The 288,358-nt window shown below is 40.4% G+C and overlaps 1 protein-coding gene, 1 non-coding gene and 1 pseudogene across 4 annotated transcripts; 2 read left to right on the top strand and 1 right to left on the bottom strand.

Moving 5' to 3' along the window:
* The first annotated feature begins 48,169 nt into the window (after nucleotides 1-48,169).
* Nucleotides 48,170-282,531, top strand: ANO6 (anoctamin 6). Of its 3 annotated transcripts, XM_019960746.2 has the most exons (21): nucleotides 48,201-48,512; nucleotides 101,819-101,878; nucleotides 143,883-143,962; nucleotides 188,955-189,083; nucleotides 205,184-205,249; nucleotides 206,015-206,302; nucleotides 206,525-206,638; nucleotides 209,810-209,925; nucleotides 216,906-217,040; nucleotides 228,796-228,901; nucleotides 233,509-233,569; nucleotides 241,745-241,887; nucleotides 245,546-245,623; nucleotides 251,795-252,020; nucleotides 253,055-253,224; nucleotides 253,436-253,533; nucleotides 259,925-260,055; nucleotides 267,230-267,435; nucleotides 271,703-271,902; nucleotides 273,831-273,936; nucleotides 279,422-282,531. In XM_019960746.2, exons 1-21 carry the CDS (start codon nucleotides 48,440-48,442, stop codon nucleotides 279,629-279,631), a joined length of 2,796 nt encoding a protein of 931 aa, XP_019816305.2. In that variant the 5' UTR covers nucleotides 48,201-48,439; the 3' UTR covers nucleotides 279,632-282,531. The 3 variants fall into 3 exon arrangements, 2 of the variants coding, with proteins under 2 accessions (XP_019816305.2, XP_019816306.2); XR_011566592.1 differs by lacking the exon at nucleotides 267,230-267,435 and having other exon boundaries at nucleotides 48,170-48,512; nucleotides 279,422-279,510; XM_019960747.2 differs by lacking the exon at nucleotides 101,819-101,878 and having other exon boundaries at nucleotides 48,208-48,512.
* Nucleotides 163,349-167,584, top strand: LOC139183110 (mitochondrial fission factor pseudogene; annotated as a pseudogene).
* On the bottom strand, nucleotides 200,508-200,581 carry TRNAH-AUG (transfer RNA histidin (anticodon AUG)). Its single transcript has one exon. It is a non-coding gene; the product is annotated as a tRNA-His (tRNA).
* Nucleotides 282,532-288,358: the final 5,827 nt, after the last annotated feature.

The following is a 288,358-nucleotide window of genomic DNA, read 5'->3' as shown; positions in this document are numbered from 1 at the left end:
TTTGGGGGGCTCCAAAATCACTGCAGATGGTGACTGCAGCCATGAAATTAAAAGACGTTTAGTCTTTGGGAGAAAAGTTAAGATCAACCTAGACAGCATATTAAGAAACAGAGACATTACTTTGCCAACAAAGATCCAGCTAGTCAAGGCTACAGTTTATCCAATAGTCATGTATGGATGACTATACATGGGGAGTTGGACTATAAAGAACACTGAGCTTCATAGTTCAAAGAATTGATGCTTTTGAACTATGGTGTTGGAGAAGACTCTTGAGAGTCCTTTGGACTGTAAGGAGATCCAATAAGTCAATCCTAAAGGAAATCAGTCCTGAATATTCATTGGAAGGACTGATGCTGAAACTGAAACTCCAATACTTTGGCCACCTGATGTGAAGAACTGCCTCATTTGAAAAGACCCTGATGCTGGGAAAGATTGAAGGCAGGAGGAGAAGCTGACGACAGAGGGTGAGATCGTTGGATGGGATCACCGACTCAGTGGACATGAGTTTCAGTAAACTGCGGGAGTTGGTGATGAACAGGAAGGCCTGGCGTTCTGCAGTCCATGGGGTCGCAAAGAGTCAGACACCACTGAGTGACCGAACCGAACTGGACTGATTAAACGGACCTTTGTTGGCCAAGTAATGTCTCTGCTTTTTAATGTGCTTTCTGGGTTGGTCATAGCTTTTCTTCCAACGAGGAAGCGTCTTTTAATTTCATGGCTGCAGTCACCATCTGCAGTGATTTTGGAGCCCGCCCAAAACGGTCTCTTACCGTTTCCATTGTTTCCCCATCTATTTGCCAAGAAGTGATGGGACCAGATGCCATGATCTTTGTTTTATGAATGTTGAGCTTTAAGCCAACCTTTTCACTCTCCTCTTTCACTGTCATCAAGAGGCTCTTTAATTCTTCTTCGCTTTCTGCCATAAGGGTGGTGTCATCTGCATATCTGAGCTTATTGATATTTCTCCCAGCAATCTTGATTCCAGCTTGTGCTTCATCCATTCCAGCATTTCTCATGATATATTCTGCATATAAGTTAAAGAAGCATGGGGACAATGTACAGCCTTGACGTACTCCTTTTCCTTATTTGGAACCAGTCTGTTGTTCCATGTCTAGTTCTAACTGTTGCTTCCTGACCTGCATACAGATTTCTCAAGAGGCAGTTCAGGTGGTCTGGTATTCCCATCTCTTGAAAAATTTTCCAGAGTTTGTTGTGGTCCACACAGTCAAAGTCTTTGGCATAGCCAATAAAGCCGAAGCAGATGTTTTTTAGGAATTCTTTTCCTTTTTCAATGATCAAACGGATATTGGCAATTTGATCTCTGGTTCCTCTGCCTTTTCTAAATCCAGCTTGAACATCTTGAAGTTCATGGTTCATGTACTGTTGAAGCCTGGCTTGGAGAATTTTGAGCATTACTTTGCTATTCTTAGTAGATACAATTGACTTTACTTCTTTTAAAGTTATTTTTAAATCATTTAATCCATGTAAAATATATTATCGTAAGCAATTTTTTTTCTCTCCTTTTAAGGGTTTAAGACTTAACAAACAGCAAGCTAAACTGCAGTTAAATGTGTAAATCATTTGTACAAATAATCAATATTAGGATTTATTACAGAATATAATAGCCAATGTAACACTTAATCTTGAGTAAATGAATAATTCGTGAAGGACTTCATGACTTTTCAGGAAATTTATAATCACATGGTTAGATTTAGACCCACAACTTGGGTAATTTCAGGATATAAAATAATAAAAATATTATAGAAATTGTGGGATCTAAAGAGCTTGATTGATGCTGTGAAATCATTGTTTTAATAATACTTTCTTTGGTTGTTGGATTATATCCAGTGCCTCAATGCCAATTTTTGCAATTTAAAAAATTCCCCTCACTTTCCTCTGTTTCTAGTATATTCTACCCATCATCTTATCCTTCTAGAATTGCACATACATACCATGAGGGGCAGGTCAACATATACTGCCACTAAAAACTAAAACAAAAATCAAGTCCCTTTTTCCTCTTTTTCAACACGGGTATCTGAATGGTGATATGCATGAATTGGCATAGGAACTCCCTCATGGAGAAATTAATGAGAACGAGCTAGAGTTTTCAGAGAGAAGGATGCCCACTGAACAACCAGAGGCAGCACCCTGGGTCACAGTGCCTCAGTGGGTCTCCAGGGACCAGGTTTGGTTCTCTGCTTCTTTGGTTCCCTGATTTGAGCTTCTGCTCTGTAGGTTCAGAAGCTCAATTTGGTCAATGTGTTTAGATAATCAGCCTCTTTGGGACTCACATTAACCAAATCATCCCTGATTGATGCATAAATCAAAATCCTAATTAATTAGATTGCTGTGAAAAAACACGCATTCTTTCCTGTTACCATAATATCCAAGCTGACCAGGGATGGTGTCACATTTGTGTGACCAAGGTGCCTATGTGCTCTTTTGCACGTAGCAGCCATTTAATAGGTATTAAATAAATTTTTGAAAACAAGGGGGAAAAAAAGGAAAGAGAGTAAGGGAGTAAGACTGAAGAAGAGATTATTTCAAATCATAAAAGCTTGGTATTCCGTCCCACCTCCTTAGAAAAACATTCTTTTTATATTCTAGTTAATACTAGTCATACCAGTATTTCAGATTCCATATTGTCTCTTGAGAAAAAGAAAACACATTGATTATTTTAGCCTCCTTGGTTTTCAGCGTTCATTTCCCTTTATAAGTTAGTCTTTCTTTAGAGAGATTACATAATAACTGGCATTAGAGACTCAACCCTAGTCACCTTGCTCAGATTCCCCAAGTGTCTCCAGTTACATATTAATAACAGTTTCTTTGTTCTTGGAGAAAATCACTTCCAAATTCAGAGTCTTCCTCTTTACTTGAATATATCATCCGCAGAGAGCATCTGAAAGAACAGCTAATGCTCCATGGAGAAGACAATATATTTCCACACATCTCCCTCTCCTGACCCCCCAAAAGAAAAAAGGCAATGGTAAGTGAATGTGGATGGCTGGTATCTTCAACAAGAAAAGAAAAAAAGGAAAGGAAAAAAAATCCATTTCCAATTTATAAATTTTTATATTTGAAGTAAAATGCTACTTGTTACTGCAGAATTATACATGTGTGTTGACAGTACAAATCTCATCCTGTTTGACTTTCGGGGCCTAGGGTTATGCAATATTTTTCCATGTGAAAAAATTTTTTAAGTCAAATAATTCTCTTGTTCTACTTCTTGGCCCAAACCAGGACTGTGCATGTCAGAAATAAAGAATTGCTTAGCTGACAGCTCAAGGCCTCTGTGGCTCCTGGCTGATCAATACCTAAATAGCTCTAAGCCCTGCTTAGAAAATGTATAGGAGGCATAGGACCAGACGGTGTTCCTGGGTGATGCCAAGGAATCCTGTAAATCCTATTCTGGGTCACAGCTTCAAACACAATATTGAGTTGGGAAGAAGCATGCAAAGAAGTCAAACTTCCTCTCAGCTTTCTTTTCCAGCAAATGTCTAGGGCAATTTTCCCTGTTAACGCTATCACTGTTATTTTTGTTATTAATGCTAAAAATAATAATGACAATGTTGAGAAGTATAATCATCGTGATGATACTAATAATGACTAACACTAATCAAAAGTCTCTTCTGGCCAAATCTTCCCTAATATTTTCTAGATATTGTTACATTTAACTTTCAGAACAACTCTGTGAAGTCTTTTTTTTAATATAAATTTATTTATTTTAATTGGAGGCTAATTACTTTATAATATTGTATTGGTTTTGCCATACATTGACATGAATCCACCATGGGTATACATGTGTTCCCCATCCTGAACCCCCTCCCACCTCCCTCCCCATCCCCTACCTCTGAGTCATCCCAGTGCACCAGCCCCGAGCATCCCTGTATCATGCATAAAACCTGGACTGGCGATTCATTTCACATATGATAATATACATGTTTCAATGCCATTCTCCCAAATCATCCCACACTTGCCCTCTCCCACAGAGTCCAAAAGACTTTTCTATACATCTGTGTCTCTTTTACTGTCTCACATACAGGGTTATCATTACCATCTTTCTAAATTCCAAATATATGTGTTAGTATACTGTACTGGTGTTTTTCTTTCTGGCTTACTTCACTCTGTATAATAGGCTCCAGTTTCATCCACCTCATTAGAACTGATTCAAATGTATTCTTTTTAATGGCTTTTAATTTTAATTGGGTCCCATTTGTTTATTTTTCTTTTATTTCCAATATTGTGGGAGGTGGATCATAGAGGATCCTGCTATGATTTATGTCAGAGAGTGTTTTGCCTATGTTTTCCTCTAGGAGTTTTATAGTATCTGGTCTTACGTTTAGATCTTTAATCCATTTTGAGTTTATTTTTGTGTATGGTGTTAGAAAGTGTTCTCAGATCAGTCGCTCAGTCGTGTCCTACTCTTTGAGACCCCATGAATCGCAGCACGCCAGGCCTCCCTGTCCATCACCAACTCCTGGAGTTCACTCAGACTCACGTCCATCGAGTCAGTGATGCCATCCAGCCATCTCATCCTCTGTTGTCCCCTTCTCCTCTTGCCCCCAATCCCTCCCAGCATCAGAGTCTTTTCCAATGAGTCAACTCTTCGCATGAGGTGGCCAAAGTACTGGAGTTTCAGCTTTAGCATCAGTCCTTCCAAAGAAATCCCAGGGCTGATCTCCTTCAGAATGGACTGGTTGGATCTCCTTGCAGTCCAAGGGACTCTCAAGAGTCTTCTCCAACACCACAGTTCAAAAGCATCAATTCTTTGGCGTTCAGCCTTCTTCACAGTCCAACTCTCACATCCATACATGACCACAGGAAAAACCATAGCCTTGACTAGACGAACCTTTGTTGGCAAAGTAATGTCTCTGCTTTTGAATATGCTATCTAGGTTGGTCATAACTTTCCTTTCAAGGAGTAAGCGTCTTTTAATTTCATGGCTGCAGTGACCATCTGCAGTGATTTTGGAGCCCCCCAAAATAAAGTCTGACACTGTTTCCACTGTTTCCCCATCTATTTCCCATGAAGTGATGGGACCAGATGCCATGATCTTCGTTTTCTGAATGTTGAGCTTTAAGCCAACTTTTTCACTCACTACTTTCACCTTCATCAAGAGGCTTTTTAGTTCCTCTTCACTTTCTGCCATAAGGATGGTGTCATCTGCATATCTGAGGTTATTGATATTTCTCCCGGCAATCTTAATGCCAGTTTGTGTTTCTTCCAGTCCAGCGTTTCTCATGATGTACTCTGCATATAAGTTAAATAAGCAGGGTGACAATATATAGCCTTGATATACCTTTTCCTATTTGGAACCAGTCTGTTGTTCCATGTCCAGTTCTAACTGTTGCTTCCTGACCTGCATACAAATTTCTCAAGAGGCAGATCAGGTGGTCTGGTATTCCCATCTCTTTCAGAATTTTCCACAGTTTATTGTGATCCACACAGTCAAAGGCTTTAGCATAGTCAATAAAGCAGAAATAGATGTTTTTCTGAAACTCTCTTGCTTTTTCCACGATCCAGCTGATGTTGGCAATATGATCTCTGGTTCCTCTGCCTTTTCTAAAACCAGCTTGAACATCAGGAAGTTCACGGTTCACATATTGCTGAAGCTTGGCTTGGAGAATTTTGAGCATTACTTTACTAGCGTGTGAGATGAATGCAATTGTGCGGTAGTTTGAGCATTCTTTGGCATTGCCTTTCTTTGGGATCAGAATGAAAACTGACCTTTTCCAGTCCTGTGGCCACTGCTGAGTTTTCCAAATTTGCTGGCATATTGAGTGCAGCACTTTCACAGCATCATCTTTCAGGATTTGGAATAGTTCAACTGGAATTCTATCATCTCCATTAGCTTTATTCATGGTGATGCTTTCTAAGGCCCACTTGACTTCATATTCCAGGATGTCTGGCTCTAGGTCAGTGATCACACCATCGTGATTATCTGGGTGGTGAAGATCTTTTTTGTACAGGTCTTCTGTGTATTCTTGCCATCTCTTCTTAATATCTTCTGCTTCTGTTAGGTCCATACCATTTCTGTCCTTTATCGAGCCCATCTTTGCATGAAATGTTCCCTTCATATCTCTAATTTTCTTGAAGAGATCTCTAGTCTTTCCCATTCTGTTGTTTTCCTCTATTTCTTTGCATTGATCGCTGAAGAAGGCTTTCTTATCTCTTCTTGATATTCTTTGGAACTCTGCATTCAGATGTTTATATCTTTCCTTTTCTCCTTTGGTTTTCGCTTCTCTTCTTTTCACAGCTAGTTTTAAGGCCTCCCCAGACAACCATTTTGCTTTTTTGCATTTCTTTTCCATGGGGATGATCTTGATCCCTGTCTCCTGTACAATGTCACAAACCTCATTCCATAGTTCATCAGGCACTCTATCTATCAGATCTAGGCCCTTAAATCTATTTCTCACTTCCACTGTATAATCATAAGGGATTTGATTTAGGTCATACCTGAATGGTCTAGTGGTTTTCCCTACTTTCTTCAATTGCAGTCTGAATTTGTCAATAAGGAGTTAATGGTCTGAGCCACAGTCAGCTCCTGGTGTTGCTTTTGCTGACTGTATAGAGCTTCTCCATCTTTGGCTGCAAAGAATATAATCAATCTGATTTCGGTGTTGACTATCTGGTGATGTCCATGTATAGAGTCTTCTCTTGTGTTGTTGGAAGAGGGTGTCTGTTATGACTGGTGCATTTTCTTGGCAAAACTCTATTAAATAGTCTTTGCCCTGCTTCATTCCGTATTCCAAGGCCAAATTTGCCTGTTACTCCAGGTGTTTCTTGACTTCCTGCTTTTGCATTCCAGTCCCCTATAATGAAAAGGACATCTTTTTTGGGTGTTCTAGTTTCATTCTTTTACAAGTGGTTGACCAGTTTTCCCAGCATCACTTGTTAAAGAGGTTGTCTTTTCTCCATTGTATATTCTTGCCTCCTTTGTCAAAGATAAGGTGTCCACAGGTGGATTTATCTCTGGGATTTCTATTTTGTTCCATTGATCTATATTTCTGTCTTTGTGCCAGTACCATACTGTCTTGATGACTGTGGCTTTGTAGTAGAGCCTGAAGTCAGGCAGGTTGATTCCTCCAGTTCCATTCTTCTTTCTCAAGATTGCTTTGGCTATTTGAGGTTTTTTGTATTTCCATACAAATTGTGAAATTATTTGTTCTAGCTCTGTGAAGAATACTGTTGGTAGCTTGATAGGGATTGCATTGAATCTATAGATTGCTTTGGGTAGTATACTCATTTTCACTATATTGAGTCTTCTGATCCATGAACACGATATATTTCTCCATCTATTAGTGTCCTCTTTGATTTCTTTCACCAGTGTTTTATAGTTTTCTATAGATAGGTCTTTTGTTTCTTTAGGTAAATATATTCCTAAGTATTTTATTCTTTTCGTTGCAATGGTGAATGGAATTGTTTCCTTAATTTTTCTTTCTATTTTCTCATTATTAGTGTATAGGAATGTAAGGGATTTCTGTGTGTTGATTTTATATCCTGCAACTATACTATATTCATTGATTAGCTCTCGTAATTTTATGGTGGAGTTTTTAGGGTTTTCTATGTAGATAGCATATTCAAAGCAGAGACATTACTTTGCCAACAAAGGTTCGTCTAGTCAAGGCTATGGTTTTTCCTGTGGTCATGTATGGATGTGAGAGTTGGACTGTGAAGAAGTCTGAGCACCGAAGAATTGATGCTTTTGAACTGTGGTGTTGGAGAAGACTCTTGAGAGTCCCCTGGACTGCAAGGAGATCCAACCAGTCCATTCTGAAGGAGATCAGCCTTGGGATTTCTTTGGAAGGAATGATGCTAAAGCTGAAACTCCAGTACTTTGACCACCTCATGTGAAGAGTTGACTCATTGGAAAAGTCTCTGATGCTGGGAGGGATTGGGGGCAAGAGGAGAAGGGGACGACAGAGGATGAGATGGCTGGATGGCATCGCTGACTCGATGGACGTGAGTCTGAGTGAACTCCGGGAGTTGGTGATGGACAGGAGGCCTGGCGTGCTGCGATTCATGGGGTCTCAAAGAGTCGGACACGACTGAGCGACTGATCTGATCTGATCTGATCTGATGTAGAAGATCATGTCATCTGCAGTGAGAGTTTTATTTCTTCTTTTCCAATTTGGATTCCTTTTATTTCTTTTTCTGCTCCAATTGTTGTGGCCAAAATTTCCAAAACTATGTTGAATAGTAGTGGTGAAAGTGGGCACCCTTGTCTTGTTCCTGACTTTAGGGGAAATGCTTTCAGTTTTTCACCATTGAGGATAATGTTTGCTGTGGGTTTGTCATAAGTAGCTTTTATTATGTTGAGGTATGTTCCTTCTATTCCTGCTTTCTGGAGGGTTATCATAAATGGATGTTGAATTTTGTCAAAGGCTTTCTCTGCATCAGTTGAGATAATCATATGGCTTTTATTTTTCCATTTTAATGTGGTGTATTATATTGATTGATTTGCAGATATTGAAGAATCCTTGCATCCCTGGGATAAAGCCCACTTGGTCATGATGTATGATCTTTTTAATGTGTTGTTGGATTCTGATTGCTAGAATTTTGTTAAGGATTTTTGCATCTATGTTCATCAGTGATATTGGCCTATAGTTTCCTTTTTTTGTGGCATCTTTGTCAGGTTTTGGTATTAGGGTGATGGTGGCTTCATAGAATGAGTTTGGAAATTTACCTTCCTCTGCAATTTTCTGGAAGAGTTTGAGTAGGATAGGTGTTTGCTCTTCTCTAAATTTTTGGTAGAATTCAGCTGTGAAGCCGTCTGGTCCTGGGCTTTTGTTTACTGGAAGATTTCTGATTACAGTTTCAATTTCTGTGCTTGTGATGGGTCTGTTAAGATTTTCTATTTCTTCCTGATTCAGTTTTGGAAAGTTGTACTTTTCTAAGAATTTGTCCATTTCTTCCAAGTTGTCCATCTTATTGGCATATAATTGCTGATAGTAGTCTCTTATGATCTTTTGTATTTCTGTGTTGTCTGCTGTGATCTCTCTATTTTCATTTCTAATTTTATTGATTTGATTTTTCTCCCTTTGTTTCTTGATGAGTCTGGCTAATGGATTGTCAATTTTATTTATCTTCTCAAAGAATCAGCTTTTGGTTTTGTTGATTTTTGCTATGGTCTCTTTTGTTTCTTTTGCATTTATTTCTGCCCTAATTGTTAAGATTTCTTTCCTTCCACTAACGCTGGGGTTCTTCATTTCTTCCTTTTCTAGTTGCTTTAGATGTAGAGTTAGGTTATTTATTTGACTTTTTTCTTGTTTCTTGAGGTATGCCTGTATTGCTATGAACTTTCCCTTTAGCACTGCTTTTACAGTGTCCCACAGGTTTTGGGTTGTTGCGTTTTGTTTCTATGCAAATTTTGATTTCTTTTTTGATTTCTTCTGTGATTTGTTGGTTATTCAGCAGCATGTTGTTCAGCCTCCATGTGTTGGAATTTTTTTAAGTTTTTCTCCTGTAATTGAGATCTAATTTTACTGCATTGTGGTCAGAAAAGATGCTAGGAATGATTTCAATTTTTTTGAATTTACCAAGGCTAGATTTATGGCCCAGGATGTGATCTATCCTGGAGAAGGTTCTGTGTGTGCTTGAGGAAAAGGTAACATTCATTGTTTTGGGGTGAAATGTCCTATAGATATCAATTAGGTCTAACTGGTCTATTGAATCATTTAAAGTTTGTGTTTCCTTGTTAATTTTCTGTTTAGTTGATCTGTCCATAGGTGTGAGTGGGGTATTAAAGTCTTCCACTATTGTGTTATTGTTAATTTCACCTTTCATACTTGTTAGCATTTACATATTGCAGTGCTCCTTTGTTGGGTACATATATATTTATAATTGTTATATCTTCTTCTTGATCTTTTTGATCATTATGTAGTGTCCCTCTTTGTCTCTTTTCACAGCCTTTGTTTAAAAGTCTATTTTATCTGATATGAGTATTGCTACTCCTGCTTTTTTTTGGTCTCTATTTGCATGGAATATCTTTTTCCAGCCCTTCACTTTCAGTCTGTATGTGTCCCTTGTTTCAAGGTGGGTCTCTTGTAGACAACATATATAGGGGTCTTGTTTTTGTATCCATTCAGCCAATCTTTGTCTTTGGTTGGGGCATTCAACCCATTTACATTTAAGGTAATTATTGATAAATATGCCATTTACTTTGCCATTTACTTTATTGTTTTGGGTTTGAGTTACACCCTTTCTGTGTTTCCTGTCTAGAGAGGATCCTTTAGCATTTGTTGGAAAGCTGGTTTGGTGGTGCTGAATTCTCTCAGCTTTTGCTTGTCTGTAAAGCTTTTGATTTCTCCTTCATATTTGAATGAGATCCTTGCTGGGTACAGTAATCTGGGCTGTAGGTTATTTTCTTTCATCACTTTAAGTATGTCCTGCCATTCCCTCCTGGCCTGAAGAGTTTCTACTGAAAGATCAGCTGTTATCCTTATGGGAATTCCCTGGTGTGTTATTTGTTGTTTTTCTCTTGCTGCTTTTAATATTTGTTCTTTGTGTTTGATCTTTGTTACTTTGATTAATATGTTCTTGGGGTGTTTTGCCTTGGGTTTATCCTGTTTGAGACTTTCTGGGTTTCTTGGACTTGGGTGACTATTTCCTTCCCCATTTTAGGGAAGTTTTCAATTATTATCTCCTCAAGTATTTTCTCATGGTCTTTCTTTTTGTCATCTTCTTCTGGGACTCCTATGATTTAAATGTTGGGGAATTTAACATTGTCCCAGAGGTCTCTGAGATTGTCCTCATTTCTTTTTTTTTTTTTTTTTGTCCTCATTTCTTTTAATTTGTTTTTATTTTTTCCTCTCTGTTTCATTTATTTCTACCATTATATCTTCTACCTCACTAATCCTATCTTCTGCCTCCGTTATTCTACTCTTGGTTCCCTCCAGAGTGTTTTTTATCTCATTTATTGCATTATTCATTATATATTGACTCTTTTTTATTTCTTCTAGGTCCTTGTTAAACATTTCTTGCATCTTCTCAATCCTTGTCCTCAGGCTATTTATCTGTAACTCCATTTTATTTTCAAGATTTTGGATCATTTTCACTATCATTATTTGGAATTCTTTATCAGGTATATTCCCTATCTCTTCCTCTTTTGTTTGGTTTGGTGGGCATTTATCCTGTTCCTTTACCTGCTGGATATTTCTCTGCCTTTTCATCTTGTTTATATTGCTGTGTTTGGGGTGGCCTTTCAGTATTCTGGCAGTTCGTGGAGTTCTCTTTATTGTGGAGATTCCTTGCTGTGGGTGGGGTTGGATGGGTAGCTTGTCAAGGTTTCCTGGTTAGGGAGGCTTGTGTCAGTGTTCTGGTGGGTGGAGCTGGATTTCTTCTCTCTGGAGTGCAATGAAGTGTCCAGTAATGAATTATGAGATGTCAGTGGGTTTGGAGTGACTTTGGGCAGCCTGTATATTGAAGCTCAGGGCTATGTTCCTGTGTTGCTGGAGAATTTGTGTGGTATGTCTTGCTCTGGAACTTGTTGGCCCTTGGGTGGTGTTTGGTTTCAGTGTAGGTATGGAGGTGTTTGATGAGCTCCTGTCAATTAATGTTCCCTGGAGTCAGGAGTTCTCTGGTGTTCTCAGGATTTGGACTTAAGCCTCCTGCCTCTGATTTTCAGTCTTCTTCTTACAGTAGCCTCAAGACTTCTCCATCTATAAGGTACCGATGATAAAACATCTAGGTTAAAGATGAAAAGTTTCTCCACAGTGAGGGGGACCCAGAGAGGTTCACAGAGTTACACGGAGAAGAGAAGAGAGAGGAGAGAGATAGAGGTGACCAGGAGGAGAAGAGGGAGAATCAAAGGAGGAGAGAGCAAGCTAGCCAGTAATCACTTCCTTATGTGCTCTCCAGAGTCTGGACCACTCAGAGATGTTCACGGAGTTATAGAGAGTAGAGAAGAGGGAGGAAGGAGACAGAGGTGGCCAGGAGGATAAAAGGGGGAATCAAAAGGAGAGAGACAGATCCAGCCAGTCATCAGTTCCCTAGGTGTTCTTCACAGTCCAGAACACACACAGAGATTCACAGAGTTGGGTAGAGAAGAGAAGGAGGAGGGAGAATATAGAGGTGACCTGGTAGAGAAAAAGAAGAGTCCAAAGGGGGAAAGAGCAGTCAAGCCAGTAATCTTGCTCCCAAGTAAAAATGGGTACTGAAGATTGGGTTCCTAAAGGTACAAAATTGATAACAAATACCAAAAAGCAAAGATTAAAAATCTAGAGTAGAGGTTGGATTCTCAAAAATACAATATTAAAGAAAAACACAAATTCACAAAAATTATAAAATATATATATATATATGAAGTTTGCTTTAAAAAATAGGGTCTTTTTCTTCTGCAAATAATAGGTTATAAAAATGAAAATTAAAGGAGTAATAGAGGACTTAAAAATAAAAATTTTTTTTAATTTAAAAAATGATAATAGTAAAAATGTATCTAGGACTTTCTCTGATGTTGTGGGCAGTGTGGGATCAGTTCATTTTCAGATAGTTCCTTGATCCTGCTTGTACTTCTCAAGATCTATAGGCCCCTTCCTATGTAGTCAGTGATAACTACAGGGTTTTAATCTATTGCACCTGTCACTTCCAAGGTGGTTCCCTCTGTTTTAGCTCCTTCTGTTTGCTGTTCTCTTCAGTGTTTAATTTCTGCCCTGACACAAGGAGTGGGGTGGTGGACACTTTTTTAGGCTCACTTGTTCAGTCGTGCTGTGGGGAGGGAGAAACACTGAAAACAAATAACACTGGCATGTGCTCCCAGTGTCTCAGCCACACTGGGTTTGCACCACCTCTCCAACCTCCCCCTCCCCTGCTCACAGCATGTATGCTTTCCCAGTCTACACTGCCCAGGCTCTAGGTTGCTCTGCTGGAAACTGAGGCGGGCCCTGGGTCGAGTGCATTTCCCAGTTCTAAGCCGTTCAGGTTCAGGTTCTCGGGTACTCCACAAAGGCACAGACTTGAATGGGCCTGTGTTTTGTGCCTTTTCCTGGTCTGAGTAGCTCAGGTGACCAGGTGCTTGGTGATTGCGGTTGCTACAACTTATCACCTCCCCCCATCCCTGCCGCTCAGTTTTCTGGGTGTACAACCAGCGCACCTTCTCAGGTGTGCCATGTGTCTCTTCTGGGGAGCTGATCTCTGGCTGCGACCCTTCCAGCAGATGTTGACCATCCAGAATCCCAAGAAGTCTTGGTTAGCAGCAAAGCCTGCTTGCAGTTTGGTAGGTGATGCCTCTCTGGGGCCGCGATTGCCCCCTTTTGGCTCTGACTGCCCTCGCCTGCCTTTCTCTGGCAGGGGATGGGCCCGTCTGCAGCTGGCTAGCTCTGCTCAGTCCTTTGTTCTGTGAGCCTGGCAGTGTCTTAGGTTAGGGCTTTGGCGGGATAGCTATCCCACAATCTAGGCTGCTATCTCAAGTTAGTTCCCTCAGATTGCCTTTGGGAAATTCAGGCCTGGTCCTTACCCTAAGCAATGCAGCCCAACGCCTCCCTGCCCAGCCCCCGCTTGCTAGTGGTGGATGCAGGCGGCTGCGCTGCTTCTCCACTGGGAGTTACCGTTGGGCACATAATCTGTGGGTTTTAATTATTTATTTATTTTTTCCTCCCAGTTATGTTGCCCTCTGAGGTTCAAAGATTTGCCAGTGAGAATGTTTCCTGGTATTCGGAAACGTCTCTCTTTTTTAAGACTCCCTTCCCCATTTGGATTCCATCCCTACCTCTTTTGTCTTTCTTTTTATTTTTTATATTTTTTCCCACCTCCTTTCAAAGACAATGGGCTGCTTTTCTGTGTGCCTGATGTCCTCTGCCAGCATTCAGAAGTTGTTTTGAGGAATTTACTTGGCGTTCAAATGTTCTTTTAATGAATTTGTGGGGGAGAAAGTGGTCTCCTCTGCCATCTTAGGACTGCCTCCCAAATTCTGTGAAGTCTTATCCTTCTCATTATACAGACTATAAAATTGAGACCTGATAGCTAAGCTGGTGAAGAATCCGTCTGCCATGCAGGAGACCTGGATTCAGTCCCTGGGTTGGGAAGATTCCCTGGAGGAGGACATGGTAACCCACTCTGGTATTCTTGCCTGGACAGTCCCCATGGACAGAGGAGCCTGGCAGGCTGCAGTTTATGGGGTCACAAAGAGTCAGACACGACTGAACGACTAAGCACAGCTATCAAAGAAGGGGACCTAGAAGAGGTGGAAGATAGATCACTTATTTGTGTTATCATAACAGCTTTGGGTACAGCTGAGAGACTTAGGAACTAATGTACAAAATTAAGCTTCAGGATTATCTACTTCTTTAGTCCTTCATTCATCTGGATCTAATGAGATGACTTAGCCATTAGCCAAATCCCACTTACAACTGTGATGTTAAGTATTGGGGTAAAACTTCATATATTTCTGCCATTTTGCCCTAAGAACATTCACATTTTGTTTCTTTTTTAAGAATGAAATTCTGTAAATATGATTTATGAATTATGATTAAATTGCTGTTAAATAATAGCTTTCCTAGTTTTGTAGTATTGATTCAATTTTTTCAAGGGATTAAGTGCCAAAGAATTGATGCTTTTAAACTGTGGTTTTGGAGAAGACTCTTGAGAGTTCCTTGGACTACAAGGAGATCCAAACAGTCCATTCTGAAGGAGATCAGTCCTGGGTGTTCTTTGGAAGGACTGATACTAAAGCTGAAACTCCAGTACTTTGGCCACCTCATGCGAAGAGTTGACTCATTGGAAAAGACTCTGATGCTGGGAGGGATTGGGGGCAGGAGGAGAAGGGGACAACAGAGGATGAGATGGCTGGATGGCATCACCGACTCGATGGATATGAGTATGAGTGAACTCTGGGAATTGGTGATAGACAGGGAGGCCTGGCGTGCTGCAATTCATGGGGTCGCAAAAAGTCGGACATGAATGAGTGACTGAACTGAACTGAAACCCAAGCTGATACATAATTGCTTTAAAATATCTATTTTTTCTATTATCTTGCTTTTCTTTGATTTTGTAGAAAATAGCAATATTAGTAACAGAAAGATATGCAAAAAATTGAGAGTCTATAATTATATCTAGAGTAGACAATCTACAGTTTCCTTTGATATTTAAATCTTGACTTTTAGGATTCTTTGAAGGAACCCTAAAAAAATTAAAGATAATATTACTCTCTAATATATAAATAGTATTCTTGCACATGAGTTGTGTTTCTTCTTTTTCAATCCCTGTAGAAATAAAATATAGTTTGTCACAGGACGAGCCAAGGGTTAACTTATATGCTATGAAATGTCCTGTACTTTATATATATGAAGAAGACCCAGAAATCAAATTTTAATAGGATTCCAGTTTTGGACAGCAATCAAAATTTTTCTCTATAGTAACAATTACACACACCACTGATCTGAAATCAAATATTTATGTCTTCCCCCATGTGCTACAGAACTAGCATTTTGCTAGTTACTGTTATTACCAGGGCAATTCAACAGAGGGCAAAAGAGACCAAAAATGTCATTTCACAGTGGAAACTCTAAGAGAAAGCAATAACAAAGCTGGAAAAGATTAAGCACAATTGGAAATGAGTCTAAACTGAAATAAAGTATAATATTTGAGTAGATTTTTTAAAGTTATAATTTTAACTTCTACTAAGGTACTGTTGTTTTGCCTATTATTGAAACACATAAAAGAATACAAAGAAGCCTGATGTTAACAGGAAACAAAAGCTCTTCATTTCCTAAAAGTACTTTCTTTTCCAGAAGTGTATTGTTTGGAGAAGAGTCTTCCATTATGCCTCAGGGAAAATGTAGCCATTTTCTTAAAAATGACATATAAAGTGTTCTTTCTTTTGGAAAAAGTTTGCTTCCTTTGGTGTCCTACATAGAAAGCAATAAAAGAGTAAATTCTTCTCATGCAGGACCCCATTAAGCAATACCAATGCCTTATACAGCTTAAAGAACAAGAGCTTTCTTCACATTGCTATTATCATCACCACCACCATGATCATCACATTACCAACTGCTATACTGTAATATCTTTGGAAGTGTAATTTTGCAGCCCGCTCCAGGTACTTTTCCAGTTTATAGCTGCCCATGAAGAGTTTATGGTTTAGGAACTTAGATTAAAGTATTATATTGCCATTCTTACAAGACTTTATTTCTTTTCTGTTTATATTTTTGGCGATTTTATTTGGTTCTAAGGAAGTTGTAAAATTCTATTATTTCTTCCAGTGCTGTGCTGTGTGCTAAGTCACTTCAGTTGTGTCTGACTCCTTGCAACTCCATGGACTGTAGCCCAGTAGGCTCCTCTGTCCATGGGATTCTCCAGGCAAGAATATTGGAGTGGGTTGCCATTTCCTTCTCCAGGGGATCTTCCCAACCCAGGGACTGAACCTGCATATTTTGTGTCTCCTGCATTGGCAGGCAGATTCTTTACCACTAGCACCATCTGGGTAGCCCTGGATCCCTATGACCTCTTCAGTCTCCACTGAGGCTTCTAAGCTGGGGATAGCTCCAGTGAGATTATGGTCCATGAGAAAAGTGCTTGAATAATCCAGATGTGTAGATAGAACCAGAGACAAGAGAAGATAACTAGTAATAAAAGACAATTCTGAATAATAGAATGGCATGTTTGGCCAGAGTTCAGGAAAGGCAGAGAACACTGGATCTGCTGGCATCTGGGCAGACTTCATGGAAAAGGGTCTTGCATAGGAATAAGGTTTCCAGATCACTAAGATTAGAGGAAAGTTCCTCCAGATAACATAAATGGCTAATGTGAAGACTTGGGAATAGAAGGAGTAAAGATGTTCCTGAAGTGGTAAATAGATCTGTCTGCCTATAATGCGGTATTCATGAAGACAAGAAGTAGGAGGTAACTCAGGTTGTCTCAAGTCTTGAATGGCAGGCTAAGAGATTTAAATTTTGTTCTCCATTGATGTTGGAGTTATTGGAGATGTTTAGAATAGGGAAGTGGCAGGATGACGGTGGTATTTTAAGATGTTTAATGCAGAAGCAAAGTACAGAATAAATGTGAGAGGAGTGGAAATTACCTCCCTGGAATGGGAAGACATATTAGTTATTCCTATAAAATGCAAGGCATCTTTCTTTCATTTACTGAGTGTTTATTATAAGATGCAAACAATTCCAGGTCCCAAGAAAACAGTAGTTAACAAAGGTGGAGCTAGATTGTATGGGGCTTGAAGTTCAAACAATATGAAGATCCTTCTTTAAGAAAAAGAGTACAAAATTACAAATACCAAATTAAATATAAAGAGAGAGTGGCCAAAATGGCCAAGCTGGAAGACCCTGAGCTCACCTCCTCTTACAGGCACAACAAAATTATAGGCATTATGGAGCAATTACTGATGAGAAAGACCAGAGAACTAGCAGAAAATATCTTCAACAACTAAAGATATAAAGGAGGAACCATAACAGGACAGATAGGAGGGCTAAGTCACATTATATCCAAGACCCATGCTCCTGGTTGGGTGAGCCACAAATGGGAGGATAATTACATTTGCAAAGATTCTTCCCAAAGAGTAAGGGGTCCAAGTCTCACTTTGACCTCCCAAGACTAAGGGTCTCACATTGGGAAGATAAGCCCTTAAAACATTTGGCTTAAATTCCAGCAGAAATTACTTTCAGGAGACCCAGAGTGCTGTGGAAAATAGAGGCTACACTCTTGAATAGCACAAACAAAATCTCATGCTTGGGGACCCAGGGTAGACACAATAATTTGAAGGGAACCTGAATCAGACCCACATGTTCATCTTGGGGAGGCTCCCAGAGAGACAGGAGGCAGCTGAAGCTCACCCTGGGGACATAGACATGAGTGGCAGCCAATTTGGGGAGCTCATTCCACCGCAAGGACACTGCTGCTGGTAATTGCCAGATTGGGTTGCTCCCTCTAACTTTACTAGCTCCAGGACCTAGCCTTACCTACCGGTTTGTTGACACCAATCCTGGGACACTTCAGGCCAAACTGCTAGCCAGGCAGGGGCACAGCCCCACCCACCAACAGGCTTGATGCCTTAAGACCACCTGAGACCACAGCTGCCCCAGGACCCAGCTATACCCACCAGACGGACCAGGACCTGGCCCTGATAACCTATTCTGGGAACTGCAGGACCCTGCAGCCAGAGATCATGGAACTAGATCCACCCACCAGTGCACAAGCACTAGCCCTCGAACCAGCCTCACCTGCCAGTGGGCAGGCATCAGCCCCAGGAACCCCTGAATCCTGGCCCTACCCCTGCCCACCAGCAGGCTTACACACCACCTCCAGATGTAAAAACACATATAGACTGAAAGTGAGGGGATGGAAAAAGGTATTCCATGTAAAGGGAAATTAAAAGAAAGCCAGGGCAGTAATACTTATATCAGACCAAATAGGCTTTAAAACAAAGAATGTAATAAGAGAGAAAAGGACATTACATAATGTCCAGAGGGTCAATACAAGAAGAAAATAAAACAATTGTAAGTATATATGCACCCAACATAGGAGCAACTAAATTCATAAAGCAAATATTAACAAACAAAAAGGAAGAAACTGAAAAATAACACAGTAATAGTAGGAGACTTTAACACCCAACTGACATCATGGACCAAACCAGTCAGAAAATCAATAACAAAACACTGACTTTAAGTGATACATTATATCAGATGTACTTAATAGGTATATGTAGAACATTCCAAACAAAAGCAGAATACACATTCTTTTCAAGTGCACATGGAACATTCTCCAGGACAGATCACATGCTAGGCCATAAAATAAATCTCAGTAAATTTAAGAAGATTGAAATTATAATAGGCATCTTTTCCAACCATAACACTAAAAGACTAAAAACCAACTACAAGAAAAAAACCACTTCAAAACATACAAACACATGGAGGCTAAACAATATGCTACTAGACAGTCAATGAATCACTAAAAAAAATCAAATGAAAAAATTTTAAAAATAACTGGAGGTAAGTAAAAATGAAAATATAATGATCCAAAATCTTTGGAACTCAGCAAAACTGGTTCTAAAAGGGAAGTTTATAATGATACAAGGCTACATCAGGAGAAAAGAAAAATCTCAAAAAACCTAAACTTACACCTAAAGGAACTAGAAAAAGAACAAATAAAACCCACAGTAAGTAGGAGAGAATTCATAAAGATCAGAACTGAAAAAAAAAAGGGGGGGGGCACTTAAAAATAGAAAAGATTGGTGAAATTAAGAGCTGTTATTTGAAAAGATGAGCAAAATTGATAACTCTTTAGCCAGAGTCACCAAGAAAAAAAGAGAGAAGGCCCAAATCAATAAAACCAGAAATAAAAAAGGGGCAGTTACTACCAACACCATGGAAATCGGAAAGATCATAAGAGATTACTACTACAATTATATGGCAATAAAATGGACAATGTTCAAGAAATGGGCAAATTTCTACAAATTACAAGCTCCAAGACTGAAGCAGAAAGAAATAGAAAACATGAATAAACCAATTTTACTACCAACACCACAGAAATAGAAAAGATCATAACAGATTACTACAACAATTATATGGCAATAAAATGGACAACGTTCAAGAAATGGGCAAATTTCTACAAATTACAAGCTCCAAGACTGAGCAGAAAGAAATAGAAAACATGAGTAAACCAATTACCAGTAAGGAGGTTGAATCAGTAACTCAAAAAAAAAAAAAAAACCAAAACTGTCAGCACATAGGCCAGTTATTGCACAAGCCATTCACTTTTTAAAAGACCCTTCTCACTTTGAAGAGTGTAGTACAGTAAGACAAAAATAGAAACAGGAGTTACTAGAAATATCTTGGTAAGGGCTGATGCTTGCTTGACTATGGTGGTAGCTGTGAATGTAAAAAGAAGTTCATGAACTTTGCTATGGGATGAGAAAGATACCTTCACCTAATGGTTAAAAGCATGTCTGGCATATGCTGAAATTAAAAGTAGAGTAAGGTATTGGGACTTTAGTCATCAGGGAGTTACTGAAGATTTATTGAGGGTGATTGATTGAATGAAGGTAGTGCTTTAAGAAGATTCGAGTAGGAATACAGTGCAGAATAGATTCAGGTGGAAGCTAAGTGCAGGAAAAGGAAAGAGATCTGACACAAGACATGTGTTAGCAAATTCATTCTTTCCATGGTCCAGGAACTTGATATTAAATCCTAAACCACAGTGTAAAGCTGCAGGTTGAAGCAATAGGAGAGGTGAGATCAGATGGGGGAATGGGCTGTTGGAGAGAAAGACAGAGAGAACTGAGGGTCAAGGGCAAAATATTTTAGAATTCAAGGTCTGAAAAAATGAGAGTTGCAAAAAGAAAAAGTGTGGTCAGTAGAATCAAAGCTGCATGTAGTGTAGTGAAGTGAAGTGTAGTGTAGTGAAGTCATTCAGTCATGTCTGACTCTATGATCCCATGGACTGTAGCCTACCAGGCTCCTCTGTCCATGGGATTTTCCAGGCAAGAATACTGGAGTGGGCTGCCATTTCCTTCTCCAGGGGATCTTCCCGACCTAGGGATCGAACCCAGGGCTCCCACATTGCGGGCAGATGCTTTAGCATCTAAGCCACCAAGAAAGCAAAGTGTAGTAGGATTGCACAAATGTTACATTTGCCAATTAGAAGCTCTTATCGAAAGCATTCTAGAATGATTGGATCAAAGATAGAGGTCCAAGATTTCAGGGACTAAAAAAAAGTAAAAGAAGGAAAAAGGATTTGTGGTGACTGTGATCCAGACAACTACCTTATGCTTAGTGATTACCCATCAAGTGCAGAGGGAAAGGGAAACAAAAAAGGATGTGTTTTACACTGAGAAGGCCAGCATTAAAGGTTGCTATTTGTTCACCCTATACATTCTATATAAGAATTGAATTTACTTATAAAGATAAAAAAATAAGTAAAAACAAACAATGGTTTCTCACTTATAGAAACAATAGTTTACAATGAACATGGCATCTTTTTTTCATTCTGAACTACAGACAGTTTTTCTTCCCTTTAAAAAGAAACCACTGTTTCTTTCTTTGCCAAGGATACGAAAACATGGTTTATTCCTTTTTTATCCTCAGAAGTAGTTTCAAGGATCTCTGTTTGTAAGTGTGATGGGAGCAAAGAAACCATTTTTTAAAGAAAGGCATTTCACTTATTGACATTTTACACATTATCCAGTTTTGACCAAACCTATACTTTGCTACACTGTATTATCTTTAAAGTATCTCCTCTGACAGATTTGGCAAAGAAATGGAAATTTTTTGAAGTTACCGCATTTTCCTTTCTTTCTTCTGTAACTTATTCAACAAGTAGTTCACATGAGTCACAAGGCCAGGCTGCTTAAAATTTAAGATATTTCCAAGAAAACTGAAGGGGTGGGAGAGGGAGATATTGGCATCTATAGGAAGACAAATTCATATTTTAGAAAAATGCTCCTATGTTTCTGAAAAGTTGACACCTAATTTTAATTGCTCATGCATAAACTATAATAGCAAAATATTATTATTATTCTCCTCTGCAGATAAATGGATGGTGAGGCAGACTTCTTTAGCTCTTGTGTTTAAGGGAGAGTGGCAAGGTACTGGATTCAAGTAAATCTAAGCTTGAATTCCTGTTTCATTACCTATTACCTATGCCAGAGTCTACTAACTACTCTAAATGTTCATTGTCAATTTATGTTTTAATTGAACATAAACACTCTATTTTTAAAGTTTTTTTAATTGATGGAAAAGTGCTTTATAACATTGTGTTGGTTTCTGCCACACAACAACGTGAATCAGTCATAATTCTAGATTTATTCTCCTGCCCCTGAGCCTCCTTCCCCTCCCATCACCCCACTCTAGGTCATCACAGAGCTTCAGGTTGGGCTGTCTGTCTTATAGAGCAACTTCCCACTAACTATCTTGTATAAAGTAGAACGCACTACGTTTTGCAGAGTCCAAGGCTACCCATCTATAGATTACATTTCTCAGCCTCCTTTGCAACTCGATGTGGCCATGCATCTAAATTCAGATTAGAAGGATATGAGCAGAAAAGATTGCTCCCATTTCTGGGTTATCACCTTCAGGACAAAGCCACTTGTGCAATATGTTGGGTTGGCCAAAGTTTCCTTCAGTTTTAAGGTAAAAATAAAGACACATTTTTCATTTTCCACTAGAACTTTATTGAACAAAGTATTCACCATTTTATTTCACCACCTTCTGCCATTTTTCAGGCAACTTCATAGTTTCATCTTCCCGGAACTTTTCATCTTTTTGAGCAAACAATTGTCCCAGGTGCCTTTTACAGTCTCCCAGGGAATTGAAAATTTTTTCCATTAAGAGAATTTTGTAAAGACAGAAATAAATGGAACCCCTAAAGTACCATGTCTGGTGAATATGGTGGATGAATCAGAACTTCCCAGCCAAGCTGTAACAGTTTTTGCCTGGTCATCAAAGAAACATGTGGTCTTCTGTTATCCTGATGGAAGATTATGTGTTTTATGTTGACTAATTCCAGATATTTTTTGTCAAATGCTGCTTTCAGTTGGTCTAATTGGAAGCAGTACTTATTGGAGTTAATCCTTTGGTTTTCTGGAAGGCTCACATAATAGAGGACTCTCTGCCACCCCCATCATGTACACAACATCACTTTTTTCGGATGAAGACCAACTTTTGGTGTGGTCATTCATTTTGCTTGCCCCATGATCCCTTCCATCCAACATTATTGTAGAGTATCCACTTTTCATTATCTGTCACAACTTGCTTTAGAAATGGTACATTTTTGTTATGTTTAGGTAGAGAGTCACATGCAGAAATACAGTCAAGAAGGTTTAATATAGTCAAGAAGGTTTTTCTCGCTTAACTTATGTGGAACCAAACATCAAAGTGATTAACATAACCAAGCTGGCGCAAAAGATTTTCAACACTTGATCTGGGTATTTTTAGTATGTTGGCTATTTCCCACATGGTATAATGTTGATTGCTCTCAGTTAATGTCTTAATTTGAGAGCTATCAACTTCCAACTGGTCTACCTGATGGTAGAGATTGGTCCAGTGAGAAATCTCCAGCATAGAACTTTGCAAACCACTTTTGACACATCTGATCAGTCACAGAACATTTCCATAAACTACACAAACCTTTTCTGCATTTCAGTTGCATTTTTACCTTTCTTGAAATAGTAAGACATAATATGCTTTAAATGTTTTTTTTTTCTTCCATCACCAATATTAAAATGGCTACACAAAATTCACCAATTTTGACAATGTTTTAAATGTATGCTGATATGGCAGCTGTCACAATACAATCTAACAATTGTTTTGATTGAAGTTAAAGAAAACTAAGTGCTCCTAGAGCCATTTTATGGAAAAAAAAAACAACAAATTCATTAGCCAACACATTATTTTCTTTCCTTTCCCATAACCTGGAACATTTGTATATTGGTGACTGAGCTTTGGCCATGCAGGAGATGGCAGTAGCAATAGAAAGGGAATCTGGGCCCCAGAATAACCCTATAGGGTATAGTTGCTCCAGCAACCTGGAATGCTCACACTGGGGCTGTTAAGAAATAAACAGAAGTAAGGGCTTCCCTGGTGGCTCAGATGATAAAGAATCTGCCTGCAATGCAGAAGATCTGGGTTTGATCCCTGGGTCAGGAAGATTCCCTGGAGAAGGGAATGACAAACCACTCCAGTATTCTTGCCTGGAAAAGTCCATGGACAAAGGAGCCTGGTGGGCTACAGTCCATGGTGTTGCAAAGAGTCGGACACGACTGAGCAAATTTGACTCACTCACTAATTAATTAAGCCACTATATTTTCTGGTTTCTTCATTACAGCAATTCAGACTGTCATTTCAACAATTCTTGTGTCAACAGGATAATGCCTACACCTCATATTTGTTGTGAAGCCTAAGTGAGAAATACACAGGAGGACTGGAGCCTGGCAAATGAAAGGAGCATGATAAATATTTGTTGCCTTCCCTTCAACAACTTAGGAACACATGTTTCTTGTACTTTTTCAGTGAATCTAAAGTACAGAGACTGAATGTCAGGGTTAATGATACAGCTGAATCATACAGCTGTATATTTTGCACAGTACAAAATACACTCCAGTCTAAGACACTCCAAGTGTTGTTTGAGTAAACTCAGGAAATCATTGAGTTAATCAGATGAAGTCCAGTCGGTCCAGCAACAAGGTTCCCTGTTAAATCTCCAGTGTCTAACACAATACTGGCCCCAGATAGGCCCTAGATAAATTCCAAGCTGTGAGTGCTCAGGAATCTCTAGTGATAGCCCTGCAGTTGTGAGGGTGGGTTGACGTTGTGAAAATGAAAGTGAAGTCGCTCAGTCATGTCCGACTCTTCTCGACCCCATGGACTGCAGCCCACCAGGCTCCTCTGTCCATTGGATTTTCCAGGCAAGAGTACCGGAGTGGGGTGCCATCACCTTTTCCGTATGTGTGAAAGTCCCTAGCAAATTAAAAAACTTTTAAAAAGCTCTCAGAAGTTTTCATCACACTGTAAGCTTCCCCCCTCTGCAACTTTTTTTTTGCATTTATGCACATTTTAAATTAATTTCTCCCAAGAGTCGGACACAACTGAGTGACTGAACTGAACTGAATACCCCAGTAGGTAGGTAAGATATATTCCAGAGACAATTAACATGGCATATTCAAAGACATCTAGAAGCTAAGTGTACAGCTGAGCTGGAATTCTCCTTACTGTGGTGCCTGCAATTCAGTGACTAATCTATGTATAACATGTGACCCTTAATATCTCCAAGGTAGCTGATTTGGATGTCATGCCCTCCACAATTTCCCAGAACTAAATGAGCCATTCTAGACTCAGAATGGTTCCCAGAATAGGCAACCATCTCCTAATTTGTCATCAGGAAAAAAATTATCTAGGGGGTCACCAGGTCAATTCATCCTTGATGTCCCATTATAGGCAGTCAAAATTCTAGTCTAAACTGTCTTCAAGATTTCATTTTTCACCACCAGCCCTCCAGCCTTCTCATCATATCCACACTATTGCTGTGTTTCTTTTCCAGCATGTCCTTGGCTTTCCGCTTCTGTTTCTTAATGGCTTAATGGCAAGAGTAGTATACCATTGAGCCTGATGTCATTCTTCCTTAAGTCCAGATATCTCAGACCTTGGTTGTTGAGGAGCAAGACCATATGCTTCTTGAGGGCCAGTACTGTGTCTTTTTTCCAGTGAATCCCAAGTGCATAGCACACAGTAAGACCCAATATTTGTTGAGTGTAGAGAACATTGATACATTATAAAATGAGTTGGCTATTTTGATCTTCATCACTTCTCTTCCCTCCCCCCAACCCAAGGAAGGAGGGAACTGACATGCAAAGTTAAGCAACTTTTCCAAGCTGGCTTGGTTTTTAAGTAGCAGAGTCAATATTTGCCCCAAACCTGGACTTTAGTGGCTCCACATTTTAAGATCTTTGCGCTTTCAATCTAGATAAATTTTTTTTTGAGAGCAGACTTTGAGACAAGAAATATGTTTGAGCACTAATAGAGAAAGAAAAACAACCTTAAGGAGAAAGCATTTCAAGTATTTGTGTATATTTTACAAACTTCTCTAGGTACTATATAACCCTATAGCAGTGGTCATTTTTCCTACTAGTTACTTTTAGAGGGTATAAACTGTTCTAAAGTACCCCTCCCATCTTATTCCAATGATCTTATAGTATAACTTGAACTTTTGGGATCCCTATGGGAAAAAAAGTTTATAGAATTTTCTCGAAAAAGATCTTTGCTAAATAGCCAGACTAGCAAATTTCCAGCCTTCAATCCTGGGTGGTATTTACTCTAGAGAGGAAAGAAAAAAGAGAGAAGCCACCAGCAGAGCTATCATGTTCTAACTGGAGTTCATTTGCAACACCCTTTACACTTTTATTATGAGTATCAGAGCAACAGAAGAGTCACCGATCCTCGACCAGATTAGTTGCTGCTCTTCAGCGAGGGGATAAGCGGAACTAGTTTCTCTGTGCTGATGGCTGCTGAGGTTTTGATTATAAAGAGCTAGTTATAACTGACTCAAGACTCAGAATTCAGAAAGGGGCAGAGTTTTTCTTCCCAACGTACTTTCCCTCCCAAAGTCTCTACTTTTATAAGCCATTGCTATTTTTAGAGGTATGTTGTTTTTTGCAACTGATATGAAAGATATTGGCTTAAGTACATTATAGTTGGATGCTTATGCAGTGATATTTGCATATTAAAAATCAGGTGAAAATGAAAAATTCCAGATGAAAATTTTTTCTCTCTTTAGATTCAGAAGCGCTTCCTCCATGCTGTCTCTGAATTACTAACTTGAAAAACATAAACTTAAAATTGACCATCCTTCTGTATTTCTTCTTAGGATCCACTCAACTCAAATAAACTAAATTAATGTTTATTTGTATTTAATATTGTATGTATGCCCAGGTTCATAAGGTTCTTCAAGTATTATCTGTAAATATTGTACTGGGTCTCAGATATTCATGATGATAAGGACTTAATACTTTTTTCTTCCTGTCTTCATTCTTTCATTTTTACCCCTTCCTTCTCTTACCACTCACTCCTTTTTTGTCTAACCTGAATAACAAAGGTGGACTCTGTTCAGGGTGAGTGTTTGGAAACCATCTCAGTACCCTTCCAGTTCTGCCCCTGGATGTGGGGATAGAAAAATATTCTTAGATTTTGCCATCATGAGTCTTAACTGGTGAACACTCTTTTGTGAGAAATTGTAGCTGCAAAGAACAGTGGTAGAATTTGCGTTCAATCCCACTTGCTTTTCTGGAGCAATGATTGTACCTGTACAGTTTTGCTCCCACTTAGAAATCAAGTCTACCCCCACAGCTACCCCAGTGGTGATGAAGTATACAGATAAGGAAGATCCTACCCTACACAACCTTCCCTCACCTGAACTTTGGGTCTTTTAAGATTTGTATTATATCTTGATAGAAAAAATGTTTTTCTCAAATTAGAACATATATGGAAAGATAATAAGGGAACAGAAATGTATTTGAGGAAGGGAGACCTTGGGGAGGAGGGACTTTAAATTGTTGACTTAGTGAAAAAGGGAAAAAAAAAATTTATGAAAGCAATGATCTTGCAACTTGTAGGCATTTGGTAGCAAACACTAAGCCTCCTTTCTGTTTTCTTACTGCTGTTATGGGAGACAGGAGTCGGGCAGGGGAAGAGTGGATAGGGCAGCTTGGGTATAGCCCAAGGACAGAAGAGTAAAGGGAAGCAGATTTAGATTAGAGAAATTCCTCGTGGAGAAGAAGCTATGTAACGTTTCCTTTTAACACTTCATTTCTAAAATGTAGTCAGTTTTCTACTTGGAGGAGATATGAAAGTACCAAACAGCTAGTAAAACCAAACCGTGCCAAATGCGGTACTGCTGCTGCTGCTGCTGCTAAGTCACTTCAGTCGTGTCAGACTGTGCGACCCATAGACGGCAGCCCACCAGGCTCCCCAGTCCCTGGGATTCTCCAGGCAAGAACACTGGAGTGGGTTGCCATTTCCTTCTCCAATGCATGAAACTGAAAAAGTGAAAGTGAAATTGCTCAGTCGTGTCTGACTCTTAGCGACCCCATGGACTGCAGCCTACCAGGCTCCTCCATCCATGGGATTTTTCAGGCAAGAGTGCTGGAGTGGGGTGCCATTGCCTTCTCCAATGAGGTACTAGTTGGGTATAAAATAAACTTCCTTAGTAATCCACACTTGCAATCTGCATGTAGGAAGAGAATGAATACTATCAAAATTCATTCCAAAAATAGTATAAAATTTGTAATACAGTTATGATTATTTAAGAACATTACACCTTTCATAAATTACTAAGCAAAAACTTTATTATTGATTACAAAATTCATTTTAATTATGTTGCTTTGTTGAGTTCTCTTTTCTCGAATCCAGGAGATAAGCAATACTTCCTTATTGCCTGCACACTTCTTCCACTGGTGTTGGCAGTTAGGTTGGGATCCCCCGCTTGCTCTCATGACCTTTTGGCACAGCGTCTAGTGACAGCTTTACTGGGGAGAGCTGCTGGAGGAGGGAGGGACATAGTACATCTGGGTGTCAAAGACGAGGCAGCCCCAGATGGCAGTGAACACAGTGTGGCATCCATGGCTTCACTGTAAGGTCAAACAGGAGACATCTTCTAATATGTTCAGGTTTTTTTTTTTTTTTTTTTCATTTTTTTCACCACGGGCTTCCCTGATGGTTCAGATAGTAAAGAATCTGCCTGCAATGCAGGAGAACAAGGTTCAATCCCTGGGTCACGAAGATCCCCTGGAGAAGGAAATGTCTACCCACTCCAGTATTCTTGCCTGAAAAATCCCATGGACAGAGGAGCCTGGCAGGTGACAGTCCGTGGGATCACAAAGAGTTGGACTCAACTGAGAGATTAACACTTCACTTCACATATGTATACACCATAGGTTTTGCCTCCATTACTGGAGCATATTAAATGGAGTACAGAAAGATCCCAGCACAGTGTTTTATATTCTCATACCAAATTGAAAAAAAGGATCCCATGCTCAAATACAATTAAGACATGTTTTGGTAAATAAAGGGAAGCAGAATTCATTTCAGTAGGGCTTCTGTGAGTTTTTAAGGGAGGCACAGAGTGGGGCATTTCCTTCACGTGTTTAACCACCAAAGTCTCTTTTCGTCTTTTTAGTTTTTTATTTTTTTTCTCTTTTAACCAGGACATGTCAAAGGACTGGAATACTAAACTGAAAGACTGTTTTAAAGTCTCTGTATGTCAATGATTCAACAGACCTTTCAGAATCAGTCAGACACAATGATGAAGAATAAGCAGCTATTATTCATCAGGCATTATCCTAGCTGTTGGGTGTATGCATGTGTGCTAACTCATTTCAGTTATGTCTGACTCTTTGTGACTCTATGGGCCATGGCCAGCCAGGCTCCTCTGTTCATGGGTTCTCCAGGCAAGAATACTGGAGTGGGTTGCCAAGCCCTCCTCCAGGGAATCTTCCTGACCCAAGGATTGAACCTGCGTCAATCCTTGGCAGGCAGGCTCTTTACCACTAGCACCATCCGAGAAGACCAGGGGGTTAAAATAGACAAAGTACTTGCCCTCAGAGAACTTACATTTACTGAACAGAGATAAGTAACAAACAAATAAACAAGGAAGCTTCACAAGAGCAGTGCAGAAGATAAAAGAGCCTTATGGGATCCATTTGAACTGAGAGCTGAATGAAAAAGAAGTCTTCCGTGTGAAGACTGGAAGGAGTACTTTGAGGAAGGAAGAACAGCAAATATAAAAACCTTGACATGGAAACCCATTTGACTCATGTTTGTAGAAGTGAAAGAAGAAAAAGTGGCTGGAGTGGTTCCAACAAGAGTAATGTGAAGGGAGACAAAGGCAGTGACCAGCAGGGCCAAGTAAGGGAATATATTTGTCCAGCTAAATGTGGCAATAAGACACTGGACCCTCTTGCTTGGGATTTGTTTATTTGTTATCATTTTTTCATTTTTTATCTTGAACTACTTTCAAAATTCAGAGAAGAGGCAAGAATATACAAATAACTCCCATATAACTTCCACCCATGTGCCACTCAAAACCATACCATAACTATTGAAATTAGGAAATTGATACAAACCTATAAGCTAAGAGACCCCATTTAATTTCTACAATATTCCTAATAATATACTTCATAGAAAATTGTCATCTTTAGGTAGAAGATTCGATCTAAAACCATGGGTTGAATTTAATTGTCATATCTCTCTAATCTACTTCAACCTGGAATAGTTCCTCTGTCTTCCCTTGTCTTCCAAGACCTAGACATTTTGAAAGCTTGCAGGCCAACTATTCAGCAGAATGCCCCTCAGTTTGGATTTCTCTGAGGTTTCTTCAAAATTAGATTCACATTATGCTTTTTTGGTAGGAAATTCACACAAGTTGTGCTTCTCAGCTAACATGTAAGAGAGTTCATGACATTAATTTGTCTCATTCCTATAATGTTGATTTTGATTAAGGAGGATCTATTCCTATTTCTTCACTATAAAATTAGTATTTTTAACCCAGGTAATAAGTTATCTTGTGAAAGAAAAACTTTCAGATTATGTAAATATCCCATTCCTCAATAATCTTTTACTGCCTGGTTTTATTGGATCCATTGATGATTTATGCCTGAATCATTATCACTGGGGTTGCCAAGTGGTGGTTTCCTAATTTCACCATTCATTCAACACTTATTAGTTGCATTCTGGGAGGCGAGCAAGATGGCAGAACGGAGGATATTGAATTCACCTCCCCCCATGAGCACATCAAAAATACACTGGAAGACAAATGGATCATCATCTTAGTTATGACAATTCCATGCTCTAAAGGAGTATCCCCACTAATGGAGTTGGTAATGGGGACTTGTATTAGGGAAGAGTTTGTATGTTTCTTAACATCAAAAATCATGTTCCTCTGTTAGGGGGATGGTTTCCAAAAGATTAATTTTATATATTGCCCAGGAATTGTAGGGCTTCCCTGGTGGCTCAGACACTAAAGAATTTGCCTGCCATGCAGGAGACCAAGGTTCATCTCCTGGATTGGGAAGATCCTCCTGGAGAAGAGAATGACAACCCACTCCAGTATTCTTGCCTGGAAAATGTCATAGTCGCAAACAGACACAACTGAGTGACTAACACATGCACAGAAATTGTATCTTACTAATAAACATTTTATAATTGATTAAAAATACATCTAAAATGGATAAACAATGTCTTACATATAGCACAGGGAACTCTGTTCAATGTTGTGTGGCAGCCTGGATGGGAGGAGAGTTTAAGGGAAAATGGATACATTTACATATATGACTGAGTCCCTTTGCTGTTCACCTGAAACTATCACAACATTGTTAATCGGCTATACTCCAATATAAAATAAAAAGTTTGACAACAACAAGAAATGCATCTACATGTGGAGCCGCTCTCACTGTAAACAAGCTGGAGACTGGCAGAAAGGTTTTCCTACAGCCAAGGCAGGAAAGTAAGATTCACATGGGATCAGGTATGAAGGGAGAAGTAGCAATCAGGTAGGTACCTGTGCTCCTAGCAGGGGATATAGAAGAGAAGGCAAATATCATGGGCTCAGAGATCCTCCCTGAAAAATGAGGGGTTCAAGCCACATAATGGGAAGCCCAGCCCTGGAAGAAAAGTCATCCTAGCTGACTTGAAAACCAGTGGGACATAGAGGAGGGCTGTCAGAAACTAAGCGTCCACTCCCGAAGAACGCACACACATAACTGCTCACTCTTGGGAGGATAACTGAGAAGAAGAAATGACCTGGAGCTCTGGCCGGTTTCCTGTGCCAACCCAGCATGTGCCCCAGCTGCACGAAGCACCTTCTCCAGCCCTTCTTTCTCTGATACAGCTCCATGCTAGGGAGAGGTCTGCCATGGCTACCTCTAAGGAAGGAAAGGGAAGGAAAGCAATGAATTTATTTAAAGACAAAAATAAGGGAAGAGAAGAGAGGATGAAAAAAACACTGAAGGATTTTCCTCCTTTTTAAAAAAATAAAATTTAAAACACAAAAAATAAGGATAAGAGTATACTGACCCCTCCCCGTCACCTTGCATCAATTCTCAGTCCCTGACCAATTTGTTTATCAATACCCCTTCTTTCTGGATTATTTTGCAACAGTCCCAGAAATCATATCATTTATCTATAAAGTTGTATGCACATAAAAACTTTTAACTACAATACTACTATCACACTTTAAAAATTCATTGTTGTTTTTGTTGTTGTTTAGTCACTAAGTCGAGTCTAACTATTTGTGACCCCACGGACTGCAGCATGCCAGGATTCCCTGTCCTTCACTATCTTCCAGAGTTTGCTCAAACTCATGTCCGTTGAATCACTGATGCTATCTAACTGTCTCATCCTCTGTTGTCCCCTTCTCCTTATGTCTTCAGTTTTTCCCAGCATCAGGGTCTTTTCCAATGAGTTAGCTCTTCGCATCACGTGGCCAAAGTATTGAATATCAGTATCAGTCTTTCCAATGAATATTCAGGACTGATTTCCTTTAGGATTGACTGGTTTGATCTTACTGTCCAAGGGACTCTCAAGAGTCTACTCCAGCACCACAGTTTGAAAACATCGATTCTTCAGGGCTCAGCCTCCTTTATGGTCCAACTCTCACATCTGTATGTAACTACCTCATAATTATGTCTTAATATGATTAAATATCTAGGGAGTGTTCCAGTTTCCTCAGTTGTGGAGGGTTTTAAGCAGGGACAGAATATATTCATCTAGAGATTTTCAAAGAATCTCTTTAGTCACTGAATGAAGAATGGGTTGTAGGGTAGCAAAAAGGGAAATTAAGAAGATCAGATAAAATTTTGCTGACTGCTTTAGTCATCTATGATGGTTACTTGGATCAGGGTGCATCATGGGAGATAACAAGATGCTTAATGCATTTTGGAAGTAGAATGAATTAGATCTTTGAACAGATAGGATATGAGATAGGATGTGAGAAAAATAGCAGAATGAAGAATCATTCCTTTGATTATACCATCAATTTCCACCCCTTCTTTCCCTCTGTTGAACTTACCTTCCAAAACCCCATCCTAGTTATATCAAACTGTCCACCTATTTGATACATGGACCTGAGTATCAGAATGTGCCTGGAAAAAAAAATATGAGCATGCTAACAGGTTTTACTTTAGATTCTTGACCTCATATGGGTCTCTAGTGTGATCCTATGCTGTTTCACTAGTACATTTACTTTCCAGCTCTCTTAGATAGTGTTCCAAACCTTCTCCTTGTTTAAACATCCTTCCACATTCTTATGCTTGCTACTGACCTGTGTTTTCTATTTTAGGGGTTTCCATGTTACTCCGTGGGTTAAGAATCCACCTGCAATGCAGGAGATGAGGGTTCGATCCCTGGGTCAGGAAGCTCCCCTGGAGGAGAGCATTGCAACCCACTTCAGTAGTCTTACCTGGAGAACCCCATGCAAAGGAGCCTGGTGGGCTATAGTCCATAGGATAGCAAAGAGTAGGACACGATTGAAGCAACTGAGCACACTAGCATGCAGCATGCACAAGTAAACAGAAATTATTTGATAGTTTTCAGATCTTGAGCACATTGTATTACATCAATCACAAAAAGACAAACACTATATAATCCTATGTACATGAGGTATGTAAAGTAATTCAATTCATAGAACTTTCTGTTCTGTGGTGCTTGCCAGGGCTAGGGGGAGGGGAAATGGGAGTTTTTCAATGAGCATAGTGTTTCAGTTTTACAAGAAGACATTCTAGAGATCTGTTGCACAACGTGAATATATGTAACCCTATGGAACCTACACTTAGAAATGCTTGCTGCTGCTGCTGCTAAGTCACTTTGGTCATGTCTGACTCTGTGCGACCCCATAGATGGCAGTCCACCAGGCTCCCCCATCCCTGGGATTCTCCAGGCAAGAACACTGGGGTGGGTTGCCATTTCCTTCTTCAATGCATGAAAGTGAAAAGTGAAAGTGAAGTTGCTCAGTCGTGTCTGACTCCTAGTGACCCCATGGACTGCAGCCTACCAGGCTCCTCCATCCATGGGATTTTCCAGGCAAGAGTACTGGAGTGGGGTGCCGTTGCCTTCTCCTAGAAATGCTTAGGATGGTAAATTTTACTTTACATGGTTTTTATCACAGTTAAAGGGAAAAAAATAAATCTTTCAGTCTGCAATGTAATCCACTCTCAGTCCAGTGCATGGTGTTCACCCCAGGTTTCTTGTCCCTGGCCACTGCCTCCCCTACCATCTGGTCTCAGGCACTTCCATATTCAAGCAGAGGTGCCAATGAAAACAAAACAGAGATATCTGTGCAGAGCTACTGCCACAAGAAAACCCTGCCAATACAGAAAGAAACGAAGGTGTCTAGCGGAAAGTCTCAGAACTTTCAGGCTGCAGCCCAGACTACAGAGGAAGTCGCCCTGTGAGCCTGTCAGAAAGAAGAAGTGTTGGGACCCCTGAAGAAGTCTGAGGAAGATACTAAGAACGGAATGCAGGTGAAGGAGGACTGGCCAGGACATCACAGCGAGTAACAAATCTCAGCATTACCAACCAGAATCTATGCCAAGGAACTCAAGAAGTGGAGGAAAGGGAACGTGTGTGCTGCTCAGGGTGGATGAGAACTGACTTCCCCCAATGCCTGGAGGATAGAGCCAAGACCCAAGTATCTGGCTTTTTTTAATTCAAGAATGTTGATGGGCTTCAAGTCCAGTTTTGGGGGGAAATTTAATGTTGAGCTGGACTCACCACTCCATTCGTGGGCAGGTATTCGTTGCCTGTACTATGCAAGCAGAATGACATTTAGCACTTGTAAAAAACATCCCAGTAGAGCACTTACTTTAAATTGGCTGCTAATTCTAGGACATCTTTTGTGATTTCTTCCACGATAATCTACAGGGCAAAAATGTGTAATTGCTGAAAATAACACATGAAAATCAACACATAAATAAATGTTTCTTTATAGATACCCATTAGTGCAGATTTTTTACCTGCTGAAACAGCTTTGTCTCAGAAGTACAATGCACCTTCCAAATGTTGGGTCAAGAGAAGGGAGAGTATAAACTGGGGTTGGCAAACTTTCTGTAAAGGTGAATATTTTCAGATTTGCAGGCCATTTGACTATGGCAACCCACTCCAGTGTTCTTGCCTGGAGAATCCCAGGGACGGGGGAGCCTGGTGAGCTGCCGTCTATGGGGTCCCACAGAGTCGGACACGACTGAAGAGACTTAGCAGCAGCAGCAGACTCATTAAATGATTCCAAGAAGGCTTAGATAATTCTGTGAGTTGACTACACTCATAAAACAGTTTTGATCCCTGGTCTGGGAAGATTCCACATGCCATGGGGCAGCTAAGCCCATGCACCACAGTGCTAAGTCCACGCGCTAAAGCCTGTAGGCTGCAACTACCGAAGCCCTCCAGCCCTAGAGCCCAGGCGCAGCAGGAGAAACCACCACAATGAGAAGCCAGCGCACCGCAACGAAAGAGTAGCCCTCATTTGCTCAACTAAGGAAGCCAGTGTGCAGCAACGAAGACCAGCACAGCCCCAAACAAACATTAAAAATGGGATTAAAATAAAAAGAACTTTGAAATTTTGTTATAGAAATCCCCCTCCTCACCAGCAATGACTTAGATTCTGTAGTATCAAACCGGCTGTGTGAACATTTAGGGATATTTGGTATTTTCCATTCTGTACAGCAGCTGACGACCAGCTATAGGCCAAGCTGAAGCCTCCACTCAGTTTCATAGGCAAAGAACATAAACAAAACAAACAGAACAAAAGCCAAGTAGGAAAGTTTCTTTTTTAAGAAAGTGTCCTGCCCACCTCTAATCTACCTGTCCTAATGCTGTGATTCCAATCTAAGCCAGTATTGTGGGTAATCCTTATCCTAATTGTTGCTGTGATCCTTCTGCCACTGCAGGAGAGTGAAGCAGCCCTGTGTTGGGGCTTTGGAGACTGCCAGAGGGGAGGCACTTAACTCACTTTGTTCCAACCTCTTCAAGTGAAGTCCGTTTGTCGAGCTTCCCTAGCAAAATAAAACCAAAAATACCTACCTCTGAAAATTTAGTAACCAAAAAGCTATCAGATTTTGCTGGTGGCTCAGTGGTTAAGAATTTACTTGCCAATGCAGGGGACATGGGTTTGACCCCTGGTCTGGGAAGATCCCACATGCCCCAGGGCAACTCAGCCTGTGCGCCACAACTACTGAGCCCCATGTGCCTGGAGCCCATGCTCTGCAATAAGAGAAGCCCCACAGTGGGAAGTCCATACACCCCAGAATAGTAAATAAATAAATAGATTTATTGTTGTTGCTTAGTCACTAAGTTGTGTTTGACTCTTTGTGACCCCATGGACTGTAGCCCGCCTGCCAGGCTCCTCCGTCCATGGGATTCCCAGGCAAAAATCCTGGAGTGGGTTGCCATTTTCTTTTCAGGGCATCTTCCTGACCCAGAGATCAAACCCTGATCTCCTGCATTGGCCGGCAAGTTCTTTACCACTGAGCTACAGGGAAGCTCAAATAAATAAATATTTAAAAAAATTATCTGGATTAATTCATTGCTTTTAAGCAGAGCTACAGGTAATCTGGCCTAAATTGCCCTTAAGAAAACAATTCTAATCTCAAATTTCTGCTTTGCCAATATTAGAACACTCTTCCCTCAGAACTCAGGTTATCACAGAATCAAAGAGATTAATACCCTTATCAAAGGCCACTTTCCCACTTCATTTACTCATTTTTCTGTACATAAGAAAGATGGATCTTGGGGAATGATAATAAATCGATATAGAATCTAGAAAATCAGTTACAATCTGAGTTCTCTCTTCCCTGGAGCAAATCAACCCAATCCTTGGTACTAGCTTGGAAGCTGACACATGTATTTGTCTTTTCTTCAATAAATAGAGAACACGTGAAGGAGTTTACCTTCACCAGGAGCTACAAGTTCCCAGGGCCCTTTGTTAAGATTATAAACTGACAGGTCATTTCCACGTGGAGTGGGTGGAGCCATCAATTTCGCACCCTAGCCTTGCTACTTGTGTATGTGCTGTTGGTCCTTGGGGCCAGTGCTCTTACCTCAAGAGGCCCTACAGTAAGGTGGTTAGAGGCAAAGACTCTGGAGTCACACTGTGTGGGTTCAAGCCTTGACCTAATGGAAAGATCTGGCATTTGTTATGTAGCTTGGTGTTCTAACTTGGTACCAATAATGGTAGAATAATCTGCAAGTGTATACCTCCTATTGTAATGCCACATGGAAACAACAGCGTCTCTTATGACAGATTCTCGCCAAAAATATTTTGCTTGAATCTAATAACCTCTCACTTAATGTCCTGCTGCTGCTAAGTCGTTTCAGTCGTGTCCGACTCTGTGCGACCCCATAGATGGAAGCCCACCAGGCTCCCCCGTCCCTGGGATTCTCCAGGCAAGAACACTGGAGTGGGTTGCCGTTTCCTTCTCCAATGCATGAAAGTGAAAAGTGAAAGGGAAGTCGCTCAGTCATGTCCGACTCTTAGCGACCCCATGGACTACAGCCTACCAGGCTGCTCCATCCATGGGATTTTCCAGGCAAGAGTACTAGAGTGGGGTGCCATTGCCTTCTCCACATTTAATGTCCAGTTTACAACAAATGCTAGACATTGAATAGCATTAGGGGAAAAAAATCATTCACATTCTCTTCTCCTGAAAATTTCAAGGAATATAATCAGTTGCATGTGTGAAACGTATAAGATGTATAAAAAGCCTTGACCATTGAAATCTCTGAGGTTTAAATATGGATTACGTATTTGTTGGTATGAGAGAAGTATCTTCTTTGTGAATATATTATTTATGTAGGGATGATACGTTATGAGGTCTCCAGGAATAACATGAGTCAGTGAAATATACACAGAAAGACAAACAGATAAAACATATAGAACAGAATATTTGCAATTGCTGACACTTGGTGATGAATGTAGAAATGTCTGTTACACTATTCTTTCAGCTTTTCTGTATGTCTGAAAGCTTTCCAAATAAACATTTGAGGGGAAAATGATAGCTTCTACAGCTCCTACCTAAACATTTACCAACACACCTGCATCTGCATTCATATGCTATGTCTTTCCTGTGGTTTTTGTGATGGAAGTTTTATTTTGCTTTGTACAGTCATTGTCTCCATGATTTAGCAGAGCTTATCACTTTCACTTACCTGAGGACATTATGTCAGCAATTTTTCCTTTTCTCTCCCACATGAAAAATTTTCCCTCTTTTGGCCCACATACCTTTCTATCTACTGATGCATTTTCCCACTACCTTTTCCAAAAAAACCCAATTCAATTTCAGAAATACTTACTGAATACCTACTATGTGCTGAGGGTCTAGTAATGAACAAAAGACAAAACCACCACTCTCATGGAACTCATCTTTTACTTGGTGAACACAGATAATAAACAAAATAAGTAAACAAATAATGTACAAGAGGAAGCTAGGAAATAAAGAGAAAAGATAGCAAAGTAAGAAGGAGGGAGTACGTGTGTAGATGTATCGAGGTGTGTTAACAACCTCTACGAAACATTGTACAGACAGAGCCTTATACCAAGGCACAGGATTTGGCAAGCAAAGCCTCAGGTAGAATTCAGGCTTCACTTTATTTCCCTTGACCAGGCACCTGTATAGAATAAACATCCTGCACAACCATGTGGAGTGACTCTGGAGATTTTGCAATTTAAATAGAGTGGCTTTGTAAATACCTTCGATTTTCCTAGTGTTAGAATAAAGAGCTGTTGTTGAGCAGAGAGCAATATGATCTGACTCTGGTGATGGTTCCAGCATCACTGTGACTACTGTGTTGAGAATAGACTGCAGGGAGACAAAGGTGGAAGCGGGGAAACGAGGTAGAAAAATAATTCAAGGAAGAGAGGATGATGTTAGAGGAGATGTTTGTGGTAAAGGTGGTGTTTAGTGGTTCAATTCTAGATGTATATTTTAATAGACTTAAAAGAATGTGATGGCATGGATATGGGGTATACCAGAAAGAGAGGAATTGAAAGTGATTCCAGGGTTTGGGGCCTGAACAAGCAGAGGATGAACTGATTATTTGAGATGGAGATTATATGTAGACCAGAGTTTGGAAGAAGATCAGAAGTTCCACACTGGGTACGAAGTTTTCGCTGCTTGTTAGAATCCAAGTGGAGGTGGATATAGAAGTCTAGAGTTCATGTGTCTCAGAAAGTTTGACATCTCCTCAGGAGGGCTGTCTGCAGTCATCATTATCACTTCCTCTTTCCTCCTTCCCCTGTGCACTTGTGGTATGTTAAGAAATGCACTTTGTCTTTGTCCCTAATTCCTAGCACAAACCTCAAATACTTGGAACTTTCCTTTTTTTTTTTTTCTTTATTTGGCTGCACTAGGTCTTAGCTGTGGCATGCGGGCTCTAGTTCCCCGACCAGGGATCGAACCTGGGCCCTCTGCTTGGGAATGTGGAACCTTAGACACTGGATGACCAGGGAAGTCCCTTTCGGAATTTTCTGAGTGATAGAGTGTCCTTTGTCTTTCCTGAGGATCCCCTTTTGAGCTTATGCTAATGAGGTGACTTAGGGTGATACTCCTGGGTAGCCTTAGGATGGGGCTAGTCACCCACGTGATTAGAGTTAGAACTTCCAGCCCCAACAACCAACCTCTGAGGAGGTGAAGGAAAGTGCTACAGATTAAGCTCTATAAAAGATCTTGAAAACAAGATTTGATGAGTTTCGGGGTTCTATGGGGACCAAAGCTCCTGCACTTGGGGTGCTTCTGGATCTTGCCTTGTGCACCTGTTCATCTGATTGTTTATCTGTTTCCTCTAGAAATTCTTTTGATAAACTGGTAAGTGTAAATAAATGTTTCTCTGGGTTCTGTGAGCAGTTCTAGGAAATTAATCAAATCCAAGTTGGGGGTGTGGGAACCTCCAGTCCGTCAGGTTGGCCAGAAGCTTAGGTGACAACCTGGACCTGTGATTGGCATCTGAAATGGAGGAGGGGATGCGATTTTGTGGGACTAAACACTTAACTTATGTGGCCTGATGCTCTCTCTAGGTAAATAGTGTCAGAATTGAGTAAATTGTAGGACACATAGTCAAGTGCCTGTTGAGAACTTCAGACTTACTTGTGGTTTGGACAAAGCATATTGGGGAACTAGTTTCAGACTTTTGTCCCCTACCACTTATTTTCAACTGAGGTCACTGTTGACCTCCCATTGTTAAATCCAATGACCAATTCTCTTCACACCCAAAGAAAACTATTCCAGCTACAGAAAAATTGGAAGTCTTTACAAAGTCATTTTATCAGGTTTATTTGACACAGGAGGTCATTTTATCCATTAAAAATTTTTTTTTCTAATTTTATTATCTCATTTTTAAAATGTTTTTTCTACTTAAAAATTTTTTTTCTCATTTTTATTTTATTAAAAAAATTTTTTTTTCTTCAAACCCTTGTGTCAAGGGCTGACTTTCAATAGATTGCAGCAAGGGAGCAGCTCTGCTATATATGAAACCCCTATCCAGAAGCAGGTCGTCTACGAAGGGTTTAGCATTGGGTTCCCCATGTCTCCTTTTTTTGAAAAAATTTTAAGTGAACCTCACCCTTTTCTGTTGTTCCTCATTCCTCACTGGACTCTCATTCCCTCTGTTTCCTTTGCTGGTTTTTCCTCATTTTCGCAATGCAAGTGTTGGAGTGGAGAGTCCTAGAGCTCAATCCCATGGACTTTTCTCTTTATATAGATTAATTTTCCAAGCAGTCTTTTCCAGACCTAAGTTTACATCTCCAGTGCAGATTTCTCCTCCAAGCTCCAGACCCATGATTACTGAACATCTACATGGATATCTAATATTGACTTCAGATTTATGGATCCAAACTCAAACTCCCTTATTCCTTACTGCCCTCTAGTCCTTCCACATCTCAAAACAACAACTCCATTCCCCTAGTTACTCACATCAAAACTTTGGAGTCATCCTTAACTCCCTTTTGTTCTAATATTCATATTCACTGTATCAGAAACTCTTTGAAGATCTACCTTAAAAAATATCTATAGTTCACATCTACCACTACCACTCTGGTTCAAGACTATCACCCCTTGTCAAAATTAAAGAACTTTGTCTCTTTGAAGTTCTGTCTTTAAAATGAAGTTCTGTCTTCTTTCTTTTATGCTTCCTCTTGCATAGTCTGATAAAGTCAGAAGGATCCTTTTAAATATAAGTCCAATTATGCCATCCATTTGTTCAAAACTTTCCAAAGTTTTCCCACATTATTCGTAGTAAATGCCCAAGTCTTCTGATGGCAAAAGTGATTTGCAGCACTCCCCCTTCCCCACCGGGCTTGACCTCCTACCTCTCTCCTCTTCCATCACTGACACTACATTCACCATGGCCTCTGTGTTTTTCTTGAAGACACTAAACATACTTGTCATCATGGCTTTTGCACTTGCATTTACCTCTCCTTAAAACTGTTCTTTCAGATACTTACATGTCTTATTCCCTCACTTTCTTCAGATCTCTGCTAAAAACGTCACCTTAGTAGAGAGGTTTTCCTTAACCATTCTGTAAATCCATCCCCTAACCATCATTCCCTATTACTCTTGCCCAGGAAAATAAAACACATGTACTTATTTGGGAATCCCAGTGGGTGCTTTTCTGTCACTCAGTTGTGTTTGACTCTTTGTGGCCCCATGGTCTGTAGCACACCAGACCTCCCTGTCCCTCACAATCTCCCAAAGTTTGCTCAAGTTCATGTCCATTGCATTGGTGATGCCATCCACCCATCTCTTCCTCTGACAGGTATTTCTTCTTCTGCCCTCAATCTTTCCCAGCATGAAGGACTTTTCCAATGAGTCAGGTGTTTGCATCAGGTGACCAAAATACTGGAGCTTCAGCTTCAGCATCAGGCCTTCCAATGAGTATTCAGGATTGATTTCCCTAAGATACTGGTTTGATCTCCTTACTGTCCAAGGGACTCTCAGGAGTCTTCTCCAGCACCACAGTTTGAAGGCATCAATTCTTGGCACTCTGTCTTCTTTACAGTCCAGGTCTCATAACTGTACGTGACCACTGGGAAGACCACAGCCTTGATTATATGGACCTTTGTCAGCAGAGTAATGTCTCTGCTTTTCAACACACTGTTCAGGTTTTTCTTAGCCTTCCTGCCAAGAAGCAACCGTCTTCTGATTTCATGGTGGCAGTCACCATCCAAAGTGACTTTAGAGCCCAAGAAGAGGAAATCTGTCACTCCTTCTACCTTTCCCCTCCTATTTTCCAAGAAGTAATGGAGCTGGATGCCATATCTTAGGTTTTTTTATATATATATATATAATATTTAGTTTTAAGCCAGCTCTTTCACTCTCCTCCTTTACCCTCACCAAGAGATTCTTTAGATCCTCTTCGCATTCTGCCATTAGAGTGATATAATCCTCATATCTGAGGCTGTTAATGTTTCTCCAGCCTATCTTTCTTTAAAATTAAGTAATTTAACTGGAGGATAATTAATTTAAAATATTGTGATGGTTTTTGCCATACATCACCATGAATCAGCCACAGGTATACATGTGTCCCCCAATCCTGAACCCCCCGCACACCTCCCTCCCCACCCCATCCTTCTGGGTTCTTCCAGAGCCCTGGCTTTGGGCGCCCTACTTCATGCATCTAACTTGCCTTGGTCATCTATTTCACATATGGTAACAAACATGTTTCAGTGTTATTCTCTCAAATCATCCCTCTCTCGCCTTCTCCCACTGACTCCAAAAGTCTGTTCTTTACATCTGTGTCTCTTTTGCTGACCTGCATGTAGGATCATTGTTATCATCTTTCTAAATTCCATATATATATGTTAATATACAGTATTTATCTTTCCCTTTCTGACTTACTTCACTCCGTATAATACGCTCCAGTTTAATCTACTTCATTAGAATTGACTCAGATGTGTTTCCTTTCCATAGCTGAGGAATATTCCATTGTGTATATGTACCTACCACAACTTCCTTATCCATTCATCTGCCAATGGACATCTAGGTTGCTTCCACGTCTAGCAACTGTAAATAGTTCCAGCCTATCTTAATTCCAGCTTGTAACTCATCCAGCCTGGCATTTCTCATGATGTGCTCAGTGTATAGGTTAAATAAACAGGGTGACAGCAAACAATCTTGTCATACTCCTTTCTCAGACCTGAACCTATCAGTTGTTCCATACAGGTTATAACTGTTGATTCCTGAAAGAGACAAATAAATAAGTACATTTGTCTTATTTGTCTTCATCCACTGGAATGGAAGGTCATGAGGGCAGTGATGTCATCTGTCTTTGTTTTTTGTTTTGTTTTTTTTTTTTTTTCTATTAAATCCCCAACATCCAGGAAAGTGGCCAGCAAATAGTTAGTTCTCAGGAACTAAGGATGGAGAATGGTGGTATGTATCAGAACAGTGACAATGGAGATGGGTGGCAACCAGCTTCCAAGATAGCTCCCGAAGATCCCCACCTCTGGTCTTCATCCTCTGTATAAGCTCCCTCAATGATTAGAGCTGACTGATCTGTATGACCAACAGCAGAAACGATAATGTATGAGTTACAAAAGATGTTGTAGCTTCCACCTCACTCTAAGTCACTACCTTTGAGGCTAAGCTTTTATGCCACCATTGCCATGACCTCTTTGTGGTTCTCCATGGAACTATACAAGCTGGAATCAAGATTGCCAGGATAAAAATCAATAACCTCAAATATGCAGATGACACCACCCTATGGCAGAAGGTGAAGAAGAACTAAAGAGCCTCTTGATGAAAGTGAAAGAGGAGAGTGAAAAAGCTGGCTTAAAACTCAACTTTCAAAAAACGAAGGTCATGGCGTCAATCCCATCACTTCATGGCAAATAGACACAAAAACAGTGGAAACAGTAACAGACTTTATTTTCTTGGGCTCTAAAATCACTGCGGATGGTGACTGCAGCCATGAAATTAAAAGACGCTTGCTCCTTGGAAGAAAAGCTATGACCAACCTAGGCAGCATATTAAAAAGCAGAGACATTACTTTGCCAACAAAGGTCCATTTAGTCAAAGCTATGGTTTTTCCAGTAGTCATGTATGGATGTGAGAGTTGGACTATAAAGAAAGCTGAGCACCAAAGAATTGATGCTTTTGAACTATGGTGTTGAAGAAGACTCTTGAGAGTCCCTTGGACTGCAAGGAGATCCAATCAGTCAATCCTAAAGGAAATCGGTCCTGAATAGTCATTGGAAGGAATGACGCTGAAGCTGAAACTTCATAACTTTGGCCACCTGATGTGAAGAACTGACTTACTGGAAAAGACCCTGATGCCGGGAAAGATTGAAGGCAGGAGGAGAAGGGGACGACAGAGGATGAGATGGTTGGATGGCATCACCAACTCGATGGACATGAGTTTGAGTAAGCTCTGGGAGTTGGTGATGGACAGGGAAGCATGATGTGCTACAGTCCATGGAGTTGCAAAGAGTTGGACATGACTGAGTGACTGAACTGAACTGACTTAGAACTTTTATATTTGGTTTCTCTTATGCCTAAAACTCTACTCCCTCATACAGTTTTATGTCTTGATTTCTTACTTCCTTCAAGTCTCTGCTAAAATGTCAGGCTGTGTGGTTATGCAACAATGTAACAATAGGCAACAAACACAAGATGTACTTGAGGTATTCTGAAAATAGGGCGGATGCCATGGGATTTAGCAACTGATTGAATAGGAGGGAAAAGAGAGAGAGGAAGGAGTCAAAGTGAGGCTCAAATCATTGGCTTGTGTAACTAGTAGTGCCATTCTTAGTTTAGGGAAACAGATATGGGGCAGAGGTTATAAATTTAGTTTTAAACCTGCTGAATCTGAAATGTCTTAACAAATATCCAAGTGAAGATGTTCAAGCAAGTAGGCAGATACACCATGTGCAACACAGAAAGCTGAGCTGGAAATAAATATCCTGAAATCAAGGCCAACTCTACAATTTCGAGGGCCCAGTGCAAAATGCAAATTCAGGGTCCCTTGTTCAAAGAGCCTTTGAGATCCATGAGCTGCTTGGTCCTCCTCCCAAAAATCTGTAGAACTGAATGCTCTGGATGGGGGTAGAGAAGTTGAGCCCCTTCCTATGGCCCCTAATCTCTAAACCACATTAGATGCACACCTCCAAGAGACTAAAATTTCAGGCTAGGATGCACTTGCGCATGTGTCAGAGGCTCATTCCTAACAAGTCACCCCTAGGTACACTGTGGCATTGACAGTCCAGGACAGCTGCTACCATGCCCTGCACACAAAAGAACCTCACCTTCCCTGCACCTGTGCCCAAGTCTCTTCCTGGTCCTGGATGAGGTGAGGGGGAGAGTGATTAGGAGTGAAATGCCAGAAAATGAGAGGAGTTGGCAGCTGAACCTATCCCAGGGAGGCAGAGAGGTGGCAGGAGGCATCCTCCACTCTGTCAATGGACTTCACTTACAAAACAAAAACCCAAAGATACTGTTAGTAAGATCTTTAAGCTAGCAACCACAGAGCATTAAGACCTCAAGACCTCAAGTATATTAAGCCCTTCTGAGTGCAGAGCCCTGTGTGAATGAACTGTTGGTATGCCCATGAAACTAGCCCTGCTAGGAAAAGATAATAAAGTTATAAGACTGAATGAGTTAAGTAGGGAAAAATGAGAAGAACAGAGGTCTGAGGATGGGAGACAGAAAAGTACCAACATTTAAGGCATGGGCAGAGAAAGATGGGCCATTCTGTGGCCAGACAAAGCTTGCAATTAATCAGAAGACCAATGAAGGGGAAGATACTTGGTTTATGATCCCTGACTTGGAAAAGCTTTGCCAGTCCCATCACCTGGCCACGGATTGTTATGCACATTTTATTTCATAAACTATTCATGATATAGATGATAATTTTTCAGAGTCAAAGGTGTGGTTCTTACCCAGGCCTGTTACCTTGATTATTTTTGAAGCATATATTACTCAGTTGAAAAAAATAATGCATGAAAGAAGCTGTAGGAAATAAAATGGATTAAATGAAATAACTGACTACTAATAATAAATTTACAGATAACCAAAGTAAATAATTCATTTCCCTTCTAGCAACAGTCACCTTTACATATAAGTCTAGCAATGTCTCTGCAACATTTATCAGGCAAGAAAAATGTAAACTTTAAATCTGCAGAGAATTTCAAATGACTCAGTGAAACCTAATGGAAAATCAATCACAAGAGTTTTCTAACTACTGATTAATACTGAACAAAATCCTAGGCCCAAAGAACTAGACTATTTGGTGAAAGAACTATTGCAGGGAGTTGATGAGGATTTTAAAGCTTTAGAATTGGTGGGGAAGGACTTTCCTGATAGTCCAGTGGCTAAGACTCCATGTTCCCAATGCAAGGGGCCCAGGTTTGATTCATGGTCCATTCTCCCAATGCTGGGGGCCCAGGTTCAATTCATGGTCAAGGAACTAGATATCACATACCATAACTGAGAGTTCACATGGAGCAGCTAAAGATACTGCATGCTGCAACTAAGACCTGATGCATCCAAAGAAATAAATAGATAAATATTTTTTTTAAAATTGGTGGGAAAAAAAGTGATTTTAAAAAATGGCTTAAAAATGTCTCTGAAGGGGTTTACAAAGTGACTTACGAACACAGATTCTGGAATAAGCTGCTTGTTGACTCCGAGCTCAACCACTTAATTCCTGTGTGATTTTGGACAAGCTACTCAATGGCTCTGTGCTTGAGTGAAGGAGTGGTGAATCCTAGGGTTATTATGAAGAGTAACCACTGAATGTAAAACATTTAGAGTGATTCCTAGGTGCCACAGGAGTAAAGAATCTGCCACCCAATACAGGAGATGCAAGAGACTTGGGTTTGATCCCTGGGTGAGGAAGATCCTCTGGAGTAGGAAATGGCAACCCACTCTAGTATTCTTGCCTAGAGAATTCCATGGACAGAGGAGGCCAGCGGGCTACAGTCCATCCGATCGCAGAGTCAGATACAACTGAGCAAGCAAGCAAGCATAACAACAGAACATTTAGAACTGTGCCTAGCACATAAAAACTACTATACGCATTTTTTAAATGAAAATTGTGAATGTTAATCACATTCACATGTAACCAAAATACTTCTGAAATTTCCATTTTAGTAGGAACCATATTATAAGCATTAGGGGCAAAGTTTACTAAAAGAAAATAATCTTTTCTCCTCATTTTTTTCCTTCAGCCTCCTATCTTTAAAATGCTGTGTTGGTTTCTCTTTATATTAAAAATAATTTTCCACCAAAAGTTTCCTTAAGAAGCAAATATGTTTCCTGGATATTTTCTTAAAAGTAATTTCTTCTTGTCTTATAATGCATATTCATAGCTGTTTTCCCACTCCCACTGACAGTTGATCTCAATGCTTTATTTCTTTCATAAGAATACATGAGAAATAAGTATATAGGAGAATAAAATGCACATTTGTCATCTGAATATTTATTCTCATCATCATAACAATTTTGAACTTAAGTGGAAAAAATACAAAAAGTTTCAATAAGTTTTAGGGAAACAATGAATATAACAAGGATTTCAAATGCACCTTCTAGCCCTTTGGAGTGGAGAAGGCAATGGCACCCCACTCCAGTACTCTTGCCTGGAAAATCCCATGGATGGAGGAGCCTGGTAGGCTGCAGTCCATGGGGTTGCTAAGAGTCGGACATGACTGAGCGACTTCAATTTCACTTTTCACTTTCATGCATTGGAGAAGGAAATGGCAACCCACTCCAATGTTCTTACCTGGAGAATCCCAGGGACGGGGGAGCCTGGTGGGCTGCCGTCTATGGGGTCACACAGAGTCGGACACTACTGAAGTGACTTAGCCGCAGCAGCAGCCCTTTGGAGAAGTCAAAATGGACCCACGGGAACACACCAGCTCCTCTGGAAAAAAGTTCTGCTGATGTACAACCCCAGGAACCCGCAGTTCAAATTACCCCATCTGTCTGAAAGCAGAAATCCCTTTGTATTTGTCTTACTGCTCCCTCTGGTCACCAGGAATGCATTCTTATACTCTCTGCCTCAACTTTATTTCAGGACTTTGTTTCCTCTGGTTACGATGGTTTTTCACATTTGCTCAAGAGTACAATTCACGCCTAACCATTGCTCCAGAGTAGAATTCACACCTAACCATAATGTAGGTCTTCGCTTCCTTTGCCCTTGTGACACGGAGGATGAAGCTTTCAAGATGATCTCTTGTCAATCATCCGACCACTCCCAGAATGCGCCCCTACGGGCGGGAGTAGGGGAAGCTTCTCCCTTCCCTAACCTAACCCCACTAGATGTGGAAATCCTGCTTCTTGTGAACGTGTCTTTGGATCTCGCTCTCTTGGTCTTGTTTTCTTCTGTTGTTTCTTATCTACGAGTTTGGCCTCTTCTCTGTAATTGCCACCTCCCCATTCCCCTACAGAATACATGTTTCCCCACTTGGAGTCAGAGTAATTGATACTTTAAGATCCACCATGGGCTCCACTTCCCCTTTAAACACCATCCAGACTCGCTCGCCTAAAGGGTCTTTCCTGGGAGCTGCAGCAGCGTCTCTCCCCTCTCGCGTAGCAGATATCAAAGAAAGCCAGCCCAGGACGTGCCCATATATGAACTTGAAACAGAGAGCTGCCTCGTTCGGAGTCCACGCTCTCGCCTCCCCCTTCGGCGAGTTGACTGGCCGGCACAGCGTGAATACCAGCTACTCCCTTCTCTCTTCCCCTGACTTCCTTCTGGGAGCTCTTAAACCCGCGGCAGTTCAATCACTCCGCAGCGAGCCACGGCGCTCACTGGGCATGCTCAGTGGCCCGGACGGCTCCGGCAGCCAGAGGTTGTCTTGGACGCACCACTCGGGTCCGGATTCACCGAGAGCGGAGTGAGCACAGCGGCCCCTGAGTCGGGAGTGAGACGCGCCCTGCCGTCCCTGCCAGGGCGCCCGCCGGGTCAGAGAGCCGAAGTTCCGGACTCCAAGGAGCCCCCAACTTCGCGCCAAGTTTCGAGCTGCGGGGGGAGACATGCCCATGATGACCAGGGACGTTCTGCTAGAAATGGAGCTGGAGGAGGACGACGAAGAAGATGGGGATATCGGTGAGCGAGGGGTTTCCACAGGGTAGGGGGGTTGCGGCGCGGGGCCGGGCGCCCGTCCCCGAAATCCTCAGCCCAGGCAGGAAGGACTCGGGGACTGCGCGTGGGCGCCGCACCCTTCTCGGCGAGGGAGGTTGTTGGGACCCGCAGCAGGTCGGGGGTTAGAGGGACCAGGAGAAGGAAGCCCGCGCCGCCCGCCAGCGGCCGCAATGCGGTCGCTTTCAGCCGCTGACCGACCGCCTCCCGGCTCAGCTCGCGGAGGGCGGGCGAGAGGGCGGCCCCGGGAAAGGCCTGGGAGGCGCGGGTCTCCGTGTCACTTTCGGGAAGGGCGAGGGACGAGGGCCCTGATCGGGCATCGTAGATACAGGGAAGCCCCCCCCGCGCGGGAAGTCTTGACTTTGGACACCAACTTTGGGTCATTTTCTCCGGCTCGAATTGGCGCGGGGGATTCCGGGGAGCCAGCGCGGGCTGCGAGCCCGAGGGTGGGGTTCAAGGAGCGCGCCCTGGTTAGCAGAGCAGGGGTGTGACCCGCCTGAAGCCACCTCTAGGTGAAAGCAGACGCGCGGCCCTAGTTCGGAGGGCTGGGGCTGGGTGGGGCGGCCCGGGACTGATTTGAGTCCGCTGGGCGTGGGCCGGGATCCTTTTTCCGCGGCGCGGGCGGGGGAAGTGATGCGGTGGAGGAAGCCCTGAGGCAGGGTGGACTGTTGGGCATTTCCTACCGGTCCAGGGGGCCCCGTAGCTCGGGGCGGGGGGGAAGCCCTGCGTGCCCTATTTCTGGTTAAAAATTCTGTAGAAGTGGTGCACGGAGCCGAGGGAGAGTTGTTTAAGAGTTAACCGAAAGGGGTGGGAGGAAGTGAGGAAGGGGAAAGCAGTTGGAGTGGAGACAAAGTCAGGTCCCTAAAGAGAACACTGTCATCTAATGATGACAGATAGAGCCCATCCGGAAGACTGGCAATTAAATTACAAGGCAGACTCCCACTCAGTTTCCTGGACGCCAAATCAGTTTCAATAACGTAACAGTTCCTGCATACGTACTAACACTCTTCTCTAATATATTCTAATATAGTCTTCTGTAATAACTTTAGTAGTAACTTAATTTTAGGAGTTCGGTGTGGTTTTTCGTTCACATTTTGGGTACTGCTCATGTATTTATTTTTCTGTTGTTTTCAACTCTATTGAGATATAATTGACATTTAACAATGCATAAGTTTAAGGTAAAACATGTTTGATACATTTATATATTGCAAAATGATCACCACCAGACAGCTAACACCTCCAGCATGTCGTTTAATTACCATGTCTTTTTTGTGGTGAGAACATTTAGGATCTAATCTCAAAGTATAAGATACAATGTTATTAACTCTTAAGCACTATGCTTAGATACCTGGAATTTACTCAATTTATAATTGGAAGTGTACCCTTGACTAACATCTCCCCACTCTCCCCCTCATTTTAGTGTTTCTGTGCGTTCACCTTCTTAAGATATTTCACATGTAAGTTACACAGTATTTCTTTTTCTGACTTATTTCACTTAACATAATGCCTTCAAGTTCCATCTGTGTTGTTGCAAATGACAGGATTCCTTCTTTCTCATGGCTCTAATATCCCATACTATATGCATGTATGTATACCTATACATGGAGAAGGCAATGGCACCCCACTCCAGTACTTTTGCCTGGAAAATCCCATGGATGGAGGAGCCTGGTGGGCTGCAGTCCATGAGGTTGCGAAGAGTCGGACACGACTGAGTGACTTGACTTTCACTTTTCACTTTCATGCATTGGAGAAGGAAATGGCAACCCACTCCAGTGTTCTTGCCTGGAGAATCCCAGGGACGGGGGAGCCTGGTGGGCTGCCGTCTATGGGGTCGCACAGAGTCAGACACGACTGAAGCGACTTAGCAGCAGCATACCTATACATATCACATCATCTCTGTTCATTCACCTGGAGACAGATAATTATTGTCTTTCCATATCTTAGCTATTGTAGGCACTGCTCATTTAAATCCAAAGCCAAATTGAATAGAAGGTATTATATACTCCATACTTTCATTTACTTGAGAATAATTTATAAGGTATTCATCCATATGGAGGGAGCAGATAGTAATGTGTTCATTTTTATGGGAGAGAAAACTGAAGCTCACAGGTTGATTTGCCTAACTTCTCACACAGCTTATTAAGATTCAAACCCAGGTTTTCTGACTTCCAAGACCTGTGCAGATTGATGCCCTTCCACCTTGTCGCTCCAGCTGTCCGGTTCTTATACTACTGTTTAGCAGGCTGTGGTAGTAAATCCTGTTTTCTGCAGTCCTGTGGAGGTCCTGTAATCAAATCCTGCAGGCCTTCAAAGTCAGATTCCCTGGGGATTCCCAGTCTCTTGGCTGGATCTGCAGGCTGGAGAGCCTGATGTGGGGCCTAGAACCTTCACAACAGTGTGAAATCTTCTTTGGTATTATTGTTCTCCAGCTTGTGGGTTGCCCACCTACAGATACAGGATTTGCTTTTATCGTGATTGTGCCTGTCCTACCATTTAGTTGTGTCTTCTGCTTTGTCCTTGGATGCGGGGTATCTTTTTTGGGGTGGGTTCCAGTGTCTTCCTGTCAATGCTTGTTCACCAGCTAGTTGTGAGTTGGTGCTCAGGCAGGAGAAGATGAGCACATATCCCTCTACTCCTCCAGCTTGACCCAATTTCCTCAGTATACTAGTACTGATTGTTTAGTCACCAAGTCGTGTCTGACTCTTGTGACCCCGTGAATTGTAGCCCACCAGGCTTCTCTGTCCATGGGATTCTCCAGGCAAGAATACTCGAGTAGGTTGGCGTTTCCTTTGCCAGGGGATATTCTGGAACCAGGGATTGAGCTTGGATCTCCTGCATTGGCAGGTGGATTCTTTACCATTGAGCCACCAGGGAAGCCCAAATTGTTATTACATACAAATATGAATGATAGGAGCAAACTTTAAAAAGTTATAATAAAATTAGCACAATCTGTTTCATAGGAAAACACTTTTGCCTGTTATAGTGAGGTGTCACTGTTTACATTGACAGTTGTAAATAAAGAAGGGTGAAAACCCAAATAAAAATTAAAGTAAGCAAGACTGAGCTTTGTTAACCATGCCATCAAGAGATTTCACTTTAGGGGGAAAAAACCTAACTTGGGCTATTCTGTATTTACCTGATGGTTGTATCAAGTCAAGCAGTGTAGGTGTATTTAAGAAAATAAACATCTCTATTCTTCTTTCATCCCACCCTTCAGAGTCTACTGATATTAATACTTTATTGTATATCGGGGTCAAGTCAACATATTTTGTGTCAGTCAACAAATACCAGGTTTCAACAATCTGGAGTTGTTATACAAATTTAATGTGGGTTGCAGTGGTTTTATATCAGGAGATGTTTACCATACCAGTGGAAAGTTTGTCATTGTAAAATAAGCTTTTTTAGAGCTTACCAGAAGTAGGCTAATGGTATATAACCTTTTATGAAATAATTATAATTGCCAACTATGGGAGAGAAGACTCTGGTGATATGAAGATTATAATTTTAACCTCTACCTCTAGTTTTGTAATGCAGGGCTCTGCTAAACCTATTGACTAACATACTTCTCCCATCACTTGTCACTACTGAGAGTTGTGTAATAATTTAAAACCCACTCAGTTACTGAAGGTTTCTATGAAACTTCTCTATAGCTATTAACTTTATAATTCAGAGCAGAAGAGTTATTTTGACGCAATTTCCTGGGTAAAACTCTGTCATCAATTAATTGGCAAGAGACAAAAAGAAAAACTATTTAAACTAGATACTTCTACTAGAAGTGTGCTTCTAGCAGACTGGGATTTGCACTGTCCCGCATTTTTTTAGACGTGTGGGTTTCTGCTTACTTTCAAAGCATTGTTGAGTGCTTTAAGTGTAAGGCTTGCTTCCTTGTTTAGCATGAAATATTCGCCAGAGGGCTGTGAAACAGCCTAATGGCACGGGAGCATTTTTGCAAAATGCCACTTATTTTCTAAATCATTTCTAACAACGAACCACAGATGTCACATCCGGGCAGTGATGGCAGGAGGTATTTGGGTCGTGGCCTTTACTGCACTGGTGCGGATGGAGATCACAGTTGAGGTGGGTTCTGTGTGCCTGGTGTGCTGGTCCTTAGCTGCCTTGCCTGCACTACCCCCACATCCTGCCACCTCATTAAGCAGTGAATTGAATTAACATCTCTTCCTGTTGGTGTAGAAAGTGATAGAAATATCTTTTATAGTCAGAATGTAGATATCTAGTATGCTGTTTTGTTTCTTGCATTTGCATTGTTCAGACTTAGCTGAGGGAAGAAACTTGTTCTCCAAAAAGGCTTATCAGGAACACTTCAGATAGTTCAGGCAAAAGGTTTTTGTTTAGATGGTTGGTTGTGTCAACTAGAAGAAAAAGCATGACCTGCAAGTTGAGAATTATGTTTTGTTCTGGAGCTTACTGAGGACCATAGCCTGGGATGACAGCCTCTCAGGTAGCTTTGAGGGACTGTTTTAAAGAGGCAAGGAAGGAGCCAGGATATATAGGAGTTTTTTTGCTTTAAAAGCATGAAGAACAAGAAACATGTAGTTGAACATCAAAAGATTCCTGCTAATCACAAAAACCAGACATCTCAAGTTAGAGGTTTTAGTGCTTTTCTGTGTATGGGAGAATGCAAGAATCTGGGCTTATTGAAATAATTCCTTTGATATTCATCTTAACTGTTATCTAGGACCTAGTATCCTGTTTTCCCTCCATCCTGAATTCCCTTCAGAGTTCATCATGGGGTGGCTGCAATGGTTGATGAGTTTATGGCAGTAACATCTTTATTTACTGAAAGGGCTGGTGACATTTTTTGACTGCTTTGGATTCCAGACTACCTATGGTAGAGTTTACTCTCTGAGCCCATGGTTAATAGTCCTTCACTGGAGTGGGGGATGGGTGGGAAGAGGCCTATTAGCTTTGAGAGGCGATGGTCCAGCTGTACCTCTCAAGTATCTTTGTTAGCTTTCCTTTTACTGTTGCATTTTTATATAGACATATCTTCTGCACTATCTCTGTCCCCTCACTACAAACTTTACCTTTAGTCACTTGCAAATCTGATTCTTGTACCGGTTTTGCTTTGTCACCATTAGTTGAGCAAACCTGTGCTAGTTGGAGGATTAAGTGCTGAGCTTGTTGTGGGGAGAGTAAGATGCATGTCCTGGCCGTAGAGAGTAGGTTCCACTGAACCAGCCATTTGCAGTAAGTGCTATTATTGAAGTCTGTCCACAACCATGGAGGACAGGAGACGGCTGCACAGAGGAGACTGCTGGGCCAGGTGTTGAAGAAGCAGGCAGGCAGAAAGTCTGGAGTTCCAAGTATTGCCTGTGGTGGAGGAGAGCAATGACGAGTCTGCAGAGCCAGGAAAGTGTGGCACCATGAAGAATCCTCCAAACATTTTAAGGGTTTTGGATTTTACCCTGTAGGTCAGTGGTCCCCAGCTGGTATCAGGGACTGGTTTCGCGGAAGGCAGGTTTTCCATGGATGGGGTGGGGGATGATAGTTAGGATGATTCTCATAAGAAGAATGAAGCCTGGATCCCTCACACGCGCAGTTCACCACAATAGGGTTCATGCTCCTTTGAGAATCTAATGTTGCTGCTGATCTGACAGGAGGCAGAACTCAGGCCAGTAATGCAAAGGAAGGTCTGTAGCCCTGGGGTTGGGGACCCCAGCTGTAGGTGATCTGGAGCTCATGAAAGATGATTAGGAAAGGAGTGATAGAATCAAATTTGCTTTTGGAAAGGTCTCCCTGGCAGTGCATTGGGAAATGGGTTGGAGAGGGAAGATGGTTGAGGTAAGCCTTTCTGGTAGTCAGGTTCAGAAATGGCCAGTGGTGGTCATGGGAATAGAGAGAAGTGAAACTGAGAGCTTGTGAGAGAGGCAGCACCTTTAAGGTCTTGGAGACTGAAGGCTTCCAGCAGGGGACTTGAGCTGAGAGATTAGGTGGAAAGTAATAGCAGCAGGAGGAGAACAGATGTACAGGAGGGGAGAATTTTGCATTGTTCTGCAAGCCTTACATTTTTCTCTTCTGCTGTAGCTCAGACCATTCCCCTTCCCAGCAACACCAGACTCTCCTTCTCTTTCTCAGCAGCTCCCTCTCCTTCCAAACCCATCACAATCCCAGAGAGCTGTTGTTGATCTCTCTAAGCCCAAAGTGGCCACCAGAGCATGCTCACACCCCTAATTCTTCTATTCCACATAATTAGCACTCACCTTGTATTTTTGTTATTCATTATCTTTGCATTAATTCCACCAACAAATAATGTAAATTTCTTGAGGGCTGAGACTAGGTCATGTAGAATATACCAAATGTTATAGACATTCCATTCCTATAATTTAAGAAAATTCTCTCTTCCTCACCCTCCTCTAAAATGTAATAAACTTTCTGTGGTGTTTTGTGTGTTTTCTGTTCTAAGTTAGTCCCCTGGTAGCTCTGTTGGTAAAGAATTCTCCTACAATGCAGGAGACCCTGGGTCAGGAAGATCCTCTGGAGAACAGATAGGCTACCCACTCCAATATTCTTGGGCTTCCCTGGTGGCTCAAGCTGGTAAAGAATCCTCCTGCAATGCAGGAGACCTGGGTTCAATCCCTGGGTTGGAAAGATCCCCTGGAGAAGGGAACAGCTACCCATTCCAGTACTCTGGCCTGGAGAATTCCATGGACTGTATGGTTTGTGGGGTCTCTAAGAGTCGGACACGACTGGGTTACTTTCAGTGCCTAGAGTGATGCTTGATATCTTCAGTGGAAACCAAGTAAATCATTGTTGAAAGGAAGAAGAAATTAATTGCTCTGAATAATTAAAATAAATAAATTTATGTAAGTTAAGTAAATTTAATTAAGTAAATAATAAGCATAATGGTTAGTGGTTTTTATGGCCCTTGTGCAGTTCTTTTCTTTGGCACTTGGAGATGCCCACAATCATCTATTATAAAAGTGCTGATTGTACATGTTCTTCCAGGCTCTCTGCTAGGTTCTGCCGTCCCTGACCTTCCAGTTCCTCACTATCTGGGAAGGAGGCAGATATGTGAATAGATAATTGCAGTCATCTGTGATTAATGCTAGACTGGGATCAAGATGTGTACCAGTGTCATGGTGGCACCAAGGACAAAATATGTAACCTTGCTTAGAACAATCCAGGATGGCTCTACAGAGGCAGTGCTGGCCCTCAAGGAATGGCCAGATAGGTGAGGGGATGGGGCTAACTAAAATAGTGGAGTGTTCTGAGCATTCCTAAATGTGGCCTGATTTCTCAGCAAATCATCCTCGATGCTGTCCTGGCCTTATTTGCTCTGACAAGCGGCTCTTACGTATATGGTGTGCATGTGTATGTGTGTATTCTCTACCAGGGTATGATGGCTAAAAAGCAAACTATTCTTAAAGTCCTTTTGTTTGAGCATAGTCAGTCTTACCCTGTTACGTAAACCTTTTGTTATCTTCAATTTCAAATCCACAGTCACAATGTATCTTCCATGTCCTAACTCTCAAGTCAAATAATTGCTTTCCAAAAGATTCCCCAGTCTTCTCTTACCTGTCTCATTGTTCTTTGGATCTGACACAAGCAGCTCTAAAAGAGGGAAAGGGTTCTACACACACACACCCTACCCCTTTTTTTTTCTCAAGAGGTTGCAACAATCACATATGTTGATGGCCATGTGTTTCTTTTTTTTTTTTTTCTTTCTTTTAGAAACCAAGAAATTTAGACTCCTGTAAAGATTACCCTCAGAGATGCTATTTAAATTCTGACATTCTTGGAGGAAGATTATAGTATGTTAAGAACTCCACAGTCTAGCTTTATTTATATTTTTTGGCCATGCTAAGCAGCATGTGAGATCTTAGTTCTCTGACCAGGGATCCAACTTGTTCCTTCTGCCGTAAAAGCATGGAGTCTTGACCGCTGGACCACCAGGGAAGTCCCAGTCTAATGTTTAGTTAAAGGATGGTCTTGCACTCTCAGTGTTACTTGTAGCAAGTTAAATTAAAATCACTGTATCTTATAGAAGTTTCCACTGTAGCTAATTCTTTAGGTTTTCTTCTTTTATCATACACATCACTTTGTGTTTTGCATTCCAGTTACTTTAGCACATTTTAGCAAACTTTATAGCCTTAGAAGGAGAAGTGCTATCTTATTTCCTTTGTACCCTACAACCTAAGTATCATAATGCTTTTCCCAGAGTCCAAATATTTGTTAAGAGATGGTATTTTAGATTGTAATGCGAAGCTTTTTTTGTTACAAGTTATAAGCTGGTTGATCTGCTTTTGATACAAATCATTCAGGGTTTAGATCTATGCAAAAATCACTAGTTTTAGAACAGAAGAATATATTTCCAGTCACCTTCAACCAAGGAAATATACTTCTTGACTGATTGGTAACTCGTATGTAAATGTAGAGATTGTGAGAATTTAATACAGGGTAGTCATTGTTTTATGTCATTATTGCTTTTCCTTTAGTTTTGTCTTGCCTTTTAAAATGCAACTAAAATTATTTAGCACCCGTCTTAAGAAGTAGCCAGTTTAAAGACTGCTTGATGAAAATGTCAACAATAGAATATTTTGGACATGTGCCAAAGAGCAATCCAAATACTGTTCAGCCCCAAATCAGATGGAATGTTTTGCACAGAAGACAAGTTGAAGGGTTAATAGGCAACTTTCTCTGCCATGGTACTTATTACTGCCCTGGCTACATGTCTGAATATTAATTGAAGGAACTTGCTACAGTAAGTTGTTCAGCAGCCAAAAATACAAATGGAAGAAAATGTATTCTTTTGTGAAGTCCAGATGTTACTTTTATATTTAATGCTTTCAATCTAGAACATTGAAACTCTACTGTTTCCTACATTATTTGAAAGTACAAATACTTGAAATTGGGGGAAAAAAGGATATTAGTCATTAAAATTCTCTTTTCTATAATTTTTATTTTAACTTTGGCAGAACTTGAGCCAGAGGTCAAAGTCATGTAAATAGATGTTCTTTCACAAAGTGCAATTATGCAAATTATAGGTTTGTTTATAAAGCTTGTTTTATATAAACTAACATTGTGTTATAATTTATTTTTTATGATTTCTTCAGACATTCTATCTAGATGTTTGAAAAATAATCTTTGACTTGGCACAGACAAGATGATGGTGAGATTTTTCTTGTGGCATCACATGGACATAAACTAAAACATGTTTTTATTTTTACTTTTTTCTGATTTGTGCAAAGTTTCTAATAGAAGTTATTCCCCACTAAGTTTAAAACAAAAATAATACAACCTCCCCACATATAAACCCTTAACATTATTTTAAATGTTTTGTTATAATTTATATTATGATTTTAAACAATTGCATTCATTTGTTGTATTGTTTTATTTCCTTCTGCTGTTACTTATTAAACAAGTCCTGAATGCTCAATCTATGTAAAACATAAGATACTTTTATTTTTCTAAAGCCAACAAGCAAAAAAAGAAAAACCAACAAATCAAACCCACCTTTGTTTCTAAGTAATACAGATAGTGAAGAAAGAGTGTAAGCTCACTGATCATAGATGCTCCTTAGGGAAAGTAGAAGATTTTAAAGACAGAGCCTCTTGGGTTCATTGGGGTGAGTTATTCCCTAAAGAGGACAGTTTAAAGCAAAAGGAAGAAAGAGCCTATGAAGCCTGTGCTAATACAGAGTCGTGAGGAGGGAAGACAGGCCTATAGTCAGAAGACATGAATTTGCGGTTGGCTTTGGCCCCCTAGAATCTATCAACCAGAGCAAGTTTCTTGACTTCACAGCCTGTGTTTTCGGCCTTGTGGGGTTGCTAAGAAGAGGCAAGGAGGCTGGTATACTGCTGGTGTGCTAAGTTGCTTCAGTTGTGTCCGACTATTTGCAACTCTATGGATTGCAGCCAGCCAGGCCCTCTGTCCATGGGATTCTCTAGGCAAGAATACTGGAGTGGGTTGCCATACCCTCCTCCCGGGGATCTCCCCCACGTCTCATGTCTCCTGCGTTGGCATGCGGGTTCTTTACCACTAGTGCCGCCTGGGAAGCCCCAACGGTGCTGGGTATAGGGCATTTTCACTCATATTACCTGAGTGGCAGTTACAATATCACCATCATAATGAATTCTTTTCCTTAACAGCAGTCATAGGAATGGCTGCTCTTAACCTCGGAGAGCCCCAAGTCCTTCCCCGCTGTCTGTGTCACATTATGCGTGCAGGAACTGCCCACTAAGTGTCAGGTTAAGGGAGATCATGACCGTGGCTGTGCTGCAGACACATGTACTTAAAGATAAAAGAGTTGAAGAATAGCATGTGGTTTCTGCAAAGAGATAATTACTATGTGTTTTCCTATATCCTTACTGATCTTCAGATGGGATGATACTGTTCTTCAGATTCCAGGAAACCTATTTCAGGGGGAATCTCTTTCAGGGAATCTTAGCAAAAGATTCCAACAGCTGACACTTTGTGGGCTCCCGATAAATGACTCATAAGTGTAAGATGGTATTTTCATCTGTAGCACCTGTGGCTTTTCCCATTCTCCCAATTGCCGTCAGCCCCCGTGTGTCACCATGTAATTGTATGCACAAGAAGAGAGGAAGAAGACTTTTAAGTAAGAGGTGAATAGCTTTTATTACAAATTGAGCTTTTAGAAGATCACAGGAGGACTGAGGAGGGAATGATTGATGATGAGATTATTGGTGCTCAGCGTTCTCCATGATTACTTTGTCTCTACTGAATGGTAGATACTGGAGCATTTCAGAGAGTTCAGCATTCCTTGGAGAAAGGGCAGTCACAAGGCAGTGAAGGAATGATTATTGACCTCATGTTAACAACTTCTGTGAGGGCTTCTGTGATGGTCCAGTGGTTAAGAATTTTCCTTGCAATGCAAGGAACACGGGTTCAGTCCCTGGCCTGGGAAGACTTCACATGCTGCGGAGCAACTTAGCCCGTGTGCCACAACTGCTGAACCCATGTGCTGCAAATACTGAAGCCTGAATGCATTTGAGCCTGTGTTTGGCAACAAGAGAAGGCACCACAGTGGGAAGGCCATGCACCACAATGAAGAGAAGTCCCTCTTCATGGCAACTAGAGAGGGCCTGAGTGCAACAAAGAAGGCCTAGCACAACTGAAAACCAAAAACCCTCTTTGACACTCTTCCCACCAGCCCTCTCCCAATTTCTGACCATTGTGTTTGCAGGCACTGTCAGTCTTGGCCCCACATTCTCTTAATATCTTCGGAGATTATCCCTGAGTCTCTGAGAGAGGACCTTCTCGGCCTTTGTTGGCCCGGCATACTTAAACCCACTCTCACAGGGTTGGGGGATGCCTTGGGAATCGACATCTACTTTGATCCAGAGGGGAGGAGAGACGAGGCCCCAGGATCCCTAACCACCAACAAAGCCCTGGATAAGTGTGGGTATTAGGGAGCAGGTAAAAGTGGTCTTTAATTGAGGCTTGGATTTGCAGATGAAAACTTCACTTTCATTAGAGGTACTTATGTTGAAGGTAAAAGAGGATGACTTTTCCCTGTGTTGAAAGGTTATTTCCACCATCTTTTACAGATAGCCTGACCTTGGCCAAGACTGTGGACCTGCTTCCTATTGGACTGCGAATGTCTGTAATGAAGGACAAAGGGGCCACTCTGCTGGTTTGTGGTCCTTTTAATTTATCCCACACCAGCTTCTCCTGCTGTCATTCTAATCTCCTCAGGGTCTGTTGTCTTGCCCCTGTATTTTCATCAGGCCCTTAGCCTGGGTCTGCAGAGATGGAGGCCACCACTACTTAACCTTAAGTTTTATGCAGATAGAAGTTCAAATTCTAACCTATAAATTCACTAGCTGGGTGACCTTGAGTGATTAATGTAACTTTCTCCTCCTCTGTAAAATATAGAACCTATTCAAAGGTGATTATGTAAAAAATGACATAATTTTAAAAAGCTTACTTTGCAGGATTGTGGTGTCTCATAGAATAAAGTCCTCCATAATTAGGAGATGATGTTAGTATTGTGGATAGCTGCTTTTTCCTGTATTTTAACACAGGTGTATCTCTTTTGCTTTTTATTAGAGATTTTACTACTCTTCCATTTATACAGCTTGTTGTTTTTGTCTTTTTCATCATTGTTGTTTTTGTCTTTTTCATTAAACTAAGGGCATCTTGAGAGCTATTATCTCAGTGAGCAGCATAATGCCTGGCTCAGAGTAGGTGATCAATACAATCTCGGTGAATGAGTTAGGCAATGAATGAAAGATATTGATTATTGAAGAGTGATATGGTATAATTGGAAAGGTGGGATGTTGGATACAGATCGACCCTTGGATAGGCTCATGTAACTTTGGAGTCTCGGTTTCCAGATCAGAAAAATGAGTAGAGATAATAATACGGAAGGGGTAATGCTATATACTTTATAAGATTTTTATAAAGTTTAAAACTGACATACAAAAGGATGAGGGACAGTTCCAGGCACATAATAGGCCAATAAGTAATAGTGGCATTCATTATCAAACAATTAAAAATGGAGAAATATAAAAAGTGTGTTAGTCTCTCAGTTGTGTCTGACCCTCTGTGACCCTCTGGACCATACACAGCTCTCCAGGTTCCTCTGTCCGTGAAATTCCCCAGGCAAGAAGACTGGAGTGGGTTGCCATTCGCTTCTTCAGGGGATCTTCCCAACCCAGGGATCAATCCTGGGTCTCCCACATTGCAGGCTGATTCTTTACTACTGAGCCACTGGAAGAAATATAAGTGACTAGCATAACCTAAGTTGGATTTTCCAGTAGATGCATTTCACAGTAGAATTATATCATGAATATATATAATTTTAGTAAGAAAGGTAGGAGAATAGAGGATAAAAATTCATAATGAAATTTAAGTGATACTTTGATAAGCTTTACACTAAAAAAATGTATAAGAAATAGGAGTGTCTCTTAATCCAACAAATTTAAGATTTTTGAAAGTATCTTTCATCAAGGCCTAAAAGGTAATTGTTGATATTGATCATGTGAACTTTTAATAAAATAAACATTTAATAAGATACGTAGTTTTAAATAAATATGTAATTTTACTTATCATGTGAATGATCAGTTATTTTTAATGGGAAAATTCTAAAATGTTTAATTTTCCCACAAGACTAAAATTTCTGTTAGTTGAGTTTTATTGAAAAATTTGAAGTCAAATTAAAAAACCTATTGAAAGAGATGGATGTGGCACAGCTCAAAATGACAAAACATGAACACGTAAAGAAATTGTTACCCTTATGGTTTGAATTGCTTTAAATTTAGTGATATAAAATAAGGAAATAGACCATATATAATTTGCAAAATAGGTATATGAAACAAGGTTCCTCATTTTATAAGCTTGACGTTTGGGAATGAGTCAGCCCATATTCGTTTGTTAGAAATGGAACACTGCCAGGTCCCCCTCCAGCAGCATCAGACCTAAGAAAACTTAGACATTCCATTCCTTTTGGGTAGGCGAGAGCAAAGGAAAAGGGGGAGGCTGCTTTGATCCCCAAATAGAGTTTACTGTTATTTGCGTTATATGTAAGTCTTCCCTAGAAGTGACTTTTCAATAAAAGCCAGAGTTACATCCTTCAGTTACTGCACTTAGAACTGTGTTTCTTGTCCCCTGGGTTTCAGCCTATGCTCCCTCCACAAGATGCCTGACTGGCTCATATTTCCTGCCTCCATTTAAATTTAGATAGTGTTTGGTGCTCTCTGGGTACATGCTTCTATAACAGGCATATTGCAGCTTCCAAGTCACAGAGGAGACGGGAACATTTCTAACAGGCCTTGCCATCCACTCTTAATGGTGAGCAACAGAGCACATGGCTTTTGAGCAATGGGGTAATCATGGTTTTCTTGAGGCTTACAGTTGCCTCAAAACTGTGGCTAGTGGCTTGTTTTGTACTTCAAAACGCTTATTTTGAAGAGTTCAATCACAGTCTTGACTAACTTATTTGGCACATACACAAAAATCCCTTTGAAAGCTGATCATAGTATTGCTAGCAGTGGCCTTCATAGATCAGATCAGGTTTGTTGCTTTTTTTAAAAAGTCATGTGCCGAGATTTCATTTAGCTCCGAGCTGACTTGATCTCATCTCACAATTTTTATTAATTTGGTAAATATTTTCTGAAGACCTCCTATAGTTCATGTGCTGTTTAAGGTCTAAGGGCACAGAACCAGGTAGAGAAGACCCCATCTCTGGTAGAGCTTATAGTCTAATAATCAAATGCTACCCCCCCACACATGCACATGGAAATCCATTTATTTACCTAATGTCTATTCAGCACACTCTCTGTGCCAGGCATTGTGCTGGGCACTAGGAATTCAATACACAAGACAGAAGAAACAGCCTCTGCCCTCAATGAATAGGCCCGCTGGCAGGGAAGACAAACATGCCAACCAGTCACCATCAAATTTATACTTAAAGATTGTGAAAAAAGAGGCAGAACCAGGACAGCACAGCCAAGAACAGAAGTGGGGCATATCCGAAGCCTGGTCAGAGGACTGGGCCCTCCCTGGGGGATGGCTGACAAGTGCAGCTGTTGTTCTCATAATTCTAAAAATAGCACGACCTTAGACTACAGTCTTTAAAAGGCACGTCTTTGAGAAGGTTCAAGATGTGCATTAGATTAATGTGTACAACAGCACACGTGGTTTCAGGCTTACAACTCCAGTTGTACTGGGGGGGAATCCTCCATATGGGAGCTTTGTTGGTATGGATTTCAGTAGCTGTAAATGCACCTTGCAAAAGTGAGCAAGTAGCATTGTTGCTGTGCCAGTGGGCCTGTGTCTGTGTACCCCTGGGTAGATTGGCTAAAATGTTAGCACTGGATTGAAAGTGAAAGTGTTAGTCACTGAGTCATCTCCCACTCTTTGTGACCCCCATGAACTGTAGCCCTCCAGGCTTCTCCATCCATGGGATTTTCCAAGGCAAGAATACTAGAGTAGGTTGCCATTTCCTTCTCTAGGGGATCTTCCCAATTCAGGGATCGAACCTGGGTCTCCCGCGTTGCATTGCAGGCAGACTCTTTACCATCTGAGCCACCAGAGAAGTCAAGTGGAAGTGAAAGTCGCTCAGTCGTGTCGCCTCTTTGTGACCACATGGACTACACAGTCCATGGAATTCTCCAGGCCAGAAAACTGGAGTGGGTAGCCTTTCCCTTCTCCAGGGGATCTTCCCAACCCAGGGATCAAACCCAGGTCTCCAACATTGCAGGCAGATTCTTTACCAGCTAAGCCACAAGGGAAGCCCAAGCACTGGATTGGACAGGAGCAAAACTTTTCTCTTTCTTTTTAGCTCAGTTTAGCATAGTGCTCTGATGGAAGTTGAAGGAGAAGGTGAGATATGGCCCAAGCAATTCTGTGTATTTTCCTTGAGCTTCCAGAGGAGGAGGATGGATGGGGAGGTGGAGCACGTACCTCTTGTTCCTGTGCCTCACCGTTTCCTCTCCTGACTTAGAGGGGCGGGGAGCTAGCAAGAATTCCTTTTCTAGATTCTCAGCCAGAAACTGGTTCTCTTGTCTTCCTGCCCCACCAGCTGAGGGGTGTGACTCATTCCTGTTTGGAAGTGACCAATGTTAGCTGGGAGTCAACCAAGCCCCTGAGGCATGAATCAGAATTTGTATGATGGTAGAAAAGCCCCACAGAGACTCTGAGGTACATATTCAAGAATTTCTCCCCCTGACAAATCCTATAACTAGTGTGGTGGTGGTGGCAGTTGAGTCACTAAGTTGTGTCCAACACTTGTGACCCCGTGAACTGCATGCAGCCTGCCAGGCTCCTCTGTCCATGGAATTTCCCAGGCAGGAATACTGGAGTGGGTTGCCATTTCCTTCTCCAAGGAATCTTCCCAAACCAGAGATTGAACCTGGATTTCCTGCACTGCAGGAGGTCTCCTGTAACATTTTCTAATAAATAAGGCCCTACTGTATAGCACAGAGAACTACATTCAATATCCTATGTTAAACCATGGAAAGGAATATAAAAAAATCACTTTGCTGTACAGCAGAAATTAATGCAACATTGTAAATCAACTACACATCAATAAAAAAATATTGAACCTAAAATAAATATAAAAAAGAAACATTCTCTAGAATTCCTTCCCTGTGAATAGCCAAAGCACCCTGATAGTAGAGTAGTATGTGGTGGTGGTTTAGTTGCTAAGTTGTGTCTGACTCTTGCTACCCCATGGGCTGTAGCCTGCCAGGAATGTCCTTAGAATTCTCCAGGCAAGAATACTGGAGTGGGTTGCCATTTCCTTCTCCAGGGTATCTTCCTGATCCAGGAATCGAACCTGGGTTTCCTGCATTGCAGGCAGATTCTTTACCAACTGAATTACTGGAGTAGTATGGAAGATGCAAATTAAAACTACTTTTGTGTTTTCAGTTGGTAGGGCAGAAAGAAACAGATGCAAATTGTTTCCACTTACTCTTAAAACATCCTGTTGTTTTTCTGTGTTAGAATCTTTCATACATGACTGAAATCTAGTAGGCAGTATGGTTGTATTGTTAAACTTATTGTTATATCCATTACAACTAGTTCCTTTCAGATGGAGACTGTTTTCTTATAAATGCCATTGAGATCTAGAGATCTAGAGATGCCATTAACCCTTTGCCATGCTTTTTATCTGAACGCTCCACTCCTGGTCATGTTTACTTAGTTCAGTAGTGTTTTTTTTTAACATGTAAAAGACATATTTCACATCCTGTAAGATGCAGTTAAATGTTCAGTTTGGTAAGTTTTGACAATTGTATAACCACCCACCCAAAATAAGACAGAGGACATTTTCATCACCCTTTCACTTCAAGCTGTCACCACCCCCTCTCACAATCCAGGCAAACACTTAAGGATATCTACTACATAAATTGGTTTCACCTGTTCTGAAACTCCATATAAATGAAATCATAGAGAAGTTAGTCTTTTGTGTAGCTGACTTCTTTCACTTAGCATAGTACTTTTCGAAGTTCGTTCATGTTGTGGATGAATGTCTAGTATATTTTAACTGTAAGAATATCTGGAAAAATATTTTGATTTAAGTCTTAACATATTACATCTCTGATAAAGAGCAAACTAACAATACTTAACCTTTTGGTTCTGTCTTTACTCTAAGGTCAAATATTTTTTGAACTTAGTTATTTTTGTACTTTTGTAATCTTTTTAGAAGCTCATACAATGCCTTGCCTGTAATAGGAAATTAGCGAATGTTTTCTTTAAGTTGGGAGAGAATGTGTGAGGAAAATGAACTCATATCTCATTTTATAGAAATTCAGATTTTAATCACCCTGCTGTGGTTTGAAAACAAACAGCGTGTTCATTCTGAGCATTAGCCCACTAACAATTTTTCAGTCCAGAGTGGACTGTTTGTGGGCACTTTTCTCCAGGGTAAGAAGTTCAAGTGTAATAATTCATTTTTCTAAAAGGTCAGTTGTTACTGACTTTTTTTTACTGGTAAAAATATCTAAACAGATATTATTAGCCTCATTTGGTAATTGAAGAGCTCTGAAAACAAGGACATTTATAGTGATCTATCCAAAATGAAGGAGTGATTCAATGTTGGTGCAAGATATTCAGTTCCAAAATATTTGTTCTAGCACATGTGTTCCAAGTTCCCAGAGAAGTTATTGACACTGACGTTGGTTCCTCTTAAGGGTGACTCATGATTTCTTGAGTCTGGTTTCCACTGTTAGTCATCCACACTGCTTGGATTAAAGCAGGCTGTTAGATTCCGCCGGATTCCAACCTTCACAGTATACCAATCCCCCTCTCCCCCCAGCCCGCCCCTGCTCCCACGCCCTTGATTCCCACCTCCTGGCCCAGCCACTCCGCAGTCTGGAACCAATTCTGACTCCAGGCAAGCAGGATTTTATAACTGAACTTTTAGTATCAGTGCAGTGTCAACTTGTGCTTGTGTTTCGTTTCAGTCTTTTATCCCTAGTTGCCTAAACTCTTCTCAGAAGCATGCCTAGAACGCCAGTCTCTCTAGCTGTTCAGGTCCTGTCTTAGTCTCATCAGCATCTCTTCATTTCTCCCATTCGTGGGAAGTGAAGGCCTTCCTCCTCCTGTGTGGTGCCCCCTGCCCCTTGCCAGGCCCCCATAGGCCTGCGTCTATCCTCAGATTTGATAACACGAGCTGTATCTCTGTCCCTTTCTTTAGCTGTTTTACCAGTGGTACCTTAAATCTTGGCAGTTTTCCATCAAAATGTATTTCTTTTCACTCCATTTCATTAGTCATGCATGCTGACTGTGAGTAAGAGTGGGATACAGTTTCCTGCAATAAGAGATAGGAGATGTAACTTCAGCCCAGCACCTAAGAAAGAAATCAAGTGTTTACTGGAATGTGGGCACACCACCTTCTGGGCCTGGTAGAAGTCTGTGCCTGGCAGTAAACAGTTCTATTCAAAAGCAATTCCCAGGGCTGAGGAGGGACCAGGTTAAGCATCGGGATAACTGAGCTGAGCTGGTACTCAGCTGAGAGTGTGATAGCTGGGGCTGGAAACCTTCTTTCCCTGTTCTTTGATATGAAAGGTGGATATTTTCTCAGTCTTGTGCATGTACACTTTTAAGAAAAGTCCCCGGTCAAAATTTCCAGTATTTGAAAATGTGCTGAAGATCTAAAAGGTAGAGAAGCACTCTGAGCTTTCCCCTTCCCTCCCTGGTGCTGATGGCATTTCTGAGCCAGCGCGCTTGTCTGCCTTCACGTTCCTTGGTCACCACAGCCTCTGGCAGGTGGCCTGCCTCCTGGTTCCTGCCCTGGGCTTGGTCCAGGCACTTGCTCTCAGGCCTGCTTCCTCCCAGGCCGCCTCCACAGCCTCATCCTGAATCTCCCTGGGCCAGGCTGTCTTTGGAAATGGCAGAGGCTATATATGATGGAAAGAGGGTTCTTAACCTGCGTTTGGTAGGGAAATTAGCTAAGGTAAACACACAGGCAAGACAGCCCTAACCTTGTTGGCACAGAACCTAGAAGACATCAGGTTCACATTTTAATTGTTTTAGAAGAGTGATAAATGCTGTGAATAGGCAGACTGTTTAAGGTTTATTATCAGACTTCTGATGACACTAGTGTGTGTCCTTGTCATTCATTTTATTAAGCTTTCACATGTGAAGCTGAAAAGAGATTGAGAAAAATTCCCTTCAGAATTTAAAATTTTATACAATATCTAAGGTTACAGTGTTTCACATGCCTTTGAAAAAAGCTGATGTGACTGCTGAGTTTTAATCTGCTACTGGAATAGAAATGTATGTATTAATATTTTGTAAACACATGTAGAAAATCCATAATCCGTGACTTTATTTGTCCACAAGTAGTAAGAGATTATTTGGATAATAAAATATGGTGACAAATTGCTTTGTAACTTTTTGAAGTCTAAATGAATTTATTGTACATAGGAGTCACCTTGTCCATCCGTGCATTCATTTTTTTTGTTTTTTACTTTGGCCAGAACATGTAGCATGTGGGATCTTAGTTCCCTGACCAGGGATCAAACCTGTGCCCCTTATAGTGGAAGTGTGGACTCTTAACCACTGGACCATCAGGAAAGTCCCACATTCTGAACTTTTAAAAGCACCACTTTCTTAATGTTATCTGCTCATGACAACCTGGAATAAAGCATTTTATTTTTCTATGACTCTCTCTCCTCAAATATAAAAGAGTGATTGAGTTTACCTGCATTCTGGTTTTATTAGAGTGATTATAGATGCACTTCTTGGTGTAATTCATTACTGCAGTTAAATAAGAGAGATTCAGACATAGTACACTTTCATTTAATCCCCTGGAAGAGTGTGTTGTAAAGAAATATTTAAGTAACTTAAATTGGAAGCTTATTTTCTTGTAGGAATAGTATAAAAAGGAAGATTGTACCAAGGGTTTTTTTTTTTTTTTGTCCTGTGTTTTATAGAAATAATCACAAATAGGCTCCAGTTTCATCCACTTCATTAGAACTGACTCAAATGTGTTCTTTTTCACAATTGAGTAGTATTCCATTGTGTATATGTACCACAGCTTCCTTACCCATTCATCTGCCAGTGGACATCTAGGTTGCTTCCATGTCCTGGCTATTGTAAACAGTGCTGTGATGAATATTGGGGTACACGTGTCTCTTTCAATTCTGGTTTCCTCTGTGTGTATGCCAAGCAGTGGGATTGCTGGGTCGTATGGCAGTTCTATTTCCAGTTTTTTAAGGAATCTCCACACTGTTCTTCATAGTGGCTGTACTAGTTTGCTTTCCTACCAACAATGTAAGAGGGTTCCCTTTTCTCCACACCCTCTCCAGCATTGTTTGTAGACTTTTTGATGGCAGCCATCTGACCAGCCTGAGATGGTGCCTCATTGTGGTTTCATCAGACTCTTAAGGGACTTGTTGATCCAAAAGGACTGAATTGCCAGTTGAGTGAGACGGGGAGGATTATGGTAGAGAAGTCATGCATTAAGGTTTGTCAACTGCACAGGCTGTAAGTTCACGAACAGTGCTGCCTTTCGGAATGTGCTGTCATCATCTGCTCCCACACTGGCAATCCTAAGGTCCACCTGGTTTCAAATGTGTTCATGACAGTGGATTCCCTTGTGTGGCTGTACTGGGGGAAGACTAGGGAAGGAATAGAGGATGTTCTTATATATGTGTTTTTTATGTTTCTTGACTTTTGACTTTCTGTTTTAATTAGAAATCTTTGGTCACAGGGAACAGAATGTCTAATCAAATGGCCTGAATAATCAAGGCAGTTTATTCGTACAAGAAGTGAAAAGCTCAGGGGTGGTTTTAGTTCCAGGAGCCAACCTTGCCCTCGGGTCTTATGGAAGGGACTCAGCTGCACCAGCTCTCCCACTGTAGCTGAGGCTAGTGGTGGTTTCCCACCTTTTACCGCATCATCCACAGAAAGAAAGCATTCAGGTAACTTCTTAGCCCTAGAAATCCCACCAGATAACACTGATAAGATTATATAACCACCTCTGTAATCACCATTGTGGACATGAGTCACAGGGTCTGTTGATGAGCCCCCAAGAGTGGAGGTATTTAAGCCACATAAAGAAAACTTTCTTTTGAACTTTTGTATCATTAAATTCTGAAACTAAAACTGTGGTGAAATAATCAGTTCACAGCACTGAAGTGTAATTTTTAATAGTCACAGTAACTTAATAGTTTTATGTTTGCTTTTTCTTAATATAAAAATTGAAGTCATAATACCTTTTCTATAGTTCTGTCTTAAAAACAAACAAAACAGTAAAACTGATTTTTCTTTGAGGGAGGAGGCTCATTGGAGCCCTCCTCTCTTTCCTTGTGTTGGTGGTGTTGACAGCTCTTTATAGAAAAGATATTTCCCTGGCTTAATCTGATTTTTTACTGTGTTACCACAAATGCTTTTCAAATACCTCTCCAGTGTAAAGCAGCAGAAAAGTCTTGTTGGGAAGGTTTTCTGATATTAGGATGACTGAATTAAAATCTTTACTCTGATGCTTACTGGTTGTGCAAACTTAAGTAAGTTGGTGATTCCCTGAACTATTTTCTCTCTTTGTAAAGATAAAATGAGAAAATGTACTTAAAGGACTTTGTACAGTGCCTCAGACTAGTAGCTGTTTATATTAGCCAAATTATGCAAATTTTATAATTTTAAGTAAAATTATTATAATGTATACAAGAAATTAATTATAGGCATTCATGCGTGGGTTCATGGCTAATTATTATGTCTATAGAATGAATATGTTCATTGTAATTTTGCATAGATTCTCTTGGGTAGGATTAGATTGACATTTTAGTAAAAAAAAAAAAACCAAGAAGATTGTTAAGATGACAGAGATAGCATATGGTACATTAATATTACTAATAAGCAGTACTTGGTTATTGAACTAAATTTGAAAATATCAAGAGGGAAATTAGCTAAAAGTGCTGAATTTCCAAGTCTGAGTGTAAGTACACAGTACGTCTATAATTGATTTTATTCCTCGGGGGACTTTATTCAGTTTGTACTAGGGCTCACTTTTTATAATATTGTAATAGGGATGAATAAAAATGAATATATTCATTTACCTTCTTCAGGAAATAGTTTTGATCAGAATTGTTGTATGAGCGACATTCCTTGGTGCCGATGAGTACAAGACTGAAACCTATTGGAAGTTTACTTTGTGGTTTTGGGGTTTCTTGCACTTTCCAGTGTAATCCTCTTTGAGTTTTTCAGGATTTTTTTAACCTGGGTCAGTATAGTGCCTGAAACATTTCTACACTTGGGAATTCAAACAAAATAAACATTGCTAACCCTGAGGGCAGAGTAATGGGGCTGAGGTTGTGGGCTTTAAAAAAGAAAGCTGACCAGTAGCCTGTAATCATGTAGAGAGGCCAGCTATGGAAAATGCATAAAGAGGGAATCCTAGCAGATTCAGGGAATTCGTTCCTATAATTAAGATAGTGGTATAGATTGTTAAACACTTAACGTGTTCCAAATATAGATTTTTCCCTAAGAATGTTTAAAAGTAGACCAAGCAGGGGTTGGGTTGGTCTGATTGTTACAGCCTTGCTGCCTGTGATGGTATACCAGATGATTCCATGTGGATTTGTTCCATCCTGCTTTCTAATGAAATCCATCAACTGGAATTTAATTGTCTGCTGTATGCCTATCAGTGTTAAACACTAAGTAGTTGTATAAAAAGAGGAACATATATTAAGCACCATGTATAATTACACATATTTTATAGGTATTAATACATTTACTGGTTATAATAATGCTACTGTTACCAAATCAAGTCTGGCTGCTAGCTGCTTGAAAATCAATACGGTAGAGGGAGAGGGAGGGAGAAAGAAATGATGATAGAAAGGAAAGTTGCTTTTAATCAAAATGCTGACCATCTGGGGAGATAGTGGACTCAATGTTCCCTTAAAACCACCCTCAGAGATTCTGCTAGTCCATGAAAGCTTTTTGAAGAAAGATATTTATCTATTTATTAATTTGACTCTGCCAGGTCTTAGTTGTGGCATGAGGAGTCTTTAGTTGCGGCGTGCAGGACCTAGTTCCCTGACCAGGGATCAAATCAGGCTTCCTGCATTGGGAGCACAGAGTCTTAGCCACTAGGCCACCAGGAAAGTCCCTCAGCTATAAAAGCTTTTAAAAGGAAAAAGGAAAGTAATCTCAGTTAATCGTTGAATAGGGGGTCAGAGTCATCTCCATTTCCCACTGTGTGCAGGCTTGTGATTTTTTCTTTAGATTCTATCTTATTCACACAGTTTGTTCTCGAGACTACTGAAGGGGGAACTGGGGAAGAGATCTGGTTATCTGTTAATTACTTATTTTTCATTTCTACTTCTTTGGTCTGTGGAAAGACCTAACAAGTTAGGCAAACTATTGTGTGATTGAAAGATTTGAAAGGTGTGCTTGGACCTGAGATGAGTAGAGCCTGCCAGTGTCTGGTTTAAGGTTTAGTGACAAGACAAAGAAGCCTCCTGCAGAGAGCTCTTTTCTGCAAAAAGCTCTTTCCTCCCTGAAGTTGCTTACAAACCCCCACTTGTCAGAATATCATTCCATTTCCATGGGATAATGGGCAGAGATCTGTCTTCAGTAACTTCTTCCTGCTGACACAGGATACCATTTTCTTTGAGTGTGAAGTATTGACATAGGGCTGTACCCTATACAGGCAGGACAAGCTATGATTATTTTGATGTGCACAAAAATGTAGATTATTATGGGCAATAGTGTTAATCCCATTCTTTTAAGGCCAGTCCTAGGAATTGTGCTAGCCACTGACAGTGCTCAAGATGGGGAAGCTTATGTTATGGCTGTGGTCTGGTCATCATGCAGTCAGCCCTTTTCCTGTGATGTCAGTTAAAGTACTTGTAAAACAACTCAGGTATGTGCATCAGATACTGTGATTCTATTGACCTAATCATTAGTTGCTTGAGCCTGGTCCTTTGTGACTCAGGGAGGCCTGGGAGACTTCAGATTCTCTACAAACAAGAGGCAGGAGACATGGATGGGCCTTTGTACTTGGGCGTGGAGGGCCCACAGAGTTCTGCTTCGTTCCACTGTTAGATAAGTGCTATTATTACAATACCCTTTTTATGGATGATAAAAGAGGGTCAGGAAAGGTAAGTAATTCACTAAAGTCACACAGCAAGTAAATGAAGAAAGCAGAATTGGAACTTAGGCTCAATCATTATGCTGATTCCTAGACAGTATAGTTATGGATACCAAAATGGAAATGAAATACGAACAGTATACATGTTTGATTAGCTAATGTACTGGGGGACTATGGATCTTATTTCATAAGGAATCTCATTGCCATTAATTTTGTTTCTTCTGCTTGAAAACCCTGCTAATTTTTCCCTAGGTAGAAGGATATAATGTCTGATCTGGATATAATAGTGAGTCCTTGGAGTTAATGAAGGAAAGAGTTTGATAAATACTGGTATAAAGTTACCTTTTTCCCCCCTTGGCAGGCATATGTAATGGTTATGACTTCACTTTGTGTAACTGTGGCACTTACAGTTAACACAGCACTTGAGTCTTACTTGATTCTTACAACAGTCATGTAGCATTGGCAGGACATCTGTTTGATGGATGATGAAACCCACCTGCATGTTACGCTGAACTTTTGTGACCACACTGTTGTGTTGCTCAGTTTACAAACCTTTTGCCAAATAGTGTGGCTGCATTTTTGTGTGTGTGTGTCTATAGGGAACATACATGAGATAGTAAAGTAAATGTGTTTCATGTAAGTAAACTTTTTTGGAAAAGAAAAAAAGAATTTGGAGTCAGTTGACCTGAAGGAATACGGAAGAAGACACTGGCAAAAGGCATTTTAGCAAACGGTTATACCAATAGCTGGTATTATGGGTCCCCCACTGAGTCAGTCTTAGAATGTGTCAACTGGAAAAAAAAAAAAAAAAGCACACCCTGAAAGTTGAGAATTATAATTTACTTGGTGGACAAAACTGAGGACATAAGCCCAGAAGGTAACCCCTCAGGTCACTCTGAGAGACTGCTCCAAAGAGGTAAGGCAGGAGCCACTGTTTATGGGAGTTTTTGCAGCAAAGACCAGGTAGTTGAGACATCAAAAGATTACTGTTGGAGAAAACCCATAAAACCAGCATTGTAAAGCAATTATGCTCCAATTAAAAAAAATATGTGTTAGTCATGGCCTGTAACGTTATCTTGAGGATTTTTTTTTTTTTTATCTTGAGGATTTTGATGATTCCAGCATTTACTGCTATAGTTAGTTAATCTCAGCATTTAAAGTTGTGCATTATTCCCTGTCTGATTTACTTCACTCAGTATGACAATCTATATAGCTTATTTGTGAAGTCTAAAAAAAGAGTACAGGTGAACTTATATAGAAAACAGAAATAGAGTTACAGATGTGGAAAACAAACTTATGGTTACCAGGGATTAAGGTGGGTAGGGAGGAATAAATGGAGAGATTGGGATTGACATATACATATTACCATGTATAAAATAGATACCTGAGAAAAACCTACTGTATAGCACAGAGGACTCTACTCAATATTCTGTAATGGCCTATATGGGAAAAGAATCTAAAAAGAGTAGACATATGTATACGTATGACTGATTCGTTTTGCTGTACACCTGAAACTGACTTGACATTGTAAATCAACTATCCTCTAATAAAAAGTAAAAAAAAAAAAAAAAAAAGAAAGCCAGATATCTCAAGTTGAGGAATTTAATATTTTTCCATGTATTAGTTCAGTTTAGTCACTTAGTCATGTCCGACTCCAACCCCATGGACTGCAGCACCCCAGGCCTCCCTGTCCATCACCAGCTCCCGGATTTTAGCCAAACTCATGTCCATTGAGTCAGTGATGCCATCCAACCATCTGATCCTCTGTCATCCCCTTCTCCTCCTGCCCTCAATCTTTCCCAGCATCAGGGTCTTTTCCAACGAGTCAGTTCTTCGCATCAGGTGGCCAAAGTATTGGAGTTTCAGCTTCAACATCAGTCCTTCCAGTGAACACCCAGGACTCATCTCCTTTAGGATGGACTGGTTGGATCTCCTTGCAATGCAAGGGACTCTCAAGAGACTTCTTCAAAACCACAGTTCAAAAGTATCAATTCTTTGGCACTCAGCTTTCTTTACAGTCCAACTCTCACATCCACACATAAACACTGGAAAAACCATAGTCTTGACTAGACAGACCTTTGTTGGCAAAGTAATGTCTCTGGTTTTTAATATGCTGTCTAGGTTGGTTATAACTATTCTTCCAAGCAGTAAGTGTCTTTTAATTTCATGGCTGCAGTCACCATCTGTAGTGATTTTGGATCACTGTTTCCCCACCCATTTGCCATGAAGTGATGGGACCGGATGTCATGATTTTAGTTTTCTGAATGTTGAGCTTTAAGCCAACTTTTTCACTCTCCTCTTTCACTTTCATCAAGAGGCTCTTTAGTTATTCTTCTCTTTCTACCATAAGAGTGGTGTCATCTGCATATCTGAGGTTATTGATATTTCTCCTGGCAGTTTTGATTCCAGCTTGTGCTTCTTCCAGCCCAGAGTTTCTCATGATGCACTCTGCATATAAGTTAAATAAGTAGGGTGACAATATACAGCCTTGACGTACTCCTTTTCCTATTTGGAACCAGCCTGTTGTTCCATGTCCAGTTCTAACTGTTGCTTCCTGACCTGCATATAGGTTTCTCAAGAGGCAGGTCAGGTGGTCTGGTATTCCCATCTCTTTCAGAATTTTCCACAGTTTATTGTGATCCACACAGTTAAAGGCTTTGGCATAGTCAATAGAGCAGAAGTAGATGTTTTTCAGGAACTCTCTTGCTTTTTTGATGATCCAGCAGATGTCAGCAATTTGATCTCTGGTTCCTCTGCCTTTTCTAAATCCAGCTTTAACACCTGGAAGATCACGGTTCACGTATTGCTGAAGCCTGGCTTGGAGAATTTTGAGCATTACGTTGCTAGCGTGTGAGATGAGTGCAATTGTGCAGTAGTTTGAGCATTCTTTGGCATTGCTTTTCTTTGGGATTGGAATGAAAACTGACCTTTTTCAGTCCTGTGGTCACTGCTGAGTTTTCCAAATTTGCTGACATATTGAGTGCAGCACTTTTACAACATCATCTTTTAGGATTTGAAATAGCTCCACTGGAATTCCATCACCTCCACTAGCTATGTATGGGAAGATGCAAGAGTCTGGGCTTACTGAAATCGTTCCTTTGATATGTACCTCAGCTATCTGTGGCCAGCATCCTGTGGTTTCTCATCTTGAATCTCCTTGGGGTACATCACTGACTGATGGCTTGATGATGGGTATCCAGTTTCTATCCTGAGGCTCCTCAGGGCTCACCATAGGACAGCTGTAATGTGATGGTTTGATGGCTGCAACACTCTTTGTTTACTGATATGGCAGGCAATATTTTTTCATTGACTGATGCTACTCCAAGGATATCCGGTCGGGGCTCATTGGGCCAGCCTTAAGCCAAAAGTAAGACCTGCCGTTTATAACACTTTTGAGAATGCATCTGTTGTGGAGATGGAAGGATTGTTAGTCTGGTGATGGAGCTCAGCCTCACTGAGCTTTAGGTTGTCTTAAAACTCTAATAATACTTACTGGTGGTACCACATAGGACTTTTTGTAGGAATGAATTGATAGAGTAGGTGTGAAACTGCTTCAAAAAATTCTAAATTTGAAGCTAATACAGAGCATTATCCCAACTGCTGTAACATCCTGGGCCAAGAGTAAGTAACTGTAACAGTCTGACATTTTGAATTTGATTTATTAAGCATTCTGCCAGTTTATAAAGGTTTGCAAAATCAGAAGGTTCCCCTCTCCCCCAGGACAAATGCATTGGCAAGGCAAGATATTCCCATTTTGAAGCATTTTAGGGATCTCTTTTTTGTTTGTTTGGGATAAGGCATGGAGGATATAGGTTTGTTAAGGAAAGAAGAGGCACTTGGTCAAATATTAAACTTGATTTTCAAAAATTTGGATGATATTTCATGGAATTGTAGAGTAAATTTCTTCTGGAGGAAAATGATACTGAGGATCCTCCAGATGATTCAGTTATTTTTGACTGTCTGACCTTTTGGTACTTACAGTGACCTTTAGATACTTACAGAGTGCCAGTTACCTACACGTCAGTATCTTGTCTACTTTTCCTTTTAAATGGCTGCCAGTGCCTGTTTCTTTATCTTTGTATTGTCTTCTTTTCCTTGCTAATTAACAGTTTAATGAACCAGAGCATCCAAAAGACTGAAGTACTTAATGAGAAATCTTCTGACTGAGCAGATTGTTGATCTGTACCTTCAGGTTCATATGGAGCCTGAAGAACTTGTGAAAATACCACACAAAAGGCCCCTTGTGAAGCTTAGTGTTTGTTGACTTTTAACATCTAGTTCAGCTAACTGAAAAGGTATAAGTAAAGCTCAAGAACTGGGTTACTAGTGCTAATCACAGGTCATTGATTATCTTAACAAGTTGGAGCAAAGCATTGACTATATAAATACTAGAAGAAAATGTCAGTGAAAATGATCTATCTATAATAGAAGTAGGAAAGATTTTTACTGGGGCCAAACTGAGGACTACAGCCTGGAAGACAGCTTCTCAGATAACTATGAGAGACTGCTCTGAAGATGAGTGGATTTCAGCCTTGCTTTGTATCTTGTCAGAACAGAACATCAAACAAGTCCAGGACACTGTCCTTTAAGGTTTCAACAAAAAACCAGATTACCATATACACAGTATATCAGTATGGCTTTGGCAACTGGGAAGGGAGTCTTATCGAAGGTGGACCAACATTGCATCCCAGGAAGGAAGGCATTTAGTCTTTATTTTTGACATGGACATTCTTTACTTCTGGTCATTGTGCCTTTTCTTTAATAATTAAAGCAGATGTACAATGTGTGTTTGATAGGCTACAAACAGGCTGTTCTGATTAGTATCAAATTCAAGTTAACTCATGAAGAAGCCAGAATGTCTTTCCTGTATCACAATATGTGAAAATTTCTTTTATCAAAAGTGCCACCAAGGTTTACCCTGAAGATATTTCACATGAAATGAGAATAGAGCTGAAATATTAGGCATACCTTTTGAAGCTAACACTACTATCCACATTACTGAAGTAAATTCTGGTTAGAATTTTTATTTCAGACTCTCCAAATAGTAATTCTTTCCAGTTTCACCCAAGGAAATTGTTTAAGATAAAGGCATGAGAAAGAAAATATGTCAGATTGTCCTTAATTTTTAATGGAAGACACAACTTCTAAGGACATGGCCCTAACACTACTCTTTGAGTTCCCACAATAACAGAATAAAAATGTGGAGATGGGATGTGATGAAACCAAGGTGGTTTCTTTGAAAGAACAGACCTGGGAGCCCCAAAACCTGTTTTTTAGTTTTAACCCAATTGCTAACAAGAAACCTTGGACACTTAACTAATCTGGATCTGTTTCCTCGAAAGCAAATAGCAAACAGAGTGTTTCACCTGGAGATCTTCAAAAGCACCTTCTAAATTCTGTGATTCTCTACAAGTTGCTACATAACAAACTCTCCTAAAGCTTAGTGACTTAGAACAATAGCCATGTGACTTTACACAGACATTCAGCCACGGCTCGGTGAGTAGTGCCCAGCTGGCAGATAGTCATGTCCTAGACGGCTTCACTCATGTTTGTCTAACCTTGGCAGGGAGTCTGGAAGGCTGATCTCAGCTGGAGCTGTCCATCAGCTTGGCAGCCTCAGGGTAGTGGGGCTTATGATAGGGGAACTCAGGGCTCAGAGCCCCATGTTCCCGTGGATGAGAAGGGACCTGTGTGACCTTTGAATTCACAAGCACTGTTTCCATCATACTCGATTTGGAGGAAGCAGTCACCATTCCACACAGATTCAAGGGGAGGGGACACAGCCTCCATCACCTAATGAGACAAGTTTCAGAGGATTAATGGCCGGCCATGTTTCAAAGTTGCTATAGTCCCATTCACTACGGATAGTAAAGTTTGTTCACCTGTTGTAAAACTTGCTGTTTTTTTTTTTTTTTTTTTGTGGTTAAAAAAAATTTTTATTGTCATCAACTAGAGTAAAACTTGCTTAGGTCATATACTACTAACAATCTCTTTATTCTGATGCTCTTTAATCCTTTTTGTAAAAACTTGCTGTTTTGAATTTAGCCTTCTCAAAATCTTGGCAGGATAGAAAAATCATCCTTATGCCCTAGGAGAGAATGCTGATGACCAAAATTAATACCCTGTTGCTCATTCATTTTTTTCTTGACCATTCTCTGGAAATGTTTTCTTGTTCTTTTAATTTTTATAAACTTTTATTTGTTCAGTTTACATCTTAAGGTCCCTCAACCACTGTTTAAACTTTACTATTATTATTATACAATATAAAGAGTACTAAGATCTTGAAAAGTGGAGCTTGAGAGCATATTTCCAAAGGCTTGACATGGGGTGAAATGAACAAGGTGTTTCCCAAACTTATTTTTTTCTTTTTTAAAAAAATTTATTTTATTGATGTGTATTTGATTTATAATGTTGTGTTAATTTCTACTGTACAGCAGTGATTCAGTTATACATATATACTTCTTTTCTGTATTTTTCAGTATCGCTTATTACAGTAAGATCTTATTTATCCATCCTGTATGTAATTTGTGTCTGCCAATCCCAAACTCTCAATCCATCTCTCCCCCCACCCCCTCTGCCTTGGCAAGTCTGTTCTCTGTGTCTGTGAGTCTGTTTCTCTTTCATCGACAAATTCATTTGTATCACAGTAAGATTCCATATGTAAGTGGTATCCTATGGTATTGTCTTTCTTTTCTGACTTACTTCTCTTAGTATAGTAATCTCTGTGTCCAACCATGTGGCTGAAAATGGCATTATTTCATTCTTTTTATGGCTGAGTACTAGTGCATTGTCTGTATGTGCCACATCTTTATCCATTCGTCTGTTGATGAACATGTAGGTCGTTTGCATGTCTTGGCTACTGTGAGTAGTGCTGCTGTGAACGTAGGGCTGCGTGTATCTTTCTGAATTATAGCTTTGTCTGAATATATGCCCAGGAATGGGATTGATGGGTCGTATGGTAACTCGTTTTATTTTTTTGAGGAACCTCCATGCTGTTGTTTTCCATAGTGGCTGCAGCAGTTTACATTCATGTCAACAGTATAGGAGGGTTTGCTCCTTTTTCTCTACTCTCCAGCGTTTGTTATTTCGAGTGTTTCATGCAGGTCATTCTCACCTGTGTGATGTGGTGCCTCATTGTAGTTTCGATTTGCATTTCTCTAATCGTTAAGGATACAGCCTTCTTATTTCTGTGTGGTTAATTGAAGCAGAGAACCTGGGGGGAGGTTCTGGCTTTATCTGGTTGAGCACACAAATAACCATGAAGAGATTATTTCAGCATTTGGAAAACTGAGGGTAATTTGTTGTTCAACAGCCAAACCGCGTGATCTGATGCATCGTGTTTCTGTAATATTGAACTTAAATGAAACACTTTGAACTCATCTCTCCTGGATACCTGTATTTATTCTGAACATAACAGGTGATGTTGTGAAGGGTTTAAAGAAATTAATAGCCAGATATTATAGGAAAGTGGTTAGAAATCTCTAAACACAAACCTATCTGTATCTCCAAAGATGCTTATTTTTTTGGAAGTGATTTTTAAAATTTTAATCTTATATTTTGGTTATTTCTTTAAGCTATTGTTTTTATTAGCTATAATGTATAAGAAATGACATCTCTCCTTTGCTTCCTGGACAGAGGCACATGCTGAAATTTGGCTGACAGTCAGTGTCCTCATTAAATACTCATTTTGCTGCTGTGAAGGGATTTTGTTACCCAGGCCCATAAAAACCTGAGAGCAGGGCCCTTGCACCAGCCACCACAGCAGGGCATTCATTCACCCACTGTGAGCCCAAAGAACTCTCCCATTTTTACTGAGACTCAAAGTGAACTAGGAGATGGTGGTGGTGATGGTGGTGGTTGGGAAATCATGTCCAACTCTTCCAACCCTCTGCACTGTAGGCTGCCAGCTCCTCTGTCCAAGGAAATAGTAGGGGAAACAACATTTACATTATTTTAAAAAAATATTATGTTGTCTTATTTCATTACACTTTATAGATAATGGTTTGTTCATTGACACACCTAAATATAAATAAAAATTTTGTCCCTGAGGGGACAAATTACAGTAAGGACCTGATCTTTATAATCTCTTTCTCTAAGTTAGCTTTGGGGATTTGTGGAAACTTCACATAATGGGATTCCTGGCTCATTCAGATGTGGATGTCTTTCTCATGAGACTTGCTCAGGGGAAAAAGTTACCATTGTATTGTTCTTGCTTTATTCTCTGCAGATACTGAAGATATCAACACTTTTATTATCCTTTTATTGATTAACCTTTTATTAACACTTATTGTCTTTTAGTAATTAGCTTTTTTGAAAAGCTCTCTGTGTCTGTTTTTAAAAGTGGCCACCCTTCCTTGTTCTGTCAAAAAAATTTCTTTGCTTTATTATAGTGAGATGTTCTATAGATGAGCATAACATAAATTAAGATCCTTTCAGCGAGTAGAGAACATTCTATAGTGTGGATTATTTAACATCACATTTGCTTAATGGCATAAAAATTACATTGTCACTGGAAGAAGATGAGAAAACACAGAGGAAGACTCAAAATGATAGCAGCTACAAATGTTTACCAACATTTTCTTTATATCAGGAGTTAAACATTTATGTTTAATAAAATATAAATAAAAAATATGTAAGAACCAGTATGGCACAGGCCCCAGCTAATCAGAGTGGATTGATCTTTCATGATCTATATTGTCTGGTTAAAATTGGTCTTGGGTTATATCTCTCTGGATATTTCCCCATGTATATGTAAACTTGCTGTATATTTTAAACAATTAGCTTTCTTCTGCCCCTTAAAAGCGTTTGAATGTTTTCATAGTCTGATTCTACCAACTTCAATTTGTGTGTAAGAAATACAGAATTGAAAAATAAATGTTTTCCTTGTTTATTTGTCTATGAATTTACTTTTGACTTACCTTGGGCTTCTCAAGTGGCACTAAAGAAGCCATCTGCCAATGCAGAAGACATAAGAGACACAGGTTTGATCCCTGGGTCAGAAAGATCCCCTGGAGGAGGGCATGGCAGCCCACTCCAGTATTCTTGCCTCAGAGAATCCCATGGATGGAGGATCCTGGAGGGCTACAGTCCATAGGGTTACAAAGAGTTGGACATGACTGAAGCGACTTAGCATGTGCATAGGTTGCCAAACATATAATAATGAAAAAGTTCCCTTTAGTAAATGTAAGAGGATATGTGCATCTTGTTAAAGGCAGAGAACATCTTAGGAAAAGATGTGTGAAAGTGAAAGTCACTCAGTCATGTCCAACTCTTTGCCACACCATGGACTGTAGCCTTCCAGGCTCGACTGTCCATGGAATTCTCCAGGCAAGAATACTGGAGTGGGTAGCCGTTCCCTTCTCCAGGGGATCTCCCCAAGCCATGGATCAAATCCAGGTCTCCTGCGTTGCAGGCAGATACTTTTACCATCTTGTAAAATGTCCTTACCCTGCTGTGTCCCGCTGGGCTTTCTTGGTTGAAGTCAGGAGTCCAGACCGTGCATCTCATGTCCGTCCAAGTTCCTGCCCTGATCCAGTTGCAGAGAAGAGAAGACAGAATTCAGAAAGCTTAAACACACAGTTATTCATTGTTTGAAAATAATTTTTGAGAAGTACATTGATGCCATTAGTAATGACAAAATGTGAAATGTGGGTCCATGGAAGAAGCCCAGGATTTAGAAAGTTAAAGTATTATTCTAAATCTGCACATGATTACAAGTTATAAGGTATACAGTATTATTAACAACCTGGATTTAGATGATTAGCCTCTCACAACATTAAAGTGTCAAAGTGTATAAATAAATTTTTCTTTAATGAGTGCCTTAAAAGTTATATGAACACATTAAGTTGCTTTGAATGAGTTGTTATTTTGGCTCTAAATGAGCAGTATCATAGTTTCCTTACCTATACAATAAGGAGTGTAGATAATACCTGACCCCCCATCCACCCCAGCTTGCTGATTGCATAATTGTACGTTAATAACTCCTATAATGAGGCTAGTGATATTGGTTTACACTTTAGATTTTCAAAAGCACTTCAGAACTCTGCATGTTATTATTCCAGAACACTCACCTGTCTTACGAATGAGGGGGTTGATGCATACTGGATGGTACAGAAAGGAGAGGTCAGTAGGGAAAGACTTATGAGTTATAGTTGAAGAGTTGGGGAAGGTTACTCCAAGATTCTGGAAATTCAGATTTGTAACACAGTTGGCCACACCTCTTGGAAGTAGGCCAAGAAGTAGGAGTGAAACATGGGGTGTTACTGGTGATTGCCTGCAGGTGGTGCGTGCTAGAACATGGCTTTGGCTGAGGGATGACTACTTTTCCTGTTTTACTTTCACATGGAGAACACACATGGCCAAAGAATTGAGGCCATAAAACTTGCAACTGGATGTTTTCAGTATATCTCCCTTGCTTTTATTGTGGTCTGTGGAGAAATATGTTCGTTGGTGGGTTATTTATTTACTTATAGCTTTGTTTTTGAGCCTGTTGCTGTGGTTTACTGAAAGCCTAGCAAGATTAGAAACCACCATGAGAAATAGGAGCATCATCAAGAGTCAGAATACCCAGTCCAGACCTGTATCTACCCCTCACTAGCCTTTGACTAATAAGTGTCTTACAGTTCACCGAAAGCATGTACAGATCCTAGACACTAATTATGCTGTGGTGGACATATGGTATTCTGTGAGAACTGCTTATTAGTTAGACCAGAGTACTCAGACCTGAGTTGATTTTTGTTTCATGGAAAGCCCACAAAATAGGTAATAGTTTTAATAATGATGATGATAACAATAATTGTAATAAACTATAATAATAAGCCAATCTTTATTGAGTATATACTGTGAGCCTCCTGATGAGGGTGAAAGAGGAGAGTGAAAAAGCTGGCTTAAAACTCAATATATGAAAAATGAAGAGCTTGGCATCTGGTCCCATCACTTCGTGGCAAATAGATGGGGAAACAATGGAAATAGTGACAGACTTTATTTTCTTGGGCTCCAACATCACTGTGGATAGTGACTGCAGCCATGAAATTAAAACATGGTTGCTCCTTGGAAGAAAAGCTATGACAAACTTAGACGGCATGATAAAAAGCAGAGACATCACTTTGCTGACAAAGGTCCATATAGTCAAAGGTATAGTTTTTCCAGTAGTCACATCCTGATGTGAGAATTAGACCGTAAAGTAGAATGCCGAAGAATTGATGTTTTCGAACTGTGGTTTTGGAGAAGACTTGAGAGTTCCTTGGACAGCAAGGAGATCCAACCAGTCATAAAATAAATCAACCCTGAATATTCTTTATATGGACTGGTGCTGAAGCTGAAGCTCCAATCCTTTGGCCACCTGATACAAAGAGCCGACTCATTTGAAGAGACCCTGATGCTGGGAAAAACTGAGGGAAAGAGGAGAAGAATTGAGGGAAAGAGGAGAAGAAAGAGGGAAAGAGGATAAGGTGGTTGGATGACATCACCGACTCAGTGGACATGAGTTTGCGCAAACTCTGGGAGACAGTGAAGGACAGGGAAGCTTGGCGTGCTGCAATCCATGGAGTCACAAAGAGAGTCAGACCCGACTGAGCAACTGAACAACGGCTGTGTGGCAGGAGCTCTTTTATGTCCTTCACGTTAATGTGTTTACTCCTCACACAGCTTTGGTTGGTTAGGTGTTCTTATAATTCCATTTTTATAGGTGAAGAAACTGAGACACAGAATGATGAGGTAACTTGGTCATAAGGTCATAATATCAGCGAGTGGTTGAGCTGGGAATTGAACCCAGGCCGCCTGGCTCCAGAGGCCATTTCTTTGACCATGGTGCAAGCTCTTTCCCAGAAGACCGGGCTACACAGGACTGGGCAGGTTCGTTGAAGGCATGAAAATGCTAAAATGACTTGTACTTAAAGAACCAACTCTCTTTATTGTCAGATTTTAAGTTTTTTTTTGAAAATAAGTGTAGTTTAGTATCAGTAATTTGTGTTGTTTTGTTTTCTTTTTTAGTTTGACTAATCAAGTGTTTATCACACTTTGGAGTGAACATAAAATGGTGACATTTAACTCTTTTCAGTAACTATGCTGCTGCTGCTGCTAAGTTGCTTCAGTCATGTCCAACTCTGTACGACCCCATAGACGGCAGCCCACCAGGCTCCCCCGTCCCTGGGATTCTCCAGGCAAGAACACTGGAGTGGGTTGCCATTTCCTGCTCCTTCCTTCCTTCAGTAGCTATACTTATGATTAAATGAATAGTGGATATTTTTCAAAATTATAAATACAAACAATGAAACCCAGTTATCAGTTGAAGATGAAGTAGAAATTCCATTATGACCAAGTTCTTCTATAAACAGATAAACTCAATATATTTGAATGCATAAAGTTTCCTAGTTCTGTGATCTTAGTGTATATTTTTATCTAAATATTATGCCATGAGATAATCATATTTAATAACCCTGGCAAGATTTAAGTTATCAAACTAGTAACTGCTTTACATACTAGAGTAAGCTCATTTTTTACTTAAACTTGCCATGATAGATGTTTCTTACATTGTAGACAGTGGAAATTAAGTTGCCTGTCCAGATCATCAAACTCAATAAAACTTTATTCCTGTTTACTAGAGTGTTCTTAATTTTTAGCACCTTTCCCCCCGCCTGTCCCCCCCGCCCCCCCGCCCGTCCTCCCCACCCCATCATTTAGTTGTTTATTCTTTCCTTCCTTGATTTTATTATTCTGGTATTTATTGAGTATTTAATATATTGGAAGCCCTTAATCTTGCTCACCTTTGAACACTTAGAGATGATTAGCCATCATTACCATATTTTGCCTCTTTTTGAAATTCTTTCCTTCATTAAAAGCAGAAATGTTGCTGGAGGTAAATGTGACAGATGTTATTCCTAAAGGAATCATCATGGAATCATAGGATTCTCAGTTTAGGAAGATCATCCTAAAGTTATTTATTTTAAAGTTAATTTTTATTGGAGTGTAGTTGATTTACGATGTTAGTTTGTTCAGCAAAGTGAATCAGTTATACATACACATATATCCACTCTTTTTTACATTCTATTTCTTATAGGTCATTAGAGTATTGAGTTCCCTGTGCTATATAGTAGGTTCTTATTAGTTATCTATTTTATATATGGGGGCACTTCCCTGGTGGCTTAGTGGTAAAGAACCTGCCTGCCAATGCAGGAGACACAGAATTTGACCCCTGGATTTGGACCTCTGAAGAAGGAAATGGCACCCACTCCAGTATTCTTACCTGGGAAACCCCATGGACAGAGGAGCCTGGTGGGCTCCAGTCCATGAGGTTGCAAAGAGTCAGACACAACTTAGTGACTAAATAATAACACAATAGCATTTTATATATGGTAGTGTCTATATATCAAGCCCAATCGCCCAATTTCTCTTTCCCCCATCCCCCTTGTGTGTTAGTCATGCAGGCATGCCTGACTCTTTGGTATCCCCCTTGGTAACCGTAAATTTATGTTTTACATCTGTGACTCTATTTCTGCTTTGTAAATAAGCTCACTTGTACAAGTCATTTTATTACATTTTGGTATCTACTAGTTGTGACCTCTAGTTCCACGTGGTTATCAAGAGAGGAAATTGTGACTCCTTCAGTTCCTGGATAGATAGTGCTTGCATCTCCTTCTAGCCCACATCTCGCCACTTATAATCTTGAAGTTATTGCCTCTCTTTTTATGATCACACTGCCATCAAGTTGAGTGTGCATATGTTGTGTACACATACCTACTATTGGCAAAAACGACAGAAGATGAAGAATTCACAGTATTTGGCCTTTCCTGGCTGTATCAAAAACTGACACAGTAATCCTTTCAAATTCTGTCCCTTTCCTGGCTTTCTGAGCCTTCCAGTCTTTACCTAAGGCAGTGAAGGTAATTTATTTTCATATCTGTCTTTTGGTCGTTGTGTTGGTACCTTGGAAGGGCTGGTGTTTTCCATTTATTTGATTGTTCCTACTGTTAATCACTACAAAATCTTATTATTATTGCCCATATATAAATCAGAAAAAACAAATTTGATTTCTAGCATTCTAATGTGGTAAAAAATTCATGAGTAGAGGAGACTTTTTATGCAAATGTAAGCAACTGACAGAGAATAAATATGGGCACAAACTCTTGCTGTTATAATTGTCTTTTGACCTCCGCCACCCTTTGTATAGGCCAAGTAATGACTGTTTGATATTTATTATAAAGCATATTAAATTCCTTGATTAACTGAACCTTTCATTCCTTTTTTTTTTGTTTCACATAGCTGTGAAAATAGATTGTTCTATTATCATTCTTGCCAGGAAACTTATAAAATGTATAATGTTATTCATAAATGTATTTTAAACTGGAGATGTATTAATGTATTATTGGGTGTACTGAGAAGAAAACATTTCTTCTCACATTTGAATGGCAGGCACATGATTATAAATCTACTTCCTACTGAATATTAATTGTCAACTCCATATGGCTGGTGGGTAAAGCTCGGAGAGGCAGCCAGGGGATGTAAATTCTTATCCTCATCATGGACTTTTTAATCTGATTTTGTTTAATCATTGAAGTTGACTGAACGACCTTCAAATTGAAAAAAAAAAAAATATTCTTCCTAAAAAGCTCAAGGGCAGGATGGTCTTAGTATTCTTTCTGCTCTGTGTCTGACTGTTTCTTCCTTCTTGATCTCCTTCTTCCTCTGCTTGACTTGAAACCCTAGTGTTACTTAAAGTATCAATCTGGGTGCACTTTTGTTCTTACTCTCTCTCTCTTTTTTTTTTCTTTCTTTTCTTCTCTCTGATTGCACAACTTGCTGGATCTCAGTTCCCCAACCAGGGATTTAATCTAGGTTATTGGCTTCTCTGGTAGCTCAGTTGGTAAAGAAACTTTCTGCAATGCAGGAGACCCGGGTTCGATCCCTGGGTCAGGAACATCCCCTGAAGAAGGAAATGGCAACCCACTCCAGTGTTCTTGCCTGGAGAATTCCATCTCCAGAGGAGCCTGGCAGGCTGCAGTCCATGGGGTCGCAAGAGCTGGACATGACTTAGGCTGAAAGCCAGTGATCCTAACCACTAGGCAACCATACGTATATATGATGAAAGAACAGTGTTAGTGGTTTGCTCAGTATGGTAGGGTTCTAAATGTTTATGACTTCCCCCATTTTCTACAACTATCATCTATTACTTTCAAGTGGGAAAGGAAAAAAATGTCTTTCAGTGACTTCCTACCTTTACAAAATAAATCTGGGCTCCCTTACACCTCCTTCAGTGCCTTCTATAACCTCAGCTTTCTTTACTGCTTCCTCCTCAACTCAACAGGTTCCTCCTGCCTGTCTTTTTAGTCACCGTGAATCCTGAATTACTTCATTTCTTGTACATGCTGTTTCCTGTCTGTGTGCTCTTCTGCCTGTAACGTCCACCTCTAACTTTTCTTATTTACTTCTGTCCCTACTCTGGGATTTAGCTTAAAGTCACTCATCCCATAATGTTGACCATTAGGATCTCAGTGATAAAATTATGTGAATTTGTGTCTGTTTCATTCAGTGGACTCTTTTTCTCCAGAATAAGGAACTTACTAGAAGCTGGAAATAAAAGATGATTAAGTTACAACCCATACGTACCCTCTGGTTGCCGATAATGTAGCTGGACATGGAAAAGAGTTCGACACTGAGAATGGTGACAAGTTGAGTCTGAGGTGGGTTCTCCAAGGTGCTTGGCACAAGATAGAAATTCAAAAACATTCAAACTGAACAGTATGCCCCTCCTCATAATCCATGTATGGGCTTCAGGAGTTTGTGAATCTCCAAAATGTGTGTATAATATTTTATGTTTATGTGCTTCTGAGAAATTTTCTGGAGACGGGATCCTAGAAATTCACCATTTTTCCAAAGAGTTGCTTGGCCTGTGAAAGGTTAAAAACCATTCTTGATGAGTATTCTACCACTAGAAATGGGTGAGGCCAGGGGTGGGGGATGAAAAATGATCAGAAGATAAACTGCACCTAGCTGCAGCTGATGGGGATGCATGTGGGCACCCACAGGGCAGTCACTCACCAGCTGGGACCACCGAGGGCCTGGTCACCATCGGCACTTCTGGTAGTGGCTCCACACCCGCTTTTCTAGTTCCTTTCAGCAAGCAGGCCATTCTTCCCTCTTTGTTTGCTCCATCCAAGTCATTACAGTGTTCTTTTCCTGATAGTCAAAGCAACTCTCCAGGGCAGGAAGCACGATGAGGTTGAAAGCCTCGGAAGGGAATGGAAGCACCATATGTTTTATTCTGAAAATAAAGAGGTGAATATGTGAGGAGAATGTGCATGTATATGCAGTAACCAAAGCAGTTCAGTGACAGTGGTGTTAAACAGACTGCATTAACAGACTGCAACATCATTAACCCCCCAGAGACACTGTAGGGTCAGCTCCTTCATTGCTCAGCAGCCAGTAAAGAGGTGTGTGAATTGCCTGACTCCGTCCGGGCAGGCCCAGTGTCCTCCTCTCCTGCTCCTTTCAGCTATAGTAACACCCTGGGCATACCTCTGTTGTAGAACATGTCGCACTGTGGTGAACTTGGTAATACTCTTTTCTTCCACAAGTCAAGACTAGCTTCTTTTTGAATGCCCAGGTTTTAGTGCTAGGCCCAGGACGTGTTTATTGAGAGAATGCACTTGAGCTTTCTAGCCTGAGGGTAGTAGGGTTCAGAGTTTAGCCTGCACAAAGGAAAACCTGAACAACTGAAGATCTCCATTATCTTTGCCTGGTTCCTTTCCTCCTTTGCCCTGTGAGGCACTGAAGAAAAAGAGATGATAAGAAAGAGAGCAGATCTTCTGCATAGATAAGACTGCTCTTGAAGGAAGAGATTTGATGCATTGTTGAATCTGATACGATCTCAGAAGCTATCAGCTTGCTGAACACTGTTGATAATGATGAAGCAAAGGAAGGGACAAAGGTTACAATGGAAGCAGACGTGGAGGGCACTCTTGGTCACACTTGGATCTGTCTCGGGAGTACCCACACGCCCCCATCAGTTACCCCAAGTCAAGTGACCTTCAGAAACATAATGATTAGTTGTATTTTCCAAGGGCAACACTGGTATGCATAGAACAGGTGACTGCCTTGTGTGAAAGAATTCAGAGGATTCCTTATAGTGTGGGGAGAATTCACAAAGGCCCCGAGGAGCCACAGCGTGTTTAAAGCAATCAAAGATTTTAAGATGGGAACATTGAAGAAGGAATTGAAGGGTGGCTTCATGATCTCAGGTGTATGAAGTACACAGAGTATAGTGATTAATATTTTCCTATTACTAAAGAAGGCTTCCCAGGTGGCACTAGTGGTAAGGACCCCACCCCGCCCGCTCCCCCGACCCTGCCTGCTCCCCACCCGCCCCCCCCCCCCCCCCGACTGCCAATACAAGAGATGTGGGTTTGATGCCTGGGTTGGGAAGATTCTCTGGAGTAGAAAATGGCAACCCATTCCAATATTCTTGCCTAGAAAATTCCATGGGCAGAGGAACCTGGAAGGCTATAGTCCATAGAGTTGCACAGAGTTGGACACAATTGAAGTGACTTAGCACACATTACTAAGGAACAGAGAATAGAAAATTGTTTTGAACTATATCATGAGGGCTTCTGAATTAATGGGATAAACTAAAAGATTGTTGAAACTATCTTCCTGTACTCCAGTCATGTTAACTCGATGAGTTATAGACAGTTGATTATTTCATTTATACTGTTGCTTTCCCAGATTAGACACTTGATCGAAAGAAGGAAATAGAAGAAAACCAGTGATACAGATTGAGCACCTACTGACCGCAGGCTCTGCTCTGGGTTTTCCTATGTCTTGGATTTGTTGATATCATCCCATTTAATACTCAAGGGGCAGGTATTGTTATTGCTATTTATTTGAGGCCAGGAACACTCAAGATGACAATCAAAGGTGGCAGTCCTAGGTCTTTGTTATATGTTAACTTCAGTCCTGAGTTAGTGCAACTCCAGAGGCCTTTCTTCTAATTTATCTGTAAATGTGATGAATCTCATGTTTACTGAGGCCTTCTGGATGCCTCATTCTCTATGAGGCCTTCCAGACTGGCCCATCCCAGGTCCAGAAAGATTTCACCTCTGAGAACAACCGTGCATTTGATCCAGTTTGGCACTTGAATGTCCAAAAACAATCATCTGTTGCTATTCTCAGCCAGGACAAAATATACTTAGGGAGAAGAAAATTTGTAATATGTGCTTTCTAGCATAGCAAGAAGAAAAAGACATTTCAGTATAATAAAGTTAAAAATTTTAATCCTGTTTGCATGCCTTTTGAGTTGTCTTCACAGTGTAGGCAAGCACAGATGGTATGCAGTATACAAGCACATCAAGGATCATAGCAAGGTGAATGGTTCCCATCCAGACGAAACCTGTTGATATCCAAACCTTCCTATCCCCAACAGCTGCCATACCACATATTTTTCTGATTGTGAGTGTTATACAGTCAGCCCTCTATATCCACAGGCTCTGCATCCACAAATTCAATCAACCATGGATCAAAACTATTCCAAAAAACATTTCCAGAAAGTTCCAGAAAGCAGAACTTGAATTTGCCACAAGCCAACAACTGTTTACTTAGTATCTACACTGCATTAGGAGAAGGCAATGGCAACCCACTCCATTACTCTTTGCCTGGAAAATCCCATGGACAGAGGAACCTGGTAGGCTGCAGTCCATGGGGTCGCTCAGAGTCGGACACGACTGAAGCGACTTAGCAGCAGTAGCAGCTTAGCAGCACACTGCATTAGGTATTATAAGTAGTCTTCAGTTCGGTTCAGTCGCTCAGTCGTGTCCGACTCTTTGTGACCCCATGAATTGCAGCACACCAGGCCTTCCTGTCCATCACCATCTCCCAGAGGTCACTCAAACTCACGTCCATCAAGTTGGTGATGCCATCCAGCCATCTCATCCTCTGTTGTCCCCTTCTCCTCCTGCCCCCAACCCCTTCCAGCATCAGAGTCTTAAGTACTGGAGTTTCAGCTTCAGCATCATTCCTTCCAAAGAACACCCAGGGCTGATCTCCTTTAGAATGGACTGTTTGGATCTCCTTGCAGTCCAAGGGACTCTCAAGAGTCTTCTCCAATACCACAGTTCAAAAGCATCAATTCTTCGGCACTCAGCTTTCTTCACAGTCCAACTCTCACATCCATACATGACCACTGGAAAAACCCTAGCCTTGACTAGATGGACCTTTGTTGGCAAAGCAAAGTAGTCTAGAGATGACTTAAAGCATATAGGAGGATATGTGGAGGTATATGCAAATACTTCACCATTTTATATGAGGGACTTGGGAATCCTGGATTTGGGTAACTTGAGGGGATTCTGGAACCAGTCACCCACAGAGACCAGGGGGCAACTGTAAGTGGACCATTGTAGATATTTTGGGGAAAAAAAACAGAAAATTGTAAATAAAACAAAAATCACCCATAATGAGCACCTTAATGTACTTCTCTCTGGTTTTTTTAAAACACAGAATTTTATATAGAGTTTAGACACACAGTATCCTGTCTTTTCACTTAACTTGCCTCATAAGCATTTCCTAATATTTATTTTTCACTGTGGCAAAGTATACAATACATAAAATTAATTTTTATCCAATTTCAGGCTTCCCAGGTAGCTCATAAAGAACCCACCTGCCAATGGAGGAGATGCAGGTTCGATCTCTGGGTCGGGAAGATCCCTTGGAGAAGGGAATGGCTACCCACTCCAGTATTCTTGCCTGGAAAATCTGATGAACAAAGGAGCCTGGTGGGCTACAGTCCATGGTGTCTCAAAGAGTCGGACAAGACTTAGCGACTAAGCACACATACCCAATTTCAGATGTATGATTCAGTGGCATTATATATATTCACTGCTCTTGTGTTTTAGGATCTTTTCATCATCAGCATTCCTTATATTAAAAAATGCTTCCCTAAACACATTTAATAGCTGCAAGATACTCCACAAGGCAGAATTGATGTAGAAACCTTTGCTAGCAAACATGTCACAAATAGTTACCATGCTCACTGTGAGGTAGACTTTATGGGTGAAGCTGTGAACAAAACAATTTTTGCCTCCTGGATCTTAAGTCTACTGAAGAGGTTGTCTACCAGCTAGCAGTTTGATTATTGTAGAGGGTAAGCATGGGGCTGTGGAGGAGAGTTTACAAGTTGAGGTTCAGTTCAGATCAGTCGCTCAGTCATGTCTGATTCTTTGTGACCCCGTGGACTACAGCACGCAAGGCCTCCCTGTCCATCACCAACTCCTGGAGTTTACTAAAACTCATGCCTATTGAGTTGGTGATGCTACCAACCTTCTCATCCTTTGTCATTCCCTTCTTGTCCTGCCTTCAGTCTTCCGCAGCATCAGGATCTTTTCAAATGAGTTAGCTCTTTGCATCAGGTGGCCGAAGTATTGGAGTTTCAGCTTCAATATCAGTCCCTCCAATGAATACTTAGGACTGATTTCTTTTAGGATGGACTGGTTTGATCTCCTTGCTGTCCAAGGGACTCTTAAGAGTCTTCTCCAACACCACAGTTCAAAAGCATCAATTCTTCAGTGCTCAGCTTTCTTTATAGTTCAACTCTCACATCCATACATAACTACTGGAAAAACCATAGCCTTGACTAGATGAACCTTTGTTGACAAAGTAATGTCTCTGCTTTTTAATATGTTGTCTAGGTTGGTCATAGCTTTCCTTCCAAGGAGCAAGTGTCTTTTAATTTCATGGCTGCAGTCACCATCTGCAGTGATTTTGGAGCCCCCAAAAATAAAGTCAGCCACTGTTTCCACTGTTTCTCCATCTATTTGCCATGAAGTGTTGGGACCAGATGCCACGATCTTTGTTTTATGAATGTTGAGCTTTAAGCCAACTTTTTCACTCTCCTCTTTCAGTGGTAAGTTGAGGTACCATTTACACAATCATCCCTTGATTATTGTATCTCTAAGGTGTGGCAGATTATTTTACTGTTATGAGTAAATACTGTGACATAAGTGTAGGTATAAATATTTGTTCACATTTCAGATTATCTTATGAAGATTTTGAAGAAGAGAACTACTGGACTACTGCTTGTGACAGGGTCATAAGCGTGTTCTGTTAGATCTCTGGTTGTTGTCAATCACTGTGCCATTCTCAAGGTAGAGAATGGTGACCTAACATTTTCATTGCCTATTGCACCTGGTGAACTCTACCAGCTTTTTAATGAACATATGTCTTATTGCACTCAGCAGGATTGTGTGAAGCATTGGGGTTGAGTGAAGAGCGTTATCTCACTGGGAGGAGCATGGGAGTGCAGAGGCAGAGGGATCATGGCCGAAGTGGACATTGCACAGGGAACATTTGGACTGTCTGGCTGTTTGTACTCATTTCAGAGGCTTTGGTTTGGATTAGGCTTCACGGCTGTGCTCTGTGTATATGCTGACAAGCTTGGCTCTCTTCTGTGAAACTCTAGACGAGTACACTTGAAACCCACTGTGCAATAAAAATAGCCTATTAAAAAAAAGCATCTGTTTATCATCTGGACAGAAAACTTCCGGTCTGTTATCCAAGCTACAAGAGACTTTTGGATATGGTGCAGTATTGCCCTGTTCAGACACACATGAAGAGTCAAGGGCTTAGAGAAGTTACACATTCTAAAGGAGATCAGTTGGGTGGACAAAGAAGAGAAATTCAACTCGTTCTCTTGATTTATCTGGTGGTCGCCCCATTACCTGACCATGTTGTCTAAGCCTTTGTTTTTCTCTTTACAAGAACGCTTTTTTCTTCCCACTCCTAAATTCCTGATTTTGTTCTCTGCTGTTTTCTTCCAAGATTTTACTCATTTTTAGTATTGAATATGTATGTTGTTATTTAGTTGCTAAATTGTGTCCAACTCTTTTCCAACCCAGACTCCTCTGTCCCTGAAATTCTGCAGACAAGAATACTTCTTTGGATTACCATGCCCTTCTTCAGGGGATCTTCCCAACCCAGGGATAGAACCTGGGTCTCCTGCATTGCAGGCCGATTCTTTACCATTGTCTAAGGCACCAGCGAACCATATTTATGTAAATGTGGGCATATTTTTTTATGTGTAATAACTCTTCCCTCTAAGGTCAACTTGACCAAAAAAAAAAAGTTCACATTGTGTTGTGTTGGACTCAATGCTACTATCTTCAGTAGAATTTCGTCTACCTATTGACTCATAATATAGAGCTGTGAAAGTGAAGGTCGCTCAGTCATGTCCGACTCTTTGCTACCCCATGGACTATAGAGCTGTGGTCCAGAAAATGATCTTAAAGAGCCAGAGCACCAAATTTGGTCTGAGGCTGTCAGCCCCACTATGAGGTGAAAATTATTATGCAGTTGGAAAATTCTGTAGTTTAGATTCTAAACAATTTCTGGTAATCAGTATCTCAAAATAATTTAGTTATCAGGTCCTTTAATTTATGAGAGAAAAGAACAATTCTTCATTTATCTGAAGTCTTTTATGTTGTCTCTTCCATCCTTAATTAAAAAGGCATTGGCATTTTCATTATGAAAATATTTATTTTGGATTTATAGCTAAGTCTGTTAATTTTTCATTCCAATCCCAAAGAAAGGCAATGCCAAAGAATGCTCTAACTGCCGTACAATTGCAGTCATCTCACATGCTAGTAAAGTAATGCTCAAAATTCTCCAAGCCAGGCTTCAACAATATGTGAACTGTGAACTTCCAGATGTTCAAGCTGGTTTTAGAAAAGGCAGAGGAACCAGAGATCAAATTGCCAATATCTGCTGGATCATGGAAAAAGCAAGAGAGTTCCAGAAAAACATCTATTTCTGCTTTATTGACTATGCCAAAGCCTTTGACTGTGTGGATCACAAAAAACTGTGGAAAATTCTTCAAGAGATGGGAATACCAGACCACCTGACCTGCCTCTTGAGAAACCTATATGCAGGTCAGGAAGCAACAGTTAGAAGTGGACATGGAACAACAGACTGGTTCCAAATAGGAAAAGGAGTACGTCAAGGCTTTATATTGTCACCCTGCTTATTTAACTTATATGCAGAGTACATCATGAGAAATGCTGGAATGGATGAAGCACAAGCTGGAATCAAGATTGCCGGGAGAAATAGCTATAATCTCAGATATGCAGATAACACCACCCTTATTGCAGAAAGTGAAGAAGAACTAAAGAGTCTCTTGATGAAAGTGAAAGAGGGGAGTGAAAAAGTTGGCTTAAAGCTCAACATTCAGAAAACTAAGATCATGGCATCTGGTCCCATCACTTCATGGCAAATAGGTGGGGAAACAGTGGAAACAGTGGCTGACTTTATTTTGGGGGCCTCCAAAATCACTGCAGATGGTGATTGCAGCCATGAGATTAAAAGATGCTTGCTCCTTGGAAGAAAAGCTATGACAAAACTAGACAGCATATTCAAAAGCAGAGACATTACTTTGCTGACAAAGGTCCGTCTAGTCAAAGCTATGGTTTTTCCAGTGGTCATGTATGGATGTGAGAGTTGTACTATAAAGAAAGCTGAGTGCAGAAGAATTGAAGCTTTTGAACTGTGGTGTTAGAGAAGACTCTTGAGAGTCCTTTGGACTGCAAGGAGATCCAACCAGTCCATCATAAAGGAAATCAGTCCTGGGTGTTCATTGGTAGGACTGATGTTGAAGCTGAAACTCCAATACTTCGGCCACCTGATGCGAAGAGCTGACTCATTTGAAAAGATCCTGATGTTGGGAAAGATCGAGGGCAGGAGGAGAAGGGGATGACAGAGGATGAGATGGCTGGATGGCATTACCAACTCAATGGATATGAGTTTGGGCGGACTCCAGGAGTTGGTGATGGACAGAGAGGCCTGATGTGCTGCAGTCCATGTGGTCGTGAAGAATTGGACACAACTTAGCGACTGAACTGAACTGAACTGTTAATTTAGTGTTTGAAAACTGATTAGCCTTAACCTGTATAATTACTTTTATACAAAACCAACTTAAAAATTGATTTTGGAGTATCTTGACTTTTAAAGATCATTTCAGACATCTGATTTTCCTGTGTTAGGTCTCCTGTATTTGATATATTAAGTTCTTGAGAAATGAGGAATGAATACTGTACACTGCACTTCCAAAATAGCCATATCCATCCTCTGTTTAAGGGACTTGAGAATCCAAGGAGACATACCCTGCTTCTGCACATGGCGCTTTTCTCTCACTCATTTCTTTGTCTAGCTTCTAGCATGGAATACTCATGATGATAACAGCAATTGCATTTTCTTAAGTGCTTACTGTCAGGCCATGAGTTGTGCCCACTTTAGTGTTCACAGGCATAGGTATGGAGATAGGGTAGTGTGATGCCCATTTTATAGATTAGGAAGCTGAGACGGTTCCCAGGAGGTCACCTGATTATCTCCTTTGAGTAACCCATTGGTTGATTCCTGTCATTTCCCTACCACCTCTGGTCCAGTCTGTACGTCAGTGCTGGACCCATCTGTGTTCTTTAATATTCTCTTTTAGAAACACCTTTAAAGCCTCCCCAGACTTTAATCAGTCTACAGGTTGGCCCCAACTTCTTTTCCTTTATGTCCCACAACCTCCTTACAGGACCTGCCTCACAGACCCTGGGGTGAGATACTGTGTCTTTTCCCCACTGCCCCCACGCAGGCAAACCCCTGTGTGCCAAGCACTCTGTTAGGATCTTAGGTACACAGTTCTTGGTTCAAAATTTTATACTCAGTGCCCAGGCAGACCTGGACACGTTACCTCTCCTTAGCCTCTACATGTCTAATCCCAAATTGGTTTCCAACTCTTGCCCTTGGTGAAACTTTCCCTAACCAGTCAAAGCAACAGTGAGTCTGCCTTCCTCTGAATGAGACCTCCACTGATTGTACCAGATATCTGCCTTCAAGTTTTGATCTTCTTTTCATGTGCCTGAATCTCAGCCTACTTCTGGGTTATGGAATCTATAAGTAAAGTCTGTTTCAGCTTATCTTTGATTACTAAACTCTAGTTTTTAAAGGAAGGATTGATTAATCTATAAAAATATATTAAATTTCATAAATTTTAGTCTTGGAATATCATACTTTTAATAAAATATATTGCATTGTGACCTGAGACCACATGTATTAAAGTATAAAAAATTAGATGGGCGCCTAAATATGTCATATGGCTGTTTCTCTGGACTTTTTTTTTTAGAAACCCAGATACCACATCTTTTATTTTTTTAATTGATTAATAGTATTATGGTTACACCTTCTTCTTCATTAGTTATCGGCGCAAGAAGAAAGCCTGTTGAATATAAGCTAAGCCTTTAAAAGACACTAGTAAAATATCTTGAACTTTGAGGTAGTCCTTTGAGTTATGCGAGTTGTTAAAAATATCGTAAAAGATAAATGACATAGATGGTCTGAGTCCTGACTGAGGTGGGAAACCTGTTAGTCCTGGCTGAAGTCACTAAACGGGGTCACCCTGATTTGGTCAGAAGCACAGTGAGCCTCAGTTTCTTCACATGTCAGATGAGGCCATCTACATCATTGCAGACATGGTGGGGTTTTGACCACTGAAGACTTGTGGGTACCTCGCTCCATTTTACGTTAGTCTAAATTGCATCCATCTATTTGTGTATATACAAGTATTCCTGGGAGATATTGTGGGCTCAGTTCCAGACCATGTGAAGCAAAGAATGCAACAAAGCAAACATCACAATAAAGTGAATACTGTGATAAAGCAAGTCACACATTTCTTGATTTCCCACTGCATATAAAATTTTACACTATTCTGTAGTCTATTAAGTATATAATAGCATTGTTTCCTATAAACAATGTGTATAACTTCATTTAAAACTATTTTGTTGCTAAAAAATACTAACCATTACCTAAAAGTCAGAAAGTCATCTGATTTTCACTATCAGAAAGTTAGCATCTTTTTGCTGATGGAAGGTCTTGCCTTGATGTTGATGATTGCCTTTTGATCAGGGTGGTGGTTTCTTGTGGCAGTTTCTTAAAATAACCCAGCAATGGAGTTTGCCGCATCCCTTGACTCTTCCTTTCACTTGAATACTTAAGAGGCCCTTGTAGGGTTATTAATTAGCCTAGTTTCAATATTGTGGTTAAGTATCTCAGGGAATAAGGAGACCCAGGGCAAAGTAGCAGGATGGGGAACAGCTGGTCAATGGAGCAGTCAGAACATACACAGTATGTATCATTTGTGGTCTTATGTGGGTGCAGTTCATGGCGCCCCAAAACAATTACAATAATAATGTCAGAGATCACTGATCCCAGATTGCTGTAACAAATATGACAACAGTGAAAAAGTTTGAAATGTTGTGAGAATTAGCAAAATGTGACACAGAAACATGAAGTACCAAATGCTGTTTTGGAAAAATGGTACCAACAGACTTGCTCAATACAGGATTCCCCCAGACCCTCAATTAAAAAAAAAAAAAAAAAAAGCAGTATCTGCAAAGTGCAGTAAATGAAATGCGATAAAATAAGGTCTACTTGTACTGTGTTAGTGTACTAGGACTTCCCTACAAAATACCAGACTGGGAGGGTTGAATGCTAGCATTTATTTTCTCACAGTTCTGTAGCCTGTGAAGCCCAAGGTCAGGGTGTCAGCAGATTTGGTTTCTTCTGGGGCCTCTCTCCTTGACCTGCAGACCTCATCTTCTCACTGTGTCCTCACACGGTCCTTCCTGTGTGTGTGAACATTCCCAAGGTCTTTCCGCACCCATATTTCCTCTTTTTTTAAGGACACCGATCAGATTGGAGTAGGGCCCACCCTAGCAATGTCGTTTTAACTTCATCATCTCTTTAGAGGCCTGTTTCCAAATAGAGTCACATTCTGAGGTATCAGGAATTAGGGCTTCTACAGATGAATTTTGAGGAGACACAGTTCAGCCCATGATATCTATTTAAAATAGCATTCATTTAAAATTACTTATAGACTAGTACAAAGAGAAAACCAAAAATAGCCTTCCTAGTTAATGCCTGTTATTTAAAAGCATTGGGGTGGTAGGTACAGGAAAAGATAACTCAGACTGTATTGAGGTTGTAAAAGGAAGAATGACACCCTCCTAGCCCCCTCCTCCTACTCTAAGGCAGCTTCTTTAAAAACATTTACACCAATACATGTTTACTATATGGAGTCCAGGAGCATTTTTTTCTCGGCCCTAATGTATCATCCAGAGTACATATTATGTCACATGCTCTGAATTCGCCTTCTTTTAAGTGGCTATCCAATATTCCGTTGTGTGCATACCAGATTTTAATTTAACTAGTCATTTATTAATAGGCACTCAGGTTGTTTCCAACCTCCCCAGCCACCACGCCCCACCCCCCCGCTTTATAAACAATGGGGTTCTTTTAAATACGCATTGTGGAAAGAATAGTAACAGTTCACTTAATAAAAATAACTGGCACCCGATTTTGGTGACAACAGCCAATGTTTATCACCTTCCTGTTTCTTGGTTTTTACTGGGATTGTTGTTGTGAAAGGTGCTTGTCTTTCTCACCCTCCAGTCCCTGACCTTATGCTAATACCTCTTCTTCCTGCATAATGTGAAGGGAGGACCTTCTCTGGGTGGCCTTGGATCATCTCTGTACAGTGGTCCTTCCTCCTCAGGGGGAAAGGCTCTCCCAGCTCAACAGTCATAGGCTATTTCTAGTTAAGCAAAACCATTTTTCTTGCAAGAATTGCTGTTTCTGTGTCCGCAGTGACACATGAATCCTTTCTGGCTGCTCCGACCCTTTGGACAGGGGCCAGCTTTCTAATGGAATGCGAACAGTCTTGCTGCTAATCAAGATTTACAGCTGAGACCAGGATGACCAGCCGCTCATTGGATTTGCAGACCCTCCAAGCTAACAGCAGCAGCTCCAAGATTAAGTGCAGAGCAGGGGCCCCAGCCCTGTTCTCTAGGCCCTCTCTCTGTCCCCAGACCCAGCCTCCTGGCCACAGGTATCATCTGGTGTTATTTTATAAGCTGTGCCACCATGCAGATGTTCTTTTCTGAAGAATTACTTTCATTTCTGACTCATTTCAGGAAATGAGGCAGTCTATCAGAAGTGCTCTTCATTTCCAGACCTCCAGAGAGTTCATTTTCTCCTGGGATTTCTAACCACATGTGGGCAGTGCTTTATTTACCCAGATGTGGGAAATAACAGTAATGAACAGCCTTCATCTGAAGTAGCCCTTACATCCCTGAAGAATCCCACGTGAGGGCCCAGAGGTAGCTTATGCTCTTATTAATGTAAATATTTCTGAGACTTTGGTTTCATGACGCTTGTAGACATGCTGTGTGTATGAGCTTGGTGCAGGCAAAATATAATTTAGCAACAGATTTAAAAGGTAGTCTGGAGCGTTTCTAATTACTGTTTGTTTAGTTCAGCATTGCCTAATAAGTGGATTTAAGTAACCTTGGGGGTAGGGAATGTAATGTTCATATTACAGTCAACCATGCAAATCAGATTCAGAGTATTGCAGAGAACACACCATGGACTCATTTTAAAGACGCAGTTCATGGAATTTTGAATTTAGAACTGAGAGCATTTTGGGATGGACGTTGTCTACCTGTCATGCATCAACGTGAATTATACACATATCCAAAATCAACCTTACTGTGGGGTACAACCCTGTATAAAATCTATTGGTAGCTTTTGACACTCAGTTCTTTTTTTTAATTTAACACAAAAAGTCTTATGGGAGAAATGGGCTTTTCTTTCCTTCCCTTTTCCATCTTTCACTGGCCATATCGGAAACTGAAGTTGCGAGAAGGCCTAGAACAGTGGTTCTCAACCTGAGCTACACCGGGGAATCAGCCTGGGAACCTTCAAAAATACTGATGCCAGGCTCCCACCCCAGAGAGTCTTGCTTAATTTCTGGGAACGCAGGCTACACTGGGAGGATGTGACGGTGCACTAAGGGTTGAGAACCGCAGGCTTGAGGGCTCATCTCACCCAGTGGTTCTCAGCCTGGACTGCAGGTAAGGATCACCTGGAAAGCTGTTGCAAAATCAAAACCACATTTTGTGGGGGATCCAGGATCCAGGATTTTTAGAAAGCTCCCAGACGATTTCTGACGCACTGCAAGGGTTAAGGTCAACTGACACAATCTAACCATTCCATATCATAGATGAGGGAAAGGAAACTGGAAAGGTCAGATGGCTTGCTCAAGGTCGGATCCTGGTTGTTGTGCAGGCACGTCTGGAATTCAGGTCTGATGCCTTTGACTGGTTTGTCTGCTGCCTAGCCTGGCCCAGGTATATTTGTTTGTTTTATTTATTGATGCCTCCTCATCCTTTAGGTAATGTTCCTGCCTCCAAGAGGCCTTTAATGGCTCCTCCCACTCTCCCATCCAGCCTGGGTAAGATGTCCGTCCTTTATATTTAACAGCACCCTCCTTACCATTCCCCTTGGACTGTCAGCTCTAGAAGGACAAGATCCATGTCTTTCTTGTCCTTTTGGTAATTTGCTGGCATAGGACGAAGAAGTGCATGCTCCGTAGTGTCTTCACACGCTAGCAAGTTGACAAAAGGACAAAGACAGCAGCCTTGTCCTTCTAGAGCTGACAGTCTGAGGATAATATTTGGTGAATTGAAGTTCCCTAACTCTTTATTTGCCAGTTAGCCCTCATGAGTTGTTAAAAATAATCTACTCCTTTTGAAAGTAGCTTCTGAGAGCAAATGTTATTGTTTCCTCTCCAACTGCCCACTCTGCTGTGGGTCAGGATCTCAAACACAAAGACTGCCCACCCTTGCCTTGCAAGAGAGAGACTTGGGAGGGGGAGAGTTTATCAAGGAGATTTTGATGAAAAAGTAATGAAAGCAAGATTTCTGTGACTTTACCTGTTGCTCAGGGTAAAGCGTGTTTATAACATCTAGGGACTTCCAAATAACATACTTACAAGTGTACGTGGTGGTTGGTGGTGGTGGTGTAGTTGCTAAGTCGTGTCCGACTCTTGCAACCCCATGGACTGGGAACCTACCAGGCTCCTCTGTCCGTGGGATTCTCCAGGCAAGAATATTGGAGTGGGTTGCCATTTCCTTCTCCAGGGGATCTTCCCAACCCAGGAATCGAACCTGGGTCTCCTGTATTACAGGCAGATTCTTTACTGACTGAGCTACAAGGGAAGCCCTACACACAAGTGTGTGTAGCATCAGTGAAAGGGAGCACCTAGCGTTACCTTAAGACAAATTGAAAATAATACTCTTTTATAAAAAAAATTTTTTTTTTAATTTTCTTTATCATGTTGTGTATGTAACTGATTAACCACATCTACTAGCATAGCTGAATTAAATCCTTTGGCTTCTCTGGGTTAGTATTTTAAAGTCTGTTCAACTGATTAAAAGACTACTGGGGAGATCAAGATGGCAGAATAGGATACAAAACTCACTTTTCACATAAGCATATCAAAAATTACATCTACAAATAGAATAATTCTCACAAAAAACCAGCCAGACACTCGGGGAAGATCTCTTTAAATGACCAGAGCTGCTCAAGAAAGATCCCCATGGAACTGAGTAGGACTGAAAATAATGAGACCAGCTCCCCTGGCAGGGATCTATAAAGGAGAGAGTGTGTGCACAGGCAGGTTGCTTTGTGAAACTCCTCTGTCTGCTGGGACACCTGCCAGGACTGATAGGCAGCTGGGGGGGCGGGGACTCTGCTCTTGAGGAACATGCACATGCTGGCCTGCTAGCAGTCAGGACAGAGTGAGTCCAGCACTGACACTGAGGACTGCCACCTCGCTGCATTTCCAAGCCTGAAATGCATGCTAGGTGGGGCAGCTAGTATGTGCTAAAGTCCTAAAACTCCAGCGAAGGGACCCTGGGAGAAGACTTGGTCTAGCTTCATGGTGACAGCCTGGAGGACTTGAAGTGTGGTCCATTGTTAGTGCGAGCAGGGCAGGGTATGGGTCCACCAGTGGAGCTCCATTGTTATTGATAGCTACCTCATAGCGGGGCTCGGCTCTGGTGGTTTATGCTTTTGTAAGCATGTACAGGGTGGGGGTAGGGCTGACATCTGAGCTTATTAGCCATCCAAGAGTGGGGGCAGGTTTGAACAGCAGTGGACTTTGTTCATGCGCGTGTGACATGGCTGATGGCATCACAGAATCCCATGTCCTCGGTGGACAGTCCCGGGCAGGAGTGTGTCGCAGTTTCCTCCTCAGTAGGAGTGTTTCACCCACTTCACACCAAAGCTTGGAGCTAGATCTGGGGTGGACAGATCTAGGAAGAGACCTGACACAGAGGCAACGTAGGTCCCAGGCCACGGTTCAGTCACCTTAGTTTTTGGAGCCACAGTGCTCTGGCCCCTCCACCAGCTTAGCACTAGGTCTGGGATGAATATACCAGAGAACGGAATGTGACCTTGGGCTAATTTGGGCAAAATTGTGGATACCTGCGTGGGAAGCACGTAGGTCCACTGTGACGACATTCGTCTCACTTGCTTCAGCGCTCACCTCCTTAGGGGCAAATTATATATTTAAGGGCAGTGGAGCTTTATTGAACCTGACCCTCAGGATTTCTGCTCCAACAGCTGTGGAGCAGACCTCACAACTGAGAGGGCTGTGACAGCCACGAAGCAAAGAGGAGGCACTGCCCAATATCCAGTGCAGGAACTGGACACTAGAATGTCAGTCACACCCCCTATCAAGGGGATAATGCCCAGCATGCTCTGAGGAAAGATGTGGCAGGCATTTATACCAGAAATAGCCCCAGCACCAAAAATATTGGACACCCTATGCAGGAATGGATGTACTCAGTCCCTCAGTCATGTCTGATTCTTTGCAACCCCATGGACTGTAGCCTGCCAGGCTCCTCTGTCCATGGTATTTTCCTGGCAAGAATACTGGAGCTGGTTGCCATTTTCTCCTCCAGGGGATCTTCCTGACCCAGGGATCAAACCCATGTCTCCAGCATCTCCTGCATAGAAATAGAGGCAAGAATCTATAGGAAAGGGAAAAATCATAATAGGAAAGGCAAATATATAAAATGACTGAAGATCATTTAGCTGAGCCAGTACATAGATTAAAAAGAAAAATCAGAATTTTTTTTTTGTGAAAGTAGTTATAACTACAATTAATAGAAAAGATAAACAAGAAGAAATCAAATAGGACCTCAAAATCACAAAATGTGGAGGGAAGGGAGTAAAAAAAAATCTTTTAGAATGTGTTTGAACTTATATGACTAATAGTCTAAAGCCAGTCATTATAGTTACAGATCACCATACTTAAAAACCAAGGTAACCACAAATCAAAATTATATAGTAGATTCACAAAAATAAATAACAAAGGAACTCAAGAATAATTCAGGAGGAAACCATCAAATCACAAAAGCACAAACAGAAGAAATGAACAAGAAGAATTACAAAGTCAACTAGAAAATAAGGTTTAAAATGGCAATTAATATATATTTATCAAGAATTACTTCAAATGTCTTTGGACGGAATGCTCTGAACAAAAGACATAGAGTTACATATTGGATTAAAAAAAAAAAAAAAAACAAGAACCTACAATATACTACCTATGAAGGACTCATTTTAAGCTGAAAGACACGCATAGATTGAAAGTTGGGGGATGGAAAAAGATATTTCATGCAAATAGAATCTGCAGGAAAATAGGGTTAGCAATACTCATATCAGACAAAGTAGGCTTCAAAACAAAGTCCATAAAGAAAGACAAAAATGGGATGGGGGGACACATGTATACCTGTGACTAAGTCATTTCAATGTATGGCAAAACCCAGCACAATATTGTAATTAGCCTCTAATTAAAATAAATAATTTAAAAATACCAAAAAAAGACCCTACATAACAATAAAGATTAATACAAGAAGAGAATTTTACACTCATTAACATATGTACACCCAGTTTAGAAACACCTGGGCTTCCCTGGTAGCTCAGGTGGTACAGAATCTGCCTGCATTGCAGGAGACCCCGGTTCAATTCCTGGGTTGGGACGTTCCCCTGGAGAAGGGATAGATTACCCACTCCAGTACTCTTGGGCTTCCCTGGTGGCTCAGATGGTAAAGAATCTGCCTGTAGTGCAGGAGACGTAGATTCGATCCCTGAGTTGGGAAGATCTCCTGGAGGAGTGATGGCAATCCGCTCCAGTATTCTTGCCTGGAGAATCCCCATGGACAGAGGAGCCTCATGGACTATAGTCCATGGGGTCACAAAGATTTGGATACAACTGAGTGACTTAAGCAGAGCACATAAAAGCACCTAAATTTGTAAAACAAATACTAACAGACATAGAAGGAGAAATTGACAGAAATACAGTTAGAGTTGGAGACTTTAATACTGCTCTGACATCAATGGACAGATCAACCAGACAAAATTAATAAGTCAACAGAGATATCAAATGACACAATTTAACTTACTTAATATACAGGACAGTACATCCAAAAAATACCGAATACACATTCTTTTCAAGTGCGCCTGAAACAGTCTCTAGGATTGACCACAAATTAGGACACAAAACAAGCCTCAACAAATTTAAGGGGATAGAAATTATTTCAAACATCATTTCTGAGCACAACGGAATGGAACTAGAAATCAACCACAGAAAGAAAAACAGGAAAACAAAATGCATCGAGACTAAACAACATTTTTCAGCAAAACCAGTGGATCAATGGTGAAATTAAAGAAAAAATAAGAAAATTCTTCAAGTTCAGTGACAATGAAAACACAACCTTACAAAAGTCTATAGGATGTAGCAGAAGCAGTTTAAGAGTTAGAACTGGACATGGAACAACAGATTGGTTCCAAATTGGGAAAGGAATATGTCAAGACTGTATATTGTCACCTTGCTTATTTAACTTATACGCAGAGTACATCATGCAAAATGCCAGGCTGGATGAAGCACAAGCTGGAATCAAGATTGCCAGAAGGAATATCAATAACCTCAGATATGCAGATGACACCACCCTTATGGCAGAAAGCAGAGAGGAATTAAAGAGTCTCTTGATGAAAGTGAAAGAGGAGAGTGAAAAAGCTGGCTTGATACTCAGCTTTCAAAAAATGAAGATTATGGCATCCAGTCCCCTCACTTCATGAGAAATAGATGAGGAAACAATGGAAACAATGACACTTTATTTTCTTGGACTCCAAAATCACTGCAGAGGGTGACTGCAGCCATGAATTAAAAGATGCTTGCTCCTTGGAAGAAAAGCTATGACCAACCTAGACAGTATATTAAAAATCAGAGACATTACTTTACTGACAAGGTCTGTATAGTCAAAGTTATGGTTTTTCCAGTAGTCATGTATGGATGTGAGAGTTGGACCATAAAGAAGTCTGAGTGCCAAAGAATTGATGCTTTGGGGCTATGGTGTTGGAGAAGGCTCTTGAGAGTCCCTTGGACTACACAGAGGTGAAACCAGTCAATCTGAAAGGAAATCAATCTTGAGTATTCATCGAAAGGACTGATGCTAAAACTGAAGCTCCAATGCTTTGGCCACCTGATGTGAAGAACTGACTCACTGGAAAAGACAGGTAATACCACCAAAATACAAAAAATCTGAAGAAAATGCTGTTAACAGTTTGTCAACCTAGAAGAAGTGGATGAGTTTCTAGAAATATATACCCTGTCAAAACTGAATCAAGAAAAAAGATACTTTGAACACACAAATCACTAAAAATGAAATAGAATCTATAATAATAATAAAGCTCCCTACAAACAAAAGTCAAGACCAGAACGCTTCACTGGGGAATTCTACCAAACATATAAAGAAGAACTTAAACTAGTCCTTCTTAAACTATTCCAGAAGATTAAAGAGAAGGGAATACTCCCAAATTCATCTGTGAAGCCACCATCACCCTTATACCAAAACCATACAAAGATTCCATGAAAAAAGAAAATGATGACAGGTAAATACCTTTGAATATAGATGAGAAAATTCTCAACAAAATATTACCAAACCAAATCCAAAAAAAAAACGATCATACACCATAATCAAGTTGGATTCATTCCAGGGTAGCAAGGATGGTTCAGCATGCACAAATCAATGTGATATACCACATTAACAAAAGAAAAGACAAAAATCATATGATCATCTCAATAGAGGCCAAACATTTTTTTATAAAATTCAACATCCGGTCATGATAAAAATCTCTCACCAAAGTGGGTATAGAGGGGACATTTCTCAACATGATAAAAGCAATTTATTACAAACCCACAACCCACATACTTAAGGTGAAAGCTGAAAGCTTTTTTACCAAATTCATGAATAAGACAAAGACACCCACTCTCACCATTTCTATTCAACATAGTATTGGAAGTCCTAGCTACAGCAGTCAGACAAACAAAAGAAATGAAAGTATCCAAATTGAAACGGAGAGGTAAAATTGTCATTATTTACAGATAACATGGTATTTTATAGAGAAGCCTAAATATGCCACATGGGAACTATTAGAGCTGATAAATTAAGCAAGGTAGCAGGATCCAAAATTAATATATAGAAACCTGTAGCATTTCTTTGCCCGACAATGAAATATCAGAAAGCAAAAGTAAAGATCTCATTTATAATCACACCAAACACATACATATACACACAGAGAAAAATCTAGGTGTAAACTTAACAAAGAAGTCGAAAGACCTCTTTGCTGAAAACTACAAAAGATTGATAAAGGACACTGAAGGTGATTCAAAGAAATGAGGGGAATACCATGCTCTTGGATTGGAAGAGGATGTAGCGTTGTTAAAATGCTCCTAATACCTATAGCACTCTACAGATTTAATATGACCTCTGTCAAAATTCCCAGGACATTTTTCACAGAACTAGAACAAATAATTCTAAAACTTATATTGATCCACAAAAAAACCAGAGCTGCCAAAGCAGTACTGAAGAAAAACAAAACTGGAGGTATAACCCTTCCAGACGTTAGACAGTGCTACAAAGGTATAATAATCAAAACAGAATGGTGTTGGCACAGAAATGGACATAAAAATCAATGGAACTATATTCAATATAATAAACCATAATGAAAATAATCTGAAAAAATATATATATGTACCTGAAAAATAAAAAATGAAAATAACAATGAAAAACCATCACTCTTCTGTCATCTCAGTTTGCTTAAGGTCATGTTTATCCTATTACCTTGTTATTTGAAAATTGGTTCCAGATTTTCATTATTTATGTTTACTATTATAGCCATTACAGAAATTTGTCTTAGAATATAGTCCGTATCTTTTTACCTTATAGGTGGCCTGGAGGCTCCACATAGGGTAGCAGAAAGTTGCTGTTTTTCTCATTTGGAGAATTTAGAGTTTAAAGTTTTTGGAGTCAAGTCTACCAACATGGCACCCCACTCCAGTACTCTTTCCTGGAGAATCCCAGGGACGGGGAACCCTGGTGGGCTGCCGTCTATGGGGTCACACAGAGTCGGACATGACTGATGTGACTTAGCCACTTAGCTACCAACTGGGCTACATTGTTGGGTAGATGTTAAGATGGATGTAGAGAGGTTGCAGTCAGTAGCCAGTAATGACCCATGTGTATGAAACCATTCTGAAGTCTTACTAAGATTTCATAGGTTCAGAGTTTTCATATTCCACGTAAGTGGCATGTGGCAGAGTATAAGTGAAGCCACTGTTCATTGGGAAATCTTCCTCAAACTAATGTCCTTAAAAATTTCTGGAGAAAGCTAAGTTACTTAGCTGGAGGTAAATACACAACATTTTATATTATAATTTCATTATATTGTGGAATAAAAGTCAACATTTGTATAACTTTTTAAGGTAAGAAATTTTAAAGAACCACTTTTAAAGTGGTTCTTTAAAAGAACCATTTTAAATTTCTTTAAAATTTTAAAGAAATTTTAAAGCACCACTTTTCCAGGCTCTTCTTTGCTGCTATTTGGATGAAAAATTAAACCAATATAGGTTTTTGCTAAGTAACCAACTTCTGTCTCACCAATTTTGAAGGCTCAGGAGTACATCCAAGGGGAAGGAGGGAAAGGAAGAGTCTACTAAATATGTAAGACACCATGTTTTCATCCATATTGTGCCATCAAATATGACTGCCCAGCAAATTAGGAATTATTCACATTGATTTTTGCATGTGAAGAGGTCTGTACTCACCTCTCCACTAGGGAGCAGAGCCAGAATCTGAATCCTGTCTGTCTGATTCCAGAGTCCTTGTATTTTTCCCTTAACATGGCCTTTCATGAGAATGACGATGTCTCCAAAAGAGCCTGTTTATTAACTCTGAGCATTTTCTGTGCTGGTGGAAGAAGGCTGGCCTTAGTTTCCCCTAGAGTTGTTATTAAACACCAGTAAGTTAACATTTACAGACTTACGTGACACAGTTAAAAGCACGTCCTCACAATATCTTAAAAAGTTCTGGTTTTAAAATGACATGTCGTTATTGTAGTGACCCTCAAGAGTTCCACTGTATTCATTGTCATGATTTTAAAGGGAGGAAAGGAATGGTCAGCAGTGGCTATTTTTAGCCACAAGACATACAGTGTCAGATATAATTTTGTGATCTCACTCAGACATCATGCCTTTGATTTGAGGGAGGCAGCAAAGCAAAATGATTGATAGTTTATGCTTTGCCCTGCAGTTCCTGAGCTGGAGAACCCTGGCCGTACTATATGCTGTGTGATGGTGGGCAAGAGACCTGACCTCTATGCCTTAGTTTCCTTGTCAGTAAGACAAGAACAGTAACAGCTTGATTGCTGTGTATCTGCTTACAACTTTGATAAAAGTGTCCCTATTCCAGGAATGTTATCTCAGAGCATCGTTCATTCATCATGAGTCACAGAGGCCCCTGTGCTTTCTTCTGGAGCTTGTGCTTATCTCAGCAGGCCTGGGCTTGGCCGACCACTCCCTCCTTCTTGAAATTCTTTCTTTCCTTGGTTTCCGTGATGCTTCTCCATCTTGATACTGCTTACAACTCCCTCATTTCTTCTGTCTCTTCTGCTGGATCTGTCTTTCCCCATTCCTGGTCCTCAAACTTTGCAGCCCCAAGGGCTTTGTTCTCTGTCCTATTCCCCATCTTAACTTATTCCTCCGTGATCTTCACTTCCAGGGCCTCAAAAACCTTAAACTGACATGTTGACTTCACAGACTTATCTTCAGTTCCTATCTCTCCCTTGCTTTGCAGCTGCCTGTTTAATCTCTTTACTTGTTTGTCAAACAGCCATCTCAATTTTGACACGTGCAAAACCCAGTTCTTGATTTCTTTTCTAACCCTGCATGCCTGTTGTTTCTCATCTCAGTTGCCCCGCTGAGAAACTGAAGTCTTTGATCCCTGCCTTTCTCTCCAATCTCATATGTGAGCCATTAGCATCCATTCCAAATGCAAGTGCTCCTAACCTCCCACCCACACTCCTAAATCCAAGTGCAGACTACCACCAAATCTTGTGGGAATTCTGCAACCACTGCCTAAGTGAGCCTCAGCTGTGTACCTTTCGCTCCAAGTTCAGACACAGTCACAGCGATCCTTCTGTGTTAGACTTTTATAAGATCTTCAGTGGATTCCCTCCAAATAGTGTACAGTTCAAACTCTCAGCTTTGTCTCCTACTTTATCTCTTCCAGCACTGCCTGTCTCTTGAAGTGCCCTGGACACACCAGACTCTCTCTGTTCCCTGACAAGCTGCACCCCCTAGCCCTACCCCAGAACACTGTCGTCATCCCCTCTCACCTCCCAAACCCCTCCTGTCTAGAATTCCTTCTCCTGCACTTCATTCAGTTCTCTCTCAAAGCCACCCACTCCGAGCTGGCCCTCTGACTCATTTGAAATATCAGTTACTCTGTGTCCTCTTCACATGCTTTACTTGTTTTCAAAACATTTCTCCCCATCTGAAATATGCAAATGGTATTTGTTTATTGCCTCTGTCCTCTGGCATATTGGAAAGATCCCTAAGGATGATGTTCTGGTGCTTAATACACATTTTCTGAACAACTGAAGGAATAGGGAATTAATGCTCTGGTGTGTGTGCTCAGTCATGACAGTCGTGTCTGACTCCTTGTGACCCTATGGACTGTAGCCTCCCGGTTCCTCTGTCCATGGGATTCTCCAGGCAAGAATACTGGAGTGGGTTGCCATTTCCTACTGCAGAAAATCTTCCTGACCCAGGGATCAAACTTGGGTATCTGGCATCTCCAGCATTGTCAGGTGGATTCTTTTCTGCTGAGCCCCCTGGGAAGCCCCCTAGTTCTTTGGTAGCCCTGTATTAAAAATTAAAGAGCCAGATATCTTGTTAGACCCTAATATCCCTGTCTGTCTCTCCCCCCATTTTCTCTGTACCCTTTTAGAATTTCTAAAACGTCTAGATGTACTATAGCTCTTTATTACTCATGTTACCTTACCCTTGATGGTCTAATACCTTTTCTCATCACTCTTGTGTGGTTTCTCAGGGTCATTCAAGTTCTATGTGTCTCTGCCTCCAATAAGTACATTCCCATCCTGTCTTTCTAGATCCCTGATTAGCTTTTAGCACAGTTTTCCATTCTGTTCTTCAAATTCCCTTCTACCTACTAGCCATTTGTTGATCCTTTGCTGGCATCTCCTTTTGGGGACCTCTGAATGTGGAGAATTCTTCAAGTTGTGGCTTAGACCTGCTTCTCACTCTGCACGCTTATTGGTTCCCAGGGCTCTGCTGCTGCTGGTAAATCACATCAGTCGTGTCCGACTCTGTGCGACCCCGTAGACGGCAGCCTACCAGGGTCCGCCGTCCCTGGGATTCTCCAGGCAAGAACACTGGAGTGGGTTTCCATTTCCTTCTCCAATGCATGAAAGTGAAAAGTGAAAGTGAAGCCACTCAGTCATGTCCGACTCAGCGACCCGGACTGAAGCCTACCAGGCTCCTCCATCCATGGGATTTTCCAGTCAAGAGTACTGGAGTGGGTTGCTCCGTCCCAGGGCTTTACACACCTTCAATTAGCTGATGACTCCCCATTGTACGTATGTGTCCAATACTGACCTCTTCTGACCTCCAGGCCCCACATCTGACTGCTTCCTGGACACTTCGGATGCCTTGTGCTCAAGGAGAACTCTTGATTCACTTCCAGATCCTATCTCCCTGAACCTGCCTTTCCACATCCCATCTTAATACCATCATCCTCCCCATTTGCAAAGTGTCAGAAATGGGGTATTATCCTGGGTTTCTACTTAATTGTCCTCCTTGGCTCCAGTACCTTTGTTGTTGTTCAGTTGCTGTGTCCGACTGTTTGCAACTGCATTGACTGTAGCATGCCAGGCTTCCCTGTCCTTCACTATCTCCTGGAGTTTGAGTCAGTGATGCTATCTAACCATCTCATCCTCTGCCATCCCTTCTCCTCTTGCTCACAGTCTTTGCCAGCATCAGGGTCTTTTCCAGTGAGATGGCTCTTGGCATCAGGTGGCCAAAGTACTGGAGCTTCAGCTTCAGCATCAGTCCTTCCAGTAAATTTTCAGGGTTGATTTCCTTTAGGAATGATTGGTTTACTCTCCTTGCTGTCCAAGGAACTCTTTGAGTCTTCTTCAGCACCACAGTATGAAAGCATCAATTTTTCAGTGCTCAGCCTTCTTTATGGTCCAACTCACACATCTGTACATGACTACTGGAAAAACCATCGCTTTAACTATATGAACCTTTGTCAGCCAAGTGATGTCTGTGCTTTTTAATATGCTCTCTGGGTTTGTCATAGCTTTTCTTCCAAGGAACAGGCGTCTTTTAATTTTGTGACTGTAGTCATTGTCTGCAGTGATTTTGGAGCCCAAGAAAATAAATCTGTCACTGCTTTCACTTTTTCCCATCTATTTGCCATGAAGTGATGGGACCAAAGGTCTTCCCTTGGTGGCTCAGTGGTAAAGAACCTGTCTGCCAATACAGGAGACATAAGAGATGTGAGTTCGATCCCTGGGTCAGGAAGATACCCTGGATGGTAACCCAATCCAGTATTCTTGCTTGGAGAATCCCATGGACAGAGGACAGAATCCCATCCACAATCCAATCCCATGGACTGGTGGGCTACAGTCCGTGGAGTCCCAAAGAGTCAGACACAACTGAAGTGACTTAGCAAGCAACACGAATGATGGGACTGGATGCCATGATCTTAATTTTTTGACTGTTGAGGTTCGAGCCAGCTTTTTCACTCTCTCTTTTTTTTTAACCTACATCAGAGGCTTCTTGGTTTCTCTTCCCTTTCTGCCATTAGCATGTTATCATCTGTATATCTGCAGTTGTTATTTCTCCTGGCAGTCTTGAGTCCACCTTGTGAATCATCCAGCCCAGCATTTTGTATTATGTACTCTGCATAGAAGTTAAATAAGCAGGCTGACAGTACACAACCTTGATGTACTCCTTTCCCAATTTGGAATCGGTCTATTGTTCCATGTCCGATTCTAATGGTTGCTTCTTGACCTGCATACAAGTTTCTCAGGAGGCAGGTCAGGTGGTCTGGTATTCCCATCTTTAAGAATTTTCCAGTATGTTTTAATCTATACAGCCAAAGGGTTTAACATAGTCAATGAAGCAGAAGTAGGTGTTTTTCTGGAATTCCCTTGTCTTTTCTATGATCTGGCATTTGATCATAAATGGATGTTGGCATTTGATCTATAGTTCCTCTGCCTTTTCTAAATCCAGCTTGTACTTCTGAAAATTCTCGGTTCATATACTGGTGACGCCTAGCTTGACGGATTTTGAGCATTATCTTGCTAGCATGTGAAATGAGTTCAGTTGTATGATAGTTTGAGCAAAGACTTGTCCTCCGTTTCATTGTCACAATATGGTGAGGAAACGGAGGCTCAGAGAAGTTACATGTGTGCCCAAGGTCACACAGCTTTGTGTCTGCTCTGCCACAGTGTGACCCCTCACTGGCATTACCTCATGAGTCTTTGCACCAACACTGGATTTGCCTAATGAAAAGCTTCTTGCCCTCCACAAGCTGCTATTTGAAAGGGAGCCACACAGGTAGTGAGGTGAGGTCTCCGGCTGCCCTATGGGAGCTGTTTGGGGGACAAGCCCTTCTCAGGACCAGTGCTTACTGCTGATCTGTGGAGCAAGTGACACCTTTAGGAAACAGGTGGCGGTTGGTGCCAGCGGCAGCCTGACTCACCGTTGACAGTGTCTAGCAACTGGTCTGTTGTGTCTCGTCTTGCCACGGCGTGTGCATGCATGCTTCGTGGCTTCAGTCATGTTAAACTCTGCGACTTCATGGACTGTAGCCTACCAAGAGCCTCTGTCCATGGGATTCTCCAGGCAGGAGTCCCGGAGTGGGTTGCTATTCCCTTCTCCAGGAGACCGTTCCCAACTCAGAGATCGGCAGAGCACTCAGAAACACTGAGATGCCATTCTCTGCTCACCCGGCAGTGCGTGTGTCCCTTCCCCCCACCTCCTCTTCAGCCTCACTTCATTCCTCAGCCTCTGACTCCTTCAGTCTTCAGCTACACTGACTGCTTTTAGTCATATCCTTCAACACAGCAAGGTTTCCGATTCAGAACCCTTGGCTTGCTTCCCCGCCTGCCTTCCCCTCCCCCTGCCACCCCAATCCTGAATGCTCTTTCTTTCTGAGTGTTCTTCCTTTAGTCCTGCATAACCAACTCTGTCTCATCCCTTAGGTCTCAAATATCACTCCTCAGGGAACCTCCTCTGATCTGACCGCACTACTCAAAAATTCTTATTTTCTCTATTATTCTCTACCATGACCACTGTATTTCCTTATCCCTAAGCAGAATCAGTTACTTATAAAGGATTTATGTTTAGTTGTTATTATGGAATATAACTTCCCTGAAAAGAGACTTCTGCTTTATTAGCTGTTGCATCTTCTGCCTCTCTCACAACACTGATGCACAGTAGGTGCTGGAACATGGATTCTTGTGTGATATGTGTCTGTCATGAGATGTTTAACATGAGCTCTCGCCGCTCACCCCCACCACATTTTTCTAATGGAAAAGAATTAAGCTTTTATTTTTGTCAAAGTTTTGTATAGTTTATAGCATTTTACATAATTAGAAAATTAATATTCAAGATTTGTTATGAAAAATAGCAGCATCTCCTCTTTCATTTTCTATTCCCCAGAGGCACATGTTTTCAACTTTATCTCATTATTTTAGTAATTACTTCTATATCTTTAATTAACATATTTGTGTTGTTACTTATCTATTTGTTTTATTTTGAGGAGTTATCAATTGCTGAAAAAGTGAGTATTTAGCTTCCTTCATCTGCCCTTGCCCCCTCCCCTCCTCACACACTTTCCAGCCCCCACCCTCTTAGCTGTGTTATATTGTAATTTGTATTGTATTGTAATTTTGGTGAGATCAGTAGGCAGTGTTTGTTATAGCTCGTGATACTTTCTACAGAAGAGCCCTGTAATGTCGTTTGATTACTTTTCCTCTCAAGACGGCCCAGCGGATACTGACTTTTTTAATCTCTTAATTTTTTATGGACTTATGCATATTCAGCCTCAGACTCTACCCCAGTTGTAAATCTTCTCCCTAAATTAGCCAACATAGAGGATCTACCAGGTTCATCTTTGGGGGAAACTCCTCCCAGAGCCTCTGATCTGTCTCAGTTGCTTTCTCAGTCATAAAACAGCTGAGGCTTCCCTTTTGCTGCCCTTCTGAGGTCTCCTTTTGCCTCTACTGTTTTGGAGCTGTCAGTCTCTGGAACTTATAACTTATTCTTTGTCTATGACTTCATTTTGGTGGAGCACATTCTCCAGTTTCTTATGAAAAAGTGGATGTGAGAGGTAACTTTTTGGGACTTGTAGATCCGACATTGCCTTTGTTCTCCACTGGCATTTAATTGATGGCTTGACTAAGTTTATATTTCTAAGGCAGAAATCACCTGTTCTCAGAATTTTGAAGTTTCTGCCATCCATAGTTACATTTGAGAAATTCCTGTCATTCTGACTTAAAATCCTTCATATGAAAGCTCTTTCTCTGGGAATTACTATGATGTACCTTGGGTGCGCTTACAGATGGCTCAGTGTTAAAGAATCCACCTGCCAATGCAGAAGACGCCAGTTCAGTCCCTGGGTCAGAAAGATCCCCTGGAGAGGGAAATAGCAAGCCACTCCAGTATTCTTGCCTGGGAAATTCCATAGACAGATGAGCCTAGCAGGCTACAGTCCATGGGGTTGCAGAGAGTTGGACACGACGAAGCACCCACTCAGGCACGTACTTTGGTGTAGGTCTGTCTGCATTTTATATGCTGGAAACCCAGTTGGCCTTTTTACTATGGAAACCCCATTCTCCCACATCCTACTTCTGTCCTTTCTGTAAAGGAAAAACAATGTCCTTTAATTCTGGGAGAAAATGTCCTTTGATTTTGAAAATCACAAGTACTTCTTTTCTTTGACTATGAACACTGTTATTTGGATATTAGCTGTCCTGATTTGGCCCCTAAACTCTCTATCTTTCCTGTTTTTCATCTCTGTCATCCTGTTCAACTTTCTTGGACATTCCTGAATTCTCTTTCAGGCCATCTATTGAATTTTTAATCTGCCTTCATTTTAAATGTCTGTGAGCTCTTTTTCATTCTCTGTTTCTCTTTCTTTAATAACATCTTGTCCTTATTTCATGAATATACTTTTCTCAGATCTCTGAAGATGCTTGAGTCTTTAATTTTATTTTTAGATTTCATCTTTTTGTGACTTTCTCTTTCCTCTAAATTGCTTTGGTGTTTCTCTACTATGTGCTTACCTTAATATCTGGGAAGTCTTTCTGTTTCCTCCTGTTTTAGATTAGCTTTGAAAGTGAATGGGGTTTGGCAGTTTGGGGCTTCATTCTATGGCGACCAAGCTACACTGTTTGTTTTATTTTGGAAATCTTGCTGTTAGTATAGTTATGTCCTTTTTTTTTTAAATGAGCCTAATCAGATTCCCTGGAGAAGGAAATGGCAACCCACTCCAGTGTTCTTGCCTGGAGAATCCCAGGGATGGGGAAGCCTGGTGGGCTGCCATCTATGGGGTCACACAGAATTGGACACGACTGAAGCGACTTAGCAGCAGCAGCAGCAGCAATCAGATTCCCAGTGAAAATATGACTAGTCAGAAAGCCAAGTTGAAGGCTGGTGGCCTCTCTGTTGAGCAGTAATTTTTCATGTAATCTCTTCAGTATGGAATCCCTTTCCCAACTATGCCTAGACTCCTCTAGTCCAAAGATCCTTTATTGGCTGTTTTCAGGAGATACATTTCTAGTCTTCTCCCAGGTGGCACCTGGGGGGTTGAACAATTACTTGTCTTCAGGGATTAAGGGAGAGTACTGAGGGTCTTAAACTTCTTAAGCAGACTTTCAGCCGTTGCCCTGCCCCACCTCTACCACCAGTTCCAGAGGAACCTGGTGCCACCAGCCTCGGAGTCTTAGGGATTTATCATTTAAATGGGGCTGTTTCTAAGTGGTCCCAGTTTGGGACTGAGCTTTCTCTAGTCTATTCAGCCAGTTGCCGTTTGTCTGTTTGCTCTCCATCTTTCAAAATTGTGTTACTCTCTCTAGTTCTGTTTTCTGTCTTTATCTCTTTTATGTTCTTGTATTTGAAGAGGGAACAGAACTAAATGCATATGTTTAGTACTTCTTTAAATAATTGTTAATGAGGCATTTGATCATGCTTGTGAAACAGATTTCTACATATGCTCTGAATCTCCAGTTTCACCAAATTCACTTCTTTCCTTACTTGCAGTCAGAGTTGGGGGCTGGTGTGTGGTGGAATGTTCTCTGGGCTGGGATTTAGGAGACTTGGGGTCTATCCCCAGATTTGCTGCAAACCATTTAATCTTGGGTCTGCCGCAATTGCTCAAGTGATAAAATAATCCTCCTGCAATGCAGGAGACTCAGGAGAGGTGAGTTTGATCCTTGGGTAGGGAAGATCCCCTGGAGGAGGAAATGGCAACCCACTCCAGTATTCTTACCTGGGAAATCCCATGGACAGAGAAGCTTAGTGGGTCCATGGATTGGCAGAGACAGACACGACTGAGCATGCATGCATGCATGCATTTAATCATGAGCATTCTCTGTCATCATTATTTCCTCATCTAGAAGACCAGGGAATTGAAATAGATAATTGTCAGGTCTCTTTGTACCCATAAGTTTGTTTTATCTCTAAATGGATACTTACGTGTAACTGAGCACTAGATTTAGTAACAAAATTGCAGCAGCCAGCTGAAAAAATCCAGAATGTAAGCTTCTCCTTGTATTTGTCAGTTTCTGTAACTCTGACATCTTTGAAGTCTCAAGTAAAATTGCAGCCCATATTTCATGAACAAGAAACTGTTAAAAGGTTAAAAATTCTGATTTTTTTTTTCCCTCTGTGCTATTTTCAGGCGATAGCAGTTCAACTCCAAAGCATACTTGGATTCAAGTTCTCATAAGTAGATAAAGTATTAGTTTTGAGCCAGGAGGACAAGAAAGATAATAAAGAAAGAAGTCTATTTTTCCCCTTTTATCTTGTGGCAAGGATGACTGTCTTGATTGTAACCCACAAGGAAATGTGCCCTTCCCATCCCAGCCATGTGTGAGTAGATAATAGCCCATCTATATTTCCTCTCTGCTCCATGTTGCTGTTTCTCAGTCAGATGGAAAGACAGAGTGGACATTTCACGTCAGTATGGTTTTGACTGACGGGTGTGATCGCTAACCCAGTGTGCTCAGCAGTGGTCAGTACAGTGACTAGGGAGAAAATGTGGTCCATGAAGCCAGTGACTTGTGTCTCAAGAGACCAAACTTCCTTAGAGCAAAGAGAGCCACCCCTCCTCCGCTTACTAAGAGAGGATCTTCATTGGTTGGGGTGTAGGAATTATTTCATCAAAGTCCTCCAGTTATTATGAAACACTTGTTTCTAGTACTGACTCCGGGGAACTGTTTCTCAGGAGCAAGAGGTCAAAAAGAAAAACGATCTTGAGCATTGAAGGAGTTCAGGGCAAAGCCAGCAGAAAAGAAACTGAAGCACACACACCTAATGGCTCTCATCAATCACAGATAAGGTTTCTACTCCTCACTGCTTTCTTCATGTCCTTAGTCACACCCTTTCCCCTCGTGCTTAGTAGAGCATCTCCGTAAACCAGAGAGGAAGTGGAAGCCTTCAGGAGATGCTCTCAACTGCTTTTTGTTCTTTTCCATATATAAATGTGTGTGTGTGTGTGTGTGTGTGTGTGTGTGTAATGTACATGTAAATTTTTGTTTACACTCATCTTTGCTTCTCTGATTGAGGTTCACCCCCTCTCTCCATCAGTGCTCCCTCCTACCTGTTTTTCTTTCACTCTTGCCTATCAACATGTGTGTGTATATGAATACATAATATATACCATGGGAATATATATTTCATCTTACAAAACAAAGCACAACAAATAAAAATATACCTTCCTCAACTCTACGGCCATTCTAAGTTCTGCTGTATCTTATTCATTTATTCTATGTTCAGTAGTCCAGTATTTATTAGGGTCAGTTGAATGCAGAGACCTTGACTAGGCACTGAGGGTCTGCATCAGATTAAATAGACATGACCCCTGCTCTCATTGTACTTACAGTCTCTTTTTAACCACACTTCTTTTAAAAATTATTGTTCTTATTTTCCCCCATTACAGAAATAACACATGCCTGTTGTCATAAATTTGAAAATCTCTTCTTAATGGGAAGCCACTAAAGGGTTTAAAGTAGAAGAGTACTTGGTCAGAACTGTATTTTCAAAGGTCTCTGGCTGCTCTAGGGAGAAAGGATTGGGAGGGGCAAAAGTTGCTGGCAGGTCAGGAGATTAGTGCTATAGTCCAGATAAGGGCTCCTGGAGGCTTAGCAGTGTAAGATGAGAGAGGAAGACAGCATCAAGAAACACAGAGCACCATACGCTGGTGATGTTGGCTGTGGGGATGAGGCGGAGAAGGGAGTCCGGGAGGACACGCAGGCGTCTGACTGGATGAGCTGAATAGATGGTGGTGCCATTTACTGAAACCAGAAGTAATGGAGAAAGAATAGCTCTGTGTGTGTTCACACGCATGTGTAAACATAAGTTCTGTATGAACACTGCATCTGAGATGCCTGGGAGATTTCTCAGTCAAGTCATCCCATAGGCAGTTGGATGTATAAACCTGGTGTTCAAAAAAAACATCAGAAATAGAGTGATGCACTTGGAAACTTTGGCCTAGAGGTGTTAACAGATGCTACTGGCACATTACAGAGGAATGGGCCTCAGATAGAGCCCTGGATATTTTTAGAAGTGAACGTTCAGTTAGGGCAGAGGCACCAACAGAAGAGACCAGAAGAGATGTAAGAATCTCCAAGGGAAGGAAAGCAAGGGATGAGAATCTTCATAAGAGATCACGGTCACATGGTCAGTTATGTTAATGGCTGTTCAGATGTCACTAAGGTAAGGGGGAAAAAAAGCACATTAAGTTTATCTGTGTGCGCCTCATGCATGACTTTAGCTAGAGCCAGGTGCCAGGTAGTAGAGGCTGATCCCCACCGGAGGCCCACCAACTCACCCAGTGCCCTGGTGGGAGTAAGTAAGGATTTTGGACTGTTATAATGCAGTAGCGGAGAAGGCAGTGGCACCCCACTCCAGTACTCTTGCCTGGAAAATCCCATGGACCGAGGAGCCTCGTAGGTTGCAGTCCATGGGGTCGCTAAGAGTCAGACACGACTGAGCGACTTCACTTTCACTTTTCACTTTCATGCATTGGAGAAGGAAGTGGCAACCCACTCCAGTGTTCTTTGCCCGGAGAATCCCAGGGAGGGGGAGCCTGGTGGGCTGCCGTCTATGGGGTCGCACAGAGTCGGACACGACTGAAGCGACTTAGTAGTAATAGTAGTATAATGCAGTAGATGCAGTGGGAAAGGTCGATAAACTTGTGTTTCCTTTTTATGGTAGTGTCTTGTCTTTATTGTTTTATTCTGCTTACTAAAACAGTACGTACTCACGATAAAATCTTTAAATTAAAAAAATAGGACTGAGACTCACCTCCATAATCACATTCTCTCATTTCTCTCACATAGTCACATTTATACCACTGTTTATAATTTGAGGCACATCCTTCAGAATTTTCGGTGCATGTGCTACCACATACATACACTTTTTAAAAATTGGGTTTATTGCTATATAGTCTGCTGAAGCTTGTATTCTTAGAATCTTATCCATATATTCTTTTTCTATTTTTATTTATTTTTTTAAACTTTTTATTTTATATTGGAGTATAGCTGATAAGCAATGTTGTGATAGTTTCAGGTGTACAATCTGTGTATTTTAGGCATGTGGCTCCATGCAGCAGATATATAGTATTCTGTTGTGCTGTAGTATTCTCTGGATATTTGAGTTTTATTTAGACATTTTTGCTCCCTCACATAATGTTCCTCAGAACATACTTGTACATATTACTTGTGTATTTTTTCATATGTGTACACAAATTTCCATTTAACAAATTCCTAAAGTGGGGGCAGAGGGCATGCACATTTGACATTTTGATCCTGCTACATTGCCAAGGAAAAAGGGTTTTTTTTTTTTTTGTTTGTTTGTTTTTTTAAGATGGAAGAATTTTGAGCATGAAAAATGTCCATAAGGGGCAAATACCAGTAGATTGAAATCACGGAAAAAAGTGCTGAATGGCTGAATGTTCACTCATGAGAAGCTGAGTGGGAATGGAAACCAAGCCATGAGAGAGGCTCTAGGCTGAGGAGGGTGGGCACAGTGAAGAGGGCTGGAGGGCAGGGTCTGCAGCCACTCTTATCCCTAGAGCTTTGCCCTGTGCTGGCATGTGGCAGACATACAGCAGATACTTGCTGTTTGAATGAACAAATGAATGTAGTTTGGTTAATGGGGCAACAGAACTCAGTGATGTTTTCATTTGAAAGCATCTAGTTTTCCACTGTCTCTCCCAAATAGAAGGTTAAGATTTCCTACTGAAATTGGTGAAAGAGGAGCTGCAGAGCTTAAAGGCCTTCTAGCTTAGTGACCCCAGATGCCCAGGTCAGTCAGGACTCCTGGTCTAGGTATCTCTTATCTTTCTTTCCAATCAGCCTGTTGATTCTAAGGCCTTAATATCACTGAACTTCATCTAAGTCTGTTTATTCCCACTACTACCATCATTATGTTATTTAGATTGATGAAAAAGTAATTGCAGTTTTGGACCATGAATTTGAAATCATTATAACTAGGCTGAAACACACCTTTATTAATCAAAATAGGAACCTTTACAACCAACACATTTTTGCCAACAAGAAATAAGTTTGTTTATTCCTGTAGCATAAAAATCTGCACTTCGGGATTCAATGAACTCTTGGAAAGCATTTTCTGCCTCCTGCTGGTTGTGGAAGCATTTTCCTTGAAAAAAAAATTGTCAAGATGCTTGAAGAAGTGGTAGTTGGTTGGCAAGAGGTCAGGTGAATATGGCGGATAAGGTAAAACTTTGTAGCCCAATTTGCTCAACTTCTGAAGTATCAATGTTCAGTCACATGTTGTCATAGAGAAGAATTAGGTCCTTTCTGTTGAACTATGCCGGCTGCAGGCATTGCAGTTTTCGGTGTATCTCATCGATTTACTGAGGATATTACTCAGATGTAATTGTTTCACTGCTGGGATTCAGAAAGCTATAGTGGATCAGATGGGCAGCAGAGCACCAAACAGTGACCATGACTTTTTTTTCGGTGTAATCTTGACTTTGGGAAGTGCTTTGGAGCTTCTTCTTGGTCCAGCCACTGAGCTGGTTGTCACCAGTCATCATATAAAATTCACTTTCCATCACATGTCACAATTCAATTGAGAAATGGTTTATTGTTGCGTAGAATAAGAGAAGACAACACTTAAAAACCTTGACTTTTTTGATTTGTGGTCAGCTCACGAGGCGCCCACTTACCAAGCTTTTTCACCTTTCCAGTTTAGTTCCAGTGTGGATTTTGTTGTCATAGCTGACTCTCAGATGGTCTCCTGTTTCCTCAGGGCTCATGTTAGAGGCAGCCTCCTCCAGCCCAGCCAAGCTGGCTCAGGAATCTCTTCTGTTCCCCAACCCTGTGCAGGCATCTGTTCTCTCTGGATGTCACTTGTGTGTTTATTTACCTAAAGTCCACATGCCAGTGTCTTAATGGCTGTTTTTACTAAGCTGTAGTGCTTAGTTCACATTACATGCTAAATAAATGATAGGTATTATTTTGTGTGAACTAAATATGCTTATATAAACTTGCTACAGGGACAGGAAGGACCAGGAAAAAAAAAAGGCGTGAGATAAGCTCACAGAGCACCAGTAACATAAGACATTTGATCCTGCAACAAGTCTTAGGATTCTTATTCACTGCTTGGGGAGAGGCAGTCATTTGTATTATGATTTCTGTTATTAGCACATTAAATACATATATTGAGAAATTTTAAATATTTTCTTCTCTAAGGTGATTTCCCTGGGTTCAGGTGATCTCTTTATTTTGGACGTCCCATTAAAGAACTATCTGGTGATATTTTCTAGAGTAGAAATGCCTGAGCCATCTTAGCTGCCTCTGGCCAGCTGGAGGATAATCACAAGGCTGAAGTCCCTAATGGGATTCTAAAAGAAACAGCTTTCCAGCTCATTAAAAGAGCTCCTAAATTGGGGTGGAATGTTCCTGCCTGGATCTGCCTGCCTCCCCTGTCACCATGCCCCACCCCCAGCTGCCAGGGAGAGGAGGAGGAGGTCTGTACCAGCTGGCAACTGAACTAGTATTTCAAGTTACACAATCAGAGCTTAATGAACGAAGAGACATGAGGAGTTGGTTATTCTTCTGTGGAGCAAAGAGCACGGGTTCAAACCTTCTAAAGCATTACATTCCTAGCTAAGAAGCACTGTGCTCAGAAGACGGTGAGAGTGAGGATTGGGAATCATCCACATCCCTAGGCCCATCTAGAGCAGTCCTCGTCGCTAGGGCTGCAGTCCTGCAGAAAGAGCTCAGCACCCTGGGACTTGGGCAGATACTTCTTGCTATGATTCCTCCCTTCACATCCAAAATCGGAGCTTCCTTCAAACAGCCACCTGTTAACAGTACAGTTTCCAGGTCCTCAGTTAGGACGGTCATGGCCCTCGCCACTCCTTCAACAGAAGGGCCCAGGTCTAGGTGTCCCACCTTTGAGCAGCCCTGGCTCTTAGAGGCTGAACGAGGAAGAGGATGAGGCTTGTGTTGCTGGGCTGTCCTTTATTTTCTTATCCCATTTTCCTGGAGCGGTGGCAGCACTAGAGGCTCTTTAGATGGGAATTCAGTCACCTTCATGGCGTGGACCTTCAGTTCTATTTTAGCCTAAGATAACGTCCTGAACTATTAAAAACTGATGCATTTGGAAGAAATTTTTGTTGTCTCAGCCTGCTATTCAACTGGTGGCTTGAAAAATGTGTCTATATATTCAAACTTTAAATAATGCACAGAAATATCTAAATATTAATATAGTAGGGAATGCATAAAAATTGGATTTACATTTCTTCATTTTCAGTATTAGACTGAATTTACAAACACCTTCCTAATTTTTTGATACAAAGATTTAATAAACTGCTGTCAGCATTCTTATTCTGTGACATATTCCAAAGGCTGTATTCCTTTTTTTTTAATTGAAAAGAGCTTCAGGAAGGTTCAAAGGTAACATTTTCCCCTCTCTCATTATATAATACTTGTAGCTAATATTTATCTAATGTTTACTCTGTGCAGGTGCCATGCTAAACATTTTACAGCTCATTTCTTTTGCCAAACAGCCTTAAGAGGAAGTATCAATACTATTAGCCCCATTTTTCAGTGTAGACTCTGAAGCATAGAAAGGTTGGTTAAGCTGCCGAAAGTCACCGAGTTAGGAAGTGATGGGTCTGGATTTGAATTTGGGTCTGTCTGACTCCAGCAGGCAGCCAGTCTTGGAGAGGTCAGACATCCGTTTGGCCAGTCATTCAGCAGAGAATTGCGGAGCGTCTGCTGTGGCCCAGACACTATCCTAGGTGCTTGGGATTCAGCTACAAACAGGACACAATCTCTGCCCTCGTGGAACTCACATAATCTGAAGAACTGAAGTGAAAGTCACTCAGTTGTGTCCGACTCTTTGCGACCCCATGGACTATACAGTCCATGGAATTCTCTAGGCCAGAATACTGAAGTGGGTAACCTTTCCCTTCTCCAGGGGATTTTCCAGACTCAGGGATTGAACCCAGGACTCCCACATTACAGGCAAATTCTTTACCAGCTGAGCCACAAGGGAAGCCCAAGAATACTGGAGTGAGTAACTTATCCCTTCTCCAGTGGATCTTCCTGACCCAGGAATCGAACTGGGGTCTCCTGAATTGCAGGCAGATTCTTTACCAACTGAGCTATGAGGGAAGCCCTCACTTACAATCTGTAATAAGTGATTATTAAGTACCACAGGAAAGGTGAGCAAGGGCTCTACTCTGGGGCTGTGTAATTTAGGATTTGAGGGACAGTGTCTCGGAGGCAGGGGTATTTTACAGAGACTTGAATAATGCAGGAAAGCAAGCTATCCAAGGCTGCTGCTGCTGCTAAGTCGCTTTAATCGTGTCCGGCTCTGTGCGATCCCATAGACGGCAGCCCACCGGGCTCCACTGTCCCTGGGATTCTCCAAGCAAGAATACTGGAGTGGGTTGCCATTTCCTTCTCCAATGCATGAAAGTGAAAAGTGAAAGTGAAGTCGCTCAGTCTCGTCCTACTCTTAGCGACCCCATGGACTGCAGCCTACAAGGCTCCTCAATCCATGGGATTTTCCAGGCAAGAGTACTGGAGTGGGGTGCCATTGCCTTCTCTGTATCCAAGGCTGCTGCTGCTGCTGCTAAGTCGCTTCAGTCGTGTCTGACTCTGTGCGACCCCATAGACCACAGCCCACCAGGCTCCCCCGTCCCTGGGATTCTCCAGGCAAGAACACTGGAGTGGGTTGCCATTTCCTTCTCCAATGCATGAAAGTGAAAAGTGAAAGGGAAGTCACTCAGTCGTGTCCAACTCTTAGCACCCCGTGGACTGTAGTCCACCAGGCTTCTCCGTCCATGGGATTTTCCAGGCAAGAGTACTGGAGTGGGGTGCCAGTGCCTTCTCCGTATCCAAGGCTAGTATAATACAGGTACAAGCACAGCCTGTGAGCTCCTGGGTTCAAATTAGGATTGTCCTGCTTATGAGCTGTGTAATCTTGGGGAAAATCCTTGGCTTCTCCATGCCTCCTCATCAGTATAAAAGAAACTATTATACAGTACTTATCTTTACCTTTTTAGGGCAGTTGTGAGGAGGAGATGGGTTCATATATAAAAGGGACTTAGCACAAAACAGGCGCTGGAGCATGGTAAGCACTTTCCAAGTGTTAGTCTCTATTGTCTAGGCCCAATGGGAATGGTGACATGTAGCTGATTTCTGGGTAGATTGTGAAAATTCAACTAATGTGATTTATTGAGGAGCCAAATGTGGGGGTAGGAGAGTTGGGGGTCAGGGATGATTCCAACAGTTTTGGTCTGATTAATTTGACGAAATTACTGAGATGGGGGAGACTTGGGGTATAGCAAGTCTTTTGTAGAGGGCTTTTCTGGTGGCTCGGATGGTTAAGAATCTGCCTGTTATGTTGGAGACCAAGGATCAAGCCCTGGGTTGAGAAGATCCCCTGGAGAAGTGAATGGCAACCTACTCCAATATTCTTGCCTGGGAAATTCCATGGACAGAGGAGCCTGGCAGGCTGAGTCCATGGGCCCCCAAAGAGTTGGACATGACTGAGCAACTAACCCTGTTTAGTGTTCTCTGTGGTTATTGATAATTCACTATTCACAAGTCTTTTATAGAGCGAAGGCAGAGTGCAGGGCAGAAATCAACAAGTTTGGTTTGAGCATGTTAAGGCTGAGCTGCTTCTTGACATGTTCACATTTATATTATGTTCACTGTGGAAATTTTGAAAAATATATACAAGTAAAAAACACCTGTGTAATATTGCTCTCTATAGCACCGGACCTTGCTTCTACCACCAGTCACATCCACAACTGGGTATTGTTTTTGCTTTGGCTGCGTCCCTTCATTCTTTCTGGAGTTATTTCTCCACTGATCTCCTATAGCATTATTGGGCACCTACCGACCTGGGGAGTTCCCCTTTCAGTATCCTATCATTTTGCCTTTTCATACTGTTCATGGGGTTCTCAAGGCAAGAATACTGAAGTGGTTTGCCATTCCCTTCTCCAGTGGACCACATTCTGTCAGTTCTCTCCACCATGACCCGCCCATCTTGGGTGGCCCCACACAATGTGGCTTAGTTTCATTGAGTTAGACAAGGCTGTGGTCCTAGTGTGATTAGATTGACTAGTTTTCTGTGATTATGGTTTCAGTGTGTCTGCCCTCTGATGCCCTCTCGCAACACCTACCATCTTACTTGGGTTTCTCTTACCTTGGACATGGGGTATCTCTTCACGGCTGCTCCAGCAAAGTGCAGCCACTGCTCATTATCTTGGACGAGGGGTATCTTCTCACGGCCGCCCCTCCTGACCTTGAACGTGGAGTAGCTCCTCTCTGCCCTCTTGTGCCCACTCAGCCGCCACTCCTTGGATGTGGGGTTGCTCCTCTCGGCCACTGCCCCTGACCTCGGGCATGGGGTAGCTCCTCTCGGCCGTTGCCCCTGACCTCGGGCATGGGGTAGCTCCTCTCGGCCACCGCCCGTGACCTCGGGCATGGGGTAGCTCCTCTTGGCCGCCACCCCTGACCTCGGGCATGGGGTTGCTCATCTCGGCCACCGCCCCTGACCTAGATAGCATATTAAAAAGCAGAGATATTACTTTGCTAACAAAGGTCCGTCTAGTCAAGGCTAGGGTTTTTCCCGTGGTCATATATGGATGTGAGAGTTGGACTGTGAAGAAAGCTGAGTGCCGAAGAATTGATGCTTTTGAACTGTGGTGTTGGAGAAGACTCTTGAGAGTCCCTTGGACTGCAAGGAGATCCAACCAGCCCATTCTGAAGGAGATCAGTCCTGGATGTTCTTTGGAAGGAATGATGCTAAAGCTGAAACTCCAGTACTTTGGCCACCTCTTGTGAAGAGCTGACTCATTGGAAAAGACTCTGATGCTGGGAGGGATTGGGGGCAGGAGGAGAAGGGGACGACAGAGGATGAGATGGCTGGATGGTATCACCAACTCGATGGACGTGAGTGTGAGTGAACTCCGGGAGTTGGTGATGGACAGGGAGGCCTGGCATGCTGCGATTCATGGGGTCGCAAAGAGTTGGACGCGACTGAGTGACTGAACTGAACTGAACTGAAAAAACTCCTGATCTTCTGCCACCCATTATCTTTTGCTTAAGTTTATTTTTACCTCCACACAAATTTTAAATATCATAGTGTATATAGGAGGTTTTTGGGGTTTTTTAATACCCTCTACAGTTAATTGGAAATGTTTCATGGCAAAAGGGAGAGTTAAAATACAAGCCAGGTGATAAGAGCACCATGAGAGCCCTCTATACCCACCACCACTGACACAGATTTTGAACTTGAGAGGGTTTTTTTTTTTTTTTTCTTCAATTTTTTTTGTCTACACTGGGTCTTGGTTGTAGCTCATGGCCTTCTTTAGTTGCAGTGCATGGGCTCAGTAGTTGGAGCTTGCAGGCTCTAGAGCTTGAGGTCTGTAGGTTTAGTTACCCTATGGCATGTGGTATCTTGATTCCCCAACCAAGGACTGAACCCACATCCCTGCATTGGAAGGCAAATTCTTAAGCAGTAGACCACCAGGGAGGTCCCTTTAGAGAAGTTTCTGCTAAGGAGGGTAGAGCATGACACAGATCTTATTTCTGCTCATCTAAGAACTCCCAGTCCCTACTGCCTTACAACCTTATCCACAATTGTTGGCAGACTTTAAACTACCCTTTTTTTTTTCTCTCTCATTGTAGTAAAATATATATAACGTAAAGTTTACCATTGTAACCATTTTGAAATGTATGGTTCAGTGGCATAAAACAAGTTCACGCTGTGTAACCATCCCCACCATCCATCTCCAGAGCTTGTTCATCTTGCAGAAGTGAAACTCTGCACCCATTAAACAATGGTTTCCCGTTCCTCCCTCCCACCAGCCTCTGGTATCCACCATTTACATTCTTTCCCTCTGTATTTGACTATTCAGGGACCTCATGTAGGTGGAATCATAGAGTATTTGGCCTTTTATGATTGGCTAATTTCACTTATAATATCCTTAGGATTCATCCATGTTGTTATATGTGTCAGAACTTGCTTTTAAGGCTAAACAAAGTTGCATTGTATGTTTTGTTTATCCATTTATCCGTGGGTGAACACTTATATTGCTTCTACCTGTTGGCTGCTGTGAATAACACTGCCATGAACATTAGTGTACAAGTGTTTGGGTTCCTGCTTTCAATTATTTTGGGTATGTACTAAAATCTCATTTTATAATCTTTTTCACATTAAATACATTGTTAAAATTTTCCATGTCATGAGTATTTTCCTCCAAAATTAAATAATTGCATTATGTATCATAGAGCTGTGTCCTAGTTGATTTAAGAAAGCAAGTATTGTTTCATAGAAATAGAATTATAAATTCTATTTCTAGAATTTATAAGGGTATGACTAGTATTGAAACTGTCGCTGCATTTGTCAAATTGCTACCAAGCAACTTACACAATCCAGCGGTGGCAATATCTGTCCTTGCATCTTTGCTAATGTTAGGTATTAATAACTATTTTCTGTAAATTTGATAATTAGAAACAACATATCAATTCTGATTTTCCTTTTATGCAAATTTAGGGTTCACTTTCTGGGTTAGAGTTTATTTGTAGCTGATTACTGGGGGAAATTTTGATTTGCTAAACACTGAGCTTGTGAGATTGAAGAAGGAAATGGCAACCCATTCCTGTATTCTTGCCTGGGAAATCCTATGGACAGAGGAGCCTGGCAGGCTACAGTCCATGGGGTCGCAGAGAGTTAACACAACTTCTGGCAACTAAACCACTACCACAGCCAGTTTGTGAGATGTTGAGAAGTGATGAAAGTCTAGGAATCTTTCCTTCATAGTCTTTCATTCTAAGGTAGTTGCAAGTTCTTTGCTCTATGTGTATCTGACAAGCTGCTGTAATAGAGCTTTTCTGTTATTTTGTTCTAAATATACTCTTACTAGTTAAACTTGCATAAATCTTTACTCACAATTCAAAAATCCAAAAAGTGCTAGAAAAAAATTTTTCTGGTAATTCATATTACAAAACCTGTCAGATCTGATGGAAAAAACCTGACCACGGCCAACATGAGACTCCTTATGTTTTTTACTCATCCCATTAGAGTGTTCACATTTTTGGCTGCAAAACATGATAATGGTTGAGTAAGAGATGCTGTCCCAGGCCCCACTGAGGTTGCATAGTAATATACAATATATACAGAGAAGAGTTATTTTCTTTCTGAATTCTGAAAAATTCTGAACTTTGGCATCAAAAGTTTTAGATAAGGGAATGTGGACCTATAGTGGGTTTTTTTTCCCTTGTATTTCTATGTTCTCATCTCTCCTAGGCTTTAAAAAACTGATTTTGAAATCAGGCCTACTGTGGTAGGTTAAGCATAGAGTTATGACTTACATGTGCTTTGCGTTTAAAGACAATAGAAATGTATGTGTGGTATCTTCTTTCATCCCCAGGACATGTATAATCACCATAATCTGGGAACTGACAGATCAATGACTAGAACCAAGTTTTAGCTGAACCATAGCCAACAGCAAACTCAGGGTGGTGTTCCATTGGGAACCCTGGGGGTCTTAAGAGACTTGAGGCAGTTGGACTGTGGAGTATAGTGATAGCTTTCCAAGCTGTTGTTGGAACATACTTTTATAATTGATACCACTTGTCCTTTACAGAGCATCAACCATCTTAGCCAGAGTTTTAAAAAATAATACCAAATTGGTAAAGTTAAATAAAAATTAGTTCAATTTTAAGACTGACTGTTGTTCATGTTATTAAATCTAAAATTTTTCAGATGTAAAAATACATCTGTTAACATGATAAAGGATGCAGAAATGAAAAAGCTGACTCATAGTCATGTGGAATTGCAAGGGGCCCCGAAGAGCCAAAACGATTTTGAAAAAGAAGAATAAAATTGGAGGACTCACACTTATTGATTTCAAAACTTACTAGAGAGCTACTGCAGTAATCAAAACAGTGAGATACATGCACATAGACCAACAGCACAGAATTGAGAGTTACGAAATTGCCCGGAAATGACCAATTGATTTTTGAAAGTGGTGCCAAGTTCGCTCAATGTGGAAAAAAGAGTCTTTTTTTAAACAAATGTTTTTGTGATAACTGGATTCCATATGCCAAAAGAATGCAGTTGGCCCTCAACTTCACATCACATATATAAGTTAACTCAATATGGATCAAAACCTTAAATATAAGAGCCAAAACAATAAAACTGTTAGGAGAAAATAGAGGTAAACCTTTATGACCTTGGATTTGGTAGTGGATTCTTAGATAAAAACCAAGAGTATGGACAACAACAGCAAAATAGATAAATTGGACTTTTCAAAATGAAAACTTCAGTGCAACAGAGGGTATTACCAAGGAAATGAACAAAATAATGGTGGGAAAAACATTTGGAAATAATATATCTGATGAGCCTTTAATATCCAGAATACATAAAAAACTCTTACAGCTTTACAAAAAGACAAACAATCCAAGTAAAAAATGAGCACAGGACTTGAGTAGATCTTTCTCCAAAAAAGATCTTCAAATGGTCAGTTGTGCATGAAAAGATGCTTAGCATCATTTGTCATTAGGGAAATGCAAGTCAAAATCACGACGACATTTCACATATGCTACAATGGCTGATTTTTAAAAAACAGAAAATTATAAGTATTGACAAGGATATGGGGAAGTTGACACCCTCCTGCATTGCTGATGGGAATGTAAAATGGTGCAGCCACTGCAGAAAACAATTTGGTAGTTCCTTGGAAAGATAAAAATAAAATTACTGCATAACTCAGCAATTCCACTACTAGGTATATACACAGAAGAATTGAAAACAGGAGGCCTAAACAAATAAGTGTACACTGTTGTTTCATTGCAGTATTATTCATGATAGCTGAAAGGTGCAAACAACTCAAGTGTTCATCAACAGATGAATGGATAAACAAAATGCAGTATATACCTACAATGGAATATTATTCAACCAAAAAAAGGAAAGAAGTTTTGATACACAATGCAACATAGATGAACCTTGACATGATTATGCTAAGTGAACAAAAGGACAAATATCACGATTCCATGTATATGAAACATCTAGAATAGGCAAATTCAGAGAGACAAAGTAGATTAGAGGTTACTGTGAACTAGAGGAAGGAGGAAATACGGAGTTGTTGCTTAATGGTTCCCGGAGTCTCTGGGGTGATTTTAAAAAAAGAAAAAGTTTTGGAAACAGTGGTTATGATTGCATAACATTGTGAACAGAATTCACGCCACCAAATTGTACACTTAAGAATGATTTATATGGCAATTTTTGTGATGTATATTATGTTACTACAATAAAACTTTTTTAGATGATGAAGAAACTAATAAACTCAATTAGAATCTGATAGGTTTGTTATATATATTGGGCTTTCCTAGAAAAGCATTAGCTCATCTGGTTGGGATGTGAGAATGAATAATGTGAGTTCAGAAAGAGGCATGTTTACCTTCCAGGAATATCTTTGGAGCTGACTTATTGGGAGAGGGTTGTGGGAATAGGGAAAGGCTATTGAGAGGAACTAAAACAACACCAAGCATCACTGGGAACGTAACAAGACGGAGAAATCGTATTTCCTGGAGCTCTTCTCAGGAGTAGTATTGTTATTTGTGGATGAAGGAAATCCTTAGAGTTGCCACTTGGGGTAAGGCTGGGAGGATGAGATGCCCAAGGGACTCACCGAATTGTCCGTTTCCTTCTTCCATAGTGTCTTCTGTGCTGCAGGTAGGAGATGTTTCTGGCTGACATTTTGCTGGATCAGTGGGCAGGGTGGAGGAGAGGCAGAGTCCCTTCTTTTTATGAATGTTGTCCAAACACTAGAAGACTGCTGTCTTGAAGGGACATTCTCCTGTTGGCCTGTTTTGTATGTGGATATATCTCAGTGTGGCTCACTGCAATATATTTCTGGAAATATAAAATATCTCTATTAGTACATAGATAATTAAGTTCATTTTGAGGAACTGAGTGCTAGTAACTTTTCTAGACTGACAAATGCTTATAATTCATTCCATCATTTGTTCACTGCCCGATGGAGCATTCTTAATATGCTAAGTGTTGTTCCAGGTTCTGAGGAAATAAAGTAGCTTAAGACAGTGGCTTGCTCTCTAAGAGCTCATAGACCAAGTGGAGAACAAAATCAAGTCATGATCATACAGTGTGATAATGAGATGGATAGCTTTTCTCTCTCTTTTTTTCACCCAGATTTTCTCTTCTTAGAGGTAGCCAATTTGTGAGAAAGTAGGCATGGCAACCTACTGCAGTGTTCTTGTTTGGGGAATCCCATGGACAGAGGAGCCTGGAGGGCTCCAGTCCATGGGGTAACAAAGAGTTGGACACAACTGAAGTGAGTTAGCATGCACACACATTACTGTGTGATTGAGATTCTGTTCAGTATAAGCTGCAAATTAATTTATTTAAAATAATCACTCAATTTTATATCTTTCTATACTTTAATGAGAAGACCAACTGAAAAATACTGTATTTTAATATTAATAGCTAGTAATACAGTAATTCAGTTTTTTATTCCATAGTGACACAACGGGTTTTATTAATACTAGACCTGCAAAGTTTAGTGATTTTGTTACCAAGGGAACATTTCATGCAAAGATAGGGACAATAAAGGACAGAAATGGTATGGACCTAACAGAAGCAGAAGGTATTAAGAAGAGGTGGCAAGAATACACAGAACTATACAAAAAAAATATTCATGACCCAGATAACCACAATGGTGTGATCACTCACCTAGAGCCAGATATCCTGGAATGTGAAGTCAAGTGGGCCTTAGGAAGCATCACTATGAACAAAGCCAGTGGAGGCGATGGAATTCCAGTTGAGCTATTTCAAATCCTAAAAGAAGATGCTGTGAAAGTATTGCACTCAGTATGCCAGCAAATTTGCAAAACTCAGCTATAGCCACAGGACTGGAAAAGGTCAGTTTTCATTCCAATCCCCAGAAAGGCAATGCCAAAAAATGCTCAAACTACCACACAATTGCACTCATCTCACACACTAGTAAAGTAGTGCTCAAAATTCTCCAAGCCAGACTTCAACAATTCATGAATCATGAAATTCAAGATCTTTAAGCTGGATCTAGAAAGGTCAGAGGAACCAGAGATCAAATTGCCAACATCCCTTGGATCATCAAAATAGCAAGAGGGTTCCAGAAAAAATATCTACTTCTGCTTTATTGACTATGCCAAAGCCTTTGACTCTGTGGATCACAACAAACTGTAGAAAATTCTGAAAGAGATGGGAATACCAGACCACCTGACCTGCCTCCTGAGAAATCTGTATGCAGGTCAAGAAACAACAGTTAGAACTGAATGTGGAACAACAGACTGTTTCCAAATCGGGGAAGGAGTACGTCAAGACTGTATATTGTCACTCTGCTTATTTAAGTTATATGCAGAGGACATTACGCGAAATGCTGGGATGGATGAAGCACAAGCTGGAATCAAGATTTCCGGGAGAAATATCAATAACCTCAGATATGCAGATGACACCACCTTTATGGCAGAAAGTGAAGAGGGACTAAAGAGCCTCTTGATAAAAGTGAAAGAGGAGAGTGAAAAAGTTGGCTTAAAACTCAACATTCAAAAAACAAAGATCATGGCATCCAATCCCATCACTTCATGGCAAATAGATGGGGAAACAGTGACAGACTTTATTTTCTTGGGCTTCAAAATCAGTGCAGATGGTGACTGCAGCCATGAGATTAAAAGACACTTGCTCCTTGGTAGAAAAGCTATGACCAACCTAGACAGTATATTAAGAAGCAGAGATAGTACTTTTCCAACAAAGGTCCTTCTACTCAAAGCTATGGTTTTTCCAGTAGTCATGTAATGATGTGAGAGTTGGACTATAAAGATAGCTGAGTGTCAAAGAATTGATGCTTTTGAACTGTGGTGTTGGAGAAGACTCTTGAGAGTCCCTTGGACTGCAAGGATAGCCAGCCAGTCCATCCTAAAGGAAATCAGTCCTGAATATTCTTTGGAAGGACTGATGCTGAATCTGAAACTCCAATACTTTGGCCACCTGATGTGAAGAACTGACTCATTTGCAAAAACCCTGATGCTGGGAAAGATTGAAGGTGGGAGGAAGAGGGAATGACAGAGGATGAGACGGTTGGATGGCATCACCGACTCGATGGACATGAGTTTGAGCAAGCTCTGGAATATGATGATGGGCAGTGAAGCCTGGCGTGCTGGAGTCCACGGGTCACAAAGACATGACTGAGTGACTGAACTGAACTGAGACCTGCAAAATGGTGTAAGACCATGAGGTTCAGACAACTAATTTAACCTTAACATAAATAGTGACATTAAAATAAAAATTTAAACAAAAGGTAAAATGGAGTTGAGAGGAAGTGCATTCTAGACCAAATGTACTTTAAGGTTGAATATAAAAAGGATAAAACTTGATGACTGACCAAATATCAAAAATGGGGAAAAGAAAAGTAAAAAACAGCCCAACTCTAGTTTGGGTGGTTGAATTGATGCTAATACATTAATCAAGAAGGCAGATACAACAGGGGGAACTCTGAAACAAGGCAGTTTTTACCATAATGTAGGGAGTGTATTTATTAATTTTCTAAATTACTTGATGGGTAGGTATTAATAGTACTAGGTCCCAGTCATGACTCCAAGAAAAAAGGAAAGGTCTTGCCCTAACAAATTTTACATATCCGTGAGTGTTTTTTTTTGTTTCCTTCTTCTCACTAGCTATTTTTTTTCACTTCCAGAATTATCTGAGAGGTCGGGGTGCACACTTTTATCTTTCTGAGGATGAGAAAAACAGAACTCTAAATTAATCCATGAAATTCAATTTGGAATTTGCATTCCAGGAATGATTAGAGGAGAATTCCACAGTTTTTTTCATTTAAATAGTATGGTCGTTGAGTTTATATGCTCGTAAAAGCTGTAGTAAGAGACTGATCCATCCAGATTCAGGAAAGTGAGGAAACATTTCCTGATTCACATTGAGGTCATTCAAAAATATTTGCTGAATTAGTGTTATCTTTTTCTATGTTTAAACTTCTTTTATTATATTAAAAAAGAGAATGATTGGTAGGGATAATCAGCCTAAAAAGTCAGAAGGGAAAATGGGTGCCTAACAAGGTAAAGGATGACAAAATTTATTAAAGAATGAAATTTTTAAAAAGTAGTTATGTAGTATTAATATTTAACAGTCTTCAAGTCACTTTTATATATGTATCAGTTAGTTTATTTTTCACTTTCTGATGTAGGTATTATAGAAAGTGAAAATGTTAGTCACTTAGTCATGTCCAACTATTTGCGACCCCATGGACTGTAGACTGCTAGGCTCCTCTGTCCATGGAATTCTCCAGGCAAGAATACTAGAGTAGGTAGCCATTCCGTTCTCCAGGGATTTTCACAACTCAGGGATAGAACCTGGGTCTCCTACATTGCACGCAGATTCTTAACTATCTGAGCCACCAGAGCCTGTAGGTATTATAATCTACATTTTAATGGTGAGGAAACTGAGACTTAAGGTTGATGGGTTGATGGATGTGCCTGAAGCCACAGGGTTATACTGCGTAGAGGTTTTATGAATCAAGCCCATTGCCCTGGGTAGTAGAGCACAGCCATCTTAGCCTGGAAAGAAATTCTCCTGTCTTTGTGTTTTATATTTCATTATTAACTTTCTTTTCATTGATAATGACTCTTTGGCCCCATTTTAGAATTGCAGTTAATATTTTGAGGCCTATAATCTGTAAATTTACAGCCTCTGGAAATAGGGAAAAGAGATTTTCACTTACCTGTTATCAAAATTCAGTAGATCCTGTAAAACTGAGGCCAGAGGAAGAGACACTGGAACCTGGAGACCAAGTATGATACCATAGGATGATAGACGTAGGGTGTAGGCTTAGCCTTAGGTGGTGTGGGGATGGAGACTGGGCAAGCCTGCATTATATCTGGATATTATGGAGTGACAGGAAATGGTGGTCCAAGTGTGTGGTTGCTTTAAAAATAGTGGCTGGTGGGTGTTGATATTCAGGTCAAATATTAGATATGTGCCAATATCCAGTTTTCATAGACTTGTAGTCCAGTGGGCAAAGAGAGTTTCAGGTATAGGACTACCTGGCAGATCACTAGACATCCTGCCCAATCTGAATATGTGAATGTATCTTCATATCCTAAGGTGATATGGGCCATTCTTTTAACATTTCTTCAACTGTACATTCACTAAATCATGGGATTCCTGAGGACAATTTCTATGCCATCTTCATCCCGATATTTGTACTCATATTGCTTAGCTCCATCCTTGGCACATGAATATCTTTAATTACTTGTCAGAATATTGTATTTGTTTATTTTGTGGAGCTTTTCTATTAATTCTTCTAATTGTGAATGCTATATCAATAAATTTCACTGCATTTTTTTAATTATTTGCTTTTCAAGAAACTTCTGACTTATACTCACAGTGCTAATTTAATTTCTTATCAACTAATATTTAGCATTAGAGAGCTTCTTGGAATTATTTAGAGCAGTTTAGGAGACATTAGTATATTAAAAAAGATGTACAATTTTGGAATTAGATTCCCATTATATCAGTTTTAGTGGTTGATTTCAGGCAACTAATAACCTGCAATTTTTCATCATCTGTGAAAACAAGGATAAAAAGAAGATGAAGTAAGATCAAACCTTTAGAAGTGCCAGACATTTTATAATACACCCAGGAAGATTCTGTTTACATTTCTTTATATCATGATATAAAGATATAATTATATATTATATATGATATAATGGTTATACATGATATAATCATATCATGACATGGTATGATTAGGTTCTGTGTACAGGAACTTAATTTATGTTTAGATCATGTTTTATTTTTTTACAACATGTTTTTGAATTGTCATTCGTGTTCCTTGCGCAACCTGTGGGATAACCAGGGGAAGTAATTTTATCACTAGTTTCAGATAAACTGAGAATAGGTCATTGCCCAGGATCATGCAGCTAAGTTGCAGATCAACCCAGTCAGTCTCCTTAATTCATGCCCTTTGCACCTGGCTGTGGTCTGTTTTTCTCTGCTGTCTCTCTGATGATTTCAGTCATGACCAGTCACCATAAAGAATATGTCATTTGAACCCAATGACCGGCTGTACTGATGCTGTGTGTATGCCTAATTCTGATTACTTTTATTGCAGGGTCAGTGCTTAGCAGGCACTCTGGGTCTTACCCATGAGGTTCTCGTGAGGTCATTTTGTGTTTTCTGATGGATGATAGATTATCTAAGTTATAAAATGTAGATTATGGATCTTTTTATTACACATTTTAAGTAAATCTTACTCATCTTTGCTGTAGAAGTTTTCTCTTCATTTTGCAATTGGACTGATTTCCATTTCTGATTGATGGACAAGTAATCAGGTGACCTGCAACTTTCTGCTGAGGTTTCTACTGTTTTCTTATTAACCCATTATTGTGAGTGGACTTCTACACATTTCTATTGGGCCCTTCATGGATGTCACAGCTAGTACCACCAATGACTTTATTCCTTTAATCTTAACTATAGTAACTGCATTGATAAAAATTTTAAAACTATTTTTTTTTAATTTTAAACTAATTGTTATGTGATTCATAAAGTTAGGAAAACTAAATAGTGGATTTCTTTTGACCAAATCCTCAATTATTTGAGTTTTACCAGTAATAAATCAGTTGATATCTGTGCATATTGTGTTTTCTTTGGTAGTCCTACAATACTCCATTAGTCTGTCTAACGTAGCACTTAACTAATTATCCTAAAAATAGCATTTATCATGCTTCAAATTTCTTTACTCAAAAAGAGGCAACTTTGGTTCTTCTTGATATCCCCAGGGCCTAAGAAGACAATGACTGTGCAAAATATGTGTAAACCGGGCAATGAATATTTGTTGAACCTGATTTCCAATTGAACTTTAATTTCACATCCATACAAAATGTTATTGACATGTCAAAGCAAAGACTTTTCATGGAATAACCAGTTTTCTCAGCAGCTCTGATGAACAGATAACAGAGAAGTCCCACATGCTTTTTATATTCCAAGTGCCAGAACTAAATGAGCTAATCATGATACCATTCAAGGAGGTACTTCTGTAGTACAAAGTGAGGCATTATGGCAATGCTAAAAATGCATTCCCAAATATTACATTTTAAAATGACTTATATCAAGAAGGAAACAAAATGAACATTTTTGCCTTTTTAGAATTTTTCCCTCTGATTTTGCACCTATTTTGATAAAAAGCCCTCAAAGTGTCACCTTGATTCTGACTATTTTATTTTTGCTGAGAAATGAACTTTTTCAACTATGTTAGATTACCAGAAATGAGAATGTCAAACAGTAACTGGAGCCCCTTAGTAGGGAAGTATAATTATCGTATTAGCATCATAAATCATTTGCTTCTCAGTACTGCATTAGGTCATGAGAGCAACAGCTGCAGCTTTGTTCTACCTAGATGTTTCAGTAACTGTTTCTGTTTTATTCACTTAAATTTACAGTTTCTCCTTTGCATTGACATTAACTAGTGAATCTATTAGTTTCCATTACCAGCAGAATAACTGAAACTATAAATAGTTCTATATATTCTCCCTCAAATACTGTCAAGCTGCATAGATGCCTTAAATTTGATAGAACATCTGGGTAATACATCTGCTTTCTTCTCTGTGTTTAGGCAAAATTTGTACTTTCTTAAGCTTATCCTTTCATTTAAAAGAAAAAATCACCGATAGCAGCTCTGTCCCATCTGCTGACCCCAGGTACATAACGGATAAACTGAGCATCTATTTATAAAAGAATACAGATAAGATGCAAAATCAAGTCATTCCATTAGATTGATGGTAATCATTTAAAAAAATACCTGTAGTATTATATTTCATTGACTTGCTAGTTCTGCCAGAAAAAAAAGATGAATCATAAATACCACAGATATAATTTATTCAATATCTATTTTACTTCAGTGAAAAGGTTAGATCTTTTCTTTTTGCTCTAAACCAAACTACAAAACACCAGTTGATAACCCATCCTCATAGCCAACTAGTCTAAACATATATTTTGACAGCTTTTAAAGGTGATCTGCAAGCATGTAATTATGTTGGACAACTCTTGGTCTGATGTTGAAATAACCAGTTTATTCCAGTTCCCTGAGTGTAACAGACTGTGGTACTTGCTGTCGTCCACCAGAGTTCTCAGGAGCAGGCACCTTACTTTTGGCTCAGATCTCAGCTCTGTAAGCCTTGCTTGGCTCCCCTCATCTGTTTCTTGTTTTTGCTTTGGTTCACTGTGATGAACTCAGTTTTTCAGAAGCATTAGAATCGTTTGTGTCCTTTTCTACTGGCGTTTTCTTGCAATCCGTAGGATTACAATTCATAGGATTATAGGGGGCAAGATTCTGAGTGAACCTAAGATCTAATCCAGATATTGGGGTAGTGAAGTGCCAAAGCTAAGTAGCTGAATTGTTGACTGATAGTTTGGTTTTGTTAAACAGTCACTTAGAGATCTCTTAGTGACCCTCACCTATACATACCCAGCTGTCCTTTGGGCCATTGAAGGGAATTTTTCTGGTTCTGTAGGAACCTAGCCTTTTTGTTCGCAAAATCCTCTAATGGATTTTTTAAAATTACTATGCAATTAAAAGTCACTACATTTCATAACATTAAAAGTAATTTAACATAACTTAATGCTTATTCCATGCTCAGTCTCCCTAGTTTTGATAAACAAAAACCTTTACAGCTAGTTTCTTGAAGTTAGGATCCAGATGAATACCACATGTAGCTAGTGGTTGTTGAGATATTGTGATTTGTAATAACTGTATATTGACTCTTCCTTGGTTCTTGGCACAGAGCTTTTTTTTTTTTTTTTTTTAATTTTTTGGTCATGCTGTGCAGCATGTGGGATCTTATTTCCCTAATCAGGGATTGAACCCTCATCCCCTGCATTAGAAGCACAGTGTCTTAACCACTGGACCACCAGGGAAGTCCCAAGGGCAACTTATTTATTTATTTAAATTTATTTATTTTTGACTGTACCTTGTGGCTTGTGGGATTTTAGTTCCCCGACCAGGGATGGAAACAGTGAGAGCCTGGAACCCAAACCACTAGACTCTGGGGAACTCCCATGGAGCTCCTTTTTAAAAAACACTCGGAATTTCCTAAGTGATGAGAGGGATAAAGATGCCTTTTATTATGTTAGTAAGGTCTTCTGATAGCCCCTAGGTAACCAAGGGGCTGGCTACCTGGGGAACCCACGAAGTGATTTGAGGATATAAATTTTCAGTTCCACCTCCCTGGCCCCTGGGTAGGGGAGAGGACAAATTGAATCAGTTGCCAGTGGCCACTGATCATCAATCAATCATGCCTCTGTAATGAGGCCTCCATTGGGCTTACCTTGTGGCTCAGAATCTGCCTGCAATGTGGGGGAAGGTTCGATCCCTGTTTTGGGAAGATCGCCTGGAAAAGGGAAAGGCTACCCACTCCAGTATTGTGGCCTGGAGAATTCCATGGACTGTATAGTCCGCGGGTTCACGGAGTCAAAAACAACTGAGTGACTTTCATGTATACACATATAAAAACCCCAAAGGACCAGATTTGGAGAGCTTCAGGTTGGGGAACACGTGGAGATGTGGGGAGAGCGGTGCACCTAGAAAGGTGTGGAAGCTCTGCCCCTGTTCCCACACCCCTTTCCCCTGTACCTCTTCATCTGGCTGTGCATCTCTAGCCTTTATAACATCCTTGGTAACACACTGGTAAGTGTGAGTAAATGTGTCTCTGAATTTTGTGAGCCACTCTTAACAAATTAATTGAACCTGAGGAGAGGGTGGTGGGAACCTCTGATTTATATAGCTGGTTAGTCAGAAGCACAGGTAGCAACCTGGACTTCCAATTGGCATCTGCAGTGGGGGCAGTCTTGAGGCTGTACATACGCTGTGCAGTTCAGATAGATCATGTCAGAATTGAATTAATTGTTTGTTGGCATGGGAAAAAACACACACTGGAGTTCTGTTCCTTAGGGCTCTCTATTTTTTTTTAATTTATTTATTTTTAATTGAAAGATAATTGCTTCACAATACTGTATTGGTTTTTGCCATACATCAGTGTGAATCAGCCATAGGTATACATACGTTCCTGTCTCACATCCCAGCTCATCCTACCCCTCTAGGTTGTCACAGAACACTGTTTGAAGCTCCTTAGGGTTCTTCAAATCTCTAATACTCTACATATTTCATGTCATTGATTTATTGAAGAGGCTGGATCTGTTGATACATGAGATTATTTAAATGCTTAATAGTATTTAAGATTATTTATGTTAGTTTATTCAAGAACATTTTCCTACATGGCCAAAATTGCAAATCACACTTATTGATATTAATATAATCCAATGCTTAATGAGTATTCAAATTTTCCTGATTTTGTTTGGAAGTCTTTCATATCTGGATCATTTAAAGCAGGATCCAGCCCAGAACCAAACACTTCAGATGATTGTTTTGTTCTCTTAATGTGGTTTAATCTGGAACAGTCCCTTTTATTCACATCGAGAACTTGTTTACAAGAGGAGACTAGTGTCTTGCAGAATGACCCACTCTCTGAATTTGGCTTCTTTATCTCTCTAACTGTGCTGTCCACTGTAGTAACCACTGGTCCCATGAAGTTATTGAGGTTTTGAAATGTGGCTAGTTCACACTGAGATGTTGTGAGTATAAGACTAATAACCACAAATGTAAAGTATTTAACTAATAATTTTTATATTGAATATACACGTTGAAATGATAATCTAGGTATATCAGGTTAAATAAATCTTATTGCTAAAAATAATTTTACCTATTTATTTTTCTTAATGTAGCTACTAGAACATTTTGTTTGGCTCCCAGTATATTTCTATTAGATAGTGCTTTTCAGCAGATTTTGAAATTGCTACCCTAAAATGATTTCACATCAGCTTCCTGAGACATAGTAGAGGAAAAAAGGACATCAGTAGGCTAAAGTTTTCCTGAACTAGAATTGTATAACATTTAGTTGCCGTGTCCTTACATGTAGAAGCTAAATGATTTTCCATGGTAGATCTAGCCCAGAGCATTTTAAGACCTAATATAAACATGGCATTGTCCAATAGATGAAACAGCTGCTGAAGATTTTGAGTGTCCTGGTACCTGAAAGCATTAAATAATGTCAATTTGTAAGTGTGCCAGAGGCACGGTTGTTAATCTGATGCTGCTGACTTAAAGTGAAAAAAAAAATGTATGTAAGTCAATGAAAGTTCATGCTCATTTATTTTTCCGTTTGTTTCTTTTCAGCCTTGGAAAACCTTGAACAGACAAATGTCTCTGGTTTTGGATCATTGAAAAGTCAGCAGGACTTGCGAACCCCAGAGTTTGTGAGTACTACTTACTCTATCTTAAATTTGTATCAGTTACCTAGAGAAAGAGGGTTTGTTTGTCTTAAACTGAGTTCTTGGTTTCAGGGGCTCTAGGTCTGGCACACGTCTGGCTGGTAGGAATGTGTGTGCAAAGCTCTGGTCCTCTGGGGAGCAGGTTCCTGAAGTAGTGTCTTAGCATCATGCACCGTAAGCCCGCTGTTCACGCTGCTTGTAATGACGAATGAGAACTCTGCAGTAAAATGGTATCATGTTTCTAAAACTCCCCCTTTATTCACTGACACCCTTACTACAGTTTCTGCTATCCATAACCCTGGAAACCAGTCTAGTGAGCACATCCAGGACGTTGACCAGTCCGATTCATGTTTCATTCTGGAGTTTTCAGTCACACAACCTGTATGGGTACGTCTTGTAGGGCTATTCTATTGGTTGTTTCTGCTAAGAGGGGGACTAAATGCTCTCACTAAATTAGACTCATTAAAAATCAGCCATGGTTCCTACCCTCAAGGAATTAAAAATCTTATTAGGTGCTACTGGGATTGTATTCATGCCTTGTTTAAAGAAAATGGAGCACATAGGATGCTTGGTACAGAACGTCCTTGACTGGATTTTATATTGCGCTCTTTGAAGAGGGGGATGGGAAGAAGCATTTCTCTGACTCATGTACCACGTTACTGCACCAGATGTGTGAGCAGAGCATGCCAGGAGGCACCTAGATTTACTTTTTGCCCCCTGCTGCGCATGGCTTGTCCACCACATTAGCAATGGAAAAAAATCTGTTTTTCAAATTTATTTTTGAAATACAATATATAATCACCTCTCCAGTAATTGGCAGAGCACAGCTATTATTGATAGGGACAAAAAAAAACAAAAAAAGCCCACCCCACCTCATGATGTGGTTTCTTTCTTCTCATTGATTCTTTAAGGATCGCCCCCGCCATTCGGCCAAGAGTAAGGAAACTAGGCAGGGCTCTGGACTGAAAAGGGGCCACATAGGAGACTCTATCCACGGTGCCGTTTTATTTCAAAGTGTGGGACTCCTGTGGTGTACTAGCAGATTGCCTACTGTGAAAATCACTTGGATATAATAGAAAGACATAGTATTCAATGACTTCCCTATTATATTCAGTGAGATTTTCAGCAAAGCAAATTGTGACTGCTCACCAATATTCCCACATCTTAAAGTAGCAGAGCCGTTTTTGGTTTTTCCGATTTCTGCTATTACGGCCCCAAAGGAGAATTGACACAGATTTTTTTTTTTTCATGTTTGAGTATGATACTCGCGCAGACTTATGGAGCTGGCCCTTTTCTGTTATTTTCTTAACTGCTTTTTACTGATAATCTTTAAGCAATGTGTGTGCAGCTCTAAAAAGAGCTGTGTGCAGTAAGATGTCAGTATGCCTGGTAAACACATACATTGTCCACACCAGTTCCCCGTGTGAAAATAAAACAGACTTCAGTATGTAACAATGATGTTTGAAATTGGCATGCCTCAGCAGTGCCTTTGCTACAGTCTACTGGGAATTACACTGCTAATCTTCTTCCACCTTCATTGCTAACCCACCACTTTTCCCTTATCAAAGTGTGAAGACTGGTGAGACTAGGCTAGAATGACCACGGGTGGAACTCGAAGATCATAGGCTATGCTTCCTTTTGGGGACCCTTGTCTTAACAATGAGTCTTACAATACCCACACCGAAAGGAGATTTTTAGGTTAAGTCTCCATATTTTTGTTTTCCACTGTCATGCCTTAAAGAATATCTAGAGTCATTTCTGTAGACCACATGATGGTGCTGAAATTGTTAATCAGAGTTTCCTTATTTGAGTGGCTGATATAAGATCTCCATGTCCTGGCTAGTATCATTCTCTGATTGTGTGTTCACATTGTGTTCAGGGAGGAATCTGTGATTTTCTTGCGTTTTATAGACTTTCACATGTACTTTTGTTTTATTGACTATGCCAAAGCCTTTGACTGTGTGGATCACAGCAAGCAGTAGATAATTCTTCAAGAGATGGGAATACCAGACCACTTGACCTGCCTCTTGAGAAATCTGTATGCAGGTCAGGAAGCAAGTTAGAATTGGACATGGAACAACAGACTGGTTCCAAATCGGGAAAGGAGTTTGTCAAGGCTGTGTATTATCACTCTGCTTATCTAACTTATATGCAGAGTACATCATGATAAATCGTGAACTGGATGAAGCACAAGCTGGAATCAAGATTGCTGGAAGAAATATAAATAACCTCAGATATGCAGATGACCACACTTATGGCAGAAATTGAAGAACTAAAGAGCCTCTTGATGAAAGTGAAAGAGGAGAGTGAAAAAGTTGGCTTAAAACTCAACATTCAGAAAACTAAGATCATGGCATCCAGTCCCATCACTTCATGGGAAATAGATGGGGAAACAGTGGAAACAGTGACAGACTTTATTTTCTTGAGCTTCAAAATCACTGCAGATGGTGACTGCAGCCATGAGATTAAAAGATGCTTGCTCCTTGGAAGAAAAGTTATGACCAACCTAGATAGCATATTAAAAAGCAGAGACATCACTTTGCCAACAAAGGTCTGTCTAGTCAAAGCTATGGTTTTTCCAGTATTCGTGTATGGATGTGAGAATTGGACCATAAAGATGTCTAAGTGCCAAAGAATTGATGCTTTTGAACTGTAGTGTTGGAGAAAACTGTTGAGAGTCCGTTGGACTCCAAGGAGATCCAACCAGTCTATCCTAAAGGAAATCAATCCTGAATATTCATTGAAAGGACTGATGCTGAAGCTGAAACTCCAATACTTTGGCCACCTGACGCAAAGAACTGACTTATTTGAAAAGACCCTGATGCTGGGAAAGATTGAAGGCGGGAGAAGGAGGGAGCGACAGAGGATGAGATGGTTGGATGGCATTACCGACTCGATAGACATGAGTTTGAGTAAGCTTCAGGAGTCGGTGATGGACAGGGAGGCCTGGCGTGCTGCAGTCCATGGAGTCACAGAGTCCAACACGACTGAGTGACTGAACTGAGCTGATAGACTTTCACATGTCTGATGCTCATTACCTGCTGCATCTTTTGTAGCATGTGTATAGCTGTTCATGTTTTCTCCTCAGTATCAGTCTAGCCCATGGTCTCCCAGTTCCACGGTAAACATCTATTCCCCAAACTGCGGTCTCCATGGTAAACAAACAGGAGATATAGAAGCCACCTTGAGAATAGGGTTCTCAGGGGAACCCGGTGTGATATTTAAGGGAAGCCTCTTTTGTAGACAGAAAGTTACAGCATCAGTAAGAATGGGTGGCTCTCGTTGGGTAGGGAGGCCGATTGGGAACATGCCAGGACAGAGTCGGGTAAGTTGACCCAAACCAAAATCTTAAATTAGGACAGTGACAGCAGTGCAAATTTGGGAGCAAAATGAGCCCAAAGACAAAGCAAAACTGAAAGCAGAAAAGGCAGAGTAGAATAAAAGGAACTGAGGAATCCGTATTCTGTTCTTCTCAGGGTGGCATTTTGGAAGGTCCAGCTGTAGTTTGCTGAGTTGAACTGAAATAAAGTAAGTCTTAGACCATGTTTACTCAGGCCTTATCCTCAAATAGTTCAGATTTTAGAAGGCTCCAGAGCCGTGTTTTTATACAGTGGAATGTATTTATATCGTTTGACCAAGGGGGAGCACAGAATTATTATCGCTATTACTTTGTTTCCTTCAGCTGTTGTCTTTCTTTCATTTGAAACAAGTCCTGAAAACAGTGCTCCTTGCGGCATGATAAGGACATTAAAAGGTTTCCTTCCCAGCCCAGGTGTCTGTAATGTGACTAGTCGAACAAAGTACCACTGTATTGTCTGTGTAAATCGTGGGTAGGAAATGCTCTCGTGAACCCCTCCTGTGCCTGCAGACAACGGCCACCTTGTAGGGCCGTGATCTCATGATCACGTGTTGTCTCGTGATCTCGTGCTGCTCGTCCCTACCTCCCACTCCACTCTGCAGGTTGAAGTGGGTGAGGTTAGCTGAACCATGCTGACATAAGGGGTAAGTGGAGATGTGGACACTGGTGCATGAGTTGTTGCCACCCCAAACTTGTGAGGAGCTGGGAACATGTTGAAACTGGACATCGAGCCGCTCTGAGGTGAGATGCATGTGTGGGTGATGGTCAAAGTGAAAGAGTCTTGGCTAAAGACTGACCTTTCAGAGAGTCCCTTGGTGACCTCACTGTGGTGGAAAACCACCTCAGTTGTGGTTTGGTTTTTTGTTCAAGCACAATAAAAATCTGCATTATGACTGCTTTGTTAACTTAATATTTTATCCCAAATATTTTCCCATTCTGTTCTTTCCCCAGTTTTCATGGCGGTATAATCGACGTGTAGCATAGTGTACATTTGAGCTGTACAGCTCCATGCTGGTTTTTTGTCTCTGACATTGCTATCTTTGCTGACATTTTCTGTTCACTGTGTCAGTAAACTATAATTCATCACATTAGGAATTTTCAAAGCAGTTAGTTCCAGAGGAATCTCATCGAGTAAATGGTGGCATGGTTGGATGCTCTGTGACCATGTGATTGGTGACTATCATTTTGGGACCCGGACCCTGAATGTAGATGGGGTGCAAGATGACAGGTATCAGAGTCTGAAGAAGGGGATCAACCAAAGTGAGGCTGGGGACTGAGTACCAGAGACCCAGATAAACGTGTAGAGTTCACACTGAGAAGTGGAGACTACAGCACTAGGCAGTCTGGTTAGAACCAGGGATGGGGAACCATTCACATGGTGACGGAGCAGATAAGGGTGGCCCTGCAGAATGGCAGCACAGACATGGGGCATCCCAGGCTCCCACTAGTGTCCCCATTCCCAGATATAGTTGAGAGCAAAGGCGATATGATGTTTCAGTGCAGGGATGCAGCAGGCATGACTGCCCAGCAGACCCCAGGTTGATTCCAAACCCCAAGGAGTAGGAAAAAACCTGGGGGTTGGGGGCTAATAGGCAGAAAGTTTGGGTAGTGGTCAAGGCTCTGTGTAGAAACCCTGCCTCTGTTGGCACTAACCCAGGAACTCACATGGGCCTGATTGCTTGAGTATACATGGGGTGAAGGATAGGGTATGGAGAGGAATTCTCATCTAGCAATCACGGATCTATCCAGCAGCAAGCTGGATAGAAACCAGGCTGCAGTCAATATGGAAGCACATGGAATGAAATAACAGGGCTAAAAAATTACATTTTAAGATTTAAGTCTTGAGAATAAGAGCCTCTTTTTTGAGTTTTTCAAGTTTTTCAAGTTTCAAATAGTTCAAGTTTTTCCAGAACTTGAGATTTCTGTCTGACTCTCTGGATGTTTTAGAGGCAGGACTTCCCTGACAGCTCAGCTGGTAAAGAATCTACCCACAATGTGGGAGACCTGGGTTGGGAAGATTCCCTGGAAAAGGGAAATGTCACCCACTACAGTATTTTGGCCTGGAGAATTCCAAGGGCTGTATAGAATTCCATGGGGTCACAAAAAGTCAGACACAACTGAAGGACTTTCACTTTCAGGCTTCTTATTATCCCTTATCTCATGTCAGTTGATGATGTTTCCTTTGTTTAGCTTCTATGAGATTTGGCATAAGTAATACGAAAAAGTCTAGACTGGCAAAAGAGTATAGGATTATAACAGGATAAATCAGGGAAGATGATGAGAAACCACAGAATTTAGAAAAGACAGACTCAGGAAGATGAGAATTAAAGTGGAGCAGGTATGTTCCCTTAGTTCAGCACTCATGATTATGCAGAGAGAAGGATGTGGGAAGAGTACTTACGCTATTTGGAATTTTGTTTAACTGCATTCTCTTTTTGAGAGAGGATACTACCACTAGGGCTTCCCTGGAGGCTCAGTGGTTAAAGAATACACCTGCAATGCAGGAGACACAGGTTCGATCCCTGGGTGGGGAAGATTCCCTGGGGAAGGAAGAGGCAACCTACTCCAGCATTCTTGCCTGGAGAATTCCATGGACAGAGGAGCCTGATGGGCTACAGTCCATGCAGTTGCAAAGATTCAACCATGGCTGAGCATGCCTGTACTACTTAATAGAAAATACAATTGATTTCCTGAAATTCAAATTTGATTGTCTTTAACTAGGTGAAGATAGATGTGACCCTGAAGAGTTAAGATATTAACTCATTAAACAAATATTTACTTGGTATCTACTGTTTTAAGGCCTATGGTGGACAAACAGAAAGCATTCTGCATGTGTGGAGCTTGCGTTTTGGTAGTGCAGATATAAAACACAAAATAAAATACACAGGATGATATTAAATCCTTCAGAGAAGGAAGGATTATTTGTGTGTGTTGTGCAGGGAGTTGGTTATGGTTTTCAGCAAGGTGTACAAGCATATCTCCCTGAGAAGGTGAGGAGTGGAAAGGCCTGAAGCAGGGGTGCTGGAGCAGACTCTTTGGAAATCTAGATGAAGAGCATCCCAGGCACACAGAAGAACATGCACAAAGGTCTTGATGTGGGAGTTGGTGAAATGTTTGAGGAAATGGAAGGAGGCCAGTGTGACTGGAGTAGAGTGAAGGGTGGTGAGAATAGTAGCTAGTGGGGACTTTACAGGTGATTGCAAACACTTTGATTTTACTCTGAGTTGGGAACTTATTTGAGGATGTTGTCTGGGAAAAAAAATGCACAACCTAACAGTTGAGAGTTATGTTTTATTCAGTGGACTTAATCTTAAGACTTCAAGCCCAGGAGACAGCAACTCAAGTAACTCTCAGATACTGCTCCGAAGAGTCAAGCGGGCAAGCAAAGATATACAGAAGTTTTTGCAACAAAAGACCAAGTGGTCAGTCTTAATGAGAAAATACCAGACATCTCAAATTAACGAATTTAGTGCTTTGCTATGTAAGAGAAGGTAAGAGTCTGGGCTCACTGGAACTACCCCTTTGATATGCACCTTAGCTCTCTGGGGCCAGTATCCTCTGTTTTCTCATCCTGCGTCTCCTCAGGTACACCATCGGGGGTCTCTGCAGCGGCTAGCTGTCCGATGGGCTTGGCAGTGAGCAGTTTGTCTCCATCCCGAGTTCCCTCAGGGCTCACTGTCCAGGAGGCTGCCATGTGATGGAACATCCTTTGTTTACTGATACGGGCAGACAACATTTGAGTTCTCAGGGGTAACCCTTGGGAGGGCTTCCCTGGTGAATCAGACAGGAGTGAGGAGGAAGAATTTGTGGAATGATGACCTTGACAGGGCAAGAAGGGGGTGGTGGGGTGGGTGTCCCCCCATAGCTGTAGAGACGGTTCATTCCTAGGGACAGGGGGGAGGCCAGCTTGTTGGGGCCCAGGTGGAGCAGTTCAGTAGATTTACTAGTAGGAGCTTGTTGAAGTTTTTACTTAATTGCTTCCCATTTACCAATGAAATGGGAAACAAAGCCTAGCTAAGGTTGAGGAAGAAAAGAGATGAAGAGGTCTGAAGAGAGAGAAGTTATGAGACAGTCATCTGAGAGTGAATGCACTGGGTAATGGAACATGATGGCCTGGCGGCCCTAAGAGCCCACTTGAGGTCAGCTGTTTTTCCTATTCAAGTCCAGCTTGCGGGGAGCAGGTGTGGAGTAGGTAGAATTTGATTTAACTTATTTGGGGGTCAGTTCAGCAAAAGAAGATAAGGATGAGAGAGTTGCAGGGTCTTTGTAACAGTAGAGACCACAGACATGAGGAAGAAGAGACAGTAGGATCAATAGATTTAGTCTGTAGTGGGGTTTGGTAATTTTTGGAATTTGTGGTATTGAAGAGAGTGAACTGGAAAGATAGGAGGCTGGAGTTGGAGAGTCAGATGTGTATAATTGAAGGTGAAGTTGCAGTAAGTGGTACAGAACAGGCTTGGGCTGTGAGCTCGGGAATGCAAGGCTGAGAAAGGGTGGAGCCACAGGGAAAGGGTGTGGGAAGGATTACATTTGTGGAGAGAGAAATCCCTAAGAATTATGTCTGGAGTAGTGTGTTGGAGAAGTTAACAGTGAGCCAGGGCTTAAGTCTCCAAGGAATAAGGGGCAGTGACTCGAGAATCAATAGATGGCTGCAAAAGGAGAGCGCTGGAGAGGCTAAAGAAAATCTGGAGCATGGCCAGAGGGAAGCTAAGAAACAGATGAAGTGGTGAGTAGTTTTACGAGTTTTGTAGGGGTCGTCATCTCAGGATTTGTCAACCTCAGCACCGCTGACATTTTGGTCTGGATTTCTCTTTGTTATGGGGGCTTTCCTGTGCATTATAGAATGTTTAGCAGCATCCTTGGCCTCTGCCCACAAGATGCAAAGGACCCTCTCCCCAGCCAGATAGCTCCAGACATTGCTCAATATCCCCTGGAGACAAAACTGTCCCCATTTGAGAGCCACTGAGTGAAATGACCAACCTAGACAGCATATTAAAAAGCAGAGACATTACTTTGTCAACAAAGGTCCGTCTAGTCAAGGCTATGGTTTTTCCAGTGGTCATGTATGGATGTGAGAGTTGGACTATAAAGAAAGCTGAGCACCGAAGAATTGATGCTTTTGAACTGTGGTGTTGGAGAAGACTCTTGAGAGTCCCTTGGACTGCAAGGAGATCCAACCAGTCCATTCTGAAGGAGATCAGTCCTGGGTGTTCATTGGTAGGACTGATGCTGAAGCTGAAACTCAAATACTTCGGCCACCTAATGCAAAGAGCTGACTCATTTGAAAAGATCCTGATGCTGGGAAAGATTGAGGACAGGAGGAGAAGGGGATGACAGAGGATGAGATGGTTGGATGGCATCACTGACTCGATGGACATGGGTTTGGGTGGACTCTGGGAGTTGGTGATAGACAGGGAGGCCTGGTGTGCTGCGGTTCATGGGGTCACAAAGAGTCAGACACAACTGAGCAACTGAACTGAGTGAAATGAATACTGAAAAGGCATTGAGGTCACTGGTGTCCTCGGATAGAGCTGCTTCTCGGGAGCGTGGAGATGCTCCTATAATCCATGTTAGGGCGGATCATGGAACGAGAAGGAGAAAAGGAGGTAGAAAATACTGAGCTCTCTTTCAAGGAAGGGGTTTGACTCTGAAGGGCTCAGAGAACTAGAGGAGAATATGAAGGCCAGGGATGGTTTTTTTCTGTCAAATAGAGAAACTTGAACAGGTTTTAATGGTGATAGGAAGGATCCACATGAGAGGAACTGTTGACTCTAGAGGAAAGTACAACTTAGAAAATGGCCGTGGATGGTTTGTAGATATAAAGGAATCAGCATTCCGTAGGAAGAGCATTGTCTCCTGAGACACAGGTGCAGTGGGCTGATGCTGTTGGTTTATGGCTTTGATGGAGAGAAGCTGAGGGAGTTCCCATCTGACTGCTTCAAGTTTCAGCTGCTGAGAGTGAAGAAAACGCTAAGTGTGAGGAGTCAGCATTTTGAAGTACTTGTGGAGAACTGGGGACCAAGCTGACCTGGAGAAACTGAGGAAAAAGTGGTAGGCTTTCTGAAGGCCCATGTGGGGCTGAGGACTCTCAATTTATGATGAGGCCAAGCTGCCCTGCTGCGGCTTCTCTCCAGCATCACTCAGACACCGAGAAAGCACATAGCTAGTTTTAGCCAGAGTCGGAACTTTGCTCAGTGACCTTGATGGAAAGGGTTCTGGTAAGAGTGTTACTGAAAGGATGACCTGGTTATGGAACTTTAAGAAAGAAGGAAGAAAAAGAGGATCAGCAGATTAATTAGGAAAAGTCATGGGACCTCTGTGGTCACTGTGAAATGAGAAGATGTTGTTGTCTTCAGAAAGAGGGGTTCTTGAGTAGGTGACTTTGGAACAGAAAATGTTTCAAGTGATGACAAGGTCCAGGGTGGGACCTTGGAGGTTAATACATGAAAGGGAGAAGCACATTGGAGATGAAGAGTCCAGTTACTGAAAGGCCAGTGTGCACTGGTCTTATCTGTGAATGCAGATGTGCTTCTGGTCTGATGGGAGACCTGGAACAGAGAGGGACGATGTGAGCTGGGGCCAGATTTGCACTGAACTAGAAGCAGCAGCTAAGAAGTAGGGGATGCTAGGCTCTAGGCAAGCCTGGGGGTGTATTCTACTTGCATGGACCTAAAAGGAACTATTTCTTCCCCCAAGAACACTGGAGAGTGATGATCTGGAAGTGGCACAGAGAACCAGGGAACTGTAAGTCTTTCTGCCCCTGAGGTGTGAACGCTCTGGGGGAAAAATCAGAGCCAGCCGAGTCTGCAGCTTTGTTTCCATGTTTTGATTCAAAATGGTTGGTCAAGTTTTGTTTCAAAGTGGGCTCAAGGATCAATTTTCATCTTTATTTCCTGCACTCTCCCCCCAAATCCAGACTTCATTTTTTTTTTTTTTCTAGTCTAAATGACCCTGAGGCAACTGAATTGGTTCTGGGTCTATTGAGAATAAGGTTTATTTTATGGTCAATCCAGGGTCTTCCTTGGAAATCCTGAGAAACCCAACTTAAGTCCCAAAGACTGCCTCGGACTCCAAGATCTTCAGGATTGAGAAGACTGGGAATAAAGCTTCCATTCAAGTATTTCTATTCTCTTGTGCCTTCTGCAAATAAAGAAACAGACCGGCTTTGCCTTGTAGCTTTATGGCACCAAGTTCACTAAACTAAAGGAGACAAAAAAAGCGCAACTAAAAAGCGTTTCTCCAAAGAAGACATGCAGATGGCCAAAAATCACATGAAAAGATGTTCAACAGCACTAATTCTTAGAGAAATGCAAATCAAAACTACAGTGAAGTATCACCCCACGCAGGTCAGAATGGGCATCATTGAAAAGTCTACAGACAATAAATGCTGAAGAGGGTGTGGAGAAAAAGGAACCTTCCTACACTGTTGTTGGGAATGTAACTTGATACCCCCTCCCCCCCATTATGGAGAACTGTATGGAGGGTTCCTTAAAAAAAACTAAAATAGAGCTACCATATGACCCTGCAATCCTACTGCTGGGCATATATCCAGGAAAAAACCGTAAGTTGAAAAGATACATGTACCCCAGTGTTTGTTGTAACACTGTTTACAATAGCCAGGACATGGGAGCAACTTGAATGTCCATTGACAGAGGAATGAATAAAGAAGATGTGGTACATATATACAATGGAATATCAGCCATAAAAAAGGAATGAAATAACGCCATTTGCAACAATATGGATGGACCTAGAGATTATCATTATAAGTGAAGTAAGTCAGAGAAAGATAAATATGATATCACTTATATGTGGAATCTAATAAAAAATAATACAAATGGACTTATTTACAAAACAGAAATAGACTCACATATATTGAAAGCAAATTTATGGTTACTAAAGGGGATATTGGGGTGGGATGGGGCAGAGAGTGACAAATTAGGAGATTGGGATTAACATATATTCACTAATATATATAAAATAGATAACTAATAAGGACTTACTGTGGGCTTCCCTGCTGGTGTTAGTGTTAAAGAATCTACTTTCCAGTGCAGGAAATGCAAGAGACATGGGTTCAATCCCTGGGTCAGGAAGATCCCCTGGAGGAGGGCATGGCAATCCACTCCAGTATTCTTCCCTGGAGAATCCCATGGACAGAGGAGCCTGGTGGGCTACAGTGCATAGCGTCACAGAGAGTCAGACACAAGTGAAGTGACTTAGCACACAGTACAAGAGCCTACTGTATAGCACAGTGAACTCTGCTCACAATTTTGTGATAACTTATATGCCATTGCCTTATCCATATGAAACTGAAAAGAAACTGAAAAAGAAGGTGTGTGTATATATGTGTGTGTGTGTATATATGTGTACATGCACGCTAAGTCACTTCAATCGTGTTCGACTCTTTGTGACCCCATGGACCGTAGCCCTCAGACTCTTCTGATCTTGGCATTCTCCAGGGAAGAATACTAGAGTGGGTTGCCATGGCCTCTTCCCAGGGATCTTCCTGACTCAGGGATTGAACCCGGGCCTCCTGTGTCTCCTGCATTGGTTCTTTACCACTAGCACCACCTGGGGAGCCTATGCACACACACACACACACACAACTAATTCACTTTGCCGTATATCTGAAACTAACACAACATTGTATGTCAATTCTATTCAAATAAAAAACCTTTTAAAAAGAAGGGGTATCACCCAAACAAAGGAATGTTAATTTGGCATAAGGATGGTCAAAAAGGGAAATGAGATCAAAGGTAAATAGACTAGTAAGATTTCCTAAATTGGTCCATTTGCTGTGGTAGAAATTCACAGGGCATTTCGGTGTTGAAAGCTTTTTGTGCATTCAAGAGGAAAAAAAGTGATGGTGTTTTTCCTGAATCTGGAGGAAGAGGATCTACTCATATGTTTTATGTGATTGATTCAGAAGCTACATCTGTGGATTTGCTAGGGTTGGGGCCTAGGAGCAAAAGGCAGTCTAAGACACAAAAATCTGAGAAATTTCTTTCTGAGTCACTTCTCTGGAATGCAGAGTGTATTTTCCCAGAGCAACAGTCATCAATGGTGAGTAGGCTTCTATACCCAGCCAGGCCAGACTTGCTAAACGCAGCTGAACACAGAGTGCTAAGAAGTGTTCATTCTGTGCATTAGCACTGATCCTCTGGAATACTCCAACTTTATTTTTTTCCATTATTACTAAAGAAGGGCAAATAAAACTAAGGTGCAGAGCGAGTGAGTGAGCTGAGGCCTGTGAACAAATGCTTAGCGTCATGAAAGAGAAGGAAAGACTTTGAGTTATGTTAAACCCTGAAGCAGTGAGGAGTCCCACACCTGAGGAGGAAAATTTAATGGTACAAGATGACAGAGAAAAAAAGAGCTCATCAGCTTCTATATTACTACTTTTGTCTTTTCTGCTAATGAAGGTTTTCTGCTTATCTTTTGATTGCAATGGCTCAAGTTCTAATATGGGGCTATAGAAGCCCACGCTACACTAGACAGTTTTAGAAAGGAATACAATTTTTCCAAAGCAGTTTAAGCTTCCTGACTAGAAAAATTATGTATCTATCAGGGCATTAAAAGAGCTTATAAATTTGTTCATGGAACCACAGCTGATAATCTTGAGGTCATATGGGGACCAGGACAGGTGCCAGAAGAATAGAAAGAGGGACAAATGTGATGGTCTTCAAAAAGGGATGGGGTTGGGTGGAAGTTTGGCATGATGGACTATATTCTGATAAATGGAGACATTGAAGCTGGGGCATTTATCTCCAGGGATATTACAGCTGAGGTTTTTTTTTTTTAAGCAGATGGGTTGTGACTGTTAAAAGGTCATCAGGAACCAACTTGAGTTCAGTAAAACAGTAAAAATAAGTCATGTCAAACTGACAGCATGTTCCTTTTCTTTCCTTTTTTTTTTTCATGGGCATTATTAGGCTTTTAGAATAGGAGAAAGCTGCAGACATTTTGTGTCTTGAGTTTAGCGAGGTGTGTGGGAAAATAATCATTTTTAAATACAGATTGAAGAAATGTGGGCCTAGTGAGAGTGTGCTTATCTGGGCAATTGATCTTGCCAAGACTGCGGAATAAGGATGGAAATCAATTTCTAGAGGAGACAAAAATCAATATGAATTAAAGTCAGCTCCAGCTCCTAATTCGTAAGTATCAGTTGCCTAAGGAAAGATCACAAGAGCTGAGGCCAATAACTGATCGCATGGAGGCTATAATTAAACTCAGTATGAATTGAGCATGTAATAACGATGTCAGAAATTTTATGTGAATCTGGGTTGTATTCACACCTATCTATCCAAAACCAAGAAATTACTAGACTTTTTCTGTTCAATATTGGTGAAGCCACCTCCCCATCTGGGTGCTCCATTTGAAGGGAAAATGTATGGAGAGGAGAAAGGTGAGCATGGTGGTGGATCCTGACCCAGGCAAGAAAATGACGGCAGGTACATACTTTGACAGTGGTAATAGGTAGATGATGGTGCAAAATATGGTATTAAAACCTAGGGATAGAAGGTATACATAGGCAGACAGATTGCATTTCAGTAGAAAGACGGTCTCATAATTGAGCTACCTTGGAGTCGTTCACAAACGGACAGACTAGGTAGTAGTCTCGGCAGATGATGAATACTTGGCCAAGCCAGTGGGGAAGGAAAGGAAGGGCGTGCATGTTTTATGTGCTGCAGGACTTGGTAGTTGATGGAAAGTGGGGAAGGAGGGAAAGAGGATGTTTCTGGGAATGTACCATTTAGTCAGTTACATTTGGCTCATGGATGCATCTGAGTTGCTTTTGTTCTATTTTTTAGTTCCCTAATTCAGCCTATTGTCATCAGCAGCCAAATGACGTAATTAATTAAAACCCTTTCCTCCACAGAGCAGTGTTCATTCTACCTGGTTTTATTCCCTGGTTTCAGAAGCCCTTGACTGTAAAATGCTTTGTGAATGGCTCTCCCACAGTGCATCCCATTTGAAATTCAGCAAGCTATCTGTTATCTGGGGAAAGTCAAAATTAATTTGACAAAAACATGCATGAGGAAAGCAGGGAGCCCTGGGCATTCTGAACAAAGATGTGATAGCAGTATTTACCATGGAACTCATTTGATTATAAGTCATCTAGAAGCATATCGCAGTAATGGCCAGAAAAGCCCACAAAAGCAAAAGAATTGAGTTAAAGCTGAAAGTCTGCCAGTAAATGACCTGACCGTGCCGTGACCTAAAAAACAGCGCTAATGTAAAAAAGTTGTAATAAAAATTTAAAGAGAAACACAGAACTTGGTGGAAATGTAAACACAATATGAATTCACAGGATTCCTAGAAAATTGAAAAGGGGAGCTCAGTGAGATTTCAGCTGTAGCTGACCCTCCCGCATTTTGAACTCTTCATTAATTTGGAAGGCTTAAGGGCTCTGGAAAGAGGATTTAAAATTCTTTCATTCCTGAAGTCTTAATACTTAACTGTAGTTTTTCTTATTTCAACAATAATAATAAAAAGTGCATTTTTACTCAAGTCTCAAATATATTCCTTAAGTCTGTCTCTGGTTTGAGGGAAAAAAAAAAAAAACCAACAACTATAAATATGCTTTTACCCTGAAAACCCTAATGGCTCCTTCAAAAAAGGAAAATGTATTTACAGTTCCTTCTCCCAAGCCACTTTTTGAAATGTAGATTAATGTGATCTGACAGATTGTAATGGCTACTGAAGAGAATTTTCATTAATTATAATGGACAAACCAATAATATGGATCTTTACAATGTTAATATGAATTAAAACATATCAAGTCAAGGCCATACTTGAAGCTGGATTAAAATTTGACTGTGAAGTCCAAATCCATTAGAATAAAAACACATGATGAAAGTTTTGACAGATCATTTACTGATGCTAATGGTATCACCACCCTTTCATGAACTTTCATGAGCCTCAAGTGTTTTTAACAAGTAAACTAAATAAACTATCTTGTGAGAGAGGAAGTAAGAAAGTTGAGAGAGGTGAATGAGAGGATGCACTTCTGTAACTTTGAAAAGTGTTTTTATTTTTTTGAATATTTTTTTTCTTTTTCATAAAAGAAAGTCCTAAAAGCACCCCTAGGAAATTAAGCATGATGGAATTCCAGGGGATCGGAAGCCCTCCATCCCTTCGCGGCTCTGCTCTCAGTCCCTTGGGGAAAAAGTTGATTTTCCTTTTAGGAGCTCAGTCTCCTCATGTATAAGTTCAGTTCAGTTCAGTTACTCAGTCATGTCTGATTGTTTGTGACCCCATAAACTGCAGCATGCCAAGCCTCCCTGTCCATCACCAACTCCCAGAGTCCACCCAAACTCATGTCCATTGAGTCGGTGATGCCATCCAACCATCTCATCGTCTGTTGTCCCCTTCTCCTCCTGCTTTCAATCTTTCCCAGCATCAGGGTCTTTTCAAATGAGTCAGCTCTTCGCATCAGGTGGCCAAAGTATTGGAGTTTCAGCTTCAACATCAGTCCTTCCAGTGAACACCCAGGACTGATCTCCTTTACAATGGACTGGTTGGATCTCCTTGCAGTCCAAGGGACTCTCAAGAGTCTTCTCCAACACCACAGTTCAAAAGCATCAATTCTTTGGTGCTCAGCTTTCTTCACAGTCCAACTCTCACATCCATACATGACTACTGGAAAAACCATAGCCTTGACTAGACAGACCTTTGTTGGCAAAGTAATATCTGTGCTTTTTAATATGCTGTCTAGGTTGGTCATAACTTTCCTTCCAAGGAGTGAAGTGAAGTGAAGTGAAGTCGTTCAGTCGTGTCTGACTCTGCGACGCCATGGACTGTAGCCTACTATGCTCCTGCATCCATGGGGTTTTCCAGGCAAGAATACTGGAGTGGGTTGCCATTTCCTTCTCCAGAGGATCTTCCTGACCTAGGGATCAAACCCAGGTCTCCTGCACTGTAGGCAGACACTTTACCATCTGAGCCACCAGGGACTCCAAGGAGTAAGTGTCTTTTAATTTCATGGTTGCAGTCACCATCTGCAGTGATTTTGGAGCCCAGAAAAATAAAGTCAGCCACGGTTTCCACTGTTTCCCCATCCATTTGCCATGAAGTGATGGGACCAGATGTGATGATCTTAGTTTTCTGAATGTATAAAAGCAGAAAAATCAGCAGTAGATTTCCTCACAAGAGTGTCGTTCAGTGACTGCACAGGGGTTGAAAAGCATTTTAGCTATCTGAAAAGTGTGTTCATAAAATAATAATACAGTGAGAAGTCTTATCTAACATTTATGGATTGCAAGTCGGCAAAGCATCTTGCAGGCACGGGGCTAGCCAGCCTTGCAGTGCCCCAACCCATATTCTTCAGTGTAGCCAAACCCTCCTCCTGCTCTTGCAGATTAAATCAGACTATGTTGATCTCAGGAATTGGTTTTGCTGTCCTTAGATCGAGCTCACAGGAGCATTTGTAGCTTTTGCTGCTAAGAAAGTAGTTACAGACACTTTGGTGCCTACCAAACGATCTCTGGGTTGAGAATTAATCATGCCTGGCAGTATCACAAATACCAACAGTACAGTCTGTTAATAAATACATATATAGAGCATTTATTGACACTTGCTGATAGAGTTTTCAGTTGAAATAAGAGCTACTTAAATTATGCACTGTTTTGAATAACCACTATCAGCTTCTCTAAATATTGCAGTAAAATTTTTATGTATCCCATCACATAATAATTCATTAATCAGTGTGCTTCAAAGAATAATATTAAGCTGTATATCTCAGGGTTTGCCCTCAAGATCAAGAGTGGGTATACTGTTGCCTGTATCCCCTGCACACTGTATTATTATCTGACAGATGTTAAATCATGTAACTGATGCTGGTTGGTTGGCTGGTTGAAAGAATGTAAGACGGTGTGCTGTGTTTGATGATTTTCAGTGGCACTTACAGCAAAAGTGCCAGAGGAGTTCGGCTTGGACTGTAGTTCTCAGCCTTGGCTGTGTGTCAGAATTACCGGAGAACCTCTTTTAAAACATGAACGCCCACGCTCCGCCTTCATGTACTAATCTTGCTCTTGCCTATGTTTATATACAGAACCTGAGTGTGTTTATATAAAGTTTACAAGGGTGACTCAAATGTGCAGCCAGGTCTAGCATCATTGTCTTTGAAAAATCAGGTTTGTATTTTTGAAGAAGGTGGTATGTATTGCAACCTTGAAGAGTACATTTTATCAGGTGCTAAAATCTGTACCAGTCAAGGTTTTACCAGAACGCAGAACTTATAGAATATCTAGACACAAACACACGCGTGTAAGCATATGTGTATGTGTGTGTTTGGCTATGTCTGTACGTGTGTATGGGCTTCCCAGGTAGTGCTTGTGGTAAAGAACCTGACTGCCAGCGCAGGAGGCCTGAGAGACACAGGTTTATTCCTGGATTGGGAAGATCCCCTGGAGAAAGGAATGGCATCACACTCCAGTATTCCTGCCCAGAGACTCCCATAGATAGAGGAGCCTGGTGGAAAAGAGTTGGACACAACTGAGGCAACTTAGCACACACACATACACATACATGTATATACACAAATGTACATGTATGTATCTGTATTAATACACACACAGAGAGAAATATTTATTAAAGAGACTTATCTCAAGGAACCTGCTTCCACAACTGTGGGTTCTAATCTGTGGGGCAGAGAGGCAGGAAGGGCAGGCTGGAAACCCCTGGGTAGGGGCAGACACTGCAGTCTCGAGACGGAATTTCTTTTTCTCAGAGAGGCCTCAGTTTTTTTAAGGCCAGCCAGCTGCCTACCTGAGTCCCACTTAGATCATTGAGAATAATTTCTGTTCCCTAAAGTAATCTGATTACCACATCAGTTAACCACATCTACAAAATAAGTTCATAGCAACTCTTAGATTCGTGTCTGATTGCTTAAGTTCCCTGGTGTCTCAAGATGGTAAAGAATCTGCCTGCAATGTGGTAGACCTGGGTTCGATCCCTGGGTTGGGAAGATCCCTTGGAGGAGGGCATGGCAACCCTCTCCAGTATTCTTGCCTGGAGAATCCCCATGGACAGAGGACTGGTGGGCAACAGTCCATGGGGTCAAAAAGAGTCCAACATGACTGAGCAACTAAGCACAGCATAGCACAGAACCCAGGCAAGGTGGTGCATAAACCCAACCGTCTCAGTAGATATTTTACTGGAGGGTATCCAAATAGCACAGCCTAAGTCAAGAAATGAAAGTGGAAGAGGGTGAGGTATGCTCAGTTTGTATCCAGCACAAAGTTGATCTAGGGAAGTGGAAGAAAATGAAGTTAAAAAGTTAGTTCTATGAACTTATAGTTGCCAGGGAGGGAGAGTGGGGAGAAAGGATAGTTAGGGAGTTTGGAATTGATATGTACACACTGCTATATTTAGAATGGATAACCAATGAGGACCAACTGTATAGCACAGGGAATTCTGCTTAATGTTATGCAGCAGCCTGGATGGGAGGAGAGTCTGGGGGAGAATGGTTACATGTATACGTATGGCCGAGTTCCTTTGCTGTCCACCTGAAACTGTCACAACATTGTTAATCGGCTATACCCCAATATAAAATCAAAAGTTAAAAAAAATATAAAAGTTACTTTCGGGTAGACTGTAGCAGTCTCCAGCTAAGGGTCTGGACTTTTGAACTGAGGAGACAAAGCTATGTCTAGGGGCAGCTCTGACCGTGTTTCCATCTGTTCTGTGTCTGTGCTGTCCACTTAGTTACACGTGGTTGTGGAGACACTTGAAAGTGGCTAGTGAGACAGAGGAACTGCATATGTAATTCTGTCTCATTTTAATTCAGGTAAATTAAATAACCCCATGCAGCTAGTAGCTACTGTATTGAACAGTGTAGCCAGAGAGAGATCAGTGTGGCATGAGTATGTAGGGGGCATAAGAAGGAGAAACAGAACATAAGCTGTCCAGTTAGTAGCCTCCTCTGGTAGTCCCTGTGTGGGGGTGGGTGGGGGGGACAGAGAAAGTGGGAAGGAAAAGAAGGGCGTGGGGGAGAAGGGAGTCAGTTTACCATGTGGTTGCCCCTCTCTCCATCTTTCCCACCACTTCTCTGCCTTCCCACTATCTGCTCCTCTCTCACCCAAGCCCCTCCTGTCTGTCCCATGTCCTCAGAGCTCACCCAAACTCACCTGCTCTTCTCACTCACTTCCTCAGATTCGATTATAAGCTCTGTGTTAACACCTCCCAAGTTTATACTTGCAGCCTCAGCTCTCTCTCAACCCCAGACCCGTGGCATCTCCACTTGAAAATATTACTGATTCATAATCTTCCCTCTCTAATTGTATTTCTCTTCCAGCTTTTTGAATTTTGGTAAAAGTAATCTCCATCCTTTCAGCCACTTGGGCTGGAAACCTCAGAATCTTCCCAGCCCCTTATGTCTGACCTGCTGATTCAGCCTGTCCCTGTCTTCTTGCCCCCCTCAGAAGCATTGCCACCTCTCTTCCCGGGACTCACACAGTCCCTCTGTGCACACTTCTGCCATCCATGATCTACTTTCTGAGCAGTTTGTCTAAAAAGAGAAAACACATCAATTTGTTTCTTCTGTAATGTGTAATAAAATTTTCCTCCTGATGCTTTAGCTATCATATTACTAAATGTCATAGGATAAAGGGTTAATTAATTTCAGTTGATTTATTTAATAATATTTATGCATTTAATATTTCTATAACCCTGTAAAATAGATACAATTGAAAAATTTCACTGAAATATCCCTTGGGGCATATATTCCAGTGAGAGAGACAGACATTAATCAAATAATTACACAATTAAAATTGTGAGGTGACATTTAAAGATGAATATAAGGTGCTCTGAGAGAAAGTCAGAGAGAGACCCAAGCTACAAGGAAGGTCAGGAAAGGGCTCCATGAAGAGTCAGAAATCGTGGAGAGGGAGAGAAGGAAATTTAGGAGATGGAAACTACAGGTGCAGAGATAGGGGAAAATACTTGTATGGAACAACATAGTCATTCAAAATGTCATTGAGGGTTTTCTTTCCCCCCTGGCTGCGTGCGTCTCCGGCCGGTGATTTGCCCGGGCGCCTCCGTGCGCTCGGCCGATGGCCTCTGAGACCGCCCACCCGAGCACCCCAGGAGCCGGCGGACCCTCCAGCGGGCCCAGGGGGACAAAAGTGGCTCTAAATCCAGCACGTGCATACTGAGGCAAGTTAATGGATTTAATATGAAGCACAGAAGCAAATAATGCCAAAGAGCAAGAAGTAATTGGTACACATTTAGTGAGTGGGGCAGCCTTTTCTTCTCCCACTGCTGCTGAGATGGTGGAAATTAGTCGAATTCAGTATGAAATGGAATACACCGAAGGTATTAGTCAGCGAATGAGGGTCCCAGAAAAATTAAAGGTAGCACCACCAAATGCTGACCTGGAACAAGGATTTCAAGAAGGAGTTTCAAATGCTAATGTGATTATGCAAATTCCAGAGAGAATTGTGGTAGCAGGAAATAATGAAGACATTCCATTTTCAAGACCAGCAGATCTTGACCTTATACAGTCAAATAACTCCCTTTAAGCCTCTGGCTCTAAAAACACCACCTCGTGTGCTTACGCTGAGTGAAAGACCGCTAGATTTTCTGGATTTAGAAAGACCTGCTCCAACCCCTGAAAATGATGAAATCCGTGCAGTTGGCAGGCTAAAAAGAGAACGCTCTATGAGTGAAAATGCTCTTCGCCAAAATGGACAGCTGGTCAAAACTGACTCCATTCCTGTGTCGTGTGATGGGTCTGCTGCCACCACTTCTCATCCTCATCATGACAACGTCAGGTATGGCATTTCAAATATAGATGCAATGATTGAAGGAACTTCAGAAGACATGACAGTTGTAGATGCAGCTTGATTAAGACGACAGAGAAACTAAATAGACGTCTACAACTTCTGAAAGAGGAGAACAAAGAATGGGCTGAAAGAGAAATGGTCATGTATTCAATTACTGTAGCATTCTGGCGGCTTAATAGCTGGCTCTGGTTTCGCCGCTAGAGGTAACCTCAGCTCTCAGAAATTGTCTCAACAGCTGGAAATATAAAGAATTTGCAAACTTCAAAAAAAAAAAAAATGTCAATAAGGGTTAACATTAGTGAGAATTTCCTGGAGATCCAGCTGTTAGGACTCTGCACTTTCATTGCCACAGGGACACAGTTTCAGTCCCTGGTTGGGGAACTAAGATCACACAAGCGACATGGTAAGGCCAAAAACAAGCAAACAAACGAAAACATGTTAATGGAATATAGTAGCTGACAACTGCATTGGGATAGAGCATAATCTTAAATTTTCCAGACCACCTGGAACAGCCTTTGGAAACTGACAAGGCAGAACCTTGTCTATTAAACACTTTGACTTGAATATGTTATCTCAAGGCAATTCAGCAAGTATCTGTTGGCTTACTTTCCTAGTTGTTATAGGTTAAAAACAGTTCTTTTCCTTCACATTATAATCCAATTAAAATTATAGTATGTATACATAAAAATAGGTGGCATTATACTCTATATGGGTTTCCCTTGTGGCTCAGCTGGTAAAGAATCTGCCTGCAATGCGGGAGACCTGGGTTTGGTCCCTTGGTTGGGAAGATCCCCTGGAGAAAGGAAAGGCTATCTACTCCAGTACTCTGGCCTGGAGAATTCCATGGACTGTATAGTCCATGGGGTCGCCAAGTCGGACATGACTGAGCGACTTCACATACTCTATATGGTATCATACTGTTACAATTTATATAATCTAAAATTAAAAGCCAGAATGAATGCTATAGAACAGTAGTTCTAAACTTTTTATATTCTTATACTTTACGCTGTTAATAAAATATTGACCCCCAAGAGCATCTTTAACATGGATATATCTATCTGTATTAAATAACTGATAGTATTAGAACTGAAAAAAATAATTAAACAATCCATAAGAAACTCAAAATATGAAAATTTTTTACATATGAAAATATTTTATGAAATTGACTTTTCTAAAACAAAAATTAGCAAGAAGAGTGGCATTATTTTGCATATTTTACAGATCTCTTTAAGAGAAGACAGCTGTTTCTTCTATTTGAGGCTTTTAACTTTAGTTAAAAGTTGCAATATGTTGTTTTGGTTGAAGTATATGACATAGATGCAGCCTTACAGAGATAGGTAGGTAGAAAAGAGTATTTTAAAGCCTTTTTAGGTCAATGTCAATATTCTTCTTTGATGCCACATTAAAATTCAATAAATAGTAGTTCTTAAACATTGCATATAATATGGAATGCAAAACCATTTCAGTGAGCTTTTGTGTGTTAAAAGCCTGTCTTGCATCTCTCTTATATGCCTGTTGTCCTTCTGCATTACCTCTTTGGAAAAATGCCTGTTCTTTTCTTCTGCCCATTTTTTAAATTGGATTGTTTGTTTTTTGATGTTGAGTTGTATGAGCGTTTGTATATATTGATTATTAATGCCTTATCAGTCATATCAATTGCAAACATCTTCTGTTCAGCAGGTTGTCCTTGGCAAAGCTTTTAAGTGTAACTCAGCCTCATTTGTTTATTTTTGCTTTTGTTTCCTTTGCTTTAGAATATGGGTCCAAAAAGATATTGCTGCAACTTACTTCATAGAGTATTCTGACTGTATTTTCCTCTAGGAGTTTGATAGTATCCAGGCTTACATTTAGGTCTTTAGTCCATATTGAGTTATTTTTGTGTGGGGGGTTAAAGAATGTTCTAATTTCATTAGTTTACGAGTAGCTGCCTAGGCACAGAAAAAGATGCTCAACATCACTATTCATCAGGGATCAAATCAAACCTTCAATGAAATCACCTCACACCTGTCAGAATGGCTGTCATCAAAAAATAAATAAATAAAGGAATACAAATGTGGGGAAGGATATGAGAAAGGGAACTCTCCTGTCTTATTGGTGGGAGCAGCCACTGTGGAAAATAGTATGGAGGTTTGTCAAAAAACTAAAAGTTACTATATAACCCAACAATTCCATTCCTGGGTATAGACCTGAAAGCAGCAAAAACACTAATTTGAAAAGATGCATCCACCCCGATGTTTACAGCAACATTAATTACAATTGCTAAGGCATAGTAGCAACCTGGATGGACTTGGATGGTATTTGGCTAAAGTGAAGTAAGTCAGACAGACAAAGACAAATACTGTATGATATTACTTATGTGTGGAATCTAAAAAATACAGCAAATTAGTGAATAAAAGAAAAAGAAGCAGATTCACAGAGAGTACAAACTAGTTGTTACCAGTGGTGAGAGAGAAGGGAGGATGGCTAATATAGGGGTGGGAGGTGAAGTCTGTCTTGCATTTTGATTGAATCTTTATCCAAGCATGATTTTATTATTGTGCATTGGGCAGTTGGAAAATATTGGTTCATTGAATTAACTAACTTTTACAAATTTTGATCCATTTCATGATATCCATTTTATGATATAAAATATTTTAAAAAATATCTCCAATCTCCATTTCATCAATCTCATAAGAAAATCCATTAAATATTGGGAACCTGTCAAGTTCCCAGTGGCAAATACAAGTTGTCTTAAATTCTAATACGTTAATTGCTCAAAAGCGTGAATTTTATCATTAGCAACAAATATTGTCAGCTGTTTTCCTTGAAATGACAGTTGCGCTTTGTTCATTTTAGGGAAAATATCTGCCAAACACTTAAGCTTGATAACTGCGTTTTGTGTCAGTTGTCTGTCAAGTGAAAGTAGGGTCTGTGGAAAAAACCGACAACTCAAAAATTGCTCAGCAATTTTCCTGAAGACCACCATCATACTTTGATGCACAGCAGGAGTGCTTTCTGAGTACCTCCATTTCTTTACAGAATATTAAAAACCCAGGTACTCAAGGGTCAAGGTTTCATAAAGTTAGTAATTGTTTCAGCTTCATGAAGAACATTCCTAAGTGAAGTGATTCACAAATAGAGAACAAACAAGTGGTTACCAGTGGGGAGAGAGAAGGGAGGATGGCTAATACAGGGGTGAGAGGGGAGTCTGTCCTGCAGACTGTGAGTTGGTGGTGAAGAGCACGATGATGACTTGCACGCTTTGGTGCCACTACTGAGATGTGCTACGGTGCTGGTTTTTGTACCATCATTGTAGATGTTAACACAATGAGAATAAGAAATAACATTTTAGTATTGTATAAAAATGCTTGTGACCTCATGGGCCCCCTCAAAGGATTTCAGGAATCCCCAGAGGTCCACAGAACCCACATCCATTGGCATGGACAGTAGTCTGGTGCCGGAGAAAGAAACATGAAGCCAGTTGTTAGAAAGGCTTCGTGAGAGAAGAACTGAGCTACACCTTTGAGGAAAATTAGGATTTGGATCAGTGGAAAGAAGCATGGAAGGGGTTTCCAGAGGGGAAATCATGTGAGCAGAGGAGGAGAGACAGAAAGCAGCATGATACAGTCAAGGTCTGACGAGAAAGCATGGTTGGGTTGGAGGGTTAGGAATGGAGAGGGACAATAAATACAATGTGAGATGAATCAGATTAGGAGAGATCTGAATACCTATCTGAAAAGTTTGCACTTTCTCCAGAGGACGTTGTAGGTAACAAGGTTTTTGAATCTGTGATTTGAATGTGTTGATTCAGGAACATCCATATAGTGACAGTGTATAAATTGAATTGGCAGACAAGACAACTGGATACTAGGAGATGAATTGGGATATTCATTGTCATCTAGTTAGCGAAGGTCAAGAGCATGGGCGAGGGTGATGGTAATAGATGAAACTAAGTGAAATGCAGACTAATGGCTTCAAAAGTAGAAGCAATATGAGAACTAAGGACAAAAAAGTCAAAAGGTTACCAGTATATTGTATTTTATAACCCCAGTTCCTTGCCAAGGACATTGTTAGGAAAATGGATAAAAAGTGGGTGTTTCTGTGTAAGATCATACATGAAGCTTTCTCCTCCCTGAAAAATCAGAATGCTTCCTTTTTTCTGATAACAAGGACTGTATCACTGAACACACTTCCTTCTTGCTCTGCTGCCAGGAGGCCTTGTGCCAGTCTCCTGTTAAAATCACAACAATTAAAATTGTTCCTGTGGTTAGCATTTCTTCCTCCTATGTTCGATAGCCCTGATTCTCCATCTATGTTTATTTATTTGTTTTTTATTAAGGTATGCTGCTGCTGCTAAGTCGCCTCAGTCGTGTCCGACTCTGTGTGACCCCATAGACAGCAGCCCACGAGGCTCCTCTGTCCCTGGGATTCTCCAGGCAAGAATACTGGAGTGGGTTGCCATTTCCTTCTCCAGTGTATGAAAGTGAAAAGTGAAAGTGAAGTCGCTCAGTCGTTCCCGACTCTTAGTGACCATGGACTACAGCCTACAAGGCTCCTCTGTCCATGGGATTTTCCAGGCAAGAGTACTGGAGTGGGGTGCCATTGCCTTCTCCGATATTAAGGTATAGTTGATGTATATAATATTATATATTAGAGGTATGCAACACAGTGTTCATAATTTTTAAAGGTTATACTCCGTTTACAGATACTGGCTATATTCCCTGTGTTTACAATATTTCCTTGTAGCTTGTTTATTTTATACATAATAGTTTGTACCTCTTAATCCCCTACCTCTTTCTTGCCTCCCTGCCTTCCTTCTCCCCTGTGGTAACCATTTAGTTTGTTCTCTGTGAGTGACTCTCTTTTTTGTTGTATTCACTGCTGTGTTCAATTGTTAAGTCGTGTCTGACTCTTTGCGACCCCATGGACTGCAGCATGCCAGGCATCCCTGTCCTTTACTGTTTCCCAGAGTTTGCTCAACTATCTCATCTTCTGTTGCCCCTTTCTCTTTCTACCCTCAATCTTTTCCAGCATCAGGATTTTTTTTCCAGGTGTCCAAAGGATTGGAGCTACAGCTTCATTATCAGTCCTTCCAATGAATATTCAGGGTTGATTTCCTTTAGGATTAACTGGTTTGATCTCTTTGCTGTCCGAGGGACTCTCAATAGTCTTCTCCAGCCCCACAGTTTGAAAGCATCAAATTGTTTCTTTGACTATATGAACCTTTGTTGGCAAAGTGATGTCTTTGCTTTTTAATATGCTCTCTAGGTTTGTCATAGCTTTTCTTCCAAGGAGCAAGTGTCTTTTAACTTCATGGCTGCAGTCACCATCTGCAGTGATTTTGGACCCCAAGAAAATACAATCTGCCACTGTTTCCATTGTTTCCCCATTTATTTGCCGTGAAGTGACGGGACCAGATAGAGATGATCTTAGTTTTTTGAATGTTGAATTTTAAGCCAACTTTTTCACTTTCCTCTTTTCACCCTCATCAAGAGGCTCTTTAGTTCCTCTTTGCTTTCTGCCAGTATGGTGATATCATCTGTCTATCTGAAGTTGCTGATATCTCTCCCAGCAGTCTTGATTCCAACTTGTGATACATCCAGCCCAGCATTTTGCATGATGTACTCTTCATAAATTAAATAAATGGGTGACAATATACAGCGTAACATACTCCTTTCCCAATTTTGAATCAGTCAGTTTTTGCATATCTGGTTCTAACTGTTGTTTTTTGACCTGCTTACAGGTTTCTCAGTAGACAGGTAAGGTGGTCTAGTATTCTCATCTCTTTAAGAATTTTCCACAGTTTGTTGTGAGTCACACAGTCAAAGGCTTTAGCATAGTCAATAAAGCAGACGTAGATGTTTTACTGGAATTCTCTTGCTTTTTCTATGATCCAGTGGATGTTGGCAATTTGGTCCTGTTTTATTTTTAGAGTCCACATATAAGTGATAGCATACAGCGTTAGTCTTTTTCTGTCTGACTTATTTCACTTAGCATGATGCTCTCTTCAGTCCATCCATGTTGTTGTAGATGGAGGAATTTCTTTTTTTTTTATTTTTCGTCTCTGTCTCTATTTACAATTCATTAATCTTACTATTTTCATTCTGTTTGATGCCAGATATCATAGGACCTCTTTTGAAAGAGATTGGGATAAGAGGAGTAATATATGTTAACTCTACCATATTTTATTCATTTCTGGGATGGATCCCTTTGTTTCAGTCACAGTTTACTCAGAATCTGAAGAAAGCTAAAAAGCCTCTGACATCCAAAACCAAAGCACCACGGCCATTTCAAAGAAAGTCAACAAATTTGGTTAATCTGGTTGCCCAAAGCAGATAGAAGCAGTATATCTATGATAGCAGTATATCACTATCATAAAGGAGTAGTGGAATACCTATTAAAAACTGGTAAATTCATAACAAAAGAAGAGACTTTGTAATCTGAGTGGTAGCAGAGAGAAACAGCAAGATGCAGGTGAAAGTTCATAATGACTGTAAAGTATGTGAATGCACTTAACATAATCAATTAAGTAGTCAATAAAGAACTATTTCATGTTAAGTAAAGAACACCAAGATCTCACATTTATTGAGCTTTTACTGTGTTCTGGGCTCTGTGTAGTTGCTTTACATGCACATCTCACTTAATCTTCCTAAGAACCCTGAATTTCTTTCTATGATTTCCCCCCTTTTTACAGGTAAATAAATTCAGTTTAAAGAGATAAAGTATATACACAGAGGCACACAGCTAGCTAGCTGTATATAGTTGAGTTGCGATTTGAACCGAGCTCTGCCAGATACCACAACCCGTGTTTTTTATTTTTAATTGAAGCTCTCTCTCCATTTTTACCTCCTTACTTATAATGTAGTAGTAGTAATAGTAGTTGTGTGCAGTGTCCTCTCTAAAGATCAGAAATGTTATGTACTACATTTGGGGAAATTTTGAGCACAAAAGGTTAAAGTAACCTTTTAATTGGTGTAAAGTTCATCTGAATACTCATTTCCTCAGAACACTTTATTTCTTAAGACTTCCCAATAACTGATTGGGAGGAGGATTTTTTAAGGTGTTATTTATTATTTGTAGTCAATTAATAGATTTTTGTGCCATTGTTTTAAATGAGTCACTTGGGTTTTTTAACTTTGTTTTGGAAACATCTCTGCATCCTCATTTTGATGCCACGAAGAGCAGCCATTCTTGTAAACTGTGTCTTGAGTTACAACCGAAAAAATACTATCTTTATAAAGCATTAACCAGCTGACAGGAGTTGGCACCGTGCTTGCTTTGCTGGGCACCAGATGCTCTGATTTGTTTTTCTTCCTCTTGCTATGAATGAGGTTGCAAACATCGGTTCCCAGAGAGATGGTCTGAGAAGATTATGCCCAAGGCACATGTTATGACATGGGGATATAACAGTCCAATAGGGGAGTCATAGTGGAAGACAGGACGCTTGTGCTGCAAACCCTAAGCAGCCAAAAATAACTCAGGGCAGTTCTTAGACGGCGCAGGGGAATCTCCTGTGGAAGATAAAGAGCTCTCTGGGAATGATGGGTTGTCATTTTGAGGGAGTCTGCAGAAGAATTACATGTGAACCTAGTGAGATGAACACCTGTTGCCTTACTTACGCCCTCAGTTACACCTTATGTATCTTCTTCAGCTCAAAAATCTGAAGAACAGTATCTTGAAACTCCCTTTTCTGTTTATTCTCAGATCATATTCACATTTTATGAGATAGGCTTTCATTCAAAAGCATGAAATATCAGTGGTAACCCAGGTCCCATGCAATTCACGTTACTGAGAAAAGAGGGGGCAGTTCACAACTGTGGATTTGGTGTATTAATTAGCCTAACAGTTAATATTTCTGAGTCATAACCACTTAATTTTCCAAAAACTGAAATTAAGTATGCTATTGAAATCAGATTAATTAAGAGTAACTAGAGAGTAAGCGGTGGAAAACCTATGGTAATAAAGTCAAGCTAAAATTATTGTTAAGTCGAAGGATCTTAAAATTGTAGATGGGATAGTGTGCTAGTCCATTAAGTCATGAAGGATTTGGTTATAGCAATATTATTTTTGTTCTGATTCCAGAGTATGAGATTGGGAGCTATTTCTTAAAGATCAAAAAATGTCATTTAGGACAGCCATCATGCCTGCATCGAAAATCTATTGCATAATCTTCCTTGAGAGGTGACATGAACTGAAAATGTTAGTAGGTTCAAAAAAGTTTAAGATAATTGGAATGCTGTTAAATCTATAATAGAATAGTAAAACTTAGGGGATATCAAATTAGAGGTCAGCCTCCAGGAAGATAATCATTCTCTTAAAAATGTCCTATTGCACACACTTGTCTTGTTTCATCATGTCCATCATTTTATCATTCCTGACTTTATTTGGAATATCTTATAGCTTAATCTCACCCACATTCCTTTCTCTAATGTTACCACTACTGGATGAGAACAGTGCAAGCAGATGATGGCTTCTTCTGGAAAAGGGGAAGTATGAAAACAGCCACTCCAGACTTTTTCACATTTTCCCTCTTCTTTTCCTTTTCTTCCTTTTCCTTTCTTTTTTCCTCTTGTTTTCTGCAGATCACCTTTAAGGATGGCTAAGCAAAAGTTATAAAAATGGTGGACTGCCTGTGGGGAAACAGGAAAGCAAAACAAGTTTGAAATCGTGCTAACGCAAATCCCAACCCCAACTGCAACTGTGGGTATAAGGAAAAGTTAACTCAGAGTCCCTCTGCTCTGGGAAGGCTCCTAAACTAATAAGCATCTTCCCACTGTGGAAAGCTTATTATCTGCTTTGGTTGCTTAACTCCTTTTAAGGAAGCTTTATTGTAAATGTCATGTCATAGTTCTATTTTCATATTTCCTCTAGCCTGGTTCATAAATTTTAAGAATGTAATATTTAAAAACATAGGGAACTCTGTTTGCTAAAACTACTGCTTCCTTGGCAGAGGCTAGAGGGAAATATTGAACCACAGTTATGCCTGAGGCATTATGCCTCCACCCTCATCCTGTGTTTGAAACGTGATGTTCTAATAATAGAACTCCAGAGTTTATTTTAACACAGGCAAACAAAGGCAAAATACATAGACCAAACTAGGGAGCTATCGGCATTGAACGTTCCTTTATCAATATAACAACAAAAAAAGAAACGGCAGCAGTAGCAGCATTTTCATGGCAAAATCTAATATTATTTATAAATGAACTACATATATTTCTGATGGGAAATGACTGAAAGTAGTCAATTGTACTATTTGGAAACTATAGCCATTTACAAATATAAAATAGCAAGTCTTTTTTTTTTGTTTTTAAGAATTTGTACATCAGTTTTTAACCAGCAACAGAAATCATTTGTAAACTAAATAAGCAGTAAGTTCTATATTCTAAAGAAATATGAGTCAAAATATATCCTCATATTTGGTAGTTGCATAGGAGGCGTATAAACTGTAATGGAAAGTGTGTCCAGGGGGCAGTGACCTTCTCAAACTACTCTCACACATTCCAGTTAAATGTCTACATTTCAGAAAACACATCAGCATTGTTGAGGACAGAGTTGGTGGACAGCGCCCTAGAGTCTTTCTCTCTTTTTCTTTTGGGAAGTAACTATATGGTCTGCTTCTGTATTAGCATTTACTTACAGTGTGGTCTTTAGAATCTCATGAGTAAAAACCAAGATAACCTACTGGAAAGGGATTAAATAATAAGATAGTTAGGTCAAGAATGTGTTATAAATAATAAGATAGTTCAGTTAGGTCAAGAATGTGTGTGTGTGTATGTCAACGCACTCAGTCATGTGACTCTTTGTAATCCCATGGACTCTAGGCCACCACACTCCTCTGTCCATGGAATTTTCCAGGCAAGAATACTGGAGTGGGTTGCCATTTCCTACTCCAGGGGATCTTCCTAACCCAGGGATCAAACCCACATTTCTTGTGTCTTCTGCATTGGCAGGCAGATTCTTTACCGCTGCACCACCTAGGAAGCCCAAGTTGAAAGTAGTAATTGACATTTCAGAAAAGCAGTAATTCAGTTGGGCAGTACCCACAAAAATGTTAGTGCTCTCTAATTAAAAGGTGAAAATGAATTTTTTTTTTTTTTTTTTTTTTACTATCATGGGAAAAGTGAGAAAGAATGAAATCCAGTGAGGGAAAGGCACTTCATACTCTACTGGTGGAAGTGTTCATTTTTATAAATATTTTGGATGATGGTTTGGCAACATATATATCAAAAAACTTCCAAAACTTAAAATCTTGTAGAATTTAGCCTAAGGAAATAGTGATTGAACATGTACACAGATATATATGTACAAAGATGCTCCTTGCAGCAGTTTATGAAAGCAACAGATTGGAAGCAGCTTATACATGTTCATCAGTGGAGGAACTGTTTAGATGGTATTGCAGCTATTAAACATGATGGTGTAGAGCTTTATATCAAGCTAAAAAAATGGTTGTGATGGGTGTTTTTAGAACAGTGTGCATAGCATGGTATTCTCTTAGTGAATGTGCATGTGTGTGAGAGAGAGATCCAAAATATTGACAAGCGTGGCTCCTCTTTGGGAGATGGGATTACATATGACTTTTATTCCTTTATACTTCTCTATATCTTCAGAATTTTTTTGTTACTGAGTATATATTACTTTTATCATCAGGAAAAAAAGAAAGGTATTTTTTCCTAGGAGAAAAGCAAACCGAGCTCCTGCTAAATGCGAAGACGCAGCAGAGAACTCAGGGTGAACAAGAACTGGCCACCGGCCTTCAGAAGTTGATGGTGTGTTTGAGTGGAGAAGGAGACAGTGTAGTTTGTACAAATGTCATTCTGGGTCACTCCTGAGTCGAGTTTCCCCTGATTGTCATGGAGTTACTAACAAGGGATGTTCTTGGACTCTAACAGAGTTGTAGTTGTCACAGAGACCTCCTCCTTGAATGAGTAACTTTTCCACTGCATTTCTTTCCCCTCACACGTTCATGAAAAGGGAAGTCAAAGTGTTAGTCGCTCAGTGAAGTCCGACTTGATTTGCAACTCACAGACTGTTTGCCTGCCAGGCTCCTCTGTTCATGAAATTCTCCAGGCAAGAATATTGGAAGAGGTAGGCATTCCCTTCCATAGGGGCTCTTCCCAACCCAGGAATTAAACCCGGGTCTCCTGCCTTGCAGGCACATTTTTCTACCGTCTGAGTCACTAGGGAAGCCCACACATTCTTGAATGTCTCATCAGAAACATGTTGACTAATCCCCATAACATGCCATTGACTTGACTGACTTCCCTTTGGCTCCCTTGTACATCCGTGTGTTTACTTATTCTTACTCCTGGTAGTGAAAGTGGAAGTAAGCCCTGGGACTAACGTGTTACTCCCGTCCCTGCTTCTCACAATACTAATCTTCCACTTTCCGCATTCAGCCCTCCACACCTGCAGTTCTTGGCGTTTTTCTTTGTACTTTGCATTTTCTCACTGTCAAGTATTCTTTCGGGCCAAGGAGGTGGCCTGAATAAAAGGAATAAGAATTAATCCAGTCTCTGCTATCCTTTGCACTAATTTTGCACAATTGTTTAAAGAAAAAAAAAATGTTCCACTAATTCTTATGCCTTGAATCTGCCTGGACTCTGCTACAGTTAGGGAAAACACCAGAATATATTGATACCTCATTTATAACTACATGGCATATAAATAAATTTTCACTATGTTCTAGATTTCGTGGGATCTAAATATTTACATAAAGGCTTTTGCTTCTAAATTTTTGTTTCCCTATAACTTGCTATGGGCAGAGATCCAAGGTTTACTGAAAAACAGAAAATCCTGTATTTTCATTTTAGTTTTCTGCTATGATTAAAGTTTGTTTTTGTCTTTTGTGTTCTTCTTGGAATTAACTAACTACTTTGTTTTGCTAGTCTTAAGGACTATAGAGAGCCACATGTGTTTTCCATATTCACGTATCACTTGCTCTTTAATTACATGTTTTGATATTGTTTACTTTTCATAATGTAATTCCTCAACTATCATTGTTAGACAATAAGGCTTTTTGTGTCCTACTTTCTGTAAAGGTTGAGACCATTAATCTCAATAAAGCTGGAATACTCTCTCATCTCATAGTAAACAACAACCCTGTCAGGGCAGGAATAGAGGGTATGGAAATTCTCTAGAATTTTTAATCTGATACAGTCAGATAATATCACTTGTTGTAAGGCAAGTTTCTAGCATCATTATACATAAACAAGAGTTTGAGCAAAGATAACAATCTGATTGCTTTGTATCCAGATGTTGGGCAAATCATTTAACATTTGCATTTTAAACTCTAGGAGTAGATGGCCTCTGTTGTAAAATAGGATTTCCAATTTGGGTTTTGCAGAGTTTATTTGCAGAAACGTTTTGTTTACTTATTTAGTGGCTCACATGGTGAAGAATCTGCCTGTAGTACAGGAGACCTGGGTTCAATCCCTGGGTCAGGGAGATTCCCTGGAGAAGGGAATGGTAACCCACTCCAGTATTCTTGCCTGGAGAATTCCATGGACGGAGGAGTCTGGTGGGCTACAGTTCATGGAGTCGCAAAGAGTGAGAAACAACTAACACTTTCACTTTTTTTATTTAAAGACACTTGGGAAGTGTGAGGTTGGACACATGTTGAGGAGCAAGTCCTGGACTCACCAAGTGCTGATGCCAAGGGTTCCAGGAGGGTGCTTTGTGAGATCAGCTGCTTATCTCTAACTGGCATAAATGCCATGGAGCAGTGTCACCCAGGTAGCTGTCTCCCAAAGTTCTCTCCGTCCCCATCCCTTCTTTTTCCACCATGTAAGCATCATGTGGGAGAAGGCAATGGCACCCCACTCCAGTACTCTTGCCTGGAAAATCCCATGGATGGAGGAGCCTGGTAGGCTGCAGTCCATGGGGTCGCTAGGAGTCGGACATGACTGAGCGACTTCCCTTTCACTTTTCACTTTCATGCATTGGAGAAGGAAATGGCAACCCACTCCAGTGTTCTTGCCTGGAGAATCCCAGGGACGGGGGAGCCTGGTGGGCTGCCGTCTATGGGGTCGCACAGAGTCGGACACGACTGAAGCGACTTAGCAGTAGCAGCAGCAAGCATCATGTGACCCTTCGTGTACCCGAAGCATCCTGTTCAAGAAGTCCAATGCCTTATTGGATTCTGAGATTACTTAAGAGAAGTTTTCCTACCAAGGAATTTCAGTTGTTCCTTGGTATTCACAGGGGATGGCTTTGACCCCTGTGGATACCAAAATCTTTGGATGCTCAAGTCCCTTAGATATAATGGCATAGAATTTGCATATAGCATATACACATCCTCCCATGTCCTTTTATCATCTCTAGATTACTTATAATACCTAGTACAATGCAAAGGCCTTGTCAGTAGCTGTGGATACAATCTGCATAACATGTGAACAGTTGCTAGCACATGGCAAATTCAAGCTTTGCTTTTTGGAACTTTCTGGAATTTTCTTTTAATATTTTTTAACCTGAGTTTGGTTGAATCCACAGATTTTGGTAGAGTAATTTTGCTGCTTACATTTTTATCCCGTTTTGGTTAAGCATTTGGTTAAAGGGCCCAAAGGCTCTTCCATTGAAGGAAAGTGAGAGTAGTGAAAGTGTTAGTCACTCCGTTGGGTCAGACTCTTTGTGACCCCCATGGACTGTAGCCTGGCAGGCTCCTCTGTCCAGGGATTTCCCAGGCAAGAATACTGTAGTTGGTTGCCATTCCCTTCTCCAGGGGATCTTCCCGTCCTGGGAATTAAACCTGGGTCTCCTGCACTGCAGGCAGATTCTTTACTGTCTGAACCACTAGGAGATGCCCTGCAAATAAAAGGAGGAAAGAAGCCAGCTGAGAGCAGGGAGACCTGGAAAGAATCACGTGGGTACATCATACCTGACCTTTCTTATCCCTTCTTTCCTACATTGCTTTGCCAGGACCTTATTTCTTAGCTCACCCCTTGCTCAGAACAAGCATGTCTTTTCTTCTTCTCAAGCGTAAAATATGATTGCTAACAGCCTAAGACAGAGGTGATCAGGTCATTCTTCTGCAGTGGTTGGCTGGTTGGTTTTTGTTTATTTTGATATAATGACAAATAAACATGGCTAGTCTTTTTAACCATTGCAGTCTTTACAGCTTTGGGTCAGATTGCTGCACATGAGTAAATGAATGCTATATTGGTGGCATCTAGTATCCTTGGGACCAGAGAAGGCAATGGCTATGAACAGATAAAGCATATTATAGACCCCAAACTGTAATCAGAAGTTTATTCGTTATTTTTCCAGGACAAAAGAAGTAGCAACAACTAGAGACTTTTGACTTTTTTGACATTCAAGACATTTGCCTAAGACCCTTAGGGTAACAGTAAGTTACTCTGATGAACATAAGAATTAATAAGCTTCCTGGTGGAGAAGCAACAGTTAGAACCAGATATGATACAACGGACTGGTTCAAAATAGAGAAAGGAGTACGTCAAGGCTGTATATTGTTACCTTGCTTTATAAAAATTGTTACCTTGCTTATTTAACTTATATGCAGGGTACATCATGCAAAATGTGGGGCTGGATGAAGCACAAGCTGGAATCACGATCACAGGCAGAAATATCAATAACCTCAGATATGCAGATGACACCACCCTTATGGCAGAAAGTGAAGAAGAACTAAAGAGCCTCTCGATGAAAGTGAAAGAGGAGAGTGAAAAAGTTGGCTTAAAGCACAACACTCAAAACTTGAAGATCATGGCATCCAGTCCCATCATTTCATGGGAAATAGATGGGGAAACAGTGGAAACAGTGACATACTTTATTTTCTTGGACTCCAAAATCACTGCAGGTGGTGACTGCAGCCATGAAATTAAAAGACACTTGCTCCTTGGAAGAAAAGCTATCACCAACCAAGACAGCATATTCAAAAGCAGAGACATTACTTTGCCAACAAAGTCTGTCTAGTCAAGGCTATGGTTTTTCCAGTAGTAATGTTTGAATGTGAGAATTGGACCATAAAGATGTCTCAGTGCCAAAGAATTGATGCTTTTGAACTGTGGTGTTGGAGAAAACGCAAGTCCCTTGGACTGCAAGGAGATCAAATCAACCAATCCTAAAGGAATCAACTCTGAATATTCACTGAAAGGTCTGATGCTAAAGCTGAAACTCCAGTACTTTGGCCATCTGATGCGAAGAGCTGACTCATTAGAAAAGACCCTGATGCTGGGAAAGATTGAAGGTGGGAGGAGAAGGGGCTGACAGAGGATGAGATGGTCGGATGGCATCACTGACTTGATCACATGAGTTTGGGCAAGCTCCAGGAGTTGGTGATGGACAAAGAAGCTTGGCGTACTGCAGACCACAGGGTTGCAAAGAGTTGGACACGACTGAGCAACTGAACTGAACTGGTAGAGAAGTCAGTTCCCATATATAAGCTCTGATCTCTAAGATGATTTGACCTGATAAATTTTAAACCATCTGTTAAAGTGTTTTTAAACTGAAGCTGCTGAACTGGAAAGATTGTTTCAGGGGTTGGTTTTTTTTTTTTTTTTGTCTTTCACCTTGATGGCATTTGAGTTGGTAGAGAAAAACTAAAGATCAAATTTTGAGTTGACCTCGAGAGTCAGGACTAGAATAATCCATTTCTGATTAATCAGTTGTTTAAGATGATCAGTATTTATCTGGGAAACTATTGAAACTTTACTTCAAAACTTTAGAAGAGGGTTGTTTTGGTTTTTAGTTTTCTGTCATTTTAATACCTGTTGGATGAGTCAGTCCTGTAGTGGAACTTATAACTTAAAACAATCCAGCCTTTTTTTTTTTAAACAGCACAGATGTGTTCATAGGTCAGCCTCTTTGATGTGGGACAGTTTCCTTCTTTGTTAGGAATGCTTTCCAGCCCAGCGTTTGTTCCTCCCTTCTTCCCAGTTGTTTTCTGCCAAGAGATGGGAAACCTGGATTTCACAGCAGTACAGAGTTGGCTCCTTTCCCCCAGCATTGCATTCTAATAATGCCATAGAGTCTGACCTAGTTATTTCACACAGGCAGCTTTTGCCAAGCCAGTGGGGTTTTCCTCCAACAAAGGGCCATGGTCTTCTATCACACAGGAGAGACATGCCTGCAGACCAGATTGTCTGGTAGCAGGCTGCCAACATATGTGCTGAGCGAGGGCCATGCAGGGAGGAATGCCGGGGGCCCCATGCAGACATCATTCTCTTTCCGTGTGTCATTCTTCACAACCTGACTTCAGTGAGCACCTGCGGATGCCACCAAGGAAAGGCAGCAGAACGTGGGCTCCAGAGCACGAGCTGCTCTTGTACACAGACATCTGTGATGATGACCAGGTTTTGGGGACTGTGTTCCACCCTACCTCACTTCCCCTTGGCCTCAGAGTTTTTCCTCTACGCACAGTTTTCCTCTAGTAACTGCCCAGGTTGTCACCAATAGTAACATCTTCAGTGAAAGAAAGAGAAATTGAAGAGAGGGGACTTAAGGACTCCATTGCTGAAATGCAAAAAGACAGGCCTTGGCATGTGGGTACAACTTTTTAAAAATATAGTTTTAATTTATGCTTTTAATTCAAGTATACTTGATTTACAGTGTTGTGTTAGTTTCAGGTGTACAGCACAGTGATTCCATGTTATACATCTGTCCTTTATCAAGCCCATCTTTGCATGAAATGTTCCTTTGGTATCTCTGATTTTCTTAAAGAGATCCCTAGTCTTTCCCATTCTGTTGTTTTCCTCTATTTCTTTGCATTGATCGCTGAAGAAGGCTTTCTTATCTCTTCTTGCTATTCTTTGGAACTCTGCATTCAGATGTTTATATATTTCCTTTTCTCCTTTGCTTTTTGCTTCTCTTCTTTTCACAGCTATTTGTAAGGCCTCCCTGGACAGCGATTTTGCTTTTTTGCATTTCTTTTCTCTGGGAATGGTCTTGATCTCTGTCTCCTGTATAATGTCACGAACCTCATTCCATAGTTCATCAGGCACTCTATCCATCAGATCTAGGCCCTTAAATCTATTTCTCACTTCCACTGTATGATCATAAGGGATTTGATTTAGGTCATACCTGAATGGTCTAGTGGTTTTCCCTACTTTCTTCAACTGCAGTCTGAATTTGGCAATAAGGAGTTCATGGTCTGAGCCACAGTCAGCTCCTGGTCTTGTTTTTGCTGACTATATAGAGCTTCTCCATCTTTGGCTGCAAAGAATATAATCAATCTGATTTCGGTGTTGACCATCTGGTAATGTCCATGTTTAGAGTCTTCTCTTGTGTTGTTGGAAGAGGGTATTTGTTATGACCAGTGCATTTTCTTGGCAAAACTCTATTAGTCTTTGCCCTGCTTCATTCCGTATTCCAAGGCCAAATTTGCCTGTTACTCCAGGTGTTTCTTGACTTCCTACTTTTGCATTCCAGTCCCCTATAATAAAAAGGATATCTTTTTTGGGTGTTAGTTCTAAAAGGTCTTGTAGGTCTTCATAGAACCATTCAACTTCAGCTTCTTCAGCGTTACTGGTTGGGGCATAGACTTGGATTACTGTGATATTGAATGGTTTGCCTTGGAAACAAACAGAGATCCTTCTGTCATTTTTGAGATTGCATCCAAGTACTGCATTTTGGACTCTTTTGTTTGCCATGATTGCCACTCCATTTCTTCTGAGGGATTCCTGCCTGCAGTAGTAGATATAATGGTCATCTGAGTTAAATTCACCCATTCCAGTCCATTTCAGTTTGCTGATTCCTAGAATGTCGACATTCACTCTTGCCATCTCTTGTTTGACCACTTCCAATTTGCCTTGATTCATGGACCTGACGTTCCAGGTTCCTATGCAATATTGCTCTTTATAGCATCGGACCTTGCTTCTATCACCAGTCACATCCACAGCTGGGTATTCTTTTTGCTTTGGCTCCATTCTTTCTGGAGTTATTTCTCCACTGATCTCCAGTAGCATATTGGGCACCTACTGACTTGGAGAGTTTCTCTTTCAGTATCCTATCATTTTGCCTTTTCATACTGTTCATGGGGTTCTCAAGGCAAGAATACTGAAGTAGTTTGCCATTCCCTTCTCCAGTGGACCACATTCTGTCAAATCTCTCCACCATGACCCGCCCATCTTGGGTTGCCCCACGGGCATGGCTTAGTTTCATTGAGTTAGACAAGGCTGTGGTCCTAGTGTGATTAGATTGACTAGTTTTCTGTGAGTATGGTTTCAGTGTGTTTGCCTTCTGCTGCCCTCTTGCAACACCTACTGTCTTACTTGGGTTTCTCTTACCTTGGGCGTGGGGTATCTCTTCACGGCTGCTCCAGCAAAGCGCAGCCATTGCTCCTTACCTTGGACAAGGCGTATCTCCTCACCACCGCCCTTCCTGACCTTCAATGTGGGATAGCTCCTCTAGGCTCTCCTGTGCCCGCGTAGCCACGGCTCCTTGGACATGGGGTTGGTGCTCCTGGCCGCCGCCCTTGGCCTCGGGCTTAGGGGCGTGGGGTAGCTCCTCCCGCCCGTCGCCCCTGGCCTCGGGCTTGGGCCATGGGGTATCTCCTCCCGGCCCCCACCCCTGACCTGGGAAGCGGGGTAACTCCTCTCGTCACTGCCCCTGGCCTCGGGCATGGGGGCGTGATACCAAAGGAACATTTCATGCAAAGATGGGCTCGATAAAGGACAGTAATGGTATGGACCTAACAAAAGCAGAAGATATTAAGAAGAGATGGCAAGAATACACAGAAGAACTGTACAAAAAAGATCTTCACGACCCAGATAATCACGATGGTGTGATCACTGACCTAGAGCCAGACATCCTGGAATGTGAAGTCAAGTGGGCCTTAGAAAGCATCACTATGAACAAAGCTAGTGGAGGTGATGGAATTCCAGTTGAGCTATTCCAAATCCTGAAAGATGATGCTGTGAAAGTGCTGCACTCAATATGCCAGCAAATTTGGAAAACAGCAGTGGCCACTGCCGGGGACCAGCCCTGGCTGATCCAGGGTATTCGAAGCGGGGATGGCCTCGGCGACCTATTTATTTAAATATTTATCAAAGATATAAAGAGTAATAGGATGAGGATAGCTCAGTAGGAAAATTCAGTGGAGAAAAGAGGCTGAGTAGCTTGGTTTACGCGGGAGGCCAATAAAATTTCAAGACAAGAAGTTTGCACCACTTACGTAGGCCGCAGGCATCCTTCCGTTCTCCCGAAGGAGAGGAGACACTGAGGCCTCCCCGGTTGGATCTTAGAAGCCCAGGCATAATTAGCAAGCATGGCGGGTTCCATGCTCCAGATGGAGACTCAGCCAGAATTTGAGAGAGAGCGCAACATGGGGAGACCAAGTTTCAGTGAACAAGGCCCGCACTTTATTTTCCAAAGTAGTTTTTATACCTTAAGTTGTGCATAGAGGATAATGGGGGAAGGGGTGGAGTCATGCAAGGACAGCAGTTCCTGGTCCTAATCGAAGCCAGGCTTTCAGACTTGTCATATGCAAAAGTTCAGGTGAATTACATCATCTTCTGGCCAGGAGGCCTGTTAACATTTTAAGAAACTTATCTTTCTCTTAAGGTGATTATTCCAAAGTCAGGCACCAGCCTCCAAAAAAGCATTGGACAAAACTGCATTCCTATAGGGCAAAGGTGAGATGGGCTCAATCAAGAAAAGAATTAAGGGTCCAAGGTTACAAACATTAAGGCTACTACTTACATTTCTATACACCCACATATCAATCAATACACTGCCAAGGACACAGTAGGTAAGGAGTATGGAGACTTAGCAGCAAACATTGGCCCAATAAGTGAAAAAACCCTTCACCAATACAATTTCTAATCAATCTTTTAACTACTCAAAGGAATCTGTGTTTAGACAGTTTAGAACATCTCCTGCCTCTCACAGTTGGGAGGCTCTGAACAATCACATGTGGCCGAAAAAACCTATTCAGGCAGGTTAGAGGTTTTCCAAAGGAGTTTGTAGGTTAAACACTGTCACGCCCGGGAATTATTAACTGGAGCTGTAAGCTAACTCTTTTTTCAGAGAGAGGTAGTGGGGGACAGCCCCCCGTAAAGTCAGAGGTGTAGGTGAAAGCACAAAGCAGAAAGTAGGCAGACTCTGGTTTTGGGGGTAGATGTTCGAGAATTTCCAGGGGGACTCCTGAGGCTCGATCCCGCCTTTGCGTATGCCGAGCCTCCTTCCTCATGACCTTTTGTCATGGGCGGAGTTCCTCATGCTGGCTCCCAGCGGTGATAGAATTCCAGTTGAGCTATTCCAGATTCTGAAAGATGATGCTGTGGAAAGTGCTGCACTCAATATGCAATATGCACTCAATATGCAATATGCACTCAATATACAATATGCCGGCTCCCGGCAGGCCACAGGACTGGAAAAGGTCAGTTTTCATTCCAATCCCAAAGAAAGGCAATGCCAAAGAATGCTCAAACTACCACACAGTTGCAATCATCTCACACGCTAGTAAAGTAATGCTCAAAATTCTCCAAGCCAGGCTTCAGCAATATGTGAACCGTGAACTTCCTGATGTTCAAGCTGATTTTAGAAAAGGCAGAGGAACCAGAGATCAAATTGCTGACATCTGCTGGATCATAGAAAAAGCAAGAGAGTTCCAGAAAAACATCTATTTCTGCTTTATGGACTATGCCAAAGCCTTTGACTGTGTGGATCACAAGAAACTGTGGAAAATTCTTCAAGAGATGGGAATGCCAGACCACCTGACCTGCCTCTTGAGAAATCTGTATGCAGGTCAGGAAGCAACAGTTAGAACTGGACATGGAACAACAGACTGGTTCCAAATAGGAAAAGGAGTTCGTCAAGGCTGTATATTGTCACCCTGTTTATTTAACTTCTATGCAGAGTACATCATGAGAAACGCTGGACTAGAAGAAACACAAGCTGGAATCAAGATTGCCGGGAGAAATATCAATAACCTCAGATATGCAGATGACACCACCCTTATGGCAGAAAGTGAAGAGGAACTCAAAAGCCTCTTGATGAAAGTGAAAGTGGAGAGTGAAAAAGTTGGCTTAAAGCTCAACATTCAGAAAACAAAGATCATGGCATCCAGTCCCATCACTTCATGGGAAATAGATGGGGAAACAGTGGAAACAGTGTCAGACTTTATTTTTCTGGGCTCCAAAATCACTACAAATGGTGACTGCAGCCATGAAATTAAAAGACGCTTACTCCTTGGAAGGAAAGTTATGACCAACCTAGATAGCATATTCAAAATCAGAGACATTAGTTTGCCAACAAAGGTTCGTCTAGTCAAGGCTATGGTTTTTCCTGTGGTCATGTATGGATGTGAGAGTTGGACTGTGAAGAAGGCTGAACGCTGAAGAATTGATGCTTTTGAACTGTGGTGTTGGAGAAGACTCTTGAGAGTCCCTTGGACTGCAAGGAGATCCAACCAGTCCATTCTGAAGGAGATCAACCCTGGGATTTCTTTGGAAGGAATGATGCTAAAGCTGAAACTCCAGTACTTTGGCCACCTCATGCGAAGAGTTGACTCATTGGAAAAATCTCTGATGCTGGGAGGGATTGGGGGCAGAAGGAGAAGGGGACAACAGAGGATGAGATGGCTGGATGGCATCACTGACTCGATGGACATGAGTCTGAGTGAACTCCGGGAGTTGGTGATGGACAGGGAGGCCTGGCGTGCTGCAATTCATGGAGTCGCAAAGAGTCGGACATGACTGAGTGATGTGATCTGATCTGATAAATATATAATATATATTCTTTTCAGATTCTTTCCCCCATAGGTTATTACAAAACATTGAGTATAGTTCCCTGTACTCTATAGTAGCTCCTTGTTGGTTATCTGTGTTAAATATAGTAGTGTATATATGTCAATCCCAAACTCCTAATTTATTCCCCCACCCTTTCCCCTCTGGTGACCATAATCTTGTTTTTTGTGTCTTGTATAACTTTAAGTACTCTCAAAGTTTACCAATGTTAAAGAGCTGAAATTGCAAATAAAAGACTTGAGTAGTGGCCTCAGCCTTGGACACTGATGTGTCTGTTTCCATGGTCCCTCAGTGCCCCGGCTGGGCAAGGCCTCAGGACAGGTCACACTGTTCACAGTGAAGGTCCCTGGTCAAATGCAACCTCGGTGAAGGGCTGCAAGTTAGCTTACATTGCCAGAGTGCATTCTGCAGGTGAAATATCTTGCTGAATGAAAGGAACTTCAAATAACTGTTAACAATCTTCAGATGCTCTGTGGCAGGAAAGAAGAAAGGAAAGACAAGTATCAGGTGGTATTTGTTGTTGTTGTTTAGTTACTAAGTTGTGTCCGACTGTTTGCAACCCCATGGAGCCCGCCAGGCTTCTCTGTCCATGGGATTTTCCAGGCAAGAAAGTGGAGTGGGTTGCCATTTCCTTCTCCAGGGGATCTTCTCGACCCAGGGCTCAAACCCCTGTCTCTTGCTTGGCAGGTGGATTCTATACCACTGAGCCACTTGGGGCTTCCCCATCAAATTGTATACATTTGGCAAAAAACCACATCGTATCAAAAGCGTGACAAAAAGGAGAAAGTGGTTGTGGTAAAATAAGGTGATTTATGTACTAAATGATGCTGAGTGCAGAGAATTAATCACACTTAGTAATTAAGTGGTTTCAGCAAATGACTGCAAAGTCCTACATTCCCATGAATTTTTAATGGAAAAAAAACTTGAAAAATTAAAAAGTATTACTTAGTTAAAACGTATTTCAATACTAAAGCAAAATTCACGTAAGCATCTTGACCAGCTATGTGAGAAACACAAACTCAAGTTTTTCCTTAGAGCAAATAAAACAATACTATCCAAATCCATATGGTAAGAGATTGTTTTAAGCTGTATTAGGTCTGTTCTGGCATTATGACTTTGTTTTTATGCCATAAGGCTTTTAAGCTCTAAATTAAAGGCTCATTTATTTGTTCTTGTTTCTGGGATTTTTGTTTGTTTTTTGCTAGGAGTGAGTGGGTATTTTGTGTGGATTTGGAGACAAATACCAACAACTGCTGTGTATTTTGTGTGTATCAAAGCAGTTTTTGGCTTTTGTTTAAGGTTATAAAATGATACTTTTTATAAAGTGATGTGGTTCAGAGAGAAGTCATGAAAATTGATGAAAAGGTTAGATAATATGACATAGGTAGGATGCAGTCATTCACTCGGTTGTGTCCAATTCTTTGGTACCCCATGGACTGTAGCCTGCAAGGCTTCTCTGTCTGTGAAATTCTCCAGGCAAGGATGCTGGAGTGGGGAGTCATTCCTTTCTCCAGGGGATCTTCCCAACTTAGGGATCGAACCTGAGTCTCCCACATTGCAGGCAGATTCTTTACCATTCTTACCATTCTTTACCATCACCAGGGAAGCCCTGAGATTTTCATAAACAGTGCTATGCCTTAGATATTTTTTCTCTTGTTAAAACAACTTTAATCCTTCAGATAGGTGTCTCTGGTTACTGTGTTTATTTCCAAACTTGAAACTCCTTTTCTTGTTCTTGTGGGAATAATTCTGGGATAATCCAGAATGCTGATATTTCCCTGTATATTTTAGAATAATGCTGCTGCTGCTGCTGCTGCTAAGTCGCTTCAGTCGTGTCCGACTCTGTGCGACCCCATAGACAGCAGCCCACCAGGCTCCTCTGTCCCTGGGATTCTCCAGGCAAGAACACTGGAGTGGGTTGCCATTTCCTTCTCCAAGAATAATGCTAACCTGCTCAATTCAAGGACTTTCTTTCAGCAAAAACAGACCATGCTTGCAAAGATCATGTTGGTCATGCCCTCTTGGTCAAGTGACTAGTAAAGGATGTATTTCATTTTCTGTAAACATTCTGATGTACCTACTAAAGCTACAAAATAAGCACTTATGAACTGACACTTTTCAAGAAACTATATTAAAATTTATTTTTCTTTTCCACACAGGAAGAATTTAATGGAAAACCTGACTCCCTCTATTTCAATGATGGTCAGCGAAGAATTGACTTTGTTCTAGTGTATGAAGATGAAAGTAGAAAAGAGACCAATAAAAAGGGTTCAAATGAAAAACAAAGAGTAAGTTTATTTTCCTATTTTTTTATTTTTATTCTTTATAATATTGTAAAATGAAAAAAATAAACTGCTGTTTTTGTGGAAGCAATGAAGTGAAACTGGTGTTTGAGATATCAAGTCAGGCATACCTTTATATTTTCTCTATTCATCATTCCCTCAAGGCATGGTAACAAAAAACATTAAAAAAAAATTTTTTTTTTTGAGTTTTAAACAGAAACTTCCTCAGGCTCTTAAGCTGAAGGCAGATTTTCTTCCAAGGAATTGCCCTTTCTATCTGTAAAAGAGATTTACACTAAAAGCACACTTGGCTATTTGCAACTAGATATGAAAGGAAGCTAATAATAAATAACGACAACAGGGATAATACCAACCATCCAGTGTCAGGGTATGCTAACTCATGGATGGTCTGTTATTTTGCATGCATGTGCTCATTTAATTCTCAGAATAACCTTGTTGTGGTGGTGGTGGTTCAGTCGCTCAGTCGTGTCTGACTCTTTGAGACCCCGTGGACTGCAGCACGCCAGGCTTCCCTGTCCTCCACTGTCTTCCAGAGTTTGCTCAAACTCATGTCCATTGAGTTGGTGATGCCATCCCAACCATCTCATCTTCTGCAGCCCTCTTCTCCTTTTGCCTTCAGTCTTTCCCAACATCAGGGTCTTTTCCAGAACAACCTATAAGGTGCCTTTTATTTTCATACCATTCTGGATAACAAAATCGGCCCTTAGAGAGATTAAACGATTGCCCAAGTTCATGGACTCTAATGTAAGAACTGGTGGAGCTACAATTCATACTCTTGTCTTGAATCGCGAACCCGTGCTCTTGACGTCTCCCACTTTCTTCCCTTCCTTTCCCTTTCATTCATTGCCAGTCAGGCTTTACTTTTCCTTTGCATCAGGCTCTTTCAGGTAATGCGGCCATCTTTATCTCAAGATATTAAGCCATTTAACCTGCTAAATATATAACAACTTCCTGGAACTTCTTTACCAAACTGTATCAGACTAAAACAAGACAAAAAAGAAAATATACAAGTGTGACTTTTACCCACTTTGAAAATCACTTCTTCATTCTGGTTTTGTTTTTTCTCACATTTGTGCTGTTACAAATACACAACTATTCATCTGTCCCTCTCTGGGCTTTCTCTCTAAAATATGTCATCCTCAAATCTATTGATTTCTGTCTAATTTTTCAAACCAAGAATGAAACCTACTTAAAATGAAGGAAACAGTCCTTTTTATTTTTTTGTTTTGTTTGTTTTGGAAAGGGTAATTTTGGAGGCTTGTATTTGCATAGTGTCACAGAATGAGCCCAGCTTTTGGAACCTGATATTCAGATTCTGATTCTGCTGCTGTAGTGTTTGGAGTAATTCTAGTTGAGGCAACACCAGCCTAGAATTACAGTGGCTTAATAAAATAAAAGTTTACTTATGGCTCAAGTCAGTCATGGCATCCCTGTTTGGCACAGTGTCTTGGAGGTATGGGCAGGGCTTTGTTGCTTGCAGTCATTCAGGAACCCAGCCTAACACAAAGGCTTTGCCATATTCAGCAGGTCGTTTCTGAGATCACTCTGGGCATCAATAAATGGTAGGTAGAGTAAGGGAGAGGATAAAGAACGCACTCATGCTTCTTTACCTGTCTGGGTTGGAACTGACATCATCAGTTGGGTTCACATTCTTTTGGTCAGAACTCTGGAAGGTGGAAAGTATAGTTTCTGGCTGGACAGACATTTCTCAGTAGGAATTCCATGCTATGGACGGGGAACATTAACTTTTGGTCATCAGCGGCTTGTCTTTGCCACAGATTCCAGCTAACTGTGTGAGTTGGATGAATTTTCTCATCAGCCTCATATTTTATTATTATTTGGAGATGCCTTTTATTTTTACATTTTAACATCTCTGAAATCAGGGTACATCTTTAAAAAAGTGTATCATAATTTCATTGGATGAATTTTTATTGGCACATAAACTATTGGCTCACCATACAACTAGAGGCATCTTAAATTCTGGAAAATAGGAATCTCAATACCTAGTCCAGATAATTATGTTTAGGATTGAATAAAATAGTATACACAAATTTTTGTAGTATACAGAATTTGTAGTATACAGAATAGTATACAGAAATTTAGGTAGTATACAGCTACATAAATTTTCAGCACATGTTAGAATTAGATGTTAATTTTTGTACCTTCTCTTTTATTTGGGGTATACACTGGTATGAAAAGGCATCACTCTCTGATTATTATATAATTTTGTCACTAAACTAGCTTAGAGTATTTTATCATTTTCCTGTGAACACTAAGATATCTTCTGTGCAGTCAGGGTCACTGTCATCAAATATTTATTAGGCATCCATATGCTGGTGGAACTGAATTGAGCACTATATAAAGTAAGTTAAACAAACCTAATCCATTACAGTATAGAGGAAACAGTTTTAGTTTTATATAAGGGCTCTGTCCTATGGTAAAGGAGCCTAGAGCTGGTTACATTATTAACAAGGTCTGCATTTGAGTTATACAGAAACAAAGGTGCTGAAGTAACTTTCATAAATCAAGAGAAAAAAAAACCATCATTAATTTTGGTATCTAAACTCATGGATTGATGTACCATGATGTTGGTATTTATTTATAAGCTATGCTTTTAAGTGTTTTGAGACTATTTATACATGTTACTTAATTTAGATTCTACTAGAATTTGAAGCTCAGCTTTGGAATCACATTTTTATTAATTGAAAAATCATTTGCAAGTTCCATCATACTCTCTATCAGGCTGTATTCAGAATTTAGGACAATGCCAAGGAAAGGCAATTTCAAAATTCTCTTTTCTTTGAGAGGAAAAAAAAATTATGTCTAAATCATATTGATTTCCTAAAACAGCCCCAAGGTTGACTTTGCAGGGGCTGATCTAAAAAGTATTGTTAAATTCTTGTTAGAGGTAGAGAAAGATAAAACTGATGGTGCTGTGAGCATCAGAAACATACAGGAGTAAAAGTCTCCATCTGCATATGAGCAAAGAGAAATTATTTTTCTAGCCAGACCTCCAAATATCATATAACTTTGTCCACTTGTATTAGTGAAAATACCTCAGAATCTCACACCTCCCTTTGGAAAAGCATAAACCGTCTGTATTACAGATGGGGTCGATCATAAGTTGTTCCAAGAAGAAGTGTTTCTTTAGGCCATACTGCTGTCCATGGCGTGGAGTCAGTTCGAATGTCTTTTACTGGAAGTAACAGGGAAACCAAACTCAAAATGTTTTAAGTGCTAAAAGGAAATAATTCTCTCATTTAAGAAATAGTGTGGAGATAGGAGCATTTCTGAGTTAGATAATTTATTGGCTTAATGGGGTCATCAGGACTCGAGCTTCATTATATCCTTCCACCCTGCCATCCTCAAATGTTGGCTGTTCTTAAACTGTCTTCACTTCGTTTCATGATGTTTGTTGTGTTTCCAGACACCAGTGGCAGTAAGAAGGAACGCCCTTTCTTTCGGCCCGCTTTTAGAAAGGGGAAGAAATCTCCCCTAGAATGGCAGACTTCCTTTCACTGTTGATTGTCTCTCACAGGCCTATTCCTAAACCAACCACTGGCAAGATGAATGAAACTACCATCATTAGCACAGACTAATCAAGACTAGTCTTTCATTTCCTAAATCATCTGATCACTTAGTATCTGAAAAACTGTCAGCTTTTCTTGGTAATGAAGAAGGGGAAGATGACTGTTGAATAGGCAGCCAGCAATGCCTGGCACATCTCATGATTAAAATATATCTAAATAAGTTTGCTCCATACTGTGAAGAGCAAAAGTGTTTTAAATGAAACATGTTTCCATATGTTTCTCCAACTCTTCCTGCTCAGTTTTGTTCGTCATTCTTCTTTCTCCCATTTCCCTTATCTAGAATTGCTAATGGATGACATAACTGATCTGTTCTGAATTTCATTTTGTCTGACACTTGGCCTCCCTTCTAAACAGATGTGTTTATGACCAAGTAATGATATAATGCAGATGATGATAAAGAGAATAGAAAAGTCTAGATAGCACAAGAACAGTATAAGTCATCCTGAATGTAATGCTTTTTTATCAGCAGAATCCATCCCTAAAAGTTGATAGAAAAAATATTTCCTTGAAGTTGATGAAAAGTTATGGAAGTATAAGTTTATCTTGTATATCAGGCCTTAAGAATTTGTTAGTGGATCTGGCCAGTAGAGAGTACAGAGTAAGAAATTTTCCAAAAAATAAGTGTTTAAGTTACACCCAAACCTTCAAATAATGTGGAAGAACTGACTAATTGTTTATAGATCCCTTGAGCTTTTAAAACTGTTATCCGTTGTTTTATACGAGTTATCATGAGGCTGGAACGGTTTACATAGAAGCTAGATGAAATCCCTTTGGAAATGGTTAAAAGTTCAACTGAAAATTCTAATAAAGTGAACACAGTGCACTATTCCATGTATTAAGATTTTACATACTTTAGTAAAGTTTTATAATAATGTCTGAGGATCTTATACATTTTTATTAACTATTATATTACATTTTTGTTGCTGTTATCAGACACATTTAATTTTTTTATTTTTTTGCTTGTGATTTAGTATTTTGTGTTAAGAAAGAAGTCTATTGATTTTTTTTATAAGATCTAGTTACATTGAGAAACTTTTTAGTTCCAGCAGTTTCTGATGCTTGTTTTAAGTTTATTCAAAGGAAGACCATGTTGTCTCCAACTGACAGCTTCACTGTACCTTTCTTTATACTCCATTTGTTATCTTGTCCAAGTGATATGGCTAAGACCTCTTGAATAAAACCTGCAGCACATACTAGTCACTCATATTGTTCCTGAGTTTGGTGCAAGTGTTCTAAAATTTCATCATTAAATATACATTTGCTATAAATTTTTGGTAGTTTTCTTTTACAAAGTTAGGAGTTCTCTTCTAGTTGATATTGCTATGAGCTTTTATAATTGGGTTTTTAAATTTATCAAATGTGCTTTCTTTGCATCATTGCTTTATCAGTAAGTCTTAGTGCATAAAGTATATGATTCTTTGTAGCTCATAAGATGATAGCTAACAGTATAGAATATTCAAACATCATTCATTATTGGCTTTAACATGCAATGTATCATTTTTATAGTCACTAGCTTTCTACTTATGTTAATACTATGTTATAACATAGTTTATTTATAATTCATTAAAAAGTACTTGAGGTCACATACAGAATATAACATAAATAAAAGTAATTAGATGAGGATATCAAAGCTATGGTTTTTCCAGTGGACCATAAAGAAAGTTGAGTACCAAAGAATTGATGCTTTTGAACTGTGATATTGGAGAAGACTCTTTAGAGTCCCTTGGACTGCAAGGAAATCCAACCAGTCAATCCTAAAGGAAATCAGTGCTAAATATTCATTGGAAGGACTGATGCTGAAGCTTAAACTCCCAATACTTTGGCCACCTGATGCAAAGAACAGACTCATTTGAAAAGACCCTGATGTTGGGTAAGATTAAAGGCAGGAGGAGAAGGGAACAAGAGAGGATGAGATGGCTGGATAACATCACTGACTCGATGGACATGAGTTTGAGTAAACTCTGGGAGTTGGTGATGGACAGGGAAGCCTGGCGTGCTGCAGTCCATGGGGTTACAAAAAGTCGGACACAACTGGGTGACTGAACTGAACTAATCATGGTAACAAAAATGTAAAAGCCAGAAAAATAAAATGAAGCTATGTATCAAAGTAATAAGCAAAATGACTTATTATTAACCATAAAGTCCTATTCAGAAATTAGAGTTCAGCTGCAAATTTGCCTCTTGAGTTTCCTCGTAGCCAAAGAAAATAGAGGATGTTATCAACACCATGGTTTAAAGTTTCAGCACAATAAAAACCAAACTGGTTGTTCAAAAGAAATATAATCTTTCTGGTCTAATATCCCCCAGAAAGAAATTTATCCCATGGAGTCTCCTAAAGGAGAAGGTGTGATTGAGTCAACTTAACATCGACTTGTATTCTCCAAATTGAAGAAATAAAGGGATGGCAGAAGGGGATTATGAAGAATCAGAATAGTATAAAAAATTTCCTAAAAATGACATTTTTGCCACAAATAGTCCATGAAAAATATTATGCTGGGTTAAATGCTGGTGACAACTCCTGTTGGGTGGTTTCACCTCCTCAGATAACTTTTGGTAGATGTTCTGTCTTTTGTTTTTGGATATGAAATCAGGTTTGGCTTTAACTCCTTAATATTTTAAACTAAAGCAGGAAGTTCTTTATATTTTTATCTCCTTCCTTTACACTCCACTTGCTTAAACTAAGATTGTAGGTTAAAAGGAATAAATTAAATTAGAATCAGCAGTTTCAAATTACAACTACAAGATGTGTTGCTGGTATAAGCATATTTGGTTTTATTTTTGTGTACTCAGCACAGGAGAAGTGAATCCAAATCTTGCTTCGTATTTCCAAAATGGGATGTGTCCTTGGGTCTAATCCTTAAAAACAGACAAATGCAGAGGACAGTGAAATTCTGAAAAGTAAAATCTGTTTATTCTACTTCATCTCAGAAAGAGGTGGAGAAGAGAAAAATCCTTTTCCAGATTAGTCCTTCTGAGTTAGTTCTGAATGAAAAAGCTGTCATTTGCCCTAGACAAACAGGTACTTGTGCCTCATTTTCTGTAAAAGGGTAAAGAGCTGGGCAACATCAACTATACCAAATTCTCAAACAGAACAGGCATGAAGAAAATAAATAATCATAAAAGAAGTGCTTGCTTATGTGCACAGAAAAGATATGCTCTAAGAAAATAGTATTTCCTAAACAACTTATGGTTGCTGGGAGGGAAGGGATAGTTAGGGACTTTGGGAAGGCCACATACACACTGATGTGTTAAAATGGATGACCAGCGAGGACCTATTGTATAGCACATGGAACTCTGTTCATCGTTACATGCCAGCCTGAATGGGATGGGGTTTGGGAGAGAATGGATACATGTATATGTATGGCTGAGTTCCTTCACTGTTCACCCAAAACTACCACAACATTGTTAATGGGCTAAACCTCAATGCACAATAAAAAGTTTAAAGTTTGGGGGAAAAAAGAAAATAGTATTTCTTAAATTTGCCTGATGATAAGAATAGTCTGCTTTGCATGTTAAAACTAGATTATCCAGGCCTGTCCTGTATGTACTGAGCCAACATGTAGAGAAGAGAGGCCCTAGAATCTGCATTGTAACTAGGGCGCTTCAGGCTGTTCATAGAAGCAGGTAGAAAACACTGCCCTGAAGTGTTTACAGTAGTTATCCTAGCTGCTGCTGCTGCTAAGTCGCTTCAGTCGTGTCCGACTCTGTGCGACCCCATAGGCGGCAGCCCACCAGGCTCCCCCGTCCCCGGGATTCTCCAGGCAAGAACACTGGAGTGGGTTGCCATTGCCTTCTCCAATGCATGAAAGTGAAAAGTGAAAGTGAAGTCACTTAGTCGTATCCGACCCTCAGCGATCCCATGGACTGCAGCCTTCCAGGCTCCTCTGTCCATGGGGTTTTCCAGGCAAGAGTACTGGAGTGGGGTGCCATCGCCTTCTCCGAGTTATCCTAGCAGTGGATTGATAACAGGTGATTTTTTTTTTTTTTCCTTCTTGGAAAATTTCTAAGTTACCATTTATTTATTTTCATAATTACACCAAAAATGCTAATTTAAAAAGAAAAGTTGGAAATAAGCTTCAGCTACATATTCACTTCCTTTCTATGCTTGTCATTTAGGACGCTTGTCTGTTTTCTATCTCCTTATGAACATATGTCACCTAAATCAGTCCACTAACATTCAATGTTTTATCAACAACACGTGAATTTAAGTCCCAATTAAATAATGTATTCCTGCTTACCAGACCTTACCAAGTAAGAAGCACTTTGAGTAATTAGAAAGAAATATTTTTGCACAAATTAAGTCCCTTTGGTTTACTTCTTACCCAACTCCATAGGCGTAACAAAGATTGGCAAGTTGAGAAGTACAGTGACAGCAGCGTCAGTATTTTGCCTGACAAAGCTGGAAGAATATTTGAAATAAATCTATTTCATTAATCTCAACTGATTTATGCTGATATATTATCATCAGAGTGTATTTAGCAATCTTCTTAGACATTGCAACCCCTGCTTTTTATGCAATAAAGCAGAGCAACATAAAGGAAATGGTAGAAATTGGTGTTTAAAATCAGTATTATTACTGTATAATTCACAAGCAAGTCCTTCCCAACAATGACTTTATTAAGCCAAATGAGATGTGCAATCTCAGGTGCTTAGGGGACAGAAAACTGCCTTAATTATGCCAGTCTGTCCTTTGTGATTTTGATTGCTTTATTCTTTATTTCTCTGACAGCTTTATTAACCTCCCATAAGAGGTATGAATAAAATTTCAGTTTCTGGGGTGGGATAAGTGCTCTTGTCCTTCTCTACTTTGAACCCCAAGTACCATTCTCCACTGACAGTAGCAGAATCATGTGCCTCTTTTTGTGATGTCCGTAGATCCTCAGTGATTATAGTCTCTTTGGCTTTGCTAGAAGTAGGTTGAAAAGAAAGAGAGAGATCCAGGTTACAGTGCCAGGGAATTTACTCTCCTAGAGACAGAGGAACTTACAACATAATCTCGCATATGACTGGGCTTTTTTCAGAGCCAGTCAGTCTGGTTTAATCATTTTGTGCTGCCGAATACACACCATAGACTATAAACATAGGTTTAGATTCTTACCTGTAAGGTTTCCAATAAGGTACATAGATAATTTTTAGTTAAAAACCTTGTGGCCTCAGATACTCATTTATTCAGCAAATATTTATTAAGAAATGAGTATGTCATTCAATATGCAATATTAATTTTCTTTCATTTTTAACATGGAAGACAGCTCTACCCTAATTTTTTTTAAATGTCAGGAACACGGTTACTTATCCAAGTGTAAATTCTACACTGCAGTAAAGCTGATGATCTCATATTAAATAGATTTAAGCAATCTTTTCTTAAGTAAGCAGTCTTTTCCTGATGTATTCCTGTTTGACAAATATAGCACATATGCTAATTTACTTTAGCAACCTGACAAACCAAGAAAACTGGTTTGATCAATTTTTAAAATATTCCACTAGTTCTTTGTGAACTGCCATGCCAAAGGGAAATAACAAGAACTGTCTTATTAAAGTAACACCAAGGTGATATATTAACATGTTTAAGCAAATAAAAATGCCCTTTCCTTGGTTCAACTATTTAAGTATTTATAGTTAGTAATAAAACAGAGGGCATTATAAACCAACTCCAAGATCTGCCAGTTATCAAGAGATATCAGGTAAATATCTTACAAGGTCTTTGTAAAGAACCAAATAAGAACTAAAATTGCATACGCTATAGTATAACTTTTTCTCAGTGGCAGTACAGCAATATCTATTAAAGAAGTTTAAGTTGTATGCACTTTTCAACAATTCTGCATCTAGGACTTTATTCTGAGGAGGATACACAAAACTTATTCTACAAGAATTTTCATAATTATGAAAAATTAGAAACAACTAAAACATTCAACAGTTTGTGAATAAATAGTTTGTTTTGTATATGTATTCACTTATAGTTTAGATTCCTCGTATAAATGGTATTATGTAGCAGTTGTCTTTGACTTATTTCACTACGCCTAATAGTCTCTGGGTCTATCCATGTTGTTGCAAATGGAAATATGTCATTCTTTTTACAGCTGAGTAGCATTCCACTGTGTGTGTGTGTGTGTGTGTGTGTGTGTGTATGTGTGTACCTGAGCTCACAAGTGTGTGTGTATCACATCTTCTTAAGACAATCACTGGATTGTGTCCACATCTTGGCTCTTGTATATAGTACTGCTATGAACATTGGGATGCATGTATCTTTTCAAATTAGAGTTTTTGTTTTTTCCAGTATATACCCAGGAGTGGAATTGTTGGATAACATGGTAATTGTAGTTTAGTTTTTTGAGGAAACTCCATACTGGCTTCACCAGTGGCTGTACCAGTTTACATTCCAATCATCAGTGTACAGGAATTTCCTTTTCTCCACATTCTTGACAGCATTTGTTATTTGTTGACTTTTTAATATTAGTCACTCTTACAGCTGTGAGGCAATATATCATTGTGTTTTTTAAAAATCTTTTTATTTATTTATTTGGCTGTGCCAGCTCTTAGTTATGGCATGTGGGATCTTCAGTCTTTGTTGTGGCATGCAGGATCTTTAGTCGTGGCATGCAGCCTCTTAGTTGTGGCATGTGGGATCGAGTTCCCCGACCAGGGATTGAACCTGAGCTCCCTCCATTGGGAATGTGGAGCCTTAGATTGAACGTGGAGCCCCCTCCATTGGGAACGTGGAACTGAACCACCAGGGAGACCTTCTCCTTATGGTTTTGATTTGCATTTGTCTAATAATTAATGGTGTTGAGCATCTTTTCATGTGCCTGTTAGTCATCTGTATGTCTTCTTTTTTGCAAAAATGTCTGCCCATTTTAAAATCAGCATTTCTTTTTAATATATTGAGTTATGTGAGCTGTTTACATATTTTAGTTATTAGCCCCTTTTTGGCCTCATAATTTGCAAATCTCTCTTCTCATTTTCTTTTCATTGTCTTTTCCTTTCATTGATGGTGTCCTTTGCTGTTCAGAAATGTTTAAGTTGGATTAGGTCCTATTTGTTTATTTTTGCTTTTATTTCTTTTTCCTTGGGAGACTTAGCTAAGAAAATATTGCTATAATTTATGTCTGAGAATGTTTTGCTTGTATTTTCTTCTAGGAGTTTTATGATGTCATATCTTATACTTAGGGCTTTAAATTAGTCTTTAAACCATTTTAAGTTTTTATTTTTGTATATGGTATGAAGGAATGTTCTGATTTCATTGTTTTGCATGTAGCTGTCCAGCTTCTCCAGCACCACTTATTGAAGACACTCTCTTCTCCATTGTATATTTCTGCCTCCTTTATCATAAATTAATTGACCATAAACGAGTAGGTTTATTTCTGGGCTGTCTATTCTGTTCCATTGATCTGTGTGTCTGTTTCTGAGCCAATACCTTGCTTTTTTTTTTTTTTTTTTTGATTAGTTTAGTTTTGTAGTATAGTTTGAAGTCTAGAAGGGTTATACCTCCAGTCTTGTTCTTTTCTCCCAGGATTGCTTTGGCAACTCTGGGTCATTTGTGCTTCCATATAAATTTCAGAATTATTTGTTCTGTGAAAAATGTCATGGGTATTTTGATAGAGAGTGCATTCAATCTGTCATACTACTTTAAGTAGTATGACCATTTTAACAGTATTAATTCTTTCTTCAGAGAATGAAAAGGATATATGAAAGTGAAGTCACTAAGTTGTGTTTGACTTTTTGTGACCCCATGGACTGTAGCCTACCAGGCTTCTCCGTCCATTCATGAGATTTTCCAGGCAAAAGTACTGGAGTGGGTTGCCATTTCCTTCTCCAGGGGGATCTTCCTGACCCAGGGATCGAACCTGGGTCTCCCGCATCATAGGCAGACACTTTTACCAACTGAGCCACCAGGGAAGTCCAGAAGGATATATACATCCATTATATATCAAAGAAGGTAACCTGAGGACTGGGACAATATAGTGTATAGAGTCAAGAGGAGAGTGAGCTAAATGACTCAGATTTAAGATCCAGTTCCTGGAGTTCTGGTAAAATAATGTCATTGGTATCCCGTGGGAGGGATTAAGCTGTCACTGGGTGTACACTGTGGAAGCTAAATGATTAGGGTTGCTTGTTTTTGTTATGGTGTTTGACATTAGATAAAAGAGGTGAGCCTCTGAGGCTTACAAGGTAGAGAGGACTTTTTTTTTTTTTTTTTTTTAAGGAATAAAGGAGGCTGAGCATATTTGAAGACAGAGAAAGGAAATAACAATGGTTAACATGTCTTATTATGGGCTTATTATGTGTCAGGCCTTATGCTGAGGACTTTATACTTATGAAGCTATTTCTTACACCACCTTTGAGATGAAGCCACTGATACTTGCAGAGTTTATTTGCCCAACGTCACAGAGCTAGCAAATGGTAGGACCAGGATTTAAATTTTGACTCGGAATCTAACCATGTCTAGTTTGCACCATGCCGCTTGTCACGGTCATGGCTGATGCAGCGGATACAGCCAAGGCAGGAGTAGTTTGTGTTTGGTATGCGTGATGATGCAACTGCCCTCTCGTGGGGCTAGTTCTTTGCAGGTTCTCTGAACTGGCCCCCTTTTGTTATCTGGTAATTTAGACTCCCAGGGGATCAAGAGATGTCTTCCTGCTCTGGGTACCCTGGAGCTATTTGGTGCTAGCACGTTCCAGAATTAAACTCTATCTCTCTTTCTCCATCATGTCCTGTAATGCCCCTAAGTAAAAGTTCTTGGAGCGCTGTGGGGGAAGGGGAGCTCAGGAAAGAGGCGCCTGGTTGCTACACTACATTCCTCAGTCAATTCCCACAAAACCGGTAGCCATCCATGCACCATCCACTCATTCCTTCTTTCATCAGACATCTGTTGCTTGTTTCTTCCACTTTAGGCCCATTCTAAGTGCTAAGGATATCAAGATTAAAAGACAGACATCCCTAGGGACAGGAATGATAACCCTTTAAAGAGCAGCCAGGCCTGAGGGAGGATTTTATATTCTTTAAGAAAAGAAACATTTAAGGTGTTTGTTTGCTGAATAAGAGCAATGAAGATAAAGGACTGAAAAGAGAAGGTATTGCCGAAGCAAACTCAGGAAAAACAGGAAAAAGGTGTGATCTCCTGATACCCAGGAGAAAGATGGTGTCCTCCTAAGAGAGGCGGCATGCACAGGACTTTTTGTGAGTGGCTGCATTTGTCTGAGGAAGGAGACCACAGCGCTTGAAGCGTCCTGAAGTGAAGTGTCGAATGCAAGGAGCACCTTCAAACTTTTGGAGCCACTCCCCAGTGGAGGAGGGGGGCCAGGAAGGGGACAGTTGTGCATCACGGTATGCTTTTGGTGGGAACTGTGGAATTTTATGAGTTAACACAGGTATGTGGTTTCTTACTACCATCACTTCATTGTTCACACACCCATTAAGCCACCCAAGAAGCTGCCCTTTTAACTGATTCTCCTAGCCTTCTAGAAACTGTGTTGCTAGAGAAGATGCTTGAGAACCCCTTGGACTGCAAGGAGATCAAGCCAGTCAATCCTAAAGGAAATCAGTCCTGAATATTCATTGGAAGGACTGATGCTGAAGCTCTAGTACTTTAGCTGCCTGATGGGAAGAGCTGACTCACTGGAAAAGCTGGGAAAGATTGAGGGCAGGAGGAGAAGGGATGACAGAGGATGAGGTGGTTGGATGGCATCATTGACTCAATGGACATGAGTCAGAGCAAACTCTGGGAAATTGTGAGGAACAGGGAAGCCTGGAGTGCTGCCGTCCATGGGGTTGCAAAGAGTCGGACACGGCTGAGTGACTGAACAACAACCACCTAGTCATCTAACTAGAAGGACATTTGTTCATGTGAGCTAAAAGCCTTGAGTCTGAGCTTTCACATCCTAACTGAAATTATTGCTGCCTGACTCCAAAAGACAGTTGAATTCTACTTATGACCTCTAGTGGGACAAGCTGGGTCGCCATTTGTACAACCTCAGGTTGAGGCATCTCCCCAGAAAGAGAGGAAGTCAGAGTGTCCGGTCTGCACAGAACACCCCTCCCTATACTGCACAGTGATTTTGCTTTTAGCCTAACAGATTTTCCCTAGTTCATCGTTATTACCCTATTAGGATTCTTGCTGGCAAGTAACAGAAATTAGCTCTAATTTAAGCAGACAAAGAAACAAAGAGTCTATTAGTAAAGAATATTAGGGAGCTCACAGATTCATTGGAAGACTCGGACAAACAAAACCTGGAGACGAGGCAGCCAGAGTCAGTGCTCCAAATTCCATTTCACAGCTGGTCTGGGACAAAGCAAGGTTGCTCCCCATGGTCCAGAACTGCTTCTGGTCACTTCTGACCAGCAGTCCTCCCTGAAAGCTCCTGCTGAGACCTCTGCCACTGCTGTCACTGGCTCCCATTCTCCCAGCCACCCCAGGAGGAGTTCTGCTTGGCCTGACTTCTTTGCATCTCCAGCTTCTGATTAGAGTCTTAAGTGGTCTGCTTAATAGCTACTCACTTGCCAGTAGCTGAACTCATGGGAGACAAGGAATAGGTGTGTCTATTTTTATTCGCTGTAGGGGACGTGGGGCTCTGGCGGGAGTGGAAATGCTGAGTGGTTATATAGAATGACGGGTGTCCATTACAGTGCCTTAGACCCATGAATGAGTGTTCCAGTCCTTTTGTATTGGACACAGTCCTAGATCCCTGGATGCTGACTTTGTAGATCCTCTGCAGCAGACCATTTCAGATTCCTCTTTGAATCTTTATCACTTTGAAGAGTGCTCTCAGGAAATGTTTGTAGAACAAATTAATGTTTGTTGAGTATATTCTTTCAACAAACATGTATTGGGCACGTACTCCTGCTGAGTACTCTGTCAGGTGTGGCTGGAAAGATCAGAAATGCTTTTACACAATAGTAAAGAAAGACTCCATCTGGAACAATGCTTGGGCTGCCATGCAGGAATTGAAGTATGAGGGTTTGAGTCTAAGGTGAAGAAATACTGCTTGGGTACCAAGCAGAGTGGGTCTGAACCACCTTCCCAATTGACGTGGACAGATGGTGAATGAGGGGTAGAGAAGACTGAAAATCCTAGCAGAGTGCACTGCAGAGATAGGGGGTGGGAGGCGGGCAGAGGGGGCAGCCACCTGCTGGGAACAATGGGAAAGCTGTACCTCCACACCCGCATCCCACCCCCTAGCTCTCATCTCACTGGCCTTTCCTAATAATAAGTTTGGCTTATTTGTGTATAGCACTTGATGTTTTTCTCTAAGTGACTATTTTGTGCTCATGTGTAACAAACGTATTATATTTGTAAAGCTCTTAGAACAGTGTCTGGCACAGTAAGTATTAATACTATATAACTTTATTAAATATATGAAAATAAAGCAATATTCTGTTTCTCATACTTCCACAAAATATATTAGGGATTCCACTGGCACTCACATTAAGTCAAATGCCAGGTGTATTTTTTCACCTTGGACCTTTTTACATGCAGCGTCCACTTTAATTTATTAGGTGCTTTCTATGTTCTAGGTGCTGTATGTGGCACAGCAGCTGAGCTCCCTCTCTGCCCGTCCACAGTGGGCAGAGCATGGGCACAGTGGCCTGACTGCCCAACCCACTAGATACAGAACATTGGCCCAGTAATTCCTCTCTATCCTGTTAACTGCTGAAGTTAAAAACTGATTTTAATGCAGCATTTTTAGTTGTCTTCAGTGGGAGAATTGGTCCAGTTCACCTCCTGTGATTACTAAAGATGGAAATTCTAGTTTATATTTTATGTGGTTTTGTTTTTGTTTTTTAGAAATATATTCTTCCTTTACTCCCTCTGTTTTTAACATCTTAGTTGAGATATGTTTCACTATGTGGTTCATATAAATGGCCCTGTAACATTGTCAGATGTATTATCAGTTCATTTGGTAGATTTAGGTGTGTGTTTTATAGCTTCACTAACATTTCAATCTTACAAAGAGAAAAATTTCTTACCTTTTACCAAAATTGTGTGTTGTTTTATTAAAATTGGTCAAGGCATGTAAAGATGAAATATATACATCCAAAACCAAACTATTTCAATGTCTGATGTAGAAACAAAATTATAATAATCTAGAATGTCAGATCTGGACTGTAACTCTGGTATATTCCATGGGTGAGCGGGACTCCAAAACCTCCACTTATGTATACAATCTGTCATAAGCCAAAAAAAGTCTTTGAAATTGTGCCAAAGCTGGAGATTTTTATGTACCTCAAGTGGCCAGAAACCTACAGGACAACCAAGGGTCCTCCAGAGTCGCAGGAGAATCCAGTTATTCTCACAGCATTGCCTCTGAGGAGTCTCAACCCACACGCCACCAACAGGCAGAGCACCTCCGTTGCTTCTGTGCTGTTTTGAGCAAATGTATCTCTTCATTAAGTTCAAATTGGTTTGATTTTTTTTTTAATTAAAAAAACACATAGGTCCCCTCCCCCCCACCCGCCCGGGTAAAACTGAAGGCCTAACATATTTCCAATTTCTTTTGGCAGAGAAAAAGACAAGCATATGAATCTAACCTCATCTGTGATGGTCTGCAGCTAGAAGCAACCAGATCCGTAAGTGTCAGACCCTTTCCAACCGCCAGCTGACTGTTGCTCCTGGGAACTAGCCTGTCACTCAGAGTGCTGGAAAGGCATTTGAAACATGTAACCCCAGCCACGCCTTAACTGCAGGCTGGGACGGGAGTCAGTCAGAATCTGCACTATAGAGTATATGTTTGTTGCTGATAAAAACCATGGATCTTTCTTAATAGCCAAAGAATCTAATAATAAATCTATGTATGAATAGAACCTTTTTAAAGATTTTTATATAATACAAATGATAGTTTACCCCCCAAAAATTAGAAAATGTTAGAATAGTGGAATTGAAAATCATCTGTACTTTATCCATAAATAATCTTGTCCTAAATATGTTCTTTTACTCAAATATATACATTTTTCCCTTAAAAGGAAATTATCATTTCACAGTTTTAAAGTTTGCTTTTCTCTCTTTATCATATAATAAATGCATTTATATATTAATAAATATAGTTCTTTTAAATCCTTTTTAATCACATAATGACATTGAACAGATATATAATAAATTAAACAGCCTTCTCCTTGGTCTAAGAAATTTTAAAACTTGTCATTACAATAACACTACAATATAATGTTTTTATGTTTAGTTACTAATTTGGACTAATAACACATTTGCTTTTCTTCATCTAAAATACTGGTGATTTTATGAAAGAACTAAAACATAAGAATAATCTGTTTTAAATTTGTGAAAATATCAGTAGTTGATTTGGTTTCCTGGTTTGTATGCTTATCCTTTCAATATAGCTTGTGGATGACAAGCTCGTATTTGTAAAAGTACATGCCCCATGGGAGGTGCTATGTACCTATGCAGAGATAATGCACATCAAATTGCCTCTGAAACCCAATGATCTGAAAACCCGGTCCTCAGCCTTTGATAATTTCAACTGGTTTACCAAACTCCTCCAAGTGGATGAAAGTATCATCAAGCCAGAGCAAGAGTTTTTCACTGCCCCGTTTGAGAAGAACCGCATGAATGACTTTTACATTCAAGATAGAGACACATTCTTCAATCCAGCCACCAGAAGCCGCATTGTAAGTCTAAACCCAATTTAGCTGCTGTCTTGGGGTGATTTAAAACCTACTGTTGAATAATTAGTGGTTTAATTTGGTTGGTTTGGTTTGGGTTTTATAAGCTCCCCAAAAAAAAAGAAAGAAAGAAAAGTAATACACCTACAGATTCCTGTTAGGACAGGAAGCAATGATTGGCTAGTTACACTGTATAAACTACACACTCTATTTTGGAATCTTTTTTAGGTTTACTTCATTCTTTCTCGGATAATGTACCAAGTAAGGGACAATGTTAAAAAGTTTGGGATTAACAAACTCGTAAACTCTGGAATCTACAAGGCCGCTTTCCCTCTCCATGATGTAAGTCAAATGGCAAAAATGAAATAAAATATCTAAAATGTATTCTAATGTTAGGGAAAGGCTAACCTTCTTGAACTTGTTTCTTCCTTGGTAAAATGAAGAGGACATATTGCAAGATTGTAAGTTCATTTAGGGCAGGAATCGTGTTGTATTGTTTACTGCTGAATCCCAGGCACAGGGAAAAACCCTTAGTTAAAATGAGTGAACGAATGAATAGACAGCATTTCCCAGAGTTAATGTGTGGACCAATTAAGAGCATAGACTCAGACTCAAACATCTTTCGAGCTGGAGGATCTTGTGAAAGTCACTTAACCTCTCTATTCATCAATTTCCTCGTCAGTAAAATGGGGATAATAATAATTCCTATCTCGTAGAGTTGTTATGAGGATCAGTTCATCCACATGGATGTTAGAACAGTTCGTGGCACATAATAAGTACTATATATCTGTCAGCTGTTTTCATAATTACTGACAGATATTATTATCAACCAGAAAAGTATTGGTTCTTTGTAAGAAAAATATGTTAGATCATTTCATTTACCATTTTCTGGAATTCAGGCAGGCATTTTCTCCTCTGAAATAACCATCTTCAAACTGTGTCCTGGAATATCACAGGGCTTCTAAAAAGGCATCTGTCAGGGTTCTTGTCAGGATGGCAATACAGCAGAGTGTTGACATTTTTTAAGGACAGCGTACTGAGATGACAGCAACTCCTCAAATTCAAGAGCACTCCTCTAGCTGATAAGATCACTCATGAAATGAAAATTTTAAAATGTGACTGCTGTAGAAGCTTAATGATTCTATAAATGCAAGGATGTTTTACCTAAGCTCTTAAAAGTCTGTCATTAAAATAAATAAAATCCTGTTTTATATTGCTCTGTTACTTTGTTATATTCACTATCAGTTTATCTGGATCTCTGAGGCCAAAGAGTACATCATGAGAAATGCTGGACTGGATGAAGCACAGGCTAGAATCAAGATTGCCAGGAGAAATATCAATAACCTCACATATGCAGATGACACCACCCTTATGGCAGAAAGTGAAGAAGAACTAAAGAACCTCTTGATGAAAGTGAAAGAGCAGAGTGAAAAAGTTGCCTTAAAGTTCAACATTAAGAAAACGAAGATCATGGCATCTGGTCCCATCACTTCATGGCAAATAGATGGGAAAACAGTGGAAACAGTGTCAGACTTTATTTTTGGGGGGGCTCCAAAATCACTGCAGATGGTGACTGCAGCCATAAAATTAAAAGATGCTTTCTCCTTGGAAGAAAAGTTATGACCAACTTAGACAGCATTAAAAAGCAGAGACATTACTTTGTCAACAAAGGTCCATCTAGTCAAAGCTATGGTTTTTCCAGTGGTCATGTATGGATGTGAGAGTTGAACTGTAAAGAAAGCTGAGCACTGAAGGATTGATGCTTTTGAACTGTGGTATTGGAGAAAACTCTTGAGAAAACTCGTTGGACAGCAAGGAGATCCAGCCAGTCCATCCTAAAGGAAATCAGTCCTGAATGTTCATTGGAAGGACTGATGCTGAAGCTGAAACTTCAATACTTTGGCCATCTGATGCGAAGAACTGACTCATTTGTAAAGACCCTGATACTGGGAAAGATTGAAGGCAGGAGGAGTAGGGGACGACAGAGGATGAGATGGTTGGATGGCATCACTGACTCAATGGTCGTGAGTTTGAGTAAACTTTGGGTGTTGGTGATGGACAGAGAGGCCTGGCCTGCTGCAGTCCATGGGGTCACACAGAGTCAGACATGAGTCTGACAGAGTCAGTCTGAGCGACTGAACTGAACTAAAAGGCCAAACAAAGCAAAGACTCATTGATAATCGCTACTGTGAAATACATGTATTTGTGGATGAAGACAGTATTGAAATGTACTGTGTAAGATAATAAAACTGGAACAGCAGGCATGCTCCTTGATACACATGCACAGAGAACTGGGAGCTGGATGAGGAAGCAGATGCTGAGTTTCCTGCTAAAAGACCCAACAGAGCAGTCCAACCTGACAGTCCGTGTATTTTATATTTGTGCACCAACAAGACTAGCAGTGAGCATGATAGAAACTTGGGTACACTTGCAAATAGCTGTCGTGATTATCAGTATGGGATGTCAAGGCTGTGTAGTACTCAGTGGACATCTGCCCATGCCCAGTTCTTTTCCACTAAATCTTCCTGTAATTGCGCTGGTCCCACGTCCAGGCTAAGGGATGATCTCATGAGGTATTTAGAAGGCAGGCAAGTAGAGGTCAGGACTCATGTTAAAAGTTTAATATTAATAATTTTCTGGTTGATAATAACATCTGTCAGTAGTTATTATATGCCAGGGACTTTGAACATTGCTGTGGCTGAGTCGATCATCTTAACAACTCTTTGAGGTGGGTAGAATTATTATCCCCATTTTATTGATGAGGAAATTGATGAATGGAGAGGCTAACTGACTTCCAGAAGGTCATCCAGCTAGCAAGTGGTGGAGCCAGGTAATTCTGATTCTAGTATGAGGGAAGGAAGGTGAGTCAGGTGGAAAGAAGAGAGATTGCATTTAAGCAGAGGCAGGAAGTTTGGTTTCTTGAATAAGCTAAATGTATAACATCACATCAGGCTTTTTTTGTTTATATTCTGTATTTTCACAGAATTACTGCTGAATTGAGGGACAAAAAAGCCTGGGTTTTAGAACTGACGCCGTCACTAAACAGCTGGTTGCTCTGGGTGTCCAAGGAGGGGACTGGGCTGTCAGGCGTTCCTCTGCCATGAGAGTTTGGGCCCTTGAGCTAGCCCAGGTTTTCATTATTTAGAGCTGGTCCACTTACAGTACATTAAGTATCCTCGGGGTTCTCACAAGGTACCTGCGGTGGTCCCTGGGATTCTAACATCCAAGCATTCCTTTCCACCCACATTCACAAATGGCCCTCCAGGCATTAGTATTACTCCTGGTTGAGAATTCCTAAGGACTACATGGTATTTCCCGGAGAAGGCGATGGCACCCCACTCCAGTACTCTTGCCTGGAAAATCCCATGGACAGAGGGGCCTGGTCCGTCCCAGCAAGTGAGACCCCTCATTTAGAAATGACTGTGACATGTTAGGGCCACATTTAGCCAACAGAACACGCAAATGCAAACACATACCGATTGTGATGCTCGTTTCTTTGCTGCTTCTTCCCAGTGCAACTTCAGCACCCCATCGGAGGACCTCAGCTGCCCCAATGAGCGGTACCTTCTGTACAGGGAATGGGCTCATCCTCGAAGCATATACAAAAAGCAGCCCTTGGATCTTATCAGGTGAGTTGTTGTAATGAGCACTCCAGTGGGAAGGGTTCAGGATTGCCCTTGTGGTTTCAAGTGTGACAGTCCTCTAAGAGTATTGCCAGCCAAGGAAGCTCACTGCAGCTCTGGACTTTGTTGCCCAGAATTTTTATTGGGGCCTCATTGCTAGGCATGATTGATTGAGTCACTGCCCACATGGCTTGATCTCCAGCCCCTTTTTCTCCCAGTGGTCCTGCAATATCACATGGTTATCACATGGTTCCAATCATGTGATTGGTCTTTCTGGCCTAGCCAGTCCACATCCTGAATCATCTCATTAGCACAAACTATTTAGGGTCCACCGTGAATAACGAAGTCAGCTTATCTTGGGAAATTCCAAGGTATATGAGGTTACCTCCCAGGAACTGGGACCGAAGATCCACCAAATTCTTCATTAAACAGGAGTAATTGTTAGATTTAGCTTAAATTGTATGATGGTGGTGGTTAGTTGCTAAATTGTGTCTGACTTGTGACCCCATGGACTGTAGGCTGCCAGGCTCCTCTGTCCATGGGATTTCCCAGGCAAGAATTCTGGAGTGGGTAGCCATTTCCTTCTCCAGGGGATCTTCCTGATCCAGAGATGGAACATGGGTCTCCTGCGTTGCAGGTCGATTCTTTACGACCTGAGCCATGATAAGAGATGCCAGTTTTCACTGCTTTCCTGTATCTTCTATTGGGTACCATTTCCAACAGCACAGGAACGTAATGTCCAGCATGCATCTTCTCAAAGCACCAGTGTCGGCTGCTCTCCAGAAACTTACGTTGCTTGGGCAAGGCTGTTGGAGAAAAATAGATCAAGAACAACTAAGCACATAAATAAGTAAACAACATTTCTGAGTGAAATGAAGAAAAATGACACAGTGATGAGATGGAGAGGAACTGGGAAGTGGGGAAGAAAGTGAATCAAGAAAGTTATCTTTGAGTAACTGGCATGTGAGCTGAGATTTGTCTAGTGGGCAGAAAAAAAAAAGCCCAGTATTTTAAGGATCTGGGAAAAAGTCATATCAGGAAGAGAGGCCTCAAGGCACAAAAGTACTTGTTAAGCTTGAGGAAATAGTGAAAACCAGTGCTAAGGGGAAAGACAAAGATGACTCACAAGGTTAGAAGGGTATCAGGAACGTGGAAAGGAGTGTAGACAAGTGCAGTGAAAAACTGCTGCAATATTTTAACCATTTCAGTAATTGTATCTCACTCACATTTTGCAAAGATACTATGGAGACTAAGTGATGGGGGAGGCAGGGAGCAGGGAAAGCCAGTAAGAGGCTATTAGCACAAACCAGATGAGAAGTCCTGGGGCAAATATGGAAGGTGTTTGGGGAGTCAGGTGGACAGGACATGGTTATGGATTGGATATGTGGCATGAGGAGAAGAGGAGGGTCAAGGTGGGCCCGGAACCATGTGCCTGTTCTTCCCATGATGTCTCATTGCCTGTCCACCTGAACTTGGGGAAAACCTCTTAACCTTAAAAGTGAGAATTTTAAAACACTGAAGAATTTTCATTTTGTTTTACGTTTTATTAAGGGAAATTTTGGGCCTCCCGGGTGGTGCTAGTGGTAAAGAATATGCCTACCACTGCAGGAGATGAGATATGGATTTGAACCCTGGGTCAGGAAGATCCCCAGGAGTAGGAAGTGGCAACCCGCTCCAGTGTTCTTGCCTGGAAAATTTCTTGCCTGGCAAGCTGCAGTCCATGGGGCCACAACGAGTCGGACCTGACTGAGCACAAGGGGAGTCTTAAACATATACAATAGTAGAGAGAATAAATTATACAGCAAGTTTGCCTGTGTCTGTCACCCATCTCCAAACATTCTAAACTCATAGTCACCGTTGTTTCATCATTTTTTCTACCTCCTACTGGGTCATTTTGAAGAAAACTCCAAATAACATAACATTTCATTGATAGAATGACAAGGTCTCTTTTAAATATAACCAGAATACTCCTTTTGTTTAAAGTCGTAAAATAATCAGTATTCATGTTTTCCTGTCACAAAAATACATTTTTTAACAGTTTTTTGGTTGTAATCAGTATCCAAACAAGGTCCAGATGTTGCAAGTAACATCTCTCAAATAGCTTCTAATCTATAATTTTCCAATTTCTTTCTTGTTTTCCTCGTAATTGTTTCTCTGTTTTCTATCTGGCTGATTTCATTCTCCCCTGAGGTGTTACTTGTTTCTCTGTCCTGTGTATTTGCTTTAGCGAAGTCATTTGATCCTCATCTCAAGGCTTGATCTGATTGAGATTGAACTTTGCACAAGAAAACTTGTGTGAGTTTCGTATTTCTGTCAGTAGGTATATAATGTCCGGTTGTCTATCTTTTCTGTGATGGTAGCAGCCATTAATGAATGTTGTCTAGATTTGTCATTTCCTCGGGGATTTTATTTGGTCATTTGTTGTTGTTCAGTCATTAAGTTGTGTCCGACTCTTTCCAACCCCATGGACCTCAGCATGCCAGGCTACCCTATGCACTATCACTCAGAGTTTGCTCAGATTCATGTCCGTTGAGTCCGTGATTCCAACCACCTCATCCTGTCGCCCCCTTCTCTTCCTGCCCTCAATCTTTCCCAGCATCAGGGTCTTTGCCAGTGAGTCAGCTCTTCACATCAGGTAGCCAAAGTACTAGAGTATGATTTCTTCCTTTATTTACTAGTTGGATTAGAATCATAAAGAAACAGTTTCTCTCATTAACTCAGATACCCTGTAGAATAAAATTTTGGAAAAGGATGTTTATATACATGTCAGTATTTGAAGCTGATATTTACATGAGGGTTCTATTCCATTATTTTCATTTTGTACTAAACCTATAGCATCTGTTGGCAGAGTGATTGGTTTGATGGCTTTTTAATCATTCTTTATGGGTTTTTATTTGGGGGCAGGGGTTCTATGAAGAAAACAATTTCCCCAGGATTTTAAGTACCTTTTGCTAAGGAAAATACATTTAACTATTCCCTGCCCCTGGCCCACCTGTCCCCTTTGATGCTTCTGTCAACTTAAAAATGAAATGTACAACATGAGTGTTGTGAGTTAAGTTTTATTTGGGGCAAAATGAGCCCAGAGACAGCATCTCAGCTCTGAGAAACTGCTCCAGAGAGGCAGCGGGAGAGGTCCGTATATATATATGTGATTTTGATGAAGGGGGAATACATGCAGTCAAGCACATATTTTTTTTGCAGAATGTTTCTGCTAGTCATGAGGAAACATCTTCACCATGAAGAATTTTAGTGCTTTTCTAGATATGAGGAGATACAAGAATTGAGCTCATAAAATCAGCTTCTGAAAAGATTTAACTATCTGAAGACCTGTTCTGCCAGTTTTCCTCAGAGCACAGAGTGCCTCATTTCTGCTCTTTACCCTGAGCACCTTTCAGGGGATGCCAAACATCAGCAGCTGCATGATTTAATCCTTGTAGAGGTAGATGGCAAGAGCCAGTGGCAAGTGTCAATTTGCAGTTGACACTTCCCATTAGTAACCCCTTGAGCACTCAGGATGTTAAACCTTCCTCTCTGGTTCCCAGGGATTAGCAGAGGGAAAATGAACTCTTTCCCAAAAAGCAAGTCAGGCAAACTGGAAAAAACACCTGGAGGAAACAGACCTTGCACAGAAAAAAAAAAAAAAAAGCAAGTTTCCTATAACACTCACTCAGAGTGCTAAGAGAATACATGATATCCACAATACAAAAACAGGGTTCTAGTTTAAAGAAAAGTAAAGAAAGGATCATTCTGAGAGTAACATGTAGCTCTTAGGAATCAAAAATGAGCAGAATGGGGGGAAAAAAACCAGCAGCAGTATTAAAAAATGATGTTGAAGAAATTGTACCAAACATGAAGTCAAAATATGAAGACACAGGGGAAAAGATAAAAATTTAAAAATCAGTCCAGGATGCACAATGAACAAAAAATAAGAATGCTAAAAATAAGACCAGAGAAAATGTGAGGAGGAAATGAGAGAAATATTTCAAGACAAATATCTGAACTGAAAAACTGAGCACCCTGAGTCTCTGCGTGGACACAGCATGCAGAGCACCCAGCTTGGAGAATGGACAGGGAGCCATCAAGTCACTGAAATGTGACTTCTCAAACACTGGAGCAGAGAGAAGGTCCTGCAAGCTTCCAGAAAGAAAATCAGGCTTCATACAAAGGAGCAAGACTCAGAATAGCTTTGAATTTCTCAGCATCAACACTTCAAGGTACAAGAAAAGAGAGCAACAGTTTCATATTGCCAAGGAAGATGATTTTTTTTTAACTCACTGTCCCATATATGGCCAAATTCTTCATTCAGTGTGAGGAAATTTTCATAATTTAAATGTGCAAAGTAATGCAGGAAGTACAGAGGTACTCCACTCAGAAAGAGAAATACATGGGTTCAATAAATGGGGGTTCCCAGTCTAAAAGAGGGGCATGCAGAGCCCAGGTAACAGCTCTGTGGCAGGACTACTAGCAAGCCATTAATCCAGGTGGCAGGAGAGTGAAGAGATTAATTCAAGGAGATGAAATTGATAGACTGACTTATGTGTTAGAAAGCAGTAAGAAAGTTACACCTGAAAGGAAAGTCTGGGGCTGAATTGTTGCTAAGTACACAGAAAACTAAACAGTGAACCACCAAGACAATTATTAACACCAGAGAAAACGAGATATTGTGCAGAAAAGAGAAAGTAAGCACAGCAGATGACTTGATGCAGCTGTGAACAGTCTTTATGGCATCTTAATAATGCAAAGCAAGGCTATTACTCTAACCAAAATTATATTGTAACTATGTCAAGAGGATGCAGGAAAGGAGTTATGGGTGTGTAGATGAGACGGGGGTTGAAAGAGAGCTCAATTCTCGTCCAAAGTAAAGCATCAGGAGGTGATGTGTAAAACCGAGAAGTCAGTGAACTACACTGCTGCTGCTGCTGCTAAGTTGCTTCAGTCGTGTCCGACTCTGTGCGACCCACAGACGGCAGCCCACCAGGCTCTCCCATCCCTGGGATTCTCCAGAACACTGGAGTGGGTTGCCATTTCCTTCTCCAATGCATGAAAGTGAAAAGTGAAAGTGAAATCGCTCAGTCGTATCTGACTCTGAGCGACCCCATGGAGTGCAGCCTACCAGGCTCCTCCATCCATGGGATTTTCCAGACAAGAGTACTGGAGTGGGGTGCCATTGCCCTCTCCTATGAACTACACTACAAGTATATTATTTACAGAAGTGGAGGTAAATATTCTGAGTCAGCTATAAGAAGTGAAAGTGGTTACTTCTCGCCAGGAAATGGGAGTGGTTCTTGAGGGCTGCTGCTTTTTATACCTAGTGTTCTAGAACTGACTCTTTATTGACTGTATAGTTATAGCTTTGATTTTTTTTAAAAACCAAGCTGAATATTTAAAAATTGGTGTTAAGAATTGGGATGTTTGGGGCAGAGAAAGATAATGATCAGACGATATTACATTTGAAGGGATCCTCATTTTCCCCAGCCTTTCAACAAGAACCAGGAGACAGGCTTTCTGTTTAGGATTCAAAAATTCTTTCTCAGCTTCTTGTCTAAGCAGTGTAACAAAGGTGCCATGGGAAGTCCTGAACCCCCTGTCACTGTAGATATCCAAGTAGAGTGACCAGCCCTCTTGCAGGGTGTTTTTACTACTGGGAAGTTCGAGTGGGCAACTTCTAGCATTCTTTCCAATTTTAACTGTGGCATTTCCAGGGCAGATGTTTGATAGAAATGTATTACAAAGAGCCTAATAGCCAAGAGTCCAAAATGTCTCAAACCCGCTGCCAGGATTTTCTCTCCCAGACACCATCTCCTGAGCTGTCATTTGCCTGCCACCCATGAGCCAGACCACAAAGCCCAGTCACATGAGAATGGACGCACTGCATTCCTCCCAGCTCGTGATCCCATCTCGGTCTCAGCCCTTCCTTTTCCCCATGGATGTGGCCCACGCCCAGGCCTCTGACCAGGGAGCTGGTCTCAGAACTACCCTGTGAGGGCTGGTCCAGCTCAGGGATGTTCCTCTGTGAAGTCTTCCAGACTCCAGGCTGTTCTCAGAGCTCAGTCCCCACCGAGCTCAGCTCAGTGTCAGACTGAGCCAGAAGTCTCATAGAGGCCTCAGAGCTAAGGCAATCTACAGGTTGTACCAATCTACAGGCTGTACTGAGCCAGAAGTGAAAAGTGAGTCAAGGAAGGGTATATGCCAGAGTTGCCTAAACAGCCGTCTTATTGCTTTGTCCTCATCCCTAAACCCTTTCTCTGCCTGTCTGTGTTTGTCTCCCTTTCAGGAACAGTCTGGCCCTGTTTCATGCCCTGCCTCTTTTTTTATTTTGACTACCTGTTCTCTTCCATTTACTCCAGATTAATTTAAAAACATTGAAGAGTTTTTAAAACTTAGGAAAAATAGAAATGCTGCATACAAAGAATACGGGACAGTAGATTACTCAGTCATATCCATCCTGCCCTTTCCCATTCTCGAAAGGAGTTTTATAAATAGTTTGGCTAGAGAGACATTCCACTCATAGTTAGTATTATTATTATTGGCATTTACTTATTATTTGTGATTTTACATTACATGTGTTCCAAGAAAGTTCTCAAAATAAAGCAAAAACAGGTTTGAACAAACGGTTCATGTTCATTTGTTTCATAAATGGCAAGAATAATCTTTGGGGAAACTTACCAGATCTGCCAGTCTTTATGAAGAGTGATGATAATATCCTCTATCTGCTCCATATTCAGCAATTTCCCCTCTTTGTGTTATTCTAGTTTACTTTGCTGCAGGAGGTTAACCAGTGGTCAGTACTTCCATAATATGTAAACTACGTCTTATTTCACAGTAGAACCGGGGGCCTGCTACGAAAATGGATATGTTTTTAAATGTGCATCGAGTCAGAGGTTTAAGTTTAAAGCCCCCTTTATTTATAATCAGAAATTAATATGAGGATAAAGCTGCAGACGGATCATATGTCTCCTCTGAAAATAACTTCTGTCTTCCTTCAGGAAATATTATGGAGAGAAGATCGGGATCTATTTTGCCTGGCTGGGCTATTACACTCAGATGCTTCTCCTGGCAGCCATCGTGGGAGTGGCTTGCTTTCTCTATGGATATTTTACTGAGGATAACTGTACATGGAGGTAACCTCTCTCTGTTCCTTGTTACCGTGCTGAAAAGCTGCTTAGACATAAAATTATTTTCTGGGTCTTAGACTGTTTTAGTAAAAGAAGACTCATTACAGAACACTTATGCTTTGGATGATACATCTCTTTTGTCATGAGCATAATAACTAAGTGAAATGGAAAAAAAAAAGTTTTTTCTTAGATAATGCAGCCCAGCCTCTGACAAGACTGTTACCCTTAGGAAACACTCCAGTATTTTAAGGCAATACTTTGAAAAAGAAAGGAGGTTTGAAGAGAGGAACATCTTTGAACTTTTGGCCCCCTGAGGAATGCTTCATTGAGCCCCACAGATGTGAACCTAGAGCAGCTCTGATTGCATCAGGGTTTCAATGGCAAAACTGGTAAAACCATTGTTTCTATGGTTTTTAGAAATTACTTCTTTTTTCTTATAGATTTATTTAATTTACTTATTTTTGGCTGCACTGGGTCTTCGTTGCTGCACGTGGGCTTTCTCTGATTGCAGCAGGTGGAGGCTATTCTCTAGTTGCAGTTTGCACGCTTCTCATCGCTTTTGCTTCTCTTGTCCTGGAACACGGACTCTAGGGTATGGAGGCGTCATTAGTTGTGGCACACAGGCTTTGTTGCCCCTTGGCATGTGGAATCTCCCCTGACCAGGGATGCAACACATGTCCCTTGCATTGGCGGCCAGATTCTTAACCACTGGACCACAGGGAAGTCTATGACTTTGTTGTATATATTAAGTATATATCATAAAACTCGAGTAAATGATACTTTTTTGTTTACTTTAAAAAAAAAAACCCACAGTGTTAGAGGGGTAAAAAAGTAATAAAGAATGAGTTTGTGCTTGACGTTGAAACTAAAATACCAGCTATACTGTGTGAAGGGAAACATGTGGATGCCAAAACACTGAATTTCACCATCTCTGATCTGAAGTGTGTTACTGGTCCTTTGCTTTTGGTGACCTCAACCTCCAGAATGGGTGTGGCACTGAACCAGGCCTTTTCTCTTGTTCCTCTGGCCTCTATCCAGGTGTGACAGCCAGATCAGAATTTCTGGGCAACAGTGACAAGCTGATGACCAAATTTTTCTAGCCTGCAGCGTATGAGCCTGACTCCAGAGGCAGAAGTGTACATGGCAGCTCTGATGTACAGGCGTAATTATCCATTCTATTTAACAAAGGATTCTGAGTGTTGGTGCCCATTATGGCTGTTAGCTTGAAAGCTGCAGGTGGTCCTTGAAGTACTTGTCTCTCTTCACTGAAAAAGAGTTTAGAGCTAAAGGCTGAATGTTGATATTTTTTTCCCTGATTTTGTCTTTGGCTTCTCCATTGTTCCAACCAAAAAAAGGTATCTCAGCTTTCAGAGTGAAAAAGTAGCATTTTTATATAGTTCTTGCATGGTGGTGGTTCTCATTATAATTTATTTTATTAAGTCACCATACAGTCACCCCACATACTTCCTATATGTGTTTACAGTTAATTTTATTATGAACTGAGTAGATTCACAAGAATAGAAGATGGATTTAAGATGTAAGGAAGAATAATCCATTACCCAGTTTAAGAAGAAAACATAACTGTTACCCAGGAAGTTCTTTGCTCAATTGTATCCCCTCACTTTCCACTTTGGAAATAATAACTATACTAAATTTTTATTTTTATCATACACTGTATGTTCTTTTTCATATGTACTTGTACCCCTATAAAATATAATTTTGTGTGCTTTTGAAAATATCTGTGCATAAGTGGAAGATACTGTAGGTATTTCCTCTTCCATAAAAGGCTTAAAGCTTATACATACTTTAAAATAGCAACTTTATTGAGATATAATTCATATACCATAAAATACAGCCTTTGAAAGTTTACAATTTGTGGTTTGATGTACTTCCACAGAGTTCTGTAACCCTCACCACCATCTAATTTTAGAACATTTTCATCACCCCGTAAGGAACCAGTATCCTTTAGAAGTCATTCCCTAACTTCTATTTCCCTTGGCCACTGGCAATTACTAATCTACTTTCTGTCTCTACATATTTGCCTCTTCTGGACATTTCATTATAAGTGAACCACACTGCGTGTGCAGTATGTGGTGCCATCTTTGTCATCTTTCACTTAGCACATTTTCAAGGGGGCTTCCCAGGTGGTGCTAGTGGTAAGGAACCCACCTGCCAGTGCTGGAGATGTAAGAGATGTGAGTTCGATCCCTGGATCAGGAAGATCCTCAGAAGGAGGGCATGGCACCTCTCTCCAGTATTCTTGCCTGGAGAATCTCATGAACAGAGGAGCCTGGCCGGCTATGGTTCATAGTGTCGCAAAGAATTGGACGCTACTGAAGCAGAGTTGACTCATTGGAAAAGACTCTGATGCTGGGAGGGATTGGGGGCAGGAGGAGAAGGGGACAACAGAGGATGAGATGGCTGGATGGCATCACCAACTCGATGGACGTGAGTCTGAGTGAACTCCGGGAGTTGGTGATGGACAGGAAGGCCTGGCGTGCTGCGATTCATGGGGTCGCAAAGAGTCAGACACAACTGAGTGACTGAACTGAACTGAAGCAGCTTTGCATGCATGAACACAGTGTTCTCAAGATTCATTCATGGTATAGCATGGATCAGTACTCTTTTCCCTTTTGTGGTCAAATAATATGCCATTGTGGAGAAGGAAATGGTAACCCACTCCAGTATTCTTGCCTGGAAAACCCCATGGACAGTGGAGCCTGGCAGGCTACAGTCCATGGGGTCAGTAAGAGTCGGACACAACTGAGCGACTTCACTTCACTTTACTTTAATATGCCATTGTATGGATATACCACATTATCTATCCAACCATCAATTGATGTTTGGGTTGTTTCCATTTCTTAGCTATGATGAATAGCTATGAACAAGTATGTACAAGTTTTGTGTGAATATATTTTTTCAATTCTTTTGAGAATATATAAAAAAATGGAATTGCTGGGATATATGATAACTCTAGATTTAACATTTTGAGGACCTGCCAAAGCATTTTTTTTAAGTGGCTGCACCATTTTACATTCCCAGTAGCTATGAATGAGTATTCCGATTTCTCCACATCTTCATCAACACTTGTTATTGCTGAATTTTGAATAAATAAGCAAACAAGTAAATGTGTGTGTGTGTGTGTGTATCATTCTAATGGGTATGAAGTGGTATGTCATTGTTGGCTTTGATTTGTATTTCCCTAATTCCCAGTGATGTTGAGCATCTTTTCATGTGCTTATTTTGCCACTTGTATCTCTTACAAGTGTTCAGTACAGCTGTTGAGTTTTAAGTATTCTTTATGTATTTTGTGGTAAAAAAGTGAAAGTGAAAGTCACATCCACCTCTTTGCAACCCCATGGACTATACAGTCCATGGAATTCTCCAGGCCAGAATACTAGAGTGGTTAGCCTTTCCCTTCTCCAGGGGATCTTCCCAACCCAGGGATCAAACCCAGGTCTCCCACATTGCAGGTGGGTTTTTTACCGGCTGAGCCACAAGGGAAGCCCAAGAATACTGGAATGGATAGCCTATTCCCTTCTCCAGAGGATCTTCCCCACCCAGAAATTGAACCAGGGCCTCCTACATTGCAAGTGGATTCTTTACCAACTGATCTACTGTGATAAAATCCCCTTATCAAATATTTTTTTGTATTCCATGGACTCTTTTTCACTTTCTTGATGTTGTCCTTTGAAACACAAAAGCTTTTCATTTTAATGAAGTCCAGTTTACCTGAGATTTTTCTTTTGTTGTTTGTACTTTTACCGTAATATCTTAAAAAGCATTGGTAAGCCAAAGTCATGAAGATTTTCTCAGTGTTTATCTTCCAAAAGTTTCTTTTTTTTTTAGTTTTAGGTCTATGATTTCATTTTTGTAAACTGTATAAAATAAAGATTCAACTTTCTTTCTTGCCAGGTATATATTCTAGTGTTCCAGCACCATTTTTGTAAACATAATCTTTCCCCATTAGCACCCTTGTCAAAAATTGTTATTGTCATTTAGTCATTAAGTCATGTCCGACTCTTTGCAACCCCGTGGACTGCAGCACACCAGGCTTCCTTGTCCTCCACTATCCCCCAGAGTTTGCCCAAACTCATGTCCTTTGAATCAGTGATGCTGTCTAACTATCTCATCCTCTGCTTCCCTCTTCTACTTTTGCCTTCAATCTTTCCCAGCATCAGAATCTTTTCTAATGAGTCAGCTATTCACATCAGGTGGCCAAAGTATTAATTACTAATTACTAGTACAAAGTATTAATAAAGTGCAAAAATAATTGGCCATAAACATGAGTTTATTAGGGACTATCAATTCTTTTCTGTCAGTACATATGGCAGTCTTTCATGCAAGTCCCACACTATATTGATTGTTATAGCTTTTTAGTAAGTTCACGATTGCTTTGATTTTTCTGGGTACCTTGCATTTCTATAATTTTAGAATCAACTTTCTCATTTCTGCAAAAAAGCCAGAATTGCATTGAATCTGTAGGTCACTTTGAGAGCTATTTCCATCTTAACAGTACTAAGGCTTCTAATTCACGAACACACAATAGCTTTCCATTTGTTTAGGTCATCTTTAATTTTTATCAATATTTTGTATTTTTCAGTATATATATTTCACACTTCTTTTCTCTAATTTAATCTTAAGTATTTTTATTATTTTTGATGCTACTGTAAATGAAATTATTTTGTTCATTTTATTTTTAGATTATTCATTAATGTATAGAAATATAATTACTTTTTAAATTTAAATTTATTTATTTTAATTAGAGGCTAATTAATTTACAATATTGTATTGGTTTTGCCATACATCAACATGAATCTGCCACGGGTATACACGTGTTTCCAATCCTGAATCCCCCTCCCACCTCCTTCCCCATACCATCCCTCTGGGTCATCCCAGTGCACCAGCCCCAAGCATCCTGTATCCTGCATCAAACCTGGACTGGCGATTCATTTCTTATATGGTATTATACATGTTTCAATGCCATTCTCCCAAATCATCCCCCCCCCACCAAGTCCAAAAACTGTTCTATACATCTGTGTCTCTTTTGCTGTCTCGCATACAAGGTTATCATTACCATCTTTCTAAATTCCATATATATGCATTAGTATACTGTATTGGTGTTTTTCTTTCTGGCTTACTTCACTCTGTATAATCGGCTCCAGTTTCATCCCCCTCATTAGAACTGATTCAAATGTATTCTTTTTAATGGCTGAGTAATACTCCATTGTGTATATGTACCAATGGATAAGCTTTCTTATCCATTCATCTGCTGATGGACATCTAGGTGCAAATCATTCCAAGCATATTTTCTGACCACAATACAGTAAGATCAGATCTCAGTTACAGGAGAAAAACTATTAAAAATTCCAGCATATGGAGGCTGAACAACACGCTGCTGAATAACTGACAAATCACAAAAGAAATCAAAAAAGAAATAAAAAATATGCATAGAAACTAACGAAAATGAAAACACAACAACCCAAAACCTATGGGACACTGTAAAAGCAGTGCTAAGGGGAAAGTTCATAGCAATACAGGCATACCTCAAGAAACAAGAAAAAAGTCAAATATAATTACTTTTAATATATTGATTTGTCTTATAACCTCTGGAGAAGGCAATCGCACCCCACTCCAGTACTCTTGCCTGGAAAATCCCATGGATGGAGGAGCCTGGTGGGCTGCAGTCCACGGGGTCGCGAAGAGTCGGACATGACTGAGTGACTTCACTTTCACTTTTCACTTTTATGCACTGGAGAAGGAAATGGCAACCCACTCCAGTGTTCTTGCCTGGAGAATCCCAGGGATGAGGGAGCCTGGTGGGCTGCCGTCTATGGGGTCGCACAGAGTCGGGCACGACTGAAGTGACTTAATAGCAGCAGCTTATAACCTCGATGAACTGACTTATTAATTCTAGCAGATTTTTGGTAAATTTCTTTGGATTTTAATGTACAATATCATGTCATCTGGAATAGAAATGATTTTCCTTATTTCTTTCTAATCTGGAGACTTTTAATTTATTTTCCTTACTTGGTTGCCCTGAATAGAACCTCTAGTACAATGTTGAACTTGGGAGGAATCTGTTCAGAGTTTCACCATTAAGTATAATCTTTGCCATGTGTGTTTTTTTCCCCTTATTGAGCTGAGAACATTCTCTTCTGTTCATTGTTTTTAATCCATTATTCTATCAGTATGGCATATTATATAAATTTGTTTTTGTTCAGTGAACAATCCTTGCATTCCTAGATACAGCCCACTTGATTTGATTTACTGGATTTGATTTGCTAATATTTTGTTGAAGATTTTTGCATTTATATTCATAAGAAATAGTAGTCTGTAGTTTTTTTGTGATGCCTTTGTCTGGTTTTGATATTGGTGTAATACTGGTTTCATAGAATAAATTGAGATATGTTTCTACCTCTTTATTTTTAGAAGAGTTGGTGAAGCATTGCTATCAGTTTTCTTTCAGTGGCTGATAAAATTTACCAGTGAAGCTATATTGGCCTTGACATTTCTTTGATTATTAATTCAGTCTCTTAACTCATTATAGATCTATTCAGGTTTTCTATTTCTTCTTGAGTCAACTTCAATCATTTATGTTTTTCTAGGAACTTATCCATTTCACCTAGATTATTCCATTTGTTGGCATATAATTATTGACAGTAATCCCTTACCTTACCTTCTTTATTTTTGTAATGTCAGTAGTAATGTTCCTCTTTTCATTTCTGATTTTAGGAATTTAAATCTTCTTTCTTTTTTTTCTTGAATAGTCTAGCTTAAAAGTTGTCAGTTTTATTGATCTTTTCAAAGAATCAACTGTTGATTTTTCTCTGTTGCTTATCTGTTCTGTATTCCATTTATTTCTGCCTTTTGTCTTTTGATTGGAATATTTAATTTATTTACATTAAAGTACTTTCTGATTAGGGCTTCCCTTGTGGCTCAGCTGGTAAAGAATCTGCCCGCAATGTGAGAGATGCTGGGTTTGATCCCTAGGTTGGGAAGATCCCCTGGAGAAGGGAAAGGCATGCTAGTGTTCTGGCTTGGAGAATTCCATGGACTGGATAGTCCATGGGGTCGCAAAGAGTCAGACACAGCTGAGTGACTTCACTTCACTTCACTTTCTGATTAAGTTGGCATTACATTGGAGTTAAATCTACCATTTACTACAGTAAGTCCCCTACATATGAACATTCAAATTGTGAGCTTTCAAAGATGCAAACGTGCATTTGCATATCCAGTCATGTAAGTTAGTTAACATGTCTGGGATACATTGTCACAGGCATGCGTTGTCTAGAAGTGATGGTGCTTTTGGGTACTTTACAGTACTTTACCGTACTTACAGTACTGTATAGAGTACAGTAAGTACAGTAGTGCAGTATCTTTATCTGCTTACTCGATGCCAACCCCTGTATGCCAGCTGTTGTACTGTATTACTGTAAGATTAAAAATGTTTTGTTTTATTTTTGTGTTTTTTATGTCTTATTTGTGTGAAAGTATTATAAACCTATTACAATATAGTAATATATAGCTGATTGTGTTATTTGGGTATCTGCACCTTGTTGCACTTAATATATATAAATATATATTATGTAAAAATGTATTTATATATATTATATATGTTTTTTAACCTATGTAGTTAACTCTACCAGCGATCTTTAGTTTTTCAAGTGAGTTTGACTTACTGCCTAGTGTACTTTTCATTTAAGCCTGAAGGATTCTTCTTGGTATTTCTAGTAGGGCAGGTCTGCTAGCAAAGGAGTCTTTCAGATTTTATTTTTGTAGGAGTGTCATCATTTCTCCTCTGTTTTTTGAAAAATAGTTTTGCAGCATATAGAATACTTGGTTGACAATCCTTTCCTTTTTTAGCATTTTGACAGTATGATCCAACTGCCTTCTGGTTTCCATGGTTTCTGATTAGGAATCAACTGCTTATCTTACTGAAGAGTCTTTGTATATGTGGAATGACTTTTCTCTTTCAACTATCAGAATTCTATCTTTGTTCTTGACTTTTGATACACTGAGTCTGATGTGCTTATGTTTGGATTTCTCTGTTTATTCTACTTTGAGCCTGTTGAGCTTCTTGGATATACAAATTAATTTATATTAATTTGCTTTCATCAAAGTTTGAAAGTTCTTCAGCCATTATTTCTTCACATAGTCTTTCTGCCTCTTTCTTTCTCTCATTCCTTCTGGCTCTCCTATTATGTGTATTTTTGATGGTGTCCCACTCATCTCTGAGGCTACATTCATTTTTTGTCATTCCTTATTCTTTGTGATTCTCAGACAAGATAATCTCAATAGACCTAATGTTAAGTTAGCTGACTTTTTCTTCATCCAGTTCATTCTGCAAAGGAACCTCTCTAGTGAATTTTTTGTTTTACTCATTATATTTATATCTCTAGAATTTCTAGTTGGTCTTCAAGTAATTTTTATCTGTTCATATTCTCTGTACAGTAAGCTGCTCACATACTTTATTTCTTTAGGTGTGATTTCTATTAGTTCTTTGAACATATGTATAATTGCTTATTTGTGTCTTCATTTAGTATGTCCAATGTCTGGACATCCTCAGGGAGTTTCTATTGGCTTCTTTTTCACCCTGTGTCATGGCCAAACTTTTCTGTTTCTTTATGTATCTTGTAATTTTTTGTTGAAAACTGGGCATTTTAATTATAATGTGGTCAATCTGAAAACCAGATTTTACCCCTCCTCAGAGCTTATTATTGCTTCTGTTGTCATTGCTGCTGATGATAGGATTTATTTAGTTAGTTTCCTGAACAAATTCTGTAAAGTTATACTCTTTATCATGCACGGCCACGAGGTCTGTATACAAAAGCTTAGTTATCTGCTAATGATTGGACAGTGATTTCTTTAAATGCCTGGAATCAATCATTTTATTGAGCCTTTGCCAGGTGGCTCTGTGTTTGCATGTTGGGGAATGCCTTCAGCATTCCATCAAGCAGTTGTTATGTTCACTATCAGTTTATCTGGATCTCTAAAGCCAAAGAGTACATCATGAGTAATGCTGGACTGGATGAAGCACAAGCTGGAATCAAGATTGCCGGAAGAAATATCAATAACTTCACATATGCAGATGACACCAACCTTATGGCAGAAAGCAAAGAAGAACTAAAGAGCCTCTTGAAAGTTAAAGAGGAGAGTGAAAAAGCTGGCTTTAAACTCAACGTTCAAAGAAAGAAGGTCATGGCATCCAGTCCCATCTCTTCATGGCGAATAGATGGGGAAACAATGGAAACAGTGACGGACTTTATTTTCTTGAGCTCCAAAATCACTGCAGATGGTGAGTGCAGCCGTGAAATTAAAAGATGCTTGCTCCTTGGGAGAAAAGCTATGACCAACCTAGACAGCATATTTAAAAGCATAGACATTACTTTGCCAACAAAGGTCCATCTAGTCAAAGCTATGGTTTTTCCAGTAGTCATGTATGGATGTGAGAGTTGAACCAAAAGAAACCTGAATGAACACCGAAGAATTGATGCTTTTGAACTGTGGTGTTGGAGAAGACTCTTGAGAGTCCCTTGGACAGCAAGGAGATCCTAAAGGAAATCAGTCCTGAATATTCATTGGAATGACCAATGCTGAAGCTGAAACTCCAGTACTTTGGCCACCTGATGTGAAGAACTGACTCATTGGAAAAGACCCTGATGCTGGGAAAGATTGAAGGTGGGAGGAGAAGGGGATGACAAGGAAGAGATGGTTGGATGGCATCACCGACTTGATGGACATGGAGTTTGAGTGAACTCTGGGAGTTGGTGATGGACAAGGAAGCCTGGCGTGCTGCAGTCCATGGGGTCACAGAGTCGGACATGACTGAGCAACTGAACTGGACTGAACTGAGGATACCTTGGTTGTGAGACTGTTGGCTTTAATGGGCAACATGAAGCTGAGGTTATGGGGATGGGGATAAGCCAAGTTAAAATGCCACAAAACTTACTATTTTATGGAAAAGATTTAGTTGTTTTTTCTCAAATAAACACTTCTCATACTATTGGAAACCTTTGTTTAGTTTCTGCAGTTCTGCAGAGGTTAATTTTGACAGATTTTGTCAAGTTCTTTGCTTTGTGGAGGGGCATGTTTTCCAAGATCTTTACTCAGATATTCTTGAAGTGTTTCACATGCCCAGTTATTTTTTACTGAGTTATTTGCAGTGCTAACTAATTCTGCAATTCCAATCCCATTCACATTGAAGTCAATCTGCATAGCTTCTCCTAGAGTGAGCAGTGTGCAACCTGTTGTTATTAATAGTTTGCTGGGTTTTTCTTACTAACTTGTTGGAGTTTTTAAACTTGTGAGTAGTCCTTTGTCATTCCTGTATATTGCAAAACTTCTGCCAGTCTGTGGCTATTTTTTCCCCCTCTCTTTGTAGTGCTTTAATGAGGTTCTTACTTTTAAAAGATTTTGAATGTATTAATATTTTTCTTTATGATTTATGCTTTTTTGTTTTTCTTTAGTAGTATTTTCCTTTACCCCAAGGTTATCTAGATACTCTTCTGTAAGTTGGTACTTTTGCAGTTTTATTTTCCACCTGGAATTTGATTTATATGTAATAGGATTTAGGGGTTCTCTTTCACCTTGTTCTGTATGGATATTCCACTGCAGCAGCCCTGTTTATTCAAACATCAGTTTTTACCTTACTGGTTTGCTGGGTCGATGGTGCCTATTATATATCAGTTTTGGTGTATGCAGAGGTCTCTTGCTGAACTCTGTTTTTCTCTTTTGCTCAGTTTTTCTTAACTTAAAGGGCTTCCCAGGTGATTGACTGGTAAAGAATCTGCTTGTCAATTCAGGAGATGTGGGTTTGATCCCTGGGTTGAGAAGATCCCCTGGAGAAGGAAATGGCAACCCACTCCAGTATTCTTGTCTGAAAAATTTCATGAACAGAAGTTGGTGGGGTATAGTCTGTAGAGTCACAAGACCTTAGCAACTAAACAACCCCAGTAGCACCTTGTTCTTTAGGAGATGTCTTGACTGTTCTGAGGCTTTGCTTTTCTATTAAATTTATAGCTCAAATAAGGGAGAAATGACATCTTCAAGTATTGATTCTTCCAAATGATGAACATGATAATTTACCTATTTATATAGGTTCTTCACTCTTTTACAACAATTTTAACATTTTCCCCATATAAATTTTGTACATTTTGAATTAGATTTTTGTTCCTGGGCTCTTCATATTTTTAAGTTGTTGAAAAACAGTTATAAAAAATTAAAATTCTTAACTGTGGCAGGTCTTTAGAGACACAATTTCTTTTTTGGGACCCTACATATACATATATATATTATATACCGATTTTGTGTCCAGCAAACTTACTAAACTCATTTATTCTCATAATTTATCTGCAAGTTTTATTGAGTTGTCCGTATAAACAATTATGTAATTTATTAGGGATAGCAGGGTTTTTTCCTTGCCATTCCCCCTGTCTTTGTTTTTTTTGTTTGTTTTTTTTTTATTAACTATGTTGGCAGTGGTATCACAACCAGTGAAAAGAAGTGGTGGTAGTGGGACATATTATCTTGTTTCTGATGTAAAGGAAATACTTTCAGCCTTTTACTGTTAAGTATAATGTCTTTTATAGGTTTTATACAGCAAGATTTTATCAGGTTAATGAAGTTCATTTCCACTCCTAGTTTTATAAGAATTTAGTTAGTTTTTTATCATGAATGGATGTTGGATCTTATCATTCTGATAAAAAGTCTTGTTCATTAAATTTTTAAAAATTAAACTTTATTTTTCTCTTTTCTTTAGCAAAGAAGTTTGTGATCCTAATATTGGCGGCCAGATCATAATGTGTCCTCAATGTGATAATGAGTGTCCATTCTGGTCACTCAATGTTACTTGCGAGTCCTCAAAGGTATTTCTTTCAAACATTTACAAGTAATGAAAGCTTTTTTTGCCTTCTAATAAATTTAGTACAACATAGTGCTTAAATTTTTTTCCTCTTGAGGAATTTAGAAAGGTAATTTTCAGCTAAGCCTTCATTTTCAAAGATAGATATAAAATACATGTGCTATTCCTTGTTTATAAATAATACATTGAAATTAAAAGCCTTATCAATAATCTCCTGAAAGGTCAGTGAAGAACTGTGGAATTGAAACTGCTTGAGTGTTTCAAGTAATCAAAGCAGATTTCTCAAACCTGGCTTATCTCATAAATACTATTTAATAGGTTTACTGTTATAAGTATTTTCCTTAATTCAAGTGAATGGAAACCTGAAATCTGTACTTGTTTTTCCACTTTGAAAGTATGCTGAAACTCTCCTTGGATTTTTAAAGACTTTGCAGATCAGATTTAGACTGTATTTATAAAAATGCATAAGAAAGGTTTTGTCTTCAAATGGTAACAGATATTCACTTTGTCTCTAAACATTCCTACCAAACACATCTGGTTCCCCTTACACATGCAGATAGATGGTCTTGAGCTATATGACTTCTTAAAATCCAGGAGGTTTAGCAAAGGCATTGAGACTGGAGGGAGCTTCCTGAAAGGCATGCCAGAAAGGCTAGACAGGAAGAAAGATGGTTGGCTTGCTTCAGAAGGTTTTCCTGATAACTTTGACCTTCATAGAGTTCTTCCCTGTCTTGATCTCTCTGTCCCCTCACTCTGCTCTGAAAGTTTAGGAATATTTCTGTGATCTCAGAATATTCTGATCTGCTCCATGTAAGTCTTACTTTAACTGAATACACAGCTAATATAGTGATGCAACTTTATAGTTCAGACTTTGCCAAGTTATACTCATACCTGTTTTATCACTTGACATACAAAACAGTGCTGTGAGGCAGGCAGAACAGGTGTTACCTCTATTTTACAGATTAGAACACTGAATCTGCAGGATTAAATAATTTGCTCAACCACCCGCCTAGTGACAGACAAGCCAGAAAATGACAACACATCTGCCTTCCTTGCTATTACCGTGTTCCTCGCTGGCTGACTGTACGACCATGCACTTCACTCTTGAATCAAACTCAGAAAAATTGCTCCACCACTTAATTAAGAGGATCTCAGGGTCTTGTCAACACATGTATTTTTATACTTTATGAGTTAAATTAGATTTCATCGCCCACTCCCCTTCAACCAACACAAGTTCTAGACTATAACTAACCATCAGAGGTTGCTCAAAGTGAAAGACTTGGAGGTAGTAAGAGAGAAGCTGCCTTCCAGTACTGTTGACTCATAAAGGGCCTTAGTGTGTATCCCCAGGTCACAGGATTTAAGGCAAGTGCGGGGGATAAGACCAGAGGCAAACTGTACTCCACAGAGTACAAATGGAAATTCCATTTTCCTTAAGAAATTTTCATACTCTCATGTTTTGGGGAAAAAAAGTGAATCATTCTCTTCCAGTTTCAAAAAAAAATCCTTTGAGTCTTTTCAGAGTGATTTACAAAGGGAGGGAAGTGTATAAAAGAATATAAATAAAAGAATGAAATGAAAAAATAAGGTAAAAAAGGAAAAAAGAGAAACACCTTTCCTGTTTGTTGGTTAATTCAATCATTTCTTCATTTATTTATAGTCATTTCTTTCCTTTTGGAAAGTGATGGAAAATTCACTAGATATATATGCCAGAATTATTAATAAATTAGAAATAGATAATCAGGATCAAGGAAATGAAGAAACAGTTATGGAAATAATCAGGATTGATACTGGTTTTGTGACTGAGCATTAAATTTCTTAGCTTTTTAGCTGGCAAGATAAAGAGGAAATATGGTTAAGTTATAACGTTTAGGTCTTTGAAATGCATTGTTACATAATTTTGATTTTGTTCCTTTGCAGGAAGAAAGCATAGCAAATTGTCACTTTTCTAGATTTCTATCATCCACTTAAAATCATCATGCCCGCATGTACAGCTCTCTCTGCCTTCCTGCTCCACATGACTAAAGCAGTGTGCTGACTCGGGGCCACTGTTAGCACAGCCAGCTTTCCCTCTCTGCCATCCTGCCAAGCAAGCTAAGCTAAGCTTCTTACCAAGAAAACTCTTTGCTTATCTTCCGCCTTACTTCCTGCTTCCATGTTGTTTCTGGGGCATGTAGAGCAGAGAGGCCAACCATCTTACACTTTCAGTTCCTTGATTCTTACCCATATGGCAAAAATGGTAACTTCCTCCGAGCCACCTAACTCTCTCTCATAGGAGTGCAAGGCACATCTTGCTTTGCAAGATGTCTTGAGCTCAGCAGCTGCGGTGAGCTTGGCCTTAGCAGTACACTTGCCTTTTCTTGCTGCTCCTTTCCCTCCCACTTCTCTGGTATTGACAGATGTGCTTTTAGTGGCTTTTTGTCAGCATAATAAGATTTTCTCTTACTTGAGTGGGAGGGTAGAGGCATCAGGGCAAATAGGGAGGTATCACATAGAGAGAGGTTTGCACTGATTCCTAGAAGAGAGGTAACACTGAACAGAATCTTTAGTACTAACATTATAACACGCAGAACTGTATTTCATAGGGCTTTTCCTCTAATAATTTTTCAATAAAGGGTAAGACATGACATTAAAAGAGAGCTTGGAAAAGATGGTTCAAGAGAGTCAAAGCTAAAAAATTTGAAATCTGTGTTCTGTGTAATCCTAGGACTAGAGTAGGTGGGGAGCACTGTTCCCCAGATTGATCACTCATTTGGTAATTCTGTCTTCCTTAAGCTGGATTTTTGAGAGGAGTAACTGAATGACAGTTTGGGACTATTCTTTCTGCTCAGGAAATATATGTGTGATTGAGGGGCATCTACATGATTTGGAAAAGGATATATAAGAAGATGGGTAGAGAAGGAAACGGCAACCCACTCCAGTATTCATGCCTGGAAAATCCCATGGACTGAGGAGCCTGGTGGGCTACAATCCATGGGGTTGCAAAGAGTCAGACAGGACTGAGCGACTTCTGTGTTTTTGAAGCTCAAAGGGATGTGGGCCACTGAAAAGGATATAAACTAGGGCAGAATTTCTTAAAGAAGTAACAGATTAGTTAGTTACAACATCAAGATAAATGGAATTGAAAGAGAGATGCTACCAAGAGAGTTGGGCAGTACTGCTTAAATAATGCTCAAGAGTTTCTGTTCTTAAATTGTTTCCTCTTGAGAGAGGGTTCAGGATGGGTTCTTAAATTTGTAAGGAATATATTAAATTAAAAAAAAAAAAAAAAAGAACTAGTGCCAACCTAATAAAGAGAAAAAAAAAAAAGAAGAAAAAAAAAAAAAAGAAGATGAGCAGCACTGGGCCCACTCCCCTCTGCCTTTTTCTGTTGCCCACTTTGGTTACGTGTTGTTACTTTGGGAATTGCACTCTTTTCACCTTGCATAGTAGCTGCCAAAGTGTGTTTTATAAACATGGGGTTCTAGAGCGCTGGCTTCCTGGGGCAGAGGAAAGGAAGAAATGCATGTTGTACAAAATCAGTACGTTCATATGTTTAATAAAATAGTCCTATTATTGGAAAAAAAAAAAAAAAAGGAAGATGGGTAGGTGGATATTATTTTACAAAAATAACCTTAACTTGTATTTTATTTAGATGGAAGTTTATTCATTTTGCATCAGTATAAGGGCAACCCAGAAAGAACTTTTAAAAAGTCAAGTTCTTTACTTAGAAGCAGCTTTGAATTTTCTTTAGCACTGAAGAGTTTGCTTTTATTTATTTTTAGCCTATAGCTTCCTTTTCTAGCATGTCTTCTTTACTTTTCATAAGCTCTTTCATAAAGTTGATATTGTGTTTGCCACTTTTTCTACTAATTTTATAGACCTTTTTAGGAGATATAAAAATGCTCACTGATGAAAAATTGGTAGCTAATTGGAAAATTTTTCAGGAATTAATAGAGGGAGACAATTAGCAAAAATTTGAAAATTAGTAAGCTAGTAAATAGAGTATGTAGTGTATTCATTCGTGATCATTGTACCCTTTGTAATGTCAGCAAAAGCACTTTTGCATCTTTATCCTGATGAAAGCTTCTGTCAGCCATGATAGAAAAGTCATCATTGGATTTGAGGAAAACAAGCTCTGGAGGAGAGCCATCTTAAAGTAAACGCCAGTTTTGTGCTTCTCTTAACAAGAAAACCAGGAATTCGGGAACTTGCCCTCTGACCAGGGTGGGATGATAAGATGCAAATCATAAATCTCAAAGTTGTTTGGAGTTCATTGTACTCTTTGGGCCATTCTGTTTCCTCAAATTCACTCTGATCGTCCATAAAAAGAGGCTGTTATTCAAAAGTATGTTAGAGGCTTTCAGCAAAATGGAATCTTAGCAGCTGTGCTTATTTCTTTATCAAGACACAGAAAGATTCCTTTGGAAAATGTAGTCTGGTAAAAGCTATGTGCTTTCAGGAGAATGAGAAATCTCGTCTGTAAGTATGTAGTAGATATGGTGATTGTCAAACTAGGCAACAGATTTAAAAGAAATTTCCAGACTGTAAGATATACAAAGCAGTGCATATTTGATGAATTTAGTAGGTGAAGAAGATAATTCATGTAAATGTCATTATTGTATTTTACAGAAATTGTGCATCTTTGACAGTTTTGGAACCCTAGTCTTTGCAGTATTTATGGGGGTGTGGGGTAAGTTATATATATATATATTTTTTTTTTTTTTTTTCAGTTTCCTTTTGCCTCTTAACTGAAATCAAACAAACAAAAACCCTAAAATCACATAAGTACTGAACTTAACATCTTTATACGGTTTTATATACAGAGACTATCAAAACAACCCACTTTCAGTCTCTTGGATTGCCCAAGCTTCAGCTCCCCTGGAACTCCACATTTATAATTCTTAGGGCCATTGTATCAATTACTGCATAAAAAAACTACCTCAAAATGTAGTGGCTTAAAACCCACATGTATTATTTCTCATGGTTCTCGTGTCAGGTGGGAAATTCGCCAAGCAGGGTTGGTGTACAGGGCTCAACCGGGCCACCTCGTCTTGGTCTGCATGGTTTCTCAACCTCCAGGAGCTGGACCAGCATTCTTCACATGACAGTTCAGGGTTCCAAAGAGAAGCAGGAAAGGAAAAGTACACACCAGGCATTTTTTAAGCCTACATTTGCATCTAGTTTGCAAATGTTCCATCAACCAAAGCATGTCATGGTCAACCCAACAACAATGTGAAGAGATGGGAGGACAGCTTAAGGGCTTAGATAATACAGGGAGGCATGGTTCACTGGCAGCTGTTGTTGTAATAGCATCCCTAGCTGTGATCCAACCTAATTTTCATGGGGTAGGGGTTCAGGAAAAGCAGCAACGTGGGGATTCCAGGTAAGCTTTCTTGTTTATATACTTCTGTATGAGTAACTAGATAATGAATACATGCTGCTACTCTTATCATAACAACATTCTGTTTAATAAATAGGACAGATGTGATCCTTAAGAATATAATTTGTATATAGAAGCTTTAACACTATATATTATTTATCTTGAAAAGCATCATTAATGTAATGAGGCAATTATCATTTTATACAGACTTTGACATGTTTAATTGATGTGAATGTTCTACCATAGGAGAAAAAAATGTTCATTTTTGAAGATAATGCATTTCCAATTTCATTGTGTGAGTCTGGGATAAAACAGTTCAGGGTGTAGCTAGGTGGGGGAGGAAACAGAACCAAGTTTCTTATTTTGGAGAAGACAGCCTGTCAACACATGCTCCTTACATACAGACACCATTGTTTATAGGTGTCCCTGGTGGTATTTCCCTTTTGCAGCGGTTGTGCCTATGAAGGGTCCCCAAATGAATCACAAAACAGGCAGGCCAATTACTTTGGACACTTTTAAGAGATATTAGTTGCCACTCCTGCATGAAGTAAACTGTAAGATAGCCAAATGTACCTAATAAGTCACATTGTCATTCAGACATTTAGCATGTTTTGGCTGGAGACCAAACAGTAGCTAATATTTGCCACACGGAAGAATAAAGATCAAGTTCATATATTAAGATTCTCTGTCTCCTTCACTGTGAAATACACCTTTCATTTTTTTTATCCTTGTAAGAGGGTGAGTGCTGAACATGTGGGCAGAGGCAGTTTTAACTAAACTGCCCAAACCTCAGTCTCAACACTAATTCATAATCTATAAAATTCAAACACATCTATTGAACTCCGTATATTAATAGAGCTGATAGCCCTAATTAAAAGAGACTTCTTAAATGAAGCAAAAATTACTTTGACACAAAAGAAAAGCTTCAAATTTCCTAACCAGCTCTGCTTTCTGTGATCATTAAACTACACCATGTTTATAGAAGCAACAGGCATATTGAGCTGCTGATTTTATTTCATCAGATTTTAGAATGCAGAAAACATTTCAGCCCTGCTCACGGCACCATATGTGTATCTTTAAGGATATGTGTGTGTATGATGAAGTTTTTATTTTAAATGCCTTATTGCTTTTCTTGTTACCTCTGCCTGATGAGAACTACTGCTGGGAACCTCATTACAGAAAGCCTGCAATTGCAAAACTGAAGTTTTCATATCCCCATCATCATACTCCTGTACCATCTCTTGTGCCCAGATGTATGTTGCAGAGTATTTTTCTTCTCCCTGGAAACTATAAAAGTTGAAAGGAGAAAACCTTGTATAATAAATTTTGCATAAATCATGTACTTCTTTGAAAAATATCCCCCCTTTTAGGCCAAGCCAGTCCATCTGCTCCTACTGACTCCTAGAGTGCTAAACACCAACTACTCCCGGTGGAAGTAGAGCTTCTGAAAGCCTTTTCCCCTCCCCATTCCTTGTCGTTTCTTACCTACTTCTCTTTGATGCTCCCCACCAGCCTCTTGGCTGGCGGCATGACTGCCATTTTTAATTTTCACCTTTGAGTTCTAGGGTGGGCCTAGTGATTCCTAGAAAAACTCAGACACCTAGCTCATAAGAAGGGGGATTTCAGGAAGCCGTCACCCTGACTAGCTTCACTTGGAGATCAGAAAGTGACTATTACAACTGTTCGTTTCAGGTCTCTGCTTCTGTGGCAGCATCCACACTAGCAAAATGATGCAACTCCTGTGACCACCTCTGTCTCCATCCAGCTGCATTTTTGATGTTGGTGACACACAGGTGCATCTGATGGGCATTTTAAAAACCACATCTGGAATCCTAGCTGCAGGAGAGTCTGAGAGATGTATTTTTTTTTAGAATTACAGTTTTTAAAATTTATTCAAATATAGTTGACTTACAACATTGTGTTAATTTCTGCTGTACAGCACAGTTATTCAATTATACATATACAGGAATTCTTCATATTTTTTCCATTATGGTTTATCACAGTATATTGAATATAGTTCCCTGTACAATACAGTATGACCTTGTTATTTATCCCGAGAAATGTATCTTCAGCTTTGTAGTCTTTCAGTTAGGAAGTAGGAATCTAGGCTAAGCAAACTCATCTGCCTTTGTGAGTGATTACAGAAGTCTGAATAGTTTCAAGACCCAATAAAACCTGCCAGGCCTTTAGCAGCAAACTGTTAAAGCAACCAGAACGATCCCAGCTACAGAGTGGGCCTTGTCTTTAGACATTGCTGGATACAACCACCTACACTGTGTATTGGAATCTTCCATCAGATGGATATTTTCTTTAGCTGTATAATATCCTTACATGTCATAGACCCTGCTGAGTTCTCAGCTCTATGACATGAGGAACTAAGAAACTCCCACCCATTCCTGCAGCCCTCCAAGGTTCCGAGGATTTGCTGCCCACTCACTATTTTTCCGGAGAAGGCAATGGCACCCCACTCCAGTACTCTTGCCTGGAAAATCCCATGGACGGAAGAGCCTGGTAGGCTGCAGTCCATGGGGTCGCTAGGAGTTGGACATGACTGAGCGACTTCACTTTCATTTTTCATTTTCATGCCTTGGAGAAGGAAATGGCAACCCACTCCAGTATTCTTGCCTGGAGAATCCCAGGGATGGGGGAGCCTGGTGGGCTGCCATCTATGGGGTCACACGGACGACTGAAGCGACTTAGCAGCAGCAGCAGCAGCATTATTTTTCATCAGGCCATTTCAGGCTTGCACAGAAGTCCTACCACTTTCCACTCAGAATACATCAACTTCAGGATTTGGTAAAAAGAATCCATTTTATGTTCAAGTTCAGGGAGGAAGGGGAAGGGTATTCACTGTCCTTTCCTTATAGCAACTGATTAAATTTCTTCTCCTGCTTTTTGTGAGAAGAGAAGTTTTCATAACTCATCTCCTGCTAATACTGTCACTAGATTGTTACTGAGCAAATGAGTGGCTGTTACGCTCCCATTCTAAAGATGAGGAAAATGACACTCAGGCAGATGCAGCAAATTACTAGAGGCCCCAAAGACAAAAAGTGACAATCACAGAATCAGAGCTCTGTAGGTACTTTGGTTGTCATCAGCCCTTAAATCAGTGACAAAATGCAGGGAATAGTAATAAAGTTGTAACAGACTTTTAAAAGGATATGGAAGTATTTATTTGATATAATTGCACTATCTTATCTGGGGATCTGAGAAATGGGCTAGAAAATAATGGTTCTACAACCTTGGTCCTACCTCACCTATGCAGGTATGAACCCTTCTTTCTGGATCAGGAGTAAGGAAGCCCAGCCTCACGAGATCAGTCCTGTTCATTTTATCCACCTGCTTGTGGGTGCCAAAATACAGTAGGGTTTTCGTGTCCTGCATTGCAGATTTTTTTCAAATAGTTATGCTTGAAGATATAAATTCGTGAAAGTAAGCTGCTCTTTCAAATGAAGTGAAAAGTAATTTTCTTTACTTAGAAGAAGAAAATAAGAATTTTCTTCATTGAAAATCAATAAAAATTTCAAAAATAGCTGTATTTCTCATATTTCAATTAAAGTGACAAAATTTAGAGAGATTCCATAAACACAGAGAAAGTATCCAAAGTGGCTTTTGAGAGCTTTTTCCAGGCCAGCCTTATAAAGTGGCTATTAAAGGAAAGATACCATCTTCTCACCCACCCACAGTCCCTTTCTTGAGGTTGGAAAGGGCCAGCATGTCCCCTGGTGAGTGGTCCTGGGTCATGTGAACCATGGGACAGGATGGTACATGTGATATTTTCTGTCTCTCTCTCCTGAATAACTCCCAGCACTCAAAGGGCCAGAGCCACCACAACCTCACCCATCAACAATTGGATCCTCCTCTCAGCTGCTCCAGACCCTCAAGATGGGCAGAGCAGAGAGTGGTAGACAGTGGTCGGTCAGGCATAGCAGGGAGTGGCTGGAGCGAGCTTGGCTCCCCAAGTAGACGATTACATCCTTCAGCTGTCCCAGGCAGTGGCCATCCTCCAGTTTTTGGAATGACTTCCCACAGTACATTCATTTAGCTAATAGTTACCCAGTGCCTGCTGTTTGCTAGTGTTTCAGCCATGGGCTAACCAAATCCCTGCCCTCATGGACATCATAAATGATAAATGCAGGAGCAAACAAAGGTCAGGATGTGTGAGTGCTATCCATTGTGACGTGCACAAGTGGAGATCAGCGTAGGGAATAAAGTGTGTGCCTTTTTTGCAGAGTGTACACTCACTCTGGACTGATTTCATAGCTGCAGAGGGGAAGACAGAGTGGAAAGAACTTCATGGGTGGAAGGTGTAATGCAATGTTGGCAATAGGATTCTCAAATTAAAAAGTAGGGGTCTTCTGTTAGATAAGGTGTGTGGTCGTATGAGCCCAGGGGTCTTTAGTAAGTGGGTGCTGGTTCTGCTTCATGTGCAGCCCGAGGAGAGTTGGCTCATTCCCCAAAGCTGGGGTCTCTTTTTGGAGTATCTGCATGTGAGGCGAGCATGGGTCAGATGGGGAGCAGGGCCAGTCAGTCACAGCTTAGTCCACAGTTAGCTGGTGCCCTCAAGGCTTTCATCCCATGGATACTTCATTCCCCCCGGATGGGGGAAAAGTGCGAATGGCTGGGCAGGTTCTCAGTGGTGGAGGCATCGCTCTCTGTACGGAACACTCACCACTGTGGATCCCTTGCCCTGACCCAGATGAGGCTGTAGAGTAGCTGAGCTGTGGTACCATGCTTCCGTTTCAGCAAAATGGTTTGTTTTTGAAGGTTCTGGTCAAGGAGTCACAAAGTGCTGTCTTACCCATAAATGAGGAATAAACTCCTTCATTCTGGGAAGGGCATGTAGAAGGAGAAGGGCCTGTCCTGAAAGCAGGAGCCACTCTGGGGACTGGTTGAAATCTTTCTAGCTTCCCAACCACATGGATGATTAGTGGCCTCCCTCACTAACTTTGTGCTCTTTGCCTCCATTGACAGCAGCATCTGTGGGAAAAAGCCAGGCTGCCACCCATATATGCTTGTGAACATGAGGTGATCACAGCAGTGGCATCATGAGGGTTAGTGTACCCACAAAGGCAGTGTTGGGACAGAGGGCAGTTACTAGCTCTATGTCCTGGAGGAGGAGAATCAGACACTGGGCAGGCAAGCAGTGATGACATCTCAGCAGAGTGGGTGCTGGAACAGAGCCAGCAGGAGGCGGGATATGGAGCAGTTAGGCTCATTTGTAAGAAGGGCTTGGGCTCTGAAGCCAAGCATACCTTGGTTCGATACCTGACTCCTTATCTCAGGCAAGTATTTGAAGTTTTCTGTGCCTCTGTTTCCTGATGTCCAAAATGGGGGTGGTAATAGCAGTTACCTCAGAGGGTCATGAGGGTCTTTATAAATGTTATGTCATTTAGCTCAGGACAGCCTGTAAGCTCCTTCCTATTTCCCCCATTTTCCATAGAGGGAAGCAGTAGCTCAGGCTGTGGAAACATTGTAACCGGTAGTCAAACATCTAGTGATTGTCACAACCAGAATTCAGACTTGATTCCAATGTCCAGATTATCTCTACTCTCACTCACTGTTGTTGGAACATCAGTGAAGTCAGAACAAACACTGCCAGGAGGTGGGTGTTTTGAGCATTTCCGCTGTCCTTGCCATCGGGAAGCATTGCGTTCACCTTCCTCATGGCGCATCCCGAGGTTTCCCCCGCATGTCCAACTGCCCATGGCAGGGTCTGCAGGATTTCAAGACAGCCTCTGTTTGCCCTCTACCCAAAGGCTCCCTGTTGTCTGCAGGTTGATTCTTAACCCTGACTGCCCCGTCGAGCTTTCCAAAGACCAAAAACAATGCCAGACCGATAAAATCAGAACCTTGAGGGTGGTGCCCAGGTTCAAAACATTTTAAGAGCTCTCAGTGCTTCTCCTGCAGCCAGGGTGAGAACTGCCCCTCCATAGTCCATGCAGAGCTCATCCACTCTTACCCCAGTTACCGCTGGAAACAGGACAAATTCTCTGCTCAGTCTGGGTCTTTCTCCCGAGTTCTAGACTTTTATCTGCCTACCAGACATCTCTCCTGGGGCCCACAGGCAGCTGATCAGAACCAAATCAGTTGTCTTCTCTCAGACTTGCTCCTTTTCCTGCCCTTATTTCAGGGAGTGACACTAGAATTCAGGACACTGCCAAAGCCAGAAACCTGGCAAGCATCCTTGATCGTCCCCTTTCATCACACCTGCATCCAATCTGTCTACCTGCTAAGATGCCATCTTCTCTCACCTCCTAGCTGAAGCATCCTGGACCGGCCCTTGGGTCTAGCTGCCTCTACTCCTTCTTGACCGCCTTTGATGTCTCCTCCATCTTTAAGGCACACAGAGTCCTTTGTGATATTCCCCTGCCATCTGTCCACCTGGCGGCCCCACCCATCTCACCACACTCTGGGCTCAGTTCTGGACTATTTGAACTTCCTGGAAAGTAGTGCTCCTGTGTCTCTTTAGCATCTTGCCTTTGCACACACAGCTCCCTGGGGGAAATGGCCTTGACATTCTACCTTCACCTGATCAGCTCTGTGGCATCTCAGAACTCACCCCAGAGGCCCTCTTCTCCGGGACAACCTTGCTATTGATACATTGTGACTCTGTGCCCAGACCACCCAGCACTTAACTAGATCACAACCCTCTTAAAAGTCCGCTGTAAGTAGCACTTCACTGTCATTCCTATACACTTAGAAGCTCCTTGAAGCAGACACCGTATCTTTTTTCCTCTTTATTCTCAGTACTCAGTAGAGACTCAGAAATATTTGTGGGTGTAACTGGTTATTGCAGGATTTCTGTGTAGAAAAGGCTAATGGGTAACAGTCTGATTGGAAGAAGTGCCTAGGGGATTTACCCTGAAACCATATTTTCAATGAACACTTAGTATTGTTTCTGTCTAGTATTTGAAGTGGCTAGTCTTGAAAAATAATAAAGATTTCTAAAAATTGTTTTACTCATACTTTATACAAATTGAAAAATATATTTCCATATTTAAGAACATTATTTTAATTGGGGTGACTTGGGCGGTAGAAAATAAAGATTTGGGGACCACTAAAGTATTCTCATCCCCCAGGCCCTTTGGAGGGAATGAGGGAGAGGAATGCAAGGAGAAGCAGACTAAAAGATGGACCATGGACTGCTTTGAATTATTATAGTTGCCTTTGTTTTTTTATTGGCAGTAATGTGCTAGTAGCAGATGCTTTAGTGGTAGACACGATCACATTCCTTCTGACCATCACACTACTACCCTCCCCATGATATAGCCTGGTTTCACAAGTTGGATAAATTATCAACATTTTCCTTAAAAAACAAACGTTAGCTCACTTTTCTCTTTTAAGTATTAGTGTCATCTATAATTAAAATCGGATTTTATTGACCATGTACAAAAGTGTTGTAATTACTATTATTCAGTACAGATTTCTGAAGCATCACTGATCCTTGAAGAGCCACATGATGCTTTTCTTTCTCTTTGTTAGTAACCTTGTTTTTGGAGTTTTGGAAGCGGCGCCAGGCAGAACTTGAGTACGAATGGGACACTGTTGAGTTGCAGCAGGAAGAGCAAGCCCGACCAGAATACGAGGCACGGTGCACTCACGTGGTGATCAATGAGATCACTCAGGTAAGTAGGATGTCGTCTGCGTGCAGTTCAATCTATATATTGCTGGGGTTCTCAAACTTGGTTGCACACTGGAATCACCGAGGAGCTTATAAAATGTTGATGCCCAGCTTCTGTCTATGTACACTCATGATGCATTCTGGCACAAAATTTTTTTTAAAGCTTCTTTGGTGATTTTTAATGTACAACCAAAGTGAAGGAGCACTGTTCAGAATAGTGGACACAGGAGACAACTGTGGTCCTTTCTTTCTTAATAACAGTAAAATGAAAAATACATAAACTCTGAAAGAAATGTATAAAAGATGTATTGATTTGTATCTTTCCATACCAGTAAAAAAAAAAGACACATTGCTTTTCATAGTTGATTCTCAATTTTCACATGTACCTTCATTATTACAGCCCTCTCTCTCTCTCTCTCTCTTTTTTTTTTTGAGCCTTTATTGAATTTGATACAATATTGCTTCTGTTTCATGTTTTCGTTTTTTAGCCACAAGACATGTAGGATCTTTGCTCCTTGACCAGGGATTGAACCCACACAGCCTGTATTGGAAGGCAAAGTCTTAACCACTGGACTGCCAGGGAAGTCCCTACAGCTCACTTTTCATCAGACTAGCTGTCTTGCACTAAGCCTCAGCCACTGCTCCCCCTTCCGGTTGGAATGTGCACAGAACAGAGTGACTGTTATCCTAAAACCGGAGAGTGGATGAAAAGGGGAAACATTTGTTGAGATCCCACTATATTCAGGCCCCATATTAGGCATTTTGTATAACTAGAAAGGTAAACATGCTGCTTTTACGGTTGCTGCAGAATTTAAAAATAAGACTCTCTATCTCTTTGTATAAACATTTCAAAGTCAGTGAAAGATGATTTTTTAAAATCATCTGCATTATTGCTTCTTTCCATCAACATAGAAAATTTAGAGCCGATTGTATTTGCAGTCATCAGTATAAGGACAGTAGGTTTTGAATACGAATAACTCTTGGAAAGAAAATGCTTTTTACCAAGAGCATCTGAAAATGGCTCCAGCTATAGACTTATAAATTGAATCACAGATTTACAGAATGTTGGCACTAAAAGGGTCTGGAGAGAGCAGTTCAACCCCCTCATTTTATAAATGGGAAAAAAGTGAGGTTCAGTTACCCAACAGAAGGTGACAGTTGTCTTTTATAATGTAACAGGCTTCAAATAATTTCCATTATGAATAGTTCTCTTGTTTACAATGAAAGACAGGGGTCAAAGCATGTGTTTGTGGAAGATTGTACATTCAGAAAAGAAGGCTGAAACTTAGACAAAATAAGATGTGCATAATGTTTTTGAGTACTGAAAAACAAACGGCTATGTTATTGGCAACGTATGAAAAATACTGAGGAAAAGATATTTTAGAAATTTAAACCTACCCATTTTAAATTTAAAATTGCCAGCTAATAAGTTAAATTTCCATTGTAGCATTGCTTGGTAAAAAATTAAAGATGAAGGTTCATTTTTTCCCTTCTTATTCCTCACTTTGCTTTTATTGCAAACACACCCTCCTTTGTATAGAGAGGCCAGCAGTGTTATGGTGAGGCCCTGGGGATAAAACGTATGGAATTCATATCCTAACACAACAACTTACTAGCTGAGTGATATTGGAAATTTGTTAACTTCTCTGTGCCATAGTTTAGCCAGCTGTAAAACAGAAATACAAGAGTTGTTTCCTCATATGATTGTGGTAAGCTGATGAAGTTAAGGAATAGAACCTACTTGGAATAACACCTGGAACAAAGGAAATGCCATGTATATGTTTACAGCTATGATCACATGGTTGATTGGGTCTCTAAAAACAATCTCAGTATATTCATATAAACGATAAAATAGAAATGCTAAAAACTCAAGAGTTACACTGTATTAATACAAAAGTTCAGTCAGGAAACTTACAATGGATACCTGGTACTTGCAGATATCTGCGAAACTTTCTGTCCTGCACAGGCTCTTTGCTATCACTGCAGTCACTTCTGAAATCTGAGACAAGCTCAGGAATAGCGTTGTCAGACACCCAGACTGTTGAGCTCAAATCATAGCAGTTAAACAGTATGTTATTCATACTTGCCTTTTCAGAAACTGTTACTAAAATAAACACTGCACTGGTTTTGTTGTGTGTATGTTTGAAATTGTTAACCAAAAAAAAAAAAAACATGCAATTTTGAATAAGGAGGCTGAGTTTGAAAACTAATTTTTTAAAAAAATTAAGCCTAGGCTTTTGAGACCATGTGTTTTTTAAGAGCACCCAAGAATGCATTTTTCCTGGAAGTCAAATGTTAATTTTGTATCATTGCTGTTTATAGGGGCTGGGATAAGTTAATGATTTTATCTTTATTTTTTATTTTTTTTAATTTATTTATTTTAATTGGAAGCTAATTACTTTACAATATTGTATTGGTTTTGCCATACATCAATATGAATCCGCCACGGGTGTACACGTGTTCCCCATCCTGAACCCTCCTCCTTCCTCCCTCCCCATACCATCCCTCTGGGTCATCCCAGTGCACCAGCCCCAAGCATCCTGTATCATGCATCGAACCTGGACTGGCGATTCGTTTCATATATGATATTATACATGTTTCAATGCCATTCTCCCAAATCATCCCACCCTCTCCCTCTCCCACAGAGTCCAAAAGACTGTGCTATACATCTGTGTCTCTTTTGCTGTCTCGCATACAGGGTTATCGTTACCATCTTGCATTAGTATACTGTATTGGTGTTTTTCTTTCTGGCTTACTTCACTCTGTATAATCGGCTCCAGTTTCATCCACCTCATTAGAACTGATTCAAATGTATTCTTTTGAATGGCTGAGTAATACTGCATTGTGTATATGTACCACAGCTTTCTTATCCATTCATCTGCTGATGGACATCTAGGTTGCTTCCATGTCCTGGCTATTATAAACAGTGCTGCGATGAACATTGGAGTACACGTGTCTCTTTCAATTCTGGTTTCCTCGGTGTGTATGCCCAGCAGTGGGATTGCTGGATCATAAGGCAGTTCTATTTCCACTTTTTTAAGGATTCTCCACACTCACTGTGTGTGTGTATATGTTTATATGTGTATGTATGTGTGTTTATCAACTTTAAATGTACAATATGATAAATTTTGAAACGTGTACATATACAGGAAGGTAACCACCACCACAAACATAAACATAGAGCAATTCTTTTATGCCAAGTGTCCCCTTGTATATTAATAATTTTGGATTCTAGATCCTCCCTGAAATCCTCACTTTGACAAGCACTGATCATTTTTTCCTATAGCCATAGGAAAAAGTGATTTTTCCTATAGTCTTGTTTTTTGTGGAATTTTTATATAAATGAAAATGACTAGGATATAGTCTTCTGTGTCTAGTTTCTTTTAATTATCACAATCCTTGTGAGATTCACCCAAACTGCTTGGTGTATTCTTAGTTCTCCTTTTACTAAGTAACTTATCATTACATACATATACTACAATTTGTTTATCCTTTGAATAGATTGATGATGGGCAATTGGGATTCTTCTAGTTTGTGTTATTAAGAATAAATTTCTGTGAACATTTACATACAAAAAATTAAACCTAGGATACAGAAAACCAATTAGGAGAAAAATTATTTTGTTGAAATCCTTGATTGACTTTTTTTTCTTTTTTAATTAGGAAGAAGAGCGTGTTCCCTTTACCACATGGGGAAAGTGTATACGTGTAACCCTCTGTGCCAGTGCTGTCTTTTTCTGGGTAAGAGTCTGCAACGGGTGTTTTTCAGTATCTAATTTTAAATGTTGAGAAAACTGAAAAGTCGAGCTGGAAACTGTGCAGTCTCATAAAAAAGATTGATTCCAGAGAACAATTAAGCCACCACATGGAGTGGCTCTCAAGGTTTCACAGTAACTCCCACTACGCATGGCTCTTCCAGCTTTTTTTTTACCTCTATTCTTTAAGTCAGATCCATGGTTCAGGTTTTCCAGTTTCTAATATAAAGACCAGATGGGAGGCATCAAGTATTCTAAAATTTTCCAAGAGTAGCCTTAATATAAAGATAATAGGAACTATCAAAAATAAAACTTCTAAAAGACATGAAATCTTAAATGATTCTAGATAAAAAGACAGTGCTTCTAAAATATCAGAACTTAAAGTAATTTTGTGTTTATTATTAATAAAATCATATTGTTGCTGTTCAGTCACTAAGTTGTGTCTGACTCTTTGTGACCCTATGGACTGCACCACACCAGGCTTCCCTGTCCTTCACTATCTCCCAGAGTTGCTCAAACTCCTGTCCATTGAGTCAATGATGCCATCCAACCATCTCATCCTCTGTCACCCTCTTCTCCTACCCTCAGTCTTTCTCAGTATTAGGATCTTTGCCAATGAGTCAACTCTTCCCATCAGGTGGCCAAAGTATTGGAGATTCTGCTTCAACATCAGTCCTTCCAACGAATATTCAGGGTTGATTTCCTTCAGGATTGACTGGTTTGATCTCCTTGAAGTCCAAGGGACTCTCAAGAGTCTTCTCCAGCACCACAGTTTGAAAGCATCAGTTTTATGGCCTTCTTTATGGTCCACCTCTCACATTCATACATGACTACTGGAGAAACCATATCTGTAACTATATGGACCTTTGTTGGCAGTGTGATGTCTCTGCTTTTTAAATATGCTGTCTAGGTTTATCATAGCTTTTATTCCAAGGAGTGAGTATCTTTTAATTTCATGGCTGCAGTCACTGTCTGCAGTGATTTTGGAGCCCCCAAAATTAAATCTGTCACAGTTTCCACATTTCCCCATCTATTTGCCACGGAGTGATGGGACCAGATGCCATGATCTCAGTTTTATGAATGTTGAGTTTTAAGCTAGCTTTTTCACTCTCCTCTTTCACCTTCATCAAGAGGCTCTTTAGTTCTTTGCTTTCTGCCATCAGAGGGGTATCAGCTGCATATCTGAGGTTGTTGCTGTTTCTCCTGGCAGTCTTGATTCCAGCTTGTGATTCATCCAGCCCAGCGTTTTACGTGATGTACTCTGCATATAAGTTAAATAAGTAGAAGGACAATATATAGCCTTGACGTACTCCTTTCCCAATTTTGAATCATTCTGTTGTTTCATGTCCAGATCTAACTATTGCTTCTTGACCTGGAAGTAGGTTTCTCAGGAGACAGGTAAGGTGGTGTGGTATTCTCATCTCTTTAAGAATTTTCCACAGTTTATTGTGATCCACATAGTCAAAGGCTTTAGCCTACTCAGTTAAGCAAAAGTAGATGTTTTTGTGGAATTCTCTTGACTTTTTCTATGATCCAGTGGATGCTGGCAATTTGTTCTCTGGTTCCTATTACTTTTCTAAATTCAGCTTGTACATCTGGAAGTTCTTGGTTCACTTATTGCTAAAGCCTAGCTTGAAGGATTTTGAGCATTTCCTTGCTAACATGTGAAATTGGTGCAATTGTGCAATAGTTTGAACATTCTTTGGCATTGCCTTTCTTTGGGATTGGAATGAAAACTGACCTTTTCCAGTCCTGTGGCCACTGCTGAGTTTTCCAAATTTTCTGGCATATTGAGTGCAGTACTTTCACAGCATCATCTTTTAGGATTTTAAATAGCTCAGCTGGAATTCCATCACCTCCACTAGCTTTGTTTGTAGTGATGCTTCCTAAGGCCCACTTGACTTCACATTCCAGGATGTCTGGCTCTAGGTGAGTGACCACACCGTCATGGTTATCCAGGTCATTGAGACCTTTTTTGCACAGTTCATCTGTGTATTCTTGCTACCTCTTCGCAGTCTCTTCTGCTTCTGTTAGGTCCTTGCTGTTTCTGTCCATCTTTTGGGGGCTTATTATTAATAAAATCATATTAGTAACATAATGAGTTTTATTAGCTCAAGAGACTTACCTGCTGGCTCAGCAGTAAAGAATCTGCCTGCAATTCAGAAGGCACAGGAGACACAGGTTCAATCCCTGGGTGGGGAAGACTCCCTGGAGAAGAATATGGCAACCCATTCCAGTATTCTTGCCTGGAAAATTCCATGAACAGAAGAGCCTGGCAAGCTACCATCCATGGGGTCACAAAGAATCAGACACAACTGAGCATATGGTACAACATTAGCTTAAGGATAACCAGGTTAGAGAATAGGACATGAAGCCCAGATATGAGCTCAATAATAATTTAACATATGAAAAGGAAGGCATTACAAATCAGGGAGATCAGTAAAGATTATTCAGTAAGTGGCAATGAAACAATTGTTAGCTATTTGGGAAAAAAAGAAAGGAAAGATTGAAATCATACTCTAAACCACATTCTGTGATAAATTCCAGAAAAGAAACATTAAAAAGGTAACATCATAAAAAATTAGAAGTAAATATTGATATCAGTTCAGTTCAGTCGCTCAGTCATTATATACAATTTCTAGATGTGGAAGAAGTTTCAGAGGAAAGTATTTCCCAGTTTCTATGCATCAAAAGCATCCTAAATTTAAACAGAACATCCAGAGGAAATATTTGTCAACAAATAGGACAAAGGGCTAGTTCCTTCAATACATAAAGACTTCAGAGCACTTCTAAGATAACACCAAAAATCTCGGGAGTTAAGAATGCAGAGGAGATGAATATGCATTCAGAAAGGAAAAAGATACAATGGCAGATGTCAAGCCTCAGTGGTAATTCAATCAACGCACATGAAAATGAAATACAGTTTTTCACCTCTCAGATGATAAGACTCTAAGGATGAAGTGCCAAGTGAGCATCTACTCTCATACCTAGACTACTGGATTTATACACTGCTCTAGCCTTCTTAGGAAGCAGTTTGGCAGTACATATCAAAAGTCAAAAATATTCTTATGCTTTAATCTACTAATTCAGCTTTTAAAAACTTTTAATCAGGAAGTATTTCAAAATGATAAAAATCAGCATGGATTTACTCAGACATTTTTATATATATTTCATGTACATATATAAATATTATATATACATATATAAAATCTCTGCCAAAAATGTCCTCCTTCCACCTTTCATACAGTAGAATATTGGACAGCCATGAAAAAGTATGTCCACAAAAATACTTTATGACCTTTAAAAATGTTAAGATTATGATGGGCTTAGGAACAAAGTTAATATGTAAAATAACTTTTAGATGCAAAGAGTACATAGTTCTGAAGGAATTAGGCCTACATATAGATGCATTCTTTCCTATTTTTATCTTTTATTCATTTTGATATTTGGAGTCTTTCAATTGTAGGTGACAGAAGATCAGTCTCCGGTTGGTTTAAACAATAATCAAAAAATGGGAATGGGTGAGATTTCTTGGTTCTTATAACTGAAAAATCTCATGTCTGAGGTGTGACTTCAGTCAAGGGTATTGTAGCCCAGATGATGTCAAGGCTGGTTGTGTTCTGACTTCAGTCTGTGTCCAGTGGCGTCCCAGTATAGTGCTTCTAGGCATCCCTCAAGGGCACACGATGGCTGCAGTCTTCCAGATCTCACGTCACATCCAAGCCAAAAAAGGTCTACTTAACAGTTTCCCATGTTGACAGAGGAAGCTCATCTATCATGTGGGTACTAGCATTATGTCCTCACATCTCGGTGGCTCTTAGTAGGTTATTTGCCAATCCTTGAATCAGGTGCTGAGCCAATAGGATGAGACACTTATCTCAAACCAATTGGGATCTACGTGTGGAGCCCAGGGAGGGTGGGCAGTAGAGCCCAAACCACTAGAATAAAAAAAGAGAGGAGGTTATTTACCCTAAAACAAAACTAGGTGCTTTTCTAAGACAGGGAACAGATCCCAGGCAGCAGAAGCAACCAGTGTCCAGTGTCCACAATCAGGGTACTTTCCAATTTGCTCTAAAAACATACATTAAAATCATGATCAGAAAAAATGAAATGTAAGAAACTGGAGGAAGGATGAAAAGTTTCCCTGTCTCTTTAAGAACTATTGAACCCATTAAGTGCTCTAAAGAAAAATGGAAACATGTCAAGGTTGTAAAAGTTCTGAAATGAATTAGAATTCAACCATGTAGGAGGCAGTGCCATATAGAATTTCCTGTTTCTTGGACTTGAGAATCTCAGTTCTCTCACTAGTTGCTTAATTGGGAGCTTATTGCTTCATCTCTTTGTGGCTCTATTTCCTCATCTGTAAAAAGAAATACAATACTACCTACCTTACAGGACAGTTGTGAGGATTTTAAAAAATATGTGGATGCTGAAGCAATAGTAAGCATTTAAAGAATCTCAACTATTAATGATTACTGAATTTTAAAAATTACTAACAGACTTAAAAAAAACTACTTCAGTGAGTGGCCTGTGTGTGTTGTACATTTCTCTCAGCCTTAACTAATTTTCACACATACACGCACAGTATTATTTCCTTTCACAAGTGTGAAGCCTTAACTGTGAAGAAAAGGAAATAATGAGAGAGTTTAGAGCAGGAAGTAGAATGCTTTACCCACAAACTGATGGCTTCAAAAGTAAGGAAAACATCTTTTTAACTCTTTGGGCCACCATAATCATAGCTAAACTTTAGATAGTGCTTTTCATGTGCCTGGGCTTAATGCTCTGTTTTTACCTGTAGTAACTCACTGAAGCCTCACAATAATCCTATCGATTAGTTGCTGTTATTATCCCCCCATTATATGGGTGAGGAAATTGAATGCCCCAAAGGCTAAATAATTTGCACTAGGCTGAGGAGCTGGGATTTGAACTCGAGTGCGGCCAGGCTTGTGATCGCTCCCTCTACTGCCCCCAAATGGTAGAAACCAGCTCCCCTCTGTGACTGTAAACAACATGATTTGCTTGGCCCCATAATTCACATTCACTGTAGCTTTCTCTATCATGGCAGTCATCACAGGCCATCAGAGACACTGAATACATGCTTCTGGAATGTGTCCAAGAAGGTAGATTCAAAGGGATGCAGTTTAAAAATGGAACCTTCAGCGTGCCCCGTTCAGAGGCCAGAGAAAACCCACCTAGTGAGGAAGTGTCTGCTGTGTTTGACACCCCCACTGATCCTGGGTCTGTGCAGTCAAACTACAATGGATTAGGGAAATGAATCTTGTGCAGGTGCAGGTATAAATAACTGCCAGTCTAAGATCTCAAGATCCAAGTATAAAACGCGTGTGAAGCGTTTGTCAGCAGAGAGCTGCCTGCTGCCGTTTCCGGTAGTGACCTCGGGGCACCTCTGCAGCTTCACTGCTTCTCCTCAGGGTTTCCTCAGCTGTGGGGATGAAGACAGCAACCAGCACCTGCTCACCCACCCCCTCGAGTCAGTGAGAGGTTCTCTGTTGGAAGGAAACATATCCTTTTCTTGGGCTATGCTGTCCTGTGCTTAGTTTCTCCATAGTGTCTGGTTCTTTGCAACCCCCATGGACTGCAGCCCACCAGGCTCCTCTGTTCACGGGGATTCTCCAGGCAAGAATACTGGAGTGGGTTGCCATGGACTACAACTAAGCAAAAACGCTCATTTGTAACCTAAGTAATTCCATAACTAGAAGGGATATTTTCACTGGTTCTGCAATCACAGATTTTTTTTTCTTCTACCAGAACATGCTACCACTCCATTTTGAAGATACTGTAAAGACTCTCCCTATTTATCTCTTTTTGTTAGGGCTTCTTATTTTAGAACTGTTTCAGGTTTACAGGAAGAGTCACAGAAAGTACAGAGTTCCCACAGACCCCTCCTTCCCTGCTCACAGCGGCTCCTGCTGTTAGCATCATCCGTTAGTGGGTGTGCCAATTCTTTTGACTTACTATCATTGCTTCTGCTTTCTTTGAAATTTAACATTCTGATTTTCACCCCTCTTGTGGCACTTATGTGAGATTTACATCACTTTGCAACACATGTTGTCCATTTCAGCATGGGGCCGGTTTTTAAGTGTAAAAGTGTAATTATTGACGAGTCTCACACTGATGTGTTAATATATTGTGTTTTCAGATCCTGTTGATCATTGCTTCCGTTATTGGGATCATTGTCTACAGGCTCTCAGTGTTCGTTATATTTTCTGTAAACCTTCGCAAGATCTCTAATGGAACAGACCCAATCCAGAAGTATGTAACTCCACAGATGGCCACATCCATCACTGCTTCCCTCATCAGCTTTATCATCATCATGATTCTGAACACTATATATGAGAAAGTGGCAATCATGATTACTAACTTTGGTAAGGTCCTGCTATATATCTATAACATGGGTCTTTTCTAAGCCATTTTTAGAACCAAGTAAAAACAGGGACTGTATATTTTAGGCATTCCAATTACGGTATGTTACAATTTTTAGAAAATTTCAAGTGTAAACATATTTTATCCAGCCTGTCCAAGAAATGAATTATCTCCAGGTTTGCATTAGTAAAAGGGACAAAGCAAAGACAGTCATTATGATGTCCAAGCTCTGTGTAAACAGATCAGTGCTGAATAATATTTTCAATTACATTGTATTATGTACCCTATTGTTGAAAGTAAATAGTCTCTTTATTGCAAATAAGTGGAAGAGGGTCATAATGCCAGTGGTAAATCTGTTCCCGCATTGCCGAGAGGACAAACCGTTAGATTGTTATGCGTCTTCCCCCCACGCTGTTCATATTAATATAGCTCCACTCTCATCAGCTCTGGCGATTGTTGTAAATGTTTCTTCTTTCTGGCTTGTATCCCAGGCAGCTGCTTAGTAGCCAGAGTTAAGTGCTTCCTACACACTGCATGTGGCTGGGTCGTTCTCCAAAATGTTATGTTCAGTGGTCATCTTCTGAAAATGATAAGACTGATTTAAATTCTAAACTCAGAGGACAACCCATTTTGTCTTCCCCCAAATGCTTCCAGCAAACTTTCCCTTTCCAACAGACCTACCTTATTGCAGTTCAGGAAGACAAGAGAATGTCATTCAGCATACTGTTCAACATTAATTTTCTGTCTTACACTGAAAGAGGACAGTGCTTGCCTATTTGATATCATTGTGGTTATAAATTTTAAGGAACAGTTGACTACTTTTCTGCCCTTTGGGATATTGTTTCTCCTAGGGGGGAAACTCAACAATGTGTAAACTTGGAATTAACATTGTAGCTACATTAAGAAATTCAGAACAGCTGAAATGGAAACTGAATTGTATTTTTTTAATCATGTTAACTCATGTATCAGTATGATTTTGATTAGGGTCTCAAAGCTGTTAGCAATTTTAAAATCTTAACATTTCTTTTAACTACAGAACTCCCAAGGACCCAGACTGATTATGAGAACAGCTTAACCATGAAGATGTTCTTATTCCAGTTTGTCAACTACTACTCTTCGTGTTTCTACATCGCATTCTTTAAGGGCAAATTTGTGGGTTATCCAGGAGATCCAGTTTATTGGCTGGGAAAATACAGAAATGAAGAGGTGTGAATATAGAGTTATGTTCTCTTGGCAATTTAAGCTGTTGCGTGTTTTCTCTTAGTTGCCCAATGAAAAGTATATTCTTTACATTTTCATTGTATATTCCTTACAATCTTTTTTAGCCTAAACTAGAATTTTAGAAAAATAAATAAAATTAATGACTATTTCATGTTAGATCCATCTAAAATTTAAATGGGACTCTTTAATATTTCAGTGTGACCCAGGTGGGTGTCTACTTGAACTGACAACGCAGCTGATAATCATCATGGGAGGAAAAGCAATCTGGAATAACATACAAGAAGTGTTACTTCCGTGAGTACCGAGTTGTGTAATCTTGAGGATAGAACGGCCCACCCATCACACTCACTTCCCTGCATGTCCACATTGCTGCATGCCCACCTCTAACGTGGAGGAGACTCTCTGCTTATTATCCAGCCAACAGTGTGCACGTATTCAGTGTTTAATAATGATATTTTAAAACCTTTCTATTAAACATAAATCCCCATCTGCTATAGTTTCTGCCTAATAGCCCATCCTTGGGGGCTGATGGATCATAGCCCTCTGAGAGATGGCCCTTGTTGGAGCTTCAGACTATGTTTTTTCACAGCTTGTTACAACTTTCTCCACCTTTTATACATGCATTTAAAAATCAGTAATAATAATTTGTTGAGTTCTAAGTATGTGCCAGTCAGTGTATTAAGTGCTTTATATACTCTCTCATTTAATCATGCAAACAATGCTTATTTTTATTTCCCTTCTGCAGGTAAAGAATCCATGTCTTAATTAGGTTAAATGATTTGCCCGAGTTCACACAGCCAATAAGAGGCTACTGTGGGTTCAAGTGTAAAACCCCATGGCTCCAAATCCATGTGCTTTTAAGAACAGAGGTTCATTTATGGTCCTAAAGCACCATGCTATGTAGCAGTTTAGGAGACAGTTGTCAAAAATAACTACAAAGGTTTTGACTTACAGTTCTTTTCCTGGAAATGAGAACAGATGTTAGCTAAGGTCACTCTGTTTTTTTTCAATGAAACCCAATCCCATATCAGAGTGGACAATTCCAATGCCATCTGCAATTTCTACATATTTCAGCTTACTGTCTTAGCATTCTATTGCTGCTTTAACAAATATCCCCACAGTTAATGATTATTGGAAGAAAATGAGGGGGGAGCCCCACAAAATAATAAATTGAATATTAATATCCTGTGGGTCCTGAAACTCAGAAGTCTGCAGAGGTCTCACTGGGCTAACATCAAGGTGCTGGCAGGGCTGCTTCCTCCAGGCTCTAGGGTAATCTGTATCTTTGCCTTTTCCAGCTCCTAGAGGCTACTTGCATCCCTTGACCTAGGACTTCTTTTCTCCATCTCACAGCCAGCAAGGTTGCCTGTCTTTGACTCTTTTCTGTGGTTACACCTCCCTCCCACACCCCTCTCTACCTTCTCTTCTGCCTCCATCTTGCACTTTTAATGACCCTTTGAGTACACTGGGCCCCCCTGGATAATCAAGTCTTGTCTCTCATAGAGTCAGCTGATTAGCACCCTTACCTGCATCTGCACCCATAATTTTCATATGTTCTGGGGATTAGGATTTGGACATCTTTGGGAAGACTATTTTCCTGCCTGCCACACTACCCTTTTCAAGATGATTTCTGGCTCTGAGTTTCTGTTGTCACAAAACTGTTGATCCCTCTCTTGTCTTGCTCCCACATCGGTACTGTGCTCCTGCCAGCCTGAATGCTGAATGCAACCTTCTCAACGTCCTCCAAAACCACTCACACGAGCAGGCCTTATTGATGTTTGGGGCGTGGAGGAGAAACTTAGGCAACTTGACTCTCGAAATGCAAACTCCATCTCTTTAGTCTTTCATCCCACTGTACTACTTAGGATCTTGCTGTTGCTGTTTACTTATTACCGTTCTCTGTAGGCTCCAGAATACGAACATTCTGCCCTGTCTTCCTGCCACCACACCCAGCTTCCTTCTCATCTTTTCTTCTCCCTCTCCTAACCTTTCTTCTCTCTCCCTCATTACCAAGTTTCTGTTTATTCTCTTTGTAGAGCAGTTAATTTCTTGACTTTTTTTTTTTTTCTTTTCTGTTTTTGAAGAGCAAAACCTTTTGGGTTTCAGCATGTCCTTCCACATTTCTTCACTGGAGCTTTATCTTCTATCTTCAGTGTGAATTATCAGGGTCTGTCTGTAAATAAGGACATCCTCTTTTCTCCAGTTCCATCCATCCCCCTCAAAAACAGATTCTGATCTTAGCTGTGAAATGAATACTTTTTTGCCCTACTGTGCAGTAGACAATCCTTACCTTGGGCTCACAGTTAGATTTTTTCCAGATGAGTAAAAGTAGGTTGTGTGCAAATAATACTATGTTTCCATATGAAAATGAATGTATCAAATAGAGGAAAAGCTTAACTCAGATTACCAAAAAAAAAAAAAAAAAAAAAAGCATTTTCTGAAGGAAATAGGTTAGTTACCTAACACTGAGTGTTAGTGAATAATTCATCAGTGAGCTACTTTCTGATTTAAACAATCAAGGAGAAGGGTATATTTCCTAAACCAGTACTGAGAAATTCATACAAAATGGAATTTGTTCATGTGAAATAGTTAAAAATAAAGGATACATTATAGTATCAGTGGTTTGTCTATACCTTCACTTTAAGGAAACAGATTTTTGTAAATTCTTGTGAGCTGAACTTTGCCTTCAAGTATTTTTATTACTCACCTAGAATATTTAGGTAACGTGTTTTGAATTCTGTTTCCCTTCTCTGAAAACTGGGAGTGCTAAACGTTAGGCAAGTTCGGGACTTCCCTGGTGGTCCAGTGGCTGAGAGTCCATGCGTCCAGTACAGGGGGCCAGGGTTTATCCTCAGTCAGGGAGCTAAATCCCACACGCTGCCACAAAGGTCCTGAATGACACAGTGAAGATCAAAGATCCCGTGTGCTGCAACTAGTACCAAGCATAGCCAAATAAATAGATGACTTTTTTAAAAAATTAGGCCATTTAGAGAATAGCTTCTGCTCTTTATAAAGGTGCCAGTTTCCTTCCTTCCTTTTTCATACAACATTCTAACATAGATATATCAGTTTCTTTTGCTATCAGAACTACACCTATTCCAAAAACACATAGAAAGGAGAAAGAAAATTTATAAAAGTTAGTGGCTATTTTCACACCATTTAAATATGTCAAAAGGAACATGCATACTTAGTTGCTTAGTCATGTCCAACTCTTTACAACCCCACGTACTGCAGCCTGCCAGGCTCCTCTGTCCATGGGGATTCTCTAGGCAAGAATACTGGAGTGGGCTGCCATGCCCTCCTCCAGGGGATCTTCCTCACCCAGGGATCGAACCCACATCTCTTCTGTGTCTCCTGCATTGCCGGCGGATTCTTTACTGTCTGAGTGACCCATGAAATGAATTTCACCATAAACCTACCTGCTTCCACCCTCAGCTCCACTTGGGGTCCTTGCCTAGGGTTCTCAGAAGCAGATCTAGCTCCCTTTAGGGGGCTGGGGAGATCGCTCTAGCACATGCATGAGCATGTGGCATTTAGTAGGTCCTCAGTAGAGCCAGCTGAGTGAATGAGTGACTCATGTGCTTCAAATACAAACGTCAGTAAATTAATGGAATTGTTCACTGGACCCAGAGAACAAGCCTAGAGCCCTTTGGCCTTCCCAGCCTCACTTCCTTTTTTGATAATTGGAGCATTCCTGGGAGTTTTATTCTGCACTTGACAAAAAACTAGTACAGTTCCTGCATTAAGCTACTAACTCTGAAGAAATTTTATGATAAAATGTTAAAAAAAAAACAGAGTTAAACATCCAAAACGCCTTAGCATTGTCCTTTGGTGTTTAGATAATGGATGGCTGTAATTCTCTTCCTTTATATGTTTTCTGTATTTTCCACAGTGAACACTCACTATTTAGATAATAAGAAAAAGCAGACTTTTTACAAGAGGAAATATCTCTTGTCAACATATAATTTGACTAGAGAATGAATGAGAGACATACAATAAGAGAATCCTAAGTACGGGTATTCTTCACTCTACACGCTCAGCCTTAAAATTCAGGAACAGTAAACTCAGGAGTCAAATAGATTCAGATAGTGAAGGATGCTTGTATTCAAAATTAGCAAGTGGAAATATCCTACATAGAAATGGTGATGATCTATAATATATGGATAAAATGTGGTAATAAAGAGACAAAGACAAAATGAGGTGTAAAGTGTTTCATACCACACTTTACATGTAGTAAATACTCAATAAAGGGCAATTTTTTTTATGATAGTGTTTGACTAATATGCATGGTCCATTCCTAAGAAAATTACTTTGTAACCCACGCTTAGAGGAAGAATCTTTTTCCCCAGCCTTGACCAGGGGAAGAAGCATCCAGTGTGTCTATACTTTTTTCAAGTTTTATAGGTGATTCTCATGGGCAATTAAATTGATATTCCTGTACTAGAATCATAACCCAATAGAAAAACTCAAAAGACCACGAACAATAACAGATGGACTTCAAACCAAGATTTCCTGCTACAGATGAGCCATTCAACTCAGACTGAGCACGAGGCTCAGAGTATGAAGCTCAGAAAAGCAGGCTAGTCGGGACTTCTGATTTGACCTAATAGGATTGGTGGTGGGAGGCAATACAGTACAAGGAACAAGCGCCAGATGAGTCAGTCATGCAAGTGGCTGCCAGGACAGAAGTTTCATCCTGAATCCAAGTCATGATGGATTTGGGTCCCTGACCGTGAAAGACCGTTTTCTCTGGAGCCTGGAGAGGATTTCGCGAGAGGCTGAGGCTGAAAGTGTGAGGGCAGAGCAAAAACTAAACCAGTAGAACCCAGTGATCTTGAGTTTGGGTGTCACGAAGGGAGATGGATGTGTGTGGTCTTTGTTGCCACGTGTACCACAAGGGCCCTTGGAATGTCTGAAGAACGGTGCATTCCCGGCCAAACCTCAGACTTGATTACAGAGCTCCAGGTTGCGGCCTCGGAAGTAACACCAGCAACAAGTGCTCCACGTCATTCTTGTAAGTGCTGAAGTGAGATGCAAGCCAAGACTCTAAATAACTTCGCTCTCATTTACTGTTGGCCTCAGCCAATTAGCCTCTGTTCGTCAAAAGAAAATCTCACACAGGGGGTTTTGATGTGTTAGGAAGTTTGCTAAATCCTCATCTGTTCTGAGTCATTTCATTCTGACAACAACCCTGGGCAGTGTAGGTTTTATCACCCCATTTTATGTAAACTTGACTAACGTTATAACGAATAAGAAGTGTGGATTCAGATACAGGGATATGTCTGAATCCATATCCCCTCCACTTCCACAGCCTCCTGCTCTTCCCCTAATGTCAAAGAAGAAAGAAGTAGGGAAAGATTGTGAAGCCAACGGCACCATTGCTTGTAGAGAAATCTCCCCTTAGCAAGCCTGGGGAAGTGTCAGTGAGCAGTTAACACTGAGATCAGGAGCACTGGGAAACCCAGCATGGTCAGCTATTTGTAATTCACATCTTACACTCTGTGTGGGTGCGTGGGTATGTGTGTACATACAGGTGTTCACGTGCAACACATACAGTGGTCTTTACAGTGAAGTCCTTATAAATGTGCTGTGTAATCAGCCAGAGCTTAACCAGATGCTACGTTTTTTGCTGTTGTGGTGCATCTTCTGATGAACTCGACAAGTAAACCACAAGCCAGCTGTTATTTCAGGGGACAACAGCCCTATAAGCTAGAGCTGCACACCTTGTTTCAATGCCAACTGTTTCCAATTTCTTTTCAAGAGAAATTGCCATTAAAAGGGGTAGAGGGGGTGGGGCATTCAGCTGGCCCAGAATCTTCTGAGAAAGAAAAACACATACCCAAGAGGAAACACAGGACTGCTCTGCGGGGCAGCTTCCAGCACTGGGCCAGGATTCCTCCGAGCTCTGCACTGACTTTGAGGAAATATGTCACATCTTTGGTCTTTAATTTGTTCAGCTGAAAATAGGGCCTTGGATCTGTCTTATCCAAAGTCAAAGGATGTCACTTTTCTGCACAGTGCCCTCAATGATTCCCCACTTCCTTCAGTGTAAAATAATGCCCAAAACCTCACTGTGGTCTCTTAGGCTCCAACCCCCACAATCAACAGACTGACTTTTCTCTTTGCCCTGGACCACATGGGCCTCCAGACTTCCCTGATGGCTCAGCAGGTAAATAATCTGCCTGCTACACAAGAGTCGCAGGTTTGATCCCTGGATCAGGAAGATCCCCTGAAGGAGGGCACGGCAACCCACTCCAGTATTTTGCCAGGCAAAGAGTCAGAAGTGACTGAGCACACACGCACTCTGGCCTCTATGCCTTGTTTATTTTCTCTGGTAATTTTCAGTCTGCAAAGATCACTTTGGATAAGAGCAGGAAAATGGTGGGGGCAGGGGGCGGAGCTAAAGTTAATCAAATGGGGAAAAGTATTTTGAAAAAACTAAAATGCCCACATGAATAGAAGGTAGGAGGACAAATCATAGTTACAGTTGAGATAAAACCAGGTATGTAGTCAATATTATTCTTCAAAATATTTTGGGATAGAGAGGCAGAAATAAAAATAAATTTAGCATGAAAACAAGAAATTGAATTCTTGGAAAGATGATGTGTTCAGCTCAAAATGTCAGTAATACTTTTATGCTCTTGGTCTGACAGTATTCTGACTGATAATTTGATCTTTTTGGCAGCTGGGTCATGAACGTGTTTGGACGGTGTCGCACCGTTTCAGGAGCAGAAAAGAGAACCCCACGATGGGAACAAGACTACCATCTGCAGCCCATGGGCAAACTGGGGTTATTTTATGAATATCTTGAAATGAGTAAGTCACTAGTGAAATTTGGGGTTGCATGAAATATATTGGAGCATGCTTTGGATCCCCAAAGCATCGATTATAGAGCCAAATTATTATCTAGCCTATTGAAATGGAGTCCATTTTTCTCCACTAGGTAAAATACCATCAGGCTTTCAAATACAGTGACTGTGTGTATCTTTGTCAATATTTGTGTTACACAAAGCTGAAAATGTATTACACAGTGATGAAATGGAATATTCATTGAGGTACATCTTCACCATTAATTCTGAGGATACTTAGGCTGTTGTCTAAAGATGAACTCAGAGCTCTTATTAGCTGTGACTCAGCCCTGGCTGGAGTTCATGCAGCACAGCTGTTGGCTGATTCCTTCTGAACAGACTCGTGTGAGCAAGCCTGTGCAAGTAGCCCATGGGAACAAGGGTCGCAGGGTCCCCCCAACCCCCTCCACATCTCACACTTGTCTTTGACATTGTATCTATTGCTTCTGGTTGGTGGTTTCTGCCTAATTCCTTGAGTGACCTCATGGCAAATCACTGGCTTGAATTTGAAACTGTTTTGCTGGTCTGGAATTAAGATTTAATACAGGCTCCCTCCTTCTTGGATGTCTCTGTCTGTTTCCGTAGTATTTGCTTGGGCTCTCTTTCTCTTCACTTGAACTTGATTTTAAGCTGTCGGTTGCCTTTAAATGAATGCATCTCAAAATAGATTTCCATTGGAAACACCATCTTTTCTATTATGCATGACACACTTTTATCTAATAGAAGGCTAACAATGGACATGTTTTGTATCTGTGCCCTTTCAGCTCACCATTGCATTGAATTACAGTTTTTTAAGCTTAGGAAAACAGGAAAGGATTTTGACAGGTTTTGCATTTATGCATGCGGGTTTGTGTATTTGCAGAGACACCCCTTTGTGGTTCCTTTATAAGTCTGCATATAGAGGGAAGTTTTTATTAAGTCACATTCTATATATAAAATAATTGCTTTTAAAAATATACATTATATGTGGAAACGCATCTGCTTCTGAATGGTTCCTCTTGTAGTTTCTTTAGTCAACAATGCTTTGCAGCAAGAAGTCTGATTTGAATTTCATTTCTGCTTTTGTTATGTTTCATGACCAGGTTCAATTAAGGGTGTAGCCGCAGTCCATAATGTAGACGCTATCTTTCTTTATTCTGTTTATTTTCAAAAGGACCACAAGACAATTATCTGTATTCCAAAATGAGTCATAATTGTAAATATTTCTTACTGGAGTCATTATCAGCATTAATAACAACAATATTATGGGGCAGAATACCATTTGTTATTTTAACACCAAAAAAACTTGGAAAAAAATTATTTTTCTGTAGTTAGTCAAATAAATGGTATAGAAAGCAAAAGTTATATGGTCATGCTTTGGGGAGAAATTGATAGGACTTTTAGAATTTCATAGTCTCATTAAAATAATTACCAGCTAAATAACTTGGCCTCTCAAGGATGGACTTAGACATTATCATACCAAGTGAAGTAAGTCAGAGAAAGACAAATATATCACTTATATGTGAAATCTAAAGAGATGATACAGTGAACTTATTTATAAAACAGAAACAGACTCATAGACATAGAAAAGAAACTTATGGTTACCACAGGAGGAAAGGGAAAGGGATACATTAGGAGTTTGGGATTAACAGATACATACTACTTTATATAAAATAAACAACAAGGTTTTGCTGTTTTCATGCAGGAAACTATATTAAAAAAATAATAAAGATAATAATTCAGCCTCACCCGCCTGCATAAGACAGGATGAAATAACAGTGGTTATAGAGAGATTTTTAAATTTTTTTTCTTTCCCATTATGATTTATTACAGGATATTGAATATAGTTCCCTGTGCTATACAGTAGGACTTTGTCATTTATCTATTTTATATACAGTAGTTATCTGCTAATCTCAAACTCCTAATTTATCCCTCCCCCAATTTTTTTTAGATTTATTAAATTGTTTTCCTATTATTCACATAATTCCTAATGAATTAGAAAAGTAATCAGTTTCCAAGCATAGGCAGTCTGTTATTCTGTATTCGGAACCAGAGTGAAATCTATGTTTTGTTCTTTGGGTTTATGGGAGATAGAATTTCCACATGCCTTTTGAATTATTTTTGTTGCTCTAAAGTTAACACAGAGTGCCTGTGGTGGTGAGCTCATCCCCACAGTTTACTCATTAATGATAGCACCATCTACCTTTTTAGCTGCTGAAGGGGACCGTCTTCTGACAGACAACCCTGGAGGCCTCCCCTCATGCTTGGTTAGGACTCGCGACCAGCTACCAGCTCTGGTCCCCATGAAGGGAACTAGAACTCCCCTCTGCCTGGACAAACTTTTCCCTTTTCTACCTGAAAAGATTCCTCCCGAGCCTCAGCAGGAGCCATCAACTTTTCAAACAGATTTCCTGCTCTCTTCTCTGGGCATCAGTAGCACTTGACTCTTGTCCTGACGGTATGTGGTTGTGTGCATGCTTCTCTCCCAAGCTGGACTGATCCTGTTGGAAGTAGCACTCGGGCCTCTGCATCTTCCAGTCCTCACCTGGAGCACTGCTGCCTGGACCCTCATGAATATTTATTTAAGTGACTTGAGCTTGGAGTTCAACACACACAAATACAGCTGTTAACTGGGTGAATAGTAGCATTGCCCCAGCAGCCCCCACCAGATTCTGTATGGCCTATGTTTTTTTTTAGTGAAATTCTTTTATTTTGATAGTGAATTCCCCGCCATCCTTTGAGATGATTAGAGTAATTCTCGGTTGTTATCCAAAATTGCTTCCCTAAGTATATGGTCCTGACTTCTGAGAACTCAGACACAGGACATAGGTGAAAGAATTGTCTGTCAGATTTAAAATCTAAAAGCCATAGGGTACCGTTTTGTACTTAGAACACTATACAGCATAAACACCAGTCTCTTGATTCCTTAGTGGTGCCTTCCCAGTGTGCAGGTGCAATAAATGAAATGCAGGGACGTGATGAAGTGGGCTCTGCTCGTCTCTGGTACTGCCTCTTCCATCCTTGCATGTTCACTTGATCTTACCTTCATGTATTATTTTCTCCATCTAATTTACTATAATTAATATCACTGGTTCTTCAACATCTCCTTGTACCTACTCCTTTCTTTCCCTCTACAGTGCGACACCCACCCAAGCGTCCCCTACACTCTCCAGAGCCAGGCCTGTCTTCCCCCACTCCCCCGTCTCTGCTCTGTTTCTGCCTACCACCTGCCCTGATGCTTCCTCATCTTTGCAGGATAAACATTCCAAAATGGAACCTATTTGTAGGCCTCTCATCTCTTAATCACTTATTCATTCATTCATCCATCCATCCATCTCACAAACATTGAGCAACTGCTGTGCCAAACCCTGGATCAGTTGCTGGGGATACCAAGCCAAGTAAAACTTGGTGTCTGGCCTCCCAGGGCCAAGCGAGGGATAGCAAGTGCTTGGTGGGTTGCTAAGCAGGTGAGCACAGATCAGACTTCTAGAACAGGTGATAAACTAGATTTTGGAAGGGTGATTGGAAGGTAGCTATCAAAAGTGTGATAGAGAGAATGGACATTTCATGCAGAGAGATGGAGGCAGTCACAGGTACAAAGACACGAAACAGCTTGGCCAGTTCAGAGAACGGCAAGTAAACAAGGTATGGCTAGAACAAAGGAGCCATAGAAATATCAGGTGGAAGTATCAGGTGAGCAAGGGCTGTACCCTCATGGGTCTTGTGTGCTTAGCCAGGACACCTGAACTTATCCTTAAAGAAATACGGACACTTTGGAATATTTGTAAGCAAGAAAATTGCATAATGTGTATGTGAAGAAGATCCAATTATTCTGGCAGCAGAATGAAAGATAATATTTTATGTTGTGCCCATATTTGGTGGGAAGAGGATATATAAGGGGGCCACACCATAACCTGACAAAAGCACCTAAGTGGAGTCTATGGGCTTAGGTGAAGGAGACAGATTTGATAGGTGTTACAGAGATGACTAGTGTGGCAGGTAAGGAATAGAACTGTTGAGATAACTTCCAGGAGACTGAATACAAGTCTCCTGGATGGAATACAAGGAGAGGAGCTGGTTTTGAGGAAACGGTTCTAAGTTGGATATTTTGACCGTGAGGTGTCTATGAGACATCAGAGAGGTGAGGTCCATTATTAAGTTGGATTCACCAGTCAGGAGCTAAGACAAGCTATTGCTGAGGCCATTGGGATGATTCAGGCCTGCCAAGTGGAGAGTGGAGGCCCTGGAGAAAGGGGGCATTTAAAGGGTAAAGTGTGGGAAAGAAATCCACGAAGAGAAGAACAGCAGAACAGTTGGGAGAAAACTGGCGGAGACTTGTGTGAACAAAGAGACATCTATAACCTTACTTGAGAGGGATATGAACATTGACTAAAAGGAGCATAATGAAAATGGACAGGGAGGAAAAAAACAAGAGCTCAAGGCCCCAGAATTGCTAGGACTATGGGGAAAAATATAAGAAGCACTATAGTTAGTCTTTAAAAATATGTGTTGTGGGAGGAGGGGTACAAAAGGGAGGGGGCAAATGTATACCTATGGCCGATGCGTGTTGATGTATGGCAAAAAGCCATCACAATATTGTAATTATCCAGCAGTTAAAAGTAAAATGTGTGTGTGTGTGTGTACGTATGTATATATGTACACACACACTTTTACCTTGGTTTTTAAAAATTATTTAAGTAGACAAAAATCAACAGGGAAAAACATTCCACAGAGAAGAAAATATTTGGCCATGTCAACAGCTGCGTGGGGTGGGAGAGAACTGCCTAGTAATCATAAACAAGGACTGAATTGTACATTGGCTTTGGTGTGTGCAGCCACCAACAGAGTGAGCAAGACGAGTCTCAGTGCCATGGTGAGGGCCGCAGAAGACGTAGAGCTTGGAATGGCAGAGAAGTAATCAATGTTGGGACTTCTTCAAGAAACGTGACTTATAAATAAAAAAGAAAGCATATCAGAGGGCAGTTCAGGATCATGAGCAAGTTTCAGGCGAGGGTTATTTTTGTTTTTTCGATGGATGTTTTTTGCCTTGCTACTTTGATAGGCCTTGGTTGTTCTTGGTTTCAAAAGTTGTTTAGAAAAGTTCCTCTCACCTGAATATCAGAAGAGATTAAACTATCTTGGTTTTTTCTGCTTTTTTTTTTTTTTTTTTAGTTAAAAAAAAAAGTTTAATCCATCTGGAATTCCTTTTGATATCAAGAGTGAAGACTCCATACCAGCTCTTCTAATGATTTAGCTAATTACTTCAATACTTGAATCTAATGATTTGAAACATCATTTTTATAATATATTGAAATCCCATGAATATCTCCATATGTTCTTGAAATTTATTCTATTTAATTCGTACTGTTAATGCACTAGTTTTGAATTGTTTCCATTGCCATAGCTTTATAATATACATTAATATCTGTTAGAGGTGGTCCTATTTTATCCTTTTGCAGAAATGTCCCTAACACTGTTACTTTAAACATCCCTCCACATTATTTCACTTGGGTACTTGTATACATTTTTTGAAGAACTTTAGCCTCAACTTTCAGCTTTTGTTCCTTAAATCCACTTGGAAGTATTAACTAAATTTGCATTCAAATTCTAAATTTTATTTTTGGGGAAGGAATTTAATATGTCCCCAAACTTGAATCTTTCCAATTAAGAGTATGGTGTATCATACCATTCATTCATCATTACTTGTTTTTCTCTATTTTTAAGTCAGTTATCATACCATCTTAACATTTCTCACTAATTTATTTCTAAGTAGTCTGTGCCTTTGTTCTCATTATAAACTATGTCTTTTCTCTTTTGGATTTTTAACTGGATTTGTGGCTAATAAAGTCCTAATTTCTGACTTCTCTTGAGTATGAAGGGGACCTGGCAGCATGGGGCCCTCATTCCAATATGGTACCTTCATTAGGACGTCCACTTGCCACTTTGCCAGTTACTGTACCCATGCCACACATTTCTGTTACTTGCCTGGCCCCTGGAGGCAGATGAGTTCCTTTAGGGTTGGGTTAGTCATGGGTGTTGGCATCACTGTGGGTGCCATGCTCTGTGATGTCCCCAGCTGTGGTCCTTGCCTGTCTGATTTCCCTGAATACAGTGGCACCTGCCTGGCTTGTAGATCCGCCAAGTCTTTCCAACCCTGACTGCTTTTCTGCAATACATTCTGACCTCTCAGATCAGAAGCAAATGTCAGCTTCTCCTACCCAGCTATACCTCCACAGTCTTGCCCTTCTTGGCCAGAGTGGTCCATGCCCCTTGGCTGAGCAGTAGTCCTAAAGGGGCTGCAAATTTTCCTCTCATCCACTGTCTCGGTTACAAATACCTATGGTAGTTTACTTCGAAGGTCTGCCAGTTAGATCCCTGGCCTTATCACAGCTCACTGCTCCCTCCCTGTGGTCCAGCCCCTCTGCCCCCCCAGATCTCTGCTGCCCACCTATAGCAAAGCCACATAGGTTTCAGACAAAGAGAAAAGAATCTCTAAGCCACCAGCACAATTTTAACTTACTGGGACCACACACACTGCCACAATATCAAAATAAAAGCTCCTGAAGGATTATATTTTGACTTATTAAGACACTTATTGCATACATTTCCATGATTTGTAGTATCACAAATTCTCAGAGTGTGCTGCCCTTGCATTCACAGACTCAGGGGAACTTGCTCATTTGCCTATTTTCCGTATATTTCCTCCAACATTCTCTAAACATTCTCCCAAAGGTACATTTCTTATTTCTTTTTAACTTTAGATATTTCCACAATATCCCTTTTCTTTCTTTTTCTTTTTTTTTTAATCCTAAATCACAAATCCTCTCCCAACATTCTATTTCTACACTGGGAATGAATAATTTACTTAAAGTGCCCCAGGTTTATTGCCAACAAGTAATTGTAGTTGATTAAAGATTTTTAAATATGTTATTCCTATTGTGTATATTTGTGAAGTAAACAGGCTATATTTAGACTTCTTTCCAGAGACTTTATATTTGTCTTTTGTTTTGATTCTTTCACTGTTGAACATTATTATTACCATGAAAGTCTTTTCTCTTTGGGATTGAGTTCACTGTTTGCCTTTCTCTTTATAAGAGTAAAGGAATACGTGTTGTCCTTCCATCCATCCACCACTCCATGATGTGTGTCCGTTCCATTGACAGTTATTCAGTTTGGGTTCGTCACCTTATTTGTGGCCTCTTTTCCACTGGCCCCTCTGTTGGCTCTGGTGAACAATATATTGGAAATAAGAGTGGACGCGTGGAAACTGACTACCCAGTATAGACGCATGGTGCCAGAAAAAGCCCAGGACATCGGAGCATGGCAGCCCATCATGCAAGGAATAGCAATTCTGGCTGTGGTGACCAATGTGAGTAAATAGGCTTCGCAGGGTAAAAACCTTGAAAAGTCCAAAACTGCATTAGTGTTGCTGCCTAAGGAATCCAGTGTTTGGTATTTCATAATGTGGAGGAAGACGCTAATACTTTCAATCACATGAACAACATAGTTGCTGTAAATGTAATTGTTATTATTTTTTAATATATTTTGTTTATAATTATTGTTGGTGACTTACAAGACCTCTTACAGAGGCCGTTGCTAAGAATAGTGACTATTATGCTTTTGTTGCTCATTTATTAGTTTTATTCAATAGAAACATGGTAATAGTATTAACAGTAGGTACTAACTCTTTTAATCCTCGCATGACTATAAAAGGAATTATCAAATAGTACTTTTATAATGGAAATAGAAATCTATCCATTTAGAGTTTGTAGACCCTAAAATAAGAACAGTCATTCCACCATATTTTACTGTATATTCCAAATTATCAATTTAAACTAGTAACTACTTGATGAAGAAGTATGTGCTTTGTGCATTCCCCGTCATTCCTTACCTTCCTTGTGTCATGGGACAGAGGTTCTTCAAGGAAGTGGACTTAGGGCAGGTTCCAACTCTCCTCCTCGCCCCACCCTTGGTCTTCGCTGTCCAGTGTTAGTCATTAGCTAAGCACCTTCGTGTCCTGCATGTGTCTGAGTGATGAGGGAATAGAACTCACTTGTTGCAATCTGTACTGATTATGGACCAGTCTGAACAGTCTGTCTACTTCCCTACTGCTGCCCCCACAGGTCTGCAGGGAGCTGTCAAGCAGAGCAGTTCGCAGTGCCAGCCCATCAGGGAACCTCCTTCCCCAGAAATATCCAGACACTCAAGGTTATTTCCTGCCTTATTCCACTGCCAATTTCACTCCCAGGTTAACAAAATAATATTCCAGTTTTAACTTCTTAATCAAGTCCCACTTGCCTTGAGTCCCCTGCCTTTTCCCACAAGCCCTTGTAGAAAGAGAAAAGAGTCTGGCAGTGCCTGTGAGTCAGGCTCCCGGCTGAGGGGCGTCTGCCCAGACCTTAACACTTCGGAGCTTCATTTTACAATTTGTAGATTGAATAATTTCCTGTCACATATTTTCAGACTATTATATACCACAAAGGGGGTATGGGGAATTCAGTGAGTCAGTGCATGGGATGCACAGAGCCTGGTCCTTGGGATATTAGCAGCTACTCTTGTTAATCACCCCTGGAGGAGGGCACGACAAGCCACTCCAGTATTCTTGCCTGGAGAATTCCATGGACAGAGGAGCCTAGTGGGCTACAGTTCATAGGGTCGCAAAGAGGCAGACACAACTGAAGTGATTTAGCACGCATGCATGCACACACTCTGTTATCATCTTCATCACACAGCATCATTTACAGCAACTCCATAAGCTTTGCCAGGTGTCGAAACTAGAGGCACAAGAATTTTACAATATGTCACTGTCTAGACCATGGTCACAGTTTTACACAGTAAATTATGTGGAACCCAGCTTTCACCCCCCAAGAACCCTCAGTTTATTTGGATCACTTGCTGTCTCTCCTTTTTGGAGAAAGTTGGTAAATCACACACACAAAAACAACTGTGAGGTTACATCCATCTCCATTCACCCAAATAGCCCCCACCTTCAGCATCCACCGCGCTGCAAAACAGGCTGATGTTCAGAAATACGACAGTGAGGCCTTTCAAGCTCCACAGTCAGAAAAGTATGAGTCTGTCATGTTCAATATACTATATGACATGAAGCCAGGCTGGAACGTGGAGTTACGTGCTTTAAGGAAATTTTTAGCAACAGGGTTTGGAACTAAAAGGTTTTTGTTTGACCTTCAGCTAACCAGAAAATTCAATTGACTCCTACTCCCCATTACTCAAGCATCCTGTCTTAATTGTATGAGGCACCTTTTCCTCGTCAACCAAGCATGGCTCCTCACCATTAATGCAGATGGAATATTGGCCGTATCTTCAAGGCTGCTCTACCTGCATGTGTGGGTGGGCACACATGTACCCACAGATTGGTTCTACTGGTTCTCATCCAGTAGTTGTTTGTTCTTATAATTCAGGTGCTGGCTTATTATACACTAGAAAAATTGTTTATACAATTATCAATTAAACTATAGTGACTAGCGTTAGTTGGTCAGTCATGTCCAACTCTTTGCGACCCCATGGACTGTAGCCCACTAGGCTTCTCTGCCCATGGAATTCTCCAGGCAAGAATACTGGAATGGGTTGCCATTCCCTTCTTCAGGGGATCTTCCCGACTCAGGGGTTGAACTCAGGTCTCCCGCATCGCAGGCAGGTTCTTAACCATCTGAGCTACCAGGGAAGCCTAATTAAACTATGGACAGTCCTTTTTTCCGTATTAAGGTGCTAGAGATTCCAAGGTGCAGGTCCGCTTGCATATAATTCTATAAGAATTAAACATGTATTTTATCCCCTCACATACCTAATTTGTGCCTTCCCAACCTCACATGCTCAGTAACAGCTAGCTTTCCATAATAGGGGAACTTTTAGGAAGGAGGAAGAAGAGAACAGCTCCTCAGGATTTGAAAGGGCATCAAGCCAGAGTTTGGTATAAAATCATTCATTTTAAAGCTGCTGGTTCAATAAATAAGCTGAATTGACATTGTTGTGTCATGCCAGAGCATCTGCTATTGATGACCAATTTTAATTTATTTTGATATAAATGGAAAATTGTGTTTGGAACAGCATGGGAAATGAAGCACACTGCATTTATTTGTGCTCCTGCGATGTGTCTTAGAGCAGCTGAATTCAGGAGGAAAAAGTATCTTGTCAAAAGACAATAGAATTATCTTCCGTATTGGAATTTGCATAGCTTCTTGAAGCACATCTGCAGGTGATTCTGTAAAAAGCTCTAGTTGAGTTAAATGATAACAGGAAATTTTAATCTATTGAACTCTGGGAGAAGTAAAATAGTCTTGCCTTACACCACCACCACCTTCACCGACAGGCAAGAATACACACCCAGAGAGACTTTACATCAGAGGAAATGACAAAGCTGGTTCTGGTAGGGGAAATTTTGCAATAGAAAAGCCCCTCAGTTGTTTTTCTTGCTTTGCATGAGATCTTTGTTGGCTTGTGGTCTCACTGTGTCTAAACCATATGTTCAGATGAATACTGTTAAAATCGTGTTGTGCAAAACATGTCTGTTCTTCTGCTTCAGAAATGACTGAAACATCTAGCTTTGTTTACTCACATAGAATTTGGATTGAAGCATATTCATTACTTTCTCCTTCCGTGACACCAGTGTTACATGTTGGAGAGTTTGAAGCCCAAATTTGAACTCTGGAGAGAATTCATGTAATTAATAATAGCTTTAGATCCTAATGAAAGTCTTCCTGACACAGATTCAGATTTAAGACTGATCCATATTTATTCCTTTAATCTGGAAACACACTAAACTCTCTTAAAGTTTTTTGATAACTATAATCTTTCTGTCTTTATCCATTTAACCTTTTGGAATTTGAAAGGCTTAGACACTAAGTCTAACAAAATAGATATCATTGCTTGATTATGTGAATAGAACAATCCCAACACAGTTTCTTGCTACTATATTTTATTGAATAGTAAAGAATTCTTGCTCTCTAATGAAGCAACAGACATAAGTATATACTGAAAGTTTAAATCAGACTGTGGGGTTGAGTTATCTCAACAAGTCAAGATACTATAGGGGAGAAAGTATAAATTTGAAGGAAAATATTTGTTATCAGTTAGTATTCTATTTTTAAGAGACAATGATTAAAAAAGCAATTTTTATCAATTATTTATCTACAAAGGAATCATATAAAGCCAGATTATTTCCATAATATTGATCTTAGTATTTCACATGCAAAAGGACTTTCTAAATCATAAAAATTATATCAAGTAGTGCTCCAGGGTTGATTGAATTTTATTATATTCTATTTTAAAAAATATATTACATGTAACATATGCAAGTGGCTCTCGAGTTATCCACAATACCCTAGTCTACAATTATTCTTACTGTACTTAAGATACATAATAGGCAACTATCAGGGCTTTGCTTTTGAACTGCAGGTGAACTGCTGGACATTCCCTTCAAAGACCAAAAGCAAACAAACTACTTTAAAGCAGCTGCTCGAAAGTTTTAGGACATTCACTACTTATATCCATTTGACAATTCCTGAATTTTTAATTTAAAAAACTCAACTGATGAAAATGTAATTTTGGCATGTCTGTTAACCCTAGCTATAAAGGCTCTAAATTAATACCCTCTCTACCATTTTCTTCCAACACAGGCCATGATCATTGCATTCACATCAGACATGATCCCCCGCCTGGTGTATTACTGGTCCTTCTCCATCCCGCCATATGGGGACCACCCAGACTACTCAATGGAAGGATACATCAACATAAGCCTCTCCATCTTCAATACTGCCGACTTCAAAAGCAGAGTCAAGGAAAACCCATACGCTGGGTCTAAATATGACACGTGCAGGCAAGTTCTACTTCCAAGTGTTTAAAAATACATGTCTTCTTTTAAAGGACTTTCATTGTAATATCATTCTATTTGGTATTTAAGTGAAGTTGCTAGATTTCTTTTTTCCTCGCTTTCTTTTCAATCAGACTTAAAAAAGTGTAAAATATAAAAGTTACTATAGATTAAGATTAGAACTTTCAAGCCAAACCTTAGGCGTCTCCCTTAGGCAGCAAATCTCTAGCGTTCCACCTGTAACCTATTAGACCTGGAAGTTTAATTACTCTTTAGAATTATGTAAAGTAAGAGTAAGCAGATGCAATGTGTGATTCTGAAGAGGCTTTGCTATGTGTAATCTAGAAACATTTATTTGGGGCTTATTTATAGTTTTTTCATTGTGTTGTTGAGAATGTGAATAGGAGACAGCTTTGAGGAGTTTAAATTTTAAAGTCTTGATTGTATTAAAGGCAGGATTGTATTTTATTTTTTACAAATTGTAAAGTATACCTATAACTTTTTAAAAGATTTGTTTGCTTATTTTTGGCTGTGCTGGACTGTCATTGCTGCTGCTGGACTTTCTGTAGCTGCGGCGAGTGGCGGCTACTCCTTCTGGTGTGCAGGCTTCTCGTGGTGGTGGCTTGTCTTATTGCAGAGCACCGTCTCAGACGTTGCGGTGCAGGGACTTAGCTGCTCCATGGCATGTGGGATCTTTCTGGACCAGGGATTGAACCCCTGTCTCCTGCATTGGCAGGCAGATTTTTAACCACTGTACCACCAGGGAAACCCCCATAAGGCACGATGTTAAAATGAGAGTTTCAAATGATTACCGAAAGACTTATTCGGGGGAAAGTCTTACATCTTAGAAATTAAGAAACTCCGAGAGTTCCAAAAGGCAAGATATTTCAGTTGTTACAACTAATATTTTATTCAACCACAACCTGACGGTACTGAATGATGACAAAATAGTATCATCACTTAACAAAGCAATACAGAGACAAAAACAGTTGATACCTCAGCCCAGCCTAGCAGTGTTCTCTAAAAGTATTCCAAAGCTCTCTGCATTGATTTTAATGGCTGATAAGATCAACTGTGGACAGTGTATATCAACTAAGTTACTAATTGATAAGTTTGTTGACTGTATGGTATCGTAGTTTTGTTTTTTTCAATCAAAGTCTAAAACCTAAAGAGACTTTAAAATTTAAACTCCTCAAAGCTGTCTCCTATTCACATTCTCTACAACACAATGAAAAAACCATAAATAAGCCCCAAATAAATGTTTCTAGATTACACATAGAAAAGCCTCTTCAGAATCACACATTGCATCTGGCTTACTCTTACTTTACATAATTCTAAAGAGTAATTAAACTTCCAGGTCTAATAGGTTACAGGTGGAAAGCTAGAGATTTGCTGCCTAAGGGAGATACACTCAAGCAATAGCATATGATGTCTGACAACAAGGAAATTAGGTAAGAAAACTATAAAAAATAGGTAATATTCTCTGTAGTATGTTTCTGAAAATATGGTAATTTGTTTTAGTTACACTCTTTTGAGGAAGCAGGGATAAATTTTGATATTTCTGTTCTTTTTTTACAAAGATGGAAACCATCATTACCATCTTGTAAGTTACATGAAATATTACTAGAGTAGTTATTTCAGGGTTTTGTCATCAAATTAAACTCCCAGAGAAAATCTGGGCATTCCCCGGTAGCCTCATGGTCATGATGCAGGGCTTTCATTGCCGTGGTCCCAGGCTCAGTCTCTGGCCAGGGAACTGAGACTCCACATGGCATGGCCAAAAAAAAAAAAAACAAACCCAGAAACCCTTGGAGAAAATTTATGAGATGACCAATTTAAAAGAGTGTTGCATTAAGTATGACCTTTTTAATGGGCCCTTGTTTACTTTTGATTAGAAAGAATGATCTCCTTAAATGCCCCCATCTTTTTTCCAGGTATCGTGATTTCCGGTACCCTCCTGGACACCCACAAGAGTATAAACACAACATCTATTATTGGCATGTGATTGCAGCCAAGCTGGCTTTTATCATTGTCATGGAGGTAAGAAAAGTTCACTTTGAAATAGTTTATAAGGCAGTGTTTTTGCAGACTGTTTATTAACTTTTAAGTGTTGTCACTTCTGACTTAAAATACACAATATGTCTTATCTCTTGCTAATGATTATTTCTATAACATTTGTTATATTTGACCTGAGAATACCCATAATGCTCTCAGTAATTAAATCAAGTTGGTTATCTGCTGTAAAGTTAAAAACATGTGGGCTTGCTGCTGCTGCTAAGTCAATCCAGTCGTGTCCGACTCTGTGCGACCCCATAGACCACAGCCCACCAGGCTCCCCTGTCCCTGGGATTCTCCAGGCAAGAACACTGGAGTGGGTTGCCATTTCCTTCTCCAGTGCATAAAAGTGAAAAGTGAAAGTGAAGTCACTCAGTTGTGTCCGACTCTTAGCGACCCCATGGACTGCAGCCTACTAGGCTCCTCCATCCATGGGATTTTCCAGGCAAGAGTACTGGAGTGGGCTGCCATTGCCTTCTCTGGCATGTGGGCTTAGGGAGATTCAATTCCTTTCAGTTCAGTATTAATTGAAGGCCTTTTTATTTGGGGAACTGGGCTCCGTATTAGGCTATGAAGAAGTTTATTCAAGATAAGTAAGATATCTTCCTGGAGAAACTTTTATGGCTATAATAGTTTATTTGTATTGCATTTTCACACTAAACCTTCTTAGAATAGTTTTTTACATCCCTGAAATTTACCAGCTCTGAAAAATACTAAGGCAGCTATTCAATTTGAAATTGATCTAGCCAACTTTACTTCTTACACTGAGTGAATAACTACTACTAAATTCTAAAGGTTCAAAAGTTACTTGATTGGTGTGGTCAGTTAGGATTTCGTTTAACTGCAAGAAACAAAAAAAACCCATCTACAGTGGCTTAAACAAGTAAGAGTTGATTTTTTTCCCACATAGCAGATTTCACTGGAAGCAGGTGGGTACTCCTGGATCAACTCCGAATCCCTGGTATAAGGAATGTATCTGTCTTCTGTAGGCTTACTTTCATTATATGTCACTCTGTGGTTGTAATATGACTACCACAACTCCAAATAACACATTTATGTTCTAGGCAGGAAGAAGGAAAAAGGGTGATGCTAGCCATACCTGTTCCTATGTTAGGAAAGAAAAAGTTTTGCCAGAAGCCCCTGGAGCAGACCTTCACCTGCATCTCACTGACTAGAACTAAGCGCATGGTTCCTCTTAGCAGCTAAACAGGCTGAAACAGGAGGTATTTGGTTTGGGGACAGGCTACTTGGCTTAGATAATTTTTCTAGTATTTTTTTAAATAGTTATCAAAAATTAACTGAGGAAAGTAGTTCATTAGTTTACTGTATCACAAGTAGAGTGCAGTGTCTGATATGTTGACAAGAGTTACTAGTTTATATTCAAATATGTAGTTGCCAGTGTTTAGACGGCTCCATTTGATATCATGATGGACTGGATACTGTGAGGGGCCATCTCACTATAAAACATTTAGAACCAGCTAGAAACATAATTTCCTTTGCAGTTTTAAGCTTACTAGAAGGAAAGAGAATATAAAAAGAGGAAAAAAAGATAATGGCTTAAGATAGAGTAGTGAGCACCTCTGAAGTCCAGGAGTGCTCTGAGAACAAGTTCTGTTATTAGGCCTCCAACTAATGGTTCAAAGAGACCAAGCCTTGGGTCAGAGTGAGCCAGAAGAGCTGAACTTCAGACCCTTAGATTCAGCCAGGGACCACACAAAAGGCTAGATTTGTCTCAGAGCAGTTGGAAATGTACATCTTCTCTGAAGAAAAGTATCCTTAATTTAGACCTCAGTTTTTTTCCCCAGATTGGGATAAGCAAATATGAACTAATTATCAACGATTAACAATGACAAAGGGAAAATTTTAAATAATAAAATGAATGAGATTTAGCCAATAAAACCTGAGAAAACTGATTGGGACTCTCAGGAACTCTTAAGAGTTTGAATTATCAGATAAGGAATATATATTAACTGTATATGAAAACGTTTAAATAAATGACCAAGCCAAAATGAACAATAAGAAACTATAAAAAATTACAAGGCAATTTTGGAAAGTAATTAAATAGACCTTTTAGAAATATAGATAGTTGTTGAAATGAAAATATTCACATACAGATAAAACAGAAGTTTCAGTTCAGTTCAGTTCAGTCGCTCAGTCATGTGCGACTCTTTGCGACCCCATGAATCGCAGCACACCAGGCCTCCCTGTCCATCACCAACTCCCAGAGTTCACTCAGACTCGTGTCCATAGAGTCACTGATGCCATCCAGCCATCTCATACTCTGTCGTCCCCTTCTCCTCCTGCCCCCAATCCCTCCCAGCATCAGAGTTTTTTTCCAATGAGTCAACTCCGCATGAGGTGGCCAAAGAACCGGAGTTTCAGCTTTAGCATTATTCTCTCCAAAGAACACCCAGGGCTGATCTCCTTCAGAATGGACTGGTTGGATCTCCTTGCAGTCCAAGGGACTCTCAAGAGTCTTCTCCAACACCACAGTTCAAAAGCATCAATTCTTCTGCGCTCAGCTTGAGAGAATTCGTGAAATGAAAGACCGATCTGAAAAAAATTGTCACTAGCACATCACAGAAAGATACGGAAATACAAAAAAAGAAGTTAAGACAGAAGGAGAAAAGCTAACTTTCAAAAAAAGTCAAAAAAAGGATAATGGAGAAGTACTAACTGAAGAAGCCCACATTTATTTTGCATGCATTGTAAGGAAAATACATCACACCTATGAGAAGATCTTATGTAACCAGAGAAAAAAAGATGACAAAGAAAGTTCAGGTTAGAATGAGAGTAGACTTTTTAACAACAGCATAGAAGCCAGAAGAGAGGGGTCTAATATATTCAAAATGCTAAAGATGGTAACGTAAACTCCAGTGATAGCAAAACTTTGAGTAACTGGAAAATTTGACCACAGTGAAAACACCAGGCCAGGCTTTCTAGGAGAATGATACCAAACTTTCTACAATACTTTATTTCAATCTTATACAAACTCCTCCAGAGATCAGGTGGAAAGTTAGAGGAAATACTCTCCATCTCTTTTTAGATACTAGAATCAGACAATAGAATGAGAAAGGGAAATTATAAGTTAGTCTTACTCAATACATAAAATGCAAAGGTCTTTTTAAAATGTGCAGACTGAATCTAGCAACATATTTTCAAAAGATAACATCATACCACATTGGCTTTGTCCCAGAAACACAAGCGTGGTTTAATAGAAAATACTCATATCCATAAATATTACCTACCTCAGAAATAAATGGGGGGAAATAAACCTAACTAAATCTCTTTCTGACTTCAGTTTTTGCCTTATTACTACTATATGATTTCTATCATTCCCACTCACTAATCTCTCTCTCATCTCAAAATACTCATTTTTCACACCACCTAACTTAAAGAAACATTTGACACAACTGATCACTCCTCCTTGAAAGTCTTCCCCACTTGGCTCCCAGGAACACACATGTTTTGCCTTCCCTCCTACCTCACTAGGCAGTCCCATTTTTAGCTTCTTTGCCAGCCCTTCCTTTTCTTCTTAATGATCCTGGAGCTCATTCCTTGGTTGTCTTTTCTCTTTACTCACAGCCTTGGTGATTTCATGCAGTCTGCAGACTTTAAGTGCCATCTGTATGCCTGTGATTCATTAATGGATATCCCAGGAAAACCTCTCTACTGAGTTCAACCCATCAATCCAACTGCATATTTGACCTTTCTGCATGGATATATAACAGATACCTCAAATCTACTGCCCTAGATTCCCATATTTTCTTAAATCCACTCAATATTCTCCCCCTACCCTGCCCTAAATCTGTTCTGACCACAGTTTCTGCCCCTCCCCTCAATTATGGCAGTTCATCTGAACAGTTGCTCAGGCCAGAATTCTTGAAGCCCCGCTTGTTTTCTCTCTGTCACTTATTTCACATCCAATCCTGTTAGCTTTTGCTTTGAAATATGTCACAAATCTGACCACTTCTTACCAGCTTTGCAGCTGCCCCCAAGTTGGAGCCACCATCATTTCTTGCTCAAATTAGGGCAGCAGTCTACTAATTGGACTCCCTGTTGTCTTCACAGCTCACTTCAAGTAAAAGCCAAAGTCCTTATAATAGCATTCAAAGCCCAGCACAATCTAGCCACGCTCTATTACTTCCCTGATGGTAACTCACTCAGCCTCCCTGGAATACACCCAGTAGGCTTCCCCCATGTGGACTCTGTGCTAGGTATTCCCTCTGCCTAAAATGTCTTTTCTCCTGATGTTTAACTTCCTAACTTCCTTAAAGTCTTTGCTCAGTGAGGCTTGTCTAAACTGATCTACATAAAATCTATATAAACTTTATCTCCCACCATAACACTCTTCATAACTGTTACTCTGCTTTACTTAGCTTATATCTCTTGTTTTCCCCATAGTTCTTACACATTTTAAGGCTATGTGTAATTTATTTGTTCTTAATTATGTCTATTCTGTATTATCTCTGTCCTCTTGCTAGGTTAGGGTTTTTGAATGGTGCATAAATAAAAAGGTTTTCAAGCTCATTAGTCATCAGGGAAATGTGAGGAAAGCTCAAAGTGAAATAAAGTTCATTGCATAGTCATCATGTTCATTTGAAAAAAAAAAGAAGTGATGATAATAAGTGCAGACAACAGTGCAGAGTGACTGAAATCACCACACACTGCTGGCGGTAGTGCCGCTGTTGTGGAAATATTTGGTACCATCTTGTAAAATCGAACATTCATGTAACGTAGGGTCTCAGCAGTTCCACCCCAGCTGCCGCTCTTGAGAAACTCTCACAGGTATTCTCCAGAATCCAAGTGTATGAGTGTTCCCAACATCATTGTTTCTAATCCAAAACCTAGGAACTAGACCAATACCTTTTGATAGCGGAACAAATAAAGTATTTTTGCACAGTGGCATGTTATAAAGAAGTGAAAATGGACTATAGTTATACATAGTAACGTTGATGAATCTTAAAAATTAACTTTGAATAGAAAAAAGCAATTTTCAAAAGATTATACCATACAGTACCATTACTGTTTTCATAAGGCTTAAAGTGAGTAAAACTAAACAAGATGTTTTTTGGGGGATATATACATACTTTGTTAAACTATTCAAAAATAAATGAAAATGATCTACATATACTCAGATAGATAGGTTAGTGTTTACCTTTGGGGATGAGGCCTGGGAAGAAGACAGGAAAGAAACACACATAAAAATGTCATAACATCATCTGTGCCATGGTGAACGTTCTAGATGTTAGGGAGATATATTCTTCTCTACATAGCAAATAGTATGGTTGAAATTTATGAAGTAACAAAATGTAGATCCATGGCAGAACCACACCATGGAGGTAGAGCTTGAACACCTACCACCCTGCCTGATACACTGCTGTAACGACCGGCAAAAATAAATGGAAGAAACTCTGTGTTCCCCTCCATCTCTTTGTGACTGACTGACATTTTTTTTTCTCTCCCTCAGCATATCATCTATTCTGTGAAGTTCTTCATTTCATATACAATTCCAGATGTATCAAAAAGCACGAAGAGCAAGATCAAGAGAGAAAAATACCTAACCCAGAAGCTTCTTCATGAGAATCACCTCAAAGACATGACCAAAAATATAGGAGTCATAGCTGAGAAGATGATAGGAGCAGTCGTAGATAACAATTTACGACCAAAATCCGATTAAGAGCTTTATGTTCTGAGAAGCACTTTAAAGAATTTAGCTCTGTCAAAATTTACTATGAATCACTAATGAGAATGTTTAAGTTAAATCACTTTGGCAAATAGGAGTCTTAACTATCGCCATTTTCATGCAGATTATTTTTCAGTTTCAGCTAGTGATGCAGGAACTGGAAAATGTAAAATTGAGTTGAAGAAGGGCATAAAACTAATCACCAGAAAGACCAAAAATGTTACTTTTTGGGATAAATTGGAATTTTAATCATACACAGGAATTCTCTTCATGTGCTTAAAGAAACAACATCTAGCAAAGCAGAGTGGAGTTTTTTCCTCATCTGATTATTTTCATTCCTTTCTGTTCTGAAGCACATGATCTTTTTTTATTTTTAGGCACTGTTTTGTTTCTTCACTCTTGCTAGACCTGTTCCAGAGTTATCCTTCCATTACAGTACCATCATTAAAGGCTAGACATGCTAGCTCTTGTGTGATTAAAAATATCTAACACAGAATTCAGTTTGAATGCTGTATTAAGTTGCAGATAGACCCAAGACTTTACAATATTTAGGTGTATTATCATGTTCCTATAGAAAAGGAAACCTCAGGTAATAAGAGGAAATAGTTTCAGTCTTCATCTTGGCCTATCTTTCCGTCTCAGAGAAATACTCTTAATGGATTGAAATGAAGATTGCATTTCTGAGCATATTTGTGCTATTGATCAGGATGATTAATTTACATCCAAAGATACATCGTATCTTGAAAAAAATGAAATCAAGTGATTAAAATTACATATTTATCAACATAATGGTTTGGAAAAGATGAGCCTATCGAGTTGCCACCAGTTGTCCTTTACTGTTAGATCTAGGAAGTACAGTATTGCAAGGACCCTTGTGATTGGCTCACAGCCACCGTAACAGCACAGTGCTGCGCACGTCAAGAGAACAGCAGGTCTCCTCGGTGTGACCTCACCGTGTTCCTAAGAGGGGTTCTGCACACCCTGGTGATCAGCCTGCCAAAGCATCTGCCATAGAGAAGGTAGCTCAGCACATCCTCCCTTCTCTCACTGTCTGCCCAGTAACTTGTTTGTAATTGCATGTTTGCACCCAGGGAGTGTTTTTAGGGAGGGAGACGGAGAAACGGGGGGATACCCAGATTATTCCCAAACAAGAAAAGAGACTGGATTTGATTTGAATTTTCAGCCTCCTATCGAGCCAATCAGGCAATTAAGGGTCAAAAAAAACCAATTGGTTTGGTCACAAGCCCTGCTGTCAGCTGTAGGTAACTTCCTGTTGAACTCCTGTCCCACTGTGCACATCTTGCCCTCGGTTTATTCAGTTCAGCACACTTTACTGCACTTTACTGCCTTTTGGATGCCTAGCCCTCTATAGGCTCTAGAGAAGACACAGGGCCTGTACCCCTCACCAGTTACTGGTGACAGAGCAGAGCTGGGTGCAGAGAGAGCGTCTGGCACCCCGCTCTCTCTAAATGGGCCACTCGCCACCCATTACGATGCTGCTCAATGCCCAGGTGCCACAGGAGCCGAGGCACTTAGAATCCCAGCAGCGAAGAACAAGGAAACACTTTTCAGTGAGCAAATTGACGGGCTTGCTATAATAGCTGCTATGGCAGCTTCACTCCAGGTCATAGTTCTAAATGCCTGCCATGAATGTTAACAAACCACGGGGGTAAAAAAGTATTAATGTAGGATTCAGCGAAACAGTATTCTGGACTTTTGAATTGTCCCAGTGGATCAGGATCATTTCACTAACTTTCTTGATAATGTTAAGGGTATGTGTGATCAAAGAGTGCTCGTGACAGGCCACATGAGGTCTAGTCACAGACGGAGCGAGAAATGCATTTCTTCCCAGCGGGGAAGCATTCTCGTCCCTTCCCTGCTCACCTGGGACGCTGCTCCTGAAAGTGGTGCCTCTTCCTCTCGTATTACCTCTTCTCTTCTCTGAAGTGTAGGACTATCTCCTAGTGTTGGATTTGGCAGTTACTCGCTGTGTGTGGAACTATAAACAAGGAAATGTTCTTGCCTTATCTCCTTGTATATAAAATAGAACTTGAATTGTGCATTTCTGTTTTCATAAATCGTCTTCATAGTTCAAAATGTGCTTCTGTGGACAGGAGGGAAAAAAACCTCTATGTGTTTAAAGGCAGCAAATGTGAAGTATGACACTGCCAATACTCCCCAGATGGCCAGGTTGCAATGGAGACCTAGGGTCATCTGTGACACCGACGCTGTTCATGTAAGTCTAGTGCTGACTTGCCGGTGATGAACATGTGGGGCTGTGCCTGCAGGCACTGGTGGGCTGGATCTGTAAATGCGAGCAGAGGCAGCCCCCTGGCAAAATGGAGGGGTGTGGCAGTGGACCCATGAAGGGAAAATCTGGCCCTAGACCTGCCCCATGTTAACCACTAGAGAAATTTTACTTTGTATCCTTTTGTGATGCCTGTGAATTTTAACAGATCAAAGCATTAGACCAAAATACTCAGGAGATTTTTCTCTAAATATCCCTGATATTTTAGTTATGTCAATAGGATGGGAAAGCTTTCGTTTTTGTTTGAAAACTAAACAAAACCATCTTGCAAACTGTTTATCACTGAAAGTCTTCCCTTATAATTGCACGTGCATCTTGAATTTCAGAAAACATTAATTCACAATAGGGGAGCAGGACATGCTCTTTGTTGAAACACTTCTTGTACCGTTTTCTTGTGTCCATATTATATTTTAAGATGTTTGAAAAGTTAAAATGTATGAACAGCTTAAGTAAAACTGAAATATTCATGATGCTTTTCATACACTGTGGCATAAGATGTAAAGTTTGTAATATTTTGCAAATTTCTGTGCATTTTAATATTCTTTTTATAATTATGAGCATTTTAATAAATTCATTTTTAAAACAATACTGTGGCCTACTCTGTATGCAACTGTCATAATGTTTTTAAGAAAGCAAATGTGTATCTGTTTACCGGTTTTATGTCACTCAGATAACATGTGCACTTTTATGTGGCATATATGTAAAATTATGTTTTTTATAACCTATACTTACTTAAAATATGATTTTTCTGGGGAAAATGAGGGGTAGGATTTCAGTCAGGGCTTCTGCAGAAACTGCTGGGACTGAGGCCCTCATAGGGCACCAACTGGAGACCAGATGTGCCAGTGTTGTGCTGCATCAGCTAGTAGGAAGAGGTGCTTCCTGTTAAAGGTATAAAGGTGCTTCTGCATGCTAAACCCGGAGAAGGCAATAGCACCCCACTCCAGTACTCTTGCCTGGAAAATCCCATGGACAGACGGGCCTGGTAGGCTGCAGTCCATGGGGTCGAGAAGAGTCAGACACGACTGAGCAACTTCACTTTCACTTTTCACTTTGATGCATTGGAGAAGGAAATGGCAACCCACTCCAGTGTGCTTGCCTGGAGAATCCCAGGGACGGGGGAGCCTGGTGGGCTGCCATCTATGGGGTTGAGCAGAGTTGGACTCAACTGAAGCGACTTAGCAACAGCAGCAGCATTCTAAACCTGGGGCATGTCACCTGACATGAGGCAGTGTCACCCAGACAGGACACATCTCTAATAAGGCTCAGAAATGTTGTGTTTGGATCTGCTGTGGCCTTTGAGTACAGAAGGGAAAATTATGGGAAAGAATATAAAGGAATTTTTCATTAGAAAACCAACCTTTTTTTTTTTAATCCTATAATACAACATAGAATCCAGATTTTAATTCATTCCATCCTTTGATTTTTTTTTTTTTTTTTGGACCAGCTTAAATCTCATTAGGCTTCCAATAAAACTAAGTCAAAAAGTGTCCATAACTGGACAAACAGGGTAAAGTGTTTTCTCTGATTCTTAAATGATGCTCTTGGGACAGGTACAGATGATGTTCTTGTCCCTTCAAATATTTTAAGTCCAGTAAAGGAGCAACTAGAAATTCTTTAGAAGCACCTCCTTCTTATTTGGGGAAAATGGTGAAATCTTCAATAACTGATATCTATCTGACCCCATCAGGTACTCTGCCAGATGTTTGTTTACTTACACATGATCTCACTGCCAACATGATTTTATTACAAGGAAATTTTAAGTAACTTTAAAAAATTATGACAGTACGTGATTTTAAAAGAAATATACATGTTCAAAGTAGACCTCATTAAACTTAAAAGCTTTTTGCACAGCAAAGGAAACTAAAGGCCAGGTGGAAAGTCAACCCTCAGAATGGGAGAAAATAATAGCAAATGAAACAACTGACAAAGGATTAATTTCCAAAATATACAAGCAGCTCATACAACTTGATACCAGAAAAACAAAAGACCCCAATCAAAAAGTGGGAAAAGACCTAAATAGACATTTCTCCAAAGAAGACATACAGATGGCTAACAACACATGAAAAGATGCTCAACATCGCTCATTATTAGAGAAATGCAAATTAAAACTACAATGACATATCACCTCACACAAGTCAGAATTCAGTTCAGTTCAGTAGACTCTGCGACCCCATGAACTGCAGCACACCAGGCATCCCTGTCTATCATCAACTCCCGGAGTTGACTCAAACTCATTGAGTCAGTGATGCCATCCAACCATCTCGTCCTCTGTCATCCCCTTCTCCTCCTGCCTTCAGTATTTCCCAGCATCAGGGTATCTTGCAATGAGTCATTCACATCCGGTGGCCAAAGTATTGGAGTTTCAGCTTCAACATCAGTCCTTCCAATGAATATTCAGGACTGATCTCCTTTAGGATGAACTGGTTGGATCTCCTTGCAGTCCAAGGGACGCTCAGAGTCTTCTCCAACACTACAGTTCAAAATCATCAATTTTTCAGGGCTCAGCTTTCTTTATATTCCAGCTCTCACATCCATACATGACTACTGGAGAAACCATAACTTTGACTAGACGGACCTTTGTTGGAAAAGTAATGACTCTGCTTTTTAATAAGCTGTCTAGCTTGGTCATAACTTTTCTTCCAAGGAGCAAGCGTCTTTTAATTTAATGGCTGCAGTCATCATCTGCAGTGATTGTGGAGCCCCCAAAAATAAAAGTAGCCACTGTTTCCACTTTATATATTTCCCCATATATTTGCCATGAAGTGATACGACCAGAAGCCATGATCTTAGTTTTCTGAATGTTGAGTTTTAAGCCAACTTTTTCAAGCTCTTTCACTTTCATCAAGAGGCTCTTTAGTTCTTCTTCACTTTCTGCCATAAGGGTGGTGTCATCTGCATATCTGAGGTTATTGATATTTCTCCTGGCAATCTTGATTCCAACTTGTGCTTCATCCAGACCAGCATTTCACATGGTGAACTCTGCATAAAAGTTAAATAAGCAGGGTGACAATATACAGCCTTGATGTACTCCTTTTCCTATTTGGAACCAGTCTGTTGTTCCATGTCCAGTTCTAACTGTTGCTTCCTGACCTGCATAAAGATTTCTCAAGGCAGGTCAGGTGGTCTGGTATTCACATCTCTTGAAGAATTTTCCACAGTTTGTTGTGATCCACACAGTCAAAGGCCTTGGCATAGTCAATAAAGCAGAAGTAGATGTTTTTCTGGAACTCTCTCTCTTTTTCAATGATCCAATGGATGTTGGCAATTTGACCTCTGGTTCCTCTGCCTTTTCTAAATCCAGCTTGAACATCTGGAAGTTCATGGTTCACATAATGTTGAAGCCTGGCTTGGAGAATTTTGAGCATTACTTTACTAGCATGTGAGATGAGTGCAATTGTGCGGTAGTTTGAGCATTCTCTGGTATTGCCTTTCTTTGGAATTGAAATGAAAACAGACCTTTTCCAGTCCTGTGGCCACTTTTGAGTTTTCCAAATTTGCTGGCATATTGAGTGCAGCACTTTCACAGCATGATCTGATCTTTTAGGATTTGGAAGAGCTCAACTGGAATTCCATCACCTCCACTAGCTTTGTTCGTAGTGATGCTTCCTAAGGCCCACTTGCCTCCGGTCAGAATGGCCATCCATCATCAAAAAGTCTACAAACAAAAAATGCTGGACAGGGTGTGGAGAAAAGGGAATGCTCTTGTACTGTTGGTGGGAATGTAAATTGATAAAACCACTATGGAAGAAGGTATGGAGATTCCTTAAAAAAAAAAAAAAAGGAATAAAACCCTGTATGACCCAGCAATCCCACTCCTAGGCATATACTCTGAGGAAAACAAAATTGAAAAAGTCACATGTATCCCATTAATCATTGCAGTACTATTTACAATAGCTAGAGGGGGAGCCTGGTGGGCTGCCGTCTATGGGGTTGCACAGGTTCGGACACGACTGAAGTGACTTAGCAGCAGTAGCAGACCATGGAAGCGACCTAGATGTCCATCAACAGATGAATGGATAAAGAAGTAGTACATATACACAATGGAATATTACTCTGCCATTAAAAGGAATGCATTTGAGTCAGTTCTAATGAGGTGGATGAACCTAGAACCTATTATACAGAGTGAAGTAAGTCAGAAAGAGAAAGATAAATATCATATTCTAATGCATATATATGGAATCTAGGAAAACAGTACTGAAGAATTTACTTACAGGGCAGCAGTGGAGAAACAGACATGGAGAATAGACTTGTGGACTTGGGGAGAGGGAAAGAGTGTGTGAGATGTATGGAGAGAGTAACATGGAAACTTACATTATCATGTGTAAAATAGATAGCCAATGGGAGTTTGCTGTATGGCCAAGAAACTCAAACAGGGGCTCTGTATCAACCTAGAGGGGTGGGATGGACAGAGGATGGGAGAGAAGTTCAAAAGGCAGGGGATATATGTATACCTATGGCTGATTTAGGTTGAGGTTTGGCAGAAAACAAAATTCTATAAAGAAGTTATCCTTCAATAAAAAATAAATTTAAAACAAATAAAAAAGAAATACACATGTTAAAAGAAGAAAATCTCAAGTTATACAAGGTGGCTGAACAGGAAACCTAAGTCCTGCTATTACCCTAGCTCAGGCCAGGCCACTCCCCAGAGGTCCCAGGAAGTATGAGTTAAGACCACCAAGGGCAGTCTGTTTGCCCAAAAGAGACTTCAGAGATGTTCTTTGGTTTTTGTTGTTGTTGTCTTTCAAAGTATAGTCAGTGTGTTGAGGTTTCAGATCATAAAAGCTAGTTCTTTTCTTTAAACTTTGAAGTTGAGCCCAAATCCTATTCTTTTCATAAATTTAGCAAATTTTACCAGTTTTAAAAAGACTTCTGAATGTTTGGCTCCATTTGCAAACTTAATGAAATGCTTTCAACTATCTGAAATAACAGTTATAAGTTTTGTTCAGTCTGTTTCCTTTCTAAGTACTACAGTTTTGCAACCATGACCAGGAAATCATACGTGGAGGAACTACAAACTCTTCTTTCTCCTGCTCATCTCTTTAGAGGATTCCTTTCACAAACCCACGATCTCCCATGTGACCCCTCTACTGGGAGGCTGAAGGTGCAAGTGGACAATGGCCAGACCATACATAAAAATACAACACTGACCCACCACCTGCAGCAGCCAGCCTAGGAAACCAACTCTTTATCTGTAATAATCAGTCTAGGAAGCCAACCAGACTTGTAGGAAGTCAGACTATTTTCTTTCTAGTGACAGGCCAGGATGCCAAACAATAGCCTCTGAAACAATCAGCCCCAAATATCCAGGACTTGATTAATAACTGACAGCTTCCCTAATTTTTATCCCTACTTCTGTCTTAGGACCAACCAGAGAAAGCCAAATATGCACCTCTCACCAATCAAGCAGGATGCCCTCTTCTATTACCCACCTCCAGCTTCCCCATACGAATTGCCTCCGATCAGAGCGCACCTGAAGTCTTCCTGTTTTTCCACTATATACCACTCCTCTGCCTGCCTTTGAGTCTCTGCCAAAACACATGTGACAGTACTAATTCCTTTGCTACAGCAAGCTCAGAATAAATAGGCTTTGCTTTTTCTCATTTAGTTGGTCTTTTTCTTTTCTTTATTTTTTAGTGGAGGATAATTGCTTTACAATGTTATATTGGTTTCTGCCATACATCAACATGAATCAGCCAGAGGTATACATAAGCCCTCTCCCTCTTGAGTGGTCTTTATTGCTACTAAATTATTTAACCTAAGCTCTAGCTTCCTACCATGAAATGGGCCTAAATAGTTCCACCAGTAAGTGTCATTTTGAAGTCCCTAGTGTGTCACACTGAATTCAGTGTGCCAGGAAGTATAAAAAAAACACAGGATGAATACAAGGCATCTTCTTGGAGGTGAGTGTTTCAATGATTAAGGGAGAAATTATTCTATCAAAATAATCACAGATATGCTATGGCATTGAATGCAAAATGTGAGTGCATTTTTAATTTGAAATAGCAATCTTCAAAGGAATTATATGTTTATGGTGAGCTGCTTCATCTAGGCCCCTAGGTCATACCTATACTTTCCTTTCTTCATGGGAACTTGGCTGGAAATGTCTATGAAATATTGACATAGTTTGAAAGCACCTTGTCAGCCATAAGATTTGAGAAGAATGGTTCTCAAAGTGTGGTCTAGATTCCTTTAGGAGAGTCTGAGACTTTTTCATGAAGTCTACAAAATTAAAGCTATTTTCATAATTATGTGAAAATAGTTTTAGCCCTTTTCACTCTCATTTTCTTACAAGTGTACAGTGGAGTTTCCAGAGGCTACAGAACATGAGATTTGGCCACAGATTGAACACAGAAGCAGTTATGAGCATCCAGCTGTAAACCAGACATGAAAACTATAAAACAATATACTAT

Source organism: Bos indicus, chromosome 5 (assembly GCF_029378745.1).
Source record: "Bos indicus isolate NIAB-ARS_2022 breed Sahiwal x Tharparkar chromosome 5, NIAB-ARS_B.indTharparkar_mat_pri_1.0, whole genome shotgun sequence".
Taxonomy (NCBI): domain Eukaryota; kingdom Metazoa; phylum Chordata; class Mammalia; order Artiodactyla; family Bovidae; genus Bos; species Bos indicus.
The sequence above is the reverse complement of the archived record's forward strand: the minus strand, read 5'-3'. Positions and strand labels throughout refer to the sequence as shown.

Excerpts from the sequence above, each read along its gene's own strand:
- ANO6 (XM_019960746.2), top strand. The coding sequence starts at position 48,440 with ATGCCCATGATGACCAGGGACGTTCTGCTAGAAATGGAGCTGGAGGAG. Across the intron at positions 253,534-259,924 it reads ATACAAGAAGTGTTACTTCC|CTGGGTCATGAACGTGTTTG; the intron begins GTGAGTACCGAG and ends TCTTTTTGGCAG. Across the intron at positions 273,937-279,421 it reads CTTTTATCATTGTCATGGAG|CATATCATCTATTCTGTGAA; the intron begins GTAAGAAAAGTT and ends TCTCTCCCTCAG.